This window comes from Peromyscus californicus, unplaced genomic scaffold (genome assembly GCF_007827085.1).
Source record: "Peromyscus californicus insignis strain IS unplaced genomic scaffold, ASM782708v3 Scaffold_5__1_contigs__length_169319896, whole genome shotgun sequence".
Classification (NCBI taxonomy): Eukaryota; Metazoa; Chordata; class Mammalia; order Rodentia; family Cricetidae; genus Peromyscus; species Peromyscus californicus.
In genome coordinates, this window is record NW_026294573.1 from 18,768,450 (window position 1) to 19,045,090 (window position 276,641).

At 49.4% G+C, this 276,641-nt stretch overlaps 4 protein-coding genes, 1 long non-coding RNA gene and 1 other non-coding gene across 19 annotated transcripts; 3 read left to right on the forward strand and 3 right to left on the reverse strand.

The window, feature by feature from the left end:
* Positions 1–73,479: 73,479 nt before the first annotated feature.
* LOC128098004 (U6 spliceosomal RNA) lies at positions 73,480–73,583 on the reverse strand. Its single transcript, XR_008214055.1, has one exon. It is a non-coding gene; the product is annotated as a U6 spliceosomal RNA (small nuclear RNA).
* A 10,626-nt stretch (positions 73,584–84,209) lies between these two features.
* Positions 84,210–116,545, forward strand: Grhl3 (grainyhead like transcription factor 3). Its single transcript, XM_052718332.1, has 16 exons — positions 84,210–84,454; positions 96,588–96,774; positions 98,748–98,809; positions 100,754–101,099; positions 101,347–101,420; positions 101,975–102,128; positions 102,288–102,399; positions 103,406–103,500; positions 105,305–105,463; positions 106,052–106,130; positions 106,242–106,375; positions 107,849–107,883; positions 108,925–109,013; positions 109,739–109,824; positions 111,964–112,028; positions 115,719–116,545. The coding sequence occupies exons 1-16, from the start codon at positions 84,438–84,440 to the stop codon at positions 115,831–115,833; spliced, it is 1,809 nt and encodes a 602-aa protein (XP_052574292.1). The 5' UTR covers positions 84,210–84,437; the 3' UTR covers positions 115,834–116,545.
* A 4,334-nt stretch (positions 116,546–120,879) lies between these two features.
* Stpg1 (sperm tail PG-rich repeat containing 1) lies at positions 120,880–165,543 on the reverse strand. Of its 8 annotated transcripts, none has more exons than XM_052715315.1 (9): positions 165,437–165,543; positions 154,153–154,290; positions 150,734–150,852; positions 143,701–143,802; positions 139,319–139,489; positions 134,369–134,480; positions 130,579–130,744; positions 124,420–124,610; positions 120,880–122,031 (listed from the first exon to the last, which is right to left on the reverse strand). In XM_052715315.1, the coding sequence occupies exons 2-9, from the start codon at positions 154,241–154,243 to the stop codon at positions 121,955–121,957; spliced, it is 1,029 nt and encodes a 342-aa protein (XP_052571275.1). In that variant the 5' UTR covers positions 154,244–154,290; positions 165,437–165,543; the 3' UTR covers positions 120,880–121,954. The 8 variants fall into 8 exon arrangements, with proteins under 8 accessions (XP_052571275.1, XP_052571276.1, XP_052571272.1 ...); XM_052715316.1 differs by lacking the exon at positions 150,734–150,852 and adding an exon at positions 150,610–150,692 and having other exon boundaries at positions 165,347–165,543; XM_052715312.1 differs by having other exon boundaries at positions 165,347–165,543.
* Positions 165,544–165,696: 153 nt separating this feature from the next.
* On the forward strand, positions 165,697–207,723 carry Nipal3 (NIPA like domain containing 3). Of its 6 annotated transcripts, none has more exons than XR_008213542.1 (13): positions 165,698–165,824; positions 169,209–169,558; positions 178,556–178,624; positions 180,535–180,706; positions 183,813–183,872; positions 185,680–185,825; positions 189,636–189,732; positions 193,394–193,529; positions 195,285–195,373; positions 196,287–196,350; positions 199,102–199,196; positions 204,141–205,077; positions 205,163–207,723. XR_008213542.1 is itself a non-coding variant. In XM_052715310.1 (13 exons), the coding sequence occupies exons 2-12, from the start codon at positions 169,460–169,462 to the stop codon at positions 201,029–201,031; spliced, it is 1,044 nt and encodes a 347-aa protein (XP_052571270.1). In that variant the 5' UTR covers positions 165,698–165,824; positions 169,209–169,459; the 3' UTR covers positions 201,032–201,046; positions 204,141–204,317. The 6 variants fall into 6 exon arrangements, 5 of the variants coding, with proteins under 5 accessions (XP_052571268.1, XP_052571270.1, XP_052571266.1 ...); XM_052715310.1 differs by lacking the exon at positions 205,163–207,723 and adding an exon at positions 201,015–201,046 and having other exon boundaries at positions 204,141–204,317; XM_052715308.1 differs by lacking the exons at positions 204,141–205,077; positions 205,163–207,723 and adding an exon at positions 200,911–201,021 and having other exon boundaries at positions 165,697–165,824.
* A 10,627-nt stretch (positions 207,724–218,350) lies between these two features.
* LOC128096662 (uncharacterized) lies at positions 218,351–224,545 on the reverse strand. Its single transcript, XR_008213693.1, has 3 exons — positions 224,202–224,545; positions 219,753–220,220; positions 218,351–218,721 (listed from the first exon to the last, which is right to left on the reverse strand). It is a non-coding gene; the product is annotated as an uncharacterized LOC128096662 (long non-coding RNA).
* A 160-nt stretch (positions 224,546–224,705) lies between these two features.
* Rcan3 (RCAN family member 3) lies at positions 224,706–250,410 on the forward strand. 2 transcript variants are annotated; one of them, XM_052716505.1, is made up of 6 exons: positions 224,706–224,861; positions 233,387–233,626; positions 240,119–240,292; positions 241,881–242,052; positions 243,888–245,104; positions 245,309–250,410. In XM_052716505.1, exons 2-5 carry the CDS (start codon positions 233,432–233,434, stop codon positions 244,064–244,066), a joined length of 720 nt encoding a protein of 239 aa, XP_052572465.1. In that variant the 5' UTR covers positions 224,706–224,861; positions 233,387–233,431; the 3' UTR covers positions 244,067–245,104; positions 245,309–250,410. The 2 variants fall into 2 exon arrangements, with proteins under 2 accessions (XP_052572465.1, XP_052572464.1); XM_052716504.1 differs by having other exon boundaries at positions 224,711–224,861; positions 233,390–233,626.
* Positions 250,411–276,641: the final 26,231 nt, after the last annotated feature.

Consider the following 276,641-nt stretch of genomic DNA (forward strand, 5'->3'; position numbering starts at 1 on the left):
TGTCATTCTCCACCAATCGACAGTCTCTATGGGCTCCCCACTGTTCGCTGATCTTCAAGATTACTTTCTTGGCCAAATATTGTCTTTCCTGCCTCCAGCATCAGCCTGGCGCGTACACACACACACACACACACACACACACACACACACACATATACACACACACCTGATGTTTGGGATGTAACCTCATGGGAAAGCCCTGGCAGAAAGCCAGTCACCTGGGGACATAGCTCTGATTCCTCCTTCTGTGCCCATCCCCTCCCAACACCCCACCCTCTAGACCCTCTCTTGGCCTTGACTGAAGTTCTGCACTCCCCCCACCTGGGTTGTACAGAATTCCAGAAGGTCTGGCTTCCCTGTGGCCTCCTATGGGTGGGAGCTGCACGCTTTGGCACATGCTCCTGACAGAGTAATGCCACTGGGAGGTCATCGGCTACCAGTGCGAACAGAGAAGAAGAAACAGAAAAACAGTCCCAAACCACAGAGACACACCCGATGGCTGGAGAGAAGCAGCCTGGCGTCAGCCCACGCGATGGCCTGAGGATGTCACCTGAGTCAGCCAAGGTGGGGAGCGGCTGCTATTGAACGTTGATACGAATGTCTCTTTTCCCTGAGAGCAACACAGTTAGGTACAGGGTGATCAGAGGAAGAAACCAAGGTGTGTCTCTGTCACCCACCACCTGGAAACCATCATTGGGGACACCTTGTGGGGGCACATGGACCGGCCGTATAGGCCTTTGAAAATATGTGCATATACAAAATGAGCTTTACTGTGAGCATTATTTTCATAACCCGTCACACCCTTTTCTTGTAGTGTTGAGGCTCAAACCTCAGCCCTCCAGCATGCTAGGTAAATAAATACTCAGCCACTGAGCCACATGCCAGCCCCTGCAGTCTGCCTCTGAAATTTTAAATTACCTCAAAGTATCACTATGTAGTTCAGGATAGACTCAAACTTAGGGAATCCTTCTGCCTCAAACTCCCATCTGTTGAGGTTACAAGTGTGAGCCATGACACTTAGCAACCACCACCACCCACCCACCCCCCCCCCCCCCCCCACCCCCCCGGCCCCAGGGTCTCATGTAGGCTGTGCTGGCCTCAAACTCACTAGGTAGCCAAGGAGGACCTTGAACTCCCGATCCTCTGTCTGCATCTCCCAAATGCTGGGATTATACTCTCGAATCACCACAGCTGGATTCTATGGTGCTGTGAACAGAACCCAGGGCTTGGTGCAGGTTAGGCAAGCACTTTACCAACTGACTGAACTGTGTCCCGGTTCAAAGGAAACAAAACAAAACAAACCCAAACCAAAATAAAAATTAAACAGCAAGAACAGAAGTCTAAGAAAACCCACGTTCTTACAACATGAGGTGCTTTCCAATCCTGTTTTCTCCAGGTGATTAAAAAAACATTCTGGCCAGACAGTGGTGGCGGTGCACACCTTTAATCCCAGCACTTGGGAGGCAAAGGCATGCAGATCTCTATGAGTTTGAGGCCAGCCTGGTCTACAGAGCGACTTCCAAGACAACCAAAGCTACACAGAGAAACTCCATCTCGAAAAACAAAACAAAACTAAACTAAAACAAAACAAAAACGTTCTGGGGGCTGGAGAGATGGCTCAGTGGTTAAGAGCACCGGCTGCTTTTGCAAAGGACCTGAGTTCGGTTCTCAGCATCTGCATGACATCTCACAACTGCCTGTAACTCTATTTTCAGGGGTGCTGATGCCATCTTCTGGTCTACGTGGGCACCAGGCATACACACAGTGCAGACACATACATCCAGGCACCCCTGCATCCACATAAAATAAAACAAATCTTTAAAATAAAACAATTCTGGCAGGGGGATGGCTCAGTTGGAAAGCCATTGCCCAGCAAGTGTAAGGATGGATTTCCCAGGACCCACATAGAAATCCAAGCATGGTGTGTGTGGGTGGGCACAAGGAAATGGCTCAGCACGTCACAGCATTTACTGTGCAAATCTGACAGCCAGAGTTTGAGCCTCGGAGCCTGTGTAAGGATGGAAGGAGAGAACTGGCTCCCAAAGTTGTCCTGTGATGCCTGCTCCACGTGTGTGCCCACATGCACATTGCAGCACCAACAACAAGCCAAGTGTTTGCAATCCTGGTGATGGTGAATGGTAAAAGAAGAGGTGGAGGCGGATGGATTCATAGAGAGCCAGCTCACCCGGCTTATGTAGTGAAGTTTCAGGTCAATGCGAGACACAGTCTAAAGAAAAGGAGGAAGGCCCCTGAAGACAGATGCCCCAGCTTGTCCAATGACCTCTATGCTCACTGTTGGCATCCACTCACCCTCTGCCAATAGACACAAATAGAAGATTATTCTGGCTGCGGCTACCGCTTTGCTTTTAGGACTCTGACATGATGGAGATGCTTGTCTAGCATGCATAAGGCCCTGGGTTGCATTCCTAGTACTGGCCGTGGTTGGATGGGGTGGGGAAGGCTCATGATGGTTTGTGACCAGAAGTTTGAAATCCAAATCAGAACAAAAATCAGTGTCCATGCCCCACTTGGCCCCAGCGATCTCCTGTCCATTTGTCTGTGCTGGGAATGGAACCCAGGCAGGCATGAATGCGAATTATGTGTTGATGGCAGAGCTTTGCCACAACCCTGAGTCGGAGACCTTTGTAAAGGGCCCCAGGTCTGTTTTATCTGATCCTAGGCATTCGCCAGCTCTGGAGCTGGGAACCCATCTAACAGGGAGGGAATGGAGGTTGGGTTAGCCAAGCATGCGGAGACTGGGACGTGAAGCAGGCTCAGGGTCCCTGTACAGGGATTTCACAGAACACCTGCTGCCACTTTGGAGACTGTGGCGACTGCTCCTTGTCAGGTGCCCCATCCCTTCAGACAAGGCTTAGTCAGTTTATTGTCAAAGAACCAGGTGGCAGAGAGGTAGAAGCCCTCTGTCACAGCGGAGACCACTGAGGTTCACAGCGGTGGCGGGACTTGGCCAAAGCCCCACAGCCTTCAAGGAGTCAAATCTAGTTTGAGTCTCTCCTGTGATTCTAGAACCAAGCTGAGACTCTGAAAGAGAGAAACATCCTCAGTAAGCATTCTCTGGCTGTCCCCACAGCCTTCTCTTTCTCTGTCTCCACGGGGGTGGGGTAGGAGGGGGTGGGATATTGGGATGTTGGTCCGTTTTCCAGAGACTGAGTCCTGGGTGGGGCAGGCTCCAGGGCTGCTGAAAGCTGTCTGGCGTCCCCGCCTGGGCGAGGGTCCCTGGTGAGCACGCTGCTTAGTTTCGGTCCCAGGTCCCTGCATGCTCTTAGCCCTGCCCTGTCAGCTGAGAAGGAGAGAAGGAGGCACCCTGCCGCTCCCAGCTCTGGGCTGGGCGGTGGAGCTGGCCGGCACCTGCTGGGGCCTCTCCCACCTCTGGTAGCACCTGCTTCCCCTCTTATTCCTGATTGGCCAAGGGGTTCTCTAGAGGAACCTGAGAAAGCCTGAGTCAGGTTCCTGCCCTGGGGGTCCCCTCCTCTTCCTTGTGTTGCAGGTCCTCTGTCTTTTTCTTCGGGGAAGCGGCTGTAGGTGAGAGTCCTTGGTAACTCTGCTCCACTGGGCTGCCTGTGTGCTGTCTCCACACTCCAGGCCCTACCCCAGAGGAGGAGAGAAGGTCGCTGCAGCCCTGAAGATGGCCCTGGTCCTGAAGCAGGAAAGGGCCTGACCCTTCCCCAGGGGGAAGGCAGAGCTGACTCAGGAGAGGTCTGGAGACCTGGAAGCCAGGGTGGAGAGCCGACAGCTGGCCAAGTGTCCTAAGGGTGTGGCATTTTCGCCTCCACCCTCTTCCCTGCCACAGGGTGCCCTTCCTCTTTAGGCAGCTCCACACTCCCTCCAGGAAGCCCTCCCAGCTTGATCCCATCACCCTGCTTGCCCCATCCTCTGTGAAGCAAGAAGGAAAGAGGACCCTGAGAGAAGAGAAGCAAGATGGAGGTTTACTTCCAGGTGCCAACGCAGTGCAGAAACATTGTCAGATCCTTGCTCACAGCATCGGGCTCCTCTTGGTGGGTAACACATGCGTGTGGGTAACACATGCACACACACACACACACACACACACACACACACACACACACACACACCTCTATTACTACTTCTTTAGATTTGAGCAGATGTTTCCAAAGTAAGTTTTGGAGACTCCCCATCAACGTTTACCCAGCTGCATAACCATAACCACCCCACCAGAGCCAAGAGAGGCCTGTGGTCACCTAGATTTGACAGCACAGGGTCTCGGCCTCAGTGGATGCAAATCCACTTCCTACGCTGCAGGCCTTCTCAGAACCTTGAATATTAAATATCCACTTCTCTCTCCCAACACCTATAGTTCCCAAAATGTATTTGACCTTAGAATTATTTATTTATTGAGCCTATCTTGTTATGTAGTGATGATCTTGTTATTTAGCCCAGGCTAGCCTCAAACTCAGGAGCCTCCAGCCCTCACTTACCAAGTGCTGGCATTACAGACATTCACCACAACATCTGCAGAATTATTTTGATTTTAATAGTAAGCCATCTCATGGTGGGCCTAGGGTGTAACTGAGCAAGCTTTGAGAAATGCTGGGATACAGAATGTTCTAGGAAGGGCAGAGCCACCTTAGTGTTGACTTTACAACAGCAGAGAGCTTACTCTAATGACAGATCTCAGTGTCTCAGAACAATGGGTGAGATGAGTATTCCGGAAGGTAGGGGGAGCTGTTGGGTCACTGGGTGAGTAGATCTGTTGCCATAATCCACCGAGCTGTGGTTCCCACCAAGCTGTGGATCCCACCAAGCTGTGGTTCCCATCAAGCTGTGGGTCCCACCAAGCTGTGGTTCCCATCAAGCTGTGGGTCCCACCAAGCTGTGGTTCCCACCCAGCTGTGGTTCCCCCCAAGCTGTGATTCCCACCAAGCTGTGGATCCCACCAAGCTGTAGATCCCACCAAGCTGTGGTTCCCACCAAGCTGTGGATCCCACCAAGCTGTGGATCCCACCAAGCTGTGGGTCCCACCAAGCTGTGGGTCCCACCAAGCTGTGGGTCCCACCAAGCTGTGATTTCCACCAAGCTGTGGTTCCCACCCAGCTGTAGATCCCATCAAGATATGTATCTCACTAAGCTGTGGATCCCACCAAGCTGTAGATCCTATCAAGATATGTATCTCACTAAGCTGTGGATCTCACTAAGCTGCAGTTATGGGGCTGGGGTGGGGGTGGGTCCTCTGGCTTCTTGTGTTCTTAAAGGAAAGATTCAGTCAACGGACACAGAGCTCTTAAGACGTTTATCTAGCAAAGCAAAGCAAGTATTCCAAGATTGAGTTAGACTGTCCCTAAAGGCCGGGACAGCTGGTGGGTTCTGCCTTTTGAATTTTAAAAAAGTTTTTATGAATATTTATGAGCTAGGTGGCATATTCTTGGCGTAAGGTGGTTTATATATTCCAAAGTCATGGAGGTCTAGACTTCATCCTTCTCCCCAATCCTCTAGAAAAGCCTGCAAAGGGGTAAGGTGGGTGTCAAACCACAATGCAAATGGTGTTATAAAGAGCCCAGTGTCGTTAGTGCATCTGGGGTCCTAGTTTCTGATAAACTGGACCAACCCAAGCGGTTTAACCACAAAGGAAAGTTCTGGCCATCGGGGGCACAGCTGCTAAGATCCAGCTGCAGCTTTCCTTGGTCACCTCATATATAACTCCTGCTTTCCCCAGAGCGATACTCAAATTCTTATTGACTGCCAAGGCATAGGCAGTGCACTTGGCTGGTGCTCAGGACTCCTGCTGGGCTGGTCATGGGCTCTTTACTCAGGTTGAGGAAAGGCTGGGAGACTTCACAACTGGGGATGGGACACCAGGATGTGAAGGGCTGGCATGTGATCCTCAGAAGGTTTTGCTGGGTTCTTAAATGCAGAGTGCCAGCCAGATTTGACTACAGATGGCCTCCATTCTGCCTACAGAAAGAAGTAGGGTGTGGCTACAGCCCAGAGGATGTCATGAGTTTCCAAGTAACGATCAGAACACAGACTTAGGAATCAGGCAGATCTGAGTGCGGAGCTCAACTGAGGCTGTCTTGCAGCCAAGGCAAGCCTGTGGGGGTGGGGGGTAAGGGGGTGGGGGAGACTAAACTGATCAACACTGCTGGGCTCCAGCCAGACAGCCTGCAAAACACGGCTGGCATTTATCAGAACAAGATCCTAGGTTATTTCGGGCTCTCTTTGAGGACACTACAGCCTTGTCACCTGCCAAGGCCATTTTTTCTAGATATTGTCTGACATGGACTGAAACAATGAAACTAGATCATATCGTGAGAACAGAACCAGGAGTAGCTTCAATACGCTGTCATATCAGTTTCTGCCCCAGGCCCCTGAGCTGGCAGGACACCTGTACACAAGTATAGTCAGCCAATCAGAACTTAGCAGTGGACTTTTCCCAGCTGGTCATTCAGGGAAAGTTCAGCAGTGCCCTGATCTGCTCCTCAACCAATCAAAACTGGCAGTTTCCTAATCCCTTGGTTGTTACATGGTCACTCAGACCCCTAACTGCTGTCCAGCGGTGACTCAGCAGTCCTCTGACTGGGTGCGAGCTGTTCCAAACGAACTGGGATCTGTCTTGCACTGGCCAGTCCTAGGTCACTTGTAGGGTGACCTTGTTATCGTGCGTTAGAATCTGTGTGAGTGTGTGTGCATGCACGAGTGTGTGCGTGCACATGGCAACTTGAAGACACTCAGGTGTCATTTCCAGAAATGCTGCCCGCTTCCTTTGAGACAGAATCTCTCGTTGACTGAGATCTTGCTAATTAGGCTAGACTGTTGGCCCCAAGCCCCAAGGGTCTTCCTTTGGGAGTGCAGCATGCACCGTCAGACCTGCCGCTTTTCATGTGGCTTCTGGGGACTGAACTCAGGCCAGTGGAGCAGTCTTCCCAGGCCTAAGAGAGATTGTTACAAGAGGGACCACACAGGCCATCTGAGAGCATCATTACCAAATTCAGTGGGATGTGGTAGCACCTGCTTATAAGCCCTGCTCTTGAGAGGCCAAGGCAGGAGGATTATGGGTTCAAAGCTAACTTAGGATGCATAGAATGAACAGTAAAAATATTTGTCGTGTTTATTACAAATACTATTCATTTTATTATTTCATTAACAAAAATCCCATTTTATTTTTATGATAACTTCCCTTAGAAATTTTCATTGCATGTTATTTATTTGTGTGTGTATGTGAGTGGCCAGGGACAGGTGTGGAGGTCAGAGGACCAACCTGCAGAAGCTCATTCTCTTCTTCTACCGAGCCGGTCTTCAGGCGTGGCAACAGGAGCCTTTCCCACTGAGCCATGGTGCTGGTCCTCAGGCCTCCATTCGAATGGGTTGACATAGTGAGTAAAATTGATAATTTCAGAACAGGAGACGTGTTGTGGGAAAACAGTTTTGTTTTGTTTAGGAGAGGAAAGCAGGGCGGGTCTGCTGCCTCTTAGGGAAAAGGACTCTCTGAGGATGATGTTTGAGCTGAGACACAAATGGCGGGCAGGGGCAGCCATGGAACGTTCTGGAGGGAGGGCATTCCCGAGAAAGGACAGGACTCACCGGGGAGGCCCGGGGACCCAGCACACAGTGGATGAGGCTGACGGTGGGGATGGTGCAGGGGGGTGGGGGGCAGAGCAGACACAGCGGAGGCTATGGCGAGGAAGACAACTTTACCAGGAAGCCAGCAGAAACTGCTGAGCAGGGCAGTCCTGAGATCAGATCTGGCATTCTTAGAATGCCACTCTGCTGCGTGCAGAAGGGCCGCACAGGGGCAAGGGTGGCCGGGACAGCAGGGTAGAAGTGACTGGTGACAGGGACGGGTGGGCAGAAGGGGAAGGTGCTTAAGTCCAGAGAGTGTGACAGTAGCCCACAGAGGCTGCTGGTGGGCAGGAAGGGGGGCCTGAGGGGAAGCAAGGGACTCGGGATCACAGGTGGGCTTGGTGACACATTGGTGAGACATCTAAGCCACTGGAGGGTGGACAGGTGGGCAGGGAATGCCAGTCTGGGGCAGGTGGATCCCAGCAGGTGTACAGTATGGAGTCACCAGGGTGGGAACGAGGCCCGGGCTCTTCTTGCCTTTCATGCACTAGGGTTTCTGGAATGGCCTTCCAGGAACAGGTAGCTGAGGGGGAGGTGGAGGGTTGTTGGTGGGGGACAGGGACTCCCAGGCGGTGATGCTAAGCCCTGTCTCTGTCTCCCAGCCTGCCTGGCTCTGCTTTGGCAGCCAGCTGACAGGTTGTAAGGGGGGTGGGATGGGCACAGCAGCCCTGGCTCAGGAAAGTGTTTGATCGGGTTCAACCAAGCAAACAGTGAGAAGAGCAACACCCCGTAAAGTCATGCCCTTCAACCAAAGCATTTTCTCTATCTTTCCCAGATGTTCACAGATGGCCTCACGCCAAGAATGTGTCCTCCATGTTCTTCTTCGGTGCCCCCCTGGTGCCATCCTTGGAGTCTGAGATTTCCATGCACGGACCCTCCCAGAGTGAGAACAGAGTCAGGCTGGGAATCCTGTGAGGGGCTGTGAGGTCAGTTGGCTTGGTGGCCCAGCCTCCCACAATGCACTGGGCTTCCCACCACTAGCTCAGCATAGGCTTTGGAACAGCATTGCTAATATCCGAGTCCCAGTGACCACTTGCTTGGTGTGTGACCTCAGACCTGCTCTGTACATTAAAATGAGGTGAAACAGCCCTAGCTGGCAGGTTTGCTGTGGACAGTAAATAAAAGCTGAGGACCCTGCGAAGCAAGCAGTAAGTACTCAGTAAAGGACTGTAATTCTGTGACTTCCCTGGACTAGGTCAACACAAAGAACACAGGCCCCAGGGAGCTACTTTGTGAGTTTGAGTACCAGTCACACCTCTTAGTGCTCAATTCCCGAGGGTCTCTGCTTTCTCATCTACAGCAGAACCCACCCTTAGCAGGTTTGTGGGGCTGCTTGGGGCTGTGAAGGTCACAATGCAGTCTACTGTCATTTATTCACCAAGGTAAAGTTGCCATCAGCCAACGACCGTGCTTTGGCATCATGCCCCTTTCCAGGGCTCTGGGCTCAGACTCCCACCCCCAGACTCCCGTTGCTTGCTGAGAGGTGTCTAAGATCCTCATTCTGGAAGAGATCCCTGGCTCCCAGCCTGTGCCTTGCTGCCCATGCTCCCTAGAAGCTCCTAATAGCTTAGGCTTCTTCTTTGTGTTGACACCCAGGCTTCTGGGCTCCAATGCCTTTGCATGTCCCCCACCTTCTGCGCTTTCCAATGGCCCATGTCAGGGCTTCACCCTGTTCCTCCCTCAGAGGAACTGCAGCCTTCTTGCTGGCTTTGAGTTCTCCACACTCAGCCCAGTCTCCACACACTGCCAGATGGATCTGAGGCCAACCACTCCACACACAGCCCTTAACCTGACCTCCATCTGCGCTGGCCCAGCAGGCATCGTCCACTGGCCTTGTTCCTTGACAAGGCTGCAGCTACGGTCACCTCCTGACTTCTGTGCTTGGCAACACCTCTGCGGCACGTCTTTCCATGTCCTGTCTCCACTTGAGGAGCCTGCCCGACACTCTCCCCCCCCACTTCAATACTTTCCATGGCTCTGTGTCCCTGTCTCCCACATTAGTTTCCCGGACCCCCAGGAGTGCTTGCCTTGGTACAGCTCCTGCCTCACTCAACCCTAACCTTTCCTGATGCTCAAGAACCGCTCGCCCCTGGGACCCTGTCCAGCCCACTGCTGCGGGTCAAACCACCAGGTGCCTGGCACCCGGGAGGCACCTGACGAAGACAGTAAATGGTAGCTGTGAAGTCTGTCCCTCTCTTTAGTGTAGTTGGATGTCACCTCCCTGCCCTTCCTTTCAGCACTGGGCTGTAATCTGCTCTGCAGGGACCCTGGTGCATTTCCCCGGGACCCCAGGGACTCCAATGCAGCAGAGAAGGGTCCTGCAGGCTGGCCTCCAGACAGACTCTCCAAAGTTCCCACGGAAGAGTCTAAGGATATAGCCTGGTTGGTAGGTGACCTAGCACACATGAAGGCCAGGTTCCATCCCCAGAGCAACATGACCACGACTGTATATGCCTGTAATCCCAGCACTAGAGGAGAGGGGGAGGGGTGGAGGCAAGAATTAGAGGTTCAAGGTCATCCTCGGCTCCACAGTGGGTTTGAAGCCAGCCTAGGATATATGAAACTTTGTCTCAAAAGTTCTGACTAGAGGCTGGAGAGATGGTTCAGTGATTTAGAGCATTGGTTGCTCTTCCAGAAGACCAGGGTTTGAGCCGTCCCAGCACCTGAAGGCTCACAACTTGCTGTAACTCCAGTCCCAGATCTGATGACCTCTTCTGACCTCTGAGGGTACCAGGCATGCGAGGGATGCACAGACATACACTAAAATATAAAATTAAGGTTCTGATTAAGTACAGATGGGGCTGTGAAAATAAAAAGTTCTGACTGAGCGCAGTTGGGGCTGTGGTGCCTGGGCACGTGGGAGGGGCCCCTGTAGCACATGCTGATTGCTGGAAGGGAGCACATGCTTCACCGTGGTGTGGATCGAGCCTGTGACTACTTCGGCCAAGAATCCATGACAGTAGAGTCCCAGGCATCTTCTGGCCCTGCTACAGACGGAAATCCCTCGGCTTAGCCCCTGAGACTTCAGCTGCCTCATAAGAAGATGACTCCCAGCTGGATACCAGAGAGAGAGGGACCCAGCTGATCCAGCCTCACAGCCCCCATCAAATTGCCAGGGGTATGTGCCAATAAACCATGCAAGCGAGCTTGCTGCTAGCCCAACGCCACTTGGTAACCACTGCCACCACCCCATGCCAGGCAGAGTCAAAGACCTGCCTGGCTGACCTGGCCTGAATTCCTGACCTGTCAAACCCAGAGATGCGATAAAATGCTTGTTTTAAAGCTGCTTTGTCATGGGTTATTGGAACACATGTCAACTCTGATCTACTGGGGGTGGCTGCCTGGAATGATACCTTGGGCAGGTCTCTGAAACTGCATGGGTGTGTGTGTGGTGGTGGTGGGGTTGGTGGGGAAGGATTCTGTGATCTATTAGAAATGTCTGCCACGGGCACAAACGGAGTTGAAAGTTGTGCTTTTCATCTTCTGGGAAATGGTGTGGCGCACAGTGGGGAGTGGTTCTGCATCCCCTTCACAGGCAGGGCTTGTCACAGCATCTTGTATACCTGAAGACGGGAGCAGAGAGGAGCCGAGGTCCTAAGGTCCACACTTTCCCATGAAGGCTACCAAGAACCCATGTGTGTCTCCAGAGGCAAAGCGTCCCATTGTCATGGGCCTCCCTGTCCTGGCTGCTTGTCACGCTGCTCCTCCCCTTCCTTCCACCTTCGGCAGCCCAGCCCTCGTGACCAGGTTGGGCTGTGCTACTCTGGGACTGGGGACAGCTGGCACCAGGCCAGAGTCACCAGAGCCCCGGAACTGCCAGGCTTCCCCTCTGTCATGGGAGGCTAGTACTCTGGTATCTCTCAAGGGTGGAGCCTCTCAGACTTGCAGAGCTTAATGAAATACACGTTGCGGCTTCCAGAGCCTGGCCGTGTGCGCACCCTGTACAGGGTTCTTAAAGAACTATCACAGAGGCTTCCCGGGGGTGGGGGATTAGAAGCCTGGGAAGTGAGGTGTGTGTGTGTGTGGGGGGGGGCAAGGGCGCAGACCCTGCTCCACCCTTCCTGAAGGCGTGACCTTGAACAAGTGACTTCACCCTTCTGACTCTTGGTTTTGTCATCTGTCAAGCGAGCATAAATGACCCAGCCTTACGTGGTGGTTCTGAGGAGAGAGCACGGGTTTGGGGTGGGGGGTCAGAACAATGCGCACCACACACTCATTAAATACTTCTTAGCTGGGTCTGGTGGTACAGGCCTGGAATCCCATCCACTCAGAAGGCAGAGACAGGGTAGCAAATTCAAACGTCTGCCTGGGCTACCGAGTAAGTTCAAGGTTAGCCTGGACAACTTAGTGAGACCCTATTTTTAAAAAACAAAAACAAAAAAAAACCGATAAACAAACAAAAACAAAACAGAAAAACACTAAAAAGGCTGAGGTTGAGAATGTAGCTTGATGATAGAATGATCCTCTTGCATATGTATAGCCTTGGGCTCCATACCCAGCACACCCCACTCCCAAAATCTTGCTGAATGAATGAATGATTAGAGAATCATCGACCACGTTGAACTACATCCAATCCCAAAGGGCTTGATCAAATTCCTGTACCCACAATGCCCGTCATGAACCAGTCACCTACTGTGTATTAGTTGAAAAAAATTCTTTGAAATCTATTTCTTCAAGAAGTCATATTTAGTCTTGATAAAAATGATCATAGGACACATTCCAAAGCAGGCAGACTCACCCAGGGGAGATGAGTACCCAGCTCAGCAGACCCAGGATCAAATGGCCCCATCTTTGAACCAGGAAGTGGGTCAAAGAGGCCTCTGCATACAGGGCACAGGGCACGAAGTTCCCTGGCCAATAGCTACAGCTGTTTTCCTAGAAGTGCCCTTTGACCCTCATTTCTAACCTAGCCACCTTTGGTTTATAATCAGCAGGCCTAACACGCCAACATGCCAGTCCTCACGTGCCAACAAGCCAGCTCACAGACTCACCTCCTTCCAGAAGCAGCAAGCTGGACATGAAGCCCTCAGAGACAGAGGAGCACTTGGTCTTGTTTTATCTTTATTTATTTTTTATTTTTTTAAAGATTTATTTATTTATTATGTGTACCAAAGAGGGTGCCCAGATCTCATTATAGATGGTTGTGAGCCACCATGTGGTTGCTGGGAATTGAACTCAGGACCTTGGAAGAACAATCAGTGCTCTTAACCTCTGAGCCATCTCTCCAGCCCTTATCTTTTTTTAAACATAGGATTCTCTATGTAGCCCAGGTTAGCTTAAAACTCATAATCCTCTTGCCTCAGTCTCCTAACTCCTGGGATTATAGGTGTTGCCACCACACCTGGCTCTGGAGAGGTGTCAGGAAGAAACACCTTTAGAGGGAAGTTGGGCTTTATGTCTGTAAGACAGGAAGAGGGTTGTTTGTTTTTGTTTTCTTTTTAGATTCATTTATTTTTATTTTATGTGTATGGGTGTTTTGCCTGTGTATAGGTCTATGCACCACATGTGTGCAATTATCATGGAGGCCAGAAGAGGGCATCACATCCCTTGGTTCTGGAGTTTGGTTGTGAGCTGCCGTGTGGGTACTGGGAATCCAACCTGGGTTCTCTGGAAGAGCAGCCTGTGCTCTTAACTGCTGAGCATCTTTCTGGCCCCAGGAAGAGGCATCTTGCCAGATCAAATCCATACAAGCTGCCATTGGCTCTTGGCTCTGACCTCCTACAAGAGGTGGCCTGAGAGCACTGCGGGCCGCTATTGTCTTGTGATCACACAAGCTTGCAAACGAGTGGAGCCTGGGTTTCTCTCAGAGTCCAGAGAGGGTTTCACCTCAGCAATGGCTCCCCGCCTCTGGAGGGCTTCCTATAAACCGATTATTTCTCACACACGTCTTCATTATACATACACACAATTGCAATTGCCAAGGAGTGTCTGACACCCCCCTTGTTGCAGAGTGGGGTTCCTACATGATGTAGGGTGGTGAGCAGCACTAGACACTAGACTCTCCTCAACCCCCACTTATGACAACCAAGACTGTTTCTAGGCGCTGACAAATGCCTCCAGGTAGAACTGCTCCCAGCTCAGAGCCTCCAGTAGGAACATAACCCTTAAGGTTAGTCACTCCCCAGAGACTGCTGGGGGCTCAGTGGGACTACAGTCAGAAATGGTCACTGAGATGGGCCCACGGGTGTCCTTTATATTTGGGGACATGCCCCCCTCACATCCACACTGTATCCTGGATTTCTTTAACTCTCTCCTTGTCTGTTTCCACAATGGTCTCCTTGGTTTTGCCTTCACAGACAGGGGCATCAAGAGAGGACGTAGAGGGGTGCTGCACCCCATTTTTGCTAGACAACTGGTCTCTTTAAAGATGGTTTCTGGAGGGGAACGTCACTCCTCTCTGTGGCTGTCATTGCAGCTCTCTGGGGTCCCCAAGGATACCCCATGTCTCAGAGATGGAGTGCACTGTCCCTCTGATGACCTGCTTAAAGCTGGGGTCACAGCTTCCGCCTTCCTTCCCCAGAGCACAGCTGGGACCTTCAGATAAGACTCCATTAAGACCAGGAAAGAATGGGAAGGGTAGACTCGGAACAGCACCAAGAAGTTCGTGGGGTCACAGGCACAACCTGTGACATCCGGCTCTACACTGAGACATACCCAATGCCCACTCCTGTGGCTGTGAGAGTCCCCCTCGCTCCCAAAGGAACCTTGACCAAGGTCACCCTGAGTACCCTAGGCCTGGACTGCAGAGAGCAAGGCTCAGAGGGACAGAGGGACATAGAGGCTTGTTCTCTGAAGGACTAAATCCGCATCCAGGGCTTGCCTGGTTACCCAAAGGCAGGGATAGAAAGGGTGTGGCCCACACCCTCCTCCCCCCCCACCCATGCCCGATGCCACAGATTGTCATAACTCTCTCCCCACCCGCCTGTGTTCAGGATCCCCCACACAGGGTCCAGCAGTTTGATAGGGTCTTTGGGTTCCATTAAACCTCACTGTTTTGTGCCTGACTCGTGCCTCAGGAGGGGTACCCCACATATAAACAGTAGGCTGAGGGTGGGGGCCTGGGGCCAACAATGAGTTGGTGTTGGCATCTTGGGGATGGACCAGACTGAAGGGCTGGGTTTCCGGTGGCTTCAGAGGCAGTGGTGCAGGTACCTGCTGATGAGGAGGTGGGGGTGGCAGTCAAAGAAGGCTCCAGAATTTGGGACCCGACTGAGCTGGCCAGATCTGGGGGAGGGGAGCTTTTCGACTGAGCAATTGTAACGGGGAAGGAAAAGTCCCGGCGCGACCTCTCCATTACCCATGAAGACACAATGTGCTCTGGCCGGTGGATCCAGAGGGAGCAGCACACTTCCGAACTGAGCGCGGTTCTGATTCTGGGACTAAGAGGTTGGAGAGAACTCTGAACCGGTTCTACCAGGGCCCAGAGTGTGGCTCTGTGCACATGTCACCGACCATTGGAAACACTTTTCACCACTGCTCCTGGGGTGGGCAATGACGGGGTGCTGGGTTTCCCAGGCAATTGCTTTCAGGTAGTCCACGGCTTCATTCCACGCTGTTGCATGATAGAGATTCTCCAAACACCAGGTGGCAAGAGCATCTGCGGAGCTGTGTCACTCACTGAGTGGAAGACGCCTGTGCGCTAGGGGAGGGTGTCAAGCATGGCAGAGAGCAGATCTGATCAACGTTCCCACTCTGCGGTTGGGGCTGGGACTGGGCTGGGGCTGGGGCGGGCTCACTCAGTAAAGCACAAACATGAGGAGGATCTGGATTCGATCCCTCAGAACCTTCCTAAAAAGCCAGGCATGGCGGTGCACGCTTGTGACCTCAGCATTAGGGGGAGCAGAGTGGACAGGCAGATGCTGGGAGCTTCCTGTCCAGCCAGCCTCACGCACTTGGTGAGTTCCATACTAAGATTCCTGTCTCAAAAAACCAAGTGGCGCAGCAGAGGAACAGTGCCTGGGTTCTATTGACAACGCTCACTTCAGTGCAGAGGCAGATTTCTCAGTTTCTCAGATTTCTGCCTCAGGCTCCATCATCTTTAATCTCGTCTACAAGAGAGAAGGGAGAATGGCCACATTGCCAGCTGGGGAAACTGAGGCCCTTCCAGGAATGTTAAATGAAGGAATAATGCAGGGATTTAGGGTTTTGTGAAATCCTTGCAAGGACTGAGGGAATGAACTCTGCTTGCAAGTCCAGGAACCAAGCCCAGAGTCTGTCCCCAGCTGAGGCTGTCTACGCTCAACAGACACACACTCCTAACTGTCACCTGGGAACAAGAAGACAGCTGACCGCTGTCACACCCCTGGTCTCTCTGCGTCTGGGCACAAGGGGCACTGAAGGGAAAGCTCCCTTGTTGTGGAATATTCCTTTACACTGTGTGAAGATATGTGATGGGTTTAACAAAAAAAGCTAAATGACCAACAGCTAGGCAGGATTTTCGAAGTGGATAGAACGCGGGGAAGAAGAAGGGAAGAGGCGGGAGGAGCCGCCAGCAGACGAGAGGGAACAGATATGCGGGAGGAGAGGTAAAGCCACAAGTCACTGGGCCACACGTAGATGACTAGAAATGGGTTAATTTAGGGCATAAGAGCTAGTTAGAAACAAGCCTAAGCTATTGGCCGAGCTTTCATAATTAATAAGTCTCCGTGTCATTTTTGGGGAGCTGGCAACCCAAAAGGAAAGTCCATCTATACTCCCTGACTTTGCTATCAGGAGGAACTACTTTAAAAGCTAGAATGTGAGGGCCGGGCAGTGGTGGCCCATGCCTTTAATCCCAGCACTCAGGAGGCAGAGGCAGATGGATCTCTGTGAGTTCAAGGCCAGCCTGGTCTACAGAGAGTTCCAGGAAAGCCAGAGTTACACAGAGAAACCCTGTCTCGAAAAACAAACCAACCAGAATGTGAGCCCCTGCATCCCATCCACCCTTCAGTGCCCCTCAGAGCATCTCGTTGGCAAGACCTATGTCATTCCCAGGATATTAGATGCCAAGGATTGTGGGAATCTGTTGTTAACATCTGCACCTTTTCCAGTCTGGCAGAAGAGTCTGGGTCCTCTGAGAAGCCCCTGCCAGGGAAGAAGTCAGCAGGTGAGGAACCATCTGTGCAGAAAAGCAGGGAGGGAGCAGGCCGACCACAGACTGCAGCTGGCAAAAATAAAGCCTGATTCCAAATGCAAAGAAAGCCTTGGGATGGAGGGAGGAAGCCTTGGAGACCATGGAACTGGGGAGTTTCCTCAAAGTCATAGGGAGACATCGAACCAAAGCAGGTCCACATTAGGTAGCATCACCAGAATAGGCAGGCTAATGGGGCAGTCCGTCCCACAGGGATGGGTTTCAAGGTGCAGCCAGGACCCCGGGCATTACATCCCTCTGGAGGAAGCACATGGGCTGGGCTGCCTTATGCTGTCCAGAGGGTGAGGAAGATTAAGGTAAGATCAGAAGCCACCCTACCGATGACTCTGGCTTCCTATGCCTGCTTCCCCGGGTGACCTGAGGGGTCTGTGAGACAATCCCGTCAGACCCTGGACTGAGAAAGCATTCAGCTTTTTTGGAGCCACAACAAGAAGGTCAAGTCCTGCACTCCAGGCCTCCCAACCCTCATTTGGAGACCATGCTGGATGTCTTGGAAATAAATAATTATAGGATGGCAAGCCGCAGGCCTCCCGGGTACACTGGTAGGGTGTCCTCACAAAGGGAAACCAATTGTGAGTCTAACTCCAAACTCCATCCTGGAAACTCTGATTTAGCTGGTGGGTGGGGTGGACGTGCATCTAGGGACTGTGAACTTGGGTTGTGAGACCCTGTAATTTAGGGTCATGTTGTCAGAGGAAGAAGTGTGGAGTGGGTGGGGCAGAGGAAGGAAATCTTTGGAGCCAGGCGTGGTGGTGTATGCCTATAGTCCCAGCTACTTGGAATACTGAGGCCAGAGGATTGACAACTCCAGGCCAGCCTGGGCTACAATCACCCTTCCCCCGGAAGACTTTGGTGGTAAGATGCAGCACAGATAGAGTCTTGAAGGATGAGAAGCGGTTTAGAGTGCAGGGACAGAGGACGTTCCAGGGAGAGGGGACAGTGTGCGCAAAGGCAGTGTGGCTACATAAAGACCTCTGGGTGTGGTGGGTGGAGAACTCATTTTTCCTTGAAAAAAATTTATTTGAAAAAGTTTTAACTCTGTATATACGAGTGTGTGCTGGTGTGCGTGTGCGTGTGCGTGTGCGTGTGCGTGTGTGTGTGTGTGTGTGTGTGTGTGTGTGTGTATCCCCACGTGGGAATGTGCACACAAGTACAGGTGTCTGAGGAGCTGGGAAAGAATCAGATCCCCTGGAGCTGGAGTTACAGGCTGTTGTGAACTGCCCAAGGTGGCTGCTGGGAACAGAACTCAGGTCTTTTGCAAGAGCACTGTGAACTCATACCACACAGTTATCTCTCCGGGCCCTTGTTTTCCCTTTTATTGAACGTTTACTAACAGCCAGGCTTCCTGCCATCCTAAATCCTCACCACACCCCCTGTGAACCCCACTTTATGGATGGACAATGGAGGCTCAGAGATGCAGTTGGCTTCCCTCAGGCCACATAGTTACTCTCAGATTAAGTCAAACCTGGAATCGATATGTGCCTAACTATGTGTCTATGGGAGAAGAGGCTGAAGGAGCAGGAGATCAGAAGGGAACAGATGCACACCGAGGTGCCCATAGGTCCCAGCAAGTGGATTCACTCTGCCACTCAGTGGCCATGTGGCCTTGAACAAGTGGCTTAGCCTCTCTGTGCCTTGAGCTCATCATCTGTAATGTGAAGGTAGTGATGTCATTTGCAATAGGCAATGACATTATATGAATGTGATCTAAGGAGTGCCTGAGCCAGGCCTCGCACACCGAGTTCACAGAAGCTGAGAATTACCATTAATCCAGGCAGACAGGTCGGGACTTCAACTCGGAGACCATGGGACCTGGCAGGAGAGAGAGACTGAGGGAGAGAGAGAGAGAGAGAGAGAGAGAGAGAGAGAGAGACAGACAGACAGACACACAGACACACAGACACACAGAGAGAGACAGAGAGAGAGACACACACACACACACACAGAGACACAGAGACACAGAGAGACAGAGACACACACACAGAGACAGAGAGAGACAGACAGACAGAGAATATGCCTCTAGGAGTTCCGGGTCTGGGGGCAGGGTCTGGGCGACTGGGTGCCCTGTGGAGGCAGCTGACTTTGCAGTTACCTATGGGGCCCCATGTGTGCTCACTGCCAGATCTGGCTGAGAGCAATTTAAGTAACCTGGGGAGGCCCAGGGAGCTGCCCTGTCCATGGAGGGGACATCTCTCTCACAGTGCCCCACTTTAGGACCTTGGTACCATAACCTGACAGAGACTCCATTTCCTAAATATCGGGGCAGATACCAGGTGTGACTTGGGCAATAAAGGGACTCTTTCTCACCCTGTGTTTACGATTATGTGTGTATTTTGAATGTATGCTGATTCTGGTTTTTGCTTAAAAGCAAATAAATGTTATTTGAGAGGAAAAAAAGAGCCTTCTCCAACTGCCATCTACCCCAGAAACAACGTGGCAGGGGACTTAGTTGCCATGGAAACCTCTGGGGTGGGAAGACTGTGTCAAGTCCAGGATGCCTGGTGTATGGTTGAAGTGTTGGCTTCCAGGCTGCTTCAATTCCAGATGCTTCCCATCCCTAAAACCTACAGGGTTCCCTGGCTCACACCCATCTCTAATTGACACATTTTTTTCCCTCACATCTGGGTGCAGGACTAAAGCTCTAGTTGGTAGAAGCCGTGAAACACCTTTCAGTGCCCAGGACAACGCCATCAATGGATTTTTCCAGGACAATGTATCACCTGTATCAAGGCTGAGATACCTTGTAAAGATAACAAACGCATCCCACGTTAGTGTACAAACACATTTTATAAGACTGTCCTGGTAGCCTTGTCTGTCGACTTGACACAGCCCAGAGTCATCTAAGAGGAGAAACCTCAAGTGAGGAACTGCCCAGAGCAGACTGGCCTGTGGGCATGTCTGTGGGGGATTGTCTAGATTAGTAATTGATTCAGGAGGACCAAGCCCACTGTGGGCAGCGCTAGCCCTAGGCAGGTGTGCCTTGGCTGTATTGAAAAGCTAGTCAAGAGTGAGTGAGCCAGCCATCAACATTCCTCCGTGGTTTCTGCTTCAAGTACCTGCCGTTCCCCTCAGTGATGGACGATAATCTGGTAGCATAATTCAAATCAACCTTTTCCTTCCCAAGTTGCTTTGGGTCACAGTGTTTTTTTTTTTTTTTTTTGGTTTTTCGAGACAGGGTTTCTCTGTGTAGCTTTGTGCCTTTCCTGGAACTCACTTGGTAGCCCAGGCTGGCCTCGAACTCACAGAGATCCGCCTGGCTCTGCCTCCCGAGTGCTGGGATTAAAGGCGTGCGCCACCACCGCCCGGCCGGGTCACAGTGTTTTTATCACAGCAACGAAAAGCAATCTAGAGCACACACTATGCTTTCCAAAGAAGTGAAACCAAAGTTCGGGTGGCTGGATTCTCTGAGCACAGCTGGAGCCTTCTGCACTTCCTCTGTCGCAACACCCCTGTCTTGGAGCTTCTGGAAAACTCCACCTTGTGATTGGGAGTGAAGGATAGTGAATAAGACAAACAACACCTGGGCATGACTACGGCTTCTTGATCTTCTCCAAGGGTCTCTGGGATACCCGAGGGTTCGCAGACTACTTTCTGAGAATTCTGGGATGCTGCCAGAAGGATGCTTCCAAACAGCAGGCATTACGAAGTGGCCAGGAATATCTGCCTCTTCTGTGGTCAGTGCAGCGCGGGACGGATGGGCAAAATGCCAGCCGTGGGCAGCCTGGCCCAGCCCTGTCATCTTCCCTTGTCCACCTCCCTGCCTTCTCCTGTCAGCCTGGCAGCGCTGATATTTTCTGTGCCTGAGATCATGTTCCACTGCGGAGAGACAACTGGCCGGACCAGTGGGAATAACAGAAAGAGCGTGGGGGGAGGGAGGAAGAGGTGTTTGCTCTCCACTGCCTTGGGGTCCCGTGGGTGAGGGTGTGTGGGGAGGGCCCACGCCTCGGCCTCGCCCCTGAGCCCAGCCCTAGGAGGAGTGACAAAGTGGCCCACCTGCCTGAGTCACCCGCCGGAGTTTCGCAGGTTGTGATAGGCTAATCTCTGACAAGGAGAGCTGGAGCCCCAGCCTTTGAGGCCTCGGAGAAGAGGCTGGGAGGAGGTCAGGGTACCTGCACGTTCCGGAGGCCTGGCTGCCTGCCCCCTCCTTCCATCCTTCCTGTCCCCAGGTTCTCAGCGGGGGGCGGGGGGAATGAAGACAGTGGGCCCTAACTGCTACTCTTTCGGAGGCTGAGGAAATAAGCCTGTAGAGCGTTTATGCAGCACCTGCTGTATGCAGCTCGGGGCCGATTCATTCCTGCACCTGCTGCATGTAAACGTCACAGGGACTGTGCTTTGGGACTTGTTTGTTCTTTCTCCATTTTGGCTGCTGGGGTGGCAAGGTGGCTGGGGGTGGAGGGCAAACACATGGGACCCCTGTCGATTACAAGCTGGGACCTTCTGGGGGGGAGGTGCCAACAAGGCTAGTTGGAACCAAAGCCCAGATTCTTTACCTCTCCCTGCAAATACTCAGGCAGATGACTTCCGTTCCCAGGCACCCAGGCATCTCACAGGGACCCGAGGAGCAGGGGTGAACTCCATCTCCCTGCACATGCCTGAGATGCAAGAAGATAAGCAGGCTCCCTGCCCTCTCTCAGGCTCCGTAGTGGGCTTGGCAGAGTGATGCAGGCATTGTGGTGTTGAGCAAGCCAGACAGGCAATTGCAATGTGTGGTGTCAAGTGCTGTGATGGGGAACTGGGGTACAAGGGAGCCAGAGAGAGGCCTTGGGACTCAGAGCCCTGAAGGAGAGAAGCGGTGACTTCTTGGAGAAGTGATACACGTCAGCCTGAGACATGCAGGTGGGGGGCAGGTTGGGGAGAGGAGGAGGAGAAGGGGAAAGAAAGTAGTAGAAACGGGGAAAAGGAAGGAGGAGGGGGAAGAGGAGGGAGAACAAAGGGAGGAGGGAGAGGAGGAGGACCATCTTTTGGGGCTGGAGGGGCAACTGTCTTAGGACCTGCAGCCACTTCCGACTGGTTGCTAGGATACCATTTCCTGCCAGAGAGGCAGTTCAGGATTTCCACCCTGAGCCCCCTCCCCGCCCCCACACCCACACCACACCTGCCTTGTGTTGAAACCATCATGGCCCTGTCACTGAGGTGACAATCAGAGGGGCTACAGCCAGGAGAATAACCCAGTGACGTCACAGGAGACCACGTGACGCCGCCCAGGAGTGTGATCCCAGGGCCTCACTCAAGTTACACAAGAGCTGTACCACTGAACTACCATCCGGCCTTCAGCTTGGAAAAGAACAGTCATTGTGTTTTATTACATTAAAAAAAAATTAGTGGTGTGTGTGTGTGTGTGTGTGTAAGCATGACACAGCACACTTGTGTGGAGAACAGAGGACAGCTTGCAGGGTGGTCTCCTTCTGTCATGTGGGTCTAGGGTATCAAACCCTGGCTGTCAGACTTGAAGGCAGCGGATGCCTTTATCTGCTGAGTCGTCTCCCCGCTCTTTTGAGACAAGTCTCACTATCTATAGTTTTACTAACCTGAACCTCAGCACGTCGGCCAGGCTGGCCTTGAACTCACAGAGATCTGCCTTCCTCTGCCTTTCCAGTACGGGGATTAAAGGCGTGCAATTTTTAATGTTTAAACGTTGAAACAGGGTCACACTAGGTGGCCCAGGCTGGTCTTAAACTCATTCTACAGCCCAGGTTGTCCTAGAACTCACTCTGTAGCCCAGGCCAACTTTGAACTTACGATTCTCCTGCTTCAGCCTCTTCGGCAATTACTTGTCAGAGCCGATTGCTCACCGAGGGTCCTTTCATGCTGCACTGACATGGGTCCTGGATGTAAAGTATCTCGTCGGTATTTTAACTCCTGTGAGACACAGGGAAACTTCCTTTCCCAGTTGGGCCATCTGAGACTGATCCCAACAGGGCTGGGGTGTAGCCCAGTGGAGAGCACTCACCTGGCATGTATGAGGCCCTGGGTTTAGTTCCCAGCACAGGGGGATGAAGAGGAGGGAGAGGAGAAGGGAAGAGAGGGAAGGAGGAGGAGGGATGGGAGGAGGAGGGAGAAGGAAAGAGAAAGAAAAGAAGACGAGGAAATGAAGCTGGAGGTCCAACCCCAGCAAAGAGGCTTCTGTGTGTCAGCTGACAAGCGGCTTTGGTGGGAAGTGGTTTCAAGCCACCAGGCTGCTGCCTGTAAAATTATTGGGTTTTGATAACATCCTCACACGTTGAGGGGGACGTGCATATTTCACACCTGTGTGGTGTTCTGTCGACACATCACAGTATCACACCTCCTATTGATACCATCACAGCCCATTTTGCAGGTGAGGAGCAGCCTCTGAGGGGTTATGACATCTGACTGAGTTCTCACAGCAGGTAAGTAATGGCCCCCATCAGAACTCAGGCCGCCTGATGTCAAGAGACGCAATCTCTACCTATTTCTCTTGTTCTAGAGAAATCCCTGCAACTGGGTGAGCCACTTCCCTCCAGCCAATCTGGGCCCTCCCTACCCACACTCAAGGATTGCTTCCCTGGTGGAGAGAGAGGGAAACTTCTGGAGCAAGCAGCCAAGGTTTGCCCATGTGACCCAAGGCCAGGGCCCCAAAGAAAGCCACCCTAGTGTGCCTTCCCCCAAACAAAGCCATGGCTGTCACATGGAGTGACATGTTACAGGATGCCAGCTTAGAGCTACAATAAGCAGGGTTTGGATGATTGACAGGGATGGATTCAGACTGTGTGAAATACACTTTCCCCCATTCTAAAAACAACAGATTGAGGGACCCTCAGCAAGCCCAAAGAAGACTACGGGACCAACAAAGCATCCCAGAGGCATACGTGCCGCCAACATGTGGGGTGTGGCTCCTTCTTGTCCTTTGTCTGTGTACCGTTTCATAGACATATCTGTGTTTATGAGAGTAGATGTATTCACAATAACACTTTATTGTTGCCATAATAATACATGTTCACGGTGGAACATTTGAGAGAGTACTAATGAACACAAGGAGAAGGTAAAATAAATGATAACATCTGGCACGGTGGCTTCATGGGTTCCCATCACTCTTTTACATTGGACTAGAGTAATATAGTCATAAAATCCCAGCACTGAGGCAGCTTGCTGAGACCCTGTCTTAAAATGACGGCAGCAGCGCATTGGTCGAGTGCCTGCCATCCCCAGCGCCACATCGGCCAGGCCTGGTGCAGCTTGGAATCTCAGTCACTTGCGAAGTGGAGGCAGGAGGATCAGAAGTTTAACATCATCTTTGGGCTATGTAACAAAATTGAGGCCGGCTTGAGTTACGCAAGACTCTGTCTCAAAACAAAGAAACAAACTCTAAAGCTGAGAACTGTGATCTCTCTTAGGTCCCAGGTCTTCTGAGAACTAGATGAGAGCTGGGGACAGAGGGCTCCAGAATCCCGGGCTGCAGAGGACATTCACACCTGGTGCCCAGACTTTCCTCCCCCTTTCCTCTTTGGTCTGTGGTCTGAATAATTTTCTGTGAGTTATTTAGATTTAGTTAGCTGGTTAGGAGGGAGTTGATATACTTTAGCATATCACTTCTTTTTTTTAAACAAATTTATTTATTTATTTGTATTTTATGTGCATTGGTGTTTTGCCATGGGTGTCGGGTCCCCTGGAACTGGAGTTACCGACAGTTGTGAGCTGCCATGTGGGTGCTGGGAAATGCTTTTTGATTTTGGTTTTACAGGGGACTGTAGTTAGGGATTGCATGACTCCCAGAAGAGACTTTGGACATTGAAACAAGTTTGGGACTGTGATAGATGATGGGGACTTTTGAAGTGGACTGAATGCATTTTTGCATTATGATATATCTATAAGCCTTTGGGGGCCAGGGAGTGAATGTGGTGGTTTGAAAGAAAATGGCCCCCAAAGGGAGTGACACTATTGGGAGGTGTGGCCTTGTTGGAGGAAGTGTGTCACTGTGGAGGCGGGCTTTGAGGTCTTTTTCTCAAGCTTCATTTAGTGTGGCAGTCAGTGAACTTCCTGTTGCCTCTGAGTCAAGATGTAGGACTCTCAGTTCCAGCACCAAGTCTGCCTGCACTCTGTCATGCTCCCCACCATGATGATAATGGACTGAACCTCTGAAACTGTGAGCCACCCCAATTCAATGTTTTCTTTATAAGAGTTGCCGTGGTCAGCCGGGCGGTGGTGGCGCACGCCTTTAATCCCAGCACTCGGGAGGCAGAGCCAGGCGGATCTCTGTGAGTTCGAGGCCAGCCTGGGCTACCAAGTGAGTTCCAGGAAAGGCGCAAAGCTACACAGAGAAACCCTGTCTCAAAAAACCAAAAAAAAAAAAAAAAAAAAAAAAAAAAAAGAGTTGCCGTGGTCATGGTGTCTCTTCACAGCAATAAAAACCCAAACTAAGACAGTGAGAGAATAAAGGAGAAAGTGAGATAGTAAGAGATAGAGAATGGAACATATGGGGGGAGGGAGGAGTGGGGACAAATCATGTGGATGATAAGGAGGATGAATAGCTAGGGGGAGGGAAGGGCCAGGATCCTAGCACAGACTTTGAAATGTGTACCTGTGACACTGAGGGAGCCTGGAGGCCAGCATGGGTTTGATATGCTAATAGATGTCACAGGTAGCTTTTGTCCCTTCTGTCAGAGGTAAAGGAAATGACTTCTTTCAAAAGTTCCAAGGAGCACTCACTGGCTTTCATCTAACCACGAGGAATCTCCTAAAGTCCATCTTGAGCTCATTTCCGGATATATGGTCAGTCTGAGACCTGGCAGTAAGGTCTGAGGTTTGTTTTCTTGTTTGTAATTGAGTTTCTTGTCTGTTTGTTATTTTCTGAGGCTCCTGGGAACTTATGTAGCTCAGGCTAGCCTCAAATTTGCTGTGTAGCCAAGGATGACCTTTAACTTCTGATCCTCCTGCTTCTACCTCCAAACCTGCATTGTACACTTTTAAATTGTACTATATTGAACAGCTTTGTGTGTGGGTGGTGTGTGTTTATTTTTTAGATAGTCTCAGTTTACAACCCAGTCTCAATCCTCCTGCCTCAGACCTGCCTGAATCCCAGAGTGCCAGGCATGTCTTCCCATGTTCAACTGAGCAACAGTTTTCTTCTAGAAGTTGAATGATTTAAAGTTTTACATTTAGGTTAATGTTATGACTTGAAGATGCAATGTTCCCCACAGACTCAAATCCTTCGCCAATGATGCTATTTTGGAAGGATCTAGAAAGTTTGGGAAGTGGCATCTAGCTGGAGGAAGTGTACGCATGAGAGGGTGCCATGTCTTTGGGAGTTATTCCAATTGCCATTACCTCCCCCCCCCCTCTCTCTCTCAGTCTCTCTGTCTCCTGACCATCAAGCATGAGGCAACCCCTCCTCTTCCATGTGTGTTTTGTCTCTTAGATGTTTTGTCTAAATGCACAGAGCCCAGGAACTTTGCCTGGAACTCCCCAAAACTCTGAGCCCAAAGACGTCATTTTTTCCATGTTCGTTTCCCATGAATATATGTAGTGTATATGTGTTACTTTTCCACAACTGTAACAAAATAGTGGACAAAAGCAACTTAATTTTGCCACGTGGTTTGAGGGCACAGACAGTCGCAGCAGGGAGGCCCGGCAGCAGGAACACGGATGGTAGGTCACTTTGTGTCTGCAGTCAGGAAGCAGAGTCGTGCGTGCTGGGGCTCAGGCTGCTTTCTCGTTTTATTTTATACATCTGAAGGCTCCAGCCCACGGAATGGTGCCACCTGCGGTTCTAGAAGCTCCCTCTCAGACATGCCCAGGGATGAGTTTCTGGAGTTTTTCTTTCTGGCATATGACTGTTGTCTTGTCTGTGATCTCACACAGAGAGAGAATCCTTTCTCAGCAAGTCTCCCTCTCCTTCTCCAAGACAAGCCCTGCTTTAGACATCCTCACGGCGGGCAGACATTTGTTCAATGAGTCTGTCTGCCTCAAGTGCCAAATGTCAGAACTGAGACTAATCTCAGAGGGTAGAGTCCCTCCTCCCATCTCTGGATGGATTCTCTGAGGACAAAGCCACTCTTCCCCACAGCCCCTGGTGATAGAACCGGAACTCAGACGTGGGGCTCCTAAAGTGCTTTTCCTAACCCTGGGATGGCTCCTGTCCCCAAGACCTGTAAATAAGAAAAGGACGAGATAAACAGTGCAACCCCGTGAACTTTCTGAGTGGATGAACTGAGCCATCCTTGGCTAGAGACAAGCATTTACTGTGTGTCTGCTGTGTCCCCAATGGTCTCAATGCTTGCGCACCCTGTGAGGGCAGCCATTGACGGTCGCCGTAATCTTCACGCAGATCGGGAAACAGAGGCCCAGAGAGGTCGGGTGGCTTGACAAAGATGACACAGCACAGTAAAGAAGCTAGGGCTGGGGTTCAGGACTGTCCATGGCCAAGCCTCCCTTTCCCTCAGATCTCCCTTCCCATCCTGTTCTAACCTGGAGGGACCTGCTGGGGCAGGACGGCAGGTTTGCCCAATTCTAGAACCACACTGAGTTTTGTACCCCACCTTGGACAAGTCACTCTTCCTTATGTGGTGTTTCCTCATCTCCAACACAACTCTGACCATATTAACAGGGACTAGCTATGGCGCTGCCACCCTGGGGGAGGCCTCAGAACTCTCTGGACACAAGAATGGAAAGTATACTGCCTCAGGAGTCGCTAGCTGGGTAGCTGGAGGCTGTGTGAGCACACCTGCCTGCAGAAGGCCAGGGGAGCCCATGTGCTGGGTGGAGGAATGGCCGTGGAGGCTGCCCGGTTGCCTACAGCCTCCCAGTGAGCACTGGAGCGAGAGCTGGTCTCCTGGGCCTGCCTTGAGACTCAGCAAAGATGGGGAGGGGTGGCGGGCTCAGGCACCCTCCGTGGGCCTGAGCCTGGCCCCAGGTAGGTTTTCTGTACTGAGCTTTGCTAGACTTGTCCCTTGGGTGGGCCCTGGAGGCCTCTCTCATGCCGTGGGGGTGATCTGAATTCGGCTCATCGCATGGGTTCATGGGCATGTGCACACATATCCGGCACCTAGGATGGGAAGACAGAGTTGAAGGTGGGAACTCCCCCTGCACGTTCATCCTGAGAGCAGGGAAGGATACCACGTGGGAGTCTGCAGAGAGTTCGGACTATGCCGTATCACAGAGCCTCTGAGTTAGAAGGGACTCCGAAGTTAGAAGGTTTTCTCTCTCACATCCTCCTCTCTCCCCTGTGAGGGAGCCAGGACAATGCTGCTTCAAGAGGCTTTGCCAATACTTCCTGCTGCAACAAATAAACTGGAAGTGAATGGAGACTGAACGCCATAAGTTATTCCGATTCTGGGGCTTGGGAAGACAAGCTTGCTGGGTAAAGTGCTCGCTGTGCATGCATGAGGACCCAAGGGCAAGCCCCAGAAGCCATGTGAAAAGGTAAGGCATGGTGGTATGTGTTTGCAACCACACTCTAGAGTGTTGGAGCAGGCGGGGCCTTGGGACTCGTTGGCCAGCTGGCCTAGGCTACTTGGTGAGATCCAAGCCAGTGAGTGTCTCTGTCTCACAAACAAGGTGGGTGGTACTTGAAGAACGGCAGCCGAGGTTGATCTCTGGCCTCCAAGTGCACACACACACACACACACACACACACACACACACACACAGCACTACTACCAACAACTACTGCTATCACTATTACTACTGCATATACGATCAAAAGAATTGAAGGCAGAGGGCTGAACAGATACCTGCCTCCCAGTCACCGAAGCATCATTCGTAATATACAGACCACTGTACCAAGCCACATGGAGACAGCCACACAATTAACTGCTAGCCAGCCTTCTCCACCAGGGAGAAAGTTCTGACACCGGCTGGACTGTGGATGAGCCTCTGCACCATCAGGCACCATGAATTAAGTTGAATACAAAAGTTATGATTACATTCATGTGGCAGCCACGGTCAGCTCCCTACACAGTGAGTGAAACAGTGCTCACTGGGGCTGGGCTGGGAGGAGAAGGGAGTTATTGGTGCACATAGAGTTCTTTATCACATCAGAGCTTTGCCTGGTGTGATGTCACAAGCCTCTGATCCATGCACTCAGGAGGCTGAGGCAGGAGGATCAGGAATTCAAGCAAACCTGGGCTTCCATAAGGTAAATTTAGCACAAACAAACAAGAAATGGTTAAAATGGTAAAATTTGTGTTACGTACATTTTACTACAATTTAAAAAAGGTTTAACATATAAAAGTTTATTTTCCATTCCAAACGTGTGGCTCCTGGCATCAGTCTAGAGCAGGGTTTGCAAAGTAAACCCTGTGGCAAATCCAGCTAGTAGCTGGGTTTCTTCTCATGTTTATGGCTCTTGAATAAGAATGACTTGCTGGGCGGTGGCGGCGCACACCTTTAGTCCCAGCACTCAGGAGGCAGAGGCAGGCGGATCTCTGTGAGTCTGAGCCCAGCCTGGGCTACAGAGCAAGTTCCACAGGCCTACACAGAGAAACTCTGTCTCAAAACAAACAAACAAACACAATAAAAAAGAATTTTCCGTTGTTCAAGAGTGAAAGAGTTATGGAGAGGGTGTGTGAGGGGAAGAAGGAGGAGGAAGAGGAGAGGGAGGAGAAGAAGGAGGGACTGTGAAGAGGGAGCAAAGATCAAAAACGAGAAAGAGGAAGGAGAAAGACGATGTGACTGAGATCGTTTGAGGCTACAAACCCAAAATATTCAGAGTACTGGGGATGTAGCTCCATAGACTTGCCCAGCATGTGTGAGGCCCTGGGTTAAAAATAAAAACAATAATAAAAACAAACAAAATGTTTACAGAAAAACATTGTAGCCCCTTGCCTTTGAAACATTTCTATTCTAGACAGCTGAGTGGCAACTCTTCGCTACTACCCATATTCCATTGGTTGGCCATGTCTAAGTAACTGTAAAGGTGTATGGGAAATGTAGTCTACCTAGGTGCCCAAGAAAGAAAAAATGAGCTTGATGGTCATCTGCAGAACCTGCTACAGCATGAGGAACACTGTGATTGTCTCCCACTGTTTGGCTTGTCTTCTAATGAGGAGTAGCAATAACACGGGCAGGAGAATGTCCTGCTGCCCAAAGAAGTACAAATCATGCTTATGCTTGGCTGTTCTCTCTCTAGTAGCTAGACCAGAAACCCAGCCTGAGTCAGGTTGAGAATAGCCTTCCTCTGGTACCAGTAACTGGCTGAGGGCAAGCAGGACATCCCAGACGGAAAGAAGGTTTTGTTAGATGTGGGAAGAAAGCCCCCCCCCCGCCCCCCGTCCCCCTCCCTCCCTCCCGCCCCCCGGCATGTGCCTGGGGAAAAGCAGTACCCAGAACAGCTGCAAGAGGAGCCAGCGTGAGCCTCCCCTGTGCCTTGCAGACTTGGGATCGGAGTGGGGAGGACCCGAAAGCCTGCAGACTCCGTGGGGTCACCACAGAGCTGGCCCAGAGACCTGTGCAGTCTCTGACTTGCAGACATGAGCTCTATAAAAATCTCTTCCTGTTTAAACTGTGAGTCACTGTTTCGTGTACTTTTAGCTAATCTGAAGATGGCTTCTAGAACAACCCTGGCAATGGCCAGCCAGCTCTCCAGGAGCTCCTCAGGCCTGCAGCCTCCCTTCCTGGTAGACAGAACTGTCAAGGTTCTCTGTATATGGAATCCACATTTGCTTATGACCCAAAAAGTCAGAGTCCTCAGAACCAAAGGTGCTAGGAGCCTCCATTTTGGAAGGAGTTTTAATTTTAGTGACTTACAAAGCTTTACTTTTGAGATTGCTATTAGATTTCTAATTTTCTGAACATTTAAAACAATTCCTGTTTTAGATTTTTACATGTATGAATATTTTGACTACATACATGTCTGCACACCATGTGCATGCTGTGGCCAATGGAGGCCAGAAGGCGGCATAGGATCCCATGGGATTGGAGTTACAGACTGTTGTGAGCCTCCACATGGGTGCTGGGAATTAAACCTGGGTCCTCTGGGAGAGCAACCAGTGCTCTTAGCTGCAAGTCCCACAATTCCTCTTTTGAAAATGCAATCTTATTCTTCACAATAGTATCTGTTGAGCAGTGAGCTTCATGCTTTTCTTTTTTTTTTCTTTTTTGCTTTCTTTCTTTTTTAGATAGTTAAAAATTAAAGATTAGTCTGAACTGTATGTACCTGAACCTTTTCCTGTGTCCCTTGAAGACCTTTTAGCTCAGCATCCGCCCCGCTTCTTTCCTTCAGAAAATGGAGCCCCTAACATGAGGCTGACCCACTTAAGGTGCCGTCGAAGCAAGTGTGGGCTGCTCGCCCAGGCCTACCATCTCAAGGGATTGTCCATGTGGCTGGCACTCTGGCTTGCCAATGACAGCTAGAGTCTTGCCAAGTGCTTATGCCTGCTTTCCTAATAGGTGACCCGTGGCCCCTTGGAAAGCATCCAACCTTCTGATGTGAGTGAATGATAAGGATTGGGGAAGTTCCATGCTATTTGGCAAAATGAAAAAGTGTGAGGTATAACACGGGCCGATTCTCTTGTTGGAAAGATGCCTCTGTAATTCATTTTAAAGTCACCACTTTGAAGTCACTCGAATGTAAACTTGGGAAGAGTTGTGATCAACTGCCCCTGAAGAGCTGAGATAAGCCAGCTTGTCTGGGTCATCTGGTGCATCACTGGGTCAGACCCATCATCAGAGTGTGCCTTAGTGATGATCATGACTGTCAATCACATTCACTGGACAGCTGGGGTATGGGTAAGTACCAGGACAGAGTTACCTCTTCCTGATTCTCTTAAGTACCTTGATTCAAAGGACTTAAACTGTGACCTGAGGGGCAGAGAGAGAGGAGAGAGACCTGGGAGGCTGCAGACCCCATGAAATCCACAGTTAGTACCCTTGGCTTACCTATGCAGCCCTTTAACATTTTTAAAATTATGTGCATATATGTGTGGGGGAAGCGTTGCACCTGAGTGCAGTTCCCTTGGAGGCCAGAGAAGGCATCAGAGTCTTGGAACGCTGGAGTTACACACAGTTGTAAGCGGTCTGATATGGGTGCTGGGAAAGGAACTTAGGTCTTCTAAAAATGATGTGCTTAGCCACAGGGTCATCTCTGCAACCCTCCCCCGCCCCCCGACTCCCAGACCTTTATTAATGCTTGTATTCTTTAAATAATTTGTTTATTCTAGTTTAAGACTCACAAGGAATTGCAGAAAGAGTTTGGAGGATTCCCATGGACCCTTCCCCAGCTCCCCCAGTAGCGACACCTATTGCAACCACAGTAAGACAGACAGTAAGTTGACTTTGGTACAATTCCATGAACTCAGGAACTTTTTTTAGAGTCCACAAGTTACTACTCAACACACAACCTGTGTGCTCACGGGCACATGCTTCTGTGAGATTTTATTGCATCGTATAATCACCACCTCAATCAAGATACAGAACTGTTCCATTACCACAAAGAATGTTCCAGATCTTCCTCTAACAAAAATGCACACATTTGCAGAAAGTCCACATATTGGCCGGAAGAGCCAATATGTTGTGGAGTAGACCTATGATTTCTAAGTCACAGTCTTCTCTGTAGATTCCTGGGTGCTTCGGGTTGACATGAAGGCTCACAGAAGAGCAATATGTGCAGGATGCGAAGGATTGCGGGAGATGCTCAGCAAACCTGAGTTCTTTCCCTTTCATTCTCAAGGGTCGGGTGAGGGGCATTAGAAATTCTCGCTGCAGGCTTCTGGCTTGATGTGATATTTGGGGCTTGCTCTATGAATAAGAAAATTCCAAGATCCAAAAACCTGCATGTAACTATGGTCGTTTCGCTGAAACTAAGATCTGCCCCATGTGCTCCAGAGACTGGGGTTAGACAGGTTCTTCCAACTAATACTCAACATCCACTCGCTGGAAATGACCTTGTGTGCCCCTGTTACTTGAATAAGAAAGCAAAGAAACTGAAAAAAAGTGAAGGCCCCTAAGCTTTGGATAGATTATAGAATGGCAAAGGGCAGAAGGAACTGGAGTCATCGGGCAGTTAATGAGCCGTGCACTGGCTGTGTCCCCCTCTGGATCACAAGTGCAGGGATTTTCAGAGTCCCCGAAATGGTCTGGGAAGTAGGGAATATCATCACCCGGTAGAGATGAGGAAGACTTGGGCACAAAGAGATCCATATGCTCGGCAATAGATTTCCTGTGAGATTCGAACTCAGACTGCCTGGGTTCAGGCTACATACTTTGACTAGAAGGAGTCAGGACCCTTATTCTCAAGAGTGAGGGGGAATGAAGTTCTCCCTTCGAGTCTCAGAATGACCATCCTATATCACTTATGCAAACGAGACGTCCTGGTGAATACCGAACACACATTAGAAAAAGCCTACAGTCATTCCACACTTGTGAAAACCAGACTGTTTTCGTGTTCCTAGTATATTTATTTAGCACCCATGGTGTGCATACTCTGTGCTAGGCAACAGGAATAGAATGGAGAGGAACAGCCTGTTTTCCTGGAGACCACAGTCCATCAGTAGCCCTGTCAGTTAAAGGACCACAGAAATGCCTTGAAAATCAGAATCAGCCCAGCAATGTGATGGAGCAGTTAATGCTCTTTCAGCGGAGGCTGTGGTCTAGCAAGAAGTTGGCCCTGAAGACCAGAGAGCAGAGGCCTGAAGGACAAGGAAGCATGCAGGAAGCCCTTGAGAAGCTTTGAGGAGAAATAAGGCTGAGTTGAACTCATAAAAGACTGGGGCTGAAGAGGTGGAGAGCTTGCCTAGCATGCACCAGGCCCTGGCCTGGATCTCCATTGGGCTTCTAAAGGAGCCTTGAAATGATCCCGAGCTGTGTGAAAACAGTGAATGACTCTCTAGAGTGCTCATGTACGAGGCACGGTGTGTGTGCAGGCAGGGGACAGACACATCCCAGTTCACAGAACTTTCCAAAGGACTGAATAGTGACAGAAGCCCCTGAAGCTAAGTACTCCTCCCATGCTGGAAAGGAGGACAGCCAAGAGTGTGCTACCAGAAGATGCAAGGCTGGAGGTCTGCCCAGTGCCTCCGGGAACCACCCCCATCCCCACCCCCCTTTCTCCATCTCTTCTCACAGCCCCACTGAATTCTGGTGGAGGCTGGGGGTGTCCCTCCCCACCAGAAAACTACCTACAAACTCTTGAAAACTTTGCCTACCCTTCTGGGGTGAACACATGAACTTCCAGGCACTACATTAAGAAACCCTGGCCCGAAGTCAATGGTGCGATGGGAGAGCTGTGGACAGCACCCTAGGCCAGATCAGTTTCCTGTTAGGATGAGAACATCCTAGGGCCTAGGACCCAACGAACGAGATGCACCCCAAATCCACTCTTCTATATCAATGGGGAAGAAGCTCTCTATCATCTGGTACTCAATTCTGGGAACACAGAGGTGAATCAGACACAGATCTGGTCCTGGAAGACCCAGCCGAGGTTAGAATGGTTGGGATGAGAGGCGATTGGACCGGGCAGAGCAATCCTCTTCTTGCTGAGGCTCTCAAGGATGAGTAGACGGCGATGCTCAAAGCTAGGAGAGGCACAGCAGACATCGAAGAGAGTTGCCAAGAGAACATAGATGCTTGCTCCTGAGATCCCTAGAGAAGAGTTGAGATACATTGAAAGTTCAATGGTTGAAAACTTTTGTGTTGTGGTGGTTGGCTACCGGCTACTTCCTACTGACCGGTGATCACGGCCAGCTTCTCTTTTCCGAACCACTAAAGGAATGGGTCTATCTCTTGTAGAGAGGGTCAGCCCAGGCCAGGGCCAGCACACTGGGCAGGAACATAATACTGACAGCATGATTACCCCAGAAGATGTCTGGGCAAAGAGGGCCTGCCTCAGGGTTCAGGTGAGCCTTTCTGCTAGAAGGCCTGGGAGGGTCTATCTGCTCCATCTTCTCCCTTCACTATCCTGAGTAAAATGCAGGTCACTTGGGGAACTGAGGAGGGGGTGGTTCCAGGTGTGGAGTCTAGAGCTCAACCTGGGTTGACCTGAGGGTCTGGGATGGACCACTGGAAAAAGGAAAGTAACCTTCCTTCGTAGACACAGAGCTACAAGCTGCTCTCATTAGCCTGTGTGAAGCTCAGAGTGACCACGTGAGGCCGGTGGGGTGAACCCAGAACTTGGAAGTGTAAGAATGGGCATTTGAAACCATGTGGGCCCACTCCAAGACCTGTGCTCCTGACCACGGTGCTCCTCAGCCTCCTGGGAAAGCTCTTGGGAGGGCCATGTACTTCGCCATGGCTCGGTAGTGGCTACGGGTGGCCCCACATGCCCCAGAGCATCACCGCTGACTATCACCTTTGTACCTCGCAACGGTCTTTCTCTCCTTAAAGTGCGGTCTGTATCCCGTGACCTTGACACTCCTCGGATGCTGCGTTCACGGGGGCCGTCCTTAAATCCCGTCTAGGATTCCAGTCATTCTCTCCGCCTTGCTTCAGTGGTTGGTCAAGCTGCCCGACACCTGATTTCGGAGACACCTCGCTGGCCACAGCCACCTAAACATGGGTATGATGGAGGAGCCGAGTCAATCTGCGCATCTAATGACCCTGAAGAAATAGGACCAAAGAATCTGGTCAGACCGTTAACTCCCCCCAGTCTGGAAGTTATGGAAAACGGTCTCTTTCAATCTGACAGGACAGCCGTCTCCCAGGTGACCCTCGGTGCTGCTTCAGCTTATTGGGTTAAAGTGTTAAAGAGAGGCGGGTCTGTGTGGGCTCTGCCCAATAGGAGAGCTCGGTACTAGGCCATGCCGTCACAGGATACCCAATCAGCGCCTTGCAAGGACCTCTGCTGCTGGGGCGTAATGGACTGCAAAGTCAGGTTGAAAGTTTCCAAAAACGATGCTTCTGGGCCTTCGTTTTTGTGAGCGTGGGGAGAGCAGCACTTCGTTCCCCTCACACCAACTCGTCCTCTTGAGACCCCCGATGGGTTGTTGTTGGACTAGAAGCATTCTGAGATTCGGGTCACATTCTACCCCTGTAGAGATCAGGGGACTCTTTGCACGAGTCACAAGCGCCCCTCTTCTGTTTCTTAACCCTTTGGTCTCACACAACCTAGCAAGGACTGGTGGTGTCAGGACTGTGTGACTCCTCACCGCCATAGCCCAGGGAGGGGAAGCGGCTTCCCCAGACACACAAGCGCGAGGGTCCCAGCTCAGTTTGGAACCTGGGTTTGTGTTCCAAGGGGAGCCAGAGGCAGGGAGATTGGGAACTCAAAGGCCATCCTGAGCCTCAGACCAAGACCCTGTCTCAACAAACAAACAAACAAACAAACAAACAAACAAACAAACAAACAAACAACAGCAAAGTCAAACTGAGCCTCACATGAGGCTCTGGTGTGGCTAGCAATTTCACCTCTTGGTTCACTGCAAGCCTAGAAGCATAAGAAAGGCATATATCCGAACACAGTAGGCCATGATATGCAGGGCTGGTGAGACCGTGTCTTATTGTCCCCTTGCCTGGCTGCCTGACGTCACGAGTGGGTTTCCCCGTGACACCACTTGACCTAGTACAAAGCCATCTGTTCTCTCAGGTGAGTACTTGAGAGAACAATAGGACGGATGAGTGCTCCCCCAACAGACCTTCGAGGCTGGTGGGGTGGGGTGGCAGGGGACAGCACAGGCTCAGGAGCCGGAGCAAACTTCAAACCTGGTCTCTGTAAGTTAGTCTCTCTCTGGTCAGACGTAGTGTTACTGTGTGTACACTGGGCACATTTCAAACTCTTTTGAACAAATATGAGTGGGCCTGGGGAGAGTGTTTGCTGTGCAAATGTGAGGATGCCCGTGTCTGTAACCCTGGGAAGGAAGGCAGATGCAGGTGGATCTCTATGAGTTCAAGGCAAGCCTAGTCTACATGGTGAGTTCCAGGCTAGCCAGAGCTACACAGTGAGACTCTGTCTCAAAAACAAAGCAAACAGGCAAACAAAAACCATAATAAATAAAAATAAGGTGGAGAGTGATCCAGGAAGACATCCAGTGTTGGCCTCTGGCCTCCACGAGAACACAGTCATGTACAACTGCATACATAAGCCTACCACACGAAGAAGGGAGGGAGGGAGGGAGGGAGGGAGGGAGGGAAAGAGAGAAAGAGGGAAGGAGGAAGCAAGGAAGGAAGGAAGGAAGAGAGGGAGGGAGGAAGAGAGGGAGGGAGGAAGAGAGGGAAGGAGGGAGGGAGGAAGGAAGGAAGGAAGGAAGGAAGGAAGGAAGGAAGGAAGGAAGGAAGGAAGGAAGGAAGGGCTTTGACAGTTTGGAAAACTGAGCTAAAAGGGGGATATTCCCAAGTTACCTGACTCTGGATTAAAGCTTTCCCTCCAGATTAATAATTCACTTTTAATAGGCTACCTGAGTTTAAACCTCGAATCCACAACTCTCTTGTTATCTGGTCATGGATGAAGATGAATGAAATGGGTTAGTGTTCAGCCCCGTGCTTCATGGTAGTATATCTTCTTTCTTTCTTTCTTTCTTTTTTTCTTTCTTTCTTTCTTTCTTTCTTTCTTTCTTTCTTTCTTTCTTTCTTTTTTTTTTTTTTTTTTTTTTGTTTTTTGAGACAGGGTTTCTCTGTGTAGTTTTGGTGCCTGTCCTGGATCTCGTTCTGTAGACCAGGCTGGCCTCGAATTCACAGAGATATGCCTGCCGCTGCCTCCCAAGTGCTGGGATTAAAAGTGTGTGCCACCACCGCCCGGCTTCTTCGTGTTTTTCTGAACCTGCCTGCACGCACACTCTCCAAGAGTACGGGTTTTCTCTGTACATCCTACGTACCCTTCCATCTCAGCGGCAATGCTCATGCTATCCTACTGAGCCCCTGCTATGCGGCAGGCCCTGCGCTGAAGCCTCCACAGATGGCATCCCCCCACTCCTCACAGACATCCTGGGAATGAGCCATAGTGAGTTTCTGTGGACAGATGTGGCAACTGAGGATCGGGTAGTTGAAGTAACTGAAGTTCCCCAGTGAGAAAGCCGGGTGTCAGATCCCCCCTCTGCCTGTGTGATTCAGAAGCACATGTGGGGTCACTGTGCCACCCCGCCTGAAAGAGAACCTGTTAGGAACCGTGATGAACGGGTGAGACACAGTACCGCTGAGTCAGAGAGCGGGCAGACCTCTGCTTGTGTGTTTATTGGTCACCTGCCTCGTCCTTCCTCCATTGACATCTGGGAAAAGGCCTTTCTCTAGCCAGACTCGCCTGCCTCTGGAGTCAGGCTGCCCTTCTGTGCCAAGATCTACTTCCTCCATCCTTGGCCTGGACCCCTTCTTGCGCCAGGGGCAAGGGGAAGCAGAAAGACTTGACGCCACCTGACTCTCCAGCAGGGGCTCTGGTCACTTTGTGGGCTGACAGAGACAGGGAGTGGGTGGCTCAGAGAACCCACGGGACACAGCCCTTGTTAGGAAACCGCCCTTGGTTCCAGAGCAGGAAAAATTCCTTCCTGCCCACCTTGGGAGGGCCGGGCTGCCCGAGGGCCGTCCGCCTTCACAGGAATGGAGAAGACTTGGGGGCAGGGATGCAGGTGTGGCAGGTAGCCACAAAACTTTCCAGTCCCTACCCCTCTCCGGGTCTGTGACATCTCTGTGATCAATCAGCTGGTGTGCTGGAGTTCTCATATGTGACCCCATTTTTGAGCCTCACAGCAATGCTTTGCTGGGAGGTGTGGATGGGAGGCAGCTTGGCCCGGTGACAGGCCAGAGGTGTAGCCAAGCCAAAGTCATCAGATCTACGTTCAGATCCCAACCTGTGACGAGGGGAAAATTGACTCAACCTCCCTGGGTCCAGTCTTCCTCCATCTGTGAAATGAAGATTTATTCTTTCCTTGGCAGGGGGACTGGGGGTGATGGGGGGTGATGGGGGAAGTAGGTGACGTAAGTTAAATTTCTAAGAATCCTACAAGGGACACTTTAGAGTTAGCTGGACCCTCTGTATGTAACCTATTGGCTAATGAATGCAGGGCTGAGCCAGGGTCCCTTACATTGGCCTGTCAGTTCCCCTGTCTCACTGACAATATACTTAGGAGTAAATTCTAGTCCAGCTGACCCAAGTAAGACGGGAGGCACGGTCTGGGATGGCCCTGCCCTGTGTCTCAGCAGGGAGGGGGTGGGGGTTACACTGGGGAGTGGTCCTCTTCTCACAGAGGGTGCTGGAGCAGGATGGCAGGGCAGAAAGCAGGACCCCTCGGATAGTCCCTGCAGCCCTGTCAGCTCCCTGCCTGCCTTGGTCTCCTCCCTGAGAGTCCCCTGCTCCTGCTGTAACTTTCCAGTGTCTTGCGAGTTTCCCAAGACGAATGCGCCACACCTCAAATAAGCTATTTGTCTCCATGACACGAGGCTCTTGGTTCATTCAGGGGATGAATATTTATGAAACCTCTGTAAGGCTTACCACGGCTGGAGGGTGGAGGCGCTAGACACAAGAAAGATCTGGGCCCGCAAGGATCTTCGGAGAGCAGCACCGGGTGGATGTGTTCCTGTGCCCTCCACCTACTTTCCATTCCTACCCACAAAGGTTTTCCTCCTTTTAACTCTGCACGCAGTGGGTGGAGTCCGACTTCTTTAAGTCCCTAAGGGCTCTTTGGCGGGGTGAGTTTAGAGACAGCCAAACAAATGCTCTTAGACGTTTCTGGGAGAGAAGGAATGACTCACAGTTGCACCAGGTGTATCAGCTGGCCCCTAGTCTAATCCATCCTGGGTAGCGGGGACTCAACCAAGAGAAGCCGGGCAGCCTTCCAGGTCTCCGGCACAGGAGGGGACAGGAAGTGCTTGGCTTCTGGGAGGACAACTGATAGATGGAAGCCGGGATGGTTGGCTATCATATTGGCATTCTTTCTTGAGCGGGGAGTTTCATCCAGCCTAGGCTTCCACTCCTGCAGAGACACATCTGGGAACTGCAGCTGCCCGAGCATCTGGAGTTCACTTTCTTTGTTCCTCAAAAGAAACATCTTGCCTATTGTTAAAATTGTAATGTAAGTCTAAACCACTTGGAAACGGGAAATGTAGAAAGAAATTTGAAAACCACACATGAACCTATTACCTGAAGACAACCTCAACGTTTGGTACATTTTATTTGAATCCTTTTTTTCTTTTTCTTTTCTTTTATCTCTTGACTTCTGTTTTTCAAAACGCCATACTTTGAGACAATGCTAAGTCTCATAGTGTGGACCGATGCTGCACAATCCCCCACGAGGTAGGTGGAGCAGCCAAGATGGCCAACAAGCAAGTCCATTAGACGTCGTGAGGGATGCTGGAGAGCTGTTTGGGTGGGAGCAGGGTTTTCAGAACGAGCCATGAATAGTTCTGGAAATCCATCATAAAACCATGGATGGAGTCAACACTACAGCCCTAAAAATAGCTAAGGGGCTAGATAATTCATATTGCCACAGTTTTCCTCCAACCAATTTTATAAACACGCCGTGCTTTGCTTTTGTATGGCTGCTGTATCACTTACGCCGTTTGTAGGCTGTTACATGTAAGGCAGGAAACCCACGTTCTTCATCAGCTGTGCTTGGAATGGCTCTGTGCCATTCCACTAGGTAGAGATAACCGCGGTCCACGCTCCCTTTCTGGATCCTTGGACTGTTCTTTTACTGAATACACGAGAATGCAGGGAGCACTTCACACGGGACGGTTTTCTTTCTAGAGTTCCTGAGGCTCACCTCCCCAAAGAAGGTGATAGATGGAAGGAGGTGAACACCCAGGGGCTTTCAACAGACATCGCCAAACTGTTTTCCCCAAAGTTTGTACTCACTCCGCTCTCAAGAGCCATGGACAGAGTGCCTGCTCCACAGCATCCTCGGCAGCAGGGCAGCATCTGAGGGTTTTCTCGGACCCTGGGCTGCTGGCATCTGAGGATTTTCTCGGACCCTGGGCTGCTGGCATTTGCACAGAGTTTGTTCCTATTCCTTTGCTCACAGAGGAGAAGGAACACGTTTCCACAAACTTGTGAGCTGTTTATTCCTCCTGACCTCTGACCCCTCCTACCCTGTATCCACTGAGCTCCAGAAGGCTTCTGGGTTTTTCTTAAGGAGTTGTGTAAGTTCTCTCAGGGTGGAACTTGGATGAAAACACATGCACCATGCCCTTCCCAAGCCCTTGGCTTCTTTAGCATGGCTTCTTCCCGTCTCTCTACTTCCTGCAAATTTTTCTCCCCCAGTTGAGGCTCCACCCTCTCTCCAGAGCCCACCCTGCTAACCCCAGTGTCTTAGTCCATTTTCTGTTGTCAATAACACAACAGTATAGATTGAGTAATCTTTTTTGTTGTTTAGTTTTGAGGCAGGCTCTCACTGTGTAACCCTGGCTGTCCTAGAACTCACTATGCAGACTAGGCTGTCCTCAAACTCATTGATCCATCTGCCTCTGCCTCCCAAGTGCTTCATTAAAGGCGTATCCCACTATGCCTGGTGGGAAAGCTATTAAAAAGAGATTTGTTTTGACTCACAGTTCTGATCCAAAGCCATGAGCCTGCATCTAAATGATGGCTTCCCCATTGGGTATCTGGTGACAGCATCCCCTCTAGTAGAGTTCCAGGGGGCACAGGGCATCAGATATCAACAGTGTCTTTTGCTCTCCTCACATTGGCTGATCATTCTCAAGATAAATCACTAACCCATTAGGCCACTGATGCTTTAATAGCATGAGTGGACGTCACTGTGTCCTAATTACCTTTGAAAGGTCCTACTTAGTCCCACTTCTTAGTAACTCATGGTGAGGACTGTGTTTCAACATGGATTTCAGGAGAGATGAAGTGTATTCAGCTCATAACATTGGATCTCCGTTTTATTTACAAGTGTTTTGTAGCATGGTGATCTCATGCAGGTCTTTAGTATGTCACAGCATCTTGGCTCTTCACAGATTACTCATGGATCTTCCCAGCTTTAGCATAACACTAGATGTCAGTGGAAGTTTCTGTCCCACAAACTGACTCCCAATAACCACACAGAGACTTATTATTAATTATAAATGCTCAGCCGATAGCTTAGGCTTGTTACTAACTAGCTCTTACAACTTCAATTAACCCATTTCTATTCATTTACATGCTGCTACGTAGCTCATGGCTTGTTACCTCATTTTCTACATGTCCTGCTCCCTCAGCATCTGGCTGGAAACTCTACCCTTCTTCTTCTCAGTGTTCTCTCAGTCTGGCTCTCCCATCTAACCTCTTCCTGCCTAGCTATTGGCCAGTTGGTTCTTTACTAAACCAATGAGAGGAACACATCTGCACAGTGTACAAAGGATTATTCCACAGCATTTCCTCCTTTTGTCTAGTTAAAAAGGAAGGTTTTAACTTTAACAACTAGATGCAACTGTGAGGTGCAGATTAACACCTGGCGAGTGCACATGGCAGAGACCTGTCAGCTCTCAAGCCTCCACTCTCTGCACCTCTACCCATGCCACCAACTTCTACTTCAGGAAAATCATGAATTGGTCACTAGTGGCCCTGGAGTCGAGCATCAGCCCCGCTGAGGACATAAAATGTGACTAAATCCCCTGCATTGGCTGAGCCTCTGCTGTTCTCAGCTGACAAGTGGAATGAAGGTTTCTGCTTTCCTTAACCACGTGGCAATTATTCTTATTTATGCATACGGATGTGTTTGTGTTTATGCGTATGTGTATGCCATGTGTGTGTAGTACCCACAGAGGCCAGAAGAGGGAGTCAGAGCCCCTGTAGCTGGAGTTACAAAGAGTTGTGAGCTGCCCCGTGTGGGTACTGGGAACCAAACCCTGGTTCTCTACAAAAGCAGCAAGTGCTCTTCTCTCCAGCCTCTTATGAGACAGTGAAACAGACAATTTAAAACCAGAGTTTGGAATACTTCTTGGTACGACATAAATGTTAAAAAGTCGGGGATGTTAGCCAGGCGGTGGTGGCGCACGCCTTTAATCCCAGCACTCGGGAGGCAGAGCCAGGCGGATCTCTGTGAGTTCGAGGCCAGCCTGGGCTACCAAGTGAGTTCCAGGAAAGGCGCAAAGCTACACAGAGAAACCCTGTCTCGAAAAACCAAAAAAAAAAAAAAAAAAGTCGGGGATGTTATTATTTCTTCACCATCAAGTTTTTCGTCCCCTTTAGAAGACTGAGCCTTTCTGAGATGTTGCCATATTGGTTTCCTGCCAGTGTGGTGAGACTTGTCCCGTTTAGTGGCCTAAAACAAGAAAGGATTGAGGCTCAGTTTACCTAGTGTGGGGAGGCCCTGAGGGCTGCCCTCAGCACTGCAGACAGAAAACAACTCCAAAAAACAACCCACAGAGTCATTCTCTTACAGTTCAGGGGTCTGAAGTCTGAAATCGGTTCCACAGGGCCAGTTCCAGCAGTGCCCCTATCTCTCCAAAGGCACAGGGAAAACGAATCTCTCTCTCTCTCTCTCTCTCTCTCTCTCTCTCTCTCTCTCTCTCTCTCTCTCTCTCTCTCTCTCTCTCTCTCTCCAGCTTCCAGAGGTAACCATCATCCCTTGGATCACAGCCCTTCCCCCATCGTCAAGGTGTGTCCCCTCACTGTGTCCCCCATGCCACCATCCTCATCTTTCTCTCTCTCTCTCTGACCTGCTTGCCTCCTTCCTGTGGTGACAACCCTGCCAGATAACCTCTCACCCCAAGGTCTCTAACCTAACTACATCTGCAAGGTCCCTTTCACCTGGTAAGGTTACCACTATCTCACATCTGAGCGGCAGGACTGGCAATGTGGAGGGCCCTCCAGCCTCTCATAGCATGTCTGTATCTGCTCATGAGGCTGTGTTAGAATATATAAATATATATGTGTGTGTGTGTGTATATATATATATATGTATGTATGTATAATATACATATATAGAGAGAGATCCATGATTGAAAATATGGCTAATTACTGAAGAGAATAAATCTATTTCTTACAACCCCAGAGGCTGAGAAGTTCAAGACTTAGGTGCTGAATCTGGTGAGGGCCTTCTCAATGTTCACACAGTGGGCAGCATCTGCCACAGGGCCAGAAAGCTGGAGGGAAATCCAAGCCACCCCTGTGACAACTAACCTGATTTCACGATAACTACATTAGTCCATGAGCCAATCATCTTTTATCAGACCCCATCTCCCAACACTTTTGCATTGGGGACCGACTTTCCAACATAGGGACTATGGGGGAGACACATTGAAGCCATGGCAACACCCATGCCACTGGATTTGGAGTCCACTGGTGTGTGCGTGGAAAGGGAGAGATGGGAAATAGATACTGCTGAGCAAGGCCCACTACTAGGTATTCCCATTCACCTGGGATAGACGTATCCTTCTGCAAGGATATCCAGGCATGGAGAAGCCCAGTGTTTGCTCACATCACCCAGGAACAAGGGACAGAGCAGGTTTGCTGCAGCCACCGACTCTGGGAGCACATGCTTCTTTTGCCGCTGGCTGAGGTGACTCTCTGCTCATTTGAATCCACGGCATGATTGCTCACGTGGTGTTCTGTAAATCAGTGCTCTATCTGCAGGCAAATCACTTTATCCTCTCCAACGATAGTTTCTTCCTGTGTGAAATGAGGAGGAAGTCACAGAAAAGGAAAAATGAAGGCCATGAGCAAGCCCTTCACAGGGCAGGACACCCAAACAGCCAGGAACCGTGACAGGGTGCCTCACCTCCTAGTAATCTGGGAAATGCAAATCAAGCACTGGGAACTGCAGAGCTTCCGGTCTCCTTCAGCAGGGTTAAGCCTTTGGGATGACTGACGAGCCTGTTTATCTCTCGGTTGGCTTTCTGTTGCCAGAACAAGATGTTAGTGGCTTCAGATCCATCTCCTCCAGCCTGCCCCCCCCCCCCCACCGAATCCTAAGAGCTCCATGTGGTTTGGGAGGAAATGCCTGAGAGCTGCTAGCATGTTCATTAAGCCAACACCTTCGAAGCATATGGAGCAGCTCAGAGGATAAAGAGCCCTCAGTAGCCAGTCCAGCTTGTTCCCAAGGCAACCGTGAGGGCAAGACAGGCAGCCTGTCTTCAATATAACCGCCTTTGTTTGTATGTTTGCTTGTTTATTTTTTTATTTGCTTATAATATCTACAGAGGTGAGGACCTCATCCGGGTCATTCAGTAAATTCATTATAGTGCCTGCTTCATAGATGGAACCTGGTGTGTGGTATTGAACAAAGAAAATAAACAAAGGGGGCTGGAGAGATGGCTCAGCCAGTTAAGAGAACTGGCTGTTCTTGTAGAGGACCAGGGTTCGAGTCTTAGCACCCACATGGTGACTGACAACCATCTGTAACTCCAGTTCCAAAGGATCGGACATCTTCCTCTGGCCTCCCTGGGCATGAGGCATGCATACGGTGAACAGACTTACATGTAGGCAAAACGCTCATATACGTAACATAAAAATAAATCTTTTTTTTTAATGCCCCAACCTCTCTTGGGACTTCTGTCTTGCCATCTCTGAAATGATAGATTTAGACTAAAATGATCTGATTTTATTAATGGCTTGACCCTGAACTTACTCCCGAATCTATCGCAGCGTTCCTTTCTCTGTTCCCGCGTGCTCTGTCCTGCAGGGCTGTGTGTGCACCTGCAGTTTCTGTGAGATCCTATTCTAGGTCTCTCTCCGTCGGCGTTAAACACCCATCTCTTTAAGAAATCCAAAGTGGCGCATCCTCTGGGCTTCCAGAGGGTGTGCTGAGGCCTTTATCATAACACATCTCTCCCCTTGCCCTTACAGCTGTGCCCGCTGGAGTGTGGGTTTGAGCATGAGCTAGGCAGTGGAGAGAACAGAAGAAATCCCAGTGTGAGCCTGTGCAGGCTCAGCAAGCTGCTCTACTGCCACAGCCTCTGTTTCCTCATCTGAGAAATGGAGGTCCTAAAGCCTCCTTCCCAAGAGGACTGAGACAAACTGAATGCAAAAATAAAAGCATTTTTTTGGGGTTTTTTTTTTTTCGAGACAGGGTTTCTCTGTGTAGCTTTGCACCTTTCCTGGGACTCACTTGGTAGCCCAGGCTGGCCTCGAACTCACAGAGATCCGCCTGGCTCTGCCTCCCGAGTGCTGGGATTAAAGGCGTGCGCCACCACCGCCCGGCAAATAAAAGCATTTTGTAACATCTAGTACGGGGTAAGCCCCTGGGCACTCTGCTCTCTACCTTCTAATTCCATTCCCATTGAGCACTGGTTCTTATCCATTCAGGAACTTTCTAGAAAATGTAAAGAAAAGGGAAATTTAAAAAAATAGTAATTGTCATTTCCTAGAGGCCAGGCATGGTACCCTCCACGCACATGTCTTTAATATGTCATAAATAAGTCTATATCTAAAGTCTAAGTTTGGAGTAATGATTTACTCAAGGCCTGCCGTCAATAGTTTAACAGAATGAAGACCTGAGCTGAGAAATGAGTCTCCAGGGGCCAAACTGGCTAGGACTAATTCAGCTGAAGTTTCTTAGCTCAGCTTAGTGGGTGCCTTGGAAATGGTCCTCAACACCCATGGAATTATCAGTTCACTGCTGTTTCCCTTTGAGACTGTGTACTCCCTGAGAGCAGAGCCCACACTTCGTCTGTATTTCTGATAGGCCTAAGCATCCGTGTGTGTGTCTTAAACATAGTCCTTTGCAGAAGAGCTGGATAGATGGGTGGGTGGGTAGATGGATGCACCAGTAGTAGGTGGGTGGATGAGCGGATGTGTGGTTGGGAGGGTGGGGAGGGAAATAGATTCATCAGAGGGTAAATGGGTGAAGGTGAATAGATAGGTGGATGGATGCACTAGTTGGGTGGATAGGTGGATGGATGGATTAATGAATGATGCACTGGTGGGTGAATAAATAGATGGGAGGAAGATGGTTGAGTGAATGAATGGATGGGTGTGAGATGTGAATGGACACTGGTTGGTAGATGAATAGATAGGTAAGTAGGTAGATAGATAGATAGATAGATAGTAGATAGATAGTAGATAGATAGATAGATAGTAGATAGTAGATAGTAGATAGATAGATAGATAGATAGATAGATAGATAGATGATAGTAGATAGTAGATAGATAGATACATACATACATGGAATGAAGGGTGTGTGGAAGAACGAATGTACGCATGGAAGAATGGATGGATAGAAGGATAGATGGATGGATGGATTCAATGGACACATGAACAGAAGAGTTCTATGTGAAGTTTTTACACACCAGAATTTCTCTCTAATAGTCTTTGTTCCTGTCACTAAGGACTAGAATTGGCTTGCAACTGAGAAAGAGAGAAAATACAGTCTTGTGACATCAAGCCTTTCAGAACAGTGGATCCGGGCTGCAATAGGCATGCCCTCAGACGGCATCCCAGTGAGACACACTTCTCAGTCCCTATGAAGCAAGAGACCAAAGACCATTCACACTTAAGCCTTTCACACCCCTTTCCCTCTCCAACATCCACTGTCCCACCCTGAGGCAGGCCATGGGTCAAATTTTGCTGTCAAACTCTGACAAGAGGGTGAGGCCCTGAGGATGGGTTTGGCCCAGGAAATGGGTCAAAAGGCACCGGCTCCTTATGAAAATGCAGCAAAGGCCTGCCGTGCTTAACCACTAGGCAGGGCTGATACCATCTGGTCTCCAGGTAGATATCCCAGGAGGAAGGGTGGGGACCCAGGGAGGGAAGACAGTGGGAGTGGCCCCGCCCACACTCACCTGGGCGGCACTGGACTGGGCCCAGCCTGTAGAAAGCCTTCAGCGAGTGGTAACTGCGATTATTAGAGTTATCAATGATCATTAAAGGCAATTAGCTGCTGTTGAACTGGGCTTCTGCTGGCTGTAGCTAGAAAGGATTTATGACCCATGGTTCCAAGCCTGAGTCTGCGTCACACCCCAGAGTGGTGAAAATAGAGATAAAAAGTAAAGATAGTGTTTGCTGCCAAGAGGTCCATCTGTGGAATCCTACAGCTGAAATGGACGTGTGTGCCATTTGTTGCTGCTGGGCCGGAGGACCCAGAGACATGGTCAGGGTGGCTGATGATCCCAGAGCCTCCATTTCCCACACCACAAAACAGAGGTGGGGGGAATAATGATCTGAATTCAGATCCCAGTGACTTTGGCAAGCTGCTCTGACAGGCCCGATGGCGTAGCTTTGCTTTGGGGGAGTGGGGACTTGTAAGGGAGCCGAGGGCAGCACTGGATGTTACTAGGTGGTCAGTAGATAATGACCTTCGCTTTTATCTGACTTATTTAACGTGTGTGTGTGTGTGTGTGTGTGTGTGTGTGTGTGTGTGTGTGTATGTGTGTGTATGTGGGATGTTACTAGGTGGTCAGTAGATAATGACCTTCACTTTTACCTTACTTATCTAACATGTATGTGTGTTTGTGTGTATATGCATGTTGTGTGTGTGTGTATATGTGCATGTATGTATTTATGTGTGCATGTGTGTGTGTGTGCATGTGTGTATGTATGTATGTGTGTGGCTATGTGTGTGCGTCCACGTGCACTCAGGCATACCACCGCATGTACGTGGAAGTCAATCATCTTCTTGCTCTCAGGTGTCAGCCTTGGAGGCAGGTGTCTTTACAAGCTGAGTCACCTCGATGGCCCCTAACTGTGACTTTTATCAGAAGCCTCAGAGCTAACCATGACCACTGTCTTTCTCCTCTCTCAGGGTAGCTACTTTTGTTTGTCCATCCCTTGGTTGTATTGAGGGTCAAGCCTAGGGCCTCACACACGCTGAGCAAGCGTCTTTACCACTGCGCTCTATCCCAGCCCTTCTTGTAGTTTGAGAAATGGTTGCTCAGGCCGGCCTTGAACTTACTGTGTGACCCAAGCAGACCCTGAACTTGTAACCCTCCTGCCTCATCTGCCTAGGTGGCTGGGACGGCAGGCCTGTACCTCTGTTCTACTACATTTCACTTCAAAACTAAAACCCAGGGCTCTGCAGGTCCGTGGCAGCCCTCCTGGAGGCCACCTGGGTTCTTGTCGATGTCCTTTTGGTCTTTTGGTTCCCTCTGCCATGCACTCCTCTCTCCCTCCACAGTCAGACTCTTCCTAATGGTAAAATCAGAATCTGACACTTCAACTCCTCTAAACCACTGCAGAGTCTGGCCTCTCGCCAGGCTTCGGCAACACCACCCTGTTCTCTGTCCTTAACTTTCTGCAGCCTCAGGGCCTTTGCACTTTCTGTTTTTTCTGTCTAGATTCAGCCCAAACCATTCTAACCTCAATACTCAGGTCTCAGAGTTACTGCTTCAGAGGTTTCTATGGCCACCCTTCCCATTGGGACCACAGCTGGTGCATAGGAGAGATGTCTCAGAAGTTAAGAGTACTTGCTGCTCTTGCAGAGGACCCAGGTTCAGTTCCCAGCACCCATGTTGGGCAGCTCACAAGCACCTGTAGTTTAGCAGCAGGGGATCTGGCTCCCTCTTCTGGCCTCTGTGAGCACCTGCACTCAGGTGCACACACACACACAATTAAAAATAAAATTTCATTTTAAAAACTAAAAAAAAATAATTAAAAAAACAACTGTGCCACAGATCAAAAGTGTGTTATATAACAGCATGGAAATGTAATCAAAGCCCATTATTTTGTGCAAATACTCGACAACAATACAAAATTGTGCCATAATTCTCCTTTTCTGAAATTTTATTACCCAAAGGATGTGCATAATGGAGCATGCCAGCCCTTCATGGGTGAGGTCCTTAGCTCCTGTTTCAGTGTTTGGTCTACTGAAAACACGCGTGGGCTGGCAAGACGGCTCAGTGGGTAAAGGTACTTCCTGATCTAAATTTGATCCATGGAACCCACATAGTAGATGGAGAGAATGCACGTACACAGGCATGCACACACGCACAATAAGTGTGTAAAAAAGCATATATATATATATATATATATATATATATATATATATATATATATATAAACATACACACAGATACATACCCCAAATCTACAGAGGTAAATGACAAAATGTTTATTTTTTTTTAAATAATCAAGATGCATGTATTTTAAAATAAAAACAGATCCAGGTAACATTTTTGTTCTTCTTATTTGGTGGTGGTGGTACTGGGGCTTGAACACAGAGTCTGTACATACTAGGCAAGCAGCCTCCCTCTGAGCAACACCCCAGCTTCCTTTTCCTCCTTGTGTTGAGGTAGGGTCACACTTTTTGTCCAGGCTGGTCTTAAACTCACTCTGTAGCCTTAGCTGGCCTTGAACTCATGACCCTCCAGCCTCAGCCCCCTGAACAGCCCCATGAAAGGCACCATGCCAGGTAGAGATTCTTTTTTAAGTTTTAAAAAAGTAATTAAAAAAAAAAAAAGACTGCATGTCTGAGCGGGGTGCCGTGCCCTGTACTGACACGTGAGAACAGTGTGTAACGATGACATTGGGTTAAACGCACCTTCTCCCAGCAGCTATCATGTCTCTATGGCGAAACTTTCAAAACCTTTGAGCTTTATGAAATGTACAGTATGCTATCTTTATCTTTAGCCTCTCTCCTATGCAATAGCACCCCAGAATTTCCTGCTCCTGTCTAACTGTAACAAGCTACCCATCCATCAACCTTGCCCCATCCCCTCCCTGGGAAACTATCTCCATTAAAAACAAAACAAAACAACAACAGCTACAACAAATGAGGTTCAAATATATAGTTTTAAAGGTTTGTTTTGTTTTTAGATAGGTTATCACTGTGTAGCCCAGGCTGGTCTCAAATTTGTTATATAGCCCAGGCTGGCCTCATCATCCTCCTGCCTCAGCTCCCTGACTACTGAGATTAAAAATGTATATTACACACCAGCTTAAAATAATTTTTTTAGGCCGGGCGGTGGTGTTGCACGCCTTTAATCCCGGCACTCAGGAGGCAGAGCCAGGCCGATCTCTGTGAGTTCAAGGCCAGCCTGGGCTACAAAGTGAGTTCCAGGAAAGGCACCAAAACTACACAGAGAAACCCTGTCTCGAAAAACAAAACAAAATAATAATAATAATAATAATAATAATAATAATAATAATAATAATAATAATTTTTAAATGAAGAAAGCAACCAGCGAGAAAAGGGAGGACTCACTGGACTCAGGGCAGTGCTTACTTTGTTCCATTCCCAAATTCCCAACGGCCACAAGAATCTTGAGTAGATCCCAGATTTTATGTGTGCTGGTCAGGGAGACATAATCTTTCTGATGTCAGCTCCAGGAGTAGGGCATAGGGAAATCAGAGATAAGCGGCATTGTGTAATGTGGTGAGCCATACCTCCGCTTCACTGGTGACACTGACATGTTCTTGGGTGGCTGTTTGTCACACCCACCATCTATAAAAACCAGGCTACAGAATCAAATTGCAACTCAGCAAAGATATTTGTGCTTATAGCCAAGCTAAAGTGCCTTGGCTACATTGCCCAATACTGGCATGAAATGGCAGGCGCTTCTGTAAAGTGTGAATGTGCCCGACTCCGCTCTAAGCACCTTGCACACATCAGCTGGCGTGGTCCTGTCTGCCTGGAGACAGGTGCCGGTAGGCTGTCATCATATCCATTCCCTTTTTAAGGATGAGTGAGCATAGAGAAGTTCGGCTACTTGCCTGAAGTCACACAGCTAATCAGTGTAAAGCTGGGCTCTGAACGCAGGCAAGCTGGCTCAGGTACCCAGTGGTACAGCCTCAAAGAACCAGGAATCTGGGGCAGTTACACCCTCATTTAGATTCAGGGGGACTTCTCTTGTGCTCCGTATAGGTATCTGGACACTCCGCTGCTCCAGCCAGGCCAAGTACCTGTTTTTCAGTAGGGTCCAGGCTGGAAGCAACTGGTGCATCACCTCCCATGCCAAGGTGGGATGGGGAGAGACCAGTGCCCGGGGTTTGAATACCAGCCCCAGCACATTCTGCTGACGGACAGGAAACTCAATTACTCCAAACCTGTTGAGAACTGGAAGACGCAAGCCGACATCTTAGGGGTTGTGGAAGGTGGACGAGGTTTTAGCGTCAGCGGGCTGTCCCAAAGCCTGACTCTATTGAGAAAGACAAAGATGAGTCCTGCAGGGCATGATGGCTTATGTTCTACTCACAACAACTGGGGGGCTGAGACAGGGGGATTTCTATATGTTCAAGGCCAGCTTAGGCTGTCCAGTAAATTCCAGATCAGCCTGGTTTACACTGTGAAGCCCTGTCTCAAATTAAAAATAAAAAAGAAGAAAGAAACAGAAAAAAAAATCAGTTCTTCTTCAGGGGTACATTAGTTACTTTCCAAGTTGCTGAACAAAATACTTGACAAATCGATTTCGAGATCACAGCTGAGGATCGCTCATGGTGGGGGAGGGCGTGGTGTGAGGAACCTGAGGTCACATTGCATGTTGTCTGCCATCAGAAAAGAGAGATGAATGCCTGGGCTCGAGAGCTTTCTCCTTCAAAAATTTACATTTATGTGTGTGTGTGTGTGTGTGTGTGTGTGTGTGTGTGTGTGTGTGTGTGTACTCACATGTTACGGCGTGCATGCAGAGGTCAGAGAACAACTTGTGGGGGCCAGTTCTCTCCTATCACGTGGGTCCTGGGGCTCAGGTTGTCCGGTTTGGCCACAGGCCTCCTTACTGCTGTCTCAGGGCCCCTAGCCTTCCCCTCTTAATTCCGTCCAGCTCCCAGCCCGTGCATTGGTGTGACCGCCACTTGGGATGGGGCAGGACTGAGAGTCCTGAAGCTACCAGTTCACTCCATCGAAAGCGTCAGCTGTGTGGAGGGCTCCAGGCCAGGCTCTCTGTGTGCACGGATTCAAGGGAACGTGGCATCACTCACCTCAGACAGGTGCCACGGCTGTGCCTTGTGCAGATGAGAAAGCTCAGTGCTGTCCAGGCTTTTTTGTCTTGGATCACATGGCCGGTAAGCAGCGAAACCAGAAACTTGAACCCAAATGTCTCTGATTTCCAAGCCAGGTTCTACAACCTCGAGTTTCACCGGAGGAATCTGGGAGAATGCTTCAGAGGCCCGGTAGCCCTGACCCTGGCTGAGGGGAGGGAGAAAGGGTGCTGGGGAGGAAGGGAGGGACTACGGACAGGATCCGTGGTGAACTGCCGCCTCTAACAGCCTGAAGCAAGACTCAGTAATGTGCAGTCTCCTTAAGACCCATTTTATTACATATAGTATGTGTGTGCAGAAAATTATAACATACATAATAGAAAATCATGCCCACTTTGCAGTTTTTTCAAAGTGAATGTTATCAGTGTATAGATCCAGAAGCAGAATTTTCCCGAAACCCAGTCAGACATCCTCCTCTCCCAGGACCCACCCTCATCCTGACCTCGACCATTGTTCTGCTTTGGCTTTTTACAGAGCATGGTCACACACAGCGTGCTCTTCTGCCCTGACTTCTGTGGCGTAACATCATGGATCTCACTTTTTAGCTGGGCTGGACTAGACCTCATGATGTCACCTAGGCCAGTCTGCAACTGGAGCCAATCCTCCTGCCTTGGCCTTTCAAGCATATAATGTTGAGGAAGCATTTTACACTTTATGTTCTCAAGTTGGCCACTGAAATAGTAGTGTGACTTTGACTGTATGTGTGTGTGTGTGTGTGTAGGGTGTGTATGCATGTGTGAGTGTGTGTGTAGTCTCTGTGTGGTGTGTGTGTAGTTTCTGTGTGTATGCGTGTGTGTGTGTGTGTGTGTGTGTATGTGTGTAGTGTGCATGTGTGTGTGGTACGTATGTAGTCTCTCTGCGTGTGGTGTGTGTGTGTTGTGTGTGTAGTCTCTGTGTGTGTGTTGTGTGTATAGTCTCTGTGTGTATGCATGCGCATATGTGTAATGTGCATGTGTGTATGGGGTGTGTAGTCTGTGTGTGTGTGTGGTATGTGTGTAGTCTCTGTGTGTATGCGTGCGTGTAGTGTGCATGTGTGTGTGGTGTGTGTAGTCTCTGTGTGTGTGGTGTGTGTGTGTTATGTGTGTGGTGTGTGCAGTCTCTGTATGTGTAGTGGGGGGTACTCTAGAGCAGGCAGGCATCTTCCTCAATGGCTTTGCCACCCTACTGTGGGGATTCAACTGCACCTGCCTCCTCTTCCTGTAAAGCCTTCCCTCTCCTGTTATCAATGCAACTGTTTTCCTTCGTCTTAAAGGAAACTGCAGACATCCCTTGGAGACCTTGTGTGCATAGTGCTGCACACAGATGGACCTCCAAAGGACAAAGGTTGTGAACAAATATTCTTGTTCTTTGATGTAAAACACATGTGTTGGAAACACTAATGTAAGTCTATATTTACTGAGTGCTGATAACTGTGTGCACCTGTGTGGCCTCAAACTCTCTCAAGATGGCGGATGATCTCGTTCCCATCCTCTCCCAGCTGCTTGCTCTGATGTATTACATCATTGATTGTCTTCAGGGGACTTCAGCCTCAATGTAGACGGAATGAAACAGTGTGGACGCTTGTTCAAAGCTTCTCTTACACAACACAGTGCTTTTGAGGTTTGCCCATGTTGTTATGAAGACACATCTCCTCTCTGTCTCTCTGTGTGCTGATGGCCAAACCCAGGACCTTGCACATGCTAGGCAAGCACTCTGCCAATGGCCTGCACCTCAGTGTCCCTCCTTCCCTTTCTCTGCTGGAATGGGAACATAAGATTTTGCTATCCATCCTCTTAGGGACACTGGCTGTTTCCAGTTTGGGGCTACTATGACAAAGTGTTATATTCTGATATAAGCTTTTATGACAATAAGCTTTTATTTCCCTTTGGTAAATATTTAGGCATATAATGACTGAATCACAAGGTAGATGTATGTTTCATTTTTATAAATTATTGGTACATCTTTCCCCAAAGTGGTTGCATGATTTATTATATGACAGTGTGTCATTTTATTACCACTATGAACAAGCCTTCCCGTTGCTCCACAGCCTTGTCAACATCTGCTGTTGTCGGTCTTCGTCCAGTTCCTGACTAACGTGTCGTGGCATCTCATTGTAGTTTTAACTCACATTTCTATAGATAGGAGCCTCTTTCTCTGCATGGACACAGGTCCCTTGTCAATCCTCTTGGCAAAACAAATAGAGCCACGCTCTCTGGGTACGTGGCAGCTCTGCTTCTGTCCCCTGACTGTTGGGCACAATGAGCAGAAGCCACTTCTTTTTTTTTTTTTTTTTTTTTTGGTTTTTCGAGACAGGGTTTCTCTGTGTAGCTTTACGCCTTTCCTGGAACTCACTTGGTAGTCCAGGCTGGCCTCGAACTCACAGAGATCCGCCTGGCTCTGCCTCCCGAGTGCTGGGATTAAAGGCGTGCGCCACCACCGCCCAGCAGAAGCCACTTCTTAAAGAACCATCTTTAAAGAAGAACGCACTTGCCATGCTCACCGTTGGCCTCTGCGGTCAGACCATCTGACTTCAGATCCAAGCCTCAGCCTGGGCCAGCCGGCTGACAGTAGATAAACCACAGTGTTTCTAAGTCTTTGTGTCCCCAAACCTATGCCTAGGTTTGTGATTTGATTGCACATCACTTGCCCTGTTTACATCTAATTCAAAAAGTTATATACTATTGGTTTTTAAATATTTAATTTTTTCATTATTTTAAATTTATGTGTGGGTGTGTCTGTCTACCTGTAGGTATGTACACATGAGCATGGGTGTCCTTGGAAGTCAAAGTCATTGGATCTCCAGGAGCTGGCATTATAGACAGTTGTCAGCCACCTGATGTGGGTACTGGGAGCCAAGCTCTGATCCTCTGGAAGAGCAACAAGTGCTCTTAACTGCTGAGCCATCTCTCCAGACACATATATTATTTATTATTGCTGAAAATTAAAAGTGCGAGGTTGCCATAACCTGCACTTAGAGAACTATTATTAATACTTGATCTGTCGGGTGTCGGTGGTGCACACTTTTAATCCCAGCACTTGGGAGGCTGAGGCAGGCAGATCTCTGTGAGTTCGAGGCCAGCCTAGTCTACAGAGCAAGATCCAGGACAGGGACCAAAACTACACAGAGAAACCCTGTCTTGAAAAACAAAAACAAAACAAACAAAAAAAGAGTTGAAATACTTGATCCATACTTCCTGTAGATTTTTAAAAATATAGTTGACATCACAATATACAATTGAATGTTCTCTTTCCTATATTCAACTCTACACCTTTGATATCTTCTCATGTCATTGTATGCTTTTATATTTTGTTTTTAAAGTCTATACCTTTTTAGTTAGTTAATTAATTAACTAGCTTCTTTATTTGCTGTGACAGGGTTTCACTATGTAGCCCTGGCTAGCCCAGAACTAACTTCTAGCCCAGGCTGGCCTGCAGTTCACGGAGATCCACCTGCCTCTGCTTCCTGAGTACTGGGATTAAAGATGTGCACTACTATGCCTGGCAAGTTACTTTATTTTATTTAATTTTTTGTTTTGTTGGAGATAGGGTCACGTATAGCCCAGGCTAGCCTTGAGCTCATAATATAGCAGAGGCAGGCTTTCAACTCTCAAGTGTTGGGATTACAGGCCTGTGTTACCACACAAACTTTCATTTTTGAGCTAGGCCCTCATATAGCCTGGCTGGCCTCAGACTAGCGAGGTAGCACAGGCTGGTCTTGAATTGGCAATCCTCCTGCCCCAGCCTCTCAAGTGTTGGAACCACAGACTTGTGCCGCCACACCAGGCTTGAAGTTCTGCTATTAAAGACAGTGTCACGTGCCAGCAGCAGACGTCCCACACTTGCTCACACTCAGGAAGGGTGACAGGGTATTTGGGTCTGACAGCAGTATCTCCAGACACTGCCTCAGACCCAAGTGGTTCTGGGTGAGTCTCGACCCCTTAGGATATTTGAAGGGCCTCTGACAAATATTACAAGTGAGAGCATCAAGGTAAAACCGCATCATTTCAGTTTTCCTGGAATATGAAAGGAATGCATGTGACGACATGGGAGACAGAATGAAGTACTCCCTGGATCCCAAGTAACAGGAAGTGGGAGCCCCACCACCCCCTAATCTATCAGTGAAGGAGGACGGCTTCCACACATCCACTACCACATGAGGGTGGGAAGATGCTCTAGGGCTCCCCCACACCCAGTTCCCATCCTGGGCCCACCCTGCTAGTCATGTGACCTTGGGCAAGGTAATTAGCCTTACTTCTGGTGCTCAAAGGTCTTTGTCAGTCATTTTTAGAGGGATTTTTAAAGTGAGGGCTTGTTCCTGAAGCTGGTTGGACATAGTCCTGTGAACCCAGAGCACTGCTGTGTGGCCTCCCTGGTGGACAGCAGGCAAGGCTGGGACCCCACGGTTCTCACCTGGTAGACAGTGACTCACCTGGGCAAATGGGGAATTGCACGCATGACCCATGCGGACAGATGACTCATGCCAAGTTACCTAACATTCGCCCAGTTAGGTGTGGCTACCTGGGGACAGGTGGGTGTCTGGGTGTCACTCATTGACTGGAGACACCAGCCATAGTCATCATGTCCCTGTTGAGAAGTATAGGGGGGGGGTGTCACCCCAGGACTTCCGAATGAACAGATACCTTCTCCAGCATGGGACATCAAATTGAGGCTGTTCACCTGGGGGCAGCAATAGCTGGGCTTGTGTATAACTGGCAGGTGACCTGAGCCTCGCTCAAGCCTTCCCCAGGAATTCCCCTCTGTCTGCTTGCCAGACTCCGTCCCCATGGGGTCGCTTTACCTGTGTGGGTTGATTTTAGTCAATGCCACAGGAAGAAACAATGGCCATGGCTGACACTAAATGCTGAGGTGCCCTCTTCCTGTGTTTACACTCCGCAGGGTTCTCTCATCCAGGAGGAGGGGCCCAGGCCACATGTTTGGTTTATTTATTTACGTATCTGCACATCTGGCCAGGGTTGCATGGTGATTCATTTCGAGAGAGGTGTATCAGATGGGCTGGCCTCCAGGGAGTCAGAAAAAGGAGGTCTGAATCCCAGAATTACCTTTGAAGTTACCTCAGAGGCAGAGTACCTCTCTTCCCCTCCTCTCCCCTCCTCTCCTCTCCCCTCTCCTTCTCTCCTCTCCCCTCCTTTCCTCTCTCCCTCCTTCCTTCCTTCCTCGCCTCTCCTCTCCCCTCCCCTGTTCTCCCCTCCCCTCCCCTCCCCTCCTCTCTTTCCTTCTCTACCCTTCCCCCTGAGGTGACTCCAGGAAAACCTCACTACCTCTGACTCTTTCTGAATGTTTTCTACAGGTGAACAAGCCTGGTCTCTGGAGAGATGGGGTGACTCAGGGTGAATCCTCAAGAAACCCCCACAGGCTCGGCACGCTCTGTGGATCCTAGGCACTTTGCTAACCTCCGAGAGCCCCGGCTTCCTCATCAACGAGATGAGATGCTTCCTCTTGGGGTGTAGCTGCAGGGTTTCACTGAGATCACATGGCACACATCAGGGCTGCCTGTGGGCCTTCGCACACGCCACTCCCTCCTGCTGAGGCACCATGGCCTTCGCCCACCACAACCCCAGGTCCTCGGTTTGGTTAACACCCACAGTCCTTCCTGCGTAGCTTCAGTGCCATTTCTTCAGAGAACACCCAGCCTAGTTCAATGCCCAGTTAAAAGCACCCACAGTCCTTTGTACTTTTCCTCCCGGGCCATCTGCCAGCTGTAATTTGGGGAACTCTTTGTTTCGTGTCTTCCGCCTGGGGCCAGACTGGGAGCTCCAGAGTGATGGCCAAGACTCCGTGTCTCACCTACCCCAGCTGCTCCTGCAGGCCTGACACCCTGTGCACCCTTGGGAAACAGTAGACCCCTTTCCATGACTTGGAAAACTAAGGCCTGTGGTTACAAATCCACTAGCATACACGTGAGGCCCTTGCACTTGGCATTTTGCCAGATAAGGATTTGGCCAAGGCCTCAAGTGGCCAAGGCCTCAGCGTTCAAGCCAAGGGGCTTCTGAGCTCCCCTAGGACAAGTTGGGGTTCAGTCAGTTCCTTGATTCAGTGGTCAGATTAGGGGTGTTCAGGCTCAGACAAGCCAGTTCACAGCTTAGACCCCTGGGGCGGGCCAACCCTGTGCCTCACCCAGGCTGCCAAGGCCGCAGCACTCACAGGTTGCTACATGTCTGGCCAGATGCAGTGGGTTGCTCTCTGGACACTGCACGCCTACCAGCCTTCCATCTTAACTGAGGAGAACCAGGCTGGGGAACCAGGGAAAAGGGGTGGGTGGGGGGACGACTCTCCATGGGCCCAGCCCAATATGCTAGGACCGAGCTGTCCCCGAGCTCCTGGGAGTCACACAGAATGGAAAGCAAGCCAACAGAAGTGGCCCACGATGGCCACTCTTCACTGAAGCTTGGAACACGTGACATTTGTGCTATATACATCACAAACAGCCAGCACCAAAGGAGGACCTACTGTGTGTCGGCCCCATGTGAGACTCTTGGGTTAGAGTCCTGAATGAATGCTCCAAGCTCTGCCCTTACGGCTAGAGACGGACGAAGTCAAAGAACAGTTTATGAAGCAGGTCAGAAGCTGACAAGTGCCGGGACAGTGGTGGGGGGAGGGGGGCGATATGGGGCGGGGGAGGGGGGGACACAACAGTCCTGCCATTTTTGTCAGTCTGGTTGAAGAGGCCCCTCTGCCACCCTTCCAGAAAGTGGTCCTGTGCCACTCACTACATGTAATCATTTTGTGTGTGTGTGTAAACATGTTCATGTGTGTGCCCTGGATGTGGCAATCAGACATTAGTTAATGCTGGGTGTCTTCCTCAGTCACTCTCCACCTTATTTTTTTTATTTTTATTTTTTTTTTGAGACAGGGTCTCTTGCTACACTTGGGTCTCAGCTAGTTGGACAGGCTGGCTGGCCAATGAGCACCAAAGATTTGCTCGTCTCTACCTCCTTAGCACATAGATGCTCACGGGTTCTAGAGATCCAAACGAGCCCTCCCCTCCAACCTCCAGCATGCTTGCGCAGCAATTGCTTTACATTGAGCTGTCTCTACAGCCCTTCATATTAACCCTCTTAACTCCTGAAGTCATTACTATTACAACCCCATTATCTGGATGAGAAGATTGAGGCCAGAGGAGGAAGGGAGTTGCTTCGGGTATCTTTTCCGGTGAGGTTTGAACCCAGGCTTTCCTGATTTCAAAGCCTTAACTAGCCAAAAGGCCCTGTTTCTGGCACTGAGGCCTGTTGTGGCCCCAGGAGAACAGGAGCTGGAGCTGAGGGTGATCCGGGAGCTGCTGTAGAGTCTCCTGGGGCCTTGGTGTTCCTGCCGGACATGTGTCTCAGACCTGTTTGGGCTGGACGGCTCAGCCGCTGAGTTCTTTTGTGCTTCTCAAGGGGCCTCACAAGAGGGTTGGCCACCCTCATATTAGTGCTAATTTGGGGCTGACTTTCCTATTGAGCCAGTGACAAAGCCAGGTGTTTGCACAAGGCCCGAGGAACAGGACCACACGCAGCACCGCACCGCCAGCGAGCACACCCCCAGCGAGCGGGTTGGATTCCCTGGCTGCCAGCCCGTTCTCTCAGGCACCTGTTCCTCTTACACATGGCTGGGGTCGCTCTGGGACCGCGTTCCACTGACCTTCATCAAGTCTTGGCACCGGGCTCCTGATAACAGTCCTCGGGAGGAAGAGAAGCCCGAGCCATACAAGGGCCCTTGGACGTTGGCTCGGTTACAGTTCCCCCCTGAAATATTTGTAGGGGCTGGGAACATGGCTCGGCTACGGAGAGCTTGCCGCTAATGCATTCAATCCCTAGCACTGGGGGAAAAACAAAACGAAATGCCTGTAATCATGAAAACCGGAAAGGAGGTGAATGTCCGTGGCATGGGGGAAGTGATTCAATGCATGATAGAATGCACAGTTCTAACATACAGATGTTTGGAAAGAGTGAGGTCTGTCTGTGGGCCAAGTGCTGCAAATGCATCGCACAACTTGCTGTCAAGTGAAAAGTAAAAACAACACCTGGAACTCACTGTCTGGGCAGGCCGGATGGCCAATGAGAGGGCCTCAGTCTTCTCCTCCAGACCATGAGGCGGTAGAAGTAATGACTTCCAGAATTAGCAAAATAACATACCCAGTAGGGTCCCATTTAGGTTAGTTTAAAAACAACCTGGTGACTGGGGAGATGGCTCATTTGGTAAAGTGCTTACCACACAAGCATGGTGGCCCAGATTCGATCCCCAAACCTTTAAAGTCATAGCAACGGCACGTCTGTCATCCTAGCACTCGGGAGGCAGAGACAGGACTGGTGGGACTTGCTGGCCGCCAGTGTAACTGAATCTGTGGACTCCAGGTTCAGTGAGAGACGCTGCCTCAAAAAAACAAGGTGGAGGGCTGTGGAGGGCAGGCACTCAATATGGACCTCTGGCCTCTTGTACATGTGCATATACACCTGCTCATGTACATGCACACACACACACACACACACACACACACACACACACACACACACACACAGCTGCCAAGAAAGCACAGGCCTTTGCTAGGGGCACAAATGTGTGTGAGTCTGAGCAAGATTACAAAATGACATCACATTGATTAGAAAAATAAGACGTATTGTGAGCATTTTACAAAAACAGTCTGAAGAGAAATCATCAAAGTGTAAAGGGGAAGTGTGGTTATCTGGAGGTGGAATTAGAGAATGAAAGTGAAAGTCTGCATTTTGTTGCTTAAAATGTTTTGACACAATAAAACCATATGCATGCGTCTTTGTGTATGTATGTGAGACGTTGTGGTGGTTTGAAAGAAAATGGCCCCCAGAGGGGAGTGGCACTATTAGGAGGTGTGGCCTTGTTGGGGTGGGTGTGGCCTTGTTGGAGGAAGTGTGTCATTGTTGGGACGGGCTTTGAGGTCTCTTTTGCTCCAGCTTCGCTCCTTGTGACATTCAGTCCACTTCCTGTTGCCTTCTGATCAAGATGTAGCCAGCACCACGTCTGCCTGCATACCGCCATGCTCCCTGCCATGATGACAATGGACTGAGCCTCTGAACTATAAGCCACCACTTCAATTAAATGTTTTCCTTTATAAGAGGTAGTCATGGTGTCTTTTCACAGCAATGGAAACCCTAACTAAGACAGAAGTCAACCTTAACATTTTTTTCTTTTTGCCATGCTGGGGATCAAACTCGGTACCCCAAGCATGCTAGGCATGCACTCTATCCCTGACCTCCAGTGCTAGTGCAGAAGCACTTCTAAGAACTTCCGTTCTGTCCCATACGGGTGGTCCTTATTGGCAGGAGTTATCCTATGAAGATGCTGAAATGCTGGTAAACACAGAAGCATGGCCCCCAAGAAAACAGCACTTTTGCCCAACGAGTAAATCTGTCACTTGTATTTGGTTCTGTTGAAATGCATCTTACTCAATAGAAACCATGCACTCTAACTCACGTGTAAATGAAGTTTGCCCTTCATATATTTTCTTGGACCACAATTTTCCTATACTTAAGGACACACACTTGAGAGCCATGTGTATATGTATATATACTGCTGTCGTGTGTGCAGGTGTGCAGATGTGTGTGCCTGTGAGTGCATGTTTATGTGGAAACCAGGGGGCAACCTCGGGCATCATCCTTTAGGCAACTTTCACGTTGTGTTTTCTGAGACAGGATTTCTCTCTGGCTTGGTGCGGACCAGTGGTGGGTTCTGGGGGTGGGACTTAAAAAATTACTGACTGAGCTATCTCCCCAGTACACCTGAGAGTCCTTCTGAGCCACAAAGTCACCCAGTGAAAATCTCCAAAATGTGGGAAGCGAGGCATTATGTAGATCTTCAGACTCCTGTTCATGGGGTGAGCACCAAAAGGAGGAAGCAGGAAGGGCATTTGATCTCAGCGGGGTTTGGGTCAGGGCACTAAAGCCTTTGCTACTCTGTGTGTGAATGATGTTGATCTGAGGGTCACAAACATGCTAGCAAGTTGGCAGACATATGCAAGGCTGATCAAGATTTCAAAATGATTGTGTTTTGTTCATAAGTACAAGTCTTGTCAATATTTCTATGAAACAATCTGGAGAGAAACCACTAAAGCCTGGGGGTGTGGGGGAGCAAGGTGGTCTGTCAGGTAGGAACAGAAGCTGTGGATCTGGAGACAGCAATCATCTACTGTGTGGACTTCATCCTTCCAGAAGCTCCTCAGAAGGCTGTTTGGCTGCTGGAGGCCCTTGGTGTCCATGCCCCGCCACTAACTGGCTGGTGACCTTGAGGATGTCAGCATCTGGTGTCTTCCCCTTGGCATGGCTGTTGCTGTCTGTAAAACAGCTGGTATAAAGCCGGGTGGTGGTGGCACAAGCCTTTAATCCCAGCACTCGGGAGGCAGAGCCAGGCGGATCTCTGTGAGTTCGAGGCCAGCCTGGGCTACCAAGTGAGTTCCAGGAAAGGCGCAAAGCTACACAGAGAAACCCTGTCTCGAAAAAAAAAAAAAAAAAAAAAAAAAAAAACCAGCTGGTATAGCCTGGCAAGGAGGTGTTCAGAAAACAGCTATTGTTACACTGGTGATTTCCCCGTGTTCCGTATGATGTGGGAGTGTTTGGCCAAGGTTTGGGGAAGGGATGTCTTACGTTCATGCCTTCATGGTGCCCATCTAGTCCCTCTTTGGCGCTTCAGGCAACTAACTTAATGTCAAAAATGACACTCAATAGAATGATTTCATAACCTTGAGCCAAATCGTAATGTTTCCATTTTGAAAGGGCAGCCCCATCCTCTGGTTTCTGTCATCCCTAATACGGTCCTGGGTCCCTACTCTCCCCTGGGACTCACAGGAGACTCTTCCACAGGATCTTGCTGGGGTGTGGCTAACAGACAGGGAGAAAGGCTGGGTGGCAGCTCACCCAGGGCAGGGCAGGGCTTCCTACCAGCTCAGAACAGAGCCTGGCATGGATCGGCACCCTGGCAATGGCTGAGCTGAAGAGAATAGGCCCAGACCAGCAAATGAATGGAAAGCAATTCTTCCCGACTACAGCTGGAAAGGAAGCAACTGGTATGCAGTGCAAGCTGGCACAGAGCCTTTCCCTGAGTGGCTGGAGGCTCTCACGACAATCCTAGAAAACAGTGTCATTGTCTCCATTTTATAGAGGTACAAACTGAGGCTCTAAAAACCAAAGTCACATGTCCAAGGTCCCATGACTCGGTCATCATTGGGGGCAGCTGGGCTTGAACCCACATGGCTGTCTCCAGAGGCTGCCCTCTCAGAAGGTGGTGGTAGCTCAGAGCTGCTCAGCCTGGGCCCAGGCTTCTCCTCTGGCCTCCTCCCAGGGCTCAACTGCCGGCTTCCCAGTGACCCTTTCAGCCCATCCCCTCACACTTCCTCCCTGCAGCCAAAGCTGTGCCCAGCCCAGCAACTCCCTGCTCCCTGAGTGTGTTCCTGTCCTTAGGCCTCCGGGCAATTCCTCCTTCCTACTCAAGTCCAACCTGGAGGCTGCCCTGCCCATGCCACCCTCCTGCCCAGACCTGTGAGGATGCCGCCCACCTTAACCATCTCTGGGCTTCAAAAACCAGCTCTCTATCCCCTACCACCTCCATCCCAACTCAAGAAACTCCCAGCCCAGATCCCGAGGCACAAGAGACCATGAAGTTTGTATTCTGGTCCCCATTGCCCAGCACAGTCCCTGACAGTAAAAGTGTGTGTTGAAGTGACTTGCTCCATGAGTCCAAGACCAGCACCCTGCAGACAGGCATGCCCCTGCCTCTGCATCTTCCCTACTAGGAATCAAGATGCTCTCATCTTCCATCATATCTCATCCTCTGGGTACTGGCCCCTCTGTCTAGAATGCTCCTCTGTGGCTCTAAGCATCCACTCCTTTCAAACCCAGCTCAGTGTGTCTGTCTCCGGAAGTCTCCTGGCTCCTTTGCCAGAGAGCTGTACTACATGGGCCTGTATGTCTCTCCTCTGGTGACCCCTGATGGCAGGGACATGTCAGATCATTTCAGTGTCCCCAGGACCAATTGTGCTGATTTTAAAATATTTGTAGGATGGGCATCTTCATTCAAAAGAAAAATCTGGGACTGGGGCGAGTGCTCAGTGGTTAAGCATGAGGCTGAATTCAGATCCCCAAGAACCCACATAAACACTGAGGGGGCCTAGTGGCACATTTGAAATCCTTAGAAAGTGGAGACAGGAGGTCTCCAAGCAAGCTCACCAGCGAGACTAGCCGTGTTAGTGAGTTCCGGGTTTGACTGAGAGACCCTGCCTCGAGATCGAGGTGGAAGAGCGGTCAAGGATGATCCCTGACATCCGCTTCGCCTTCCACATGCACGCCCAAACCTTTGCACCCACACAAACATGCATGTGCGTCCACATACATGCAGATGTGCATACGTACATGAACATACACTCGTAGACATGGGAAAAGAAGAGAAAAGAAAAACCTGTTTATCTCCATACTAAAGAGATATGAAGAAAGCAGGTTTGGGGTTTTGTTTGTTTGTTGAGGCAGGGTGTTATCACAGAGCCCAGGCTGTCCTAAAACTCACAATCCTCCTGCCTCAGCCACTTAAAGGTGGGAATTGCAGCTTGGAAGGCAGATCTTGACTGAGCTCACTGCAGACCTTGGATCTCCCGGGAATCCATGTTTGACTCAGCTCGGAACCTTCTGGCTGTGGATCGACAAAGACTTGCAAAACAGTCTGGAGCCTTTCACCTTCAGAGCCCAGAAGGAGGGCTAGAGTGGAATCCAGTGGTCTTCTCTGGAGATAGGATGTTTTCAGGCTTTGGATCAGGATCTGGGGGTTCAGCCTGGCCAGTGGGACCTCAGCAAGCAGGACGTGATTGCTCTCCTAGCCAGGGCCCTGGGTTATGGTACGGGTCGGGGGAAACCCTGTCTGCCCCGCTCCTTTCCTGCAACCACACTCTCCATACCCACTAAAGACTACTAGCTGCAGACAAATACAGGCCAGCCTGCTGCAGCAGCATAAGCACAGCTCTGACGCTATCTGCGCATTGACTCAGAGCCTCGGTTTACTCATCTGGCAAATGGGTTTATAACAGTTGCTCATGGGGTAGAGAAGCCACATAGCACAGGGGTCAAGTATGTCCACACTCCCCCTTAGAAATCCGGGCCCTTTACCATCTGGCTCTTGAGCAGCCTACCTACCTTCTTTGAGCCTCAGTTTTCCCATCTGTGAGAAGGTTAAAAACAGCACTTAGTAGGGCTAATAATATACTTGTAGTACCGGAGTCGACCGGGACACACTGTGCATACCTGAGAGATGGGTGCTGTCCTGCTGGGCCATTGGGAGGGGTCCATCAGATCATAGCCAGAGCCTGATGGGTAAGCAGTGCTGAGAGAAGCTGTTATTTAATATGAATTTGGCTCAAATTCAATCCATTACATCTGTGTTCTTGGGAGGGACCAATAAATGCCTGGACAGAAACCCTAGGCCTATGTCTTATTCGGCCATCTCTTGGGAAAGGGATTGTAGCTACCTCTTCCCTGTGGACGGCAGCTCTAAGGTACAATTCTACACGTGCTCTGCTATCCAACTCAGAGACAAGTATTCTTCCAGCTTGCCCCTACCTGGCCCACCTCCAAACCCTGTGATTGCCCATCCATGCAGAGATGTATGACCTGACCCCCTGAACAGAAGATGTCCCAATGCCCCAGGGGTCCCCAGTGTCGTAGGAGGAACCATAATTACAGCTTTCATCAAGGAAGTTCCTGCTGGGTCCTTCCCCTGCCCCTCCCACCTAGGTGTGCCCTGAAGCCTGTGTCAACCCACAGTGACTGATGGCACATGCTAATAGCACTTAGTGTGAAGTATCTCCTCTAATCCTCCTGATTTCCCCCAGTTTCCAGATCAGCAAGGCAAGGCTTACCAGCATGCCTCACGCTGACTTCAACACCCGACCCAAGGTCTTTTTGGCTGTGTGACAAGAGACCTGAACTTCCGGCCCAGTTTGCATCGCCAAAGTACGAAAGTTAGGTTGTAAACGCACAGTTAGGAAGCTAGATGCAACGGGCCTGAGCCAAGCAGGGTCTTGTCTGACGCTGTGTGACCCTGGCAGCAGTGTCTCCTCTCTGGGCTCGGGTTTTTTCCTGGGCCTATTGTGAGTGCTAGATACAGTAGGTGTAAGTGTCTAAAGGTGCCCGGGACAGAAAGGGTCAGCAAAGGTCAGATGACATCCTTTTCTATTGCTGTCCTTAGCCTTTATGGATGAAGGGCCCAGAGCCACTGTCTGCATGGATACAACATGGGGCTTTAGGAAGCTTGTAGGTGTTGGACGTGTTGTGTGTGATGTCTGATGGTGTATTTTCCAGCTTCATCCAAGTCCCGAATCACAAAACTGTGAAACTTCCATTTTGCTTATGCTAAGCCTTCATAGTGCAAAATCTATAGAAAGTCTTAAGATTGCTAGTAAAAAGCGGTAGAGCAGAGCCGCTGTGTGTGGCCAGAGTGTGGCAGCAACCTTCTCTGTTCCTTACTTTCTCTGCAATTGAATGTGTCAGTCTACATCACACACACACACACACACACACACACACACACACACACACACACACACACACACAAACACACGCAAAAAGAAGTTCTTGCTTAGGTCCTTCCTGGGTTTCCTTTCCCTTCCCCTAGGAAGGGAAGTGGGGGGAGTGTTGTTATGGGGGACACTTCCCTAGGCAAAGTGTTGAATTTCGTGTTACCCTGTGACCCACTTCCCTCTGTAGCCCAGAGCAAGGATGACTCCGATGGGTGGGTGACGGCCTCACCTTACTCATCCATGCCAGCCTGGGTGGTGAACTCCACTCCCCTCCACAGGCCCACCCCCAGCCAGGAGGTTTCAGTGAGTATGCAGGTACCATGCGTCTCTTACTAACCAACAGACTGGAGACATGGCGGTTCCTCTCGAGAGTCCTGCCTTGGGACTTTTATAGGTCATTTATAGTCTTGCAAAGTATGAGAGTGGATGGAGCAGCTGTGTTTCTTCACTGGAAAGAGAAAGGGATGAGGACACAGAGATGCCCGGCGCTTCATCCCTGAAGTCAACATGGCCTTGACTGCCCAGGGCCTGAGTGGCCATTTCTTGTCTCTAGAGGGCAGGAGCTGGGGGACGTGTGCCCTTTAACACTGAGAGTCCCGGGAGCTGTCTCCAGAGATCGCAATATAGTGGGGGTTTTGTTTGTTTGGTTTGCTCTTTGGAGGGGGGCTCACTCACAGTTGGCAAATACTCTACCAGCCCTCGAAATAATACCTTGCTGTCCTCCTTGGTGGGCTTTTTGTCCTGGGAGGCCATCTGTGAGTTGCTTTCACAGAAGATGTTTTTCCTCAGCCTCAAGCTGAGAAGGGAGAAGAAAGAGCCTGGGGGGAAGGTACACGGTTCCTGTCCACGAAAACTACCTTCTTTTCTCTCAGTGACAGTGATGATGTGAGGGCACGCTCAATAAAAGAGGTGGCAGGCCCGTGAGGCGGCCCTCCGTGCTGACTCAGCTCGGGCACTCTTTCATCTCGGCCCTGACTTACCAGCAGCGTTTAACGAGGGAAGATGGAGGAGTTACTCTCCCTGGGCGGCCACCTTGAAACCACTGTGCTTCACAGAGTCCGGGAGGCTGGGGGGGGGGAGTGTTTCTGGTTGTATCAATAATTTACCAGGTGTGCTTAAGAATGATTGCTATGGTCATGAAAATTAACAAGAAAAAAAAAATAACCTGATGGTTTCTTATCTGGGACTCTCTCTCTCTCTCTCTCTCTCTCTCTCTCTCTCTCTCTCTGTGTGTGTGTGTGTGTGTGTGTGTGTGTGTGTGTGTGTGTGTGTGTGTGTGTGTTGGGGGAAGGGGCTCTGTGAATCAAAAAATAGTTTACAAGATTTTAAAGTAGTAGCATTGATTGGTGAAGGGATATGGTTTTACACTTTGGTTTCTATATTGCCTTCGGTCATTTGGGAAAAATTTTGAAATACAAATAAATGAATCGGTTACGGTGAAGCCTAGGATATCCCTGATAAATCCAACCCCAGCTTTATCCCCAGTCTGTTAGAATAAGAACCTAAAAAAGTCTGTCTGGACCACATCCCCTCAAACCCAGGGAGGGAAGCTGAGAAGAAAGACTTCTTCCCATGTGGAACTCTTTCTAGGTCTGTCTCCTTCTGTCGTGAGAGCTGTCACAGAAGTACGCAGGAAAGGAGTGGCTGCCTTCCCACAGCCACAAAATATTTGCCCTCCCCTTGCCTCCTCTCCAGCCCGAGAGGCCCTGGTATTAGATTGGCTGTGCAGTTCTCAAAGAGGGTTTTGTTGACAATAATGGGCTGTTGATCCTGTGCCTGCCCGTATGCAGAGATCCGACCCCAGAAGAGCAAGATGCAGTCAGTGTGCTCTCTTCTGACCTTCTGGGCCTGCGCCTATCCCCCAGCAGGAGCCAGGAGCCTACAAGACCCTGGATTGAGCCTTCTGCTTGTCCCCTGTGCCTCCCTCCTGCCCACATGGCCCAGGCTCCTTTTTGTGTGCTGCATTTTGGATTGAGAGGTCCCAGGCTGCAGAGGGAGGTGACAGCTAGGACACTTCCACCCCAAGTAAGCCTTGTATGAGGAAGAAGGTTGGGCAACATTGGGGACCTGCCCTCAGCTCACTGCTAACAAGGGCCTTTGGGGAGATCTGCCAGCTCTCCTCTGGCAAACGCTATTGCACCTGGCTCTCTGAAAGGGTGGACAGGTAAGCTGAGGCACAAGGGGCCTACACCATCACACCACTGAGCTGGGTGCCCAGCACCCAGTCCCCTAAAGCCAGAGAAGAAGATAAGGGACCTAGCAAAGCAGGGACAGGCTAGGTGCTCTAGAAGAGCCACGCACAGTGCTCCATTAGTGTCTGTGTCAGCCCCCGGCCTGTAGTAGCTTCCAGAAAAAAAAAAAAACTATCTTTTTTGGTGGATGGGAGTTCAAGCCCCAGCTCTGTCACTAAGCTGTGTGGACCTGGGCAAAGGGGAGCTGGTGCCCACTGTTCTAGATGGTGAAGAGGATGGATGAGCGGACTGTGGGCAAACAAGTCTTGCAACAATCTCTGGGCGGCTCATGGGCCCTCAGACCGTGTTTTGTGATTGCTCTGTAGCTTGGTTGTGGACCAAAGCCCACCATGAAGAGGAAGCTTTATTTTGTGTATTAAAGAAGCATTTATCTCAAAGATTCCCACCCGTTGAGTGGATTTCTCCACCTGAGAGACAGAACTGTTGATGGAAAGAAAAGATAAGGTTGACGTGCCTACACCGTGGTGCGGGGGAAAGGGGGCTTTGAGATGCAGCCTCATCCCTGGCCCTAGTGCCAGCCTGTCTCCTGCCCCTTTGGGGTTTGCCTGGGGATGACCAGGGTGGCCACTCAGAACCTCGGAGCTGTGCTACATAGTACCTTTTAAGATTTGAGTTACATGTGGCTATTATTTGCATATACTTACTGTATCTGAGGACCTAAATTTTATGTTTTTTCTTAAAGAATTTACATTTAAATTTGGAAATCAAATAGGCATAACACAACTTTATTGTTTGGACAGTACTAATGCTGCTATTTTTTCCTTTGAGATGTAATTCATGTCATAAGATTCCCTGTTTTAAAGCACGGATCGGAGGTCTTGTGAAGCCGCCATCACTGTCTAAGTCCCAGGAAACCTCACTGCTACGAACAGTTCTACACATGCCCTCCTGCCCCAAGCTCCTAGAGTCCCCTGTCTTGTTCCCATCTCTACAGATTTCCCTAGTCTGCACTGGGAATTCTAGGCCAGCCTGGTCTACAGAGCTAGTTCCAGAACAGCCAGGACTCTTTGTCTCAAAAAACAAAAAAACCAAACCAAACCAACAAAAACCCCAAACAAACAAACAAACAGGTTCGTAGCCTGGTGGTGGTGGTGGTGGTGGTGGTGGTGGTGGTGGTGCACACCTTTAATCCCAGCACTCGGGAGACAGAGGCAGGCAGATCTCTGTGAGTTCTAGGCCAGCCTGGTCTACAGAGTGAGTTCCAGGACATCCAGGGCTACACAGAGAAACCCTGTCTCAGAAAAAACAAAAAAAAAGTGGGGAGGAGGGGTGTCATTCAATCAGTGTCTTGTGTCTGCCTTTGGTTTTGCTTTTCACGACAGGGTTTCTCTGTAACAGCCTGTCCTGGAACTCCTCTGGTGTCTGCCTTTTCTTGCTTGGCTTTCTTTCTTTACTTCCCTCTCTTCTTTTGACACAGGGTCTCATGTAGCCCAGACTGTCCACAAACTCTCTGTAGCTGGGGATGACCTTGAACTTTGGATCTTCTTGTCTCGGCCTCCTGTGTGTTGGGCTTCCAAGCATGTGCCTTTACTCCTGCTTTTAGGCAGTGCTAGAGAATTGAACCCAGGGCTTCGTGAACGCTAGGCAAGCAGTCTATCAATTGTGTTACATCCCAACCTGATTAGTATGTTCCACGGTTCTGTTGAACTTTGCTCTTATTTGTGGCTGTCTTGTATTCCAAAAGAAAGAGCATATCGCCTTTGGTTCATCGATTTATTTATCAACAGGTGGACATCTATTTGTGTCCATCCATAGCTGTTTCCACGTTTTGGTTTCTGTCTCTTGAAACTACAGTATTCCAATGAGGTGTGTTATAATGTAAATTACAGGTTTGGGATTTATACAAGAAGATTATAAAGTACCCAATTAATTGTTTATATTCATGCACTTTGGAATTCCTTTTTCTAAATTAGGTTAAATGAAATTTTGCCCTTTTTAAAAAGAGAAAGCCTAAAAGAAATGCTGAGGAAGTGGGACCCTTCCTCCTAGGGCCCTGGTTCAGCTTACCCCACCCAAAAGTGGCCCTGCCGTGAGGTGAGGGGCAGGGTCTGGGAGGCGCAGTCATTCTGAGAGTCACTCTGGCACCTAGAGGAGCCACAGAGAGGACAAGTTTGGGCAGGAGTGGGTAGATGACTTCCCCCTGGGAGGGGACCCATGGCTGGAATTATCAGACAAAAGGAATAATTGGAGCGGCCGATGACAATTCCTTCAGCTGGCACCTGGCCTGGGCCGCGCTACGTGGCTGGCTCCTTTGGCTGAAGCACCCAGAAGCTCCTGGGCTCCCCTCCCAAAGGCAGCTACATGAGAGGCTTTGTTGCCTCCCGGCCCGGGGGCTAGTCCCTGAGCTGCTCTGAGAGGCCAGTCTGCTGTCACCAACCTGCTGTTTGTTCTGTCTCTGGGTCAGGCAAGGAAACTAGATCAGACAGCCTATTCCCGACTCTAACATCTCGGGGTTTGGAGACTACTCCTGAGTCAGAAATCCTGGGATCAACTCCAGACTTCCTCTTCCCTGGTTTTTTAACATCTCTGCTTGCTCCCTACCTCCCAAGGGGTGAAAAACACAAAACAAAACAAAAAAAATTTCACCAAGGCCCAGGGCTCCCTGAGCGACTAGCAGGGTCCTAAACCCTTTACCCAGATGGTGTGGCTAGTAGTTCAGGATCAATGCCCAGGGACAGCAAGGATTTTGAACTGAGATTGTCCACCCTCGAACACCACGCAAATCTGTCTCCAGACTGGGCAGGGGGCTTCATGAGTCATCCAGAAATGCTGGGAGGGGGACAGAAGCAGAACTCTGTGACTGTCACATCTGGTAGATTGAGGAAAACCACGTCCAAAGATTGAAGCAACAAGTCTGTACCACAGCCCAAATGGTGACAGTGTAAAACCCAGGCATCCTGCCTCATGGCTTTCTTGAGTTTTATGTGGGTAGACAAGCCACCCAACCCAGTCTGGGGGCTCAGCTACTCCTGCGCTTCCCTTCACTCTCTGCCTGTGAAGGTGGCACCTCAGCCAACCCTTCATTTTCCTCAGCACAGACTCTCTGAGTTTCATCCAGGAACAATTCTTGGTTGGGGAGGTCTCAGGCTGACTGAGAATCGGCTGTATGGACACTGAAGAAGTCATAGCTTCTGAGATGGAGCTCAAACACTTCTTGGGTGTCTGCTGTGGACAGAATGTCTGAGGCACAAGAGACACACAGTGATGAGGGAACCTCCACCCGCTGCCCTCTCCCCGGGGAGTTCACAGTCTCTCCACAAGAAATTCCGTTGCTAAGAATAACTGTTTAAGAATGAGCAATAACGACAAAGTCCACTGGCGGTGATGGTGAAGGGACAGAGGTGCAGGGAAAGGAACTGGGTCCCCACCTTCCTCAGGGCACTTTGATATCGTGTAAGGAAAGTATCCATCCTTAGGAAAGGGGAGGAAGACCAGGGCAGGGAACAGAGGCTAAGAGACAGAAACAGGGCAGGTGAATATGACCAAAACCCTGCACACATAACCAAATACTGGATGTGATGGTACCCACATGAACGGGTAAACTGAGGCTAAGAGACAGAAACAGGGCAGGTGAATATGATCAAAACCCTGCACACATAACCAAATACTGGATGTGATGGTACCCACATGAACGGGTAAACTGAGGCTAAGAGACAGAAACAGGGCAGGTGAATATGATCAAAACCCTGCACACATAACCAAATACTGGATGTAATGGTGCCCACATGAACGGGTAAACTGAGGTTCAGGCCCTCCCGTTGTCCAGTGGAGAAACCACAGGTTACAAATGCCAGCCAGAGCACGGCCACACCCGGGTGACAAACAGATAGCATCTGGTCAACAGCACTTGCTGTTGTAAGAGCTGGCCACTGCTGTCACTTCCTACATTATTTCAAGCCCCATAATAGAGTCATATCCACTCTCCCCTGCAGGGAAACTTCTGTGTAGACAGAATGCTTTGACAGAATTAATAGACACAAGAGCGAATTCTTGTCAGGGATGTCTAGGTAGTCCGATTTTTATTTTTTAATTTATACTAGGGGAAATGAGTAGATCTTTGAAGCAGAGATCAATAAACGTTGGCAGATGAATCCACCCACGCAGTCACGACCAGAATCAAGATCTAGACTCTACCCAAACTGCCCCAAGCCCCTTTGTACCCCTTTGAGTTAATTACTACACCCCAAAAGCAACCACAGTTCTGATCTGTACCTAATGGGTTGGTTTTGTTTTTTCATTTTTATTTTTTGACAGGGTCTCACTATGTAGTGCGGGCTGGCCTGGAACTCACTATGTAGACCAGAGTGGCCTCACATTCACAGGGATCACCTGCCTCTACCTCCCAAGTGGAGTTAAAAACTTGGGCCTTATGAATTTGCGTGTCTTCCTGGTGCAGAGGCCACACTAATCGTCTCTGTGTCGTCCCAGTTTTAGCAGATGTGCTGCCAAAGCGAGCACTCTGTTTTTGAGAGAGTCTTGCTCCTCAGGTTGGCCTTGAACTTGCAACCTTCTTGCCTCTACTTCCTGACTGCTGAGATTATGGGTGTGTGCTGCCATACCTAATCAGTTTTGCCTTTTCCTAGCCTTCATACCCGTGGAATCATTCTGAATGTCCTCTTTTTGGGCCAGGCCTCTTTCCTTTCACAGGGGGGTTGGGCTGAGCCTGAACACCACGGGTGGTTTGAGCAGCATTGGAAGCAGAGGGGGAATCGAGGCAAAGGGAGTCGATTCAGAAAAGGCGGGAAGGGAGGCGAAATGGAAGATGTACCTGTGACCAGAGTGAGGAGTACAGGACTAGCTTGGGCATCCCTCGGAATGTATTTGTGGCTTCCCTGAAACGATCTGAGAGAATCCTGAAGTGGTTCAAGCACAGGAGAAAATGAAGGTGTCTCGGAGTGAGGACCAAGGGGAGGCGCTTCGGCATTGGTTCCGGCATGGGCTTCACCCTGGAGACGGTGAGGAGCCCTCCCAGAGCTGACTGGAAAAGTGGACTGGTGAGGTCTGGAGAAGAAACATGTGTGGCCGCAGAAGATGGCATAGCATGGAGTCCAGAAAAGGCGTGGAGGCCAGTCATTCCATCGTCCAGTTACTTAATTCATCTGTCTGTTCATTCACAATGCTTCTCATTCCACCGGCTGCTTGTCACTCACTCACTGTTTCTGGGACTTGGTTTTTGTTTTTAAGGATTTATTTATTTCTATTCTATATGCACTGTGTTTGCCTGCCTGCATGTCTGTGTGAAGGTGTCAGATCCCCTAGAACTACAACTACAGACAGTTGTGAGCTGCCATGTGGATGCTGGGAATTGAACTGGGTTCTCTGGAAGAACAGCCAGTGCTCTAACCACTGAGCAATCTCTCCAGCCCTGGGACTTGTCCATTACATTTCATCCCCGGCTTTGGTCTCTGACTAAGGCGTGTGCAGACAGTGAAGGTGGAGGTTGCGGGGGTGGGGGTGGGGGTGGGGATGGCAAATCTTGCCTGCTGATAATTCAAAATTCTATCCTCATCCCAAAATTCTGGAAAATTCTTGTTTTCTGGTAACATTCTTATCACATCTTAAGAAAACTCTTCTTCTATGCTATATTTTCCCTAAGAATTTGACTGGTCAGGGCTGGAGAGATGGCTCAGAGGTTAAGAATACCGACTACTCTTCCAGAGGTCCTGAGTTCAATTCCCAGCACCTACATGGTGGCTCACAACCATCTGTAATGAGATCTGGCATCCTCTTCTGTATGTATAATAAATAAAAAATCTTTTTTTAAAAAAAAAAAAAGAATTTGACTGGTCAGACGTGATCTTATTTTGTGAACCTGGTGACTCAACCCTGAGCAGCAGCAAGGACTTCAATTGATAAACACAAGGTCACCTCCATCCTAGTAACACGTGGGGGATAGAAAAGCAAAGTTCTGGGTTAAAGAAATTTAAAAAAAAGGCGAGGGGGGATTCATACTGTTGAGCTTTCCAGAGGATTAACTGCCTTGTCCGTTTCCGGGAGGGTCACGGCGTCAGAACCTTTTCTGCCTGCAACATCCTGGGCATCCTCAAGTTCTTCGGGATGCTTTGTGGGGTTCCGTGGCAGGATCTCAGGGAACCCAGACATAGGTCAAGTCCAGGAGAAAGAAGTCAGACTTCACAGGAGGTCTGAGTTGGAGCAGGAGAAAAGGATCTAGAGTTGCAGGGACAGGCCATTCTTCAGGCAGTCACCGAGACAGAAAGTGCCGTGGGAAAGACTCTGTGACAAATGGAGAGGAAAGCCAGTGGTCCTTGGCCACTGGACGGGACAGCAACTGCAGTGTGAGCATACCCCACTCTCCATGCCTGCATCTGGCACCTTGCCACAGACAGATGCGTGAGGTAGGAGTACTCCAAGGTGGCCATCTGGGTCTTCTGGGAAACAAACCGCTTCCACAGAAGGTGGGAAGGTCTGTGCCCCTTGGTCTGGGTAGCTTCCCCGAAGGGACTCCAGTCAAGTCTGTATGTGAAATCAGGGCTGGCTGCAGCCAAGGTTCTGCAGAGCCCAGGGACTCATCCAAGTCCCAGCTCTACCCTCTCCTGAAGTCAGTCTCTCTGCGGCCCTGGGCCTCAGCTGTCCCACCTGACAGGAATAAGGACATAGTGAAGCTATTCGCTACAGCGCTGGGCACAGGGAAGGGGGGATTTCTAAAGGGCTCAGGTCTCTTTAGTGAGAGCAATTCCCCTAAAGCCCATTGTCTCTCTAAAGGCAAACCTGGAGTATTAAAGCAGTTAAATGACTTTTTCTTTTTAAAACAGAAGGGGGTAAAAACTGGTAGAACAAGTTAAAATGGCCTTTATTTTATTTTCTGTAAATCCCACCATGTCATCCCCTCAGGGTTCAAGCGGGGCATCAGAATAGCCCAGTGGGGACCTCCCCCTCTTAGAAGCTAACTTCCCCTCCACCCCCAACATTTGTCGCAACTGGGTGTGACTTGGCTGGGGCTTGAGGGGGGTGTCAGAGGTCATCAGGACTCCCAAAAGATGATGCCTTTTTCCCACACGAGGCCTCTTTTATGGTGACACAGAGCATCCTCCAGGCCTGTGGGACACCCTCCTTGTCACAAACTAATGCTTGGGCGGGCTGGCCTCTTTGTGACTTTTCTGTCGCGACCTTTGCTTGCCGGCTTCTACCTCCCCTGGGGCCTTCTTGTGGCTCCAGAAAGCACCCTGGGGTCTTGTCAACAGTTTCCCCATGGAGAAGTGTCTTCCTTTAGGCTGTTGGACACAGTGGCCTTTGAGGATGATATTAAACGCAGAGACACAGTTGACAAAATGCCGAGCCAGGCTTCAAACCTCCGTGTGTCTGAGTCGAGAACTTGCTAGCATTACCACTGACGGAAGGGCATTGAAGACTTTAACTTAGAGTCTTGATCTTCAATACCTCCCGCCTACCTTGCAAGCTGCAGGCAACCCCAAAGACTGGAGAACAGAGGGGCGTGAAACTGGTCGCATCCGGTTTGGACTGTGTCTGTGTTGTCCTAGGCTGCTGTGACAGCCAAATGAGAGCCTGTGACCCTAGACCAGATCATCAGTCCATTCAGAGACTGTTGAACTATGGCCAAACCACCGAAGCCACAGCCTAGAGAGTCAGGTCACTGTCCCCTGCCTATCAGGACTCTTAGCTTGCCAGAGGTGTCTTCAGAGCCCTTTAGTGGGCTGGTGACGTGGGACAATGCACACGGCGGAGCCTGTCTGTGCAAGGGGAGGGGACCAGGGCCGGAGGCTCATCTCCACGCCATTATATTGCTTGCTGCTGAGGCTCGATGCTGATTTCTCAGGAACCTGGGCACAGAACAACAGTCGCGCTCACACCCTCACAGGCAGGGGAATGTGGTGACTAAGCCTCATCATCAGGCGTATCTGCCCAGGGTTGAGGGCCTTAGGTGGCAGATGCAGAGGAGACAAACACTCCCTGGGCTGCCGGGTGGCATACCCACCCCGGTGATAAGAATGATAGTCAACACTCACCAGGATGGAGCGAAGGGCTTTTTGTGTTGCCTCACCTAGCAAAGCCTCCCAGGGTAGGAGTCATGCCTGCTACTCTGCAGACTGAAACTATGGTTCAGAGTGGCCAAAGGGCTTGCCCCAGGTCACAGGGTAGTATGTGGTAGCTCCAGGATTTGAACTCAGAATCCAATTCTCAAGTAGCTCTGCTCTGTATGTGTGTTGGAGGGGTCCATTGTAGAGACTTCTGGACTCCCTAGGGTGAGGACCAAGAACTCTTATGGGTTCTCAACACACACAGGATGCCGTTAAATTTGATAACAAAATTGATTTTGCAGAAGTTCAAGGAAGAAAACAAAGTTTTCCTGAAGGGGCTTTGTGGAATTTCCCACAAGCTTCCAGGTGGGCAGAAATACACCTCATTTCCCTCCCCAGCGTGTGGCAGATGGGACAGCCTGGGCCCTGGGAGGCCCTGATGGAACCAGGCCTTTGCCACCTCCCTTCTGCGGTTCTCACAGAAAGCCCCTAGCTTGACTCCAGCAGAGGGGGGTGGGCATGCCTCGGTACTGTTTGCCTTGGTAATGGCAGGATTAACAGGTTTTTCAGAGTTGACTTTTATTTGGAAGTAGGCAGTGTCTTGTTCTAATAGTCCTTTCCAGTCTAGTGATGGGCCCAAGGTACACGTCCCTGGGGGGAGTGGGTCTCAGGGCTCCCTTGGGACCCACTCAGCTGAGATGGCCTTTCTAACAAGCCTGCTCCTTCCAGGACCTGGACCCTAGTGGGCCCCTCCCTCTGGCTGCCTCCAGTTCCAGCCAGTTCCTGGTCACAAGGCCAGGACTCCCACACAATACTTTAGCATTCTACTGTTCCCTGCTCGGCTCAGCACAAGCCCGTCTGGTTGGCTCCTTTTTAATAACTGTAAAATTCCCTTTTTCAACTTACAAAAGAAGTCATGTGGACAGAGGAGCAAAAATAATAAAATGTACATTGCACCTGCTCCCTTTCCGTACAGCTTCCCGGTGCCTTCCTCGCTCCTTCTGAATGGGATCTACAGATAGGAGCAGACCAGCTTATGACAGGTAGAGTGAGCGAAAGACTTAAACCAAGGGCTCAGATCATGGCAGCTCTGCTCGGGTCACCTCAGGTGAGGTGTGTCACTCTCGGGCTTCACTTTTCTCACGGCTGAGAGGGTTGAATGAGGACTCACGGACACTGACAACTGTCCTGCAAGTCTAGTGACGTGCCTCCACGACCCCCTCCCAGATTACAGCCTGGTGTCTGACTGCATGCCGTGTCTTCTTCTACTTCTCTTAGCCTCGGCGAAGGGCACACGCACGAACTGATTTCTCAGGATCAGACGCGGAGTTCTGGTCGACCTCCTTTAGAGTGCTTTGCACCCAGAGGTGATTCGCCTAGACCAAATGTATGTGAGTAAAATTGCTAGACTGAAGGACAGGCTGACAAGGTCCACATGGGCCTGGTCTTACCCTTGTCAATCCTGGTAGTGTGTTTCCTTCATCCTTATCAAGAACGATCAGGAAAAACAGCTGCTTATTTGTGAAGTGCCGGGAGATGGTCTCTCGTTTTAAGGTCAGAATTCAGAGTGATTTTGGATCCGACAAGTTCCCAGAACCACTAGGCAGGAAGGTAGGTGGTGTCAGGCAGAACCGATAAGGATCTGAAGTAGAACGTGTAAAGGGGGCTGAAGGTGGCCCACTTCTGCCCATGTCCTGGCTTTCCAGGAACACAGCTTCCAGGCCAAACAAAACCTTCAAAAGGGGGCCATGTGAGCGGTGGTGGTGCACACCTTTAATCCTAGCACTTGGGAGGCAGAGGCAGGTGGATCTCTGAGGACAGCCTGGTCTACAGAGTGAGTTTTGGGACATGTCCTCTATGCCTCCATTCAGGTCCAGTGATGATAGAGGACATCACAGCAAACTGTAGAGGTCAACAGACCTCCAGGACCCCTTGGGTCCATGCTGGTATCTAGGGTGATGCTCCATCCAAGAGTTCAGGTTCTTTGCCTAACCAGGGGCTCTCTCTGAACCTCAGCTAACTTTCCAAATGTGGCCAATGACAAATTCTGACCATGTGCCCTGTGGAAGAGCTGGATACATAGAATGGGCTGTTGTAAGGGAGGCTGGGTAAGGATGCTGTGAACATGGCTGTTCACATTGGAACCAGGAGCTGGTTGGTCGGACCCCTGCTAAGCAGTGCCCACCTACACAGCATTCCTTTATTAGGTACCAAGTTTTTGCCACTGACCTTCCATCAAGGGCTCATCTAACTCAGTCCTCGGGAATGAGAGATGATGGGGAAACTTACTGATGTGAAATCACAGGCCCAGGACGAAGACCCTGAGATACACTAAGGGGAGCGTGGGTTTCAAGTTCAGGGGTCCCCTTGTGGGTGAGGGGAGATGGCAACAGCCAGCTTATCCAGAGTGTTAGAACCTGTTGTAAATGACACCCATATTTCCATTGGTTCAAGCTATTCATTGGCCGCCTGTGGTGCCGAGGCCTGGGGCGACTGCTGTGTAAGGCCTTTCTTTGCATCATTCCCACTCTCTGGACGCTCACAGCTCCCACAGCCCCTTCACACAAAATGTCAACCACCTTGCCAACTTTCATCTGCCTTCCCCCTTTACCTGTCAAGTCATGCTAGGCCCGGACAAGCTCAAAGGACTGTTTCCAGTCCTTTGGAAGGCTCTGGGGGCAGGCAGACCTCTGTGTGGTCCTGTCCTGGGACCACACGGAGAGCCTTAGATATGACATCACCTCTCTCGGCCTCTGCAAGATCAACTCAATCATAGCAACTAATTTAGAGGACTCAAGAGTCACGTGTTGCACCACACATCAAGCGTGAGACCACTGCCTGGCCCACTGGAGTCCATCAGAGTGTTGCTTAATCCTGACATCAGTAATGAGGGAAACTGAGCACTGCAGTCAGTGAAGGCTTTTGTCCAAGGTCTCTGGCACTTGTCATAGCCTTCAGTAAGGCAGAAACAGTTTTACAGGAAGCAGGCCCCTCTGGGAAGGGAACCCTGTGCCCCACTCTTACAGGGGGAGGCTCTGAGCAAGTACCATAGAGTTTGCTTAGTAAGTGACAATAACTGTCATTGCCAAGTCAAGGTCAGATCTGATATCTATGCTCACTGCTTAGAGCTGATATGTCGGCTGACTCCGAGTCTTCTCTTTGTGTGGGCATATGTGTGCATGCTTGTGTGTGTCCAGGTATTTTCTCCAGTGCCATTTTTCAGGCTCACTCCATCTTGGGTTCTTTGAGGCAGGTTCTCTCACAGGCCTTGGACTTACTGGGGATCCAGTGAGCCCCAGAAATCCGCCAGGGATCTGCCTGCCTCTAACCCCCTAACTCTGCGATTGTGAGCATGCACCACCACACCTGCTTTGGTTTTTTTGTTTTGAATGTGGGTTCTGGGGATAAACTTGGGCTATGATTGCATGACAAGCCCTTTCCTGACTGAATCATCTCCTGAGCCCTCGGTCTTGTCTCTTTATCTCAGCCTTCGCCCTAGGAAGGACAGGAACACAATGGTTATGCAGTCTGGTCTGTAGTCACTAGTTTGGGTTAATCACTTTCTGGGGTGGGAGGTGCCAGAAATCAAGCCCAGGCCCTACAAAATCTGTGCCACCCAGCTACATACTTCGCCTTGTTTGATGATGGTGGAGCTGCAGAACTGTGTAGTCCGAAGTGTTAAAGTGACACAGACTGCCGGGCATGAGGGGGCAAGGGATAAATGCAATCTTGTCATTTTGGTCCCCACAGAGCACCACTGCAGGGCATTCACCATTCAATATTTTCTTAGAGGCCACCAGATGCTCATGAGTTCTGGACGGTCAGGAAGATCTGGGGTGTTAGATGACAGGGCTGTTAGTGAGGCCATCACATCGAATGTAGTTGTGGGGTCGCAACCTTCACAGGTGTTCAGAGAAACCCTGAGGACTGGTGCTAACAGCACTGTGGTCCTGAGGTGGGTATCACTCTTCTGCAGCAGGCGAATCATGAGCAGTCATCATTCTGGAAAGGATGGGGAGGGATGAAGGACGGTGCCACGCTCCAAGGGCACATGTCACCAGGCCTGCAGAGACAAAGCAACTCTTCTTGGTGATAGTGATATGTGAGCCCATCCACATAGTGATTCCCTCATCTGGTCTCTTGGGGGTGGGGACTCTGACTCAGCCGTAAGCCTTAGCAAGTGGCCAGAGGATAGGTAGAACCTGACCCCAGAGCAGTCGTCGACTTAATGCAGATCGGAGCAGCACAGAATCAGGGCTCCCATCTCAGCTTTCACTTAGTAGCTTCCGCCTTTCAGCCAATCATTTAGCCTTAGCCTAAGTTCTTAGTTTATAAAAAAGGGCTGCCAATTTTCTTCTGTAGATTGAAATGAAGTTGCAATGGTGAAGCCTGATGCAGAAACGGTTTTTTCTAACCACCAAGTACTAGGTGCTGAGTACTACACGAAACACTTCATATGCACCATCTGATTCAACCCGGTCACCTCGTGAGGGGGAGCACAATTTTGTATCCAAATACAGGGGAGGAAAATGAGGCTAGACCATAGTCACTTGTCCAACCTCATGGTGCTGCTAAGTGCCTGGGCGGGGACTTGAACTCAGTTCTGTGTCTTCTAGAAATAGTATCCCCTAACAGAGGTAACACAGACAGGGAATAGCAGCCATCATTAGTTAGTGTGATTTTTAGTGGATATAATTATTATGTTACATCTGATTGGCTGGTCTCTGCTTATAATTTCCTAGACAGAGCAACCAAGAACTGAGCTGTCCGTGCAGGGGCATGTTCCCCAGGAGTAGGAAAGGCAGGCAGCTAGGCTTAAGCAGTGTCCCTTCAGAAGCTTGACCTCTCTGAGCTGTGGCAGTAAAGGTCTGCGTTGGCCTTGCCACGTGGCTGGGAGGACTCCTGTGACCCTATCTCCTGGCATCCTTGGTACCTACCCCAGACCACTAGTCCTTCCATCTCATCCAGGGCACCTTCTGGAGGCTTCTTGTGTAAGGGGGCACAAAAGCCCTCTGCTGAACTCTGATGGTGGCTGTGACTATAGAGCCAGGACCCAAAGAGGGAGAGGACCCATTTATAAAGGCCAGCGAGCAAAGACATGCCACCTGAGATCCCAGCACAACCCCCTCCCGAGCTCAGCCAGCATGAGTCATACCACGGCCATTGCAACACAGCTGACAGAAACTCTCGAGCCGTGCACGAGGTGAGGTAGACAGCTACAGAGAGAAGTGTGCCATCCTTCGGACTGCAGCGGGCCTGCAGCTCCCGTCAACTGTCACCTCTGTGAGTGACCGCTGGCAGAGCGGGTCCACCGCTAACTCTGCCGCCGCCTTCAACAGCAGTGAGCTATTTGTACTCCTGTTCCCTCATCTCAGGGGATGACAATGAAGTGCCTGGCTCCCTTTTGGTAATGCCATGATGCATATGAAGGTTTGGCATGATACCTGGTCTATGCAACATGCAGAGCACCTACTGGGAGCCAGACACTGAAGCCAGCCCTGGACAGTGACCAAGACACTGCTCCCATGGAGCTCACATTGCAGAGGAAGGGAGGATAGATGGACTAGATGAGAAGACTACGAGGAAGTCCCAAGGGCTTTGCAGAGAACAGAATAACGCGGCGTGAAATCCAGGGACGGATGTCTGCTTTCACAAGCATGACTGGAGAGGGCTACTCCACAGAGCAGGCTGTATTAGCAGTCACTATGGTTCTTTGCTGTTATCGGAGCTCTCTGGGGTGGCCTCTAAACAGACTCCAGTGAGAAATCACTCAGATCATTCTTCAAACCCAGCACCCCATCCTAAGAGGGCTCCCTTGAATTTCAACGTTACCCTGAAAAGCGCCATCTCGTCAGAGACTTTGCTTGCCTTTCACCAAGAGGGAAGGAGAATGCTCACGGGGAGGTGCCCAGGAACACAGAGCAAAGAAGTGCTTTGCCAAGCAGGGGGTGAGGGTAGCGGTCAGAAAGGGCAAAGGTACGATTCCAAGATGTGTGCCTTAGATTTCTTTTCCCACTAACCCTGATGGAAGCTCTTTGTTTCTGCTGGCACTTGCTGGCATTCTGGGTTTGCCACCCCAGACTGCTCACGGCCGTTCCTCCACCATCCCTTCACTTAAAAGGCGTCTGATTTCTCCTGAGTGCCCAGCACAGAGCCAAACACTTAAAATGGCCAGCCAGCTAAGGCTTCTGAGGCAACCACCTTCAACTTTTCCATCCTTTCTGGGCTGGCCAGAGGCATGTGGTCTGCCCACATCCCATTGAGATTGGCATCACACAAGATGAAAGGCTGCCCTGCCCTACTTCCCCACCCCTAAAACACACACACACACACACACACACACACACACACGCACGCACGCACGCACGCACGCACGCACATGGGTTCGTGTGTGTGAAGGGGGTAGGGGGTAGCAAACTCCTCCCAAGCAGAAACCGGGATTTGTTTCCTCTGTTGCCCCAGAATCCAGAGTGAGACCTTGCACATGTAGGTACCCAGTAAATGTCCCCTGCGGACTGAGGCCACCAACTTCAACTCAAGGAGCAGCTAGTCTCATGGATGACTGAGGGGGCTCTGACACCAGCTCTCACCCTTAGGCAAGCCCCCTTACCTCCCTCCTCCATTTCCTCCCTCTCATGTAAAGGGCATGGCTGGGGAGGGGGCAGAGTTGACAGTAATACCACCCTAGCTGGTCACTGTGAGAATCAGAAGAAATCACTTGGATAACAAAACTAGAACCCATAACGTTACCTTAAGGGGAAAGTTCTGAAGAAAAGGAAGGGGTGCAGAGATCTCCCTTCTGTGAGAAGGGCAGAGAAGGTGAATGGAAAGAGATGTGATGTCTGCGGGGAGATGTTTCTGGGATCCAGGATACGAGCTGGAGGTGGGCCGAGCCTTCCTTTTTGCCAAGTAACCTGTCTGTTTCTGTATTTTTCCTCTGGTCCCGATGTTCCTTCCCGACGTCTGTCTCCTCCCTCCTCCCTGGTCCCCACCCCCTCAGCCCCTCAGCAAGGAAGGAATTGGCCAGCTCCACCCGGTCAGCCCCCCAGAGCTCCGCCCCTGCTGCTGGGCCAAGCGTTAACAGCTGCACCTGCTGCGAAGTACTTGCAGTCGGCACCTGTGCCCACAGCCAATCAGCGCCAACGCCGCAGGGAGCCGCTGTCAGCAAAACCTCCACATCCACAGCTCAACAGAAATCAAACACTTCCCCGGGCAGGGAGGGCATGTCCATGTCAGCCGCGAGTTAGAGGCCAGCAGGCAGCGGCGCCTGGGTACCTGGAGCAAGATCGCTGGAGCCCGACCTCGGACAAGGAAGATGTCGAATGAACTTGAGTGAGTAAAGCGGTGGATGCCGGGCTTCCCGGCCTCCCCAGCACACCGAGGCTGGCTGGGGTTTCCTGCAGAGGGAAGAGCAGGGAGGCCGGCGCCAGGATTCACACGGCAATTTGTAAGGGTGAATGAATGGGCTGACGATCCTGCCCTGGCGTGTTGAGGCACGTTCAGCTCTCTATCTAGGGCTGACTGTTTCCCTGGGAAAATAATTTTTCTTTCTCTCTGGGCTGAGCAGTTTCGAGGAAGAGAAACACAGGGCTGACTGAAACTGTGAATTTTGGCATGGTGTTTTGATACTCTGAAGGGGCCTTGGAAATCAGAGACACTTCAGCCCCGTGGACGCTCTCTCTCCTCTTGCCAAAGGGAACTTCTTTGAGGCGGCTCTCGGAGCTGTCTTAGGCAAAGAGTTGGGTTTCTCTAAGGGTACTTGTTTGTTGAGTTGGAACAATCCCAAGAGAGGCTACGACAGTGTAGTGGCTTTTCTGAAGTTCTACACTTCTCTGTAGTGGTTTTCCTGAAGTTCAAACCCAGCGCCTGTCCCTCCCAAGCTGTTCTTTCTTGAACAAGTCATTCGACTTATCTGAGCTTCGTTTTCCTCATTTGAAAAATGGGAACAAGAACGTTTTTGTAGGATTCTTAAGTGTGCTGAAAGCTGTAAAATGCTTACCAAAGAGCCAGGTCTGAAGCTGAGTTCAATAAAATGTGGTCAGTTTTACCCAGAGGCAGATACGGTAGTTCTAAAACTGGGGAAGCCGAGGAGTGATTTTCGGTGAGGTCATCTGTGTTGCCTGGCAGGTGCCTTCCTGCCCACATCTGGGATTCAGAATTCCCGACTGGCTGATGCTGACCTCACTCCGGGCCTCTGCTTCAGGTCCAGACTTAGAGAGGATGGGATAAGGTTAGGGTGTGGACAGGGAGCTAGCAGGAAAGGCCGGAGTTCTTCAACACCAACTTCCCTTTCCTCCCATCTTTCGAGGTGCGTGAGCAGATGGGAGAGTTGAACAGTTCTGTTTCCTTCCTATCTTGGTCTCTCTCCTTGGAGCTTTTCCTCAGCAGGTTAAGAATTTAAACGCTTAAAGACAGAAGAGTTGGTGGATCCTAATGCAGACAGGACTCCAGCATACCTGGGAGCTCTTAGGTGTGCCTGGCTCGGCCAGCTCCATTCACAATGGTGTCTACATTTACCAGCTACAGTCACTATGTGAACCACATAGTGATTATGTGGCCAGCATCAGATTTCTTTTTGAATGGATTCTTGGTACAATGTGTTGACAATTGGACCACAACTAAGTAAAAGTAGAAGCACTGTACTGGCACCTGGGTTCAAGTCCCCACTCCTCACTTATTACCTGAGTGACTTTGGGCAAGTCACTTTACCCAAGCCCTAGTCTCCTTACCCATAGATTGTGACCAGTAGTAGTGCTTATAGAGTTGTTAAGGGATTTAATTTTAGAATAGCCATTGCTTTAAAGCTTTGTAAGGAGCATGCTAATAATGCCACCCTCACTTCATGGAAGAATGAGCAATTGGGCATTTCTGAACCCTCTTGCTTTTTATTTCCCCATACTTTGAAAATACACACACACACACACACACACACACACACACTCATGAACGCACTTGAGGTATGTCCCCAGCACGACTTAGAATGCCAATTAAAGCTGCCAAGACTGCAGACAATCTATTCAGGTTGCTCCTTAGGGGGTATGTGTCCTGAAGCTGGCCTATTTGAACAGAAGGTTTTTCTGCTTGTCCTTAATGGTTTGGGTTTGAAGTCAAATCAGCTGACAGTAGAGGATTCTCCATTCCTGGAAGCCTGTACCTGTGAGTAATTGCAGGCCAACTTTGAAGCTACTATTTGCAATTACAATGGCTGACCCTGAGGGCTGGTGTGTGTGTGTGTGTGTGTGTGTGTGTGTGTGTGTGTGTGTGTGTGTGTGAATTGCTTGGCTTGCAAGTTCTGAGCGGCGGCGGTGGTGGCAGCTGCTGCCACCGCTGCCGCCGCCGCAGCCGCCGCCGCCGCCGCCGCCACCTTGGTCTTGAAGAGCCTTGCCTAGAAATCATGTTAGGCCAAGCAGCCATCTCCATCCCTCAGAGAATGAACGACTTTGTCGGCCCTGGGGCAATGGTGAAAAGTCAGGTTTGAATTTGCTTCAAGTCAAGTTGAATGAGTTTGCCCTCCCTGACTCTAGCATCCTCACTAGTAAAACGGGGACTATGAACACACCTACCTGGCAGGGGAACGCTGAACTTCGGTAGTGGACCACCTGGCCCCACTAGCCCCATTCCCAGGCCTCCTCCGGTGGGAGGTGGCCCTGGAAAGGCCAGGCAGTGTAGTCAGAAACCAGCTCCAGGCAGCTGGTGGGTGGTGAGCACCCGGCCTTTCATGTGGTCAGGCCCAGTGCCTGGCGCCTCTGCCAGCCCCCCTGGTGCTTCCAGCCCGCAGCCTAGCAATACCTGGCGGCGGGCGGCGAGAGCAGGCGGCAGGCGAGGGTTCCTGGGGCTGTAGACTTCTGGCTTCTCAGGGAACACAGCCTGGTCTCGCACAATGCCCACCACGGGCCTGGTTAAATGGGCCGTCAGGCTAGTCCGGAGACTGTGGCTCTCTTGAGAGCCAGATCCCTGGTGACTATTGGCCTCTTTGGACTCTCCTAAGTGTCCTACCGTGTTCAAGGCTGTCCAAGACACCTGCTGAGATGGAGGGCTTCACCACCACTGGTATACAGTTGGTGCATCCTGAGGATACCATGCCTCAGCACCCTGGCCTCAGCACCCTGGCCTCTGCATCCGGCAGCCTGAGCCCTCTGCTATCGGGAACAGAGACTGGAGAATGACCACGGAGGAAGGCCCAAGGCTAGAGGGCTCACAACGTACCCCCTCCACCCCGGTCCTCAGAGCTGAAAGAGTTAACCCGGAGCGCCGCCCCGCTGCGGTTTTGTGGTCGAAACCATGATTGCCAGGAGCAAATTTTTGTCGTGCAGGAGGTGTGTTATTAAAAGTCGGAGTTACGGGGCTGGTGAATGAAAAGTTAAAAGCCCTCATCAAGCTCCGGCTGTAAAACGGGGCGGAGCGGGGGCGGGGTAGTGGTGGTAGTAACGGCAGTGGCTGCGCGCACGCGCGGTCTGGGAAGCGCGCTGACCGGTGCAGTCCCCGCCAACTTCCCAAGCCTTGCGCGAGGTTCAGACAAAAAGAGGGACAGTGGCCGAGCCCAGGTCCCCGACTACACATTAGACGACCTAACAAGCGCTTGATCAGCACGTCTCATTCGTCCTTCTCTGTAACCTCAAGAGGGATGGGCATGTCAAGGGACACTGACTAGCCAAGATCTCCTGGAAGAGCTGGGGTCTCACCTGGATCCCAACCAGAAACTAAAGCTTCTATGCCTAGACATTAAGTATAAGAATGTAGATCAATTCCCTGCTTTTTGTTTTTTCTGTAGGTTCCTTGTATAAGAGACAGTGCCTCTGTGTACCCTGTCTGGAACTAAGTAGCTCAGGCTGGCTTTCAACTCGTGATCCTCCTGCCTCAGCTTTGCCAGGGTTTGGGATTACAGGTGTGTGCCACCACACCCGAGTCACATTTTTTTATACTTGTGTTTTACAAGCCTGTGTAACTTTTGAAATGAGGCAAGGGAAGAGAGAGTTATTATCTGTAAGAAATAATTATTATTGGCTCATTCAGAACACCATTCTCAGAATGTAGCTGCTGTGACTGGCAGTGTAGTTCAGTTAGAGCATTTGCCTGGCAGTACAAGGTGCTGGGCTCAAACCCCAGCCCCACCACTGAAAGTAACTAAATAAATAAAAGAGGTCCCTGGCTCATCCTCACATGGGAACTTGGATATGCAAATTCTTAGCCCTGCCCTAGATGTACTGAATCATAAACTCTGGGGGTGGGGCTGGCCATCATTTGTTTTAACAGGCCTTGCAGGTGATTCTGATGTGTGTTCGAGTATTAAAAACCACTGGCCTAGAACACCAGGTAGAGGACTTTTAGGGAAAGGAGGTTCCCAGGTTGGCCACAGTCCTGCTGTGTCACTGCTGAGTCAGCAGACCTAGAGCAAGAGCGTGTGCACCCTCCCCGCCCCCCCACATACACACACAGGGTCACGCCTGTGTGTTTAAAGCCCAGCTCTACAGTTTGTGGATTGGTAACAAACTCTTCATATCAGTTTCTGCATGTATAAAACAGTAATTAAAAAAAACAAAAAACAAAAAACCACCCACCTCTCAGTACGTGGGTGAGAAGGCCAGGGGCCATCATTCAGTTCCTTTCCCTGACTTCTCTCCCTCGCTCTTCTCCATCTGCCTCCCACAAAGGCTCGACCTTTAAGGCACTGGTCACCAAGCCTGATGGCCTGAGTTCAGTTTCTAGGCCGAGATGATAGAAGGTGAGACCTACCTCCTGTAATCTGTCCTCTGAACACACATGATATTGCACAGCAGACATGTGCATGCACACACACACACATGCATACATATATATGCATATGCATTCATGTAGAGTTATTCCCTTGAGTCTTCTCAAAGAGCCATCAAGAACTGGGGACACAGGAGGGTAGAGCCAGCATTGTGTCCCCAGCACTCAGCACACGCCATTCATCACAGAATAACCCTCCGCAAATGTTTGTTGAATGAATCAGTGAGTAACTGAAGGAAGAGGTGCAGCTCTCTGATTGAGATGTAGATTTCAATTTTTTTTCCCACACCTCTATTGGACAGTAGAGAAAGAAAAAAAAATCAGATCAGGAGCCAAGGGAACAGAGTGTAAAAGAAAAATTCCCATACAGGGGAGAGTTTTTCAAAGGGCAGAAAGCGAGTTTCTGGTATAATTAAGAAACGGCATGTAATTAATTAGAACGCAGCCGGCCATGTATCTGGAACCTGGCCTCCATCAGCTTGCCCACCTAGATCCAGAGGAGGAAGTGGCCTGTGCTCTTACCACTTAGCCTGGCATCTCCAAGAAGCCAGCCGGCTTCCAGAAAGAGATGACCCGTCTGAGGGAGAAAGCGGGGCTGGGATGACCGTTCAGCAGGAGCGCTGGGGTGATGATGGAGTAACAGTTTGTATCATTACATACTCGCACTTGACCCGCATCATCTCACTGCATCTTTCACTATCGATACTTCACGGACTCACTGTAAAAATGAAAAACCACAGGTAGAATAAGTTTAGCTGGCACTTGGTCCTTAGTGGTTCCTGAATGAATGATCCCTATCATCACACTTGGTGAGATTCTCACTCTCATCTTCCCACAAAGGTACAGAAATGTCAGGTCACTTGCTAAAAGTCACACAGCAAAGGCAAAGCTGGAACCCGGGTCCGAATAGCATTGGGGCACACCCCTCCAACCAGATAGGCATGTGCTACCTCATTCACACTGGGGCTGCCACACATTCATGTTCTGTATTCCACTATCTCCCCCAGTGAGAGCACCCCAGAGAGCCCCCGTTTCATGTGGGCAAGGCACATTTCACAACATGTGCAGCCAGAAAACCAGATGGGCCACTGGCAAGCACAAGAACCCTGGGGCGCCCCTGTCATGCTCAGGAACACCTTGCGTGGGGCTGGCTGGAAAATGATTCCTCTGTGAGCCGTCGTGATAGGGCGTCCCTGTGGGTGATTGGTGAGTGTGATTGATTACTGCTGATGAAGCTGGGTGGCTCACAGCTGGGTTTGGCAAGTCACTAACTGGGTGTATCTGGGTGTCAACACCCAGTTCGGGTGGCCCCTGGAACTCTTCCTCCTTAGGCTTAGGGAATTGGAACCCAGCTTGCCCAATCTCTCCTGGGTTAGGTACTCCATAGGTGAGGCTTGAGGCTGCCCCCTTGGGCGGTAGCCTTCCTCCCACTCTGCTAAACGCACACCGGATTACTGAGATGCCTGTGACATGTACAGTTATTGACCTCAGAACAGGATGAGATGCTTCTAGACTCCTTTCTGCGTTGTGTGTTTTTAGGTCTTACCACTTCTTTGGGACTTCGTGTCTAAGGGCTGCCAATACCTGGAATTGCCAGGATTCTAACAGAAGGAAATGACACAGGAAGGTCTCAACTAGCAGCTGGGGTGGCATCTACTTAGTGTCCCTGGGGATCTGAAGTGGTTCAGCCCCAGTGCAGGAGCCACTGTGAGTCAGAGCACAGCTGGAGTGCTTCTCCGCTCTCAGCTTCCTCCGTGTTGGGACGTGCGTGAGTCACGGCATGAGACTGACTGGACATGAGACAGCTGATACTGCACCCCTCCAGTGCCGGGGGAAGGCTCTACTGCCTCGGAACCCCGGCCAGGCGGATTGCACACCCCTGCTGGCCAGTAAGAGGCCTTAGCAGCCAGGCCTGAAGATCTCTGTCTTCATCAGCTTTTCAGATCTCTTTCCACTGGAGAAGATGGGATGGGAGGCTCTGGCCAGCAGCTTGGTGAAGGCTCTGGATGCGGCGACATGGCCATCCTAGTTCAGGTCTGATGTGTCAGTACCAGCAGGTGACTTTACGCGGATCAGGAGCCCTGTCCATGGGTGTTTTCTGTGCTATCAAATTGGGACAGTCATATCTTCCCTCCCTACCTTACAGGCACATTACAGGACCTCAGATATGACAGATGGATGACGGGTATGTGTTGAAAAAACACCACACTATGCAAATGAGAGGGATTATCAAATCCTGGACTTGAGGTTCCTCCCCAGTCCCGGCTGGCCTTCCTTGAATCTAGACAATACATGCAAAGCACCTGCCTCACACCCAGCACACAGTAGGGCTAGGGCCAGGCCCAGGCTGAGACCTTTGACCTTGCTTCTCTCCCTGTACCCTCCACCTCTTTTTCAGTAAACATCCATCATTAACTCAGGCAGTCACAAGGCCTCTGGCTTCATGTTCTTCACTTATTTGGTATTAGCTGTCTGTCTTGTCTTCATCCTCCATGATGACCAGGGGAACCCTGTCTTGCTGTCCCTAGAACAGGGGCTAGACCATGACGGTCACTTGATAAATATTTGCTAAAGTGACACGGGATACCATGCCAGTTTCCTGGGCTTTGGTGTAAAAGGGACTTACCATGGAGTTCCCAGGCCAGATTCTCAGGTCACCTCCTGTGTCCATTGTCTACTCTAGGTTCCCAGGTCACCTCCTGTCTCCATTGTCTATTTCAGGGTCTTTAAAGTAGGAATAATAACCACCATGTGTGTTAGGAGTCTCCGCCAGATAAGGACTTCGAAAGGCAAGGCAAGGGGTTATTATTCTGTCTCCCTTGTCTTTTGACTAGAGCTGGTTCACAGCCTAGGGTTTGGGGTGTGTGATCATCCAGGGACCTCAGGCAGTCTCCCCTCTACTCTCATCCTAGAGTGCTGGGGTGATGGCCATGATGATGAGGGCCTATTTACAGGGCCATTATTGTTGGCAGGCTCATAAGCACATTTCTTATGTTAATGCATATAATTCTCCTAACAACCCAGGAGAGATTAACTCTGCTGTAAAGTAGCCATCCTGGGTGACTCTGTGATAGTGCTGTGTTCTCATTAATATTCTTCCCAGCATTTATCTCGAACTAAAATTAACTCACCTGCCTGTTTATAGTCTGTCTGCTCCAATTAGACAAAAAGTTCCATGGGAGCTGAGCCTTATCTGCCTTGGGCATGGCTGATTTCCCAGGGTCTAGAAGAGCCCTTGACTGGCACGTGGGAAACGTTCAATAGACCCATTTAATAGATGGGGAAATCAGCCGAGAAGGCTAGGTGCCTTCCTTCCTCAAGAACACACAGCTCCCCAACTCATGAGCTTGTGTTTCTTCTTCCCATGGTGCACTGGGCTCTCTGTGCTGTGCCCTGATAAGATCTGAGGTCATCACAAATGTGGCCCAAGGACAAGTCCTTTCCTGACTAGGTCTTCCGCTCTCTGTTTTGGACAGGGACATGAACTGAGAATCTGGGCAGAACCTAGGGAAGGTGACCTCATAGGCTTCCCCTTTGTTCTGAACCGTCACTCGTGAAAAGGGCTAATTCTTTCTTGGAAGCCCTGTCCCATTGAGCCTGTAGCAGCTTCTTCCATGTTCGGCTCTGCCTCACCACTGGGCCCTCGGCCCTCGTAGTCTTTGAAAGAGCACAGGGCCCAGATCCTGATGTCAGGATTTGGCACAGAACTCTGCTGACCTTATGCACAGTGAAGATATCCAGGAAGCCAAATGCTTATCCTTAAAGTGTGAGGCCAGCTGGTGGCAAACACGGGCATGGGCACCAGAACTGGAGGGCTCTCAGCTCCTGCCCAGAAACTCTTCCTATCATTGTCTCACCTGCTCGTGCCTCCTGCCTGTGTGGGTGGGAAATTCCTCAGAGCCTTGTGGAGAACTGGTTCAGTGTATTCCAGAGGAGGGAATTTTCCAGACTAGGAAAGGCATCGAGAGTGGAGGTGAGCGGGGACTGAGAGCTGATACTTGGAGTCCAAGAGGTCCGAGTTCAAGTTGAGCCACCCCCGCACTTCCTGGTTGAGTGGCCCTTAGATGGTGATTGTTCGAGTCTCAGTTTCTCCTTTTGTCAAAGGGGATAGTGGCATTCGTGTCCCAGGGCTGATGTGTGACAGATGAAGTGCCACCCAGAAACAGTTGGCATGGTGTCTGCCTATGATAGATGCTTAAGTTACCTGAGGGGCTTGTTTCTTAAGGAGTCAGACTTGGGATCCCAAGGGAAGCATTAGAGACCCTTGTAGCCCAGGAAGACCCCCATATGAAAACTCTGTTCTTTTGTTTTAGGTTATGACTCTGTTGCCTTTTAAATTTTCTTTTACAAAAAGGGTCAGAAAATGGATAGTCCTACAAAACTGAGACTGGCCATTTCTTAGTAAGTAGACCAGGAACGGGAGTCCAGACCTGTGGATGACCAGTCTGGCAATACAGCACCCTCTCAGCATCTAGCTCCAAGCCAGCCTTGAGCGTCTGTGCGGTATGCATACATTAGGTGCTTCTTATGTGCCGACAGGGCGTGTGTGCACTGAGCATTTATGTGCCAGGCAGGGTGCTAAGCATTTTCTCAAGTATGAATCAATGTACTCCGTCTTCACAGTCCTACATTTACGATCCTTATTCATAAATGAGAAACACTGTGAGCCCTGGTCGGCCTTGCTAACCAGTGGGCGACCAGGGAAGGTAGGGACCCTCAGACATCCCCTGCTTGTCCCATGCCATCTTAGTTAGGGAGTTCCCTATAGCCTGGGGCCTGGCAGGGACAGGGGCACGTTCGGTAAATTCCTCTAACCCCAGGCTCAGTGAGGAGGGGCCACCTCACACTACTCTGTCTGAAGGCTTCTTGATTTATAGCAACAGAAACTTGGGTGTGCCTCCCTCTTCATGCTCCTAAAGCAGGAAGGTTTCTGTCATTTCTCTTTCCTGTGTGACAGTTCCTGCTGCCTCCCTCTCAGAGTCCCAGACCCCTCCACCTTGGGGCCCAGCGGGACGGTAGTAGACACTATCCTGGATGAGAACTGCAGAGGAATCATTCCTGTAGCCCGCACTGCCTGGGCTCGGCTTGACTGACGGTTCCACTCGAGTGAAAGCCTGTACCTGAGGGACACCTCAGGCAGCAAGGGGTGCACTTCCTGCAAGTGACTTCTAGAGGCCCCTGCCCGCCCCCGATGGTCTGGCACAACACCTGCAACTCCAGCACCAGGGTGGCCTCCTGCTCTGGTGAAGACCTGGGTCAAGGACAGAGCAGTGTGGCTAGTGGAGAGCACACGTCTTGGCAGCTAGATGAGACCGAGCTGAAATCCTGGGTGTGGGCTGGGGTTGTAGCTCAGTTAGTAGGGTGCTTGCCTACCATGCACGAAACTCCAGGTTCAGTCCCCAGCACCGCATAGACCAGGTGTGGTGGTGCACCCCTATAATCCCAGCACCGCGTAGACCAGGTGTGGTGGTGCACCGCTATAATCCCAGCACTGCATAGACCAGGTATGGTGGTGCACCCCTATAATCCCAGCACTTAAGAGGTAAATAAAAGAGGTCATTCCCAGCTAAACCCCTAGTGAGTTTAAGGCCAACCTGGGCTACACAAAACACTCTCTAAATAATAATAATAATCCTGATTGGGTGGTTGACTGGCTGCCTAATCATAGGTGTTTTCTTTTTCTGTCCGAGTCCATAGTTCCTACATCTGTTAGGTGAAGCAAGGTCATCTCCATGTAGTAACTTGTAAGGGGCAGAGCTGCTGAGTGGGAACAATCCAGATGCTGTGTTTCATAGCATCCGGTGCTGCTCCTAAGACCCTAGCAGGGTGAGTCAGTCGGACCCATGTGCCCCTTATAGAAAGGGGGGCTCTGGGACCCCAGCAGACCCGAACACCCCACTTGATCTTTGAGCCGGGCAGCCAGTCTCTCGCTTGCCACTTCTCCTGTGTGCCCTGTGTCCTAAAATGATCACGAGAGCTTTGCGGGTGACTGCACCCACACATTCCCGGCCATTCTGCAAGTGTGGTCCTGGGGCTAGCAGCGGCGGCAACAGCAACAAGGATGCTCTTAGATGTTCACATTCTCAGCTACCCCAGCTGGAGGGAGTCAGAAGCCCTTGGGCTGGGGATGTAGCTCAGTTAGGAGAGTGCTTGCCCAGTGTGGTGAAGCCCTGGGTTCTGTCCTCAACAACACATGAACCGGACACGGTGGCCCACACTTGCAATCCCAGCACTTGGGAGGTGGAGGCAGAAAAGATCAGATGCTGAAGGCCATCCTTGGCTACACAAGTTTGAGGCCAGTCTGGGCTATGTGGGACCCTTTCTCAAAAGACTCTAGGGGTGGCCTCAGTTGTGTTTTAACCAACTGGCCACGCTCTCCCTGGTTCAAGTCTGAGAGCATGAGGCCACTCCAGTACTGGACCCTGGAAGCTCCTCCACTCTCTGAGCTGTTTCCTCCACCAATGGAAACAACAGCTGTGCCTTCACTGAGGACAGTGCACGGACTGTGCGTAGGCTCAGTGCCCGAACACAGCCAGGGCACAGCAAGGACAAGCTATCACTGTCTTTTGGTTTTGAAACAGGGTTTCACACAGTAGTCCAGGCTGGCCTGGAATTGCAATCCTCCTGCCTCAGCCTCCAGAGTACTAACAGTAGGTTTGCACCTGCCCGATCCCATCCCCTGCTAGAGGTTGATTTTGCAATCATCATTGCTCTCTGTATGCCTCCATCCCTTTCTTTGAGCCCATACATGCAGCTTGTCCCTGGGCTATAGTGCCTTGTATTGATCTGGGTGTCTTGACACAGTGCCAGGCTGCCCCTGCCTCTGCCTGGTCATGAGCAGCTACTCAGGGACCTACTATACATGTCAGTGCAAAATGCCACTCCCCAGGACCAGGCTCTGCCCACCAGCTCTCTCACTCTGATGTCCTGTCCTTCACTGTTTTTCTTGATTTGATCATCTGCATGGCTCTGTGCCTTTCATGGTCTCAGGACAACCTCAGGAGTCATGCCGCACTGTCTGCAAGTTTCATTCGCTGGAAGAGTGTTGCCATGACTCCCTGTGAACAGTATTGCCATGGCAGCACTCTATGGAACTTCTCAGACACCTTCTAAGGTTGGCCGACACTATGGTCCTTGTGTCAGAGATGAGGGCTTCAGACCCCAGGTCTGCAGCTTCTGCATAGCAGATCAATTTGGCATTGATCTATATCTGAGGCTCATTGCCTAAGGTGGCCGAGGAAGAAGTCTCACGTTCCTAGGGTTGGTACCTCCTGGCAGTGGCAGCAGCTATGTCTTGGGGACCTTCCTCTGAACCTAGAAGAGATAATTCTTATTTGCGTGTTTGTGTTTGCATATGCATACATATGTATGCAAGTATGTACACATGCTTGTGCATGTGCTGGTGCACACAGATATGTGCATGCATGTGGAGGCCAGATGACCACCTTCTCTGTCATTCCTCACATACTCTCCATCTTGCATATTTTTGAGGTTGGTACTTACCTGGAACTCACATCTAGACTAGACTACCTGGCTAGTGAGTCCCAGGGACCTTGCTGTCTCCTGTTCCCCAGGCTGGGATTAAAGGAGCACACTACTGCATCTGGCTTTTTTTTGTTTTTTAACCCGGGGACCGAACCCAACCCTTCATGCTTGTGTGGCAAGCATGTCACCAACTCTCCATCCTCAAGTGACCCTTCTTACCTGCCTACAGTTTCAGGTCTGTGAGACTGCTAAAGAATGACCCTGTGAGCTTCCAGAAGTTTCCCTACACTAATGAGGACGAGGCCTGGAAGACGTACCTGGAGAACCCTTTGACAGCCGCCACCAAAGCCATGATGAGAGTTAATGGGGATGATGACAGTGTTGCAGCCCTGAGCTTTCTCTATGACTACTATATGGTATGCTTGCCACCTCAGGCCATGAGCCCATCTGCTAAGTGTGTCTCTGCTGTCAGGCCTCAGGGCTCAGCAGCCCCTCAACCCTGGGCCTTTGAAAATGCCATTTCCCTTTTCCTGATTAAATCCTACTGTCCGCCTGGGCCTCAGCATGAATGTCACCTCATTTTCTCATAGTATGGGGAGTGGGAGGTTCTCCTGGGTCTCCATTCTATATCACCAGTTCTTTCTATTCTCCATATCACCCCTTTCCTTCAAAATACTGTGGACCCACACATTTCCATCTCCCTACAAGACAGCTCCTGGAGAGTAGACACACATCATGACCATTGCTGAAGCCCCAGCAGCCCACACAACCTGTCACCTGGTATACAGCACATATTGGTTGAATAGATTCCTGGCTTGGCCAAGCACACTTCATGGCAACCATCCCCACTGGCCATCCTTTCTGCCCTGTCCTTTGGGTCATCCCAGTCTCCCACCATCCCCACCCACTGGTGCACCCCCCCCCCCATCTCATCCCCTGCAGCAGGGCTCTCCTTTTCCTGAGTGTCTTCCTGTCCTTCCTGCCTCTGCCAGAATGCTGTCTTTTCTTGTCCCTTGGGCCTTAGACTCTGGGGACTGTTGGTTCTCAGGCATGGGCATTGGGCCCTTTCAGCTCTGAACCAGTCATCAGTCACAAATATGGACTCACAACATACCGCTACCACCTCTAGTGCCTGGGCCAGAAATGGCTAACAGAGCACAGCCTGCATCCTCACAGAGCATCCGTGAGGCCTCAGTGTCTTTGCTAACCTGGAGCTTGGGCAGCCCTGCCTACCTGAGCATCTGAACTGACATGGAGAGCAATGCTCTCTTGCACTGGGGGATTGCTCCAATAAATCTTCCTGGATTTGTTGAGACGGCTGGTCCTGAATATAAACATTCAAAGCCAATTTGTGTGGGGGTGAGGGGTGGGGGTGTTCACCCACTCATGTTGGAAGGTGAATTCTCTTCATGACTTCAGAGGCCCAGCGAGACCAAGATATGTGGTTCCTGACAGGAAAGGCCCCAGGCTGTCTCTGGTCCTCATTCCAGGCTAGCCTGGCTCCCTTGCCTGCCAAATACCCACAGACTGGCAGTCTCTGGATCCTGTCTAGCTCAGGTCAACAGAAGGGAATTTGAATGGCTACTCCAGCTCAAAGCCATGATGGAAGCCAGAATTCTCCATCCATCTTCAGATCCCAGTCTGGGGTTCACAGGGTGAAGCTGGATTGTAAAATAAAATTCCGTGCAAGAGGCCGCTTCCAGGGCTGTGCCTTTGCCCCTAGACTGCCCTGAGCACCTACAGTTCTTTTCAGGGCTAGTTGTGTCTTTTACACGTGAGGATATGAGGTCCAGAGATGTTAAGTGCCTTGCCCAAGGACACACAGTCAACATGTAGTATATCTATGAAGGGAATGAGAAATGGACTTGGAGTCTACCCTTCTCACCGAAGAGGCTCTGGCCCTTGGTCTCCCCACCTAGGCCATAGTGATGGTGTTGATAGAAACTCAGGGTGGTGAGAGAAGCATTTTGTACAAGGTCTCACTTACACGACGTGCTCTTTTTAAAAGGGCCAGTGTCCTTTTTTCTATTCATCTATAGCTTTAGAATCTCCTTGAAGCAGGTATTATAATCCTCCATTTAACATTTGAAGAAACTGAGTCTCAGAGAGGTAGCCATTTATCCAAAGTCACAGCACTTTTAAATGGTGAGGTAAGTCAGCCAGGCAAGTCTGACTCTCACTCCCATGTTCTCAACTAGAAAGCTCAGGGAAGTACTTTCCCCCTGTCGCTTGGGGCTCAGTCTCAGTGGTGGCTAGAGCACTGGGCAGCTTGAACTATTTTCTCCCAAGCATTCCAGGGCCTGGCCTCAGTCCCTGAAAGGTAGGAGGCTCCCAATAGCCAGGTCCCAGCCAAGAACAACTTGTCAATCTTTCCTTCTTCTCCTCCCAGGGTCCCAAGGACAAGCGGATACTGTCCTCCAGCACCGGCGGCCGAAATGACCAAGGAAAGAAGTAAGGCTTCTCAAGGCCACCTCTGCCTCTTTAGACTCTTCACTGCTCTGCTCTGTCGGGGACCTTGAATTCAGGCTGGTCTGCCTGTCAAGCATAAGGGGTGCGGTGCTGGAACCCACACACAGTACCTCTTGGGACTCCTGTATTTTAACTTCCTTTAAGATCAGAAGGAAACAATGTGTACAGTCCAGCCTGGAGTCTACCTGTCTTTATGCTTGTACAATAGGAAGGTTTCAGAACAACTGATACCTAGCTGGTAGTGTAGCTCAGTTGGTAGAGTGCTTGTGTACCATGCATGAGGCCCTGGGTTCGATGCTCAGCACCACATAAAACCAGATATGCTAGTGCATGCCTTCATGCCTGCCATCTCAGCATTTGAGAGGTGGAGGCTGGAGAATCAGGAGTTCAAGGTCATCATTAGCTACACAGTGAATTTGAGGCTAGCCTGGGCTATGTGAGGCCCCATCTTAAAAAAAAAATCTGGTGATGTCAGCAGAAGAGTTTTGCGAAATTATAATAAAGCTGTGCTTGAACACGTATAAACACACACACACACACACACACACACACACACACACACACACACACACACACACACCAGATGCCAGATCCCCATACCATGCGTGTTGGTATTTACTGAAAATACACTTCAAAACCACAGCAGCAGGACAGCCTTAGAGGCAGCTTTTCTGTCCAGGCTCTAAACCCTCCTCCAAGGGGTCAGGTGACTCCTGGGATTCTATTCCCAGCCTTCTGGCCTTTGCCTGGCATCCACGCCTTATGCCACAATGTTCTTGCAGAAAGAATCCTAGGCTGAGTATGGCCTAGTGAGGGCCGGGGTTTGAGAGGGCGGAATCCTGCCCCTCTTCCTGCACTTCCTCTCTCCTGGTCAATGGGGACCTCACAGAGGTCACTACATAGGGCCTGCCAGTGGCTTCTGGAAAATCCAAATGTCTTGGGTGCCATTGCAGCTCTCCAGGGGCCCAGTGTGAGCAAGAAGCTGGCTCAGGCACTCCCCTGCACTGCTGGAGTAGGGTTCTGGGTGCACAGGCCTCTCTTAAATGAATTCTACAGTTCAGTAACTTCCAACCACAAGGGCAATGCCTGTTTCTTGCAAAATACTCAAACTCCATAGACGTATATAAAGTAAAAAGTAAGAACTTTCGTACAGTCCTATGTAGGTGGATTTTTCTTTGGGCCTTCAGCTCACAAAATAAAAACAAACAAACAAAAAACACCGACACAAAGACTTATTATTATAAAAGCTTGGCCTATAGCTTAGGCTTGTCCTACTAGCTCTTATAACTTAAATCAACACATTTCTATTCATCTGCGTGTTGCCAGAGACTTGTGGCTTTTCCCTCTCCTTCTGCAAGTCTGTTCCCTCTACATCTGCTGGTGACTCTGCCTTTCTTCTCCCCAGAGCTCTGTGTCCAGAAGTTCCTACTATACCTCCTGCCTAGCTATTGGCCATTTAGCTTTTTATTAAACCAATCACGTATCTTTAGACAGTGGAATCAAATATCTCACAACAGTGCTATACCTGCCACACTGATGGTTTGAGTATATTCTACTTGACGTTTTTCTGAACACATGGCCATTGTCTCACAGGTACACAGCCCCCTCCCAGACACACCCCACTCAGTACAGCTGTTGAAGTGGGGACATTTTGGCACAAGAGCATTTGGCTCAGAAACAAACGGCTAAACTTGCAGTGTTTTAAGTTAACTAGCTGTGTGTTAACGAAAGCAGGATGTCCCCTCAAGCCAGGGCCTGAGAGAACACCAGTCCTCATTCCTTCCTCCTTTCATCTCTGTGGCCAACTGGCCTGCGTGGGGTCCAGTGTCTCACATGCGGGGGGACAGTGGTAAACCTTACATGGGGTCACCATCAGTCCAGCCTGCAGAGGAGGCGTGTGCTCACTTTTACTGTCTCTCCCCCCAGGTTCTACCACAGCATGGACTACGAGCCAGATCTTGCCCCTCTCGAGAGCCCCACGCACCTCATGAAATTTTTGACAGAGAATGTGTCTGGAAGCCCAGACTACACGGACCACCTCAAGAAGAACAACTTACTAGGCTTGGAGGGGGCGGTACCGACCCCCGGCAAGACCACTCCCCTCCCCCCAGGTCCAAGCAAGCTGGAAGCCGGCTCCATGGACAGCTACCTCTTGCCCACTAGTGACATATATGACAATGGGTCCCTCAACTCATTATTTGAGAGCATTCACGGGGTGCCACCCACACAGCGCTGGCAGCCAGACAGCACCTTCAAAGATGACCCACAGGAGGTGAGGGCTTGCCCCTGAACCCGCACAGTGCCCCTGGATATATGTGTGCATGCACATAAGGAGAGAAGACAGAAGATCAGAGCTTTGCAATTGATGGGAGAAAGTTCTAGACCTAAGGCTGGGCTGCCACATACTGGTGTCCAAGTTGTACGCTGCACACCCTGTGTGGCCATGTGTGTGCAGCCCTGGGCTGAGACCCTGCCATCTGAACCTGGTCATTTATTCTCTTGTGGTTGTTTCTCTATAGTCGCTGCTCTTCCCCGATATCCTGAAAACATCCCCGGAACCCCCATGTCCAGAGGATTATCCTAGCCTCAAGAGGTAAATTGGTTTCCTAGGACCCTTGGCTGTTTGAGCAGGAGGCTGAAGACAGCTCCATAGTATCCCTAGAAACGTACTAGGCATCTACAGCCTGTTCCCGGGCAGTGACAGGGGACTCTAAGCTCAGCACCCTGTTAGAAGACACATACCTGTAACTTCAGTCTTTGAGAGGTAGAACCAGGAGGATTGCTATGAGTTTTAAGGCAACATGGGCTTCATAGTGAGTTTGAGGCCAGCCTAGACTAAATATTGAATTCCTAGCAAGTTTGAGCTACATAGTAAGACCATCTCTCAACCCTCCCAGGACAAAGAAAACTGAGGCTCAGCTGTCCTTAGTCCCCCATGGCTTTGTCCCTATTCTGGTTCTCCCTGGTTTTCTTTGGACCTCCTTTATCCAACTAGAATATGACCCAACAGAGCCATTAAATAGACCCCACACACACAGGAAAATGACTTAGATTACACAGCAAGCCTACCACAGATCCAGGCCCCTGCCCTATGCTCCAGGACACCCCTGCCTGGAGCCTGACTCACCGTCCTCTCACTCCCCACAGCGACTTTGAATACACCCTGGGGTCCCCCAAAGCCATTCACATCAAAGCGGGCGAGTCACCCATGGCCTACCTCAACAAGGGTCAGTTCTATCCGGTCACTCTGCGCACCCCAGCGGGAGGTAAAGGCCTCGCTCTGTCCTCCAGCAAAGTCAAGGTGTGTGGGGCAGCTTGGGAAGGGGGCGCTGGTGAGCATCTTTGTGTGTGTTGGGGGGGACACTGAGTGTCAGATAAAGCGGGATGCGGGGCCATGCTCTGGGAGGGAGCCTGGTGCCTGGACCTTCAGACCAGGGTGACATGGCCGCCGCACTTGCAGAGCGTGGTGATGGTTGTGTTCGATAACGACAAGGTCCCGGTAGAGCAGCTACGCTTCTGGAGGCACTGGCATTCCCGGCAGCCCACCGCCAAGCAGCGAGTCATCGACGTGGGTGAGCGTGAACCCCAAGCCTTTCCTCCTGCGCCCCTTCCCTCTCCTGCCCCAGATCAAACCCAGCAGGGCACAGTGCAGGAGACTGCGTCCTCTGATGGACACAGCAGGCATTCTCTTCTGCTTCGCTCTGGGATAGACAGGACATGGGACCCGGACGGTGCCAGTGAATAGTGATGTTGGCCACCGTGGGGAACAGCAGTGGGGCTGAACTGGTAGCTCAGCTGACAGAATGCTTGCCTAGCATGCAGGAAGCCCTGGGTTGCATCCCCAGCACCGAATAAAGCTGGCATGGTGGTATAGACTTGGAATTCCTGCACTTGGGAAGTAGAAGCAGGAGGATCATCTTGACTACACAGAGTTCAAAGCCGGTCTGGGGCTACATGAGAATCGGTCTTTTTTTTTTTTTTTTTTAAAGAGGGTTGGCAGGGACACCTTGTCCCTGGATCACTCCCACATGGCTCCATCCTTTTCTGCATGCCTTTATGACAACGTCCCCTCTCTTCAGTTTATCCAACTGTCCGTGGTGGCTAGCTGCCTGGCTGTGTACAGATGGGAGACTATTCAAGGAGATTCCGGAGAGGCTGGATGAAGGAGCAATTAGGAAAATGGGCTTAAGAGCCAGATAGTGGGCTCCTTGCTCTGCCTTTCATGAGTTGTGTGACCCTGAGCAAGAAACCCAACCTCTCTGAGCCCTACTTTCATCCTATGTAAACTGAATATTCAGAGTTAGGAGGATTTACCGAGGCTTGCCTTGTATCAGTATTTCATAAATGACAGCCGCTAGGATCTCTACTCCTACCCCGCTGCCCTGCTCCACGCCCCTTGCTACGCTGTCCCTGATGCATTATCTAAGAGATCTTCTGTGTCACACTTCCCACGAAACCTCTAAACCACAGCTTGGGGGTCGGGTGCAGGTCCTTGCTAGAGTAAGGTCCAGTTCATAGCTCCCCTCCCCACAGCATCCTCATCCCTTTCCCTCTGACCTGGGTCTCCTGCCCTTTCAGCCGACTGTAAAGAAAATTTTAACACAGTCCAGCACATCGAGGAGGTGGCCTACAATGCGCTGTCCTTTGTGTGGAATGTCAATGAGGAGGCCAAGGTCAGTGTGGGCTTGGGTGGAGTGACCATGCCTGGGAGGGCTGGAGGGGCCCCAGGGTGCTGATATCCACTGTGTTGAACACACAGGGAGGTGGTGGCATTCACAGGCACCAGAGGCACAGGCTCTGGGCTGACAAGCTGGCCTGCTCCCAGCCCCTCCCCTCAGAAGCCATGCCGCTTTGTTGAGCTTATAGCCCCAGCTGAGTGGTTGTGAGGGGGATCACGTGACCCTGACAGATGTCAGTTTAGCAACTCAGCCTGCCCATCCATCAGAATAGGGCTCAAAGGCCCTGGTAGCATGCTGACCCGGGGCGCAGAAGTGGCAGGGAGGGCTTGATCCCAGACATTGGCTTCTTAGAGTCTGTGGGCTGTGGTTGAGCTCCCACTCCCACGTCTGAGAGGCTAGAACAAGGCATAGCCATGGGGTCAGTCGAGTGAGAAGCCAGGGAGAGGGAGGCCACTGGCTTCCTTCATGGCAGCTTGAACCCAGGTGGTCTTCCCACACAGGCACCTGAGTCTATCACCAGTTGGGCATTTATGGCTTTTCTGAGCAGAGAGCTGTGTGGAAAGGGCACCAGCCTGGCCCTCCGGGTCTGGTGACCTCTCTCCAGTCTGTCCTTCCTCACCCTGAACAGGTTGATCACACCCACTGGGCCTGGGACCACTCATCCCAAAGGCATCTGAGGACCCCTTCCTCCCCTGGGGTGACATAGAGAAGACATGGGAACAAGAGTAGGGTCCAGCTGGGGTTGTTATTCAGACAGAGCTAGGGGCTAGAGGAGGAGCCTGCCCGTCATGGGAGGTGGGAAGGGAGGGGTGGGCCAGGGAGGTGGGAGAGTTTCATGGGAAGGGAGAAGTGGGTTTCGGTGAGGATTTTTCTCATAGTCTTCATACCCCCAGGCCTGGGTCTCAGTGCAAGCTGGGAGCTGGTGGAAGCTGCATCACAGCTGGGTGGGGTGAGGGGAGCTTCCCTGAAGCCTGTGACCGAGGGGGTCTGTGGAGATGCCCCCCCCCCATTCCCACCATTCAGGTCAGGGCTGTTTCCAAGGGAAATGTCCCAGAGACCAAGCCCAGACTAGAGCAGTAGGGTCTGGCCCCCAGCCTGCCAGGGCCGAGACAGGCCCCAGGCTGTCCTTGAGAGAACACAGGCTGTAGGTAGACTTTGAACCATCCCCTCACCGGAATGGCCAGTGTCCCTGCTTGACAAGAGTAAGTGTGAACTCTCCCAGCCTCACAGGATCCATTTACTCATCCCCATCTGTAAAAGAGAGTCTGCCCAAGCCACACGCTGGCAAACTTCCCACCGCAGATCAGTGGGTCCAGGTCCAGGCTCATGGACCCCAACTCCCTGGGGAGTGGGAACACTTCTGTCTCTGCTCCAGAGCTGTAGACTAGAGATAACTGGGGGGAACACTGGCCACAGATGGCATGGATCTACCTAAACAGAAAGTGCTAGCATCCCATGCTGCCTGTGATTGGTCATTAGGTGAAGGGGCTCTGTCATCTTCTGTGTGCCTGGCTTAGCAGGAAAGCTGTGTTCCTAACTTGCTCCAAGCTGCGGAGAAACAAACCTTCAGATCTACAGTCCTCAAAGGACCCTTAGTGTCCTCCCAGGGTGGGGTGCCCTCAGTGAGCTAGAAGGGGCATACCAACCTGGCTCCACTGGCAGCACCCCCTTCCCATCTGTGAAAGGGAAGAGGGATGGATAGTGATGCTTGCCTGCAGAGCCCAAGATGGCTGAAGGGTATTCATTGAACACACAGGTCTGAGTAGGCCACTTATCCATCTCCCCACTCTGTCCCCAGGTGTTCATCGGTGTCAACTGTCTGAGCACAGACTTCTCCTCACAGAAGGGGGTGAAGGGTGTCCCCCTGAACTTGCAAATTGATACCTATGACTGTGGGGCAGGCACCGAGCGCCTGGTACACCGTGCCGTCTGCCAGATCAAGATCTTCTGTGATAAGGTGGGGACAGGACAGGAGACACCACCTGCTCCTCTGAGAGGCCTGTCCCTCTCTGTCCCTTGCTTTCCTCTGGGTATCTGTCTCCACATCTGTATTTCTGCCCCCTCTCCACAGGGATCTGTCTCCACATCTGTATTTACGCCCCCTCTCTGCAGGGATCTGCGAGTCTGGGTCCATGGCTCCTTTTTCTCCATTAGAACTCTTCATTCCTACTCACCTCTCCCTCTCACTCCCCCCAGTCCCCCCTCGTCCCCCACATCTTCATTGACTCTATATGCTTCCTTCTTCCCCATCTCTCTCAAGGCCTGAGCTGACTTCAGGAAGCTGGGCTATATGCTGGTACCTTCCCATTTCCCACTTTCCCTGTGGCCTGGCCCATATTTAAGATGCAAAATAGCAGCTGTGGACATCCTCCACCCCCATCCAACCCCCCCATCCCCACCCAACCCACCCCACACACACACCCCACACACACACACACACACCTCACCCCCCCTCCTCCCCACCCCGCCTCTGCCCCTGGTGAGCAACCCCTGACCAGCCCCGGCCCCGCCCCCGGCCCCTGGTGAGCACCACCCCTCTTTGCAGGGAGCAGAGAGGAAGATGCGAGATGATGAGCGGAAGCAGTTTCGAAGGAAGGTCAAATGCCCGGACTCCAGCAACAATGGTCAGTGGACAGGGCCACCTGGGGTGAGCCTAAGGGAAGGAGGCCAGAGAAGCTGGTCAGGGGGTTGTGTGGAAGGGACCCCTGAGTTTAATGGCTTCTTTTCCCCAGCAGGCATCAAAGGCTGCCTGCTGTCGGGGTTCAGGGGCAATGAGACCACATACCTGCGGCCAGAAGCTGACCTGGAGACCCAGCCTGTACTGTTTATTCCCAACCTGCACTTCTCCAGCCTACAGCGCCCAGGAGGGGTGAGGGCAGGGCAGGTGGGAGAGGGGACTTGGGGGGGGGGGCTGGATCCAGGTAGGGCCTGTCTAAGCACATGACTGGGGGATTTACCTGCCACCGTCATGATTGCCCATTAGGGCGTTTCCAGGTCCTGCTATTCATGAACTAAAAGAAAACTGCCTCTGTTGACCTGCAAGGGGTTCAGAAATAACCAGTGACCATGTGGGTGTATATCACAGAGCTGGATATAGCCGCCAGCACAAAGTAGGTCCGACAAAGTAGGTCCTCCTGTCCGTCAAACCCTCCGAGCTCAAGCTCACATGGAGGATGTCAATTGGAATCACCTCTGGGCTGGGCGGCTGGGTTAGGGTTAGGGTTAGGGTTAGGGTTATGAAAGGTAAGCAACCCTTCAGCGTCTTGGCCCTTACTACACCCCATGGGTCAACAATACTGGGCCCAAGGGTCAGGATGGAGGCACACTCCTAAAATCCCATAGCCAGAGTCTGACCCACTCTGACGCCCAGATCAGGATCTAGGTGCCCAGACAGGGTTGCCATCACCGAGCATCTATGGCCAGGAGTCACCAGGCCTTAACTCAGCTTCGTTGTCTCCCTCTTGATTGGCCATCCTTTGAGGGAAACCATCTGTTCCCTTTGCCAGACAAGGCCAGCAGCCAGCCTCACTTCCATCTGCTTACATCTCTATCAGCTAGCCTTCTCTTGAAGGCCCAGCTCCCATGGCTCCTCAGGAGCATGGGCAGATGGAGTCACATTGCCTGATCTGTGAATGGTGTCTGACTTCGGAGTATATCACAGAGCTGGACAACGTAGCTCAGACACACCCATAAGCCTATCCCGTCCTTTCCATTCTCCTGGAAGCAGCCTGCCCCCTGCCCCGCCCCCCACCCCCGCCACTGCCAAGGCAGTGACATCAGCCCTTTTTTATTGGTTCCATCTGTAGCCTGAGGCCCCAGGAATGAGGTTGCTCATTTAGGACTAGTGGCCCCAGCTGGGTAGGCAGATATTCTGTGGGAGGCCAGTGTCTGCATATAGTGGGGAAGAGTTGGCCCTGGAGAAAGGAACAGAGTACAGTGTGGCCCTGAGCCATCCCCTGCCCCCTCTGGGTGATGCTCACTGGACAGCATAGCAGCGGCAGCAGCGGGCACCCAGTGTGCTCGGGCACTGCTTCATCTCCATCTCCCCGTTATCACTGGTCCCCAGCTGCAGGCCCCCTAGCCGCAGCTCCCTGCCTCTGGGTTGGCTGGAATCACCACTCTGCCAGTAGTACGGCAACAATTCCATTGTGACCCTGAGTCCCTGACTCAGCAGCCTGAGCTGGACAGTTCTTCCTGACTGGAGACCCCAGTTCACTTAGGGATTTCTCTGTGCAGAGCATGCAGGGAAGGCTCTAACGTGGTACCCATCCCCCTTCCCTCCCAGGCTGCTCTAATTTTTCTTCTTGTGCCTGACCAGAAATGTCTTTTCTTCTTGTCGCAGGTTGCCCCCTCAGCGGGACACAGCAGCGCTGACAGGTATGGGAAGAGAGTAGCCAGGGGTCCTGTCCTTCTCCAGTCCCTGTATCCCTCACATTGCCTCCTGTCTTTCCCCTGCTGCTGGGAGCTAGGCCTAGATCCTTCCCACTGAAACCGCCTAGGTTTTTATAGGCTTGCCTTACATGGAAAGTTGGCAGATCTCTGGTGAGACACCTGCTTGTAAAAAATAAAAGGCAAAGAAAGGTCCCTGAGATGGGGATACACGCTCGGGGAGCACAAAGCAGACCTATGCTGGATACCCTGCTCCCCAACACATCACCTCCAGAGGCCACAGTCGCCCATGCCTTTCCCTGTCAGTCACAGCCTTTGCTCTGGCAGCCCTGGGGGACCCCTGAATGTGTGAAGGGTGAGGCAGGAGGGCAGGGCAGCATGAGTGTGTGGCCGCAATCAGCTTGGCTTTACACGCAAGTCATCTGCTGGAATCCATTTCTCCCCTATAAACAGCGTGTATGTTTTATATGGGGTTTTCGCTCCAAATTCTCTCTCTCATCACCTCATACCAACCTTGGTGGGTCAGAAAGACAGAGTCATGGTGGTTCCCTAGTGAAGAAACCAGGGCTCAGCGAAGTAGTGCAGCTTACTCCTATTCGTCCGGCTGTTAAGTAGCAGGGACAGGACTTGAACCAAAGCTGGTCTCCCTCCAGACTCCACAGTGCACACTCCTCCCATGGCTCTCCCCTTCCATAGCTCGCTTCTTCTAGAAGAAACAACATGGATGGTGCTAACAGTCCGCTTTGATTAAGACCATGCAAGTCAGGCCACCTCCTGTAGCATGACATCTCTCTCCATGCCCTGTTGCTCAAATCTGTCACCTGCGGTCAAGGAGAGGACTCCAGTCCAGCGTGCTGCCGGCATGTGGCAGGGCTGGGTTCTGACCCAGCTAGACCTGCTCCCTCCCAGGTTTAGGGCTTCACCTCTATCCTGATGCTTTGCTATCCCTTCCTGGGGCTTTCCCTGTCCCAAGGGCCCCTGGAGGGGCAGCTGTCCTCACCGGTCCCTCCCTCTCTGCTGTCCCCACAGGCTGCCCCTGAAGCGTACCTGCTCACCTTTCGCCGAGGAGTTTGAGGTCCTTCCCTCCAAACAGGCCAAGGAAGACGACCTTCAGAGAGGTAGCCTAAGCCCTCGGGGTCTCTCCGAGCCCTTCCACATGCCCCTGCAGAGCCTTCTCAGAAGCCCCACCCACCCACCCCATGAGGCTTTTCCTGAAGTCCACACCACCCAAGGCCTGATTCACTCCTTGGAGTATGTTTAGGCCAAGATTTGGGGATGGCTGAGAACACTCTAGGGCTTGGACAGGTGGTCACAGAAAAACAGAGGACATCTGTGGCTTTGCCCCTGTTTGGACATGGCTGTCCCAGGGCAGCCGGCGCAGGCAACAAGCTTGTGAGGCCAGGCGAGGCTCACAGTTCTCTAAGTGGATAAGAGTATGGTGGGCTCCCATGGCTGGTTGTCTGGCTTAACATCCTTAAATCTTTGATTTGGAGGTGGGGCACAGAAGCCCCTGGAGGCTTAGATGACCTTAGGGAAGCTCCACCAGCAGCCAGGAACCAAGCTTAGCCAAGTACTTAGGGGGTTTCTGAACACTGTCCCTGATTCCAGAGGCAGCTCTGAAGTAATGAGCAAGAGCCCTATTTACACATAAAGAAGGCTCAACAGTGTTGAAAGGTAGTAGAGCCAGACCCAAGATTCAACCCCCTCCACCCCAAAGTCAGGGCAGTCTAGAAAGGGCTGGATGCAAGCTTGCATGCTTACATTCAGGTCTTGCCTTTTGAGACCCCTCTCTGCCTGCCGAGAGCCTCCCACGCTCAGCATCCTGTGTCCCATTGGTTTTCAGTTCTGCTGTATGTGCGGAGGGAGACAGAGGAGGTGTTTGACGCACTCATGTTGAAGACCCCGGACCTGAAGGGCCTGAGGAATGCGGTAAGGTGCCTCATTTCCCACAGGAGGGCTCTGGTGGGCTACTTTTCCAACCCCACAGAGGGCCAGGGCCCTGCTAGGGGGTGTGCCTTCCGATCTTATCACCTTGTCAGAACCCTGCACCACCCTGAGAGTCACACACACCATAAATCCTCCTTAATCTGATGGCTGCCATCTGACAGGCCAGGGCTTTTGTTGGCTTTGCAAACCTGTTTCTGTTTTAATGGGAATGAAACCCCCACACACAAAAAGGCTGGGCCCAGAGACATTCATTTTTCCCTCCCAGGGGGCCTCATTCCTCCTACTTGCAAGACTTGGGGGTGGCGGAGGATGACTGTATCTGGGCAAGGAGACCTTCCCCATCCCCCAGCCACCTGAGAGCAGGCAGAACAGCCCAGTTTGGACAAGTGCATGGTGTCTGGCTACCAGGGTCATCAGGGCCTTGGACTTGAAGGTGGAACCTCTTAGGACAGCCCAGCACGTGTAGCTGGGGGACCCTCAGCCACCTTCATGGGCTGCTTGGAGGAGGCTCACACGTCAGGCAGTTGGTTATGTTTGCCATGAGTGCCTGCTTCCCCTTTTCTCCACTGGACACTGTCTAGCACCCCCTCACTCCAAGAGGTCAGAGACTTGCCAAAAGTGGCATAAGTGCCAGGCCAGTCCAAGCTGTCTGCCCTCTGGGCAGTCCTGTTCTCGTAACATTGTCAGTCTGCTTGGCATCAGCCCCAGGAAATTGGGCTCACAAAAAGTCAATTATGTCACTTGAATAGAGACAGAATATTTGGGCTAAGGAGCCATTTACAGGATTAGCGTCATCTGCACCCGCTCTTAACTTCTCTGTTTCCAGGGGTGGAGAGCTTGCCACTTTTCCAGACAGCCCCCACTACCTCTACCCAGTTTGTTCCCAAGGTCTTCCGTAGACAGACTTGAGATCTGCTCCCTGGCAGCATCCAGCTACACTGCCGTTGAAGTAAAATCTAGGGACATTTCTAGTTTAGAGGGATCTCTGTCAATCTAACCAGGACACTGAACCTGACCCTTTTTCTGAAATTCCCAGAGGGCTGCCTGCTACTGGCGTCCCAGGCCTGGGCTGGGCTGCAGCTCCAAGGCTGCCAGTTCCATGAGGCACCGGTATTTGACCGAGCCCCGACAGCGGGCCAGACCTAATCCTTTCAGAGCCATTCTATGCATACCCAACCTATTCCCACACCCATTTCCCCAAAGTGAAACTGAGAGACATGGGAATGCTGTTCAAAGTTCTACAACTCTCGGGGTGTGGTAGAGCACACCTTTAACCCCAGCATTCCAGAAGCAGAAGCAGCTGGATAGCTATAAGTTCAAGGCCAGCCTGCTCTAAATAGTGAGTTCCAGGACAGCCAGGGCAATGTAGAGAGACCCTGTCTCAAACAACCACCAAAAGTTCTGCAACTCCAGCGCAGGAAGGGACCACTGGCCTGGGCTCAGTCTGCTTGCTTGGTCAGCCTTAGAGCCTCAGCTGGAGAGGACACTCCCACGTGGACATAATGGGCTTTTAGCCTCTGAGCCAGGCTTGGGCACTCGGTGTTCTGCCTCCATCGACTGCAATTACTAACTCCTGCCCAGAAGAGGAACATGTGGGTTACCCCACCTCACAGCAGCGCCAGGAGCGTGCCCATTGCTCCCAAGACAGCGACAGAGCCCACTCATGGAGGCTTTGGTACATGGCAGGACCTATCCTGAAGGTATTACATCTAGTCTGTCCTATGGGGTGCCGACACCACCAAGAGTTTGCCTAGTAAAGATCGATCCTTCAGCACAGATACAAACGTCAGCTGCTAGGTGAGAACCCAGGGAAGCAGCTGATGCTTGGCAGATACTTTATAGACACTAAAATGCAGTTTGCTATGTGTTTGTGATACAACGTATCATAAGACCATACAAGATGTCAGCCCCCTACGTGTGGTGTAAACTTGGGCATACACACAGAGCACCAAGGGGAAGTATACACTCAGAGGCTGATGGTGCTCACCTTGGGGAACTAGAACTGTTGTCCTTTGTTTTCCCGATATGTATATTACTTTTATAGCCTAAAAGGCCGTGGTATAAAGTATGTATAAATCCCATTATGGCCTCAGGCAGTGAAACCCTACTGTTTCCTTCCAGATCTCTGAGAAGTACGGACTCCCCGAGGAGAATATTTGCAAAGTCTACAAGAAATGCAAGCGAGGGTGAGTGCTGATTCAGCCCTGCCAAGTCTGTACTCGGCCGTGGTGGGGTTGCAGAGAGCATGCTCAGTGTCGGTGGAGAGTCCCCCCGCCCCCAGTCAAGCCAAGGCCATGGTCACCTCTCGACCTGCAGAAACCAGACACTACACCTAAGCAGGAAGCATGGGGTGGGGGGGTAGCAGTTCAGGGGTCCTCTCAGGAGTGACATAACTGGTATAGAGAGGAAGTACAAGGTCACTCATTGGAAGACCCAAGTTCAAGTCCCCAAACCACAGGAGAACAAAGTCCTTTATTATTATTTTTATTATTATAGTGTCTGCTATTGCAGCCACCATTCATCTGACTCCTGTATGTCTGTCATCAGACTAAGCTTATCTCCTTTAACCCTCCTGTCGGACTGGCAGGTAGATAACATGACCCATATTTTACGGGCAGGGAAACTGAGGCTCAGAGATGATAAGCAGGGGTGGGGTAGTGAGCAAAGGCATGGTGAGGTGTGAAGGCCCAGGAAAGCCACCCCAGGCAGAGCATCATGGGAAGGGGCAGCTGATAGGAGCCAAAGGGGGAATTTGATGGGCCGGGGAGGGGCGGTTAAGTGGGAAATCCCGGTCAAAGAAGCTCCAAGAGCCTCTTCCACCTGCAGGCTGAGTAGGCAGAAGAGAAGCAGGCCATACCCCCTCAGGACCTCCCTGTCCTCCAGCTGCTCTGCCTAGAGCATAGCTGGACCCCTCTAGATGATCAAACTCCAGCTGCACCTGCACACGACCCACACTGTGGTCTGTGCATTCTCCCATGGAGAAAGCCTTGCCCGCTAAAGCCCATGTCCAGGCCTGGTTTCCTGCCTCCAGCCCAGCTCACCTTAGCCTACTCTGGCTCCCAGCTAGCCTCCCATGCAGAAGGCTGGGATGTAGAAAAAGACCCATTTGGTTTGGATTGCATGAGAATCTAGAGGATTTTGTCTGTGTGGGGTCTCCCCCAACCCCACCCCACCCCACCCCACCTCACCCCACCCCGTCCTCCACCTCCCACCAAGTTTCGGTTTCACACGGGGGCTCACACACGGGAGTAGAATCTACTTAATGTCTGCTTGCCCAGACAAGCCCGGGTCCCACTTCTTTAGTGCCACGCCCACACACCCTACTTCCTGCCTCTCCAGTGCCGGGCTCCCCTGCAGATCCCACCCCAGGCCAAGCTCAGGGGCCAGGGATAGCCTTTGTGTATGACAGAGAAGCCATGAGCTGTGAGGATCGCGTCTCTCTAGTTCCTGGCTCTTTTGCTGGAGGCCTTCCCATCAACCCCGACAGCTGCACCAACTGTCATTGTAAATGACTTCCGTTGTAGAAGCTCTTCCCTCCGGCCAGATGCTGAACTCAGTCATGCTTGGCATCATCTTACCAGGCTTCGAGCTTGGTGGGATCTTCCCTGTTCCTACAGACGAAGAAGCTGGGGTTCAAAGTAGTGGTCCTGAGTTAGGGACTCGCAAAAGGGATTCTCAGCATCCTAAAATGCACTCCCCCACAGTTTGATCTCATCCCCTCTCCTTGTTCCTCTGACCACTAAGAAATATGCCAATGACGTCTGCAGCCAGCCTAGCTACTTTCTTTGCCCAGCTCTACAGACCAGGGCATCACTCCATGGCCCACATGGTCATGAAAACCTCAGCCCAAAGATGGTCTCCAAGGTCTGAAAGAGCATATTTCCAAATCCAAGTTCATTCAAATATATGTCCACATCAGAGAAAGGTGGACTTTCTAGCCCCAAGCCTAGTCTGTTCTCATAAACCCTCCCCAAAGTCCTCCCGACCAAGGTAGATAAAATCAATTTTACAAGCATCACAGAGTGCTTGAAAGATTAACCAATACACTGTTTTTGTTGGCCGTGGGCCAGGGGTTTAACTTGATGCTGGCAAAAGAGGCTGGAAGCTCGGAAGTGGCAATAGCTCTTGACAAGCCCCTGCCGCTTGGAACCCAGTCATCACTAACCTCTTACGGGAGGGTCCACCTTCACACCACTGCCCCAGAGACACTCCTACACTTGCCCAGTTCCTGGAGACTGATTGATGCCACTGTGGAAACAGACAGCCCAACCCTTAAGTTGCCAGAGCACACCCTCTCTTCCCCATCCAGCCCTGCTCTCTGGCTTGTCTCTAGCCTCCAGCCCCCCAGATGAAGATCACCTTGGACGGGAGGGGTGGGAGAATCCCCTTGGAGTGCGGGGTCCTGCCAGCTCCAGCCTCTGGGAGTCCCAGCTCCAACCTTTTCCCCCAAAAGAAGAAGCTGCTGCTAGGCTGGTGCTGGCAGAGAACGCAGGGTATAGACCGTGGGCTCCTTCAGGTTCACTGTCCCCACCGCCCTCCCCTGAGTCCTCACAACAGGAGGCATCTACCCGAGCTCTTCCCAAACATGGATTTTTGGTTCCCTTCTGTCTTCCACTTCCTAACTTGAATTTATAGGATTTTGTAGTTCTTTTCCCTTATCTTTAAAAATGATATCAGAGAGAGACAAAGGTCTAGATTAAATCCTGAGCTCTGCTGTTTACTAACTGCAGTCACAGAATAACTTTACCTCTTTGAACCTCAGCTTCTCCATTCTATGAACTAGAGTGACTTAGTTATAAAAACTCAGTCTCCCTTTCTGTGTGAAATTCTGGTGGGCAGAATTCAGGTCCAGTTAATCTCCACACAGCTGTTATTTTTGGAGCAATGTTCTGCACATGAAAGGGTCCAGTAGCCAAGCAGTGGTGACTATTGCCTTTAATCCCAGCACTCAGGAGGCAGAGGCAGGCAGATCTCTGAGTTCGAGGCTAGCCTGGCCTATAGAGTGAGCTCCAGGACATCCAGAGCTACACAGAGAAACCCTGTCTTGAAAAACCAATAAAAGAAAAAGAAAAGAAAGAGAAAAAAAGGATCTAGCAAAGACTGAGGGATGAGGGATGAATGGGTATATGGAGGACAGATGGATGGGTGGATAGAGGAAAGAGGTGGGGTGGGGTGGATGGATGGATGGATGGATGGACGGACAGACAGATGTATGTATGGTTGAATGTATATATCCAATTCCATTACCTACTCAGAAGATTAGCAGGGAAGGGACTAAGTGATGCTCAGGTCACCTCCAGGTGACTTCCCATCAGGGAAGCAGCTCTTACAGGGCACCCCTTGGCATAAACTATGATTTGGGTCCTTTCAGAGTCTATAGCCATGGAGAGTCTACTTCTTGGGCTGGCCAGATCCCTGCCTGGAGGATCCCTCCAGTCTATTACTTGACTTTTCACCTTAACAGGAGTCAACTGGAAGGGGTGTTGTATGGCCCCTGCCTCTGGCTCAGGCAGGCACACCTGAATGGCTCAGGGTAGCCTTTCCTTAAACCCAGATTGTCACACCTCCTGAACTTGAATTTAAAGTCCATGTCCCCAGTCTAGTGACTAAAGAACACAGCATTTCTCCCAGAGTTGTGCCTCAGTCACTCAAAAGTACCCGCACTCAGCTCCTCAGAAGGGAGGCGGTCCACCAGCAGACACCAGCATGGTATGACTGGCAGGCTTGGGTGTGAGCGGAGACTTGGCCACTGGGAATGCCCACCTTACAGCCTGGTTCTGAGGTGCCTACAGTGTGGCTATCATCCTTGTTACTCAGAGGCCCGGGACACAGGGGCTTGCCACGCTTCAACCATGTCTCCCTCCTCGCTCTTCCAGAATCCTGGTCAACATGGACAACAACATCATCCAGCATTACAGCAACCACGTGGCCTTCCTGCTGGACATGGGAGAGCTGGACGGCAAGATCCAGATCATCCTGAAGGAGCTGTGAGGGCCCAGCCTCAAGCATCCCATCCCCACCCAGGGCCTGGCTCAGGCCACACACAACCTGTCCTCACGGGTCAGCGCCGGTACTTGAAATGCCTTTCTCGGGTAGAGGTCTCTCAAGCCACAAACTCAGTGATGTCAGGGCCAGGGAGGGACGATGGAGGTCCCAGGATCTAAATGTCCCCTCCAGACTTGAACTCACTCCAGAGATTCCTGCAAGTGCCCATCCCCCAGAGACCAGACGTCCGGGTCAACACAACAGCCTGCCTTCTCTTCTGAGTTCCCTCGCAGAGGCCCTGGGGGGTCACCGCAGCCTCTCTGCAGGGTTACGCCGGCCACTCTGATGGGTTCTGACCCTCTCTATCCTTCTGCCCCTTCAGACCAAAGAATTCTCACTCTTTGGCTAATTAACTTGAAAACTCTTGACTTTCAGAACAAATACCTTTTTAAGGACACTGGAGAGGAAACTGTATTTCTCACTGACTTCCTCAGAACAAGATGGAAGTCAGTCAGCATCATGGAACTGACAGGAACAAACCCCCTTGCCACCTACTGTTGTACACATTTCTTATTTACAGTTTTCATTATGTTATATATATATATATAAATATATTGTATATATATGCAGCATTTTGTATGTTTATGTTACATTTTTATCATTTCAAAAATATGGATTTCATATTTCTTGGACTATTTTTTTAGCTGTTATTCTATTATGCATTTTGTATATCATAGGATTTAGTAATAAAAGCCTACCTGTGCACACGTCCCCAGCTTCACACGCTCCTTCCTTCTGGGAGTCTCCAGCCAGAAGAGAGGCTCAGGTGGAGGGCTCCTTCCTCTTTGTCTGTTCACTGTGGCCTTGTTCAAGGGCATCTTGTCCTGCACTTGAAGGCTGAGAATGAGCACAGCACTCTGAACAGAGGAGCTCATTCCGACAGGCCGTAGAATCCACATGAGGTCTCACAAGACTGCTTGTCAGGAGGGGGATCCTTGATGCCGACAGTAGGCCTGGAAAGGCTCACAGGGCAATGGTGAGGCCCTCACAGAGAGGCCAGTAGACAGAGTCCTGAGGCTGGGACCCATGCATCCGAGACCTGGGCCAACTTTGGCCCTACTCTCCAGACTCTCCTCTCCTCTCTGGATCCAACTCATACTGCCCCCAAAGGCAACGATACATCCCAACCACACAGCAGTGACATCATATTGGTACGCTGTATCCAGCCATGGGAGGGTGTCTACTCCTCTGGGGCAAGGGGGACCTGCAGACCAAGCCTCATGTTGTCCAGGGAAGAGATCAAAAGGAAGGTCTTCTTGCCTCCCTCCCTCCCTCCCTCCTTTTCTTCCTTTCCACAGCCAAATCTACTCCATTTCCTAGCAATAAAATGCACAGTGTGGTCCTCACTGGTCTCAGCGGTTGCCTCTGAGCCTCAGGCTCTCCAGTGAGTGTCAAAGGCCCCTGATGTGGGGAAGGGTCAGGAGCTCTGCTTCCCATGAATTAGAATTTCTTGTGTCTGTCTGAAGAAGACTTTTTAAAAATTTTATGTATATGGGTGTTTTGCCTTCATGTATGTCTGTGCACCATTTATGCATACTTTTGTTTTTAAAGTTTAAGAACTAAGCTTCCTGGAGAACTTTCCAGTTTCAACAGAATCCATACACAAGCCCTGCCTACAGTCAGCCCTGGGATGCAGGCTACACCAGTGAGGAGCGGGCCTCAGACACAATGACAGGATGCCAGGGGATCCAGCAATGCAATTAGATTGTAGTTTAGTGCGTTGGGAGATGGTTATTATTATTTGTTGTTATTTATTAGACAGGGTCTCACTGTGTAGTTCAGGCTAATCTTAAACTCACTGTGCAGAACACTAGGATTACAGGTGGGCCCAATAATGCCCAATCTAAAGTCATTTTAAAATTAAGGCCAAGCTCCTGGAATTCAGTTGAAGAGAGGGAGGAGGAGGGATTATAGGAGCAAAGGGGGGGGGGGTCAAGATCATGATGGAAAAAAAACACAGAGACAGCTGACCCAAGCTAGTGGGATCTCACAGACTCTGGACTGACAGCTGGGAGCCTCCATGGACCCACACTAGGCCCTCTGAATGTGGGTGACAGTTGTGTGGCTTGATCTGTTTGTGGGACTGGGACTTATCCTGGGTACACGAACTGGCTTTTCACAGCCCGTTCCCTATGGTGAGATGCCTTACTCAGCCTTGATGCAGGAGGGAGGGGCTTGGTCCTGCCCCAACTTGGTATACCAGCCTGTGATGCCCAAGGGAGGCCTTACCCCCTACCAGGAGTGGATAGGGGTGGGATGAGGGTAGATGGGAGGGAGTGGGAGAAGGGGAAGGAGGGGAAACAGTGGTTGGTATGTAAAATGAAAAAAAAATTAAATATATATATTTTTTAATCTCAAGATTTTAAAGACAGGATCTGCATTATCTATGCTTCCTTTGCCTGGCGCTTCGACATGGTTGGTACAGCCCTGCTCAAGTGACACTGTGGAGCATTCAGGGATGCCTCCACCTAGCTAGGCTTCCCTGCTGCTGGGACACAGCACTAGGCATCAGAGCTAAGTCATGTGTGAGGGTGGTAGGATGGTAGGGCAAAGCAGCGACGGACAGTACCAAGCACACCCCAGGACTCCGTGTGTGCGGAGTTCCTTCTTAGCTTCCTGCTGCACAGCTTCTGCCCAGAGCGAGGAGGAAACCTGGGGTATTCCTCGCTGGTGTATCGGAATCATCTGGGCACCCTCTACCTTGCCCTCTTCCCTAAATCAGCATTCTGGATGAAGGTCCAGGCAATGCACTTTTTGAAGTTCCCTAGATGATCCTAGTGTGCAACCGAGGCTGACACAAAAGAGGCACGGATGCCTTTGGGTCTCTGCGGCTGGCACATGCGCACAGAGGCATCAGTAGCCTCAGCGCGCACCTGCTGCAGAACACAGAACGGGGTGCTGGCAGCCTCCACACCCTGTGCATCCACAGCCTCCAGCAAGCCACCAGAACATAGATGAGGGTTCTCAAGCTAAAAAGGTCACCTGGCCCCAAGGGCAGTGTTCTACAAGCCTTGAAAAGGTTATTCCTGCCCTTAGAGAAAGCCAGGAGGCCAGGGATGCCTTCACAAGATTGCCGTTCCCCAAAGTGAAAAGCTGGGAGGAACGGAGGAACGAGCTGCGGAGCTGCGGCAGGGCCCTACCGATGCGGCAGGGCCCTACCGACAGCTCTCTCTTCAGGAGGGTAGCTGTTGGCAGGTGGGGAGAGTGCTACCTGTCCTCAGGTAACTGCTGCCCCGTGGATTTATAGCAAGAGAGTAAGGGTAAAGCAGGTAAGAATGAGGAAGGGAGGCGTCCTAGTCAGGGTTATCATCACTGTGATGAAACACCAAAGCAGCTTGGGGAGGGGAGGGTTTATTGAGCTTACACTTGCACATCACTGTTCATCACTGAAGGAAGCCAAGACAGGAACCTACTGAAGGAAGCCAAGACAGGAACCTAAAACTGGGCAGGAACCCAGAGGCAGGAGCGGATGCAGAGGCCACGGAGGAGTGCTGCTTACCGGTTTGCTCTCCTTGCCTCACTCACCCTGCTTTCTTATAGAACCCAGGACCACCAGGCCAGGGGTGTTCCCTCCCACAATGGAATGGACCCTCCCACGTCAATCACTAATTAAGAAAATGCCCTAAGGCTTGCCTGCAGCCTGGCTTTATGAAGGCATTTTCTCAATTGAGGTTCCCATCTCTCAGATGACTCTAGCTTGTGTCAAGTCGACATAAAACCACCCAGCACAAGAAGAGTGAGGAGAGGGAAAATAACCAAAAGATGGATGAACCAGTAGAAGAAGCAAGATGAGGAGCTGAGTGTGTTTCAGACCTGGCTACCCTAAGCACGGCTCTCAGGCACGCAGCATTGACATCACCTGGAATATGTCTAAATGCAGGCTCTCTGGCCCCATCCCAGACCCACTGAGTCTGAATTCTAACATGATACCCTAGTGATTTGTGTGTGCATTATCACTGGGGAAGCCCTGTGGTAAAAATAGCAGAGCATCCTGGGTCCAGCTAGCTCTGTCCCAGGCACACACAGGACTTCGTAAGTCAGCATGCTGCTGCATGGCTGTAATCCCAGCACTCAGGAGCCTAAGAAAAGAGGCTCTGGAGTTTCACGACAATGGACTACAGATGGAGGCCTTGTATCAAAAAATTAGAAGTAAATTAAAAAAAAACTTTAATAACAATGTCTGGATTTGAGTCTGGGCATGTCTGTGAAAGTTTAACTGAAGGATAAAGACTCACTTTGAATGTAGGTGACACCATCTCAGGGACTGGGGGACAGGAGGAAGGAGTAAACCAGCTGAGTGCCAGCATTCACCTGCTTCCTGTGACTACAGAGTGACAGCCATCTCATGCTCACTCCGGCTACCACATCCTGAACTGTCCCGACCACCACACTGTCCCCATCACCATGGAGGACATGCTCACACTGATTTGCCATTCCTTCTGTCAGGTATTCTGGTCAAGCAACAAGAAAACTAACTGATCCCGTGCCCCAATTCAATTAAATCAAAGCTTTTGAGATTCAAACTGGGCATGACCCCGGTGTGGGACCTGTGTCTGCTCCCAGGTAGCCTAACGTCCATCTGGGGGTCAAGACAGAACTGTGAGCAGCTTGGGACATCTTCAGAGTGTCGGAGGACCATCACACAGACCATCAGAGCTCAGGGCCTCAGCCCAGCCCCGGCCCGGACAGTGAATTCTAGAGGGTATGGTGAGCCCCGTCCTTCTCACCGCCTCGGAGTAGCCTGCTTCATGGTCTACTTGGAGAGACAATCATTACTCAGTGGAGCATCAGGATGATTGAAGAGGCCTGATGTAACTTTCCAGTACATTGCCAGCCTCTGCCCAATGTGACCCAGGACCAGGGGACTTCAGGCCAGCCAGTCCCCAGGATCAGTATGATCAGAAGCCCTCATGCTGCCCGGTTATACCAGGCTACCTCATCATTCCAAAGCCCTAGCTTGCAGGAATCTGAAGTTCACAAAGAGCCCAGCTCTGTGAGAAGCAATAATTCCATTTATTTGGATAAGTTTCTTCATCCCTTCCCTCCCTCTTCCTCATGCCCCGCCCCAACCCCAAGAGAAAAGCCAATCAGGAAGCCAGTCTGGATGGGAGGCCCAGGATGCATAGTTCCCGGAGAACTTCAAGGAAGGGGCCCTGGGAAGCAAGAGGCCCAGGCATCCCAGAAGAGGATCAGGGGCTGGAGGAGGGAAGGGAGCCCAGGAGGATTCCATCTAGAAAAGTGGCACACATTATCAACATCTGGGGAAAGAGAAGATGTATGATCAGTTTAATTTCGTCTCGGTTCTTGGTCAGCTCTTCCTCTAGCCATTGCCATGGTCTGTTAGAGACACCGTTCAACTTAGAAACTGATGCTTTCTCAGAACTGGAGTGGGAAGTCAGGAAGGCGAGGCAAGGTTGGGGAAGTGAGAACATGCAGGAAGGGACACAGGTCCTCCCTGCGCTGGGGACCATGGTTCCAGGCCTCCAGCTCCAGCTGGGTCCTGCCTTGTCTGCTGATGAATACAGAGCCTACAAGTCCATGGTTGATGAGTGATTCATGACCGGTTTCCATGTTCTTACTGTGTGATAACAAGTCATAGCTGAGGGCAGGGGTGCCCAGGGAATATCCCTGTGTTTCTGTTGCAGGCACCTCCAAGCCTCCTGCCTCCCAGAAGTCAAGGGCAATTGGAGGTCAGGGCCCATGGACCAGGTCTCAGAGTCCTGGCTGACTGGCTTCTAAGCAAGGAATTCACCACAGGCTGTCTCGGCAGTAGGCTGGGGCGCCACATCAGAGTCCGTGCTTCAAGATCCCTTAACTCTGGGGAGGCGAGTCACCAAAACCAGCTTGAAGGCTGACATCGAGGTAGCCAGAGAACTCTGCCTGCTCCTCCTTTCTGTTCAGGAATGCATGGGAGGGGCAGGGGTGGCCAGTCCCCAGAAGGCAGCTCCAGACAGTATGTGACCCCGGGCTGGGTGACAGAGGAAAGGCGTGTTCTGCTGATGGATGTTTTGGGGAGCAGGGTCGGGGGCCTGGCTGGAGGAGCCTCCCGCCAGCTTCTGTGGCATCACTAGATGGCTGGGATCCATTTGTTGTCCTCATTGTAGAGGAAGGACTGCTTCCCTGGGATCTCTGGCTTGTATGTGGCTAAAAAGAAAGAAAGAAATGATATCAAAAGGGAGAGAGGTGGCTGGAGGGGCCAGACCCAGCCTCAGAGCTGGGAAGGGCGAGGGAGCTCTGCTCCTGCCCTGCAGCTTACATGTGTTGAAAGACAGGGAGAGGAGGCGACTGGACTTGTGTTATGTGGCTCTCTTTTTTTAAGGGTAGGGGCAGAGGTCACCTTCGGGTATCTTCCTCTACCCATCTCCACTTTTAATTTATTTTGAGACAAGGTCCCCCACCAAACCTTCAACTCTATCTGTCTCCATCCTGGGTCACAGGCTCACACCATCGATTCTGGCTTTTGCGTGGGTGCTTGTATGGCAAGCACTTGACCTACTGGGCCATCCTTGCAGCCCTGTTATGTGGTTCTTAACCTTGGCCTCTGAACTGTGGCTTCTGATTCTTCGACCCTTTATAACTTCTATAACAGAACCAACTTTACAATACTGCTTTCTAGAAAATGTGAAATGAACATTTCAAGTAAAACAGTATTCTTAAAGAAGAGAGCGTTTAGCTGGTAGGTTTTTGTGTTAGTTCAAAAATTCCCAAAAAAAACCTGAAAGCCACGGCCATTGCAAGACATATTTCTCCAGCAAACAAGACTTGGGAGCCACTGTGCCAGGATCTCTCCCGTGTCCTCTCAGGAAGAAGCTACTGAGGGGAGCCCATGGGTCCAGGCTGACTTGTGCCTGCTGGAGGCGTGAGGACAGATGTGTACACGTGCATCCTCCCAGCATACCCTCAGGATCATCTTGATGGAGGTGACCACAGCAACAGAAATGGCCTGTTGGAGCACTGCCTTGGGGTCTATGCATCAGGAACCTCTCCGTGCTCAAGACACCATTCCCAGAGGACCTAGCAAAACAGCCAGACCAGGAGCCACACCCATCCCCAGGCCTCCAGAGCTCTAACAGTGTTAGACACTGTTCTTCTGCACTGCTCAGATGCCCTCCAGGGCAAGACTGAGGCCTCACTGACCTGACTTTCATATATCGCAAAACCAAAGCTGGGAACCACTTCCTTGCCTGTGGGTGAAAGAGCGAGGGAGGGGCTCTCTCCTGCCGGACAGATGCCCCTGGAGGCCAGCACTAGTCCCTAAGTCACCTCAGCCCTCAGCGGTGCCCAGAATGGGGGTGTCAACAGTGCTTGCCTAATGGCTGAGTTTGAAAGACAAGGTGAGCACCTTGCCAGTTCCGCTTTCCAGTTCCTGTGCACATGCCACATGCCACCGGCTCTGGCCATCGTCAGAGAGAGGCAAGGGGGCTTGAGAGATGCAGATGGGTGGGGAAAGCCCAGAGACCACCCATCACTGTGGAGTGAGCCTGTCCTGGTGGAGGGGGCCCCTCAGGATGCTAACTCAAGGAGATCTAGATGTTCCGAGCAAGTTCCTTCAGCTCATGGGTCGAGAGGGAGGAGCTGAGTGGCTTCCACCGAGAACCACCCCCTCAGTCTCTGGTGTCCATCACAAACAAGGCACACCACCCGGAGACTCGGCCCCACCACAAATGCCCCAAGCACAGACAGCTTGCCCTTCAGACCTTATCTACCTTTAAAATTCCTTGGCCAGTCTATTCTAGAGGCTTCAATATCTTTAAGAATAAGAAGTTTTAAGAGAATCTTACAAATGCCCTGGCCCTTTCCTTCTAAAACAACATCTGGGGCTGGAACAATGGCATGAGCATGAGGACCTGACTTCAGCTCCCGGAGACCATGGAAAAGCCAGGGTGACGGCATGCGCCTGCAACTCTCACACAGGGCGGGCGGCATGAAGACAGGCTGTCCCTGAGGCTCCCTGGCCAGCTGCCTAGCAGAAGCAATGAGGGAGCTTTAGGTTCAGGGAGAGACTTTGTCTCCAAAACCAAAATCGAGGTGTTGAGATGACTCAAGTACCTACTGCCAGGCCTGAGAGCCTGAGTTCGATCCCCAGGACCCACAGGCTGTCCTCCGACATCCGCTCAGGTCATGGAATGCGTGCACAGATACACACACACACACACACACACACACACACACACACACACACACACACACACGAGATAAGAGGAGGGAGGAGAAAAGAGGAGAGGAATGGAGGGGAAGGATGAGCGGAGGGGAGGGAAGAGGCGGGAAGGAGGTCTGTGAGGTACATACTTCAGCCAGTGAAGTCACTGCTACCCAGAGTCCCTGGCCTTTTGGACCTCCCAGCTTTGGTTTCAAGTTCAAAGCCGCCTTTATATTCAGAAACAAAACATTTTTGGGCTCTGAAACTGTGAGCCCATGACCTGCTAGGCCCACCTCACCCTTGTAACCTGTTTAGCAAACAGCCCATAAACTGGTGGTATTTGATGGCCTCGGAATGACAAAGCAGAAAATTTGGGGTGACAGTTCTCTGACCTGGGCCGGGCAGGCTTGGTTTGGATGACAGTACTGGCCACCGGCTGGTATTGGACACAAATGACGCACTGGAGATGAAATGCTTAGGGGGTCCCTCGTAGTCCACAATCTCGTACTGACCAGGACCAGGGAGAGGCGGCTTTGGGGGCAGAGGCAGAGGGTGGGCAGAAAAGTTCAGGAGCGCACCTTTCCTTTGGAAAAGACAAAATGGGAAGACGTCACGCCAGCAGCTCTGTGGAGGAAATGGGAGAGTCTAAAGTGCAGGTGATGCCTGACAGCCAACCCCAACCCCACCCCGCCCCCCGCCCCCGCCCCCGCCCCCGCCCCCAGGCTCACCCTGGGCAGTATCTATCCTAGCTTAGCTGTGTGTGAGCCCAGGGCCTCTAGGCCTCATTTTCCTAGTCTGTACAATGACAACCGTACCTCACAGGCTTGTCAGGGTTGAAATGAGGTGCGGTACCTAAAATAAGGTCCTCGGGGCCGTGAGAGCACAGACACATTTCTGTTAGAGATGCCTGTGGCTGAACTCACTGGGAAAGCAGACAGCATTGACTGTATGTGCTGGCTGTGATCAATTGATAGAGTCTGGCTGGAGCTCTGAGAACTGAAGCCTGGATGAAAGAGGCCTTGATGAGCCACTTGTGATGTCTGCATGGCCAAGGGAAGAGGAAGCCTCATCCCGCCCTCCAGGGATTTGCTGTCCCACAATGGGCAGATGTCTATTGACATTCCAGAACCCTGGTAGCTTCCCCTTAAGGCTGGAGGCAGGGGTGGAAAAGCGAAGGGCTGGAATCTAGAACTTGAACAGGACACTTAGTGCTTATATTGTAACTGTTTCAGGCTGCCATTTTTCCTTCCGGGAAGGGATTCTATTTTGTATAGCATTTTTGCCATTAAGTCATTAAATAAACGCTTAAGTAGGACCAAGCCTTCTTAACAATTCTGGAACACAGTTTACTTATGTGTAAGTTGGGGGAGTTGGATAAGAGGACCTTTGAGGACTCATCGCTCACCTCAACCCACAGTTAGGATGGTTACTGGGTGTCTGGATCATTTGGGGAGTCAAGTCACTGTGCAGGTGAAGGGCTGCCTCCCACCTGAAGTTACTTCTGGGGCTTCTCATGGAAAGGGGAATGAGGTTCTCAGAGCCCAGAACATCCCAGAAAGGACACTGTGCCTGAAACCCTAAGGGAGTCCTGGCTTTGGAGACTCTGCTGACCTTGGGCCTCTACCTTCTTAATTCCAGAGAGCCAGGACATCTAGAGATGTCTAGTCAACCTCCTTATTTGCTAAAGGAGCCAGTGTCCAGAGAGACGGTAGCATACATAAAGTCAGAACCAGTTGCAGACTTGTGGTCCTGTAGTATGGGGTCTCTTAGTACCAGCAATTTGGAGACGCACCATGACAGAGGTGTCTGGGTTTCAGAGACACCTGCATGGAGTATGACTGTCTGTTGGGGTCTCAGACAAAGACCCTATACCTGGAGCCCAGAGTGAGAACCTCTACTCTTTATAGGGGAGCTATGAAAACAAAATAAAAACAACAGAGATCTGTGAAGCTAGTGCACAGTCAGGGCTCACACCAGCGCCATTCTGGGGTGTGGGGATTTGCCCTGCTGGGGAGGCCATGGAACCCTACCTCACCCTGCTGGAGGCTCAAACCTTGTACCAGCTGGCTTGGACATTTATATTAGAACAAAGGTACCCACAGGAAGAAGGTAGAATGTACCCCTCTACTCTGTATGGAGGACCTGGCTTCAGAGTGTGGTCAAGAGCCTTTCTCCTTACAAATAAATGCTACCTCACCCCTGTTCTGGCTGTGACTCCCTCCCCAAGGGACCCTGAGGAATTTCATGTATGTGTGTGACTGGCCACATTTTGAGGCAGACCTGACTCCTGAAAGTCACAAGTGAACTGAGCCAACTACCAGATGAAGCCATTCATCGGTCTGGGTCACTCCCAAGCCCAAGAGTCCCACATTATTTCCAGGGACAACCATGAGGTGTCTCTTGCCCAAGCAGGGGTAGCTGCTGAAGGCTGATGGCAGGCTGGGCCCACGTCACATACCTGCGCGTTTGGTTGGAGTGGCCCCTTCCTGCATCCTACCACAGTACTAGGGATGCCCCACATCCTCAGCAGAATGTCAGGGTCTCTAGTGAGCACCAGCTTTGTGTGCAGCTCTGGTCAAGCACATTTAGGAGTCTAGGATGTTCTGGACTAAAACAAAGATCTTGAGGGCTGGGTAGTCCACGGCTAGTGTCTATCTGAATGGTGACAGTGAAGAGTGCAGCTTTGGCTGAATGTCACCTTCCCTGCCCACTGGCTACGTGTTCTCAGGAAATCTGACCACCCCAGACCATATGCTAGGAGTAACTAGGTTCACTCCTATGCCTACCAGGAAGTCTGCTAGAAAGGGGAGTTTAAAAATCCTGAGCACAAATAGAGACACATGTCTGTAATCCCAGCACTCAGGTAGCTGAAGTAGGAGAATTGCCACAGATCTGAAGCTCTGTGGACTATATGGAGAGTGTCCAGGCAGCCTGGGCTACACTGCGAAGCCCTCTAACGTGAGAGCAGAGACAATTCCCACCAGGGGATCCAAACCTGCACCCTGGAAGAGGTCAGCAGGGAACCTTCAGGTAGGGAGAGCAAGGGACGGGACGGCACTCCAGTAGTGGGCACCCGGGCGGGAGAGAGCAGCCCTCAGCCCTTTTGCGGTATCCAGGCTCCATCAACTTCTTTGCCCCTCCCCTTTCTCTGTAGTTCAGCATGGGGCTAGCGGCCTCAAAGCTGAGTAAGGCAAGATCACCACCCCTAAGAGTGAGGCAGGTAGAAAGCTGTGTGTGTGTGTGTGTGTGTGTGTGTGTGTGTGTGTGTGTGTGTGTGTGTGCGCACATGCACACACGTGTACATGCAGGTAGAAGACTCACCAGGGGAGGGGCCCAATAGGTGGATGTGCAAGGGTGGGGCTGAGTTTATAGGGAAGTGCTCCTTCAGGAAGGAACAGCAGGCAAGGCACAGGGCTGAGAGCCGTGCTGTTCTGGGTCTTTCTGGGAGAGAAAGCGTGATCAAAAGGCTGTGATCAGAGATCCCTCTTAACTTCACACAGCGTCTGTGGGGAAATGGGGGAGAGAATGGTGAGAAATGAGAGAACAACCTAGAAATAATGGGGGGGGGGGGCTGAAGGCAGACAGTATCATCATGTTTCCTGTGTCCCAAATTCTGCGGGGGGTGGGGTGGGGGTGGGGGGGTGGGGGAGTAGTGTGCAAAGAAGGTGATGGACTCCAGACACCAAAGTCCCCCTTACCCAGGGCTGGTTCCTGGTGGCATGGTGCAAATGGGAAATCACGGAGGTCCAGTGGTCACACCCAGGATGTGTGTGACCAGCAATGTAGTGTGACCAGCGTGGGTTTGGTAGCTTAGTAATGAATGAAAACATCTGTCAGGCTCCCCCAGTAACCACGCTGGGGATTATGCACAATCCAGCTTCCTAGGGAGCCCTTTGTCAGTGGCTCAGAGATAATGGATGTCTTCAAGGTCTCCTCAGGTCACTTGTAGAAGGCATCTAGGACCCCTAGGACACTCCCAGGCACAGGTTCTCTGCCTGGGGGATTCCCAGGTTTGGGAGGGATAAAGGGGCAATTTCTCACAATTCCTCTCCACATTAAAGGGCCACCGATTGCCTCTGGGGTGGAATGCAGTATCTATCTGTTCTTCAGGGTAGGGGCAGTGACAGATGAGCTGCCTGGGAAGATGCATCCCACAGCGAATTGACAATCCCCAGGAACTTTAGGTGGGCCCAGCATAATTGGCCCAGCGTAATTACTGAATTGGAGCCGGGCCAAGGGGCTTGATTCTCGGGCTCCCCTTGACAGGACAGCATGCTACGCAAAGCCTTTGGCTTAGAGACTCCAGGAAGTGGTCCGAGAGGACTCTCTGGGTGTTCCTCTACCTGGCGGCAGGTGGCACCGGGAGGACCCCATTCTGATCTCAAAGCCCTCACCGTGCCTTGCCCTGCCTCACTGAGTCACCCCCAGGACGGGTACTGAGGAACTCGAGAAGTGAAACCCTGGCTGACACTCGCAAGCCAACAAATCCTCCTAGCTTTGAGTCAGCTGGGCAGCTGAAGGCCGAGAACACCCACAACGCGTTCCTCAGCCACATCTTAGGAGGCACAAGCGCCAGCCTCCGGTGTGGCACTGCCCTACAGCTACCATTCCAGAAAGCTCGGGAGTAGGCCCTCCTTGTCGAAGCTTCCAGATCCGGGCTGTGGGTTTGAGCCACCATGCAAAATCGCAGCTGTATCCTATTTCAGTAGGCTATAGAATAATCTCAGCTGTAATGAGTAAGAGCCAGATGTCTGAGGGGACAGACGCGTCTCCCAGTTTGAACATTAGGTAATGCATCCAAACATCACATGGCCTCCATAAATATGCACGGCTTTTATGCGTCAGCTGGGAAAAAGTCAGAACTGTTTCCAAGTTCTGCTTCATTCAGCCTCGCAGGAGTCACAGCGGAGAAAATCAACTCCACTCAGCAGTGAGGCAAGAAGGCTCCATGGAGGATAATCCTCTGCCCCTTACCACAACATTTCCCAGGGAGACCAAGGAACAGTTCCTGTGCAGAGGGTACTCAGAGCCAGCCCGAAGGAAGGAGTCGCTGACCTTTAGAAGGGGAGTAGCCCTGGTCCCCCGCCCCAGGGCCTGGGAAGGATCCTGCAGAATCCCACAGTGGGACCACAGAGGGAACTTATTAGTAGCCTCCATCTAAGCCTGAGTCCCTTCTCCAGCTCCTCTTTGACTTGACAGAGTCCTAAATTCCTGCCCCATGCCCCAGGCTGACAGCCAGATGGTGCCCAATGTTTCCAGCCCCCGACCAGTTGCCTGGAAGTCTAGCCTGCTGCAGCTGTGGCCGTGACACCTGCCTGGCCTCTGGGAGGGGCTCAGGTGTCCACACACTCGGCCCCACCCTGGTGGTCGCCCTTGCCATGCTTGGACCTGCAAGGGGGATTACAACAGGAACAAAGATCGGCGTTATGTGCAATTAGTTCTAGAAGTTCCACGGCCACTTGAGGAATTCTTAAGCACTGAATGCCTTTGAGTCTCTTAGATGAAAGTAACATTAGAAATGATGCATAACAGGGCTGGAGAGGGGGTTCAGGGGCAAGGAGCCCTTGTTCTTGCAGGGGACTGGGGTTAGGTTCCCAGTACCCCCAAGGCAGCTCACAACCATCTATAGCTACAGTTCCAGAGGACCCATCACCCTCTTCTGGCCTCCATGGGCACCACAGACACATGGTGCACAGACATACATGCAGGCAAAACACCCACACACATAACATAAAAATAAAACTGTTCAAACGGCATCTATTTTAAATGGTAACACAGCTCTCAATCCTCCCAACCCTGCTTTGATGAAGCAGGATCTGGCTATGTAGCCCAGGCTGGCCGTGAATTCCCAATCCCTCTGCCTCAGTTTCCAAAGTACTAGGATTACAAGCATGAGCCAACCCACCTAGCTCTGTTTCTTTTTAAATTTGTGTTAATATTAAGTCACCATTTGTACCTACTGTGTGGCTGACAAATTTTAATTCTGAAAGTAACCCTACGAGGCGTGAATTAAACCCATTTAGCTTTTCAGAGAAAGGCATGAGAGCTCACAGAGTGTAATACATGCTGCCCAAGGCCACACAGCATGCACTCAGCAGAGCCAAGTTCAAATCCAGCCGTTCCCTGTCAGTGCATCGGTAAGGGTGCCCAGCTTCTGCATCTCCCCAAGCGAGCACAGGGGAGGCGCCATATTCTAAAAACAGAGCGACTGTGGCCCCAGTCAGCTTCATGGGGAACACAGCAAGATCCTGATGGCCCAGAATTCTGTTGGTAGGATGTGAACTGTGCGGACTCAGGCAAATTCCTCAACCTTCCTGAAACACAGCTCCTTCCTCCAGGAAACAAAGATGGTGATTCTACCATTGTGGTGGGGGGACATGTTCCTAACAGATGCTACTCAGTTAAAGTCATATACTCTCCAATGGCTTATTGAGCATTATAACACAGTGGCAGGGGCCCCTGGACTGGGTCCTGCTTAAATGGTGCCCATTCTCATTTTGCTCCTTTGAGCATCCCCTGGAGCTACCTCAGAAGAAAAATGCAGGACTCACGGGATATGAGGCTTTTTCAGAATCTTGGTGTGTTCATTGGGGTTGTAGTAGCCAGGCCCTGGGCCTGTTGATGTCAGTTTTAACCCACGGCTAGTTTTGGATTTGAAGCAGGACACTAAGATCTTTGGCGACTGCTTTACCAAAGATTCATTGACGTTGTAATGCCCTGAACAGAGAGAACATTGACATAGGGTGAGACATTCTTCCCAGATCGGTGGAAAGCAGCACCTGCCACCAGCTCTCACAGCCGGCACAGTCAATGTCACTTCAGTGGGTCCGAGTGGGTCCAACGGGAAGGTTGCCTGTGTGGGCTGAAGGCCAACCTTCCACTCGGATCACACACTTCAACCCGTGGGCCTCACAGCAACCTGGCCATGTGGGGCTCACCCTTCCTACCTATACCCAGGGCCCTGCAGCCCAGAGATAGGAATTAGCTAGCCAGAGGACATCCATCCAATCAGTCACCTAAAGCACACCCCAAACCCTGGGGCAGCCCTGGGCTGGCACAACTTTCCCCTCTGTAAACACTCAGGTTTCTGGGCACGGGGTGGTTTCAACAGCTGAGTGCTAGCTTAACAGTTTGTAAATGTCAAATAAGCAAAAGATGTGTGCGAGTGTGTGTGTGCGTGTGAGTGTGTGTGTGTGTGTGTGTGTGTGTGTGTGTGTGTGTGTGTATTATACATTCATGGATGGGCAGGCATGCATGCCTGTGTGCACACAAAGACCAGGGGATGCTCTGCCATGTCCTGTCACTTTTTGCCTTATTCCAGAGATCGCTCGCTGACCAGGCCGGTGCCCAACAAACCCCAACAATTCCTCTGCCTCTGCCCTCCACAACACTGGAGTTATGGGAGCATGTGTGATCACACCCAGCTTTTTACATAGGTAATGGGGACTTGAACTTGGATCCTCATGCCTATACAGCAAGTACCCCTACCCAAGGAACCACCTCCCCAGCCCCTAAGCAATAGGTTCCAATTTTTTTTTAAATTTTATTATTTTTAGGTGTCTTTGTTTGCATGTGGGCATGTTGAGGGATATGTGTTCCTAGAGGGGTCAGATCCCCTGGAGTTGGAATTCCAGACGGTGTGGGCCACCTCAAGTGGATGCTGGGAACTGAAGTTGGGTCCTCTGGAAGAGCAGCAAGATCTCTTAACCACTGAGCCATCTCTCCAGTCCTGCACAAGAGGCCCTTACTGAGAATCTGCTGTGCTTAAAGCCTGTACCCCATGCTCTGTCTGAAGAAACCATAATCAAATCCACTTCACTTACGCACAAAGCTTAAAAGAGGAGAGAACAGCCTGAGCTGGAAGGAGAGCAGGGAACAGCCTCACCCCTAAATTCTCACAGCTCGGGGAGTGGATACAGGTGTTTGGGAGACGTGAGGTGTAGTGCTGGCAAAGGCCCTCACAGACACCTGCTCACATTGGTCCAAGCTTCCCATCACTCAGAAGTTAGGGGCACTGGTCAATGGAACGGAAAAGCTCCAGGCACGAAGCTGGACACACAGCAGGCCCCTCGGCGTGAACACTGGGTGTAGCCTCAGCGTCCAGGAAAGTATGTGGAAGGCAAGTTCCACGTGACACTCTCGAATGCCAGAAGGCCACCTGTGCACGGCCTGGGGTGTTTTGTTGTTTTTGTTTGTACTTTTTCCTTATTTGCATGTGTGTCTGCATCTGTGTGGATATGTGTGCAATTCTAGGTGCTGGTGCATACGGGGGCCAGAGTTCAATTCCAAGTGTCGTCTTCAACGGCTCTCTGCCTTTTACAAGTCTTCTCATTTATTTATTCATGGCACATATGTGTGCGTTTACAGATACGCCACAACATACACATGGAGGTCAGAGGACAGCTTGAGGGAGTTGCTTCTCCACCGTTTGGTCCTTTGCCTGTTAGCCCATCCTGCCAGCCCTCCTTATATTTTTGAGTCAGGGTCTCTCACTGAACCTGGAGTCCTGGGATTTGGCTAGACCGACCGGCCAGCAAGCCCCCTGGATCCCCCTGTCTCTGCCTCCCCAGCTCTGGATTACAGGAACCGCCCACTCCCCCTGGCTTTCTCACTCTGTGGGAGAAATCAATGTGCCCCCAGCAATCATTTGCCAGTGGAGCTGTCTCCCAGCCCCACCCCCTTTAAAAAAACAGAATCTCCTATTATAACAATTCTCCTGCCTCAGCCTCCCAAATATCGGGATTACAGGTGCCACATACTTATATATTTTTAAAGATGTACATGAATGGAAAAGTAACCCAAAACTTGAACATCTATACTTACTGTCATGACATTTATGCACAAGTGACCATGACTGAATCAGGGCTGGGATGGGGGTGGGGGTGGGGGTGGGGGGGTCAAGAGGAGTCATGCCAGGAAAATAAATTTAGTAGAATTGGTGGGATCCAGAAAACTGGGGAAAACCTTAGTAGTGGTGGCCCTGTAGGGTTGATAGTTCAAATTCTCAAGGCACTGTAAATTTGACTTCGTTCTTTATGAGTTTTTGTTTTAGAGAGGGAGTCTCACTCTTTAGCTCTGGCTGGCCCCAAACTCAAGCACTCTTCCTGCTTCCTGTCTTCTGAGAGGGTGACTTTGTTTTAAGCAGAATTCACTTTTCTACTGGAAAAGTGATGAGGAGGACACAGGGCGATGCTATAGGACGTCAGTCATCTCCAAGAAAGGCATCAGGGAGCAGCTAGATGCCCCCACAGAAACAGGGGGACACTCACCCTGTACGGGAGGAGCAATTTGGCCCCCATTCTGTTCTTTGTTTCGGGGACCCTGGGGAGCCTCTGTGTTGAATGTGAGGCCCCATCTTAGGGCTCTGGCTAAAGCCCAAGGGTGCCAGCTTTGTTCTGCTGTATAAACAAACAAGGTGGGGCTTTGTGGGGCTGGTGCGGGGGAGGGGAGGGGGTGCATTGTGGCTGCGCTGAGCCTCCTAATTAGTGATGGTTTTGTTACTCAGCTTCAGCCTGATCTTCTGGCTTTAATCTGGATTTGCTGAAATCTGACGTGCCCTGCAATTTTCTCCACACCCTATGCCTCCCTGCCCTTCCTCTGGGTTCTGGGGCCCAAAGCTCCAGGCTTGGCTGGGTAAGGCTGGGGGTCAGGCTATGTGGACTCTTCTGGACCCCTCTGAACTGATCCACTAGGATGTCCTCCAGGGAGGGAAGTGTGGGAGCACAGAGGTGTTGCCACCTTTTGGAATACAGCAGAGACTAATTCAGGCAAGCTCTGATGTGTTCCTGGATCCTGGTTCCAGAAGGCTCTGAGGATCCGAAGGGGAGCAGGGGTCTAGTTAGGCATCTTTGGGTTTAGAGATGCTATTTAGTGGCCAGTGACACTGGACAAGTTTTGTAACTCTGAGCATCTTTCCTCCGTGCGTGAACTACAGGACCATAGGCACAGGCAGGCAGAACACTCCCTGCGGACTAAACACTGGGAAATGCAGCCAGAACCCACCTGCTGCACTATTTAGGAAGAGACCGTGAAGTGACCTCTGAGGCAGTGTCACCTCCTCTCTCCCTCCCTGTCAGAGGGAAGTGGCTGAGGCCACTTCCCCACCTGGCTGCCCAGAGCTGGTGTGTCTGACCCCAAAAAGCCATGTCAAGAAGGCTGCTTAGGGGACATGTGCAGAGCTACTGGGTCCCTTATCATCTCTCTGTTCCGCACTTTCTCTACACACACACACACACACACACACACACACACACACACACACACACACACACCAAGCTTCTTCCAAACAGGTTCCCTGTAGGGAGATGGTGCCCAGAGAACCAGAGCCAAGCCGCTGCTTACCTGGAGCTGGCCCTGCCGAGCAGGCCAAGGGGAAGACTCCTCTTTCTGTTTTTGACAGAAACCCAACTCGAGCAGAGAGATTGCTTCTCTGTTTGCAGCTGGCGCTGGCCGCCTGTGTGAGAGAAAACACACTCTGTGTTCGGTGCCTGCCCCTCTCTGTCTTTGTCACTCTGCCTGGACAGGCGGCAAATACGAGCCAAATTTAAACGTGTCCTTTTTAGAAGGAGAATTGACGTGAGTTGAAAAGGTGACTATGGCTGTGACTTCACCATCTACTTAGCTCAAGTGGTCTGTGACAAGCGCGCACGCACTTACACACTCACACGTGCATGAATACATGCATGTACGCACACCAAGGTGAAGCCAGAAGAGAATGGCTGGAGAGAAACCTGAAGAGCCTGGTCTCTGGCCCCTCTTCCGCCTGCCTACGGATATGCTGCCCTGCTCAGGTGGTTTAATCTCCCTGAGCCTGAGTTCTCTCCCTCTCTCTGTAAAATGCATCTGGCCGGGCGGTGGTGGCGCACGCCTTTAATCCCAGCACTCGGGAGGCAGAGCCAGGCGGATCTCTGTGAGTTCGAGGCCAGCCTGGGCTACCAAGTGAGTTCCAGGAAAGGCGCAAAGCTACACAGAGAAACCCTGTCTCGAAAAACCAAAAAAAAAAAAAAAAAAAAAAAAAAAAAAAAAAAAAAAATGCATCTGATGACCCCCCCACTCTGCTTGTTTCAGAGCATCGTTGTGGGTGGTGGGGGGATCACACACCATCTAGAGAAAGTTGGGGGATTTGTTCCTTGGTTTCTTCTCAGTCCTAGCTAGGGTCTTGTGCGCCACGGGCCGGCTGCACCCACTGCCCTTCGGGAGGTATTTTTACCGAGTGTGCGGTGCGGTGCTGTCCCAGTTGGCTTGTATTTCTTTTGCTGTTGTTTTCATCCTTTCCAGAACAAGTCCCCATGCCTCCCAACCTGGTCCCTGGCTGCATTCTTCTCTGTGCAAACAGTGCTCTCTAAACAGGGCATGTGGGGTGCACCGAGTCCTATCGCTCAAGATTATGATCAAGTCTGCAATCACTCTCTACTCTCGGCTTTTCTGGACAGACCAGAAGTTAAGAATTTTGGCTGATCCACACACTAGACATGTGAGAGCGTCCCATGTGTTCAGAACTCTAAAAATGATGGGGGTGGGTTGGGCCTCAGGGGGCCTGAGATCACTCTTCTGTTATGCACGAATCACAAATATTTGAAGTGCCTATTTGCAGTCAGTCTCCTGTAGTTGTAGATAACAGGAGCAATAAAATTGTGGCCAAGAGTACTGGGAATATTTGCTGAATGAGTGAAACTATTCGCTGGGGGCTGGGATGGCTTGATTCTCCCTGATACTTCTTTGTTTGAAAAAAAAAAAAAGTTTCTTGAGAAATGCAGGTGGCATTTTGATTTTGTGCTCACAGAGGTGGAGGAATGTAGCTTTTCCCAGGGTCCTGATGGCAGGTTCCGTGCAGAGAGCTCCTACACAAAGGCCAGATGGGCAGGCTAATTACTGGACAGGGAGGACCAGGCCCAGAGGGAAGATAATAACAACCCCCGCAGCAAAGGACTCCAAAGGAGAAGCCGGACCAAGGCCGGGCAAGTTGCTCAGTGCACAGCATGGCTAACGGGATTATGGCCTTTGGGCTCCTTGCCTGATGCCGCCACCATTGTTCTCCTAGTTGGGGAAAAGCCTCCTGCAGACAAAACAGTTCCCTGGCTTTGTTCTTACCCAGACAGAAAACCTGTGGAAAACAGGGCATTTTTGTATGCCTGTGAGTCCACAGGAAGATTTCGTCATTAGCCTAAGAAAATACTCAGCAGGTAACAACAGAACAAAGCTGAGTTACTGAAGCTCCGTGGAGAGGAACTCTGGGTGTAGCTAAGTGGGAAATACACCTGGACCCATGCAGGGTGACTCCAAAACAGACTGAGGAGTGTGTGTGAATGTGAAGACCCTGAAGGAACTGCACCTGGCTCTTGGAGGCATTTGCCCTGGGAACCCACATTATGTGGGAATTGGCACGGGGCGGGAAAGATACTTCAGCAGTTAAGAGCACATACTGCTCTTGCAGAGAACCAGAATTCGGTACCCAGCACCCACACCAAGCAGCTCATTACTTACTGCCTATAACTCCAGCTCCAAGGGATCAATGCCTCTGGCCTCTGAGGGCACCTGCACTAAGGTACACATACACCCTACACACATATACACATAATTTTAAAAATAAACTTTAAAAAAGGGAAGTAGAATTACATAGAAATTCTACTCTGTATGCTGGATTTCTCCAGGGCTTAACTGCATATTATTCAAAATATACATATGTTATGTTCAGTCACATTGAAACAGTCATGAACAAAATCCACGCACTCTATGTGGTTGGGCGAATGGCTTAGCCATTAAAAGGATTGCTGAATAAACATACAAACCCAGGTTCACACCTCTAGCACTCAGCATAAAAAGTCAGGAACAGTGGCACACATCTGGGGAGGCAGAGACAGGAGGGTCCCTGAGGCTCACTGGCCAGCCAGTAGGGGAGAACCTTTTCTCAAAATAAATAGATAGATGGATAGATAGGTAGATAGATAGATAAGATAGAGATAGATAAATAAATAATAGAAAAGGTAGACAGCAATAAAGAAAGACACTTGATGCCTTAACACGTACACACAGGTGCACACACATAGGTGCATGCACGCGCACACACACACACACACACACACACACACACACACACACACACACACACATCTTAGCATCCTCTACTGTGAACTGGAATCAGGTAATCCATGAAATACAATAAAATGTCTGGTACACTCTACTAGGAATTAGTGCAAGGACCACATAATTCATAGACCAGCTGATTCAGCCTGTGCGAAGCACACCTCTGCTATGATCAACACATCATCATCATCATCATCAGGGTCCAGTTATTCCAGGGAAACATTCTAGAACAGCACGGCCAATACAGTAGCCACAATCAGCCCTGGAAGCATGACTGATCCAAAATTAAGACAGGTGTAAATAGCAAATACACATCAAACTGCAAAGACTTCCAATGAGACAAGGGTCCTCCTGAAATATCTCATTAAATAATCTTATGTCAATATGTGATTGATATCAAAACAATGACACTTTGGATCTACTGGGATATATTAAAAATATATTGCAAAAGTTAATATATATATAATTACAAGATATGTTACAAAAATTAATTTCACCCATTCCTTTTTAGTTCTATATGCTGCTACTAAAAATCTCTACTGATACAGCTGTCCTCACTAAGTTACTACTGCCCAGTGCTGACCCTGCAGGCACCATCCCTGCTCTGAGCACTTTACAGTCAACTGGCCCAGTCTTAGAGTGTGGGCAGGAGCTCTGTAGACAAATAAATATGACTTTTAAATCGTGTTTCAAAAGAGGAACTTGAGAATGAGGTATCTGAGACCAATGTCCTTCGAAATGCAGCCCTTTGTGGCTCACACCTTCTGTGTGGGATTGGGGGTCACATCCTGGATTTCAGGGTGCTCACGTGGGTTTATGCTCTCCCTGGCTTTTTCATCACCCTTAAAGCAGATGTCACCGCTCCCATTTTATAGTGGTGGCTCCACAGAGCCCATGACTAACCAAAGACGGCCCACCCCCTTCCCTGGATCACTGCAGACCATGAGCCGGGTGCTGCACTCATTCCTCAACCTAGATTCTCCCCATGAGTGTCTTCACCAAGCCTGGAAGATGAACACATCTCCCCCCACGATACAGATCAACATCCCAAGCCCTGAAAAGGCTGGCGGAGCATGGGCCAGGCACAGACCGTGGCAGTGGTGGGGAAGGCTGGCAGAGCATGGGCCAGGCACAGACCGTGGCAGAGTGGAGATCTGAGCTAAAGCTTCCTGTCATGGGATAATCTTTCTGTACACTATGAAGATGTCTGTTTAACCTCACCTGCCTAGGCACCTTCTGATTGGTTTAATAAAGAGCTAAATGTCCAATAGCTAAGCAGGAGAGGATAGGTGGGACTTCCGGAGATAGGAACTCTGGAAAGAGGTGGTGGTCACCAGCCAGACACGGAGGAAGTGGGGCACAGTACTGGGCAGAAGTGACGAGAACTATGTGACAGAATGCAGATTAATAGAAACAGGTTAATTTAAGTTATAAGAGCTGGTTGGGAGCAAGCCTACGCTAAGATCAAGCTTTCATACTTAGTAAGAAGTCTCCATGTCACTATTTGGGAGCTGGTAATCCAAAGAAAGTCCAACTACAGCTTCCTACAGGCACCCTTTCCCACCCATTCCTTTCTGCTCAGAGCACTACCGCTAATACACACACACACACACACACACACACACACACACACACACACACACACACACACACAAATGATTCCAGACACCTTTAATCCCAGCACTAAGGGGGCAGAGACAGGTGGATCTCTGTTAGTTCAGGCCTAGCCTTGACTACATAGCAAGTTCCAGGACAGCCAGAGTTATATAGTGAGATCCTGTCCCAAAAAAACAAAACAAAACAAAACAAAACAAAACAAACAAACAAACCAAAAAAAAAAAAAAAACCACTGACAATTTTCAGATATAGAAAGAAACCGGGTTTTCCTTATCAAATTCTAAAAAGTACATGAATCGTGTCAGCAGCTGAGATGGTAAGTGTGCATCTGTTATGACAGAGGAGAAAAACCCTGACGGGGTCTGTGAGACAGGCGAGGGATGAAGTGGGCTTCATCCCTGCAGCTCCCTGCCGCCCTCTACTGTTGCCCAACCTTCAGATTCTTGCCTTCGCCTCAGTCACCCCTCTCCTCCCCCAGCTTGCTCACATGCTCACTGGCTGACCCTCTGGGTTAAAATGCTCTTCCCTGATCACTGACTGGCAACACACCCTTTCAACACAGCCCTGGACAAAGGCAGGCGGTGTCCTTACATGGTACTGGTTTGGGGCAGGGGTTTCTGATTTGACCACTTTCATGAAGCTTGGCAGCTGGAACATGCTGGAACAGGAATTGCTGAAGTCCTTCTTGGAAACCAACTCTGAGGGGATGGTGTAGGCATTGGCAGCAGGATATTTAGAAATGATGTTGCCCAGCCGGGCACACTGAGGAAGAAGGAAAAGAATCAGCATCATCACGTGACCCCGGGGCTGTGAGGTCAGGTCAAAAGAAAAGACCCTGCCCCAAGTCCATGGCTGTCTGAACGCTTGCTTGCTTGCTTGCCTGGTTGTTTATTTGTTGAGACAGGGTCTCTCTGTGTAGCCCAAGCTGGCCTGAAGCTCACTGTATGGCTCAGGCTGGCTTCGGACTTGCAATGTTCCTCCTGCTTCGGCCTCCCCAGCACTGGCATGCGGGGCACTGGCCACCATGCCCAGCTTACAAGCATTTTTTCCCCCTAAGAGGCAAGACTGTAGCAAGCAACAGTGGTAATTGGACCTCGGGCTTTGAGGGCTCGCTCTTGGGAAATGCAAGTTCAGACCCATTCCAACTTCTGTAAACTAATTTAAAGTATTCGTCATCTGTTTGGGACCTGGAGAGTGATTTTTCCCAGCAATGCATTCTCACTGCACCCTGCTCCTGGTCCCTTCCACCTGCCTCATCAGCTGCGGGGTGAGTCCTGTGATAGGAGAGGTTAGACTGGCCCCAGTGGTATCTGCAGGGAGCTGCTGCAGCTAGCTTAAAGGGGCAGGGCTATGCAGGGATAGCTGTTCAGGCCTCCCATTCCTACCAAATCACTGGTTTCATGCCGGGTGCAGTGGCACACACCTGTGGTCCAGAATTTGGGAGGCAGAGACGGGAAGACAGTGAGTTTGAAGCTAGCCTGGGCTGCACAGTGAGACACTGTCTCAAAAAACAAAACAAAACGAAACAAAAAACACCAAGAACAACAACAAATCACCGCATTCATAAAAACTCTATAACACTTATGTTTCAACAGAACGGATTCCAGTCCCTTCCAGAGACCATGATAAACTATTTTCAGTTCAAAAACAAACACAATCAGTGTTTGCCACATGAATGGGGGCAAAAGTCACAGAAACTCAATGATAACATCTCCTTACCCTATGACAACCTGGCTAGTATTAGAATCTGATAAAACAAAAGCTTCCCGTAATTTAACGGTGAAAAGCTTGGGAACACTACCCTGGGTTTTCTCAACAGGGGTCAGCACCACCCAGGCACCCAGGAAGTGGGGGAAGCCGGGAGCGACCTTTACTTCCCTCTACCCGCTCCTCGAGGGCTGGGTGGGCATGACTCTCAACGGTGGCATGGAGGTGTGGGTTTCACCAGAAGCAGGGGCGCCCTCATCTGGATTCTAACTCGGGTTCAAATCCCAGCTCTAGCTGTAAGGCGCTTCAGTGTTCCCCACAGCAATGACTACGCCCCTGGCAGCAGCCTTCACTTCCGGCCACTTGTTTCCCATTTGTTGTGGCCTTCGGTTTGTACAACTTTACGCAGCTGACATCATGACAATGTCACAGAAGAAAAAACTCCACCCTGCTAATAAAACGCTGTGGGACCACCATCTTCAGCAAGGCCGGCTGCCTCCACCCGACGACCCGGATCGGAAGTGCACTCCAAAGAGAAGTGGGTCAGGAGGCACGGCCCTGGAGGAGCAGCAAATCTTTTTTGCCTTCAGAGACATTGCTTTTATGTTGGGGGGGCGGGGGGGGGGGACGTTCTAAAAAAACATCCCATAGTGCCAAGTTCCCTGAGGCGTCATAATAGGATTAGTGTCTGCAGCACTCAGTCTCCAGCTGTGCACCCTGCACTTACCTGCCAGGCCTGTGGTCTCCAGTCAGGCCCCACACTGGCCCTTGGCAACTTCCCCCTGACACATACTGACTTCCCCAGAACCACCCTGGCACTGTGCGACCCAGAAAGACCACCAAAGTGTCCCCATCATCCCCCTCCCGTCGTCTCCCCCGCCCTCCATCCCCCCCCTCCATCCCCTCCCCCCTGCCGTCTCATTTAGCTTCTTGGTCAGAGTTGTAGAAGACTCTAGAACAAAACTTGGAGTGCCTTAATGGGTGTCGCCCTGGCAGCCATCAGGAAGTGGTAGAATTTATAGGCACGGACATTTTTGGCAGCCTCACCCCCGTCACACTCCTCTGGGCCCTTGCGATCTTCCTCTGAGGTGGGAGACTTGAATTTCCTCGAGTCTTGGAACACAGAAGTGGGGAAAAGGCCTCTGTCCCTCATCTAGTTTGGACAGAAACTAGAGACTGTGTGGGACCTACAGTCCAGGTATTACAAACCACTTAAGGCCCCCTTCCCAAGAACAAAGAAATGCAAGTATTTAAAAATATAAAGCTGGGGCTGGAGAGATGGCTCAGACATTCTAGCATTTCAGCAGAGGACCTGGATTTGATTCTTAGCACCTACATCAAGCAACTTAGACCAGCCTATAACTCCAGTTCCTGGGGACCTGGCACCCTCTGCTGGCCAGTGCAGGTATCTGCACTCATCCCTAGACAATTTAAAACAAACCTTTTCTTTAAAACAACAAATATAAAGCTGAAGTCTCGCACCAAGGGTCGGGCAGACCCACATCTCCTTCTTCTGGGGCTTTTTTTTTTTTTAAAGAAGTAAAAGGCCTGGTTGGACTCTATAGTTCAGGCCTTCTCCTCTGGATGGACAGCCGAACCATTTGAAAGTCACCGCCGGAGAAGACTAGCAGGGTCCTCACCGCGTCTCCAATCCAGCCCCTTCCTGGCACCAAGAAGGAATGGTAGTGCACTGTCTGGCAAAGGAGTCCCCGGAGAGAACCTAGGCGCTCTGGGCAGTCTGAAGGGTGACTCGGGCGTCGGCGACAGCGCGAGATCCTGGCCTGTTTACACTGTTCTGCACTTTCAAAGTCTTGCTCACTGCAGTTCGCCCAGAGCCTCCAGGGAGTCTCTGAGGAACTGGGACACAGAGGGGTGACGTGCTTGAGGTCACATCCAGGCTCCACAGCTGAGTCAGGATGAGGTCTCTGGTGCCAGGGCCAGTGCTGCGGCATGTGCCTGTGACGAGGCATTTCTCTGACGGTTGTTTTGGGGTCTTCCTCCTGTCTATCCCGTGACTTTGCTGAGGACTCGGAGACTGTGAACCTTCACTCCTAAGTCAGTTTGTTCCTGAATATTCCACCCTGCCAGCCTGACTCCCAACAAGAGGTGGCTACATTCGGTGGGCCCTAAATGGTGCCACTGTGTGAGGGCAATAGAAAGTTAGGCCCCATGTCAGACATCGGCTGTGTCTATGCAAGAGGCTATCATAACCTTTACAGGGACAAGCAGGCACATGTGTTCTACTGATGGCAGATTCTGGCTCTGCTCCCCCCTGCTGTCTCACCTCAGGCAACATTGCTCTGTTTGGCTCACTCCCTTGCTTGAGTCCCTTAAGGCTGAGGCCATAGCTCAGTGGTGACAGCCTTGGGTGCCATCCTCAGCACACACACACCAACACAAAAACAGAAGAACGCTGTCTTCACCCACATCTGCTCAGCTCACTGGAGCTTCATTTGTGTGTTTGACTGCACGAATTCTCAGCAAAGATAAAGTCACATGTGGTGACACAAAGATTCCTGTATTTCAGGCCCAGTGCGCTCTCTCTCTCTCTCTCTCTCTCTCTCTCTCTCTCTCTCTCTCTCTCTCTCTCTAGTATGGGGGAGATGCACATGCCAGGATGCGAGCGTGGAGATCAGAGGTCAGCTCTCTTCTCCCACGTGGGTCCCAGCAATCCATCTCAGGCCATCAGCTTTGGCAGAAGCACCTCTAACCCTGCATGCTGCATGCCCTCAAACAGCAACCCTAGTTTCTTTTTTGGTCCATCCAACTTCCCAATGATTTGAACAACCCAGTTATATGAAGCAAATGTTAAAAATCATTTTGGGGCCGGGCGGTGGTGGTGCACGCCTTTAATCCCAGCACTCGGGAGGCAGAACCAGGCGGATCTCTGTGAGTTCGAGGCCAGCCTGGTCTGCAGAGTGAGATCCAGGACAGGCTCCAAAAACTACAGAGAAATCCTGTCTTGAAAAACAAAACAAAACAAAATAAAAAATCACTTGGGGCCCAGACACAGCAGTTTCCCTGGCATAGCTAAAAGCCTCAGGAAGGCAACCAAGCCCTGGCTCTTCCCCCACCTCATCCACATTCATCCATGGAGACAAATGGCCTAAAGACACGGGCTCGGATTCGTCTTTGCTAATTCACAGGAAGTGGTTGCTGTCTTAATCAGAACAGGGACCTTTGGAGAGAAAGGACCAGCTGTCCACCGTGTCATTATGCAGTGAACAGAGGGACTGACTGAGTGGGTAACACCCAAGGGCTCTCACCGTGGAGGGAAAAGTGCAGGTTCCTCTCTTGGAAAGAGAGACATTGTTGAACACTGGAGACTGGTGGATGACGTTGTAGAACCCAGGGCCTGGGATGTCGTCCTGAAAAGGACAAGAATGCAGCGTCATTGGGCATGGTAACTTCAACCCGCTTTTCCGCCAGCTTCCCATCCATTAACACTAAGCCTTCCTCTAATCCTACAGGGCAGGCTCCACCATTTTCAGGGGTGACAGCTTCACTCCATCATTTCTCTGACTTGCCCAATCGCCATCTCAGTTACCAAGGGAGGGGCAGGAATTCTAATCCAGGTCGGGTCTCCCAAAGCCCCTGCTCTTTCCACTAAGGCCCCAGCCTGAGTTCTAAAGGAACACTGCTTTGGGGAGGTTTTGTTTTTCGTGTCATTAGGACATGGGAAATGTACCGGTGTGCATGTCAGCCTCCGTGGACTGGGTCAGCCGAGCCCGAGGTAAAGAAGGGAGGGTGACTGATTTTATGGTAACCACACCCACCTGACTCAGCTTCCTTCTGAGGCCTCTGAGAAGGGAAATTGGGGAGTGTTTCTGTTTATAAAGCAAAATGAAACAAAAACAACCTTCATTCCAAATGAGGCCATCCTGAACTTGGAGACAAAATAAGGTGAGCCCATGGGGCCCGAGGGCAACTTGAGACTGGGGTGCCGGGGAGCAGTCAGCAGAAACCGTGTTCAGAGTTAGCTCTGCTGCTGCAAGCTACCTGAGCTTCCAGAAGCTTCTAGCTCATTTCTGGTGCTAGTTACTAAGGGGACACCAGTGTTGATAAAAGCTGGAGGAGCAAGTGGCATGAAATAAGGAGACGCTTCACTGTTGGGACAGCTTCCCGGGTCCTGCCTGGTGCTGGGAGCCTCTTAAAGCTAATCTCATTTTCGCCATCACCCAGTGAGGAAGGGATTACTGTCCCCATTTCACAAATGAGGCACATGCAGATGAATTTGTCCACAGTCCAAATGCTGAGCACATGGTGAGTGCGTCACCAAAGCCACCCAAGGAAATGGAAGCTGGACATGTGGGGCCACAGCCAGCAAGCAGTGAACCCCAGGCTTGAGTCCTTGGACCCAGATTCCAGAGTTGGCTAGCTCCACTCAGTCATAGATACAACCTACCTGGATTGTCCCTGCTACCTTATCTAGGTGGAGAGCTTGAGGTACCATCAGTGCCTTTCAGAACTTTCCAATCTGGAGAGTGGGCACAGAGTGATTGAAGTTCGTTATAAAGAATCGAGGCATACGTTAGCAGGATCTTGGGGCTGAATGTGTGTGTGTGTGTGTGTGTGTGTGTGTGTGTGTGTGTGTGTGAGAGAGAGAGAGAGAGAGAGAGAGAGAGAGAGAGAGAGAGAGAGAGGAGGGAGAGAGGGAGAGAGAGGCAGAGGAAGAACAAACAGAGGTCACAGCCTTCCAGGCCAAGAGTCAGAAGCATGACCCCGCAGGTGTAGGAAGGAAGGACCACAGCGGGGGACATCAGTTTCCTGGGGAACGTCAGTTTCCCGGGGAACGTCAGTTTCCTGGCCTGTAGTTTGCCCACTGTACCCAACAGCACACTGACTCTTCACAATGGCTCGCAAACTGACTCTTCATTGGGAAACTGAGAAGATAGGGTCAAAAGAAACACGACCTAGTGCTGCCCAACCAGCAGAAGTCAGAGTCAGGATTTGAACCTGAACAGTCTGATGAGAGTCTCCTAACCACGGACACCAACTGCCTCTCAGACGAGACTGTATGGGATAAAAGAAAAACCCTTCCCCAGGGTCATGAACTGGAAGTCTGTCCTCTGCGCTGGTCAGCTACCTGATCTTGAGTAACTTTAACCTCACTGGGCCTCAAGGTGCTGGGATCCTAGTGAGAGCCCAGGGTCCCTGTCACTAGGGACAGCTGCAGCAGGAATCATAGTGTGACGTGTGACTAATTATGATGATGTGTATGAGTGTCTCACCTGCATGTATGAGTGTGCTTGGTGCCCATGGAGACCAGAGGAGGGCACTGGATCTCCGGAACTGGAGTTACAGACAGCTGAGCTGTCATGTGGGTGCTGGGAATTGAACCTAGGTCCTCTGCAAGAGCAGCCAGTGCTCTAACTCCTAAGCCAGCTCTCCAGCCTCGGCTATGCGACTCTTACAGGTATGAACAGTGGGCAGGGAGATCACATCTCTAGCTCCTAGTCCAGCTGCACACACCCACGGCTTCCTCTCAACCTACCCAGGTAAAGTAGAATCACAAACAGCAAATAGCTGTTTTTGCTTAAGCGTAGCCCATGAAGTATTTGGGACATACTTATGCTAAAATAATTACCTATCTGCAATTCTAATTTATCCAAGCATATGCATTTTCCTTTGCTAAATCTGACAACTTTACTGGACATCCATCAACTGGGTCCAACTGCAAAATGGCTAGAGTCCAAGGCACATGGGAATAGGGCTGTCTCTGTTTAGCCTGTGGGGACAAAATCTGCTCTTGATAAAAGTCCAAAGAGAATCTCTTGGGCTGCTACATGCCGGAGCTGGCCTGTGATGGGAACTGTTAAAATCCCGACAGCAGTCATTGAGATCGGCCATGTAGGAATATTTACCCTGGAGAAATCACCCAAGGCTACAGTGGAGGAAGAGCTGGATTCCATAACATCGAGAGAACCCCTAAAGATACAGAGAACCCAGATACAGAGGGTCCTTGTGAGGCTGCTGGAAGTGAGGCAGGACCCTCAGGGTGGGCAGGATAAAAACAGGTGTGGAGCCGGGCGGTGGTGGCGCACGCCTTTAATCCCAGCACTCGGGAGGCAGAGCCAGGCGGATCTCTGTGAGTTCGAGGCCAGCCTGGTCTCCAAAGCGAGTTCCAGGAAAGGCGCAAAGCTACACAGAGAAACCGTCTTGAAAAACCAAAAAAAAAAAAAAAAAAAAAAACAGGTGTGGACAACCACCCCCATGGTCTCTTAGATGAGACACTTCCAAGTAAGCAGAATAGAAGTCATTGCCCACCCCAGCCCCCTCAGAGCCAGGACCATCTTGTGGGCATGGCACTGAGCAAGCAACACTTGGTAGATGTGTTCCCCTCCTCACACCCAGCACGCAGCTTGGGTGACACTTGGCTGAGAGACACTTGGGGAGCTCATTGGACGGGCAGTCTCTGCAGGTTCTAGAAGCAGGACATGATCCCTATCCACCTAACCTTGGAATGCACCTGAAGAGGTCATGAGGGAGCCAGCATTCAGCTCCTGGGCCCAGGCTTGGTCCTACTGCAGAGGCTAGAGCCAGGCATGGCATCCTACACACTTGGTGTCATAAATTCTATCTGAGTTAATCCGTAAACATAACCTTGCATGGTTTCATAACCATTTAAACTCTGGCCCCGACTATTTGGGAGGGTAGATCTCCAGTCAGACCCTGTGCAGAACTACCAAGTTAGTTAGATAGCTAACTAGTTTGGTTTTGAGCTGGCTTTCTCTATGCCAGGCTCTACTTTAACTCACTATACAATCAAGGCTGACCTTGAACTGCTGATTCTCCTGCCTTGGCCTCCCGGGTGCTGGAATTGCAGGCATGGGCCAGCACACTCCATTTCGTTATGCATTTTAAGAGCCACCATATGGGTGCTGGGAATCGAATGCAGGTCTTCTATAAGAGCCACAAATACTCCAAACCACTGAGCCATCTCTTCAGCCCCTTCATCATGCAACTTAAATGGTGCCCACTTAGAAGACAGTGTTCCCGTCCTGCCCACATGTATTCATTCAAATGGAAGGCAGCAGGTGGGTGGCATGCAATCGTCACTCCCAGGAAAAGCTAATCTAGTGTAACACTCTGATTTTTAAGAGGAGGAACAGATGCAGAGACACTAGGTGTTGCCCTTACAGCTACATAGCTTGAGAAAATGGGAGAGATGGAGCTGAAGTTGGGAGAGAGGGAAGAAAATGTCCAAGGGGTTGCTGGACAGGGAGGCCTTTGTCACCTAGAGGCAAGTCTCCTCAGGAACGTAAAGGTAGCTGCACATTTGTAAATAATCATAAAGTTTATTCCTAGCAATCTAAAGTGCCAATTTAGACACAAGTGTGTGCAGGACCCTCACACCCCATGTGGTGAGATTCCTTTACTTTAAAAAAAAAAAGTGTATGCAAGGGTGTGCACGTGCCAGCACATGAGAGTAGAGATCCAGAGGGCAACCTGAGGAAGTCACTTCTGTCCTTCCACGGGGACCCCAGAGATGAACTCAGATCGTTAAGTTTGCCAGGGGATACCTTGACCCCTGAGCCATCTCACTGGCACCATGGAGGTGGGATTCTTATAAGGAATATAAACTGGCCCCGAGGCTCAGCTGCAGTAAATGTGAGTGCCTGCCTCTGAGGGCACCGTGGTAAAGCCAGGCTAAGTGGGTCACAGCTCCAAGGTGAGCAGATGACCGGGTGTGGGCTCAGCACAGGGTGTGTGCGCCTCCTGTCTTAAGAAGGGTGGCGAGGTCGGGGAGGTTTCGAATCTGTTGTTAACTTGCATTGTCTCACTAAATTACTGGGTGATGCCGCGCAAGCGCGTTACTTCTCCACGCTCATTTCCCCCGGGAGAAATGAGAATGATGGGCAGGGAGCTTGGAAGGAGTGGATTCTCCATGCTTAGGACATGGGGATTATATAACTCCGCAGGAATTACACAGCCCCAACCTTTACGTTTCAGATGAGGAAACCGATGCCCAAAAGGACAGGTGACCGCTCTCAGGGCTGCTAGCTAGGGACAGAGAACACAGAGAGCTGGGTCTGTATCGACCCATGCTTTTGAAAAAAAAAAAAAAAAGCTTTCCAAGGCTCAGATGAAAGCTTTTGCATCAAATGGATATGACCACATTGGACACTTTGGAACCAAACTTCTGAGTGGTTTCTGCCTGTATCTATGTGGCTGCAGTTCTGGCTGGTGGCCATGCCAGCTCCCTGGGCAGGAGACATGATAGGATTTCACACGGTACTTTGAGCTCCTGGATCAGTCTTCAGAGCTTGCCACGTGGGATGGAGCCCCGGCAAGGAGCATTTATTGCCCTCCCTGGAGATCCGTCTGTTTTGCCAAGGCTATTCCAGAAGCATGCTGACTTTCATCAACCAACTTTACAGCCTCGAAGGCCACAAAGGCAGGCGTGGCCCGTGTGGAAAGAGCGAGAAGCTTTGGATCGAGCTGCGCCTGGGTTGAGGTCTAATTCTTTCAACGTTGATTCAGCAAATATTTATTTAAAGCCTCTTATGTGGCAAACCCTGGTTGGTGACCGAGGGTGGGTCACTTAACCTCCCTAAGCCTCGGTTTCCTCTTATGTTCAATGAAGACACCAAACCTTCCTTTTCGCATTGTTCTAGAGAGCAGTGATACGATCTAAAAATGCTTTGACACATATTAGGGATTGGTCAGTGACAGCTACTATTCTTTTTATTGGAAACTAAGCTGCAAACACCCTGGACATGGACAGCTAACACACTATCATTAAAGCAGATCCATGGGAACCCACCCAGCTAAGTGGGGAAGAGGCTGACAGCTAAAATACAGAGAAACTAGAGAAAAAGGAAAAACGTCTGAGCAAATATTTATCATCCTGAGCAAAGCTACCAGTGACTGATTCTAAAATATGTGTGTGCTGTATTCCTTATTGCAGGCTTCATAGAATCCTGAGGTAATTCAGAGGTTAAAAGAACTTAATCCACTCTCTAGTTCCGCATTCCAGCTCACAAGGGAAGAGTCCTTGGGGTGAGGGCTCTGCGGCGGGGGTCGACGGTATCCCTCACCTGTGTTCAGAACCGGGGTCCTCCCACCCCTTCTCTGCCATCTAGGGAAGGTGGGAGGATGACAGTCACCTACAGAATGCAGCAGAAGGTGACTGGGATGGCCACTTCTCCAAAGGCATGCTACTCTCTGGGTCCTGCTTAAAAGGAGGAATGTGAAGAGGTGAAGCCTCTACGGGATGCCTGTGAGCTGCTACTGCCCCCTGCTGGTAGGAAAGGAGAAGGTCAAACCCCAGAAATAAGTTGAAGGTTGGCCAGGAAACAACCAGAACTTCCCAGACTTGGAGATCTAGAGAAAAGGGGATAGATAGAGAAAGCCAAGTATAGCATTATTTTTAAATTGCATTTATTTATTTACTCATGTGTGTGCACATACCATGGCATACGGGTGGAGATCAGAGGACAACTTTTAAAAGAATTGGCGCCAGGCAGTGGTGGCGCACACCTTTGATCCCAGCACTCAGGAGGCAGAGGCGGGTGGATCTCTATGAGTTCAAGACCAGCCTGGGCTACAGAGTGAGTTCCAGGAAAGGCACCAAAGCTACACAGAGAAACCCTGTCTCGAAAAAATAAAAAAATTAAAAAAAAAAGGATTGGCTACTCTCCACCATGGGGCTCAGGGCTCAAGGCTTGGTGGCAGGCACTTTTGCCTGCTAATTTGTCTTACCAGGCCCCGCAGTAACAATAAGACATTGCTAAATGAATTTTATTTTATTTTTGTTGTTGTTTTCAGAAATTTTTAATGGGGGAGCTCATCACAAACACAACTATAAGTTTATTAGAAACTTGTCTACCCATGTGTTAGCTGGGGGATTATGTCATTCACTCGGATAGATCAGAGTGGGGTGGTTTTTATCGTCTCCTACATGTACATATGCTTTGGAAGATCTTGTATTTTTATTCTTTTAAAATTAAACATAATTTTGGCTACAGGATGTGATTGCACATTCCTCCAATTCAAACACACAGGTGGCCAAGGAAGGAGGACCCTGAGTTCAAAGTCAGCCTGGGCTACATAGCAAGACCCCTGGTTATGTTTTCCAAGCACATAGTATATGCAAAGTCCTGGGGTGAATCCCCAACACAGCAAATAAGCAGATCGATCAATCAATCCATCAATTTCAGGCTGGCTCTTACCATATTGACAGTGTGCCTCCTCGGAGGATGGGGCAGCTCCTTGGGTGATCCTGCCCTCTGCTGTTCACAGAGAAACACAGCAGCTAAAATCCAAGCAAAGAATTTTGAAGGCAATGTCATTTACCTTTTTGTGATAGAATCTCCTGGCTTGGCTGTTAAATCCCTTTTTTTCTGACTCTGGGATTATTGACATTCTGTATTTATAAGGAATGGAGGCTTGAGTTGGGTACGCAGCGGTAAAACCTGAACAACAGAAATAGGACAGCATGAGCGCCACGCTGCCAGTGTTTGCTCCGTGCGGCCGCTAGGAAAACGCTGTGAGGAGTCATCCCAGGCTGCAGATGGAGCTCGGCTGGTAGAGTATTTCCCTAGCATGCACCAAGCCCTGGGTTCCATCCCCAGCACCACATAATACCAGGTGTGATGGCCAGAGGATTAGAAATCCAAGGTCATCCCTTGGCTACATATTGAGTTCAAGGCCAGCCTGGAACTTATGAGACACAGTCTCAAAAAATAAATAAACAACCAAACAAACAGTTATCCTAGTGAGTTAACAAAAGAGAACTCAATATAGGCAGTCCTTACTAGCGGCCATGAGGTTCAGGGGGTCTGCCCACCTTTGTGACTCAGAAAGATACCACTTTTCCTTTTCCTTTTTCTATGTCTTTCTCGTGGATTCTGGCCAGAACAAAAGTATACTTATATTAGTAGTTTAGACTTCCTTACTCTTTCTCTACAGCACACACACACACACACACACACCGCACACACACCGCACACGCACACGCACACGCTGCCTGATGACATGAAGCCAGTGTGGCATTTTCTCCTGCTCTTCTCTGTCCTCCTCCTGGCAGCTGCTGAGATTTACTGCTTGTCTGCTCTAGGGCTTTTCTTTTAAGCACCAATAAAACTGTCCTCTTTGGATTAAAAACAAAAGTTCAATACAGGGTCAGATAATGGCTCGGTGGGCAAGGGCTCTTGCTGCCAAGCCTGAGTTCAGGTCCCAAGAACCCCATGGTGGAAGGAGAGAAGCAACTCCCAAAGTTGTTCTCTTGTCCATGTGCCTCGTCGCATGCACGTACAAAATAAATGTGTGATTTTTAAAAATTAAAATGGGCCGGGCGGTGGTAGCGCACGCCTTTAATCCCAGCACTCGGGAGGCAGAGGCAGGCGGATCTCTGTGAGTTCGAGGCCAGCCTGGGCTATAGCGCGAGATCCAGGAAAGGCGCAAAGCTACACAGAGAAACCCTGTCTCGAAAAACCAAAAAAAAAAAAAAAATTAAAATGGGACTGAAGAGATGGCTGAAAGGTTAAGAGCATGGGCTGCTCTTCCAGAGGACCCAGGGTCAATTCCCAGCACCCACATGGCAGCTTACACCCATCTGTATTTAAAGTTCCAGGGGATCAAACACCCTCTTCTGGCCTCTTCAAACACTGAATTCACATGGTATGCAGCCCAAACATATAAAATAAAATAAATGTTTTAAAAATTAAAATATTCAATAGAAAAGAGTGAACCAATAGAGAATAAACAGATAGGACAGAAAGGAAGTCACAAATCAACAGACTTACACATTCCTAACCACATGAAACGTTAAGTGGTCTACACATTCCAGTTAAAAGACAGGAATTGTCAGACTGGACAAGAAAGACCCAACTAGATGCTGCCTACAAGGAACATATTTCAACTATAAACCCAGAAAAAAAGTTAAATGAATGAGAACTTGCAGTAAGAATTTAGTTGTCAGAAATAAAGCAAGCAAGACCTGTTATACAATTAAAACCGAAGAATGTGACTCTTGCCGGATGGCACAGCCATGTCTGAATGGAATGGCAGAAGTCATAAAGCCAGAGCAGCTGCTTGACAAAGATCCACCAGAGCTGAGCCACATGATGGCTGCCAGGCCACCTTTGGTTTTCACCTCCACCTGTTACATACTTGGGGCACTTTTAATATTTGTACAATTTGAGGATATTGGGTTGATGAAAAATTCCTTATGAGTCATTTATGCCTTCTCCCAGGAATGTTGCTTCTAAGCTTACCCAGGAAAGTCCTGAACATACTATCCCCTGCCCCCACTTTGAAGGAGATATCCTTATCTACTTGAAGGTCTTCCTTATGCCTTGGAGGTTGTGACACATAAAGAAGTCAGAGGTCTCTTCATGAGGCTATGAGACATTCTTGAAACATTTGTCCCTGTACTTACACAGGAACAAGATATTCAAAACAAAGTAAAATTCAAAAAGGTCAATAAGATTCAGTGGGCTAGAGGAATTGTCCACAGTTCAGATTACAAGCCTCTTCCCACTTACACTCAGACAATTACGTGGCATACAACTCTGCCCTACATAGAGACATATTGATGAGCAAAGTATGGAATGGAAAGATGATAAAAGTATGAGGTGTCAAGACCTCTCTTAGAAGTTAGCTCATGTAGAGCCATTATAATGTCATATAACCAAGGAACAACAGAATGCCAGGATTAGATATACAGACAAATTCTATAAGGATATAAATGTGAACATTGTGCCAGAATTTAAATAATAACTGCAGCAGCTTTAGCCTGGGGATTTTTCCTGGGCACTCTGACCACTAAGAGTTAATAACACACTGCTTGAGACATGGCAAAATGCCTGGGGTGGTTTGAAGATTTTTGTTTTGGTCTAGTGTCCTTGAAGCAACCAAAGCAACCAGCCTGAGCACAGGCTGCCATGTGCCTCTAGATTCTCAAAAATTGGGTTATGGGGTTAATGAGTAAGAGTGATAACTCTGTTTATTAATGATGTCAAAACTTGAGGGGAAATGATTGGAAATAATAATTCTGTTCTGTCATAGTTTATTAATGATGACAAAGATCCACCAGAGCTGAGCCCCATGATGGCTGCCAGGCCACCTTTGGTTTTCACCTCCACCTGTTACATACTTGGGGCACTTTTAATATTTGTACAATTTGAGGATATTGGGTTGATAAAAAATTCCTTATGAGTCATAGGAAAGTCCAGGAAAGTCCTGAACATACTATCCCCCTAAAAGATGAGCAAAAAGAAGTGAAACACATGTCCAAAATCAAAAATGGTATGATCTATGTTTTGGAACATCATGAATGTATCCCTGCTAACTAAATTCTATATAAATAATAATAATAATAATAATAATAATAATAATAATAATAAAAACACTCTGGCTGCTAGTCAGTCAGGCTGCAAGATTCTCCTGACCACCATAGCCTGGCTCACTTCCTTCCCCGCCGACTCCTTACATCCTCTGCAGGACCCATCCACTGGCGGGGATGGCTCCTAGCAGCCAGGCATTCGGAAATAGCTCATTATCGTTTTGTTGTTGAAGGGACAGCCACCTTCCCATTCATTCATCCCTTCCTACAGTTTCTCCCCATCTACACTCTGGGGTCAGCAGGGCTGAAGGCAATCCATCTGATACACTCTCGGAGGATGGCCTTGTGGATAACACCCAGGGTTTCCTAATCCTCCCGACTGTGCTCTTACATAGAGTGGGCATACTGTGATTTAAATCCACTGCACCTTTCTGTACTTTGTCGCCATGCTTGATCTGTTTGCCAGGGTCTTCATCTTTCAGGAGAATGCTGTCCATGTTAGCGAAGCTCTGGAGCATGTTCAATCCGTTTGAGGAAAACCTCAGCCTCGCATTCTTCTAAACACCTGAAATAAGATACAGCATTTTCAGGGGTCATTATCCACAGTCAGCTCTGTGCTAATGATGGGTTAGGTTGAGAGATCTTGTGGGGCAGAAGCTGACATGCACCAAATGCTGTGCCACCGCAGATTCCAAGCACACATACTGACGGAATTAAGGAGGCCACACAAGTTCACCCTCACCGCTACATACAGCCACTGAGGCTTTAGATATTATTTTCATTTTTTTTCCGAGACAGGGTTTCTCTGTGTAGTTTTGGTGCCTGTCCTGGATCTCGCTCTGTAGACCAGGCTGTCCTCGAACTCACAAAGATCTGCCTGGCTCTGCCTCCCGAGTGCTGGGATTAAAGATGTGTGCCACCACCGCCCAGCTATTTTCATTATTAACTTAGCTTGGCTGAGATATAATCTACATGTCATAAAATTCTTCAGTGGTAAAGATATGAGTCTAAGTTTTGAAAATGTGTGTGATTGGGCTATATACCACCAAGACTAAGACATTAAGGTTATCCAAAACCCAAAAAGTTCCCATGTGCTTTTACAGTCATTTCCCTCTGGATCTGGCATCTGCCAATTCCTGAGCTTCCTGTCACACTAACTGCCTTTCTACAATGCCACACAAATGCTACCATCAACAGATCAACTGCTACCACACAATCTTCCTGGGACTGGTGAGGCTGCTCAGTGGTTAGAGCATGTACTGCTCTTACAAAACACCCAGGCTCACTTTCCAACAATCCACACATAGAGCAGTTCAAACCGCCTGGAACTCTAGCTTCAGGGAATCAGATGCCCTTTTCTGGCCTCTACAGGCACCTGCACACACACACACACACACACACACACACACACACACACACACACAAACTAAAAAGTTTACTCATTAAAAAAATTCTTGCTAGATTTTGATTGGCATTGCATCAAAAATTCAGTGAGAATATCTTAGCATCCTTGGGGATTCTGATCCACTAATATGGTGTATCTCTCCATTTATTTTGATATCTTTACATTTCTCAGCAGTATTTTGTACTTGTAAGTGCATCAATATTGTGGCGGTGGTGGCGGCGGCGGTTTTGGCGGCGGCGGCGGCGGCAAGGTGTGTGTGTGGTGTGTGTGGTGTGTGTGGGGGGCATGTATGTGCCACAGTGCACATGGGAAGGTCAGAGAACAACCTTGGGCGTTAGTCCCCACCGTCTGCCTTGTTTGCTGTGTCCTGCTTTTCATGGGTCCTGAGGATCCAGACTCAGGCCCCCAGGCAGCTTTGCCTCATGAGCCCCGCTCCCCATTCCAACACAGATTTTCTTACATGGAACCCTAGGGGTTTCGTATTTCTTTTCTTTCTTTCTTTCTTTTTGTTTTGCTATTGTTTGTTTTTTCGAGACAGGATTTTTTGTGTAGGCCTGGTTGTTCTGGAACTTGCTCTGTAGACCAGGCTGGCCTTGAGCTCAGAGTTTCGCCTGCTGCTCATATTTTATGTCTTGAAAATGGAATTTTGCAAAAGTCTTGACATGAGACCCTGTCTCCAAAAAAAAAAAAAACAAACTGCCTTTTGTTTTATGATGCTGGGGGGTTGTATGATGCCAATGAGCTGCATTCCCCAGTCCCCCAAAATGTCCACTTCCAATTCTCTATTTCTGGGGATTTTTATGTATTGATCTTGTGTCCTCCAACTTAGCCTCATTTTTCAGTAATAAAAGCTTCTCTGCAGATTAGAAATTTTAATACATACATGCATCTGTACATAAAGAAGGGGTTTATTTCCTCCGTTTCTATCTGTCTGGCCGTTACTTTTTCCCTTATAACATTGCATTGCACAGGGCACCCAAGCCACCTGGATGGAGCTGATGATAACAGGTATTTATCTTAATACCAGCTTGAGTAGGTATGCACACGGCCTTTCTACATTAATTAGGATGTTAGTTAGACATTTTTTGTTTGTTTTTGGTTTTTCACTTGTTTGGTTGATTTTTGAGACAAGGTCTCTTTATATATTAATAGCCCATGCTGACCTAGAACTTGCAATCCTCCTACCTCAGCTTCCTGAGTGCCGGGAATGAAGATGTGTTGCCAGCACATTTGGCTCTACGAAGTTTCTGTTGTTGTTGTTTGATTGGTTGGTTTTTCGAGGCAGATCTCTGTGTAGCATTGGCTGTATGGAACTCACTCTGTGGACCAGGCTGATCTCGAACTCACTGAGATCTGCCTGCCTCTGCCTCCTGAGTGCTGGGATTAATGGTGTGCGCCACTGCACCAGGCTCGAATGTCTGGAATTACTGCTACTTGGTCGTGATGTAGACGTCCTCGCCTACACACATGGTTATTAGATGCTAGCTTTCTTCTGTTTTTAGAATGTCTTTGACTCTTGCTTCACAAAATGAATTTAAAAGTGTTTATTTCTTCCTCCTTTTTTTTAACATTACATTTATTTGTGTGTCTGTGCATGCACATTGGAGGTCAAAGGACGATTTGAGGGAGTCCATTCTCTCCTTTCCCCGTGTGGATCCCTGGGATTGAACTCGGGTCATCAGGCTTGGCAGCAAGCGTCTTTCCCTGCCATCTTGCCCACCCTAGTTCTCTTTTCATTTCCTGGTATTGGCATTATTTCCTCCCCAAATATTTGGATTGATATTTCTTCTTTGCATTCACAAATGGAGTCAAGGCCTGATGTTTCCTTGAGGCAAGGTTTTCAGTGACACAGTCCTTTTGCTTAATAGACACAGGGCTCTTGTCTGTTTCTGGCTTTGTTTTTGTTTGTTTGTTTGTTTGGTTGGTTGGTTGGTTTTTTGAGACAGCATTTCTCTGCGTAGTCAGCTCTGTAGACCAGGCTGGTCTTGATCAGAGATCTACCCGCCTCTGCTTCCTGAGTGCTGGGATAAAAAAAGTGTGCTGCCACTTCCTGGCTAGTCTGTTTCTTCTTGAGGGAACTTTGGTAATAAGCACATTTCAAGGAAATTCTTCCATTTCCTCTTCAGGAGGTTCATTTGCATAAAATTGTTGGTAATGGTCTTTGATTATCCTTGTCACTTTGCTATATAGACCAACCTGCCTGTGCCCAAGTGCTGGGTTTAAAGGTGTGCACTCTCATAACTGGCCAAATTGTCCTTTTAATATCTGTGGAAATGTCCCTCCTTTATTGCTCATGTTAGTGATTTATATTTTATAGACTTTTGTTGGCAAGCATGACCAACCATATTTTCAAAAGCAAACAGCTTTTCCATGTCCTTTCTTCCTCTGGGTCACATGCCTTTTTTTTTTTTTTTTTAAACTCTTAGAAGAAAGTTTCTACCACTAAACGCAGATCTCTCTTTCCACTTAGTAAAGTAATATTTACTATCTTAAATATGTCCACAGAGGCAGTCTTAATGGCATCACATATTTTAATGTGTTACATTGTTCTTTTCCTTTCAGTTTTTTTTGTTTGTTTATTTTTGTTTTTTTAATGCAGAGGTCTGCTTTTTAACCTCCAAGCAGTTGGGGACCTCCCAGATTTCTTCTTGTGGATTTCTCCTTTTTCTATATTGCTGGACAGTATTTTGCACAAGTGTCAACCTGGTCAAACTGCTCGACCTTGGTGTTCAAGCCTTTTCTGTCCCGATTTCCCATTTACCCTGTCAGTACCCAGGGATGTGCTGATGGTCCCTGTACCACATCCCTGTCCACACATCTCTGTGTTCCGCGTTCTCATTCCGTGTATTCCGTGTATGGAGAAGCACTGTTAACAACTACCTGCACACACATGATCTGTATGTACTTTTGAAATACCTCTCTTTATCCCTGGGAATATTCCTGTTCTGTCCATTTCTTATTATTATAGCTCCTCCAGCTGTCTTTTGATTACTAGTAATATCTGTACCTTTTCCCAGCCTTTTGTTTTGAACCAAATGTGCCTGCATATTTAAAAGTGGTTCCTTTTCTCTTTTTCTTTTTTTCACTGGAGATTGACAGGGCCCTGCACTGGGCTATAACCCCAGCCATAAATGTGTTTTTCTGTTGTTTTGGTGCTGAACACTGAACTCAGGACTTTGATCATGCTAGACACCCACTCCCCCTCTGAGCTGCATCCCCATCTCCTGACCCCCATGGTCACAGAGAAGAAGTTCACTGCAATTCTTACCTTTTTTCCTCTGTGAGCACTGTATCTTTTTCTTCTCTTGTTGTTTGAGGAGCCGTTTTGTTTTGTTTGAGACAGGGGTGTCTGTGTAGTCCTGGCTGACCTGGAACTACTTATGTAGACAAAGTTGTCCTTGAATTCACAGAGTCTGCTTTGTGACTTTTTTTCAAAACCCACCTAATTGTTGTTGTTGTTTTGTCTTAGAGACAATATCTCACTATGTAGCCCAGGCTGCCCTTGAACCTGCAGTGTTCCTCTTGTCTCTCTCTCTCCAGTGCTGGGATTCCAAGAACGTGTCACTACGACAGCCTTCACCTATTTTGTTTGTATTGTCTTTTTTTTAAAGACAGGATCTCACTATGCTCTGGCTGTCCTGGAACTCACTATGTAGACCAGGCTAGCCTCAAACTCAGATCTATGTGCCTCTGCCTCCTGAGTGCTGGGGTTAAAGGTGTGCACCACCACACCCCACATAGGTTCCTGCCTTGAATTCCTGCCTTGACTTCCCTTCATGATGATCTGTGAGCAGAACCCTTTCCTCCCCAAGTTGCTTTTGGACAAGACCTGTATCACAGCAGTAGAAAGCGGATCAGAACAATGCCATGTCCCCTGGAGGTCCCCCGCCACCACCACTGCTGTTCTGTGCTCTGCCCCTCTGACCCCTCCGCCCCTCGTTGATCTGATTTTGATGCTGCCTTGGCACGATCATCTTCAGGGTTTTAATGTTTGGGATTCGCTGCATTTCCTGATTCGGTAGGTTCATGGTTTGCATCAGATTCTGAAAACATTCTGCATTCCTTCTTCAAATAGTTTTTTCTGCTCTCGTTTTCCGGGATGACAGTTGTACGTGTGTTAGATCATTTGGTGTTTTCCTAAAGGTGGCTGAGCACCTGTTGTCTTCGAAGCTCAGTCTTGTTTAATCTCTGAGCTCTGTTCAGACAACCTGAATTGTTTCCATTTTAATTGTATTTTTCATTTCTAGATGCCACATTATGGCCTCTGTGTGTTCACGTGTATACATAAGTATGCATGAATGTGAAGATCCACATTGTCTGTCTTCCTCAATAGCTCACTTTATTTTTTCAGACAGAGTCTCACTCTGAACCTGGAACTGACTGATTTGACTTGCTGACCTGGGAGTCCCCAGGATCCTTGTGTCTTCATCTCCTGAGAGCAAGGATTCACAATTTGTGGACAACCTGTGGGAGCTGTAAAGGAGGAATGTGCCCCTTGGTGGAGACAGGCTTTTGTCTCCTCCTTGAGGGTTAATCAAGTGAGAAGGTCTGGGACCTGTCCAGGGGACACCCCTAGGACAGGGGGGTACCTTAAGACAGTTTCCTCTTCCCCTAGTGGAGTCCCCACCAGCCGCCCTGGGGTTCTGTGGATCTGACCACCTAGGTGCAACGATTTCTTCATTTTCTTTCAGATGCCGGCCAGAGTCAAGTGTGCTTTAAAACTCCCTAATGCTTTGAGCGTCCTTAGTCTTTTCTAAAGATCTTGCCCCTGCCATGTCACTGACCTCCATCCCCGCTTCTCTCCTCCATCCTGCTCCTCCCCTCCGGGCAGCTGTGAGGTTTACGGCTCACCTGGGCTTCTCCTTTCAAACTCTAACACGTTGTCCCAAGCTTCAGTTTGAGTCAGGTCTTAGTCCTCGAGCTTGTGTTGTGTTCATTCTTTTTTATTTTTATTTTGGTTTTTCGAGACAGGGTTTCTCTGTGTAGCTTTGGTGCCTGTCCTGGAACTCACTCTGTAGACCAGGCTGGCCTCGAACTCACAGAGATCCGCCTGCCTCGGCCTCCGAGTGCTGGGATTAAAGGCGTGTGCCACCACCGCCCGGCAGTTATGTTCATTCTTAAATTCTTAATGAAACTGAGACCCCCAAGAAGAAGCCCTGATTACCCAGCTATCATATGTATGGGGATCTGGTGGGACTCCCCAAGATCCTGGATAACACTTCTCTACTGCCTTTTAATTCTTTAACCAGCAGAGAAAACTAACCCGTCCCTGCACCCCTAGGCAGCATCTTTTCCTCTCTTTCTGTTTTTAAAAAGACCTTCCTGTCCAGCCTCGGGATGACCGTGCTCTCCCTCAGCTCCTGCAACACTTCTGTGGAGGCCCTTTTCTGCTGATTCTGTCACGTGTGTCATGGCTGGCACACTGCTCCCCTGCTTGGGGTCACATTGTCCTGGATCTTTGTACTGGGTCTAGATTGTATGAAAATGCCATTCTTTCACATTCAAAGGTATTCCTGACTCCTTTTTAAAATTTATTTATATTTTATGTATGAGTGCTCTGCATGTACACCTGCATGCCAGAAGAAGGCATCAGATCCTATTACAGATGGTTGTGAGCCACCATGTGGTTGCTGGGAATTGAATTCAGGACCTCTGGAAGAGCAGCCAGTGCTCATCTGTTCAGGCTCCTGGCTTTATTTTTAGTAACTTGAAGATTCATTTGACCCTTGCAAGTTTTCAAACTTTGAAAGATTCAGAAAAACTTTTATTCTGGAATAAGTTTATCTTCACTAGTAAGGTGTGATACTTTTTTTTTTTTTCCTTTTAACAGTGTCTCTTATAGCCCGGGCTGGCAATTTCACTATACAGCAAAGGATGACCTTGAACTTCTGATCCTTCTGCCACTCTCTCTACTGACTGATGGATTGCAGGCATACACCACCATCCATGCCCCTGTATGTGGTACTGGGAATCAAATTCAGGGATTCATACATGCATGCTAGGCAAGACTCTGCCAACTGAACCACACCCTCAGTCACTAGGCATGACACTTCCGTAGAGTCTGCCCATCCCTTATCTGACATTGTCCCTCCATTCTGGCTTATGGGAACATGAATATAATCAGTTATGTGACCACAGGAAATGGCCTGCCTCCTGCTACCTTGTTGGACACTTCTCAAGCTTGGGGAGGTCGTTCTTCAGCCAAGACTCAAAGAGATCTCTTCAGGTTGCCAACGGTTTTTCTATGCAACTTTCTCCTCTGGTATTTTAGAGGAGAACCCATATTCTGGGTTCTTCGGCTTTTCTAAACTCTGACCTCCATGTCCTTATGTTGGTGGCCTCCTATCACTGGCACAAAATACCAAAGACTTGCATTGGCTCACAGCTTCAAGGGTTTCGGTCCCCAGCCACTGGTCCTGGTGCTCAGGGACTGTGTCAGCACCGTACATGACATCAGGAACACAACATAGTGGAAGGGGTCTCTTCATTGCATAGCATCCAGGAAGGAGAAAAAAAAAAGGAACAGGAAAGGACCAGGTCCCAATATCTCCTTCCAGATTACCTGCCCAGTGACAACTTCCTTCCTCTAGGACCCGCCTTCTAAAGGTTCACAATCCCCAATGCCACCAAATAAAGATCCACCACCCCCACCCAAATGCCACCAAATAAAGATCCACCACCCCCACCCCAATACCACCAAATAAAGGTCCACCCCCCCCACTCCAATACCACCAAATAAAGGTCCACCACCCCCACCCCAATACCACCAAATAAAAGTTCACCACCCCCACCCCAATACCACCAAATAAAGGTCCACCACCCCCCACTCCAATACCACCAAATAAAGATCCACCACCCCCACCCCAATGCCACCAAATAAAGGTTCACCACCCCCCACACCAATACCACCAAAGACCAGGGACCAAGCTCTCAACAAACAGGCTGTGTGGCCATCCAAGGTGCAATCTCTAATACACCTCAACTCAGAAAGCTAGAGTCGGCTTCCCTTCCCGTCCAGCCTGTGGGGCACTCCGGAAACTCCTCCCTCACTACGTGAAGGGAGCATCCCTCGGGGACTGCATCATCATGCCACCTGCTGCCTGACAGTCAAGAGTTTTCTAATCTGTGTGGCTGGGGCTGTTTTGTTTTGTTTTAGTTGTCAATGGCACAAACACTTTCATCCCTAAAGCAGTTAATTTTTCATGGGCAGACTCAGGATTCACTCTACCCTTTCCCCAGAAGGAACTCACATCATCTAGGAATGGAGCACTAAGTAAACAAAGGTCTGTCTAGACCTTTCTTCCTCAGCGTGTGCTCCTTGCTGAATTCACCTTCACAGCTGCAATTTGTAGCCTTTTTGGATAACGGAAGATTTTAACAACAGCTTTAAGACATTAAGATATTTCAGGACAACGATCAATAATGACCCTAGAACATCTTTTAGTGTCTCTGAAAGCACTCAGGATTCACTTCTCACACTGCAGTGTGACCTTGCTATTTTAGTAAGAACTCTTTGCAGCCCTGCTGTAATACAGAAGTAGTTTGAGAATGCTGGGGATGTGGCTCCTTTGGTAGAATATGGTCCAACAAGCACAAAGTCCTGGGGTGATCATCATCATCATCATCAGCAGCAGCAGCAGCAGCAGCAGCAGCACATATTGTAATCCACGCACTCAAGAAGTAGAGGCAAGCTGGGCGGTGGTGGTGCACTCGGGAGGCAGAGCCAGGCGGATCTCTGTGAGTTCGAGGCCAGCCTAGTTGAGATCCAGACAGCGCAAGATCCAGGACAGGCACCAAAACTACACAGAGAAACACTGTCTCGGGAAGAAGAAGAAGAAGAAGAAGAAGAAGAAGAAGAAGAAGAAGAAGAAGAAGAAGAAGAAGAAGAAGAAGAAGAAGAAGAAGAGGCAAAAGAATCAGAAGTTCAAGGTTTGCCTGGTCTACACACTGAGTTCGAGGCCAGCTTGGGCTATATGTTAAGACCCTATCTCAAAAATCAAAATGACAGTGCAGGAGAGATGGCCCAGTGGTTGTTTTTTTTCCCCCCCAAAGGACCTAAGTTCGATTCCAAGCATTCATATGGAGACCCACAACCATATGTAACTCCAGTCCAAGAGATCCGATGCCCTCTTCTGGCACAGGCATGTACATGGTGCACAGACACCTATGTAGACAATATATCTATAGACTTAAAGTAAACAAAAGTTAGTTTAAAAACCGGCAACAAAAATCATTGTGGAAGTCTAGTGTGGTGGATTAGTTAGTTAATGCCAGCTCTCAGGAGGCAGAGGTGACTGGAACTCTGTGAGTCTGAGACCAGTCCTCCATAGCGCATTCCCGGCTAGTCAGGGCTACAGAGTGAGAAGTGTCTTTAAAAAAAAAAAAAAAAAAATGCAAGCGATTTAAAAAAGAAATTTTGCTTCTCATGCGAATTATCAGATTTTTAGAAAATTTAAGAAATTACAAAAATGTCAAATAATACACTATCCTACCGCCCAAAGCTAACACTGTCAACCTTGTTTTCCAGTTTTCCATGGAATCCCGAGGCACTCGGTAGAGAATAGGTTGGGCCTGACTCTGGACAGGATGCTGCCCAGGTGAGCCTCCTGCACGTGATGGGTGGTCAATGGCCTAGAATCTACACTGATTTCCTCCAACCTAAAACATCCTTCCTGAGGGAAGTGGGAGACCATTAGGTATTAGAGAGTGTGTCGGAGGCCTAGATCAAACTACAGCAGCTGGCGAGTGGCCCAAGATTCCAGTCTCACCCTTTCATTTCACAGATGGGTAAAATGGGGCCCCCGATTAAGGGAGACTTGCTGAGAAAGACCCAATGTACCAGAGAGGTTCTATCAGAACTGCTGGTGGTCTACCCGTGTGCAGCCCAGAACCGGTGCCGCTCAAAGACTGAAACGGGGGAGTCAGATGTCCAGACCACTCATGGGGTCTGAAGGGAAGGCGAACCATAGTTGGCAGCACTTTTCAGATGGGTACACTGAGGCATACACTGACCCCCACCCCCACCCCAAGTGGCACCCTCTGGCTCTGGAGGCACCACCCAGTTGGTCACAGAGATTCCGCACGCACCCAGAGTCCGGAGGTCTCAGTGGGTGTCCCATGGAGTGCGCTGAGTCCTCCTCACGACCTCAAGGACCGGCCCCTCCAACAGGAGCTGGCTCCTACCTAGTCAGTCTAGCCTCTCGCCGTTCAGTCGCTATGGCAACCACTGGCCTAACATTCCAGGGTCCGGTGGCAGGCGGATGGCTAACTCTAGCCAATGATGCCCTCTGTTTCTCTAACGTGAAAAGCTGTTGGCCAATCGTTAGAGCCGTTTCAAAATCAGCAGAGAAGCTACCAGAATTTTAGGGTTTGGGTTGATTATGCCAGGACCTGAGGCAGAGAACTATTTAGGGGTTTTGTTTCTGAGTTTGGGGTTTTGTGGCTGTTGCTGTTGTTCTGATGACTCCTTAAAATTCTCAGAACCAAAGGCTTAGGAATTTTGCTCACTCAGAAAATCCTCCCCAAGGAATAGACCTGAGTATTTGTATCCATCCACGCCCTGAGTGTGAGAAAGGGTTGATGACACAGTCCTCAAGGGCAACCGTGCAGTTTTCCAAGAGCCCCTTACCCGTTTCACCGCCGCCACAGTGCGCCTTCGCAGCCCGGCTTGGACTCACCGGTGGCCCCTTTAAATTTATGGGATACGCCTTTTATTATAAACTGTCTTCGGCGCGTTCCCCTGATCACAGCTCCTGCCACCCACGCCTCAAGAAAAAAAATCTTGCACCAGCCCAGCTGGTCTTTAGGCATCTCCCATAATACAATATGGCAGCTCCAGCCTCTCTTAAGTGCTCCCTCTCAGCTCTACTGGCCCCACACCTGAGCCCCTTCCCATGGTCGAGGTCGCTCCAATGTCATTTCCTCGTAAAACTCTCCCCCAGAGGTTGCTCTGAACCGAATAGCGTGTGCAGAAAAAAAATGTGCGCGCTGGAAGCTCCGCGAGCAGGTTCAGGGTCACAGCTGGACCCCTGGGAAACCGCAGAGTAGGGCTAGGATGATTGACAGCCCTCTGGGACTGCTGAGCAGCAGGCGTGCTGGGAGATTACGGATACAATACAGCCAACAGGTGGGACGCAGGCGCAGGGAAGAAGGGGTACGCATGGTCCCCGAGACACGTAAAGGCTCTGCTGGCTGTCGATGTTGAGGGACTCACTACCTGGTGGGAAGCAGCAGGGACACCTCCCGGGATTGTGGTTGTTAGCGCAGGTTGCGGGGACACCCGGCGGACTGCTCAAGCCCATCCCACCTGTCCGGCAGGTGGAGGTGAGCTGCCACAGCCCGGGAACCAAAGCAGTCGGGACTTCTTCCCTTGGCCACTAGAGGGGACTCCTCCAGGTGAGCGCCAGGTCTCGGCCCTACGCTTCAAGCGAGCTTGGCGGCGCAGCCAATTTTCTCAGGATATCCCGCCCATCCCCTCCCGACAGCCACTCGCCTGCGCAGAAGCTCGGCCAGCTTGGGACTGGCAGACAGGGTGACAAATCAAGTCTCGACCTTTGAAAGCAAAACACTGACAGCAGCCCCCTGGCAACTCGGAGCTGGGAAGGGATCCAGGAGGCTGTACCTCGGGGTGGCACGGAGTGTCCCGGTCGCTTCTCCGGAACCTGGGATAGGTGGATCTAGAAGCAACGCCGCGGGTGAGTCGTGGTCAAGACTGAGGGAAGGGGAACTTAAATTCAGGCTTGATGTTTTAGGAAAAGCAGCGCATTTTTAGCTATCTGACAACCCCCTAGTATATAAATTCGATCTCCCTTGCTGTGGCCAGCCTTGTTGGCTTGGGTCCTGTTGCCTCCGATTTTTTTTTTCTTCCATATTTGCAAGGAGAGTGGGCACGGGTTTGCCTTAATGAAGGTGATTCTGGGCGTTACCAGACGAGGAAGTGGAAGGCACTGCCGGCTCCAGCATGCTGGAAATAGCCGGTGCAGCTCACAGATGGATGGACGGAGCCGTGTGCTTGGAACAGAGGTGTGTCTCTCGGGCGCTCGAATGTCCAGCTCAATGGGAAAGGACCCGAGAATGCCACCCTTCGGTGCTCAAAAGCCTCGGGAAGGGAAAGCTTGGCATGAAACCGATATTCTCTAGTCAAACTAAATCGTCAGGTGTTGACAAGACCTCCCTGCACACACACACACACACACACACACACACACACACACACACACACACACACACACACACACACCCTTGTTTTCAGTTACAGCTAATTTCTAAACTGACTATTTTTCATGCCCGTGAGGCTCTGTTTTTCTCTCTGGAAAACTTGCTCGGTGGGATTAAGGAGTGATTCATTGATGAGGCCGGGGGATTGGAGTGGAAGCAGGCACTTGGTGACTTCTCTTTCCTTTCTTGGGTCAATGACCATGAGCTGTGACTGTCAACACCGAGTTGGCTGTGTGCCCCTTGGACATATGTCAGTCCTGGAAAAGTGCTTTGAAACCAACACCAAACAGCAGGCCAAAATGTGAGCCTTATAAGGGGGTGCAACTTGCAGAGTCCACGGAGGCTTTTGGGGTGACTCTGTGCTAGCCCAGGAAGGACCCTCCTCTCTGTGTGCATTCGGAGCCCTGCGGGTTCTGCAGGTGGAGAGGGAAAGCTGCTGAAGCTGCTGTTTAAAAGCCAGTGAACACACACACACACACACACACACACACACACACACACACACATACACACACACGGGCAGGAGGGAGAGAGAGAGAGAACCAGCTGGCCTGAAGAAGGTTAGAAGGCCTGAATTCCTGCTGTTCTTCCTAGCTGGTCCCCAAGGCCTGTTTGCTTTGTCTGACATCCTGTGGGTGGGGCCGGGTATCTGTTTGTGGTCATGCGTCCTGAATAAGGCTTTTTTTGTTTTGTTTTGTCTTTTTTTTTTTTTTAACTGCAGTATATCAGGGGCTCTACATTTAGTCAGGAGTGGGTATATATGCAAGTCACCTTGCCAGGCTCTGAGCTAGGTCTCCAGAGGAAGCAGGGGACCTGACTGGTGCCTTCAATCCAGGGCCCCTTCAACTCCAGACTGGATACAGCTCTAGGTCTCTCCCAGGTAGAAGGAGCCCTAGACCACCCTCACATTAATGATGCCAAGACAGAGATAGAGACATAGCATTGCTTTTGCACACATGCAATCTAGTGACAAGTAATTATGCCTTCACAGACATTGGGCAATCCTATATTCATTGGGCTTTACAGGTAAGAAACAGAGTCAACGAGTTCCCTGATGGCCGTGTCTTGGGCAGGAATACTGTCTCAAATGGGAGCAGCAGCAATGATTTAACTATCGGCCCTTTGACAAGGTACAGGTCTTTATGGCTGCCTTGTACTAAACCTGCATTTGGCATCTTGTAGGTGCTGGCATGATGTCTGTCTTGTGACGTGAGTGCACGCCATTGACATTCCTAGGCACGGAACATGGGGCAGAAGGAACTAGAAACTACGGGATACACAGTGTTTTGAAGCTTGGGCCTTGGCAGAGACTGTTTAGCACATGCTGAGCCCTCGACTCTTTCTCAGGTGCACACTTGGGAGATAGGAACGTGTATATATATGAATAAACTACAGGATTAAATTGGGGAATGGGCCTTACTGGCTTAGTGGGTCAGGGCACTTGCTGCTAAGCTTGATGAGTTGAGTTCAGTCCCCAGGACCAACATGTAGGGTGGGAAGAACGGACTCCACAAAGTTGTCTTCTGACTTCCACGTGTGTGCTATGTCATGCATGCATGCGTGCATGCCCATACACACAATAAAGAGTGTTAGAAAATAAGAACTAAATAAAGTAATGCTTGTGGCAGTTGGCACCTGCCGGCCATCTACGATGTCACCTTTACATGCCACATTCCATCAGATTCTTACTGCAGCCTGTGGGATAGAAACAACATGAGCCATATTTTATGGCTAAGGAAACTGACTAAGTTGAGTAACCAGGTCAAGGGTACCCAAGGTAGCACATGCCAGATCAAAAGCAGTTCAGAGCCAGTGAGGTGGGTCAGCGGTGAAAGCACTCGTCAAACACAGCCTGTGTTCAATCCCTGAAACCCACTGTGGGAGGAGAGAACCGACTCCCACAACCTCCACAGGCACATGATGGCACTCATACACACACATCCACGACGATAATAAATGATTACAACAGAGAACATAATAAACAGATTATACAACAGAATCTAAATCCGTAAGGATTTTGTTTGGTGCTTTGGGGAGGGGTTATTTTGTTTGTATGTTCATTTTTTTTTTTTTCTCTAAGCATAAGAAGACTTCACAGAACCTTTGGCTATGGTGGTAGGATTTTGACCATGAGTTCTTGGTACACATTTCCTTTTCTATGTTTGGGAGAAGTTTGAGAAACACTGAAAACACCAGTCCAATGACATTAACAAGGTGATTGTCATCCTACTTGAAGCCACATGACTATCCACACTTTACAGATAAGACGCTGAGTCACCCACAGCCAAACTGACATGGACATCTGGTCCCACCTCCCAGTTCAGTGTCCCTCCCCCTCCCTCCATGCCAGGATTTTCTTCACATTCTTTCCTTCCTAAGTTGAAAACCCCATGATTTGGTGTTTGATTTGGTTTGAGTCTTATTGTTGTTACTGTTCATTTGGTTTGCTCTAAGACAAGACCTCATTATATAGCCCAGGCTATCCCATAGTTCTTCCTGCCTCAGCCTCAGCCTCCCCTGAGTGCTGGGATTGCAAGCATGTGCTGCCACACCCAATGATGGCTCCTCTTTGATGCTGCTCATAGGATCTATTTATTGATTTTGGAGACCTGGAGAAGTGGATGTAGGTGGTTTTTTTTATCTTGTCCTGGAGGAGGAGAAGAAATGGGATGTCTAAGGGCCAGGGATAAAGCTTTTCAAGGAATATCTCTTTATTCAGAAGGTCAGAGGCCCGATAATCATGCCTTCAGGGTCCCCTTTGGGTGGCCAGTCATGCTTTGCGTGAAAAGCATTCTCAAGCAATGCAGTTGGGTGCTATGTCTCATGTGCATGAATTTTTCATGTCCTTCTCCACCACCCAGAGCTTGGCCAGAGTCAGAAGACACGCCCTCGCCCTTCTGCTTGGGAGAGACACACGAGCTGCCCCTTTCTTGGGGAACCTGAAGAGAAGGCTGTGAATCAAGCAAAAGAGCCCAGAGAACGCATTTTGCTGAGGAAGAGACCTGGGAGGCTGCTGGAAGGAGGTGGACCCTGGGAGAGATGGCTTCCAATCTGCACCCTGCCTAGCAGCAGCCCCAGCGCCCGGCCAGGCAAGATGTGCCACTAGACAGCCATGGACGGGGCCCACAGCGCAGGTCTGCAGCTGCAGCAGCTCCCACCGACCAGCAGCTCCATGAGCCTGAGTAGCAGCGAGGGCTCCTTCTCCTACAAGGCAAGCGCTTCACTTTCCTTTGGGAATTTTGTGGGTTTCTGACAAGAGGGACATAGGAGCTGGATGGCCTCACAGGTGTGTCCCGCGTCTGTATGCCAATCGCCAGCTGAGTCAGGCAGGTCCTCCACACATACAGTACAACCTGGAATCCAAAGAAAAGAAATGCTCATTCAAACAGATAAAAACAGGGCTGGGGAGATGGCTCAGGCAGGAGAGTGAGGTACTGGACAAGGGTGAGGGCCAGAGTTTGGATCCAGAACACTCATGTAAATGCCAAGCAATTTTGGTAGGCCGCCTATAATCCCAGGACACAGGAGGCAGAGACAGGGGAATCCCTGGAGCAAGCTGGCTAGCTAGACTGGTCAGGTCAGCCAGCTCTGAGTTCAAGCAAAAAACCTGGCTTCAATAAATGAGATGGAGAACAAGCGATGAGAACTCTGGAGGTTGACCTCTGACCTCCACACGCCCATGCACCTGCACACACACACACACACACACACACACACACACACACACACACACACACACACTGAAATAACATTAATAAAATAAATACAAATGTTGAAAAAAATAGGTGGAGACATATCTTAAATGCAGAATTTAAAAGGATACACTTCCAGTTAGGAGATTTGAGGTTTGTTTATTTTTTATTTATTTTTTTGTTTTGTTTTTTGTTTTTTTTCGAGACAGGGTTTCTCTGTATTGTTTTGGTTCCTGTCCTGGATCTCGCTCCATAGACCAGGCTGGCCTCGAACTCACAGAGATCCGCCTGGCTCTGCCTCCCAAGTGCTGGGATTAAAGGCATGTGCCACCACCGCCCAGCTTGTTTATTTTTTTTAATATTTGTTTTATTTTATGTATATGTATATATGTCTGTACACCATGCCCGAGGAAGTCGAAAGCAGTGTTTCCTCTGGATCTGGAGTTATGGATGGTTGTGAGCCAGCATATGGGTTCTGGGAAATGACCCCAGGTCCTCTGTAAGAGTAGTGCGTACTCTTAGCCACTGAGCCATCTCTCCAGTCTAGAAGATTTGGGTTTTAGTTGGAGAGCCTCTCTGTTCACGTCTTAGTCTACCTTGTTTTTTTCTAGTATTTTAAGACCTGGTGCCACATTGTTTAGAAGGTTTTGGATCTTGGTTGTTTCGGTTCCCCTTCTTGGTGGACTACTTCCTCATGGCACTGATGGTGGAATACTTCCCCGCAAAGCATGCTGCCAGAATGTCTGCTAGTCACCTGTTGAGCTGCTATATGGGAATTTGCATGACGGCTTCCCTGTTGGTGGGCACTCAGGGTGTTTAGAATATGGGATGAGATGAACTGTGAACATGACTGAGTGCCAACCCTGGTGCTCATCTCAGATTATTTCCTTGGGTGTGTTTCAGATTGTTTCCTATGAATAGGTAAAAGGTTTTAGCATCAGATTTCGGTGTTCCTAAACATATAAAGACTGGAATCGTTTTTAAAGCTTGTTGTTTTTTCTGAATTAGTTGGTTTCTTAGTTTCATTTCCTTTCACTGTGATAGAAGCAACTGCAGGGAGAAGCTCATAATTCCAAGTCACAGACCCTCATAGCAGGAGCTTGAGGGAGCTGGTCACATGACATCCATAATCAAGATCAGAAAGCAAAGGATGCATGCATGCTAGTGCTCAGCTCGCTATCTCCCTTTCCCCAGGACCCAAATCTAGGGAATGGTGCCACCCACAGTGGGCAGTTCTTCCCACATCAGTGAGCGTAAGAAGGTCTTCACAGACATGCCCTTGGGCCAACCAGATCTAGACACTCCTTCACTCAGACTCTCTTCCCAGGTGACTCTAGGTTGTGTCGAGTTGACAATTAACAGAGAACCATCACAGGGGCTGGAGAGATGGCTCAGTGGTTAGGAGCGCTTACTGCTCTTGCAGAGGACTCAAGTTCAGTTCCTAGTAGCCACATGGCAGATCCAGGGCATCCTGCTCCTCTTCTGACCTTCCACATGCATATATGTGGTGCCTGTACATATTCTCGGGTGCACACACATGCACATGAAATTAAATAAATACTTTTTTTTAAGATAACCCTCACAGTCGAGACTGATAACACCCTGGGCTGAAGGAGACTTAGAGATCATCGAACACTCTGATTTTATGGGAAATGGAGCCAAATGGTGGGAAGTGACATACTTGAGATCATGTAGCACACTGCTAGGAAGAACCACGACTTATTTTTAGCTCTGAGTGATGATAAGAATCTCGACAAGTCACGAGTGTTGAGCTTTCATTCTGCCCTAGTGCTGTGCCGAGTCCTTCGCGTGTGTTTTCCCAGGCAATTGTCTCATCGGCACTAAAAGGACACACATTTTTCCTCATTTGTAAAGTGGGGTGACAGTAATACCTGCCTCCTGGCCGTTAGGAGGAGCAAATGAACTCGGCCACATCAAGCTTGGACCAGTGACTAACATACAATGGCTCGCTTTCAGCAGGTGGCCGCCAGCAGCATTTCCGTCTCCTCTTTGGAGACAAGGAAACTGAGGCATGGGGTTATATGGTAGCATGTTCTAAACCACCTCACTGGCGTCTTGGCTTCTCAGCCAGTGCCCTCTCTCTGCTTTAACACACTCCTGATGACCCTGTCACCCTGTAGGCCAAGGCAGGTGCCAGGGAGAGACATAGGAAGAGAATGAAAGGGCTGGTTTCATTTTAATTCCATCCAATCGGTGAGGCTGGATACACCCGTGTGGGAGTCCTGAAAGTCTGCTCACTGTGGAGAGAGCAAGGACTGGCCGTGACATTCCTCAGTGATTCCATCCCACCTAGGTAGCTCCCATGCAGAGTTGGGTCTATTTCAAAGCCAAGGCGGTATGATTTTCTTGTTCTCTGATCTTTCCATGGAAGCCTGTCATTTCCATCTCCCTCGTGGCCACTACCATGTTCTTGGAGGAGGGATGGGTGATGTGCAGAACAGCTACAATGAAGATCGCGAGACCTGGGATCCAGCTCAGCTTCGTCCTCACATTTGATGTCAGACAAGTCAGGCGCTCTCTTTCAGTGCCTCAGTTTCTATCTTTGTCAAAAGACGGGCCAGAGTTTGTGGTGGTCCCCAGGCCTGGCTGGTTACCAGACATCCCTGGGGAGCTCTGTCTCAGCCTTGAACACATTTCTTTGCTTGCACCTCCCCCCCCCCTGCCCCACTGGGGTCTCTCTTTACAAATCCCGGTCCAGCAAACCTGGGCTAGGATCCTGGAGGCCGTGGTTTATAGAACAGCCTCGGTGGGTCAGCCTGTCAGCCTGGGCAGCTATGTGGATGGATGACAGATGCATCTTCCCTGGAGTCCAGGAGAGAAATGGGGAAGACAGGTCTCCACAAGGACTTGCCATTAAGAAAAAATGTGGCCGGGCGGTGGTGGCGCACGCCTTTAATCCCAGCACTCGGGAGGCAGAGCCAGGTGGATCACTGTGAGTTCGAGGCCAGACTGGTCTACAAAGTGAGTTCCAGGAAAGGCACAAAATTACAGAGAAACCCTGTCTCAAAAAACATAAAAAAAAAAAAAAAAATGTGGTTCTGGGCATAGTGGCACACTCCTTTAATTCTGGGACTTGGGAGGCAGAGGCAGGTGGATTTCTGTGAGTTTCAGGCCAGACTGGGCTACATAGTGAGACTCAGGTCTCACCAACAACAACAAAAAAAAAAAAAAAAAGAGGAAAGAGGGAAGGACAGAAGGAGGGAGGGAGGGCTAAGAGCAGAGTGTTGAGACCTCGAACTTTGGACTCAGACAGGCCCTAGCTTTGATTGATCTATCTTAAAACCTGGAAAAGTCACAGACCTGCAGGTCAGGCCAGAATCAGCCCTGTAGGGTAATTAGGAGGATGGTTGGAATGCCCAGAATGAGGAACCCCAAGCTGCATGAGTCATCCGTTTCTGCCTGGGAAACCCTACCATCCACCCAATTCCTTTATCACATGTTCCAACACTTCCCAATGGGAAATACAGGTCCTCTGTCCATAGTCAGTTAACAGACACAGCCATAAGCATCATAATAGCAGCTAGCGTGTGTTGAGCGTTGGCTGTGTAGCAGAGACTGTCCCAGGAAGTAAGTCTGTTATAACTTCACCTTACATATAAGGAAACTAGCACAGAGAAGTCCATTAACTTGCCTGAGGCCACACAGTCAATAGAGTCAGAAAAGCTGGAACTTGAATCATCTTCTCATCGCCGGGGTCCAGGGTCTTGGCCACCATTTTGTGCTGCTCATATTGTACCAGGCACTCAGCTAGGCTCCTTCTGTTCCCACTTCTGGTGATGAGTGTCGGGATGGCTGCTGCCACAAGGCAGGCAATACCTCATCTGTTAAAGACAGTGTCAGGGAGGTGGCCTGAAGCCAAGCTGCAGGTGTGGCAGAACCTGGTTCGCTGAGATGCGTTCTCTGGAATGCCAGCCACCCAAAGCGAGCCAGGATGCACCTTACCTGTTTACAGCTCCGGGCCCAAAGCATTGTGGGAGATCAGTTTACCCTCCAGCTGATGTCTGTGATGGTGGTCATATTTAAATGGAGACTGGTGGGAACAGACCTGAGGGGGACCTAGGCCACGGCATGTGAGCTGACTCACTTAGATGCCAATATCATAACATACAGGGATTGCCTCTTGGATGCAGCTGCCTTTCTGGAAACACTTCATTTTCTTTCAGAGTCATAGGGAGTTAAAAAAAAAAATCAGTTTGGATTAGAATATATCAGCTTCAGGGCCCTGTACCTTGTGGGAGAGCTGGGCTGCCCCTTGCCAGCCCACAGCACAGTGGTGCAGGGGGCAGCGCGGGGTGGGCACAGGAGAGCTTTAATTCCAGTACCTGGGAGGCAGGGGCAGGCAGATCTCTGAGTTCCAGGCCAGCCTGGTCTACAGAGGTGGTCTAAGACAGCCAGGGCTACACAAGGACACCCCGTCTCAACAAAACAAACAGACAAAAATGGACGATAATAAAGGTGAGCCCATTGGAGCCAGACTGGGCGGTACACTCAGGAGTGCGGGAGTGCAGGACCGGAAATTCAGGGTTGTCCTCAACGACATAATGAATTCAAGGCTACAGGAAACACTGTCTTTAAAAAAAATAAATAAATAAGTAAAAAGACATGAAGACAAACCATAGCAGTTGCTAGAGTCATTTTAGGACTTACTGCTTTGTGTGATGCTTCAGCTCCCTTTGGTGGAACATCATCATAGTGGGGTTTTTTTGTTTGTTTGTTTGTTTTTTCTTTTTTTTTGGTTTTTCGAGACAGGGTTTCTCTGTGTAGCTTTGTGCCTTTCCTGGAACTCACTTGGTAGTCCAGGCTGGCCTCAAACTCACAGAGATCCGCCTGGCTCTGCCTCCCGAGTGCTGGGATTAAAGGCATGTGCCACCACCGCCCGGTTCCATAGTGGGGTTTATAATCCGCTTTCATTTTAAAACCTGAAGGCGGAGGCCCAGAGACTTGAGGTCATTTTCCCCAAAGTCACACAGCAAGGAAGTACCCCACTCAGGACCCCACTCAGGTCTGCTGTCCTGAATCCATACAGGAGCAGAGAGAAGTGTTTTTGGCCTCTCCATTGTCTCCCTGATACTGAGGTTGCCGGGAGCTTGCAGCCGTGACGTGAAGCAGTCTGAAATGTCACTGCCTCTGTCCAGTGGTGCCCTTCCAGGTTTCACTTTGAGGACACTTTGGTCCAGAGGTCTCACTGAATAAATAAGGGGGACTCCTGGCTTATGCCACATGAGTGGGGCACCCTTTCATTCTACAGGTGTCTCCATTTAGGTAGTATAGGGTTATCCTAAACATAAGGCTCATTGCTACTTCCCACCCCAAAATTATAGGGGAGCAAAGTGTCCTGGCTTGAGCTGGCCTCTGCTAGCCATGCATGGGCCTGAGCTGTGCCTCTGGCCTGGTCTCGTGCCTCCTCAGGTAATGTCCGTGAGAAGCCATGCCTGGCAGCATTTGCCTCACTTCAACTCTCTGCTGGAAAGCTGGGAGCCTGTTGAGGACTGAATGTGGCGTGGCCCCAAACTACTCGCCCCTCCGAGGTGATAGGTTCTCAGGACACACAGATAGCCCAGATGAAGCCATAGCCTTAGCCTCCACCAGGCAGTTTGGACCACACATCCCTCAGCTGAGACCTGCTTGTCACCTTAAGGGCCATGTCTGTATTCCAAGTTCCTAAGAGTCAGTGTTAGCCATACACTTGGTACGTCTCACTGTGAATAGTCCCCACAAGGACCAAGGATGACGCTTCAGTGACTGAGGGAGCTGCTGGGGGTCCAGTGAGGAAGCCATTGGCCATGCTTCAGAACTAGAGTCCTGTCGTCCAGCTCTGAGTCTGCAGGAGGAACTTCAGGCAGGATCCTTCTTGGCTCTGAATGCTTCGTGCCAAGCCCTGAGGGCAGCTGGTGAATGTGTGTTCAAACTGTGTAACCCCTGGGCGGTGGCAGCTGTCCATGACTTTAAATGTTCATAAAACTAGACCACGCTTCACTTCACAAGGGTTCAGGGGGCATAATTAGCGCTGATGAGGCCCTTGGAGACACTCAGATCCGAGGGCCTCAGTGATGTCTGCTGTTATTCACCATGTCTGTCTGTAACCGGCTATTAGACGTTAAGATTAACGTGCCGCAAACGACTTGAGCAGACTCAGCTGCCTGCGTCAGCACCAGAGTGGAGTACTTACACAGCGCCCCACCCCTGCCCTGGGTTCCTTCTCACCTTCTGAATCAACTCCTCAGAGAGCACCCTGGAGACCACGTGGGGCCAGCCTTCTTATCAGGAGACCAGAAGTCCCACTTCCAATCCCAGGCCCTCCTGTCTGTACCCTGGTCGGCTTGTGTCACCTCTCCAGAGCTCACTCTATTCATCCGTGAGCTTCCAGCTTCTGTGCTGAGATTAAAGTGGAACACTACCTCTTAGAGCTGCTTGGAGGTGTTTGCCGTTTGATTAGTTTGGGGGTTTGGGTTTGGTTTAGCTTGGTTTGGGGCTTGTTTTTGTTTTTGCTTCTTATTTATTTTGGGGTGTGTGTGTCTGTCTGTATCTGTCTATTTGTCTGTCCGTCTGAGTGTATATATGTGCACCATGTATACTCAGGAGTCCTCAGAGATCAGAAGAGGTATTAGGGAATCCCTGGAACGAGCTACAAGTTTGTAAGCTGCCATGTGGGTGCTGGGAATCAAACCTGGGTCCTCTGCAAGAGCACCAAGTGCTCTGAACCACTGAGCCCTCTCTCCAGCTCCTTAAGTATTTTTTGTTTTTTTATGTCAAGGTCTTGCCATGTAGCCCCGGCTAGTCTTGAACTCACTATATAACCAAGGATGGCCCACTTCCCTGAGACTGAGATCATCAGTGTGTCCACCACCAAGCACAACTCTCCTAGGGTTGTATGTGGCCCACAGGGAATGTATAGAGAGGGCCTCCCCATCATCACGGGTGAGCACTCTGTGAATGCCAGCTTTGATGGGGCCTCCCCATCACGTGTGAGCACTCTGTGAATGCCAGCCTTGACCAGGCCTCCCCATCATGTGTGAGCACCCTGTGAATGCCAGCCTTGACCATTAGAACCCTTCACTGTGAGAGGTTCTGATGCGTAAATTCTTTTGTCCTTGTGGGTTTTTCTAGTTTTCACTTCTCCATTCCTTCTCATCAGCCCTCCCTGAAATGGCATTGGCATGTCTGTGTGGCAGGAGGCTTTCCTCTTCTTTAGCTCTAACTTCCCCTTGGCATGAAACAGCACCTTCTCATGGGCCTCGTTCTTTTAGCCAGTGGGCCATCAAAGGACGGCATGGTCTCTGTGTGACGGGAATGGTGGCCCAGTTACAAGTTGAACCCTATGAAACCATCGTATTTCTCTGTCAGAAACAGTCGGGACGGGCCTTGGGAGATGGCTCAGCAATTAGGAACACTTGCTATTCTTGTGGAGGGCCTGGGTTCGGTTCCCACTCAAGTACGTACACATAAATAAAACTTTAAAATGGTTACCTGGAGCTGGAGCTGCAATTTAGGTGATAAGGCACTTGCTGACCTTTTAAACAGGATGAGTGCAATATGCCTGACAGAGAAGTATGTCCACAGCATGTTGCTGACCTTTGAAACAGGATGAGTGCAATATGCCTGACAGAGAAGTATGTCCACAGTATGTTGTATGCATCAGTGCTGTGCTGGGAGTGGGGTGGGAGGCTGGAGGCTTCAGATCCCCAGGAGCTAGAGTCAATTGTGAGCTGCCTCAAATGGATGCTGGAAAGGGAACTTTCAGAACGTTATGCACTCTTAAGCATGGAGCCCTCTCTCCAGCCCCATGGTTTTATGGCTTTTGAGATAACATCTCATAAAGATGACCTTGACTCTTTTTTTTTTTTTTTTTGGTTTTTCAAGACAGGGTTTCTCTGTGTAGCTTTGCGCCTTTCCTAGAACTCACTTGGTAGCCCAGGCTGGCCTCGAACTCACAGAGATCCGCTTGCCTCTGCCTCCCGAGTGCTGGGATTAAAGGCGCGCGCCACCACTGCCCAGCAACCTTGACTCTTAGTCCTCCTGCCTCTACCTCCTAAGTGCTGGGATGACAGGTGGTCACCACATGCTGCTCTTAATTATCCTATCATAAATATATGTTGAGTAATTCTTTTTATTTAAAAAACAATAGCATGCCAGGGAACCTGAATCTCATGGCTAGGGTGATATAAATGAGTTTTGCGTTGATTAAATAACTGAAAAGTCCCCACTGATGCTGGCTGTTGGGGAGTTCTTGCTGAACTGTCAGGACAGGAAGACTTCCCTGGCAAGATGGTAGGAGCCGCAGCGTGCATTTCTCTCATCCACACTGGTTTCTACACATTGCCTGTCTGTACAAGCCGGGTGATGCCCAGGTGGTGAGACTCCAACGTCGGGTCTGGAGGAGAGAGTGTGGGCCTCGTCCTGGTTTTGTTTGGGGGCAGACTGCTGGATATCACGTGAGTCCTGGGACCCCTTGGCTTAAGTGCCACTCACATCCGTTCTGTGACCCTTCCTTCTAGGAAAACTTAATTGGCGCTCTCTTGGCGATTTTCGGGCACCTCGTGGTCAGCATCGCCCTTAACCTGCAGGTGAGTCTCAGATGCCAGCGCTGTCCCAGGCGGAGGAGCAGCGCGGGTGAACCAGGTCTGCTGTCTGCTCTCTGAGGGGGGGACCCTGTCTGCTCCCTGAATCTCTCTGCAGTCCTACTTCCCCTGCCCATACCCGCCAGGCTCCCATAGGTCAGAACCTCCAGTTTTATATGTGTGCACACGTGTGGGCACCTGCATATGGAACCCAGAGATCAAAGGCGAGTACCGTCCTCAATCGCTCTCCACCTTATTTATTTTTTAAGATTTGCTTTACTTTGAATTGTGTGTCAGCAGTGGGTGTGTGCACACGAGTACAGGTGCCTCCGGAGTCCAGAGGCATCAGATTCCCCTGGGGCTGGAGTTGTGGGCGGTACCTGAAGTGGGTGCCCAAACTCGGGTTCTCAGGCAGAGCAGCACTACGCTTAACTGCTGACTGGTCTCTCCAACCCCACCATATTTTTTTGAGACAAGGCCTTTCATTGAACCTGGAGCTTAATGACTGCAAGACCAGCTGGCCAGCACACCACTTCCTGTTTCTCCCCAGTGCTGGGATTTCAGGCAGCCACTGCCACACCTGGCTTTTTACATGGATGGTGGGATCCAAACTCATGCTTGTACAGCAGACGCTTCTCTGATAGTGCCATCTCCCCAGCCGAGCCCCTGGCCTCTAGCAGTGGAGTGACATCTTGACCACAGGCCCCGGTCTTGTCTCACACCGCCCTGTGCCTCCAGCTGCTGGGATCATCGTGGTACCGTCACCTTCAGCTCTGATTCCAGTACTGTGGATGCCTCAAGTCTCGGGGACAGGGGCTGCCACAGTTGCCGTAGAGCCCCCACAGCGCCTGGCCTGGCCTGGCCTGGCGGTGGCCACAGCTGTGCTGTGGAGCAGGCTGGCAGCTTGAGGAGCTTCCCCTGAGGTCCAGGGAACTGGTACACATGTGTCCCAAGAGACAAGAGTGTCCCCATGCTAGTGACAACAGGAATCAGTGGGTAAATGTCCTCTGTTAGATTTCTCAGAGGTTCTCCAAGGCCCTGAGCTCTAGGCACAGTGGCACATGCCTGATATCCCCAAACTCAAGAGGTGGGGGTGGGAAGATTTCAATTTCTTTCTTTCTTTCTTTCTTTTTTTTTACATTTATATTTGTGAGTGTTTTGTCTGTCTTTATGTCTGTGTACCATGTGTGTGCCTATGGATGTCAGAAGAGGGGATTGGATCCCCTGGAACTGAAGTAATGGATGGTTGTGAGTCACAATATGGGTGCCAGGAACTAAACCCGGCTTCTCTGGAAGAGCACCATGTGCTCTTAACCACTGAGCCATCTCTCCAGCCCTGAGGATTGAAATTTGAAGACCAGATTGGGCGACATGAGACAGTGTCTCAAGGAAAAGAGAGGGGCTGGAGGATAGCTTAGTGGGTGAAGTACTTGCCTTGCAGGCCTGAGGACCCGAGTTCAATTCCCTGAGCCTCTGTAAAAACAGCAGTTGTGGTGGTGTGCATTTATAATCCAGTGCTGGGGTGGCAGACAGGTGAATCACTGCGACTCACTGGCAAGCCAGCCTAGGCTACTTGTCAAGCCCAGGCCACCAAGTCACTCTGTCAAAAACCATGGTGAAAGATTGTTTTCTCTAGCCTACATACACACACATACACATGCATGCATGCATGCACAAATGCATACCCATATACATGTAAACATGCAGCCCCTACACACATGTGCATGCATATCTATATACATGTGAATATGCACACACACATGCCAATTTCCAGGTCCCTCCCACATCTCCCCCAAACCCAACTCAGGGCCCCATGTATGGTTTTCAAAAGTGGAGCATCAGCTTGGGTTACTTAGTCAGAGCCTTTGATTTTCTCCAAACATCTGGTCTAATTGCATTCCTTCTTGGACTTGTAGAAATACTGCCATATCCGCCTGGCAGGCTCCAAGGACCCCCGGGCCTACTTCAAGACCAAGACATGGTGGCTGGGACTGCTCTTGCTGCTGCTAGGCGAGCTGGGCGTGTTCGCCTCCTATGCCTTCGCCCCGTTGTCCCTCATCGTACCCCTCAGTGCCGTCTCAGTAATAGGTAAGCCCCTGCCTTCTCTTCACCCAGAATCATCTGTGTGGCCCAAGTGCCACCATGAAGCTCAGAGCACTCACATTCAAAAACCACTCTTGGGGCCAGGCAGTGGTGGCGCACACCTTTAATCCCAGCACAGCCAGGGCTACACAAAGAAACCCTGTCTCAAAAAAAAAAAAACACAACACAAAACTACTCTTGGCAGCTGGAGAGGTGGCTCAGCAGTTAAGAGCACTGACTGTTCTTACAGAGGACCCAGGTTCGATTCCTAGCACCCACTTGGGGGCTCACAATAGACTGTAACTCCAGTCTCAGGGGATCCGATGCCCTCTTCTGGCCTCTGCAGACGCTGCATGCATGTGATACACGGCCATATATGCTGGTCAAACACCCATCCAAAAAAACCAAGATTAAAAAACAAAGCATTCTTGTGGCCATCAATTTGAGAGGGAGTGAAGCAGGGGACATGGAAAGGGCTTAGGGAAGAAAGGGAAGAGGGAAAGTGATGTGATTATATTTTACTTTAAAAATTTTTAAAAATAAATGCTGATAAAAAGAAAACAAGGGGCTGGAGAGGTAGCTCAGAGGTTAAGAGCACTGACTACTCTTCTAGAGGTCCTGAGTTCAATTCCCAGCAACCACATGGTGGCTCACAACCATCTGTAATGAGATCTGGCACCCTCCTCTGTATACATAATAAATAAATAAATCTTTAAAAAAAAAACCAATGACAGTAAGATGCTTTGGCAATAGCATCTGGCATCCGCGTCACACATGGCCCAGCTCTGAAGCACCCTGCTGGGCTTCCTTCTTCCTACCTTGCACCCATTTTACAGATGCAGGAAGTAAGGCACACATCACATAGTCACTCAGTAGCAGGGCTGGGATATGAGCCAGGGTCTCCACCTCCAGACCGTGTTTAAGATTCAGAACCTTTTTTTTAGAATTGTTTTTATGGCCACTTGCGAAAGGAAGTTAAGCCTTGATCTAAACGTCTTCACACTAACAAGGCATACTAAACTCTCATCTGTTCACCATTCTGCACCTCTGAGAAGCACTCATTCATGCTCAGATCTTTCTCCGTCATCCTGGCCAGTCACATGCCATCATTACCTCTCCCACCTGTCCTTTTCCCATGATTTCCACATCAGAGCACCTGAACCGACCAAAGATGAAAGAACTTTAATGCCCCAAGGTCACACATAAAATCCAATTCTCATAGAGACAGATAGATGAGCACACAGTCACCTACTGTGCCCAGGAGCTGGAACAGTGGACTCATCTAGAATGTTTCCTTCATGTTGCTAGCCCTTCTCTGCCTGGCTCTCCCCTGCTCTCAGAAAAACAGTGAATCTTGGCATCTTACCTCTCCTTGAATTCAAGGTCCTCTTTACCACAGGCGGGCCTGTGCATGACGCAAATTGATCAAAGCTTTCGGACCTCAGGATTCTCTGTTCTGCAGGCAGCCATTACTAATTATAAGAAACTGGAAAATGGGAAACTTGATTGGATTTCCGAATCGCCCTTTGTTGAGCAGAGCTGGTGACCTGGCGGTCTGCAGGAGCAGTGCTGAGTTTTTTCCACCAAGTATCTTTTCTGTTAAGTGTTGGGGATGAAACCCAGGCCCTTGTGCCTGCTGGGCAAGTGCCCGCCTCTTAGCTACCAGGCCAGACCAGTATTTTTTCTTTTCCCGGTGGTTTTTTCTAGAGTGGTTTGAATGTCTCTGGTTAAGGCGAGGTCTTTGGCCATCTGCATCTTCTCCTGTTGTCCTCTGGACTGTGTCCTGCATTCAGGCCACCACCGAGCCCCATCGATAGTTAGATTTACGTCCTTGTCTCTGTTCTGTCCACTGTTGGGGTCCCTAAAAACCTCTTGGAACCTTCATTCACAGCGGGGAATAAGTGACTGAGGGGCCAACGCTGTAAATATTAGTCTTTGATTTTGAATAAGTAACCAACTTTAAACTTAGAGGCTGAGAGCTGGGATGCAAAATGATGGCCCTAGTCAGTACCAGGTTCTGGTTTTGATGCCCAATGCAATAATGAATAAGTAGGGTGAATTGTGGCAAGATTTGGGGGTCAGCCAGTCACTGGAGGTTAAGAAGCTCCTTGAGCTTCCGAGGTCACCCTATAAGAAATATACTTAACATAGTAACAGCTCATCCGTTGACTACTTAGGACTTTTCCATCAATGTTCCAAGTACTTCAATAACAAGAATCGTTTTATTATGAGCATTTACTGTACACTAAATGATTTGCATTTAGAATCTTATTGCCCTACAACTCAAAGAAGTAGTAGTTTTCAGTGGGGTTTGTGGACCGATTCCGGGGTGGGGGGGGAGTGAGAAGAGAAAACGAGATGGAGATAGGAGTGATCACTGAGACGGGAGAGAAGGGCCTCTCACTCAGATTGCTGAACTGTATGGTGTAAATGCATCTGCTCTTCCGCTTCCGTGGCCAAGTTCAAGCCCCCTGTGGCCGCCTGAATATGTGACAGCAAGTTGGTGCAGCCAGACCCAGAACACCATCTCACAAAGTAGAAGACTGTTACTCAGGAAGTGACCTACCCAGGGTCACACGGCCAGGAGAGGCTGAGCTGGGCTAGTAATGGAGTAATTCACAGTGGCTGCCAGCCCTGCCTGTGAGGTCGGTCACAGGAGTTTAAGTTGTGACCCTGCAATAGTCAGAGTAAGACAAGCACCATGCGGGAGGTAGGACACAGCAGAAGAAGAAGAAAGGCTCTGGTCCTGAGTTCAAATCTTGCGTTTTCATATCAGCTTCACCTCTTTTAACCTCAGGATCCCCATTTATCAAATAAGACTAACGGCAGCCCCCACCTCTAAGGTTGAGCATGCCAAAAATCACACGTGGAAATTGCCTCCTGCACAGTGGGCACTCAGGGCCCAGGACCCTGGCTTATGAGAAATCCCACAGAAGGCTCTAGAAAGGTCCTCTCTCCCGGATGGGAGTGGCTGAGGCTGAAGGAGACCAAGTTCTAAAAATCTCTGGGGGCATGTGCAAGAGGCTCCATGCAAACGAGCCCCCCAGAGGGCGTGGGTGGGTAAGCCACCCCTCTGCCTGGCAGCAACCTCACTGTGCTTGGCCTTTTCCAGCGAGCGCCATCATCGGAATCATATTCATCAAAGAAAAATGGAAGCCGAAGGACTTTGTGAGTAAGTCTCTGCCAGAGCCAGCCCAGCCCCGTGGACAGGTCCTCCACCTCCCACTCCCCTTTGGGTTCCGTGGTCCTGGGAATGAATGTGAAGTGCCCCCAGCCTGGCTATGCGTCACAGTTGTGTCTGTGGCCCTGTTGAAGATTGGCCTTTCTTCATTCCCTTCCGTCAATACTGATTGAGCCTCTCTTGTTGGGGTTTTAGAAAACCTAACAAAAACACACCTTCCCTGAGTTTTAAAGCCATGGGAGTCAGACCTAGGAGGCCAGAAACTCTGCTTCACTGTAAATAAAGGCAGAATTTGAGCCTGCAGCCCAGTGAACCTGCTCACAGTCCCCCCGAAAGATTCCTCCAGCTCAGCTAGACCTGGGCCTGGCCCCCTCACCCCAAGGAAACATCTGGGTTTACAGGGTAAAGGTATTGGCCTGGAAGTATCGTCTCACATTATTTAGAAGCACAGAAGGGAGAAAAAGAGATCCAAGTTGCCATTTTTTTTTATAGATAATTTTTTTTATAGATAATTCTAACCAACTGGGAAACATGGACCCATAGATCAAGGGGCATCAGTGTTTCATTAATTGAGGTCCCTCCACTGGAAACCAAGAAAGTTTTAAGATTTTTAGAATGATGTTTAAGGGAGTGAATGTGCACAAAGCACATGATAAGCACATGTGAAGATACCATGATGAACTCTCCCCCATAACATTATAAGCATGATATCATATACCTGTGATTTCATACAGGTGGCATACAAATACACATGCATACACGTAAATAAAAATAAATCTTTAAAAAATGGGCTAGAAAGATGGCTCAGTGGTTAAGAGCCCTGGCTGCCCTTACAGAGGACCCGGGATTTGTTCTTAGCACCCACATGACAGCTCACAACCACCTGTAACTCCATGCAGGCAAAACACCCATATAAATAGAATAAATTTTAAAAAGTTTTGTAGAAAATTAATCAAATCAAGTAAGTAAACAAATTAAACACACACATATTAAGGGGACCTGGAGAGATGGCTCAGTGGTTAAGAGCACTTGGTGTTCTTTCAGAGGACCTGGGTTCAATTCCCAGGACCCACATGCTGAATCACGACTGTCTATAACTCCAGTTCCAGATCTAATGTCCTCTGACCTCCAAAAAGCACCAGGCACTCATCAGTGCACATACATGCAGGCAAATCACTCATACACATAAAAATATACAAATAAAGCTGAAGAGAACACATTAAGGAAGGTTACTCTTTTCAAGTAAAGAACAACCAAAAATACAAGTGGTGCCAGGCGCCTGACACAGGCTGAGTTAAGGTTTCTGTTGCTATGATGAAATGCCACAACCAAAAGCAAGTTGGGGAGCAAAGGGTTTGTTTGCCTTTCGCTTTCACATCCAGAGTCTTTCACTGAAGGAAGTCAGGACAGGAACTCAAACAGAGCAGGAACTTGGAGGCAGGAGCTGATGCAGAGGTTATGGAGGGGTGCTGCTTACTGGCTTGCTCCCCATGGCTTGCTCAGTCAGCTCTCTTATAGAACCCAGGACCACCAGCACATGGGTGGCCCCTCCCACAATGGTCTGTGCCTTCCCCCATCAGTCACTAATTAAGAAAATGCCTCCAGTTTTCCTGCCGCCTGATCTTGTGGAAGCATTTTCTCAGTTGAGGGTCCCTCCTTTTTCAGATGACTCCATCTTGTGTCGGGTTGACATAAAACTAGCCAGGACACAGGCAAAGGCTGCCCTGACTTGCTAAGGGCCCCTTGTGCACCTGGCCCATGTCCTGAGCCCCTGACCATCCTCCCTCCCTCCCCACAGGACGCTATGTCTTGTCCTTTGTTGGCTGCGGTTTGGCGATCGTGGGCACCTACCTGCTAGTGACATTTGCACCCAATAGTCACGAGAAAATGACAGGCGAGAACATCGCCAAGCACCTTGTGAGCTGGCCTTTTCTGCTGTACATGGTAAGTGAAGGTCCCATCCTTCTGCTTGAACAGACTGAAAGAGGATCAAGTCCCATTCGCCGGACCTCAAGGTCGGTAGTTGGGATCACTGAGGCACAGTGTGACCACTGAGCTTGCGCACATGCTGGGTTCACATGTCAGGCTGGTGCCACGTTTGTCCTGGGCACCATCCAAATCCATCCACAGTACACTGCCAGTCTTGGGTCATCAGAGGGCTGTGGAGGTGTGTGCACAACCCGTGTCTGTGAGGGCAGGTGGAGAAACAGAAATTCTGGGTAGTTGTCTCTAGGAGATTAAATTAGGATGTAGATTTTATTTCTACTCTGTGTCCAAAATTTTAACATCATCTAATTTTATTTTTATTTTTTGTGGGACTAGAGATGAAACCTAAGGCTTCACATATGCTAGGCAAGTTCTCCCGCTGAGCTACACCCCTGGTCCTCTTTTTACTTGTTTTTTGAACCAAGAACTCACTAAGTTGCCCAGGCTATCCTTGAACTCTGTGTAGCCCAGGCTGGCCTTAAGGTATTGATCCTCCTGTTTCAGCTTCTCATGTGGCTGTTCCAGTAGGTCTAGCTTTTAAAGTTTTTATGGTAATGTTGTGACCTTGGGAGACCTATCCTCATTACTCATCTGTCATGTGGCGGCATGGGTGGGGAAGAGAGTCCCCCCCCCCCCCCCCCCCCCCCGCCCCTGTTGCCCGTCTGCCCATCAATGCCCATCAATGCTGAGGCAGATGGAAGAGCTGGCCCTGAAGTCATAAGAGCAGGAGAGCTGTCCCTGCCCCTCACAGCTGCAGCCCTTGGGAGAGTGGCCCCTATGCCACGCCTGGACAATACAGTAGAGCTGGCCCTGAAGGTGTGTGTGTGGGAGAAGGACCCTAAGGATGTGAAAGCAGAATTGACCCCACCCTTGCTCATCGCTGCAAGGGGTGAAGTAGCCAGGGCAGTGCCGGAGAGCTCACCCTGGTGGCGAAGACAGCGGAGGGCTGACAGGCTGACCAGCCCTGCAACTACCCAGGACCAGAACCAGGGTTATGTGTTTATCCACCCCAACATCCACCCCATCTGTGATCTCCATGACACAGGGCAGCAATAGGCCGTCTAGGAAGAGTCCCAGGGAGGGCCCAGCGTCAATGGTGTGGCAGAGACCAGGGGCCTCGAACTAGACCAATGATCACTTATGACGATCACCTGCATGTAAAAATGTATGGATAAAGGGGTTAACTGAGTGACTCACTGTGTCACACTGCAGCTTCGATGACGGGATTTCCCTCTTCCTTTTTTTCCCTTAAATTTTATTTTATTTTATTGGGGTGGGGGAGATGGGTGGGATTGGGAGGCATGATGTGAAAGACACAAAGAATAAATAGGAAATTGAAAAAAAGTTTTTATGATAAAAGAGGGAGTTAAAAATATAGATGCTCAGTTGACAGAGTTCTTCTCTGCCATACACGAAGTCCTGGGCTGGATCCCCAGCACCACATAGACCAGGTGTGGTGGCACATGCCTATAATCCCAGCACTCAGGAGAGGGCAATAGGAGAATCAGGAGTTCAAAGCCCTCCTCAGCTGCATAGCCAGTTTAAGGCCAGTTTGGACTTGGACACCCTGTCTCAAAAAACAAACAAACAAACAAATAAAATTAAAACAGCTTTTTTTTAAGTTAAGAATTTAAAAAATTTAAGAATGCTGTTTTTCGAAGTATCACACAGCTGATAGGCAGCCAGGGGACAGAGCCCCCAGCCAGTGTTATGTCTACTTCAGATACACAAACACACTAAAAAAGAAAACAGCCCTGGTGCTCACACAGCTGCTGCTGTGAGCTGGCCTCATATCCACACAGTGCAAAATGGGTTTATGTGTCTCGAATTCTCTCAAATCTTTAAGCTGCTTTCCTCCTGATCTCATGAATGGAGACCCTGAAACTCTGAGCAGTCAGAATGCCTTTTTGCCTCAGAAGGCCCACAAAACAGAGGATGGGATCTCTGGAGGCCAGGGCTGTATCTGCCTTGCCTCTAGCCACCCCCTAACAGGAACTGTTTTAGCAGAGCCTAACCCCAAAACAGTCCTCTCACTCAGGGAGAGCTGGCCTCAAATCCTTTGTGCTGTGTGGCCTTGGACAAGTCTCATTCCTTCTCTGTGAAATAGCAAGAGACTAGACTTGGGGTTGTTGGGGTGCAACATGAGGCTGCGAATAAGTCACCCTGAGTATGGAAGATGCCCCCTGGAGGGCTGGGTGGCGTCACCAGGCCTGACAGTAAGGCAGTGCCACCGATTGAAGGTGTAAACCAGAGGCTTTTCTCTGTTCTGTCCCATCCTGCAGCTGCTCTTAAATAATCACTCAGAGGCTTATGTTAATTATAAATGCTTGGCCAATGGCTCAGGCTTATTACTATCTAGCTATTACATTTAAATTAACCCATTTCTATTAATCTTTGTATTGCCACATGGCCCATGCCTTACCAGTTCTTTCACACCTTGCTTCTTGCACAGCTCGAAGCGTCTGCCCTGATCCTGCCCTTCTTCATTTCCATCATCAGTCTGAATGGACTGCCTAACCTTATTCTGCCTCACCATTGGTCAAACAGCTTTATTTATCAGCCAGTGAGAGCAACATATATTCACAGTGTACAGAAAGACCATCCCACAGCATGAAGGGATTGAACCAAACTCAAGGAATACTTGTCTAGGGGGGTTCCCTAAATGCTGGGCATTGTGGGTATGGAAGGTCACTGAGCTTGGCTCACAACTCCTGGTCTCTCCCAAGATGCCCACACATGTACTACCCTCTTAGGGTTTAACACCAAGTGCTGTCCTAACATTCACTGGCAAGTCACAAAGAGTCATTTCAGGGCTGGAGACATGGCTCAGAGGTTAAGAGCACTGGCTGTTCTTCCAGAGGTCCTGAGTTCAATTCCCAGCAACCACATGGTGACTCACAACCATCTGTAATGAGATCTGGCGCCCTCTTCTGACATGCAGGCCGAACACTCACTGTATACATAATAAACAAATAATGTTTTTTGTTTTTTTAAAAAAGAGTCATTTCAGGCAATAGCTGAAAACTGGGGAGCCCCCACTCCGGCACACACATGGGACAGTTCATCCAGCATAGCGCTGACTGTTGCCCTGTGAGTGGAATCATCCCTACTGTGCAGTGGAGGCAGCAGGGGTTTGGAGAGGTTCAGACTTGCCTAGGGTCACATCAGCAATTTAGAGACAGATGCAATGACAGCCTGCGACACCCACACTCCACTCATCTTCCTGTTTTATATTTGGAGACATAGTCTCACCACATAGCCCAGGCTAGCCTATCACTCAAAATCCTCCCACCTCTGCCTCCCCAGTGCCAGGATTTCAGGTGGGCCACCACACCCAGCAATCTTCCTCTTTCTGGGAGCTGTGTCCAGCTGGGGCTTGGTGACAAAGAATGTGTACCCGTTGTTTGACCAAATGGCTCCCTGAGTACGGGTCTCGTTTGGGGGTGGCATTTTGCTCTTTTCTTATTGTTTTGGGTTTTTGTTGCTGGATATAGAACCCAGGGTCTGGAATGTCCCTGAAAAGTGCTCTACCGTTTGTCTGCATCAGCTGCTTTTTACTTTCTTCTTCTGAGATGGGACCTAAGTTTCCCAAGCCAGCCCTGAACTCTCACTCCTCCTACAGCCCCCCCCCCCCAAGGCTGCCCCTGGGCCCAACACTTGCCCTCCTCTTTCTCTACTTAGTCACACACACACTGGGCCTTGGTCGGGACGGGGGACACACTCTGAATTCCTGACTAAGTGCTGGGTGATTGCTGGTGTCCCCCACAGCTGGTGGTGATCGTCCTGTTCTGCCTGCTCCTGTACTTCTACAAGGAGAGGAACGCCAACAGCATCATTGTGATTCTCCTCCTGGTGGCCTTGCTTGGTAAGCAATTTCTGGATGATGGGGCTTTGTCACCCCCAGTCTCCCCTACTCATGGCTGTTGACTCTGCATACAGAAGCTGCATGAGGCCAGTTCAAGGCGGTCTGTAGCAGGAATCTTAAAAGGTCTTATTAATAAAAACAAACCCAGAGCCAGGTATTGGGGTGAATGCTGAATGATCAGATAAACAGAACAAGCCACAGCTAACCTCACCTCGCCAATTCCTCAGCTGATCTTGTTTCCTCAAACTGGAAACCTCTGTGTCCTCATCCAAATGGATCTCAGCTGAACTGCTGCTAGAAGCCTAAAAGCTTAACCAGCTCTAGTTCCTGGTTTTCACGCCTTATATACCTTTCTGCTTCCTACCATCACTTCCTGGGATTAAGGCGTGTGTCACCATGCCTGGCTGTTTCCAGTGTGGCTTTGAACCCACAGAGATCCGGATGGATCTCTGCCTCCAGAATGCTAGGATTAAAGGCGTGTGTGCCACCATTTTCTGGTCTCTATGTCTAGTGGCTGTTCTGTTCTCTGACCCCAGGTAAGTTTATTAGGGTGCACAATATTTTGGGGAACACAATATCACCACAGCGGTCACTCCACAGGGAGCAGGGCCCCGGCTGACCGAGGTGGCTCCTACCATTTCTCACATTCTGGCTCAAATTTCAAGTCTCCTAAGGGTCCAAAACTGAAGGTCCACATAGTGACTCTTGAGAGGACTGTCTTCAGCAAGAGAAAAGTGAGCAAACACATGGGCCACAGCCACAGAAGTGTGGACCGAGACCCAACAGGAGAAAGAAGCAAGGAGAGTAAGCTCAGTGAGGTCAGAGGTCACCTCAGAGCAACCCCTGAACTGTCCAGGAGTATCCACAATGGACTGTATAGACGCAGGGCAGGAATGGAGCCGGAACAGACAGGTTCTCCTTACTTTAAAGAGACGGGTGCTTAGCGGGGAAATGGTCCCCAGACTGAGGCAAGGATGCTGCTTGTCATTAGTGTCCAACAGAGCAGGAGACAGGGCTGGCCATCTGGTGTCTCCCCTTTCCACCACACTCCAAAACGGACAAGGAAAATACCCCAACGTTGGGAGGAAGGTTAACTGATATGAGCAGAGGCACCCACATGTTATTCTCCCCACCCCACCTTGATGACGAGCCCCCCAAACCACGCAGATACCTGTCACTGAAGACAGGCTAGCATTATTTTGATCTACTTTTTAAAACAGTTTTATTAAGATAGAATTCATATGCCGCGTGGTTCATCTGCTCAAGGTAAGCCACTGAGTGGGGTTTACTGTAGTCATGGATTCGCACAGCCACAATCTAATCGTAGAACATTTTCCCCTCTAAAATGCTCAGTGCCGGTGACTCCCATCCCCCCTCTTCCCAGCCCCGGGCAAACACTAACCTGCCTTCTGTGTATGAATGCACCCTTGTGAACGTCTTCTATAACTGGAATTATATCCCAATGTGACTCTTCGTTTGTTTGTATTGAGACTGGGTGCCCGGCAGCCCAGGCTGACCTTGAAATCTCTGTGCTGCTGCCTTGAACTTCTCATCGTCCGGCTGGCACCTCCTGAGGGCTGGGATTTTAACCCACCCTATTTAGGCAGTGCTGGGGACTGAGCCCAGGGCTCTGTGCACGCTAGACAAGCTCCCTCTCAACTGAGCTACATCTTCAGCTTAAAAAAAAAAAAATCTTCTTTTGTAGACAGTTAGCCTTGAACTCTTGATCCTCCTGCCTCGGCCTCCTAAGTGCTAGGACTACAGGTGCACACTACACACCTGGCCCTATGAGGCCTTTTTATAACAGGTTCGTTTGAACATAACATTCTTAGGTATACCCAGGTTGTAGCACAAGCCAGTCCCCTGTTCCGTTGTGACTTTGTTTGTGGTGGTTAGTACCTGAGTCATCAACATCCCCTCCTCCATGGCCCTTCTGCTGTTTGGTAGCGTGGACAGTATGGTGATGCGTGCTTGACTTCAATGGCTACCGGCGCCTGCAAACTGGTACAGTGGCTGAGGGTCCCAGAAGGCACTGTGTGCTGGATTGTTGGCAGAAGAAAGCTAATGAGGCAGCCGACAGGAGGAGGCAAAGCAATTCAGCCAGGGCTGTGGCTTCCTCCGTCTCTTCCTCCAGCTGTTTTATCTAACTCCAGCGTGGCAGGAGATGTGGCACTTTGTGAGCTGAAGCCACTTGGAGGTCAGCAGTGGGTCTTCGTAGTGAGGTGGTCACGACAGTTGTGAAATGTACAGGAAGAAAACAGAGCTTCCACCATTTTCCTCCCATCCTTTAAGTGGTTACATTTCCTGTGCATGTTTTATAGCATATAAGGTGCATGTGCATATCATATAAATGCATTGTTACACAGTTATGATCTTGAAGTGAGCGAAGATATGTTGGATATGAATTTGCATATGCATAAAGGTACAGAACACTAGAGACTTCTTGGAGTAGAGAAATATATGAAAGGAGCTTGAGAGATGGCTCAGTCAACAGAGTGCTTGTGGACCTGAATTCGGATCCCTAGCGCCCACATAAAAACACAGGTACAGGCGGCACATCTGTAATCCTTGCACTAAGGAGGCAGAGACGGGAGCATCCCCAGTGCTCACTAGCAAGCCAGTCTAGCCAAATGGATGAGCTCCAGATTCAGTAAGAAGTCTATCTAAAGAGAGAGGGAGAGAGAGAGAGAGAGAGAGAGAGAGAGAGAGAGAGAGAGAGAGAAAGAGAAACAACTGGAAGACACACAAAGAGGTTTTTAAAAAAGATTTATCTGTAATTTTTATTTGTGCGTGCGTGCGTGTGTGTGTGTGTGTGTGTGTGTGTGTGTGTGTGTGTGTGTGTGTGTATGTGTGGTGGGGGGTATTCCGTGTGTGTATGTGTATGATTGCCATGAAGGCTAAAAGATGTGACACATCCCCAGAATCTGGACTTCCAGATGGTTGTGAGCTGCCATGTGGGTGATGGAATTGAACTCAGGTCCCCTAAAAGAGCAGCAAGTGCTTTTAACCACTTAGCCATCTCTCCAGTCCCTAAACCCACAGAAAATGCACGTGACTGAGCATTTTGAAGCCCCAATTCATGAGTTCTTTCCCCACCTATTATTCTGGATTACCATGAAGTTGGGCTCAGGGGAAGTTTGTATGTCCATTCAAAGAGCTACCCCCCCCCCACAGCCATGTAGTCTGGGGACAGAGACCTGAACTTGATGCCCACTAGGGTACAGTGAAGTGACATTTAGAAATAGCTGTGGGCACCTCACATCCTTCCTTTTTTTTTATTCTTTTTTTTATTTTTATTAAGAAAATTTTTCATTCATTTTACACTCCAATCAAAGATCCCCCTCTTCCTTCCTCCTGCTCCCCATCCCCCCCAACCTACCCCCCTCTCCTTCCCACAAGAAGGCAAGACCTCCCATGGGGAGGCACATCCAGTAGAGGCAAGTCCAAGCCCTTCCCCCGCCTCAAGGCTGCACAAGGTATCCCATCATAGGTAGTGGGCTCCCAAAAGCCCCCTGGGAGTCCTGGGCAAGGTAGACCTAGCCAATGATGTCTTCTTACCACGGGAGCTCCATGGCCCTCCCGCCTCTGTCCCCAAGTCCTTTTGGGATCTGATTCCTCACATTGTCTTGAGGCCGCCCACACTCTGGCTTGCTCTCCGCAGGTTCCATGACGGTGGTGACGGTCAAGGCTGTGGCAGGGATGCTGGTGCTGTCCATCCAAGGCAACCTGCAGCTGGACTACCCAATCTTCTACGTGATGTTCGTGTGCATGGTGGCCACTGCCATCTATCAGGCCACGTGCGTTGCCTTGTCTCCACTTCTGGGCCCCGTTCTGTTTGGTCCTGAAGTTGTAGGGGAGCCAGAACATACCAGTAACCAGTTTAGCATCAGGGTGGAGATGAGTTCATGGCGGAGGTGGGGGAGTGGGGGAGGTGGTCGAGTGGAATCCAAATTCACATACACCTGGGAGGAGTCCAAACAGACACACACACACACACACACACACACACACACACACACACACACACACACACACGCACCCCTCCCTGTCCCGAGTGCATCTTCTACCTCAAAGTATGAGAAACAGCCTTACTTCCTGTCATCTGCCCTGTGGGAACTTGAAGAGAAGCCTTGCAGTCACCTAGGAATCCCTTGCTTGTCTGCTTGAAGGAATGGAGTTGTCATTTCCTGTCTTTGAGAACTCTGCCCCAGATCCTCACAGAGAAAAGAGTGCATGCTCGTTTCTACCTCTGAATATGGGTGATGTGAATCTTTGAAATCCTGAGAATAGACTTCAGTCCTGCCCCCTTTGAGTCCTAGAGCCCTGCCAGGGGACTGGAAGGGAGCGGCATTCCATGAATATTGTAGGTAACAACTTGAGTCAGTCAGCCAGGATTCAAGATGGTGGGTGAGGTTGAGCCAGCCTGGAAGTCAGGTTCCTAGGTCTGGCCTGGGCTCAGCACCCACCAGCCACCTGACCTTGAGGGCCATAGCAACAGCTGCTGCTCATGGGGGGGCCCCCATCTTCTCTTCACCTATGTTCACAGCACCCTCTGGGGGGCACGGCTGGAGATGGAATTGTCTGTCGCATGTTGGGAGGCAGAGGGAGATTAGAGCCAGGACATGAAGGTCGATAGCTGAACCTAGACATCAGGCTCCCAGTGTGGGCCTCTCTGCATCTGCTCCACCAAGTCTCACGGGCTGCTCCGGGGCTCAGCTTTGCCCTCTGCAGCTGACACCCACAGATCTGCCTGAGGTGCCCCAGCTCGGTGTCCACACACATTACCAGCTTTGTCGCTACCACCCTTTCTGCTATTATGACGTTTAGCCTTTCAGCACCATTATAGCCCTCCCAAGGGGAGCCCTTGCCAAGAACACAGGTTCTGTGCTGAGAGATCAGGGTCACACAGGCAACCAGGGACTCCTGCCACCTCTTAGGAACTTCTGGTCTCCCAGTCGGGACAGTCCCCCAGCACCCAGAGCCACAGTCCTCCTCACCGCTCTCAGGGACACAGCCCATGCACAGACGGTTAGCCTGGTGGCTAATGTCCCTGTGGGCAGCTGTGCAGTGCCGACTTGGATGTCAGCAGAGAATCAGAGAGCGGATGAGTTCCCAGACGAAGGTGGTGTCTGCCATAGATGGGGAGAGATGCTGACCCTCTCCTTTCTTTCTCCCATTCATGTGGTAACCACTAACATATGTTTCTAATATTTTAAAAATTACAACATTGGGCTGGATGTGACAAGTCCCGGGAGAGTGTCCTGGGATGTGTGTGGGACCCAGGAGCAGCTCTGTCCAGTGAGGTGGGGATCAGGAGTGAGGAGAAGGGCAGATGGGTGTGGCAATGGCCAGAGTCATACAGTCAGAGGCATGCTGCAGACGGGCCTCAGTCTGTGGGCCAAGCTCAGACCCCAAATCTTGGGATGCACAGTGCCCTGTAATAGGGAGAGGCCACTCTTATAGACCTAGAAACTCTCCCCCATGCCTTGCTTTATACCCCAAGTTCCACTCTTACCCCTTAGCCCACTGACCCAAGTACCTGTGTGTTGCAGGTTTTTGAGTCAAGCGTCTCAGATCTATGACTCCTCCTTGATCGCCAGTGTAGGCTACATCCTGTCCACCACTGCGGCCATCACAGCAGGTAAGAGTAGCCGTTACTGAGTTTCCGTCTCTTGCCTAAGCAGAGGGGCATTGTCCCTGAGAGCCTACCTCTCAGCTGATTCGGCTTTCTGGACCTGCCTGCGGGTTTTTGTGGAAGGTATGGGATTTGGAGATGGAGGCTTGCATTCCAATAGACATATGCCGACTGCGTGGCTCAGGGAATGATCAGTTACCTTCTCTAAGCCTTAGTTCTACCTTCCTAATAACACTTCCTCTCTAGAACTGCAATATGTACAATCCAAACATCCCCTGTTCCTCCTGCTTTTGGATTTGGGGCTAGGAAGTGGTTCTGTTGGTAGAGTGCTGGCCTAGTGTGCACAGAACCCTGGGTTCCATCCTCCATGCTGCATTAACCAGGTCTGGCTCTGCATATATGTCATCCCAGCACTTGGGAGGTAGAAGAAGGAGAACGAGAAGTTCAAAGACATCCTTGGCTACATATAAGGAGTTTGAGGCCAGCCTGCCCTACATGAGACTCTGTCAAAAAAGGGGGGGAGGGGAGCGGGGGCGGGGCAGCAGGAGGAGAAGAAGGAACGAACAAACAAACCAGGGTCGGTGGCTGGAGCCTGTAATCCCAGCACTTGGGAAGCTGAGGCAGGAAAGTTATCATGACCTGTGGTTAATGATAGGAGATGCTGTTAGAGGAAGCATATACGAGAACTTTGCTATTTGGAGCGGTTTAATACCATCCCAAAAGTCTGTCTGAATATGGAGATATAAAGAGCCTGAGAGGGCAGTCAGAAAAGATTGTCTGCCTCCAAACGTGTTAGTCCTAGTGGTTTTGGTCACTTTGGTACCTGCACAGAAGAGCAGATAACCAGAGCCTCCCCGGGATGGGCACAGGGCAGGTCTGGAAACGGTCATGATCTTTTCTCTCCCTCACTGCTGCGCAGGTGCAATCTTCTACCTGGACTTCCTCGGGGAGGAAGCTCTGCACATCTGCATGTTTGCACTGGGGTGAGTCACACCCCATCTAGCCAGACCTTGCCCCCCCCCCCCCCCGCCGCCGCCCCATTGCTTCAGCCCTGCTCCTGGGGTTGGGAGAGCTGCTAGCGGGAGGGTGCTGGCCCCCAAAGTGAGCAGCTTGCTCCCCCAAAGGCCTGCAGTCTTCTCTCTTCTTGTCATTTCGGGTAAATGTAACTCGTGAGGAGAAAAGTCAGGCAGTAGAGACTCTGGGCATGGTGGGGCCTGAAGAGGAGAGGAGAAGACACGAGGTCCTTCCAGGAAACTGGGCGAGGGTTCTTTTGATACAGTTCCTGCCTGGCGTGCTCCAAACCCTGGATTCCATCCCCACACCGAATGAAACCAGGCATTGTGACACATGCTTCTAATCCCAGCACTTAGAAGATAGAGGCAGGAGGATCAGTTCAAGGTCACCCACAGCTGCATAGAACGCTCTAGAGCAGTGGTTCTCAACCTGTGGGTCGTGACCCCCTATGGGGGTTAAATGGTCCTTTCACAGAGTCACATATCAGATCTCTAGCATACCAGATATTTACATTATGAGTCATAATAGTAGCAAAATTACAGTTATGAAGTAGCAACAAAGTAATTTTATGGTTGAGGGTCACCATAACATGAGGAAATGTAGTAAAGGGTCACAGCATTAGGAAGGTTGAGAACCACTGTTCTAGAGGGATGGACATCTTTTGATCTTGACCTGGGAGGTGAACATACACACACATTACTAGAAACAAGCCTTCCATCCTTCTTGAGATTTATACATTACTGCTTGTAAATTGCACCTTGATTTTGAGCACCTGCTTGTTTACATAAACTGAAAGAAAAGGAAAACTGAGTCAGGTGGCAGCACACACCTGCCCTGGGGGTGGCGGGTGGGGCGGAAGCAGGTAAATCTGTGAGTTCAGGCCAGCCTGAGAGAGAGAGAGAGAGAGAGAGAGAGAGAGAGAGAGAGCTTGAAGAATATCCAGCCCCTGAGGGAGTTAGATTAGGAGACACAGGGACTTCCTAGTATTTATTCATTTGCATTTTGCTATACTTTATGATTTGAATTCAGTCAGTATAAAAGAATTTTTTTTTTAAGCCAGGCAGTGGTGACTTTGATCCCAGCACTCGGAGACAGGAAGGTTTGAGGCCAGCCTCATCTACAGAGCGAGTTCCAAGACAGCGAAGGCTACACAGAGAAATCCTTGAAAAACCAAAAAAAAAATGAAAAATAATAAAATAGAAAATGAATGTTTTTAGTTTTAAAAAATGGGGCTTTTTCAAAGACATGCTTTTTAGAACACTGGCCGGAGGGAAGCGGACGAGCCACACACTGTAGGCGTTTGCCCTGGAGACTCTTTGTTTTGGTTTGGTTTGGTTTTTTGAGACAGGGTTTCTCTGTGTAGCTTTGTATCTTTCCTGGATCTTGCTCTGTAGACCAGGCTGGCCTTGAACTCACAGAGATCCACCTGGCTCTGCCTCCAGAGTGCTGGGACTAAAGGTGTGTGCCACTACTGCCTATTGGTGAAATTATTAAGGCCACTCCACGTAGTTAAAAGGAGATTTATTTAATGGCGTAACTTACAAATTAAGGAATAGGTAGGTCGCGGAGTCTGGGGAAGGTGTATCACAGTCCAGCGGTGTTCTCTGGAGCTCTGCTCAGTCCACCTCTCCAGTCCAGGGTCCCGCAACAGAGAGAGCGCCCGCCGATCCAGATCTCGGGTCCCCCGGCGCCTCCCTTGGCCCCGCCTTGTAGGCGTGACAGTTGCCGAAGTCTCAATGGGGGTTGGAACTTCCAGATCAAAGCTGGAATGGCTACCCACTACATCTCCCCCTTTTTGTCTAAATAAGAAAGTTCTAACGCGGGAGACCGGGGTTCGATTCCCCGACGGGGAGCCAGATGGCGGGAGCCGGGATGGTGGGAGCCGGATGGCGGGAGCCGGGGCCCGCACTCGGGGAGAAGGGGGATCGCCTCACTCACAGCGGTTTTTCGCTGGTCTGGGGGCTAAGCTAGGGAGCTGAGACCGGACTAGCTGCTCCCTTTTTCGGGAATGGAACCGTGTAGGCGTTCCCTGGTTCTATGGAACTCTGCAGGCGGGTTTAGGTACCCGCCAGCCGGGGAGAAGGCTGAGGGCGGGAGCCACCCAGGCCTTTGGAACTTGCCCCACGTGAGCGCCAGATATTGGTGAAATTATTAAGGCCACTCCACGTAGTTAAAAGGAGATTTATTTAATGGCGTAACTTACAAATTAAGGAATAGGTAGGTCGCGGAGTCTGGGGAAGATGTATCACAGTCCAGCGGTGTTCTCTGGAGCTCTGCTCAGTCCACCTCTCCAGTCCAGGGTCCCGCAACAGAGAGAGCGCCCGCCGATCCAGATCTCGGGTCCCCCGGCGCCTCCCTTGGCCCCGCCTTGTAGGCGTGACAATTGCCGAAGTCTCAATGGGGGTTGGAACTTCCAGATCAAAGCTGGAATGGCTACCCACTACAACTGCCCAGCTCCCCTGGAGACTCTTGTCAACAACTCTGAACCCCGTTTGTGGGGACTGTGATGTGTGTAACCCCTATGGCGGGCCCCCCCTTCCGTCCCCGCCCCTGCTGTTATTATGCACAGTGTCTGTTCCTTGCTGGTTGCAGGCCTCGTGGTCTCAGCCTTCTCTTTAGCTGGCCCTCAGCCACTTGCCCTCGAGTCCCCCTCCTCCTCGTCTCCTCGAGGTTGCTCCTGGTCTCATCCCTCCTCCTCTTCTCCTGTCTCCTGTCTTCAGGTGCCTCATCGCCTTCTTAGGTGTATTCTTAATCACTCGAAACAGGAAGAAGGCCATTCCGTTCGAGCCCTATATTTCCATGGACGCCATGCCAGGTAACAGTGCCCCCTCCGCCACCCCCCGCCCCGTGCCCTGCTGGCTGCCCTTGTAGAGTGACTGCTACTTGGTGTTGGAAACGAGGTGCGGGACAGATGTGCTGTGGCGTGAGTTCCAGCTGTTTTTTGTTGGTTTGTATCTCTTTTAATGAGGAGGTGATGGCTGAGGCACCTCGGTCGGCCTTGAGAACCCCTTGCCAGTTTCCAAGTCTGTCACAGGGTCTTCGAAAGAAAACCCTGACTTACACCACGTGTGATTCCAATCAGCAGTACCAGGCCCTGAGCCTGCAAACAGAGACAGAGTGATCACAGAGAGGAAGAAAACTAACATGAGTGAATCCAACGCTCTAACTCCATCCTGCACCTTGGTACTTTTCCAGGGACTTTTCTCAGTGAGGGCCCACACTGAGACCACCAGCTCAGATGGTGTTCAGCCTTGGCGAGAACGTTTAGCAGTCAGCCAAACACAAGGTGATCGGGAGGAGTGGGGCTTGTGGTGAGCTAGGAAAGCTGAGTGGGACAGTTAAGACTGGATTAGCCTGCGTTAGTTCGGCTGGTATCAATTCTTCAGGCTACCAATGTCAACTAACATTACCACTCCAACCCAAAAGTAATCTTTATTTGAAATATACAAGGTGCGACTCTCTGTCGCCATTACTGGGGTGTTCCCCCAACAAGACAGCAATGCCCGTGAGTTAGTAAAGGGCACAGACCTGAGCTACTCTGGAGACATTTTCAGGGAACCGTGTCTGCTTTATTTCATGTGAGCAGCCACTTACACTGTAGAAGCCTACTATGATTGCTTAGCACATTACCTCAGATTGGACAGTGGGCATTCATACCATCAGGATCTCTATGCAGAAAAAGCACATTAAAGAAAATATATGGGGACTGGAGACATGGCTCAGCCATTAAGAGCACTGGCTGCTCATCCAGAGGTCCTGAGTTCAATTGCCAGCAACCAGATGGTGGCTCACAACCATCTGTAATGAGATCTGGTGCCCTCTTCTGGCCTGCAGGGACACATGCAGGCAGAACACTGTATACATAATAAGTAAATAAATCTTTAAAAAAGCTGGGAGGGTAGAGTGCAGACTCATCTCCAGGCCAGTAACTGGCTACTCAGGCTACTTCAGAATTCAGTGTTCCGACTTTAGGAGCGTGGTGTGCCATGCTTCTTATTTGGAGGTGCAATATGCCAGGTAGGCTAGCTGCCAGGTCATGCCTGAATCTTCTACATTTTCCACAGCATAATCACCCATTCTCCAGTCACACAATCTGTGAACAAAGCATGAACACGTATGTCAGCCACATAAAATACTCCCTAGTTGAGAGCAGTTCTTAAATGTTCGTAGTGGCATGCACCTACAATCCCAGCATTTGGGAGGCTAAGGCAAGAAGGATCATGAATTCGAGACCAACCTGGGCTGCATAGCAGCGTGACTCACTGAGCTTTGAGGTTTCGATGCCATGACCCAAGTGTGTTCTCAGGACTGGTTGATGTGCTCCCGTGTCGAGTGGCCCCGGCTGCATCCGCTTACTGGTTTGTTTGTTTTATCTTGCTCTACTAAGCTGCCATCTGCCCTGCTTGCTGTGGCCAGCCTGCCTGAGTAGGAGTAGAGAACCCCATGACAGCATTTCCATGTGACCCGACTCAGCCACGTGTGGATAAATGCAGAGTGGCTGAGTGGGGCCCTGAGGTTTCTCCTGGCAGTTCAGGGCTCGGGCTGTAAGTGCGTGGACTGTGTTAACGTCGAACCTGGCTGCTCAGATGCCTCTTCTGCTTACTTCCTTGTTTCTCGGCTGTGTTCCGGATAGATGAGGGCGCTGGATAGCTGAATCCCAGATAGGTGAGGTGTCAACTTTGTGTGCGAGTATGTGTATGTCCCTGTGTGTCTGTGTGTTTGTAAACTGTGTGTCTGTCCATACACATGTTCCTATGTACATATATACAGATGTCTTCCTCTGATGGGAAGTAAGGGGTTGACATCAGCTGATCCTAGATACCAGGAGTCCATGACCAGTTTGTGGGTGTGGCTCTTATACCTCATGACCAGTAGGAAATGAGGCATTGAAGATCAAAGTTACAATTGAGACAATCCTACTGGACACATAGAGTTCACGTGGCCTGATTCAGATTCAAACTCTGCCACCTTCCCCCATATGACGTGTTGAGGCCTCTCATCCTCACACATAAACGGGACCCCCTATCTCTGGGTTTTGGGGTGCATGTGTGTCAAGGCTTTGGGCACAGTGCCTGGGATGTAGTAGATGCCTGACTAACTTTGCCTTTGCTTCCATTTTTCTTGAAAAACTTAGAAGTTTGGGGGTTGGGTAGATGGCTCAGTGCATGAAATCCTTGCTCTGCAGGTATGAGGACCCACATCCAGATCCCCAGCACCCACACACATAAAAGCCCGGCCCAGCAGGGTGTCTAAAGTGCTAGTGGTGGCAGGGGCAGAGTAACTGATCAGTGAGCTCAAGAGTCAGGGAAAGACCCTGACTCAAAAATCCTAAAGCAGAGAGCGGTCAGGGAAGACACTCAGCGTCAACCTCCGGCTTCTGCATGCATACACGGGCACATTTGTACACACACACACACACACACGCACGCACACACACACACACACACACACACACACGCACACACACACGCGCGCGCACACGCACACACACACACACACGCGCGCGCGCGCGCGCACACACACACACACACACGAGTTCAGTATTTCAGCACTTGACTGGCCTGGTCATCCATAGAGTCACTTCTCCAGTTCCTTGGTTTCTCTGGTCATGTGGTCTGGCCTTTGACTGTCTGGTTTGATGACTTCAGATTCCAGGATATATCACAGTTGGAGGCTTTCTTGGATGGATAAAGAGAACAGCAGCCCTGGCCATCAGGCTCAATGGGACCTCCACTGGCTCTGTTGTCCTTGGCCCAATAGAAACCATTTCTCAATCAGCAGTAGAGCCATGCTCATCCAGATGGGTGTCTACAAAGACAAGAGCACTCCGTTACCATGTCTGAATACAGACCCAGCATGAACATTGTCCAAGCCATGGAAAGCAGAGGTGCTGTTCCTAGCCCGGCTTGAATGCCAGTCAGTGCTGACTTATACCACAGCCTGAGCCCTGTCCAGTCTTCTAAAAGAGAATCTGTAAGGTGTCTTCGGGGACAGAAGTAGCCCATTTCCTAACAGCATCAAATCCTGAACTCTCCTCAGGCCCCCCAACCCAAACCTAAGACTCCTAATAGATACCCCTAAATGCCCCATGTTCTACAGTGCATATCCACACCCGTCACACTCTTGTGGACTGGTGGTATAAGGCTGGAGGCATTGACAAAATTCAAAGCTATGCAATGCTTGGTAAACTAACTCTGCCCTGAGCAGTAGACACCCTTACCTGCCCTGCCGCACCCATGAGCCCCAAACCATAGACCTTTTTTTTTTTTTAAAGAAAAAAAAAGATAGAGTCTTTTGTAGCCCAGACTGGCCATGGACTCTCTATATGACAGAGGATTGCCTTGAACTTCTGAACCTCCTGCTTCTGCCTCCCAAATGCTAGGATTACAGGTGTGTGCCATCATGCCCAATTTTATGTGATGCTTGGGATCCAAACCAAAGCTTTGTGCATGCTAGGCAAGCAGGCATGCACTCTGCCGATGGAGCTGCGGTCCAAGCACAGACCATTGGCTCTTAAACTGGTCCCTGAGACATCGATTACATCTGTTACCCAGAAGGCTAGTGGCCCTCCTCAGCTGACGTTACAGCTGCAGGCTCCCGAGCTAGGTCCCGGCTGCTCTTCAGCTGTATGACCTTGGGCATGCTACTACTTTGCCTCTTGGAACCTGGTTTTTTTAATCCAGGAAGTGAGGGTACTAGTTTATCTCTGTCCTAGAGTTGTTTAGGGATTAAGTTCAGTCTGTAGGGAGGCCGAATACCACTCCAGTTAAGAACCCAGGCTTTAGATTTAAACACCCTTGTGTTAAACGCTGCCTCTGCCTCTCAACAGCTGTGGCTCTCGGGTACGTTGCTTCCCGCTCTCTGTCTGTATTCCATGGCCTCAAGGATCAGATGAGACGAAATTGGGTGAGCACTTGAAACAACACCTGTTGCCATCTAAATACCAGCACACCTCAGCCACCGCCAACGCTGCTGGTGTCGGTCTCTGGCTGTGCGGTGTTAGGTCAGTGCAGAGGGAATGCCAGGCAGTGAGAGGCCGGCTGCTACCATCTTTTCACAGGAGACACTTGGCATGTAGTGAGGGAAAGAGTTGGCCTCCAAGTGATCCCCTGGAGGGACAGTAGAAGAAGGTCACAGGAATTGAAGTTTAAGTTCTTTAAGCCAGGCATGAAGGTGCCTGCCTATAACCCTAGTGTTTAGGAGGCAGAAGCAGTGGATTGAGGGCCAGCCTGATGTACTTAGAAAGTTCCAGGTCAGCCAGGGTTATAAAGTGAGACCCTGTCTCTAAAAACAGTAATAACACAATAACAACAAGAACAAAACTGGGTCTTTGTTTGCCCTAAATGGAAATGGAAATCACACCTCACCCTGCATATAGATATGGAATCTTAAGGTCAAAGGTCAAACACTGCCACCAGTCATCACAATGCTACTCTCACATTGCTGGGTATCCAGGATGCAAAAGTCACCCTATTTCCTCAATAGTAAGAAAGCTTCCTGGATCCCTGAGTTCATTCAACAGCAAAGTGGCATCTACCACGTCCAGGGCACGGGGTTCTGTCCTGTCCACCTGCCGCTTGGGATGCAAATACGTTCCTTCCTCCCATGTAAACTTGAGTATTTCCTCTTCACTCTAAGGCATCTGGGGGATCAGCACTGCACTTGATCAGCCCCTGAGCTCTGGATGGTCTGTGGTGGGAGAGGGGGAAATGTAGCCTCCCTTCCTCCGTGATGACTGGGGACATGGATGTCATTTCAGGGATGCAGGACATGCATGCGAAAGGGACAACGGTCCAGCCTGACCTCAAAGCTTCTTTTTCCTACGGGGCCTTGGAAAACAATGACAACATTTCTGAGATCTACACCCCGGCCACACTGCCCGTCATGCAGGAGGAGCATAGCTCCAGAAGCACCCCTGGGGTTCCCTACCGTGTCCTGGAGCACACCAAGAAGGAGTGATCTGCCTCCCTTGGGGGTATACCTGCCCACAGGCCACTCACGGTTCCACTCTTTGTCCAACCTGCCTTTCAAGTATCCCGGTTTTAAACTGAGAACTCTGCAAGATGATCTTGGGAGGCCCTTGTCTCTGACAGAGAAGCTGTTCAATGACCTTGACCTTGGAGATTTCAAGTAGTTGGGGAGTATCCCAGGTGAGCTGTGTGGCAGGTTAGCCCAGTGGGGGTTGAAGCCGTTTTCCTTCCTTGGACGGTCAGGGAGCATCAGGTAGTGATTGCAGGCTACCACGCGTTCCTTAGAGTGAAAACATGACAGTCTGCTCCCTCTTTGCAAATCCAGCAAAGTCGGTCTTCCTTTACCCAACACGCATGCCTCAGCTCTACCTGGTTCACTCATGAGTCCGTAGCTCTGACTGTATTGGTGTCCCCTTTGCCGGGCCCAGCAGGGCCAGCCCTGAGTGGAGCAAGATGTCATCTGCACCGTGGTGGTGTACACGGGCCTTCCTTCTGTGAAGGCCTGGTGGGGAGTGTCTGCTGGGCCTGTTCTGAAAACCGGCTTGGTTCAAGTCCTGTGAAGATGATTTCATTGTTTCCTCCATCCAAAGAAGTCAAGAGGGCAGAGGGCGAGGGGGACAGGAACAAGGAGGCGGGGGTGGGGGGGTGTGCCTTCAGCCCTCTCTATTTCCAACTGGTAAGAAAAGTTCCCAGTGACTTTCCTGTCCCAGTGACTTTCCTGTCCCAGTGACTTTCCTGTCCCAGTGACTTTCCTGTCCCAGTGACTTTCCTGTCCCAGTGACTTTCCTGTCCCAGTGACTTTCCTGTCCAGCCTCACAGAGGATGTGCTGAGGTCCAAGCAGGACAAGCTGCTCTTTGCCCGGCACACCTGGCTCCTGGGAAGAGTCCAGAGCCCTGGTGCAGATCCACATCTATCTCCTCCCCTTCCTCGCCCTTTAGACCACCCGCTAAGTTTCATCTGCCGTTTCCCATCTTTGGGCCACCGGGGTCTCTGGCCTCCAGCTTGGTCCAGACAGAGCAGGTATTTTCACACACAGGTCTGCAGCTTTCTTCCTATCTCTTTCATGATTAGCTCCCCCACCGCCACCTCGGACCCTGGACCAATAAGCGCATTTGAGAGTGGCAGGCAAAGGCTTGCAGGTTTTTATGGGCATCAGGATTCCATAGGGATTTGTTTAAAATGTGGGTTCCTCACTCCAACTGTAGTGACCTGGTTCGGGGGACCTGGAGTGGGACCCATTATTAGTGGGCATCACAGGAGATCTTGAGTCCCAGAACCCACAGAGCAGAGAGCATACTCCCTCAGTAGCCTCATGGGCCACTAAATCCAGAGGGGCTACACACCCCTGCCAGAAGGTTCGAACCTCCAATTTCTTACCCTCTCTGGGTTCTGTGGGCAAGCTAGCTGGCCCCCTAGGGCCTGCAGCGGTCCCTACCCAGTGAACACCACTCTAAGGTGACAGTGTTAATAGATCAGTGTTGACAGGCCATCCTCGTCACAGCTCTTTACACCCAAACAGTGCTCCGACTCCAGCACTCTGCAACTTCCGTATTCCATCTTGACCATGTCTGTATTGTGGCTTAACGTGCCTAAGGTTGGGATGGCAGCAGAGAGAGGGCTCTCCAGCTCAGCTCAGCAACACCTGAGGGGTTTTTAACCCTATGTTTAGCCCGAGTAGTTCTGCCCTCCAGGCCTACAGAGGGAGACACACAATCTTGGGTGGGGCAGGCTGTGCCACGGAGAAGCACAGAGTCACAGAGGCCCTGGGGAGGCTGGCCCCTGAACTCAAAGGGTGTTCAGAATTGGAGGTGATTTTCATGCATTCCTAGGTGGTGGCAGAAAGAGCTAAGATTAGAGAACTAAAATCAGGTTTTGCTTCTGTTCTGATAGTGCCTGTCAGTGCCTAGCAGTGTATGCAAAGAAGTGAGTGGGGAGGTGAAGTGTGGCAAGCCCAGGTGGGCACCCATCATTTGGGCATGGTATGTTTGCCCAGCCTCCCTCTGCCCCTTCCCTCCCTCTTCTGTGGGCTGTTTAGCCCTGGCCAGCCTGAGGTACACGTGCACTGTAACTGCAGGAAGGCAGACGGGGTGGGCAGTGCCACCCAAGAACTGCTTCCTGGGCCTGGGCAGCTCGATGGCTTTTAGGCTGGGGACAGTGGCCACCATCTTACAAGCTGGACCATGAGAGCTGAGCAGAAAGGCCTTTGAGCTCCAGAGTGGAGATGGGGCAGGGCCGTTGGGCAGTGGGAGACCTGAGAGTTCCCACCCTGTCCTAGATGCCCTGCTTTGCCCCCAGGAGTCAATGGATTGTCAGGTGACAGCGGGGCCGCCCACTTCCCACCCACAGCCCTGACTGTTTTCACTCCTGGCTCTGACAGCACCAGCCACTCCTGTTCTTACCTACACTCACCCTGAAGACAGGCATTCAGTATGTAGCCCAGGCTAGTCTTGAACTCCCAATCCTCCTGCCTCAGGCTCCAGAGTACTGGGATTATGGCCGTATACTACCTTGTCCGACTCCCATCTGAACTCTCCTGGCAACATTAAATGCCACGCTGCCGCCTCTCTGCCAGCCACAAGGTACCTCCCACAGTTCATCCAGTATAGGCCAAGCTTCATTTCTTCTCTTCCTCTCCCACCCCGACTTTGGCTCGTTGTTCTGTCTGCAGGTTGGGGTTCTGGGTCATGATTAGACATGAAAACAAATGTTCTTGTTCTTTGAAGAGGGGAGCCCTGACCCCACACTGCAGCCTGATGACACCCTCGCTTTCAGCACCAGGGGTTGGGGAATCAGTGAACTGAATGCTGGGCCGGGCAGTGGTGGGGCACGCCTTTAATCCCAGCACTCAGGAGGCAGAGCCAGGCGGATCTCTGTGAGTTCGAGGCCAGCCTGGTCTACAGAGTGGAGATCCAGGACAGGCACCAAAACCACACAGAGAAACCCTGTCCCAAAAAACCAAAGAAGAAGAAGAAGAAGAAGAAGAAGAAGAAGAAGAAGAAGAAGAAGAAGAAGAAGAAGAAGAAGAAGAAGAAGAAGAAGAAGAACTGAGTAGTGCTGGGAAGGAGAGCTGAAGGTTGCTTTTCCAGTGGACCCAGCCAGATGGAGGGCACCATGCGAACAGATGCAGGTGGCCTTCAGAGAAGGACTAGGCCCTCCCAACCCTGCAGTCTCACAAATTTCAAATGTGACCCAGTCCTCACTGACACTGGAGCCGCCTTGTAAATGAAGTCACTCTAGAATACAGTCTCTAGATGCTTATATTTTTTAGCATCAAAACTAATACAGCATGTGTTAGTTCACAAAAATGTGTGTACTGTGTGCAGATAACATTATAAAGTGGTATTTAATTAAAAATCAGCAGTACCCGTGGAGTCCTGTGTCTGGCTAATACTTCAGCAGCCATCTAGCAGAATGTTTCATGCCAGTTCTGCCTAGTCATCCACACATGGTTCCTGAGCACTCTAAACATGGCTAGTGTGACCAAGGAATTAATGTTTTTTACATTGTGAGTGTGTGTGTACGCACACGCACCCACGTGAGCCCCACATGTGAAATGGGTGGTCAGTTCTCTCCTTCCACCATGTATGTGGGTCCCTGGCATCAAGCTCAGGTGGACAGGATTGGCAGCAGGTGCCCTTACCCACCATCTCGCTAGCCCCAGAATGTTCTACCTCTGAACCATACCCCTGTATTAGTTACTTTCTATTACTGTGATAAAACACTGTGGCCAAAAGCAATGTATACAAGAAAGTTTATTTTGGATTAGGGCTCCAGGAGGTGACAGTCTATCATGGTGGGGAGGCAGCTGGAGCAGGGGGCTGAGTCTTCACATCAAGAAGCAGAGAAAGCAAACCGGAAGTGGGCAAAGGTATGAAACCCCTCTTCCAGGAAGCCTCCACCTCCTGAAGGTTCCAGAACCTCTCCAGACTAAGTGTTCAAATATCGGGACCTATAAGGCATTTCTGTCAAATCACAATTCCCAAGTCCCATTCTTTATCATCATCATCATCATTTTTGCTGTAGAATAAAATTGAGCTTTATTTAGACAAAGATTATCTGGCACATCAGCCCTAGAGTTCTGCTGTTGGTTTTTTGGATTTTGTTTATTTGTTAGTTTTTCTTTTTCTTTTTTTTTTTTTTTTTTTTGGTTTTTCGAGACAGGGTTTCTCTGTGTAGCTTTGCGCCTTTCTTGGAACTCACTTGGTAGAGTCCAGGCTGGCCTCGAACTCACAGAGATCCACCTGGCTCTGCCTCCCAAGTGCTGGGATTAAAGGCGTGCGCCACCACCGCCGCCAGGCTTGTTTTTTAGTTTTTCAAGACACGGTTTCTCTGTGTAGCCCTGGCTGTCCTGGATCTCACTCTGTAGACCGGGCTGGCCTCGAACTCACAGAGATCTGCCTCCCTTTGCCTCCTGAGTGCTGGGATCAAAGGTGTGCACCGCTGCTGCCCAGCTCTACTGTTGGTTTATAAAATCTCAAAACACAGCAAGCAGAAGGTCGGCTGATAAATATACAGAAAGTGCAAGCCAAGAGACAGAGTCTTCTTTCTCATTGTGATGTCGGGATGTTCCTAGAGCAGGCTGTTCTGTGAAGGCCGCTGGTGTGGGTGATGGGAGGCCTAGTCGTGTTGTTTTGCATTAAGGTGCAGTACGGTGGCTGCACCTTAAGCAAATGCTGCCCCAACCGGCAATTGCAACTCAGCAGGGGCCAGCAGTGGTTGAGCGCACAGGCCACAGCCGGGCAGGAATTCCGTTCCCTCAGGCACTGGCTCTATCCCAGCCACTAAAGGAAACTTTATCTAAATCTCTATCCTTCTATAGAAGTCAGGATTCAAAGATTGAGGTGAAATCCTGCTCACTCAAGAGGCTAAATAGCAAGTAGCTAACTTTCTCTCCTTGCTCCCGTCTCCCGAAAAAGGGCATCCTTCTGCTCAGCCCCCACTTAACCTTCGCTGTTGTTTTGAAAATGGTAAGTGGTGCTGGTTACTGTGCAGAAAGGTCACAAGCCACGACAAAACCCAGTATCAGAGCTTTATTGGGGAGGACGACAAAAGAACCACGCCTGGGGAAGAAGCATGTGCAGAGAGCAGAGAGAGAGAGAGAGATGGGGCGGGGGGGGGGGGGGGGGGGGGGGGGCGGGGGGGGGGCGGGGGGGGGGGGGACGGACAGGGACAGGACGACCCGATGACACACGACACAGAGAGGAGAGTGGAGTCTGTGTCTGGCTTTTTAAGGATTCCCATGCACATGCACAGGTAGGCTTACAGAGCTATGTCACGCAGCACACAGATGACATAAGATGTGAGATCCCTTGCTTAATTACTGAACTGGGCATGTGCGGTCATGCAGCTGGAGTGGTGACAGAATCCTAACACTTGCTACCCTTAGTTCCTCCCTACCATTTCCTGTCAGCTAGTTGCTGACTCAGCCTCCTGACCCCAGGTTGATTTTATTTAATCAAACAAATGTAACACTTCTTTGCATGTTAACAAAAGTATCAGAAACAAATGTAACACAACTTTACCCAGTTAAAATAATATTCCATAACAGCGTGGCCCTGAGAACAGTGCCCTGCCTTCTCCAGGGAACCTGAGACAGCTCAGTGTGGCTCTCTAGAAATGTCCACACCCTCCACTCTCAGGTTACTTTCTAGTTAGAAACAAATAAAACCGCAAAGTCTTTGTTTAATTCTCCTGAGCTTGGCTATCATAACCCAAAGGCACCAGAAGTACAGCAGGACTGTTATCCCCTGTGCTAACCTTCCAACCTTACAGTGCCAACCATGCCTGCTGCCCAGGACACTCAGGAAGCTGGGGAGTCATGTCTTATTACACTGCCAAAAAGTTACTAAATATATTCTATGAAAATGTTCAAGTTTGTGGTGTGGTGGCTGGAGAGAAAACTCAGAGTTTAAGAGCACTTACTGCTCTTGCAGAGGACCTGGGTTTGGTTTCCAGCACCCACACCAGTTCACAACCATATGCAACTCCAATTCCAGAGGATCCAACATCCTCTTCTGGCCTCTGAGGGTGCTGCACATATATGGTGCACAGATATAATACTGGCAAACACCCATACACATAAAAATAAATAAAAAAAATTTAAGGTTCAAATTGGGCTGGGGATGCAGCTTGTTTGATAGAGTGTTTGCCTAGCATGTGTTAAGCCCTGGGATTGGTCCCTAGCTCCACATAAACTAAATATGGTGGGCTATATAAGTAATCCAGCACTAGGGAGATAGAGGCAGGAGGATCAGGAGTTCAGGGTTATCTATAACTATATAGCAAGTTCCAGGACAGCCTGAAATGCATGAGATCCGATCTTAAGGAAGGATGTGAGTTCAGGGCCAATGAGATGGTGAAGGTGGCTGCCACCAAGCCAGACAACCTGAGTTCAATCCTTGGGGCCAACACAGTGGAAAGAGAACCAACTCCCAAGAGTTGTCCTCTGTCCTCTACACACACACCATGGCGTGTGTATACACACACACACACACACACACACACACACACACACACACTAAAAAAGTTCAAGTTATAGTCACTTTTCCTATGAGTGAGCATCTCTGCAGATGGCATGTGCCACATCTTTCTGTGACTTGCCCATGCTCTGCCCATCTTTCAGTTCTTGGTCTCCTATGACTGAAAGTGCTCTTTGAATTGATTAACCCTGTCCTTGTAGTATGAACCACAAGTATTTCCCCCTAGTTTGTTATTTATTTTTGATTTGCTCAATGTGATGGCTATTCTTTGTTGTCAACTTGAGTACACCCGGAAATAACTAAAACCCAAGCGTCTGGGTACATCTGTGAGAGACTTTTTTCTTAATTAACCCACTTAAAGAGGGAAGACCCACTTTTAACCAGGGTCTTCCAAGATCCACCTTTAATCTGGCAGCCTACATAAAGGTCGTGGAAGAAGGAAGCTTGCTCTCTTTGCCCGCTTGCTCTCTTTGCCCGCTTGCTCTTGCTCTCGCTGGCAAGTCCATTATACGTGTGTGTGTGTGTGTGTGTGTGTGTGTGTGTGTGTGTGTGTGTGTGTGTGTGTGTGTAGAGAGAGAGGGGGTAGGGAGGGAGGGGGACGAGAGAGAAAGGAAGAGATATTCACTCGACCAGTTCTGTTCCTCTAGAAAACCCTAACTAATACACTCAGGTATTTTTCTGTTTTGTTGTTGTTGCCAAATATGTTTCCTCCAACCTGAACCCCAGCATTAAGGAGGCTGAGGCAGGGGGTGTTTGAGGCCCCTCTGGGCCACAGTGAGTTCCAGGCCAGCCTGGGTTACAATGACACCCTAGCTTGAAACAACAACTCAGAGAGTCTCTTTTTCCTTGTTTTGTGTATATAATTGAATTCTCTCTATATAGTTGTTTATGTATGTAGTTTATGTGCATAATTAGTGTCTCATGGTTTCTGAATCTTGACTCATTATTTAAAAGATCTGTGAGAGTCACTCATTTTATCCTGATGTCCAATGCAAGGTGTAGAAAGGAATATAGCCCTTGTAAGATGGCCACCAGGATATCCTAACAAAATTCTTTCCTAAAGAACTGAATGCCAGCCGGGCGGTGGTGGCGCACGCCTTTAATCCCAGCACTCGGGAGGCAGAGCCAGGCGGATCCCTGTGAGTTCGAGGCCAGCCTGGGCTACCAAGTGAGTTCCAGGAAAAGGCGCAAAGCTACACAGAGAAACCCTGTCTCGAAAAACCAAAAAAAAAAAAAAAAAAAAAAAAAAAAAAAAAAAAGAACTGAATGCCATGTGCATATTATTCTAAGTATCTGTATCTTGGGGACTCTGATCTGTGTTCTGTCATACATGGTAACATACTATCTAAATTACTGAGGCTTTCCAGCATGCTTTAATAGTTGCTAGGACAAAGACTTGTTGCTTGAGCAAAGGCTTTTGAATGAATTAGTTATGCTTCTCCTTTCTGCCACAAAACACTGAGTTTGAGACTAATCTGGGCTACACAGAGTTCAAAGCCAGGCTGTACATACACAGACCCTGTCCGTCCGTCCCCGTCCCCGTCCCCCCCCCCCCCCCCCCCCCCCCCCCCCCCCCCCCCCCGCACAAAAATGGAATTGACCATATGACCCTAGAATTCCATTTCTGGGTGTGTACAGGAAAAGTTGAAAACAGGATCTTTTTTTTTTTTTTTTTTTTTTTTTGAGACAGGGTTTCTCTATGTAGCCTTGCCTGTCCTGGAACTCACTCTGTAGACCTGGCTGGCCTCGAACTCACAGAGATCCACCTGCCTCTGCCTCCTGAGTGCAAAAACAGGATCATTCTTTAAAGATTCTGTTGGGACTGGAGAGATGGCTCAGTAGTTAAGACTGCTCTTCCAGAGGACCCGGGTTTAATTCTCAGCACACACATGGCAGCTCACAACTGTAACTCCAGTTCCAGAGCATCTGATGCCCTGACACAGATACACATGCAGGTAAAACACCAATGTACATAAAATACAAATAAATAAATCATTAAAAAAATAGAAGATTTTGTTTATTTTTCTATTACATGTATGTTTTGCCTATGTATGTGGATGTGCACCACATGTATGCAGTACCCTCAAGAGCCAAAAGAGGGCATCAGGTTCCCTGAAATGGAAGTTAGAGATGGTTGTGGCCTGCCCTGTAGGTGCTAAGAATTGAACTCAGATCCTCTGGAAAAGCATCCAGTGCTCTTAACCCCTGAGCCATCTCTTCAGCCCCCAAAGTGGGACCTTGAACATACATTTGTGCCAACAATAATCACATGCCGTGAGTTGGGAATGTAGCTAATGACAGAAGCACTTAGCTGGCATGTGCTGAGGTGGAGTCCAAGTCCCAGCACTACAACCCAGGTGTCCTCCGATGGATGAGGGATGAACAAAATGTAGTAGAGTGTACAATGGACTATTCAACCCGAAGAAGAGGAGTTTCTGGTGTGTGGTACAACACAATCATGAACCTGGAAGATGCTATGCTAAATGACTCAACAGGACTTGACAGGGCACACATATGGTTCCATGGAGATGAGGCTCCCTGGAGTGCTGATATTCATAGAGGCAGAAAGTAGATGACAGCTGGGCTGGGGATAAAGCTTGTTCTAGTTTCAATCTGTTGCTGTGATAAAACACTCTGACCAAAGGCCACTAAGGGAAGGAAAGGGTTTGTTTCCTCTTACATCTCCAGTCACAGTGAGGGAAATCAGGACGGATTGCTTGCTGTTCCGTGCATTACCTCCAACCAGGGAACTCACAGCCAAAAGTACAGCAGAAACTATGGAGGAGGATGCTTGCTGGCTCACTCACAGCCTCATGTTTAGCTAGCTTCTTATATAGCCTAGGACCATTTGCCTAGGAATAGTACCACCCACAGTGGGCTGGACCTTCCTACACCAATTCACAATCAAGACAGTCCCCCACAGACATGCCCACAGGCCAATCTGATCTAAGCAAGTCCTCGACCAAGGCTTCTTCTCAGATTGACTCTATGTAGGAGGTACGAAGGTCATCATGCTCACCCATAAGCACTAGGGGACCCTGGAATGTTGGCACACAGGGTTGTTCTTTCAAGGGAAGGAATGCCTAACCTGTTATCATCCCAGAAGGCTGGGAGCAGATGTGCATTCTAGCCTGGTGACCTTTGCACTATCTGTGTGACTGGAGACCACACCAGACCCTCCCTGAGACCCTTATCATAGCTTGTTTTTCTTAGTCAATCTATAGGACCTACCTTTATGGAAGGTGTCACATGTACTTTACAAAGAGTTTCTACATAGTCACATCCAATCTTTATTTAGCCTACTTGGCTCCTCAGAAAGATGTATGTGTGCTTTATTGTGCACACAGGACTGAGTTAATTATCACTAGAAAAGTTTTCACCAAACTGTGCTGTGCTTAAATATGCCTAAAATAAACAACCTGGGATCAGACTCCTGAAGTTTGAATCAACATTGGCTGTTTAGTTGCAGTGAACTGAACTACCTTCTTGCTTCCAACAGATCATCACTCTGCTGGCTGTGGAGGCTGCAGAAACCCCACAGCTCTAGTATGTGTCAAATTGATAATTAAAGCTAACTAGGAGACAACTCAATTCATAGAGCAATTGCCTAGCATGCACAGAGCCCCGACTTCTCTCTCTAGTAAGCAAAAACCAAGTGACTTAAAATACTTAAAGGCCAGCAGGGTGGTGGTGACACACGCCTTTAATCCCAGCACTCAGGAGGCAGAGGCAGGTGGAGCTCTGTGAGTTCGAGGCCAGCCTGGTCTACAGAGGAGTTCCAGGATAGCCAAGGCTGTTACACAAAGAAATCTTGTCTCAAAAAACAAAAACAAAAGAAAAAAATCTTAAAGGCCTCTAGGGCTGAGGTGCAGCTTAGTGACAGAGCATGCACAATGCCCTGGGTTCCATCCCCACCACCAAAAACAAATAACAAAATAAACAGGTAAATAAATGAATATCCCTGCTGGTACCATTACCTATTGGCTCCACCTGAGCAAATCTCATATTTTCCGTTTATTTATTTTATGCATGTGTGTGCACATGTATGTGGCCTCCTTCATGCCACAGCACATTTGGGACCAGAGGACAACTGCAAGAGTCAGTTCTCTCCTTCCACCATCTGGACTCCAGAGATGGAACTCAGGTCCCCAGCTTGGCAGTAGGCACTTTCATCTATCTGCTGTGTGACCTCACTGGCCCCAAATCTCACATTTTTTAAGCCTAGTTCCTCCTCATTTTAACATAGATAACAATGGTACCTTCGGCATTAGATGGTTTTGAGACTCTGTTAACTGTTTCTGGAAGTTTCTAGAAAAATGTAACCTCTTAACTAAAAGCTGGGTGAACTATTAAATTTTTATCTTAAAAAAAAAAAGTCCTGGCCGGGCGGCAGTGGTGCACACCTTTAATCCCAGCACTCGGGAGGCAGAGCCAGGTGGATCTCTGTGAGTTGGAGGCCAGCCTGGCCTACAGGTCAAGATCCAGGACAGGCACCAAAACTACACAGAGAAACCCTGTCTCGAAAAACAAAACAAAACAAACAAACAAACAAAAGGATAATTTTGAGGCTTGGATGTGGAAATATATCCTTTTCAGGGTGTTTGGGATCACAGGTAAAATTCCATCCTGTCATGTGGAGCTACATGACACAGAATCTGGTCCATGACACAGGATCAGGTCCACCCGTTTGAGCCTCAGAGACAGCTCAATCAATTGCAACAGTTCACTTGTCTTTTTTTTTTTTTTTGACGGTGTCTCATGTATCTGAGGCTGGCCTTGAACGCCAAGGATGACCTTGAACTTCTGATCCTTCTGCCTCCACCTCCTAAGCATTGAGATGCCAAGAGTGCACTGTCGTGCCTGACTGTTAAAACTTTCCTCAAAGTGTCTGGAAATAAGAATACTCTGACATTCTCTTCTAGAGAATAAAACTAGACTTATCTAAACAGTTTCTATTAACAGATATCTAAATGTAAGATACAACCTGGCTAGGCATGGTGGGAAAGGCAGATGGACCTCCATAAATTCAAGGCCAACCAGGACTATAGAGAGAGTTCCTGGCCAGCCAGGACTATATAGTAAGACCCTGTCTAAAAAAAAAAAAAGAGGAAGAAAGAAAATAAACAACCTGGAAATATATGTAATATAACATATGCACACATACATACTGCTATATAGTTGTATTTATATGAAACATTGGGAAAATGGGTTCTTTCTTAATTTGTGTATGCATGCACATGTGTGTGTGCACTCACACATGTGCCTGCCATGGCACACAGCGCACCTGTTAGAAGTCAGGAGTCAGCTCTTGACTTCTGTCTTGCTGTGGCTGGGTCTCCTTTGCTTCTAGTGGATTTCTGTCACCCCTGCCCATCTCACTGAGGGAGTTCTGGACAACAGATGGGCACTAACACATCCAACTTTTTACATGGATTTTGGGGATCCAACTCACTTAGGATTGTGCAGCAAGGACCTTGACGTGCTCAGCCATCTTTCCAGCATGATTCTTTAAAGTCACTGGAAAGAATAATTTAAAGAGTGAAGTGTGAAAATTTACACTTGTAATTCCAGCACTCTGGAGCCAGAGGCAGGAGAATTGCCTTGAGCTTGAGGCCAGTCTAAATGACACAGTGAGTTTCAACAAAATATAAAACAAAAATGTGAGTGTTACATGCCAACAGGATGGCTCAGTGGTAAGCGTCCTTGCCACTAAGCCTGGTGACCTGAGTTCAGTTCCTGGGACTCACATGATAGAAAGAAAAATCTGACCCCTTCAATCTTGTATAATATTAAAAGGACCAGCCTTAATATTATACTTCACAGGGGCTCAGGAGAGAAACTCCGAACATCGAGAATTATTTTTGGGAAATGAATCTAAGTACACCAAGTTCTTTGTCCGTCTACTTTATTTCTGAGATAAAATCCTATCTATACAGCTTCAGTTCTGTTCTCGTGCCTAGCTCCTTTTTTACCTGATTTCTCTCTACCTTTATCTACTGTTCCCTCTAAGTTCTATCTTAATTCTCTCGTCATAATTCTGCCTCATCTAGGTCCTTCTCATCTTGTTCTTACCCAGCTAGTACTTCCCCATCTGGCTCTTCCTCACCTTCCATCTCATCCACAAGTTCTCTCTGGTCAAAATCCTCCTCATCCCTCTCAGTTCTCCATCCTCAAGTTCTCCACTCCTCTCTTCCTCTCCGTCTCCTTATACCTCTAAGTCCTCTCAAGTCTCTGAGGTGGTCAGTTATAAACCCAAGCCATAGCAATCCTCCCCCTCCAGCCAGGCCACCAGGTTTGAATTCCTACAGGGTCATAAAGGCAGGTAAGAATTTTCCTCAGGCAGTGACTGTCAGGCTTTCTTTTACAACCTGAAAACAGAGTGGTTAAAGGAGGAGGTCAATTGAGAGCTAATGATCGGTTAGTTTATCAAGAAGGGGATCTATGTGCTCAGTCTACATTCCTGGAAGTAGTTAGGTAAGAAATTAGGAGTCTATTAGTAAGGCTGTAAGGAAGGAGGTTCTCACCCTAAATTGCACAAGAAATAAAGCCATCAATCATCCTGTGCTGTGGATATCACTCTGTATAAATAAAATGCTGATTAGCCAGTAGCCAGGCAGTAAATATAGGCGGGACAAGCAGAGAAGAGAATTCTGGGAAGGGGAAGGCTGAGGCAGAAAGACACTGCCAGCTGCCGCCATGACAAGCTACATGTAAAGATGCTGGTAAGCCACGAGCCACGTGGCAAGGTATAGATTAATAGAAATGGGTTAATTTAAGATAGAAGAACAGTTAGCAAGAAGCCTGCCACGGCCATACAGTTTGTAAGTAATATAAGTCTCTGTGTGTTTATGTGGTTGGGTCTGAGCGGCTGTGGGACTGGCAGGGGAGAGAGATTTGTCCTGACTATGGGCCAGGCAGGAAAACTCTAGCTACACTCCTGACCTAAGAGACAGGTGTTGTTTCATTTGGCCTTGGATGCCTGATAGATATTTTAGATAAATACACTGTTAGGAGTTCTTGGAAGCACGCATAGCCTTACAAGAAAATCACTGTAGAACCAGCTATATATAAAAGCTAAAATATCACCAAGACTTCTTAAGTCATGGCTTGACCTTTGGAGAAGTCCTTGACTTTTCCAAGTAGTAGCTTTTGTGATAGTAGCTGAATTCCATTATGTTTTCCTGCGGCTTGCAGTACTTCAAGTTGTCCTCTGTCCTACACAGATAGAGAGAATGCACATGCATACAGAAATAAATAAATGTAATAAAAAGTTCACAGTAAAATTGAAAGGTAGGTACAAAGCAATAGCATAAAAAATACAAATCTTGCCGGGTGGTGGTGGCGCACGCCTTTAATCCCAGCACTCGGGAGGCAGAGCCAGGCGGATCTCTGTGAGTTCGAGGCCAGCCTGGGCTACCAAGTGAGTTCCAGGAGAGGCGCAAAGCTACACAGAGAAACCCTGTCTCGAAAAACCAAAAAAAAAAAAAAAAAAAAAAAAATACAAATCTTAACCAGAGAGAGAGAGAGAGAAGATTTCAAAAGGGAAACTGTCCAGCAAACGCAGTGTGGTCTGTACTCAGTCAAGCCATGCTAATAGCTCAGTGAGAGAATCCACAGTGAACTTGGGCAGTTTCCCCTGAGGAGCAGATAGAGTCGGGGTCACCCCACCCTGTGATCCAGACGCCATGTTGCGGCTGTTGTTTGCTTTCTGCCTGTAGAACCGGAACAGGAAAGCCTCTTCAACGCCTCAGTCGGTGCTATGAGGGATGTGGTGAGGTACACATGGAGGATGTGGGAGGGGTGGGCGCTGCAAGCCTCCTGCAGTGGGTCTGTCATTTCCTGAGTTTGTGCATGTTCATGCTCTTTGGCATGCTGTCCTCTTCTGGAACCCTGAAACAAACATGGATGCAATAATGTACTCTGTACAAAGCATTCATTGGATGGTTAATTGTACAAGAGAAAGTTTGCAAGAGACCTCGATTCACCAATTAGTTAACTGATTGCACAGGGTGAAGTTTTAGATCATTATTTTAAAACATTTGAAAATAATTTTTGAAACACAAGCAAATACTTACTGGCATTAAGCAAATAGATGGGAGGTCCAAATTGAATGATCCCAACAGCCAATCTAATTATAAAGAGGAAATATGCCAAAATATTGAAGAATGGCTAGCTCTGGGTTGTAGCTGATTTCAGTTTTCTTATTACCATTTGCTTTCAAATTATCTATAAAGGCCAAGTTCAATTTTTTGTTTGTTTTTTTCAACACAGGGTTTCTCTCTGTAGCCTTGGCTGTCCTGGAACTCACTCTGTAGCCCAGGCTGACCTCGAACTCAGAGATCTGCCTGCCTCTGCCTCCCGAGTATTGGGATTAAAGGAGTGTGCCAACATGCCCAGCTGCCAAGTCCAATTTTTATAATGAGAACATTTAAAGTATCCCAAGTCTACAGAACTCATTCCAAACCAATGTTGAAAGTTGTGCCTTTAAGAAACTTCCTGAGGGCTGGAGAGATTGGTCAGCAGTTAAGAGCACTGACTGTTTTTCCCGAGGACCCGGGGTTCAATTCCCAGCATCTACATGGCAGCTCACAACTGGCTGTAACTCCAGTTCCAGGGAACCCAACACCCATGGCAAAACACCAATGCACATAAAATAAAAATAAATAAAAATTAAAAAAAGAAAGAAACTACCCGATAACAGGGTAATATAAGTTCAGTGGATAAAAGGTGCTTGTTGACAGACCTGACAACCTGAGTTTGATTCCCAGGTCCCACAGTATGGAAAGAACCAACTCTTAAAAGCTGCTCTTCACACAGCTGCATACATGGGATGTGTACACACAGGTACACCAAATATATATGTATATATTTTAAATCTCTGGGTCACATTGTGGCTCCTGATGGGGAAATGGCTGACTCACCAGAAGAAGTAGATACAAGATATGTTACCAGGGAGACGGATCCATTTCAGGAGCTTCATTACAGTAGATGGTGGATTCCTGAATTTAATCAGTAGCACAGGCAGGTAGTTGGGGGGTGAGGGGTGGGGTGTGGGAGGGTGGTATTGACCCCTAGAGTTCAGCCCCCAGCCTCTCAGCTTCCTTTCCCAGTGTGATCTCTTCCGACTCCATCTCTCTCACGAACAGCAGCAGGTGATTCCTGCCTCCCCTTTTCTTCCACAGTGGTGGAGCCCTTATGCTCTACCAGCACCAGATACTGTTATAGGAGCTGGGGTCACATCATCGAACAGACTAGTCCGACACCTGTAAAACTTGTTCTAGACCCCTAATCTTCTGGGGCCAACATCCCACATGTAGCTGCCGTCTTGAGAGTTACTTCCTGGTCCATAATGGCTGCTGCAGCTCCAGCCACTGTCTTCACATTGCAGGCTAGGAAAAAAGAGGAATGGCAAAGGCAAAGAGTACGCTTTATAATAAAGACAAGTTCCTGTTAGAATTCCCAGCCACTCCCCCAGCTACACGACCGCATGCACTGGAAAGATGCTTAGTCATCCTAGGGCCTTATGTCCTAAAATCCGGGAGTTGTGTGATCACATAATTTGCACACAGAGAGATCACATAATCTATGTGCATGCGTGATGTAGCTACGTAAGCCAATATGCACATGTGCTGGGGGTGGGGGTGGGGTGGGGAGGTGGGGGGACATATAAAAACGGGTTCTACTTACTCCTCTCTCTTCCTGCATAGTCATTCCATAGGCCTATGCCCATCTTTCCTATTCCTTTCCCTCAATAAACTCTTACAGTGGGTTTTGTTGTACCTCGTGGGTTTTCTTGCACGGTAAACAGTGCCGCTTAATGAATAACATTGTGCCACTTAATAAATAACAGTTCTTTTTGCTCATATCTTACTAGATTAAAAAAAAAATTAACTTGGGGGCTGGGGATGTAGCTCATTTGGTCGTGTTCAATTAGCATATACAAAGCCCTGAGTTCCATCCCCAGAATGTCATAAATCAGGTGTGGTAGTACACACATGTAATCCCCAGCAGTGCAGAGGTGGAATCAGGAGGATCAAAAGTTCAAGGCCATCATCGGCTACATCGGAGGGATCGTAGCCAGCCTGGGCTAGAGACTTTGTCTTAAGAAAAAAGAGAAAAGGGGGAGAGAAAAAAAGAAAGTAAAGCTTGGTTCTGTTAGTCAGTTAAAAGAACTAAGACAGATAGCACAGATGTTTAAGATGCCCAGTCATTCAGCTGATGGGTCTGTGAGACACTGCCAACTTGGAGATATATGAATGAGTAAACATATCCAGAGAATTCTTAGACAAGTCTCTTTTAAAAAAAAAAAAAAAGGCCGGGCGGTGGCGGCGCACGCCTTTAATCCCAGCACTCGGGAGGCAGAGCCAGGCGGATCTCTGTGAGTTCGAGGCCAGCCTGGTCTCCAAAGCGAGTTCCAGGAAAGGCGCAAAGCTACAGAGAAACCCTGTCTCGAAAAACCAAAAAAAAAAAAAAAAAAAAAAGTGTGGCTGGGCGGTGGTGGTGCACACCTTTAATCCCAGCACTCAGGAGGCAGAGGCAGGCCGAGTTTATAGAGTGAGTTCCAGGACACCCAGGGCTGTTACACAGAGAAACCCTGTCTTGAAAAACCAAAAAATAAAATTAAATAAAATGTTTTAAAAAGTGTGTGTGTGTGTGTGTGTGTGTGTGCGCGCGCGCCTGGCACTTATAATGTTATCTATGGATATGCATGCACATTTGTGCACGTGTCTGGGAAGGATCAGGGACATCAAGTCTTCCCCAATTGCTTTCCACTTTATTCAGTAAGGCAGGGACTCCCAAGTGAACCCAGAGCTTGCCTAACACAGCTAATCCAGCTTGCCAGCTTGCTCCAGAGATGATCTGTCTCAGTCTTCTGCTGGAATTACAGGTAAATGTCACGCCCCCTCAGTACTGACATGAGCACTAGGGATCTGAACACCAATCCTCATACCTGTGCAATAAACATTTTATTCACAGAACCATCTCCCTACCCTCTTTTCTTTCTTTTTGGGGGTGGGGGTGGGGTGGGGTGGAGTTGGACATTCCTCTTCAGTATATACACAGGAGTGGAATTTCCGGATCACAGGTTAGGTGTACATTCAGTGGATAAAGTGGCAAACCATCTCTGGAAACAGTCACAAGCCTTTATATCCCTCCTCCCCCAGCAGACCCATCAAGGATGCTTTCAGTGTATTGACAGCTTAATCCACGCACACTGGATGCGAAAATCGGAAATGAGATCGCATGTCTGGAAACTTTCCTGCAGGAGCCATGCCACTTAGGACCCGAGGCATCAGCTAACAGGCTCTCCTTGAGTTTTGTGGGACAGGGAATGCTTATCAACCTTAGCCCTGGTTTCAATTGACCGAGCGATCGTTTTCTCTCTGCCTGTAACTCAAACCATGGGGGTGAGGCGAGGAAGGGTGCCTCGGGAATGGGAGTCTGTGCCAACCTCATTCATAACAAACATTCCTTACACACAGCGCCCGTCGCCTTGCCAGACACAAAGGGGAGGGGAGGAAGGATGTGGAAGATTCCATTCCTGCTCTCTCAATCTCCCGCTCTTGTTCACAAAGCAGGCAGCAACTCCTCCTTTGCTGTGAAGGCAGGCACACAGACCTGACCTCTGGCTTTTGATCTCTGACCTTTGTGTTTTGTTCTGCCTGCTCTCTCTGGGCCATCTCAGCTGAGCCCATGGATTCAGCCGACACCACACCGACCTCCACTGACCTGCGGGGGGCCCAGGAGTGTGTTCCCCACCCACCTCCACCCTCCATTCCTCTCTACTCATAATTTCCAAGCCTCTCATGAGTGAATATTGTTAGCTTTGCCTTTGGAGGACATCCACAATCCTGCCATTTCTCCCCACTGCCACCTCCATGGCTCTCGTCCAAGCCATGGTCACCTCGGATCTGAATTCCTCTTCCACAGTTAGGAAGCAGTGGCCCACAACGCCAGCTCTCTGTCCATCACCTTTCAGGAATAGAAACAGGTTTCTCTGACCTCCAGGGTTCCAGCAGATGGGAGCATTAGGAGTTTACGTACGTATGTGTGTCGGGGTGAACTCCCTTGGTGAGTTCCTTGAGCTGTCCCTTGAGCTCAACCCCCAGCACAGGGCCTTAGTACCCAAGGAAACAGGTATGCAAGGCTGGCCCAGGCTTTTAACTTAGACTGGCTCCCAGCCATTCCTGTGCTCCCATAGCTCATGTATCCCTAAGCAGGGATAGCGAATGCAGCAGTTCCCAGACTCATTGACCTAAAACTCCATTGTGTAGGTGTGTGATAGATACATGTCTCTGTGTTTGTACACACATGCACATGTATGTGGAGACCAGAAATTGATGTTGGGTGTCTTCCTCAACTGTTCCCTATTTGCTTATTATTTACTTTGAGACATGGTCTCTCACTGAACCCTGTACCTTACCAGCGGAGCCACCTCAGAAACTGCTGTGTTAAGAGAACTTCAGATGAGAAAATGACTATGGTTCCTAGTGTGACCCTGACAACAGAAGACGCTCTCTGCAAGCATTCTTTCATAAAAAAAAAAGTGAAGAACTCAGCCTGTTAAGATTGCTCAGCAGCCCCAGGGTGGGAAGCTGCAGAAACTTCCTAAAGCAGAGGGATGTAACCCTGTGACCCTGCTGCAGACACTGCAGGAGACACAGGCCCTCCTGAACTCTAACTCTGATGAGGATGCTACGAATTTTATTGCATTCTGTGTCCAGGACCCTCCCTGAGTGACAGCTCTGTGCCCTTGACTTTGACCCCTTTGTTTCAATTGTCCTACAAGGGTCTTGAGTGACCAGAGCCGATTTTCTTTTACCTTATTGTCGCCGCCACCGCCACCACCACCACCACCACAGGTGTGTAGCCCTGGCTGTTCTGGAACTCACTTTGTAGACCAGGCTGGCCTTGAACTCTTTTACTTTTTTTTTTTTTTTAATTTGGAAGAGCAGCCGTGTGGAGGTCAAGGAACAATTGTGGGAGTTGGTTCTCTCCTTCCACCATGTTGGTCCCGGGCTGGGAGCAAACACCCTCACCGCTGAACCACAAGGTGAGCAGATTCCTTCCAGCGGGAGCTGAGACAAGATCTCCAGCTCCGCACCTGCCACCCGGTCTGGGAGCCGAAGGAAGGCACCGCTCCCCACCAGGCTGGTCTCAGCAACAGTAATTCAACTACCGCAGTGCTGCTAGCCAGCCTCGGTGCTTCCACTGGCGGAGACCTCGACCGAGACAGAATGAATGTAGCCCTTGTCTCCATGGGAGACAAGCAAGACCGTGCATGGAAAGGCAAACGCAAACATCATTAATACTGCACATCGGTGCAGGGTGCAACGGAGGGAAGGGGTGGGGCGGGTGCAGTCACACACCTGGTGACACCCACAGCTCGGCGACGTCGCCGTCGCCTCTGCTGGGCGGCGGGGGCTGCGGGGCGCGGTCTGGCACATCCGGCTGGCGGGTTCCCGGGAGCTTCCCCGGTGAAGCTCACAGGAACTGGCCCTGAGAAGGTTCCCAGTATCCTCGCTAGCTGTTCCTGACACTGTCCTGGGGGGGGGGCCAGCAAGAAGAGAGAGGAAAGGTTTCTAGGTCGCGGCGGATATGTAGGGGTCGTCAAAGATCTCGCTTTGGAGGTCACAGAAAGCCTGTGCCTCAGGGTTCCCGCCCAAGCCCCTCACAAGCCCGGCCAGAGAGCCAGGAGGAGCGGGCGAGTGCGCGCGCGCAGAACCTGCCCCGCCCCTGGAGCCCCGCCCACCACGCCGCGACTCCCGCCCACCCGGCGGGCAGCCCCGCCCACCTGTCTGTGCGCCTGCGCGACGCGCCCCGCTAGGCGGGAGGAACCGAGGGGAGGGCGTGAGGCGCGCGACGCCGGCAACCTCGCTCGGGCCCAAGTCACCGCCCGCGTCCCCGGCTGAGGCGGCCGCAGCGGCCGGCGTCGAGGGCGTGGCGGCTCCTCGCGGCCCCGGGCGGAGGGGGTCTGTCCGCCCCAGGCGGTGCTCGTCACCCCCGGGCCTCTCCCCTCGAGTGCACAGGTGAGTGTCCCCTTCGCAGGGCGGGGCCGGCGCGCGGCCGCCGGGAGCAGGTTTGCAGCGGCGCTGGCTGATGGATGCTCAGGACCCTTGAAAGTTAAAGCAGCCGCAGCCGCAGCCGCAGCCGCAGCCGCCCAGAGCTGCCCGGAGCCCCTTAGACGCTGCTAAGGGCCAGCCGCCTGGTCCCCAGGGTCTTCCCCGGACGCATCGGGGTGACATCCTACAAAACACCCCTCGCCCCCAAGTCCTTCCTCCTCCACCACCAATTTCTCCATCAACTGCACGACTTTTTGAAAGATGGCAGGCCCAACCTGCCCCCGAAGGCAGGAAAGGTGTGGCCAGTAAAACAGGGACGGCAGCAGGTGGAAGCCCCCAGTCTCCTCCCCCCACCCTCTCCCTCCCCCAGGATGCAGGAATAATCATCCGTGCATCTCTGCTTCCCTGGCTTCTGGAAACTTGTGACCGCCTCCTGAACCGACGCGCTTTCAATAGCGGTCTGTTTCCAGGTTGCCCGGTTCCAGCTTCCGTGCGAAATCTCATCATCTCCTCAGGGGATTAAGATTGTAGCTGCTCACGTCCGTGTTTCAGATTCGAACTTGGATTATTTAGAGTGATGTTGTAGTGTAGGGTTTAAAACCCAAAAATACTCACATCCCCCTACTGAAAGCTATCTAGTACAACACATTTTCTTGAACTTTTCGTAGAAATCTTTCATCTACTGTTTGGCCAGAGAAATAATTTCATCTGTATCTGTAATTAGAGATTACTTAAAAATCTTATTCTAAGAACTGGGTGTGGCAAACATTTATACTCTCCATACTTGGGAGGCTAGCCTGGACCACATAACAAGGCCCTGTCAGAAAACAAACAAACAAACAAAAAAAACCCAAACCTATTATTTTATCACTAAGCCATTTCCTTTGGTCCAGTATTTCAAACTGTGAAACAGTATTTGATCCTGTGTGACGGTTCAGCAGGTAGATGCTGCAAAGCTGACCACTGGAGTTCCTGGATCCCAGGAACCCACGTGGTGGAAGGAGAGAACCAACTCCTGCAGGTGTCCTCTGACCTCCACATGAGTGTCGCTGTGGCCACAGGCAAACACATACATTAAATAAGTAAATATATTCCAGCTAAATACTGGGGCTGGAGGTCTGGCTCGGCTGTTAAGAGCACTTACTGCTCTTGCAGAGGACTGAGATTGGATTCCCAGCATCCATATGACAGCTCACAACAGTCTATAACTCCAGGTCCAGGTGATCCCAACCCTCTTCTTACCTCTGAGGGCTCATACACATTCCTGATGCACATACACACAGGCACACACATACAGGTAAATAAAAAAGCCAGAATAAATTAAAAATATATCAAGTCTCAGTGTCTGGATGTTTATGCAGCATGCAGAGTTGTTCTTTTTGATCGGGATTTTTTCTTAGCGGTCTGATAGACTTTGGATGTAGGAGGGTTATGAAAAAAATTAAAATTAGTGTCCTATTAGTCTTCGCTACAGCTTTACATTTTACCTCATTGGCAACCAGTTTCCAAGAGCGGAGGTTTTAGTGCTTTTGGGAAACGTGGGAGTTTTTTCTTTACTATTCAATTGTGACACATTTTAAGGTTTTCAAACCTTATAGTCTTAGGCTAACAAATGAGAAGCAGTGCTGTATGATGTTACAGGACATGTGGATCCAAAAATGGGGAAAGGCGTGAAAAATAGTGACTTAGAACTCCATTCATCTGACCCTGTGCGGTGGCTGCAGGCTTTAATGTTCAGAAGCATTTGACTTAGCTTCAGAAACCTACAGAAAGCTCAACTTTGCCTGGAGCGATGTAGCTCCATGGTAAAGTGCTTGAGGTCCTAGGTTCAATCCCCAATATGAGAACAGGAAAAAAGAAATCTTTCAGCCATTGAGTTGAGAGTGCATCGCCCTAGAGTGAAGTGATTATGTTCAGGAGGATGAGTTAGGAGTTATATGCAGCAAAGCAAATAGCATCAGTTGCTCTCCAAAGCCCTGCCATGTATTGCTTTCATTCTGGTCTTTCTCATACTAGTAGGTAGAGCAGGAACATCAGTGATGATGATAGGAACAGTTACAGACTAGCAAGAAAGTGGTGTGACTTTGGGTCCTGAAAACACTCCAAATACAGAAATGTCATTTTTAAGTTTTTAAAGGTTTACTTTATGTGCATGAATGTTTTGTCTGCTTGTATGTATATGTACCACATGCATGCCTGGTGCCCTCAGAAGAAGATATTGGATATCCTGGAATTATTGATGGTTATGAGCTCCCATGTGGGTTCGGGAAACTGAACCCAGTTCTTCTGCAAGAGCAAGAGCCGTCTCTCTAGCCCCAGAAATATAACTTTTTAAAAGATTTATTTATTTTTAATTATGTCTGTGTGTGAGTATATGCACATGAGCACAGGTATCTGTGGAGACCAGAAGAGGACATTGGATTCCCTGGAGCTGGAGTTGCAGGTAGTTATAAGCCACCTGAGGTAGGAGCTAGGAACCAAACTCTGGTCCTCTGCAAAAGCAATACATGCTGTTAACTGCTAACCCATCTTTCTAGCCTCCAAAATCTAATCTTTATAACCTATTTTACACTAACGTTCCACCAACTTTATTATGCTGTTTTTGTTTGTCATTACTACTTAAAAAAAAGGTAGAATTCTACCTGTCAATGATTGATAAGAAGGAATGGAAGATAGAGGAATCATGGTAGACTTCAGAACCCTGATGTTGGCAGTCCTGAATGTTCTTTTGGAAAATTTAGTCTAAATTAGAAATTCAAATGAAGTACACATTTGCTTCTAGTGTTTTTGTAGCCATTTTGCTCATTTAAAAAAAGAATCTGGCTAAGATATTAAAATGTTCCCCAAGTTGGGAAACATAATATTTTTTAAAAGTTCTAGAGGAGAAAGAATTTACCTTTTCCTAATGAGCTGAAATTGCTTGGCATTCAGCCTTGGTGGATTAGTTTTGTCCTAAGGCTGGTGCAGCAGAGCAGATGGCCATGATCCTTGGAGGTTTCCCACTCATTTAATGTTTCTATGAAGAAACCATTTGCCAGAAGCCAGCCAGGGTAGAGCAGCACTGGAGATGTTGCTAAGCCAGGATTGGCTCAGGTGGAGGTTGCAGCAATTCCTGTATCAGGAATAGAACCTCTGGGCTAGGAATGGATCCCAGAGTCTCCTAGTGCCAGGCAAGGGCTGTAGCACTGAGCCCTAGCCCCACCTCCCTACTGTTTGCTCATGGCCTTAATGAAACCAACGTTAGCTTCTAAGTAGCTGCTAGGTTACCGTCCGTGATGTCCATGCATATCTCCTTTTCAATTTTAACTGCATTTAGAATGCCAGGAAATTCTGAAGTGATTGACCGTGTTGACTTCAAAACAAAAACAACAAAAAGCCTCATTGTGTGTTTTTAGCAAGATAGTCAACATCTGTCAAGTAATGGCTGATACCATATGCATTTCCTTGTGACAAATAGGGCTGGTGGCGTCTTTCTGTTAAATCTGTTTTCACACTGGACGCAGGTGTCTAGATCAGTGGCTATTCAGGAGCTCAGTTTACTGATAAACCCTCCCTGCTTTTCTTGAGGTCATACAAACTTCGATGGGTTTTTCTTCCTTTGTTTGTGATCACTCAGAGGGTTGTTTTGTTGTTGTTTTTTCCCCCTCCATATTATGATGTAAATATCATTTCTACCAACAGATCTGATGCTACCTGGGTCCTTCCAACTAACAAGGAAACCCATGCTTGTTTTAAAAGAATTACTGAGCACTGGTCATGTGCAAAGCATTATTCTGAATATGAACATTTAAATTTCTCCCAACGTCTTTATTGAGTAAAGTTTATTATTATCTCTGTTTTGTACTTGAGGAACCAGGAAGAGGCAGGCGGGTTTGGTGAGATGGCTCAAGGGGTAGAGGCACTTGCTGCCACGCCTAACATGGCCAGAGTTCCATCCACATGGTAGGAGAGAGTGGACTCCCGAAACTTGTCCCCTGACTTCCACATGTACACCATGGCGCATACCAGCACACATGCATACGTAAAACACAAACACATAAAGAGATAATAGAAATAAAAAAACAAACCTAAACCCACCAGAAGTAGTTAGGTAAGATAGGTAGAGTAACAGAGTCCTGTGGGGGCCAGAGTTCCCGTGCTGAAGGTCTGAAGGTGGATCCTGACCTCTCTGGAGACAGTCAAGGAGGGCTCAGACATGTTCACAGTTACGTGTATTTCCACAGTCTGCCCTTTTTAAGAATATAAATGTGTAAGTCTCATAACAAAATTACTTAGTGATAATCTAAAACCTTTGATCTGGGCTTGGTGGCATAGGCCTGTAATCCCAGCTAATGGAGAAGCTGAGGCAAGAGGATCAAAAGTTAAAGGCCTGCCTAGGCTAAAGTGGGTATTCGGAGCCAGGCTGGACAACTTAGTGAGACCGTGCCTCTCTGTCTCAAAATACAGGAAAAAAGAGGGCTAGAAAGCCTCGAAGTGGTAGAGCACTTGCCTAGTGTGGGGGGCCCTGGGTTCAACCCTTAGTGCCACAACAAATAAGTCATTTTGAAGGAAAAATCACTATTGTGGCCATTATTAGGATGATTAACGAAATTTGAGTAGAGACTAAAATAGATAATACTATTATATCATTGTTAAGTGGATGGGGTTTGCTACTGTGTAAGAAATTGATCTTGGCCGGGCGGTGGTGGCTCACGCCTTTAATCCCAGCACTTGGGAGGCAGAGCCAGGCGGATCTCTGTGAGTTCGAGGCCAGCCTGGTCTCCAAAGCGAGTTCCAGGAAAGGCGCAAAGCTACACAGAGAAACCCTGTCTCGAAAAACCAAAAAAAAAAAAAAAAAAAAAAAAAAGAAATTGATCTTGCTCTCACATGCTGATTTGGGAGTATATATGCTATACTTTACTTTTTAATAGCGTGGAGAGAGAATGATAAAGTTAAAAGGCAGTCTGGTACCTATATATAAAGATGTGTTGGTTTTGTTGTTGTTCTGTTTGGTTTGGTTTTGTTTTTATGTGCATTGGTGTTTTGCCATGGTGTCGGGTCCCCTGGAACTGGAGTTACAGACAGGTGTGAGCTGCCATGTGGGTGCTGGGAATTGAATCTGGGTCTTCTGCAAGAGCAGTCAGTGCTCTTAACCCCTGAGCCATCTCTTTTGGATTTTTGAGGCAGAGTTTCTCTATATAGCTCCGGCTGTCCTTGAACTCAGAGATCCACCTGCCTCTGTCTCCTGAGTGCTGGGATTAAAGCTTTGTGTCACTACCCCCAGCTAAAATGTGTTGTTTTTTCAGAGGTAGTATCTCACTCTGTAACCCAGGCAGAAATGGAACTCACTGTGTAATCCAGGCTGACTTCAAACTCATAGCAGTCCTCCTGTCTCAGGCTCTTGAGTGCTGAGGTTATAGACATGAGCTATCATGCCTAAGCCCATTTTTATCATTTGTTTTTGAAGTTATATCAAAAGAAAGTTACCCCAAGTTGAAGGTAGAAAAACAGAAAATGAATATATAACATTCTAAGTCAAGCCAAAGATTGTTTCCTATGCTCTATTTTTATTTTAATTTTTGTCCTATAGAGGAAGAACCTTGAAACAAAGTAATAATTATCAAAAGTAGACTGGAGGCCAGGGCTGTAGCCCAGTAGTAGAGTATGGGCTTAGCATTATCAAGGCCATGGGTTTGATCCTTAGTGCTGCGCATATGTAGGCAGAAAATGGGCTGGTTTTCTTTCCCCCTGTCCCCTTCCCTGAAGGAGCTCTGCCTACCTGGAACTGGTCTGGAACTCACTCCCTAAGTAACCAGACTAGCCTGGAACTCATGGAGATCCACCAGCCTCTGTCTGCCAAGTGCTGGGATTAAAGACATGGGCTACCACGTCCATCTTTCTCACAACTTCTTTATTTTTTGAGGGGGGGGGGTCTTTATTTTTTTCCCCTGAGACAAGGTTTCTCTGTGTAACAGCTCTGATTATCCTGGAACTCACTCTGTAGACCAGGCTGGCTTCAAACTCACCGAGATTCGCCTGCCTCTGCCTTCTCAAGGCCGTACGCCACCACCACCACCTGGCATCTGACATCTTTTAAGTGGGGGAATAAATACAAAATAAATGGGGGATTACAAACAAACAAACAAACAGTTAATGCCTCTAATAGACCAGCTACAAAGGAAGCCCACTTTCATACTCAAGGTAGCTAAACACCGTTACCAGCTTTCCAGCATTTCTCTTCCTGACGTCGTGCACACGTGCCTGGTGCCTGACTGCACCCCATTCTTTGCCTGCTGTTGTCCTCCACAGCTGTTTTGGGGGCCCATCTCTAATTCCTGACAGAACTGAATTTTCTTCTGTCGTTGATGACATGCCAGTGACATGGAGACATGACATGAAGCTCGTGCTGTCTCCTGGTGTTCAGCAGCCCTTACTAAGCAGCTGTGAGTTGGAAACTGGCAGGGCCTGGGAATTGGAAGGCCTGGAGTGATTTGTAAGCAGCCGTATAGCCTTAGCACAGAGAAGGGAGCAAAGGACGGTGAGAGCCCAGGCCCTCCCTGATGAAAGCCATAGTGAGACACTCTCCTTGGTTGGTGAGGGGGAGGGCGACTCCCCTCGGACCGGAACGTTCTCATGCAGCAATGAAAAGAATCAGCTAAAAATGATTGTCTGACCTGTGGGCCACCAAGGGGCAGCTCAGAAGCTCTGAGGCTCATGGGGACATGGTATATTTTCCAGACTTCCATTTTGTGCAGTGCACAGTCAGCCATCATTTCCCCATGGCTTTGAGGCCGTCCTTCATGGCTTAGGAGCAGTTGTGTGAAATACACCATGGTACCGGCACACGGGGCACCCAGAGAAGTTCTTTAAGTTCTTGGGAACTAAGAACTTAAAGGCCCCAGAGGGGGCAGCGCTGAAACCACAGAGACCCATGGTAAAGAGTGACCGCCTGCAGGGAGAGACTGGAGTGAAGGAAGGGGGCATCGAGGGTGACTGCAGAAGGGGGGTTCTGGTGCTTAGGAGGCCTTTCTTGTCAGTAGTGAGGGGAGTTGAAGCCAAGAGAGAACGGCAGCTGCCTGGAAGACAAAACCCTGGGGGAGTGAAGTGGAGGAAGTAAGCTAGGTGAGCCCACTCTGCAGGGAGTGGGTAGGAAGAGGAGCAGGTGGATGACGGACAGCACGGTGGGCATGTTGGGGATGCAACATGAACAGGCTTATGTGCTGAGGTGGATGAAATGGATAGTATGGCAGACAGTTGGATGAGGCCCTGTTGGGGAATGTGACTGGATGGCCCTATAGGAGAACTACTCTGGTGTCTCCCAGTGCCTGGCGGTAGGTGCCCAGAATATTGACAGAAGCAAGTATAGAGATGCAATTTTTTAAGATCTCTTGAGTGGTATAGAATAATGGGAAACTCCGCTATTTTTATCCCATAGTTAACAACCAGTAGGGAATGTATCCTATGTAAGCAATGTGTCTGCAGCCTGTGTCCTTTGAAATGAAAGGGGAACTCACAAGTGCAGTCGTAATAATCATGATCACTCAGTGTCTCTGTCACTCATGGGTTTTCTTCAGTTCCAGGTCATCTTGAAATATGTCGTGTCCAAAGGGACACTGCATGGTGAGTGTGGCGTGGTTCCCTGAAGAGCCAGACACAGGCAGATTCTGCCCCGGTGTTTTTTTTTTGGTTTTTCGAGACAAGGTTTCTCTGTGTAGCTTTGTGCCTTTCCTGGAACTCACTTGGTAGCCCAGGCCGGCCTCGAACTCACAGAGATCCGCCTGGCTCTGCCTCCTGAGTGCTGGGATTAAAGGCGTGCGCCACCACCGCCCGGCTGGCCCCGGTGTTTTACAGAGGGGCAGTGTCAGCTTGAGGCTCCTGACTTTAAGTGCACAATGTCTAAAAGTTCAAAAGTGTGTCCTCTGGATTGTCTTCCAGCTTTAGTAGTGTGTTTACACACTTGCAGTGCGTGTCCACGAACACCTTTTAGAGGGAACTCGGAGACCTAAGCAACTTAATTATTTGAGAGTCTGCCCAGAAAAAAAAAACAGACTGGTTAAGAAAGGCAGAGCCTCACAGACAGCGTTTGAGGGTGCAGATGGCGAGCAGACCGTGTGGGTGTGATTCTGCTGGGCCACTTCCAGTATTTTCCACCTAAAACCCAAAACAAATATGTGAAGGGCGCTCTGGCTCCCACTTTGCCTCGCTCTGCTTGTAAACTAAAGTACATATTGACGCGCTCATGTCACATTATCCTCCTCATGCCGTTTTCACTAGGAAGCGCTTGCTTTTTTGCTTCTTCATATTTCATTGCCCCATAAAATCTGCTACACAAATCAGATTTGTAGATAGAAAATTCATTTGTGAGAGCTGGAGCTGACTTAAATGCTGATTGATCTTTCCTGGATAAAGTCATTTTGTTTGATGAATTGCTGTCTTGAGAAATAGATTGACTGAACATGATAAGGCCCTCAGTTTTTTTCTCTGTTGTTTCCCTTTTTTTTTTTTTTTTTAAGCAGTAAGTGTCTGGCAGATATCCTAGAACTTTACCCACAGAGAAGATGCTCCGAGACACCATGAAGTCTTGGAATGATAGCCAGTCAGATCTCTGTAGCAGCGACCAGGAGGAGGAAGAGGAGATGGTCTTCGGTGAAAATGAAGACGACTTGGAAGAGATGATGGATCTAAGCGACCTGCCCACCTCACTTTTTGCTTGCGGTGTCCACGAAGCAGTGTTTGAGGTCTCAGAGCAGAAGGTAGGCACGCCCCCAGTCCCTGCACTCTCTCTATGGGAAGCATAGATAGCTTTGGGCAGACAGGTCGGAGGGCCCGTGACATGAAATAACACAGTGTGTGCCACACAGGACCCCTCCCTGTATCTTAGGAGAGTCTCTGTCTGCCACTGACAGGTGTGCTTCAGAGCCCGTGCTCCCACTCCACTTGAGAAGCATTGGCTTCTAGTGAACTCTGCAACCGAGGCTCGTTAAATGTGCTTTTTATTCACTCATTGAGTTTTGGAGACTGCACTTGAAGAAAAGCTTTTTTTTTTTTTTTGGTTTTTCAAGACAGGGTTTCCCTGTGTAGCTTTGCACCTTTCCTGGAACTCACTGTGTAGATCAGGCTGGCCTTGAACTCACAGAGATCCGCCTGCCTCTGCCTCCCGAGTACTGGGATTAAAGGCGCGTACCACCACCGCCCGGCCGAAGAAAAGCTTTTTTAACGTTTTGCTTGAAGAAATTAAATATACATAATGTGATTCATTAGCAATTTTATTTGTGTATATAATGTGTTTCTGCCATATACATCCTGTGCCTTTCCCACCTCCACTGAGTCCTCCTTTACCCAGCAAATGCTGCTGCTGTTTGAGACAAGGTCTTAACTTTGCAGCCCAGGCTGGCCTGGAATAGGCTGTGTGGCTCAGGCTGGCCTGGGATAGGCTGTATGGCTCAGGATGGCCTGGAATAGGCTGTGTGACTTAGGCTGGCCTGGGATTGGCTATGTGGCTCAGGCTGGCCTAGGATTTGCTCTGTGCTTCAGACTGACCTATAATTGGCTGTGTGACTTAGGCTGGCCTGGAATAGGCTGTGTGGCTCAAGCTGACCTGGAACTTCCAGTGATCTCCCAGCTCTAACTCCTGAACACTGAGATATGTCACAGGGATATGTCACCATGCCCAGCCTCCAAGCACATGATTTTTTTGCCTCGCTTCCTCCTTGTACATTCACTAAAGAAGGAATTCAGAGCCAGGCCGTGGTGGCGTACGCCTTTAATCCCAGCACTAGGGAGGCAGAGGCAGGGGGATCTCTGTGAGTTCAGGGCCAGCCTGAAGGTTCCAGTTCCAGGAAAGGCGCAAAGCTATACAGAGAAACCCTGTCTTGAAAAACCAAAAAAAAGAAAGAAAAGGAAAAAAAAAAGAGAAAAAATTCTTAAGGAATTCAGCTTTTTCTTGGGGCTTATTGCATGTAGGCTATTAGGGCTAATTATTAGCTCATTGTTAACATTTCTGGTATTACTTTCTACACTCATAAAAGCCTACATACCTATCTTCCTTTTCTCTCTCTCTCTCTCTCTCTCTCTCTCTCTCTCTCTCTCTCTCTCTCTCTCTCTTTCTCTCTTTTCCTGGCATAGTCTCACTGTGGTCTAGGCTGACATCTGGACAGTCCTCCTCAGCCTCCTGAGCACTGGGAACACAGATAGAAACCACCTCTCCTGACTTGGCCCGTAAATGTTACTATGTACAAAGAATTTTCCTTTCAGTGAGACCCATTCTCACTCTGTAGCCCAGGCTGGACTTCCTTTAGTGTCTTTCAGGGCAGAGCTGGATACATGTTCAAACACCTGTAGTGTAAGGCTCCATGCCGGTTAGGTTGGGGGATAGAGTGCGAATTACACAGCTTTTGAGTCATGGGTATACAGTCCTGTAGTGGAGCTGATGGATCAGGTACAAAGTGGAAAGTTAGTCCCTCTAGGAACATTGGAAGTCCATCAAAGTTTCAGCAGACACATTCACAGCCAGGTTCAGTAAGTCTCTCGGAAGGGCATGTGGCACTGGGAAAGAGCTGTGAGAGTTAGAATTTTAGCAGAGAAAATGAAGGAAGTTTTAGCCAGAGGAAACCAGATATACTAAGAAACCTAATTAAGACAGTGTATGGCAGGAGAGAGTAAAGAGCATTCTGTGTGGTTGACATACAGGTGATAAGTACCCAAGTCAACAACACTTGCTGGGAGGTGGATGTTGGGCCATCCTGTGAAGCACCCTGATGCCAAGTGGAAGAGCTGGCCCTTCTGCAGAATGTAGTCTCTACAGCTTCTGAGCAAAGGGCGGCAATCCAAACAGTCCTGGGCATATGAGTGTGGTGGGGTGGGGGAGTGGCTCAGGGGTCCTGCCTGAAGATGAGAACCTATGCAGCAGGGGCTGGCCGGCATGGTCATCACAAAGGGGTTTCTCTGCAGGTTGTTTTATTTCACAAGTGCTGTTTCTTTGTCCAGTTCAGCCACAGTTTAAAAATCTGAAATCATCCATCCTGCTTTTCTCATCTGTTTAAGAGCTCTGAATTTCATGTTAGAGACAATTTATTTGTTATCGTAAGAAAGCACAGGTATTAAACCCAGCCTTTTGTATCTCAGTGGAGGTAGCATCCCAGAGTTCAAACAGTCACTGGTGGAAAATGTTCTGTTAAGAAATTGTATCTAGCACTACGCATGTACAGGTTTAATCCCTGCACATGGGAGGCAGAGACAGGTGGGTCTCTGTGAGTTGGAGGCCATCTTGGTCTGCATAGTGAGTTCCAGGCTAGCCATAAGGGCTGCATAGTGAGACCGTGTCTCAGAAAAGGAAAGAGGAGAAAAAAAGAATAAGTTGTTTCTATACTGAGTATTTACAGATCTTTGTCATTCCTAAGCAATACAGTATAAAAACTGTTTACATTGAATTCTGTGTAGATCATGGAGAGGTGGTTTAACATAACGGAGAAGTATGCTAGTTCTTTGCAAAAACTGCCCTGTTTGTATCCAGCAATGTATATACAAGCATTTTGGTATCTGAGAGGATCTTAGGACCACTTTATCCAAAAATCACAGTTGTGAGAATTCTTTGGGGACAGTGAGATGGGTCACTGGGAAAAGGCCTGCCACTCAGTGATGCAAGCCTGACAGTCTCCCTGGAAACCCACAGGAAGGACAGGAGAGCATGGATGCCACACAGTTCTGAGACCTCCACCCACACACCCACTCATGCACACAAATAATAATAATTCACATTTTAAGTTTTAAAGAGACTTATTGGGAGGAACTTCACACCAGTAAATCTATTTCCGTTTTTTTCCCACACATGGCCTGGGAAGGTTGTGACTCCATGAAAAATTGAGTTCTTGTTGGTTTTCTTTTCTTCTTCTTTTTCTTTTTAAGTTTTATTTGTATGGATCTCCAAAGAAACCAGATGAGGGTATTAGATCCCTTGGAACTGGAGTTGTAGATGGTTGTGAGCCACCTACAATGTAGATGTTGGAAAATGAATCCTGGTCCTCTGCAAGAGCAGCAAATATTCTCAACCACAGAGCCATCTCGTTAGCCCTAGTTTTCTTTCTTTTTTTCCTTTTTTTTTTTTTTTTTTTTTTTTTGTTTTTTAGAGACAGAGTTTCTCTATAACAGCCCAGGTAGTCCTGGAACTCACTTTGTAGACCAGACTGGCCTCAGACTGTTTATGACAAGCTAATACTTGGAAGAAGCTGAGGGCCTTCCAGAGGAGTAAGCCAAATCTCAGCGAGTATTTGGTGTTATTCGGCTTCTAATGTATCAGCTGTTCTCTACTATGAATTTCATGTGTGCTCATAACCTCCCTAAGAACTTTTAACCTTTAAATACCTTAGTGGTATTTATACTAACATTATAGACTCTTTAACATTTTACCTAACCATTTTTAGGAATGTAGTTTTGAGCACATAAATTCCCTTTTCCTGATATATCAACCCATTTTAGCTTAGTTGACCTCCTCCTTCTTTACCACTCCCCTTTTGGGTTGTAAAAGAAAGCCTGACGGTCACTGCCTGAGGAAAACTCTTGTCTGCCTTTACCACCCTGTAAGAATTCAAGCCTGGTAACCTTGCTTTAGCTAGAGCACTGCTATTGCATGGGTATATAACTGTAAACCTCAGAGATTTAGAGGTGATTTTGACTGGAGAACTAGAAGAATGAGATGGAAGATGAGGAAGAGCCAGATGGGGAAGAACGAGATGAGAAAGACCAAGATGGGCCAGAACTAAGATGAGAGACTTAAGATAGAACTTGGAGGAGACAGCAGATAAATGTAGAAGGAAATCAGGCAAGAAAGGAGCTAAGGGAGAGAGCAGAATTAGAGAACTGACTCAGAAAAATAAAGTAAATAAAGGGGCTGGAGAGCCAGCTCAGCGGTTAAGAGCACTGACTGCTCTTCCAGAGGTCCTGAGTTCAATTCCCAGCACCCACATGGTGGCTCACAACCATCTGTAATGAGATCTGTTGCCCTCTTCTGGCCTGCAGGGACACATGCAAGCAGAACACTGTATACATAATAAATAAATAAATCTTAAAAAAAAATAAAGATAAAGTGAATAAATCAAAGGTTTTGTGTATGTAGATTTAATAGAGAACCCCTCAGATTACCCCACACCGTAGCCTCCTCCCCAGGACTGTGGGAGAAATCTCCTCTAGGCAGGCCCCCCAAGGAAATTTCGATACTTTACATTTATTTAGGGGTGGAGCATATTCCACAGCACAAGTATAGATGCCAGAGAACAACTTTCAGGAGTCTGTGGGCTGTTTCTACCATGTGGGGTCAGGGATCAAACTCTGATGGTCAAGATTCCTTGCCCACTGAGCCATTTTCTAGCCACCAACTTTCCTTTTCTTAAAATAGGAAACAGACTTGCTTATGATTGAGCATGAGTTTGAAAATGTAATACATCTTTTCCTAATGTGTACCTTAGGTCTGCGTGTGGACTCAGTCAATGTTAATGCAGAGTGAAGTTCGGTATATATGTATGTGGGGTGTGTGTGTGTGTGTGTGTGTGTTCACACGTGTGCTTGTGGGTATATGTGTGCATGCATGAGGAGGACAGATGTTAATGTCAGGTGTCTCTTACTGAACCTAGAGCTCACTGATTCGACTAGTGTAACTCTCCAGCTCCTGTCTCCCCTTAATCACTGGGATTACAGGCCATCATGCCTGCCCAGCTTCTTATATGGGTCCTGGGTATCTAAACACTGGTTCTCACACTTGAATGCCAAGTGTCCACTGAGCCATCTCCCCAGCCTCAGAGAATTATTCGAGGTAGGACTGGCTGGTATGAAATGTCATGTGTCCCTTTGTATACAGAATATATATCTGTTGATTTTTGAGTGGTTTTCTTGTGGTGATGGGGCATGTGAAGGCAGGTCTGCCTGACCCCCAGTCCTGTTTTTGATGGGGACACTCAACATGACCAAATACAGAGCAGCAGCTGGATTGAATACTCAGGTCATCGGGGAAGGCAGCAAGCACCTTTACCCATGAGCTATCCGCTGCCCCATGGGTGGGTTTTCCATAGTAGTGGCTGAGGAGGAATGGTGCAGACTTCTCAGGAAGCAGGCTGAATGGCAAGTAAGAATCTGTTCTGAAATTAGGGTCTTCTGACCCCGATTTCTTTATAGTCTGTATAACCAAAAACACTACTAAAACTTGTTTAATATTTGAATTTATTTATCTATTAAAATTTTTTTCCAAGACAGTTTCTCTGTGTAAGAGCCCTGGCTGCCCTGGAACTCACTCTGTAGACCAGGTTGGCCTCGAACTCAACAGAAATCTGCCTCTGCCTCCCGAGTGCTGGGGTTAAAGCCATGCGCTACCACTGCCCAGCTTAATAGTTGAAGATTTTAAAGGCCAATCTAATAATTCCAGCATTCAGGAGCAGGAGCAGGTGGATCTCTGAGTTTCAGACCAGCCAGGACGACATAGTGAGAGACACTCTCAGGACAAGACAGTGAGTGGTAAATTGGCTTTATTTACATGCACACATCACACGCACATCACGTGTACACGTGCTGCTTCTGAAACGTTCCTAAAGCATAAGGATACATAGAAGTCCAAAGCAGAAGTTAGGAAGCGGCCAGGCCTGGTGGCACCTGTTATCAGTTCTCCCAGAGCTGGAGGTAGGCGAACCAGGAGTTCAAGGCTGTCTTCAGCTACTAGCAAGTTAGAGGCCGACCTGGACTGCAGGAGAGCCGAGTCTCAAAAATAAAAACAAAAAACAAAAGGTAGGAGTGATTTCTCTGTGTTTTATTGTGCGTACATGCTGGGGGAGGTGTTCAGGTTCTAAGAGGAAGCAGTCGCCCGCCCAGTGTGTCAAACTTAAGCAGCAGACAGATGCCTAGCACTGTGAAGAAAGCAGGGGAAGGGTCACCCCAAATGCCAGAGATGTTCCTTTGACAGAGGAACAGCACGGCTGGGTACATAGGTGACCGCGGTGGCCGTGCTCCTGTTCTGTGTGGAGACGTGTCCGTTTTAGCCATCCTATTTATTTTATGACCTTTGAGGCTGCAGTATTTAACACAGCTAGCCGTTTCCAGTCAGCGCAGACTGCAGATGGGAGTCTGCACAAGTCACGCGATATCCACTCCGAGTGCCTTGGAGAAAATGTGCGCTACACAGGGAGTGTCACCAGCCACCTCTCTTCAGCAGGCTTCCTGTTAATTGGAGTATTTGTTCTTTCGTCCCCCTTGTCTCCGCCTCGCAGGAGAGGTTCGAAGCTCTGTTCACCCTCTATGATGACCAGGTCACGTTCCAGTTGTTCAAGAGCTTCCGCAGAGTGCGGATCAACTTCAGCAAGCCCGAGGCTGCGGCCAGAGCTCGGATAGAGCTCCACGAGAGTGACTTCCATGGCCAGAAGCTGAAGCTGTACTTTGCACAGGTACTGCGTGCCGAGTGGCTGCGTGACAAGCGGCTGCGTGCCGTGTGGCTGCGTGACAAGCGGCTGTGTGCCGTGCCGTGTGGCTGCGCGCCCCGCAGCTGCTTCTCCATCACAGCTCTACAGTTCTCCCTCCAGCCGTGGGTCAGAGGTTTGTGAGTCAGCGTTCCCGCGAGCAGACGATGGAACGTTTTCTCTTACTTTACCCATACACAAGTTCCTCTATCTTAGGAGTGTAGTAAGCCTTCTGTCGTTGTTTGCTGAGACTAAGTTAAGGGATTCATTTTCCTGGCAGCTTTGCTCGACTGAGGTTCTGTGAGGGTTAAGCCCTGGCACTTCAGGTTAGTGGATTAAATGTTCTCTGCATCTAAAATGGCACTTAGGATGTGTCATCCATGGGAGAACAGAGAGGAAAATCTTCAAGGGCCATCAAGAGGGCTCAGTGGGTAAAGGTACTTGCCACTAAGCTTGAGGACCTGAGTTTGATCCCTGGAACATATACATACATGATGGAAGGAAAGAGCCGACCTGTGACCTCTGACTGCCACACAAGCAATTTTATCTCTTCTAAGACTGGAACTTAGTGTGTTAGTCACTATTCCACTATAGTACTATCCCACTGAGTTAGGGTTACTGGTACTGTGATGAAACACCATGACCAAAAGCAACCTGGAGACGAAAAGGTTTATTTGGTTTACATATCACTTTCCATTGAGGGAAGCCTAGGCAAGAACTCTACCTGGGCAGGAACCTGGAAGCAGGATACAGTGGCCATGGAGGGGTGCAGCTTACTGGCTTGCTCTTCATGGCTTGTTAAGCCTGCTTTCTTATAGAACCCAGGACCACTAGCCCAGGGTGGTACCACCCACAATAGGCAGGGCCCTCCCCCATCAATCACTAAGTAAGAAAATGCTCTACAGGCTTGCCTAATCCCAGTCTTATGGAGGCAGCTTGTCAGTTGAGGTTCCCTTCTCTCAGTGATGAAAGCTGTGTCAAGTGACATAAAACTAGCCAGCACACACACCGTAACTCATACCTGAGGTAATCAGCTGCAGAGGAGAAAAGTCTTGGCTCATGGTTTGGAGGTTTCAGTTTATAGAGGATCGCCCCTTTTCCTTTGGACCTGCAGTAGGGGCAGCTCATGAAGGCAGAGCAAAGCTGTTCACCTCCTTCATGGAAACAGGAAGAATAAGGGGCTGGGGTCCCCCTGTGCCTTAGAGTATGCTCCCAGTGACTAATGACCTCCCTGCCTCCCAAAGGCGCCCAGTTTCACCCCTCAGGGAGCAAGCCTCTACCACACCGACCCTGAGGAACACTTAGAGCCAGATCACAGCCGTAGTTCCTGCTGTGCATCTCTTTGTCCATCTGTTTCTACATGTATTCTTTCACTCAGCTCATGTCTGTCAAGGACCCAGTGTGTGTGGCCTGGTGCAGTGAGCCAGGTGAACCCAGTCCACCCCCTGGGAGATCACAGATGTTTTAGAGACATGTTTAGTCACCCCTCTAAGAAAGTAGCAGTTACCATAAAGATGACAAATGAAGACGAGGAAGATGTGTTTGCAGAGTGCTCGTGATCCTGTCCTTCCTGCAGGTGCAGGTGTCCGGGGAGGCTCGGGACAAGTCCTACTTACTGCCACCACAGCCCACCAAGCAGTTCCTCATCTCCCCTCCAGCCTCCCCACCAGTGGGGTGGAAGCAGAGTGAGGATGCCATGCCTGTGATCAACTATGACTTACTCTGTGCTGTCTCCAAGCTGGGGCCAGGTAACGGGTTCTGCTTTGCTCTTACCATCTGTCCCCGGGAGCTTTGTGTGTCGGAGACCATGTTCAGTAGGCTGTGGAGGCCAGCAACAGTGGCACTGCCCGGTGGACTCTGCAGTCACACCAGTCTGGGTCCACGCTCTAACTGCATTTTCCAGTGCTGTGGTCCTCAGCCCGTTGCCGATGAGCCCGAGTTACCTGAGCAGGGTTGTAAGGGTTGGGTGGTGTGTGCAGCATGGTAATTTTCACTGTTAGTGATTCAGCTGGGACTCGACATAGGCAGCTAGAGAACACTCGCTGCTTTCTCTCTGCAGCCCAGTCCAGCACTATGCAGATGCGGCTGCTCTGTGTTATTTAGTGATGGCCACCTGTCACGCCTTCCAAAGTTTCTCTTTACTTTTTCTTTTTCGTTTCTTACTTTCTTCTCTGCTTGTCTCTCTCATCGCCTTAACAATGTGAGGAGCTGATTCCCCCATTAAGGACAGTGTGTCTCTTCAGGGGACTTCAGAGGCATCTGAGAGGGAGCTTTATGCTTGTGGACATTTGAACTCCTTCAGATGTCAGGTCCTACACTAGAGACTGCATCCTGGAGCCTAGCCAGTGCTCCCCATGGGACCCAAAACCTTTATGAATGTAACTAACCCACCTTAGTTATTTGTAGAGCAGCAATTAGCATTTATATTACCATTTTAATTAGTATTTATGTAATCTAATCAGTGGGTTCCCATTCTTAGTGAGCACAAAGCCAAAGTAAGCATAGGATAGAAGAGAAAGCTTTATCACCTGTAGGGAGAGACAGGAGCTGTTTCCAAAGCTAGGCCCTCCCCGAAGAAGGAAGCTTGTGTATATTCATATAGTGGCAGGCCCATTCCTGAGCACGCTCACTGTAAAGTCATGGAGATTAACATGTTGTTCAGGATGTGGTTGTGAATAAGGGTAGTTTCAGGGTGTGCTAACAGAAGTCTGTCCTTAAGGTGACTGCATGCTTAGCAGCTATGCTTGGATCTTAACTCCAGGGCCCAGGACAGAAAGGACAGTGCCTTTTTTTAAATGGAATTTCTATGGGGGCACTTACCTTTAACAACACTTCGGAGGCGGAGGCAGGCAGTCACTAGGAGTTCCAGGCCAGCCTATGTGGAGACCCACAGAGGTTTCCTAGTGAGAACTTACTCAGGGTCCAAGAATCTGAGCTTGCTTTACTCAGCAGGGCTGCATAAGGAGATGAGTTGACCACGGGCATGGTTACCAGGTGTTTGGCTGTGTGGTGTGCTTTGATCTTGTAAGGGGGTGTCTTTTGCCCCGCCCCTTGGCATTGTTACTATTTGAATAAATGGAAGAGGCCATTGGATAGTGGTCCAGGCCCTCCCAAGGCCATCCTATGTTCTGTCTTTCCTCTCATCCTCTAGGTGTCTTTCTACCTATTATTTCTTATCCCTCTCTCCTCCTCATAAGAACCCTTGAGAAGGTGGGAGCTGGCCTCCCACAAGCCTGCCTGCATAGTGAGACCCCATCGAGAGGGGGAAAAAAAGGAAATTTCTTAATTCCGAACACGGTAAGCCTCCAGTGAAGGACAGATTGGTTTTACAGACTGTAAGCCACAAACCCACCGAGTCAGTCCATGCCTGCAATCTTAGCGCTTGGGAGATAGAAGCAGAAAAATCAGAGTTCAAGGCCAGCCTCAGCTACAGCAGCAAGTTTCTGACTGGCCCAGATTTCCTGAGACTCAGTCTCAAAAAATCAGCAGCTGTTAAATGAGTTAGTGCAAGAGGAAGTTGGGAGATAAAAGAAATGAATTCCTTCCACTGGCAGTAAGTCTCTTTCCTTGCTTACCTCGGCAGGGGAGAAATACGAACTGCACGCAGGAACCGAGTCCACTCCCAGCGTGGTGGTGCACGTCTGTGAAAGCGAAACTGAAGAGGAAGAAGATGCAAAAAACCCCAAACAGAAAATCACGCAGACTCGGCGCCCAGAGGCCCCCACGGCCGCGCTGAGTGAGCAGCTGGACTGTGCACTGTGAGCCCTGCCGCCGCACCTGTGCTTCCTGATGCTGCTGCTGCTGCTGCACCTGTGCTTCCTGATGCTGCTGCTGCTGCACCTGCACTGGAGCGCAGCCAGGAGATGCCGCCGCATCCATTGGGCAGCCGGGCCAGCCTTGCCAGGCCGGAACGTGGGGTGAAGTAGCAGATGTGGCCAGCTGTTTGAAATTTTGAACATATTCTAAATGGCACTTTACGCGACAAGGTTAGCCCCCACTGTGTGGCGCCTGACTCCTCCCCCAGAAACCTTAGTTCCCCTGAACGTGTAGATCGTTGGGTACCAAAGGCCAGAACTAGAATCACCCAGTGCACTACCATTTTTACAGATTTAAAAATTAGTCTTACAATTTCAGTAATTTGGTGTGGGTATTTTTGTACTGGTGTGGTAGTGTCTAACAAATACATTGAGCAAAGGCTGAATGTTACTCAGTGTACATGACTTCTTTTTTGTTGGATACAAAATCATGTGTGGAAGTCATTTTTCTCCAGTATTTTTCCACTAGCCTTTGGAATGAAATGCCAAATGAATGAGATTGTCAGCTCCACACAGCATGCACAGATGTGCTCTTGATCTCGATAGCCCTCTTGCAGTTGGTGGAGGTGGTGCACAGAACCCTGCCCCCAGTGCAGCCCTCCCAGGTAAGCCTGGGCTCTGCAAGCAGGCTGTGTCACTGGGAGCTTGGCTGCTGATGACAAGGAGTTGCAGCCTGTGGAGGAGCAGCAGCTCTTCAGGTAATCTCCTGACCATCCTGATGCTGGCCTGTCACTGCTCGAGTTGTCCTGCGCTGTGTGTAGATTTGGGGATGCTAGTCACAGTCTTAAATTTTAGAAAATAATAAGACTTTCTGAAGACCACTTTAAATTGGGAGGAGTTGTTTCTTTCTTTCTTTTTTTTTTTTTTTTTGTTTGTTTGTTTCTTTGTTTGTTTGTTTGAAGACAGGGTTTCACTTTGTAGCCCAGGCTGGCCTTGAGCCCAAGACTGTTCTCCTTCCTCAGCCTCTTGAGTCCTGGGATTGAAGGTATTTTATTTTTTTATTTTATTTTATTTTTTTTTTTTTTGGTTTTTCGAGACAGGGTTTCTCTGAGTAGCTTTGCGCCTTTCCTGGAACTCACTTGGTAGTCCAGGCTGGCCTCGAACTCACAGAGATCCGCCTGGCTCTGCCTCCCGAGTGCTGGGATTAAAGGCGTGCGCCACCACCGCCCGGCAAATCCTGGGATTGAAGGTATAAGGCACTGTGTGCAGTTCATGCTTCCCTTTTTAATAAAATTTTCCACCTTAGCTTGCAGTTGACATTTAGATAGAATTGCTTCTTGCACATGTCAGTGCAGCATCACTAGTGTGCTGGGGCTGCAGTCCCTCTTGAAGAATGCTCTCCTGCCCAGGAGTGCCCTGCTCCAGGTGGGTCAGCTAGCCCCACCCTCTCACTGTGCTCTCTTACTACATGGCACATATGCAGAGCTGGCTGGTGTTTATGAAGGGACTAGACATAGAACTAAGAAATGAACATAGCAGCTACTGTAAAGAAGAGTGGAGAGATTGAAGCCATGATGGCTGTGTTCTTTGGGTGACGTGTTAGGGCTGCGTGTCTTGTGTGGTAGAATTGATTTCTGAAGATTTAAACTGTATTACAGACATACACACAAATGTCGTCTAACTTGTTGAAACAGGGTCTCACACAGTCTTGGTTGACATCAAACTTGCTATGGTCTCAAGGATGACCTTGGACTCTGCTCCTGCCTCTGTCTCCTAAGCGCTAGGGTCTCAGGCACGCACCACCACACCTAACAGCAGCAACAACAGAAGGAGTTGTCCTTGCCTCAGACACTCTCAGCCCTCAGATGCCAATCTGCGTGTTTGCCATTGGGAAACTCGGGTGGATTCCATTGAAGATTACGATTCCTTCCACACTGGTTTGTCGGATCCAAATCATCATCTGTCGGGTTACCTGATAGGCTCTCCTTTGCACCCACCTTGATTTTGCAATTCTGAGCTCAGCAGTTTGCTTCTTTGGGTTGCAGGACAGACCCTAGCTGCCAGCAAGCAAGTAGATTTTCAGCAGTTGGGAAGTTTTTGTGTTCCCCGTTATGCAATAGAAATTATCAGCCGGGCGGTGGTGGCACACGCCTTTAATCCCAGCACTCGGGAGGCAGAGGCAGGCGGATCTCTGAGTTCGAGGCCAGCCTGGTCTCCAAAGCGAGTTCCAGGAAAGGTGCAAAGGTACACAGATAAACCCTGTCTCGAAAAACCAAAAAAAAAAAAAAAGAAGAAGAAGAAGAAAAAGAAATTCTAATTTTCTAAGTGATCAAAACCCAATTTTTAAGTTTGTCTTGGCTTTCATTTTTTAGCTGCCAATTAAAGAACATCGCCTTTTTTATTTTCTCTCAAGACAGGGTTTCTCTGTTTTAGCTCTGACTGTCCTGGATCTCACTCTGTAGACCAGGAAGGCCTCGAACTCACCGAGAGCCACCTGCCTTTGCCTCCTGAGTACTGGAATTAAAAGTGTGTGCCACCACACCTGGCCTCTTCCTTTTTTATTTAAGTCAAGAAGTACAAACTACTCATCTCTTTAAATTTTTTGAGAGTATTAAATTGTGTGTATGTATGGGGGTGTGTGCAAGGATAAGGGCAGTCATTTAAACTTTCCTGGATAGCAAATGTTAATATTTTCCTCTTCTCTGGTATAATATTTCCATAAAACAAACTCTAGAAGAAAAAATACCCATCCATTTTGTTGTTGTTATTGTTGTTTTTGTTTTTCAAGACAGGGTTTCTCTGTGTAGCTTTGTGCCTTTCCTGGAACTCGCTTTGTAGACCAGGCTGGCCTCGAACTCACAGAGATCCGCCTGGCTCTGCCTCCTGAGTGCTGGGATTAAAGGCGTGCGCCACCACCGCCCAGCTGAATTATTTCTTAGAATTAATTCTACTAGGGGATTCTGGCATCCCCCCTTTGAGATCCTTGGGAGCTGCTCTTTGGGAGCTCTTTCTCACTTTTCCTTAAGAAATCTGCAATTCATTCTACAGAAAGAAACTCTAAAAGTAACCATGGTTTCTTCAGAATCAGAACCTCTGTGGGAATCCAACTATGAGGAATGTAAGGAAAGAGAATGGGTTTTGTGTTAGGAAAAACCCTGTGGAGGGTAATGAAGACATGACACTTAGGAGGGCTGGCCAGCAGGACTCCAGGAGTTTGGCTCTTAGATTCTAGATTTTCCCAACACACCCACCTGTGGAAACCAAAGATCAATCCATGTAAAGAGGTGGAGAGGCAGAAGGAGATAAGAGCAGCCCTTCATCTTGGAAAACTGATAGTCAGGTACTCTTACAGCATCCCTCAAACATTAGGAAGAGGCCAGGTGGGCTGGCACACACTTGTAATCCCAGCACCCGGGAGGTGGAGGCAGAAGGGTCAGGAGTTCAGGGTTGTCCTCAACTAAATAGTGAATTTAAGGCCAGCCTGGGCTACGTTGGGTTATCTCAAAAAAGGGGAGAGGATTATACAGAGAAGATTTTAAGTTTCACATAAAGGTTTACATAGATCATTGTGGCCACTAAATGGGCTGTTTGAGTTGAGGGGATAGCCAGGGGACAGGTCAGGAGCAGTTTGTCCCATAAGGGGACAGCTGTTTGCCATTTTCATGAATTCTGTCTCTAAAAGTATTTTAAAAGTGAGAATATAGAGTGGTACGGTTTAAAGATTTATTTTATTTATGTGTCAGTGTGTATGTCAGTGTGTATGTGTACATATGGGTGCCCACAAAGGCCAAAACGGCATTGGATCTCCTGGAGCTAGAGACAGTAGTAAAGCATCCGAAGTGAGTACTGGGAAGGAACTGAACTCTGGTCCTCAAGAGCACCAAGCACTCTTACACACTGAGCTACTCTCCAGCCCCAGGCCTGCCTTTTTAAAATGTCATGATTATGGCTGGCCATGATGGGAACACCTTTAATTTTAGTACAGCAGATGGATCTCAGAATTCAGTGAGTTCGAGGCCAGCCAGGGCTACACAGTGAGACCCTGTCTAAAAAAGCAAATCAGACCAAAAAAAAAAAAAAAAAAAAGTCATGATTATCAAGTGAAATGCTTTGACTGTCTTAGAATCAATGTGGCTGAGCTGGCACCAGACTTACATGGGAGTGCACAGCGTAGTGGGGACTGCAGTTGGCCTTCCCTGTTCTTCCATGTCATTTCATGCATTGGGCTCTTAAAATGTGGAGGATGCTCCTCCCTGTCACATAGAGAAGAACTGAAGGCCCAGCAGGTAGGAGAGACTCCTCCTTAGGATAAATAAGAAACATCAGTGATGGAGGCAGTGACTTGGGAGTTGTTGATCAGCTTGATTGTGGCTTGTGTTTTTATCACCATTGAGCTGTGGGCTTGCAATCTGCTTACATAATCCTTGGTCATCAGCACTTATGTTAGCACTTTATGTGGGCTTCCCTGGATAGTCACATTCATGCAGTTAACTTGTAAACAGTCATAAGAAAGGACCTGGGCACAGAGGCCACATGCATGTAGTTAAAGGTTTGCTGGGGGAAGTCCCTCTCCCTCTGTGCTTAGAAAATCAAGTTCTATTCAACCCTAAAGATGGACATGGGCTTTATATTTTTATGTAAACTATTTTATAGACTCAAGGATTTATTTTTTAAAGGAAAGCTTTAGGTATAATTATCAGTGGAAGTGTATTCTTTGATGCCTGGGGCTCATGCCTGCCAGCTTGCCCTCTTCTCTGTAGAGCCTTGGCCCTCACCTGTCACACAGGTGAGCTTGTCACCTTTCCTCCTCCCTCTGTGTTCCTTAATACATTTGTGTTAAAGGAAACAACTGTCTGGGTGTGGTGGCACAGGCCTGTAATCTCAGCCTTCAGGAGGGTGAGGCAGGAGGATTGAGAGAATGAGACTGGCCTGGGATACATAAGCAAAACCCTGTCTCAAAGCGGGAAAAAAAGGTGTTTTTCTTTTCTTAGTGTGACAATATAGAGGAACAAAAGTCCTGGGAAAATATTGGTTTCCAACCAAGAAGCCATGTTCTAGAGACTCGTTCTGCACGGTTAGGTACGTGGGAAGAGTAAGGTATATGGACCCTGACACCACATGACAAATGACTGTTGGTGTTTTACACTCCCCTTGCAGTATGGTTCTCCAGAGCCGTCCTCATCCTCAGCATGCCACAGTTCCTTCACTCTTTTTTTTTTTTTTTTTTTTGGTTTTTCGAGACAGGGTTTCTCTGTGTAGCTTTGCGCCTTTCCTGGAACTCGCTTTGGAGACCAGGCTGGCCTCGAACTCACAGAGATCCGCCTGGCTCTGCCTCCCGAGTGCTGGGATTAAAGGCGTGCGCCACCACCGCCCGGCCAGTTCCTTCACTCTTAAGTAGAGCAAACTGTGATAGTTCAGAATCAGAATTACCAGATGTGGTCAAGCATGGTGACACATGCCCGTCATCCCAGCACTTCAAGGCGAAGGTAGGAGGATTGTTGCAAGTTTAAGGTCAGCCTGGTCTATGCGTCAGACCCTGTCTCAACAACAAGGGTTTCTGGGTGGACACACAGCCCAGCTGCAGATAGTAGCAGCTGTTGGGTCTCTGGCCAGGGCTGGAAACTTGTCCTGTTCCCTGTAAGGTTTCTAGTCAAGGCTGAGAAGTGACCTCAGGGAAGGAAATGTGCAGAGACCTGCTAACTTGGATTTGTGCTTTCTCTTGGAAACCTGCAACCCTTGAAGTGGGTCCTGTGACCCTTGGAGCTCCCACATGGCCTTGACTAGGTATGCATTCTTGTCAGAAGGAGGATTTCTTTTCTATCTATGCAGATAATTTGTGTTTTTCTGTACTGTTCCCTGTTGGTCTCCAGTCTTCCTAAGTCAGCTCGAGGACTAAGGAGAGACAACAGGTGTCAGTCCTGTGACTGTGCCATACCCTCTGCTTTCAGCCCCTGAGTATTTATTCCTGTCACTTGTGTACCCTTTGCATCTTTGAAGGGTGAGAAAGCCTTCACAGCTGTTGTACTTAGTTCTTCGTAACCAAACCTGCCGCTGGATTTCGTCCTGAATCTGGACATGTCTGTAATCTCCCTGGTCCCGTGCTCTGTAGTGAATACCGCTGCACTTGTGAAAAACGGTCAGTGATTTTCGTCCGTGTGTCCTGTGTTTTAGTGAGCTTGATGTGGTGGGCCATAGTTCATTATCAGCTTCAACTGTCCTGTGTTCTGAGGATCTCTAAACATTCCTTGTCCTGTGAGGTGACAAAAGCAGAATGTAATTTGGGGGACACTTTGCAATTACCTGTAACAAGTTTTGATGTTGAAACTAATAAAAAGTTGTTTTTTTAAATCAGCCCATTGAGCAGAGTTCTTTGTGTGCAGTCTCTTCACTGTGTGTCTTAGGACTGATCAGGCAATAACATAAAAGGCAGGAAAGTCAAAAGCCACAGTTGATGTGTGAACAAGAGTCCTGCTGCACATTGGTGCCACCCTGTGCCACCCACAGTCCGAAGGGTCACCGACAGCAGATAATGCTGTAAGTCCACTCTGCCAGGGAAAGTGCTGCCTGCTGTACTCCTTAGCTAAAATGATATATTGCTGGGGGAAAAAATAACTCCACATTCCAGTATTGAAACCAGAAATAATTATAATTCTATTACTATTTTCTTTTGTTTTTGATACAAGGGCTCAGCCCAGGTTGCCCTCACACTCTTATGTAGCCTGGACTGGCCTTGAATTCCTTCCTAATCCTCCTGCCTCTACCTCAAAGGTGATTGGTGGATTACAGGAGTATCCTAACATGGACTGCTGCTAATACTTATTTATATATTTATTTGTATGGGTATTCTGTCTGCATGAATGTGCACCACATGCATGCCTGGTGCCTTCAGAGGCCAGAAGAGGACATTAGATTCCCCTGGAACTAGAGTTACAGACCATGGTGAGTGGCTATGTCGGTGCTGGGAATTGGAACTGGAGTCCTCTGGAAGATCATCTAATGCTCTTAACTGCTGAGCCATCTTTCTAGCCCTTAAGACTTACTTAAGCTCTACAAGTCTGCTCTTTGTAAGTTATTTAACTGCTTATTTATTTTTGCATTTCAAGACAACGTCTCATGTAGCAGTAGCCAAGGCTGGCCTCAAACTCACTAGGAGGCTGAAGATGACTTTGAACTACTGACTCCACCCACCAGGTGCTGGGATTAAAGATGTGGACCACCATGCCCAGCTTTCTACTCTGTTCATACAAAATCTGACATGATATAAAATTTATTTTAGTAATTAAGGACTTAGAAAAGATGGTCCAGTGGTTAAGAGCACTGGCTGCTCTTCCAGAGGACCCAGGTTCCATTCCCAGCACCCACATGGCAGCTCACAACCATCTGTAACTCCAGTTCCAGGGGATCGAGTGCCTTCTGTCCCCAGGCACTGCACACACATGGTGTACAGACACTCAGTGTGGGCAAAACACCTGTGTACATAAATCTCATAATAGTAAATCTTTAAAATAGGAGCCAGGCATGGTAGTCCACGCCTTTAATTCCAGCACTCGGGAGGCAGAGGCAGGTGGATCTCTGAGTTTGAAGCCAACCTGGACTACATCGGGCGTTCCAGGCCAGCCAGGGCTGCATAGTGAGACCTTGTCTCTCACAAAAGTAAACAGCTGCTCTGTTTGGAGATGGAAAGGAGCAGAACCCTCAACCCTGGGTGGATGGGACTGGTAGCGCCCCTGATCCTCCACCTCCTCCCTCCTCTTCCCTGTCACCTTTCCCAGAAGACACCAGAAGCAGTGGCCCAAGTCACAGCTAGTCAAAATAAACCTGGGACTAGACTGCATCGCTGCATCTTCTTTCTGGCACTCTGTGCTCTCATAAGCTGAAGTCTGTAATTTTTACGGAAATATGTAGGACTCGGAGGTTCTGTATACAATTTGGAATAAAATGATCACAAAGCAGGCCGCAGGTTCCACTTCCGCGTCGGCTCCTGTTCTTCCGAGCTGCCACCAGGTGGCACTGTGCCTCCAGGTTGGGGCCTTGGGCTCTGCCTGAGGCTCTAAAATAACTTAGGGTTCAAAATTACCTTAGCAGGCTGGGGGTGGCTCAGTTGGTTTAGTGCTTGCCTAGCATGCACTGAGCCCCAGGCTTAATCCCCAGCATCCTGGCCATGCCCTCAAATCCTTACCGTCAGCACCAAATTTCTCTTGGTTGCTCAGGATCCCTTGTGTAAAACAGCTGAACAAACACTACCCAAAAAACAAAACAAAACAAAAACAAAAACAATTTTGAAAACACAGACTAGAGGAGTCTGAGGTGTGACTCAACTGGGAGAGTGCTTTCCTAACTTGCATCAGAACCTGTGTTAGGTCCCCTATACACATAAAACCAGGCATGATGATACAGGCCTATATTCCTAGCACTTGGGAGGAAGGAGAATCAGGAGTTCAAGGTCATCCTCAGCTACACCACAAGTTTGACATCAGCCTGGGGCTGGCTACACGGAGCTAGACATGGCAGTGCACATCTAAACTCTCAATTCTCTGGATTTGAAGTCAGATCAGTCTCTGTCATATCATCAGGCTGTCAGTCATCCTATAAGTCCCGTCACTGACCCACATGGAGGTACATGGCTCATCACTGCCCTGTGTTTCTCAAATGGAATAAGCCTCAGAGCCTGTCTTAGTTTCTTTTTGCATTGCTGTGATAAAATGCCCTGACAAAAGTAACTTCAGGAAAAGTTATTTTTAGCTCACAGTTCCATGTTACAGTCCATCATGGCAGGGATATCAAGGCAGCGGGATCTTGAAGCAGCTGGTCATATAATGTCCCAATCAGAAGAGAGCAATGCATGCATGCATGCTAGTACCCCATGCATGCTAGTGCCCCATGCCTGCTAGTACCCAATGCATGCTAGTGCCCCATGCATGTTAGTACCCCATGCATGCTAGCACTCCAAGCCTGCTAGTACCCCATGCATGTTAGTGCCCCCTGCATGCTAGTGCCCCATGCCTGCTAGTGCCCCATGCCTGCTAGTGCCCCACGCCTGCTAGTACCCCATGCCTGCTAGTGCCCCATGCATGTTAGTACCCCATGCATGCTAGTACTCCATGCATGCTAGTGCCCCATGCATGCTAGTACCCCACGCATGCTAGTACTCCATGCATGCTAGTGCCCCACGCATGCTAGTACTCCATGCATGCTAGTGCCCCACGCATGCTAGTGCCCCACGCATGCTAGTGCCCCATGCATGCTAGTGCCCCATGCCTGCTAGTGCCCCATGCCTGCTAGTGCCCCATGCCTGCTAGTGCCCCATGCCTGCTAGTGCCCCATGCATGCTAGTGCCCCATGCATGCTAGTGTTCTGCTCACTGTCTCCACTCTTATACAGTTCAGGATCCCCTGCCTAGGGAATGATCCTGCCCACAGTTGAGATGGGTCTTCCCAAGTCAATTACTGTAATCAAGATAATCTGCTTGGGTTTTTGACTAGGCACAAACTAGAGTTATCTGGGAAGAGGAATCTCAACTGAGAAAATGCCTACATCAGATTGCGTGTAGGTGAGCCTGTTGGACATTTTCTTGATTAGGGATTGCTGAAGAAGAGCCCAGCCCAATATGGGTGGTACCATCCCTGGGCTTAAGGTAGGTGTATATATATCAGGCTAAGGAAGCTATGAGGAACAAGCCAGATACAAGCTGACCATGAAAACAGCTGAGTGGGCAGTATGGTGACCCATGCTTGTAATCACAGCACTTGGGATGTGGAGGCAGGAGGACCAGGAATTCAAGGTCATCCTGAGCATGTGAGACCCCGTCTAAAAAACAATAATGCTTTGTAGCAAAAGTGGGCATAAGTGAGTCACTTCCATAACACCTGTATTTGGAAAGCAAAACAGAAAACAGTGGGTCCTGCACAATGAATAAGCAGAGAACTACTATTTAATAAGCATGGATATCTCAAGGACCATGTGCCATGAACCGAGAAATCTGAATTACTCTTAGGTCTTACCCAACCTTCCTATGGGCCTTAAGAAACCATTAACACAGCGCTGGAGAGATGGCTCACTGAGTAAAAATGCTTGCTGCCAAGCCTGATGTCCTGAGTGCTATGGTGGTATTTTATTTGTACTGAAATGTGATTTTAATTGTATGTTAATAAATAAAGTTGCCCGGGGGTCAGAGCTATTAGAGCCATAGCAAAAGTGTGGCGGTGGTGGCACACGCCTTTAATCCCAGCACCTGGTAAGCAGAGCTAGGTAGATCTCTGTGTGTTCAAGGATACAGCCAGCATTGGAGACACATGCCTTTAATCTCAATACCAACCATAGAAGACCTGGAGGTCTATACAGACAGGCAGTGACGAGGCGGTCATGTGGTTGGTTTTACAACCAATGAGAAGGCAGAACAGAAAGTCTATATAAAGACAGACAGACAGGAAGTAGGTCTCTCTTGGCTGAAGAGGCTAGCTGCAGCAGACGGGTAAGGCTCTTAGCTCTGATCTCTTGACTTTCGTCTTTGCATTGGCTCTGTGTTTCTTATTTAATAAGACAGTTGGTTACATCTACAGAGTGCCATGCCCAGAACCCATGGTGGGCAGAGAGAACTGACCGACACACATCTGCAATGGCATGTGTGCATATGTACACACACAATCACTAATAATAATAAAGAAGAAACACTTTCAATTGTCAAAAAGTGTGTGGGTGTGTTTCATGTGCACATGGAGGTCAGAGGACAACTCTCTGGAAGGTACTCCTTTATGTGGGCTCCAGGGATTAAACCCAGGTCTCCAGCCGTGCCGGCTAAGCCATCTCACTGGTCTAAAATAACATAATTTTTTCAAAACTATTAATACATCTGCCTTCTTCCTGCCTTGCTGCTGTGTTAAGGCGAGTTAATGATTGCATGTTATTTTCTCTATTTCTGCTGTAAGAAAATATTTTGCTGTGATATGTTTATCTTGTATAATACTAAAAGGACCACCCTTAATATTATACTTCCCAGGGGCTCAGGAGAGAAAACTATGAACATCGAGAATTATTTTCGGGAAATGAATTAAGTACACCAAGCTCTTTGTCCGTCTACTTTATTCCTCTGAGATCAAATCCTATCTACACAGCTTCAGTTCTGTTCTCGTGCCTAGCTCCTCTCTTGCCTGATTTCTCTCTACCTTTATCTGTTGTTCCCTGTAAGTTCTATCTTAACTTAATTCTCTCGTCATAATTCTGCCTCATCTAGGTCCTTCTCATCTCGTTCTTACCCAGCTAGTACTTCCCCATCTGGCTCTTCCTCATCTTCCATCTCGTCCACACGTTCTCTCTGGTCAAAATCCTCCTCATCCCTCTCAGTTCTCCATCCTCCAGTTCTCCACTCCTTCCCTTCTCTTCGTCTCCTTATACCTCTAAATTCTATCCTGCTTCTCTGAAAATAAAACTGCCTTTTTATCCCTGTGACCTGTGTGTGTGTGTGTGTGTGTGTGTGTGTGTGTGTGTGTGTGTGTGTGTGTGATTTTTGAGACAGGGCTTCTCTGTGTAGTTTTGGTCTGTCCTGGAACTCGATCTGTAGACCAGGCTGGCCTCAAACTCACAGAGATCTGCCTGGCTCTGCCTCCCGGAGTGCTGGGATTAAAGGCATGCGCCACCACCGCCCGGCTATCCCTTTGACCCTAGCTATCCAAGCTATCTGCCGTTTTTTCTGCAGGGTGGGGGAAAGCATGCTCGGTCTCTAGGCAACCTGTGTACAGGTAGATGCCTCTGATAGTTAAAGGGAGATCTGGAACTAGAGGTAAGATTTGGGAAAGGAGAAAGTTAAGCTTAATTGGCACATCCACCAGGCCTTCTCAAACGGGTAGTCTGGATGCCTTAAGCCTGTTCTTAGAGAGTACAGAGGTATCTCTGACAAGGTACTTTCCTCCATCTGGGGATGGACCTGACCGGATGCTGCCAATGATGGTAATTACAGGGAGGCTTGAACTGGGGTTCTGGCTGTGCGTAGCTGTCAACGTAGGTTATCTAAATATTCCTAGAAGTGGTTAGGTAAGGAGTTAGAGGTCTATAAAGTTAGTAAGGATGTAAGAAAGGAGGGTCTGAGCTAAATAGTGTGAAGGTATTACTTAAGTCTCCTGAATTAAGGTAAATTCCACAAGGAGACACTGCCTAGGTCAGGTGGACCTTATTATGTGCTGGTCTGGACTGTTGTTTCTGTTAGTCCTCGAATGTGGCTAAGGGAGATACCTGATTCCAGTGCTGAAAGGAGAAGAAATGGATGGACCTGAGGGAAGGAAGTCTTTCCTGAGGCTGTTCTCCAAATACCTCAAATGTGTATGTCCAAATAGTGATCAGTCCACACTGTCAGCCCTTCTTAGGGAAAAGTCAATTGGGAAAACTATGGAGGCACACATGATTTTCACAACAGAAGACAGCTGATCAATAATAAGCCAAATAACACCAAAAGCTCCTCGGAACTTGGCTTCCTCTGAAGGAATTCCCTGATCCCCTCAGGTAGTGGCTTTGCCACAATGAGCCATATTCTTACAATATATTCCTGTGGTCCATAGCATGTTTAGATGAAATGAAGGTTTTCTTGGTGACATTTGTGCCTTTTTTTTTTTTTTTTGGTTTTTCGAGCATTTGTGCCTTTTATTTGAGGATAAATATTTCAGAAAAGTGCCCACTGGTGCTCAGTCTGTGGCTAGATGGATATATATATATATATATATATTTCCAACTAAGAGTACACAGATGCTTCATTGAGTTTACTCCGAATGGACAGAAAAACATACAATCACTCACTCTTCTCTGCATGTGGTTCAACCCAAGTCACCATTTCCGTTCAGTTCAGAGAAGTCATCGGCTAAGTCTCTCTTGGCCTGGCGCCATCTTCCTTTGGCATCTTTTGAACATCTGAAATCTTTAATGGAAAGTTATCTATCTTCTGTGCTTCTGGATTCTGTCGAGCCTTTTCCCTGGAAGAGGGAGCGAGAGTCCAGGTGCTTTCTCAGAGCTTGGCCTCATGAAAGTCTCTCATAAGCTGTGTTTCCTGGTATTGTGTTGTGTAGCTAGAGTTTTCCTGCCTGGCCCACAGTCAAGGCAAATCTCTCTCACCTGCCAGTCCCACAGCCGCTCAGACCCAACCAAGTAAACAGAGACTTATATTGCTTACAAACTGTATGGCCGTGGCAGGCTTCTTGCTAACTGTTCTTACAGCTTAAATTAATCCATTTTATAAATCTATACCTTGCCACGTGGCTCGTGGCTTACCGGCATCTTCACATGCTGTTTGTCATTGTGGCGGCTGGCAGTGTCTCTGACTCAGCCTTCCACTTCCCAGCTTTATTCTCCTCCTTGTCCCGCCCACAATTCCTCCTGCCTGACTACTGGCCAATCAGTGTTTTATTTACCAACCAACCAGAGCAACACATTTGCCATACAGAACATCCCACAGCAGTGTTGCTGATTTCCTGGGCCACTCTAGTCATTTCTGAGATGATTTATTCTGTCTCGTTAGGTATTTCTAGTAACAGCTGGTAATGCTGGAATGGAGAGTGGTCTCCACAACTGAGAAGCAGCCTTTGGATGTGAAGTGACTCACTGATTCAAGGCTCACTAATAAGTTCCTCTGTAAAAGGACACACACACACACACAGCTGCCATCCTGCTCAGACTGGACCATGAGTTATCTATATAAAAATGGAATATCCAAAAATGTCTCTTCCTTGAGAGAGATTTGCTATGTATTCATGCTGGAGAAAATTAATAAAAATCCATTAAGGGCATATTAGCCATCTACTGCCACCCAGCTGATGCCCCAAGTTCCTTCCACAGCTAATAACAGTACAACACAGTCGCCTTGGGCCTCACAGAGCCTTGGTCAGTGCCTGGCCCACTGTCCACTCTTGGCACATCTGCTAAGTGAGTTAGGCTTGTGCCTTCCGAAAAAGCAACTTCCTGTCCCAGGGAACAAGATTAACAAAAGCCACAAGTGTGTCCCCGGAAGACTTGATATCGGAAGGCACGGAATTTTCCTGATGGTGACTGGCTCTGCAGAATCTGCCTTCTTTCTGAGAACAGCATTCAGACATCAAACAGGCTTCATCAGGGTTCCTCGGCAGCCACAGCTCCCTGCTGGCTCTTGTAGGCTGTGCTCAGTTCCTTTACCTTACAGAAAAGCTCTTGAGAAAGACTGAGATGGAGGCAGGTGTGCCAGGCAGTGGTGGTGCATGCCTTTAATCTTAGCACTCTGGAGACAGAGAGAGGTGGGTGGATCTCTGAGTTCAAGCCAGTTTGGTCTACATAGTGAGTTCTAGGCCAGCCAGAGCTACACAGTGAGACCCTGTTGTTCCCCTCTCCACCCCCCAAAGCAGAAAGTTAGAAGAAAAAAAAACTAACTATTGACCACTGAAGGTCAAGACCACCCTACGAATCTCTCTATAGTGGGGCAGGAGAGACGGCTCAGCGGTTAAGAGAGTTTGCTACTCCAGCATGAGCCACTGGACTGGAGCTGAGATCCCAGCAAGCTGGGAGTGGGCTCCACACCTGTAACTCCATCACTGAAAAGGGAAAAGATGGGAGGACCCAGGGGCTTGATGGCTCTCAGCTTAGCCAATAGACTCAAACTACCGATTCAGCGAGAGACTCTGCCTCAAAGGAAGAGACAGAGAGTGACAGAGGAGGATGCCTAGCACCCTTCTAATACTCAGACACACACACACACACACACACACACACACACACACACACACACACACAATTACCCCACCACTACCACCACCACCATCATCTCATAGTTAGTGGGGACGGAAATGGTGCTTCTGCTTCTGGAAGTTTTATTTATGACAGTGAGCAGTGACCACAGAAGCGCTGACTCCAAAGGCTACCACACTGTACTAAGACAGAACAAAGAATAACAGAACCCAGGCTGGAGAGAGGACTGTGACATCAGGTCGGAGAGGCAGAAAGGAAAACCTAAAGGTAGAAAAGTGGGGCTGGAGGGATGGCTCAGTGGTTAAGAACACTTGCTGCTCTTGCAGAAGACTCAGGTTCAGTTCCCAGCACATCCACATGGTTGATCACAACCATCCATCACTCCAGTTCCAGGGGTGTTGTGGAATATTAGTTTTAGATGTGTTACATTTGTTTATGCAGTGGAGCATTTGTTTAATGATGCAAATATGTGTTGCATTCTTTTATGCTACATTTGTTTAACTCTGTGAAGCTGTGCTACTTTGCCTGTCTAAAACACCTGATGGTCTAATAAAGAGCTGAACAGCCAATAGCTAGGCAGGAGAAAGGATAGGCGGGGCTGGCCGGCAGAGAGAATAAATAGGAGAAAAAGAGAGAAAAGAGGTGGAGGAGCGAGAGAAGGAGAGGAGGATGTCAGGGGCCAGCCACCCCACTACACAGCAAGCCAGGAGTAAGAAGTACAGAAAGGTATATAGAACAGAGAAAGGTAAAAACCCAGAGGCAAAAGATGGGATAATTTAACTTAAGAAAAGCTAGCTAGAAACAAGCCAAGCAAAGGCTGGGCATTCATAAGAAAGAATAAGACTGTATGTATTTATTTGGGAGCTGGGTGGTGGGCCCCCCAAAACAGCAAAGAGTAAAAAAAAAGGGGGGGTTCTCAAACCTCCTTCTGACATCCCCAGGCACCAGGGATACATACATACGTCCATGCAAGCAAAGAACTCTACACATAGGATAAATATTTTAAAACTTAAGATAAAAGCCGGGCAGTGGGGGCAGACAGGCTCCAATACTACACAGAGAAACCCTGTCTCGAAAAACCAAAAAATAAAAAATAAGATAAAAGTGGTCCAACATCTTAGGGCAAGTTCTCCGGGGTCCAAGTATAAGCAGGTATATTGTGGGAGAAAATTCCAAAGAGATGGGCTAAGCCAAACCAGAGCCAACCCTGAGTGCCAGCCTCATGGCTTTCTACTTGGTCGTCTGAGGGCTGGTGACAAGGATGTTGGGAGATGGTCTATTTTGGTGAGTTCTGTGATTTGAAGTGGCAGACTTTCTGCCCCGGCCGCTGGCCTCGATTATTAAAACATCTGTGCTTTGTGCTCGACAAACAGCAAAAGGAACAATCTTAAAAGGAATTTTTAGGGTCTGGAGAGATGGCTCAGCAGTTATGAGCACTTGTTGCTCTTGCAAAGGATCCAGGTTTGGTTCTCAGCGCCCATCCACAAGGTAGTTCACAACCACTGAATCCAGGGAATCCAGTGCCCTCTTCTGACTTCCATGGACACAGGCACACATGTGGTGCACAGGCATACATGCAAGAAAAATACTCATACACCTAAAGTAAAATAAATCTTACCCAAAAACTGTGAGCATATTTTCTGTTTACTGCCTGCTACGTACTCACTGTTTCTTGCAGCTGTTCCATGGAGTCAAACTTCATAGTTGGACTTTTTCATTGGACTATCAGCTCCCCAATAAAGACAGGGAGACTTATTATTAATTATAAAAGCTCAGCCTATAGCTCAGGCTTGTTCCACAGCTCTTTGGGGTGGGGGTTGGTTTTTCGAGACAGGGTTTCTCTATATAGCTCTGTGTCTTTCCTAGAACTCTCTTTGTGGACCAGGGTAGCCTTGAACTCACAGACATCCACCTGCCTCTGCTTCCCGAGTGCTGGGATTAAAGGTGTGCGCCACCCGCCTGGCTCCACAAGCTCTTATAACTTAAATAAGCCATCTCTATTCATCTACGTGTTGCCACATGATAAATACCTATCCTTTTGCTCTTCTCCTGCATCTCTTGCTTCCTCTGCATCCGGCTGGTGACTCCGCCTTTCTTCTCCCCAGAGCTCTCTCTATCCAGAAGTCCCTGCTATACCTCCTGCCTAGCTAATGGCCGTTTAGCTTTTTATTAAACCAATCAGAGTGACACATCTTCACAGTGTACAAAAAGCTTGTTCCACAACAGTCCCATACTAGGTGGACACTCATGTTGTAGACTACTTTTGATGTGTGTGGTTATTTTTTCCTGGGATAGGTCCTCCATGCTCTGGCCATTTGACACTGGACATCTGCTCGAGAGACCTAGAAGCCAGGGACAGCATTGTCTGGGCCGTCCCAGTAGCCACAGCTCTCTCTAAACTTGAACTCAACTCACTTGAACTTGAACTCTTTCCTGTGGAGCAGGAAAGAGAGAAGGACAGAGAGTCCCACAGTGTCCGGGCCCGTGAGTAGCCAGGAGTCTGTCTTTAACAGACTGGAGTCTGAGCTGTTCTAACCTTCAGTTGCCCTGGGACCTAAGTAGACTCTAGGACAAAAAGCAGCCAAGTCTAGGACCCCAGGAGCTTTAAACACTCGGTACAAACGTGGTTTTCTCACTGGGTGGTACCCTAGGTGGAGCAGTTCTGGGCAAAAGAAAAGTTATGGCCACATCAGGAGTGGATCCCAACATCCTTCAGCCTGATGCTGCTTTCAAAAACAGCTCTTTTTTTTTTAAAGAAAAAAAAAAAGATTTATCTACTTTTGCTATGTATACAGTGTTCTGTCTGCATGTCTGCCTGCAGACCAGAAGAGGGTGCCAGATCTCATTACAGATGATTGTGAGCCACCACGTGGTTCTACCATGTGGTTGCCGGGAATTGAACTCAAGATGTCTGGAAGAGCAGCCAGATGCTCTTAACCATGAGCCATCTCTCCAGCCCCCAAAACAGCTCTTTTAACCCCTCCTGGATATGGTGGTTCACACCTATAATCGGAGCACTTAAAAGACTCAGGCAGGATGATTGCCATGAGTTCAAGGCCAGACTGGTTTATAGAGTGAGTTCCAAGATACCTCAGCTACAAAATAAATGCCTATCTAAAATAAAGTTAAAAAAAAATGGTCGGGGGCCATGTAAGAGGAGCTGCAGTCAGCAACAGAACTTACGGAGTTCAAGTCACAGAATAGCAATGCTAAACCCCGGAGAGGCAAAGTGTGCCCCCCCTCCCTGGGGGGGGGGCGTATCTCCAGAATGACCCTTGCTTCTGCTGTGCTGTTATTAATATGTGAAGGGATCCCACTGTATCTCATATAGTGTGATTGTTTCTTGGGAAAACCCCACTCCTCACTGGGCAGTTTACTTGCAGATCATAATGAAGATGATTCTTATGAGAGCAATGATGATTAGTTAGAGCTACGGTATAACTGAACTTTCTGAGTTAGCCTAAAAGATACAGGTGGTTAAGACAGTAAAGATGATTGGGGAAATGGTTTAGGTTATTCTGCCAATTCTCCAGTAAGAGATTAAAAAAAAAAAAAAAAGGCAAAAGTAGGCTAACAGTCACCTTCCCTTTGTTAGATATGAGATTTACCGAAGATGAAAATTAAAAACAAGGAAGTTTCATGCATTCTAGACCCGTGAATGCTGCCTGTGGAAAAACAGGCAGATGATTAAAGAAAACAATTATGTCCCTACACCCAAGGTCAGGCCTGAGTTCTTGGTCATGTAACTTACAGAATTCATCACAGGTCCCAGTATGCACCTTAAAAAAACAAACTTGTGAAAGGAAATTAAATGACCCTATTGTGTGTAAAGAAAAATAGATGGTTAGCTGACCACTTGGTGAAAGTTTTTTTTTTTTTTTTTTTTTTTTTTGGTTTTTCGAGACAGAGTTTCTCTGTGTAGCTTTGCGCCTTTCCTGGAACTCACTTGGTAGTCCAGGCTGGCCTCGAACTCACAGAGATCCGCCTGCCTCTGCCTCCCGAGTGCTGGGATTAAAGGCGTGCGCCACCACCGCCCGGCGAAAGTTTTTTATAAGGATAGGAATCTGCTACCCTGAAGCCACAAGCATCGGCTGCCAGTACAAAGGGAACTGGCTAAAATACACTTAGCTTGCTTAAAACTTTGTGAGTCAGTAATAAAAGAATCATTGCTTTGAGGCGAAGAGGTTATGGTGGGAAAATGAATACAAAGAAAAATGTTTAACTACTTGTGGGCTTCTAAGGACAACACGTAACTTGTGATCTTCATGTGATTTCTTCCGATGTAAAGATTTTAATTTGTTCTTGGAAAATAGTAACTTGTGGTTGTGAGGTAATCTTTTCTTGCACAGAAGTCCTTGTATTAGGAGGTAGAAAAGGGATAAGAGGAGAAGCAGAGCTAGGAGAAGGGAAGGGAGGGGAAACATCAGGGGCGGGTAGAAGGGAAACCACTGGGAAGAAGAAGAAGAAAAACATCTGGGCGACAAAACAAACGGAGAAAGAACAGAATAGCAAGAACAACCAGCAGAGAGGGAGAGAAAATGAGGAATTCAGCTTTGGCCCTCCGATAAAGTTCCCATGTGTCTCTGCGCGTCTGTTCCCGTAGTTCACCTATCCACATCTCCTCTCCAGTTTCTCTGATGTGCTGAGAGCCTGCTGGAGGCTGGGCCCCTCGGTGGTAACAAAAAAACAAAAAACAATCTGTTTGAGAGTTCGGGAAAAGAGAAAGCAAAGCTGATCGTTGCCCTCCAGGAGCCCACAGGAGCCATGGATCCCAAACATCCATCTGTAGGTCAGACAGAGAGAACTGAGGACAGATGGGGCACCGCAGTTCCAGGACAGGAATTCCCTCTGTGGACAGGTCACAGGCAGGGACTGGTCCAGTTGCTGGTGTTTGAGGAACAGGAGTGGCTCTGGGGCATTGGTATGAGGAAGGTGGAGCCCAGGGGGAGCTGGGAAGGGAGGCCCCGAGACTGATATCTGGGCGACTCCACCCAGACTGCAACAAAAGGTCAGGCCATGGCATCAGTGATGTCTCTGCCCAGGGCTGTGTCCCCCAAGATCTGCCAGATCTCGACCTCCTTGCCTAAGGCTCCCCTGGCTCTGCCCCTTCCACAGTGATAGGTGCAGCTAAGTCCAAAGCTCTAGGGCCAGGCTCTTGGGGTGACTTTGGGCAAGTCTAAGACCTGCCTAACCCTGGGTTTCTTCAGGTACAAATTTCAGTAGCAGCACCCACCCCACCAAATTGTCCAGACAGGTAAGGGAGCTGTGTTTACAAGGCTCCCTCAGCACAACCTATACATTCTATTTCTTTTATCTATTTATTTATTTTGACAGGATCTAAGTAGCTGAGAGTGGCCTTGAACTTTGATTTCCCTGGCCTCCAGGGATTGCAGGCATACACACTAAGCCTGGCTTATAAGGTACTGGGGGTGGAGGCCCACTTTTGTGCATTCTAGCCAAGCATTCTACCAACCAAGCTGCATCCCCATCCCAGAGCCATCAGGTGTTTCTCCCTCAAATGAGAGAAAGAACCAACCTGCAGGAAGGTGGGAGAGGCTGGGCAATCCCCGAGGGCTTCTGTGCTACGTCACACCTGGTGACTCACTCAGTGTGGGAAAGTTCAGGCCTGAGCGCCAGCAGCCCTGGGTGCCTGCCAGTGGGCTGGTCGCTCCCTTTTTATAGCCTCAATTCTAGTCACATATTAATTAGCATTGCCTAATCTCAAGCTAGGGCGGTCTGCCCCTGCCCCAGAGGCCTGTTTCTCTGTAGCCTCTGAAAGTCTTTCAAGATGTGCCCAGGAGATACCCACTTTTAAAAAATGTGTATCAGTGTTTGCCTGCATGAATGCCTCTGCACCACGTGCATGCCTGGTGCCTGTGGGGGCCAGAAGAGGGCGTCAGAATTTGAATTACAGATGGTTATGAGTGGCCATGTAGGTGCTGTGACTCAAACCCAGGTCCTCTGGAAGAGCAGCCAGTGTTCTCAACAGCTGAACCATCTCTCGAGCCCCTCCAAAGGGATTCTTAAAGTAAATAAATAAATAATAAATAAATAAATAAAAATAGATTTTTTTTTTTTTGAGGCAAGATCTCTCTATGTAGCCCTGGCTGCCTGGAACTCTCTATGTAGACCAGGCTGGGCTCCAACTCACAGAACCTGGCTCTGCCTCCTGAGTGCTGGGATTAAAGGTGTATGCCACCATGCCCAGCCTAAAAAGAAATTTGCATTGCATTTATTTATTGTGTGTGGGCATGCCAAGTGTGTGCACATGGAGGTCAAAACACAATTTGTGGGAGCAGTTCCTGATTTCTACCATGTGGGTCCCAGGGATCAGGTCATCAGCCTTAGCCGCAAGCACCTTTACATGCTGAGCCATCTTGCCAGCCCAAGCATCCAGGAGAGTCTGGGGTTCTAAAGGACAAGCAGGGCTGAGGCCATTGGGGTGGAGGACAGTCAAGTTCGCCTCATCAGTTCTTTCTCCCCGGATCACTGCCTCCACCTTGGGCCTTTGGAATCTTCGCAGATGTTTCCCATTGGACAGGATGTCCATTTCCAACACTCTATTGTTTTCATTTGCACTGTGCATTACTGTCCAGCAGAATGACACTATGGACTCCCTCATTCCCCCCAGAACTCTGGGGTGGGCAGCAGGCAGATGCCATCTCCAGCCCTCCTCACCCTGCTCCAGAGCACTCACATCCCACACTGGTGTCATCGGCCTGTTTATTTCCGTTGGTTTCCTATAGTGGAGTATCAGCTTGGGCAGAGATGGCCACCTCTTTCGTTCACCGATCGCACTTAGCAGGCTCTCAATGACTGTGGACTGAATTTATAAATGATGGAAGAGAACAGAGAGTCTGGGAGAGCTGACAGATGTCACACAGCATGCAGGGAGAGAAGCTGCTGAGTTTCATCTATTCTGTGTCTTCTCTTTTCTGACACAGGGTCCCAAGTGGTACCCCAGATTCAGCAGCCGACATGACTCTGGATGAATTGACTGTAGCCAGGAAGAGCTCTTAAAATTTTCTAGATGTAGCCGTAGGTCCTCAGGGTGAGGGGCCACCTTGGCAGATGGCTGGAGGTTATCTTAATTTATAGCTTCTCATTTTCATTGTGGGAGTAGAAAATTTTCCTTCTAATTAACTTGCAAATGGCTTGTACAAACTCCTAAAGTGCAGCATAAAAATGAGGACGCTGCCAGAGGATTGCCTGGGCTGGTTGGAATGGTGATAAAAATCAAACTTACCAGCAGGGAGAGTCTAAGATACCTGCACAATCTACCAGTCAATCACACACATGAGAAGACAGAAGCCCAGAGAGAGCACATGGTTTGCTGGGGCACCACCCTTTGGCTCCTCACCCTTCATCTGGTGTAGTCAGAAGTTTCTTGTCCAGTCCACCTGTTCCCAAATACCCAGCTGTCGCTTTCCAAATTACCATACAGAGGCTTATATTAATTATAAATGCTTGGTCAGTAGCTCAGGCTTATTACTAACTATCTCTTACACTTAAATTAACCCATAATTCTTATCTATGTTTAGCTATGTGGCTTGGTACCTTTTCTCAATACAACAGCCTCCTCTTGCTTCCCTGTGTTTGCTGGTGACTCCTGACTCCGCCCTTCCTCCTCCCAGAATCCTCCTAGCCTGACTCTGGCCCTCAGTCTCTTCCTGCCCAGCTATCAGACAATCAAATTTTTATTAGCAAATGAGAGCAATACATATTCATAGTGTAGAAAAGGATTGTTCCACAGCAGCCTGGGCCAGAGAGATAGATGGCTTGGCAAGCCTTGTGACCTGATGCCAATACCTGGGACCCACGTGAAGGCAGAAGGAGAGAGCCAACTCCACTGAATTACCTTCTGACCTCCACAGATGTGTTGTAATATGCACATACACACACACACACACACACACACACACACACACACACACACACACACACAAATAACAATAATAAATAATTATTAAAAGATTTTGTTTATTAAAGTTATTCATTTTACTTTTGTGTGAGTGCTTTGCCTGCGTGTTTGTATGTACACCACACGCATGCCTGGTGCTCATGGAAGTCAGAAGAGGGCATCGAATCCCCTGGAACTGGAGTTATGGGTGGTTATGAACCACCATGTGGGTGCTGGGAATCGAACCCAGGGCCTCTGCAAGAGCAAGTGCCCTTAATCTCTAAGCCATCTCTCCAGCCTTAAATAATTTTTAAAAAAAGAAAGGAAGGAAGAGCACCACAGCCTGAGTTTTTCTGCCTCTGCTGTTGCCTCCACCTCCTTGACTGAAAGCTGATAAATTGGTTTCAAAAGGGCTTCCACACTTTCTGGCACTGGATTAATCAATGTACACGTGGGTGTCTCTGTATCTGACTGTGCTGTCTCCCCACTAAGACTACATTTTAATCCTACAGGACATGTGGCTGGTTTCCCTAGCAACCATCTCCAAAGCCATAAACAGCAGACCAAGGCTTTGAGAGAAGAGAGACTGGGCAACCCTGACTGAGAGATAAAAACCTCAGAGCTGGGCTGGGGATGTGGCTCAGCGGGGAGAGTGCTTACCTAATGTGCTCAAAGCCCTGGGTTCCATCCCCAGCACCAAACAAGCCAGGCAAGTTCAAGGCCAGCCTGGATCCATGAGACACCAAAACAAAACATCCCAGGGCTCAGAGGGTGCTTCACTGGGACATCCTCTGCTAACAAGACTAGAAAGGAGCCTGCTGCATTTGGGGACCTTCCACTGAAAAGGAACATCTACCCCCTTCCCCCTTTCTCTCCTCTTCCTCCTTTTTGTTCGTTTGGGGTTTTTTTGTTTGGTTTTGAGACAGGGTCTCACTATGTAGCCCAGGCTGGCCTAAAACTCACTATGCAAGCCAAAATAGTCTGGGTTTTGTTTCTCCACCTGCCTCAGCCTCTAGTTCTGGTACTGTAGGCATCCACCACCATGCCCAATACTGGAGGTTTTGGTTTTGTTTGGTTTGGTTTGGTTTGGGTTTTTTGGAGACAGGGTCTCACTATGCAGCAGCCTTGGCTGGAACTCACAATGTCAACCAGGCTGGCCTCAAACTCGCAGAGACCCACCTGCGGTGTCAGCCACAAGGATTTCTGTACGGTGCACACAAGTCACAGGCTTGCTCCTCAGCTCCCTAGTACAGACGCTGGGTGTGTCCCCAGGGAAAACTAGAGCAGTCCTGGAAAGCCCCCTGTTGGCCAGAAGGAGGGTCAAGATTCTGATGGTGTGGTTCAGTAGTGAGCCCCTGCCTAGTGTACACAAGGCCTTGGGATTCTTGTTCCAGAAGCCTCCAGAGCTAGGGACATGAATTGGTGCATCAGTGACCAGGGCACCACACAGCCTTCTTAGACAACATCAATCCCCTGTCTGCCTTCCTCCAGCTAAGCCCCAGCCCTGACCATGCCCCTTCACCCTCCCACCCCACCCCACTTTCCAGCTGGGCTCTCTCTATCCCTTCCACCAGCTCCTGTCATCTACGAAGAACCCAGAGCAGACTAGCTGGTGACTTTCCTCCTCACCCTCTCCTGGCTTTCTACCACCCTTAGTGGAGACTCTGAACTCCTCCTTCTGGCAGGCTAAGACTTCACCACATCTGCGCTCAGCATTCCCCTCACAGCCCCCACTAGGGTGACCTCACTGGTGATGGGCTTTGCACACACAGGACCCAGCCCCATTGTCCTTTCAGTCCTGGTTGGCTCCTCTGTGACTCTCCAGATGGTGTTTGTCTGTCCCTCTCGTGTGGAGCGAGCCTCTGCCTGCCTTCCCACCTGGAACGCTCTGAGGCAGACATTACTTTTTCTTCACAAAGATGTCTTGGTTTGTGTCTTAGTTAGGGTTACTATTGTTGTGAAGAGACACCATGACCACAGAAACTCCCGTAAGGGAAAACATTTCATTGGGGATGGCTTACAGTTCAGTGGTTCAGTCCATTGTCATGATTAGTGGCATGCAGGCAGACATGGTGCTGGAGAAGGAGCTGAGAGTTCTACATCTTGATCCTCAGGCAACAGAAGGAGTCTGTGACACTGGGCATAGCTTGAGCATATATGACCTCAAAGCCCACCCCCTCAGTGACACATTTCCTCCAACAAGGCCACACCTACCCCCAACAAGGCCATACCTCCTAATAGTGCCACTCCCAATAGCCAAGCATTCAAATACATGGGTCTATGGGGGCCATAGCTACTCAAACCACCATGGGCTGTCTCCCTTTTGTAGAATCATGGGGTACACCACCCCCACCACACCTCATTAAGAGGTGAGGTCCCCAAGCAGGGCAGGGCTTCCATGGTGGTGCCCCATCTCTCAAAGAGCCTAACCCAAAGTGAGCATTTGTGGGCTTTTAATGTGGGAACAGAGTAGGTGATAAAAGACACCTTGAGTCTTCCACATTTGGGCTGCCAGGAGGGTTGGCTCTAGGGGCTGGCCCTGGTTATGGATAAAACTGGTGAGAGAAAGGGCCTGTTCCCACATGCCTTCACAGAGGAATGGGAGAAGTTGTTTTGATGTAGTGTGGCCTGGCGGTTTGGATTAGGGGGGAAAAGGCAAGATAGGACAGAGACACAGAAGACAGGAGGACCAACAAACAGATCTCTTGGAAGGGACTGCCACAGACACGCTGAAGCCCCTTTGTGTGTGTGTGAACTTCTTCTGGCTCCTACAGATAATGTGATCGCCCCAGCCTGCCCATTACTAGTCCTTGAGATGGTAGCACCAGGCAGAGGACATGATAGCTGCTCCTGTCTTGGAATTAGTAAACCATGGATCAGAATTTGAACCCAAGACCATCTAACTACTGAACTCTTGTCCCACACCCAGCACCAGGAGAGCTTTGGGAAGCGTCCCAGAATGTCCTGAAGATACCCTACTCTAGTTCCTTGGGACTGGAACTCAGATCCAGGAGTTTCCCTACATCCTCCTCCATTTATGTGTGGCCACCCCTTGAGAGGCTCTCTAGTGTAGGCTGGCTTGTGTCTTTAGTGAAGTTGTGAATTATGGTATTGTCCATCTTGATCAGCGTATATCAGCAAATGCCACCGTGGAATTTCCTACCAAAGTACAAGGAACTCTTCCCCGGCTGGGTACCTAGAAGGAAAGACATTGGCTGGGGTGTAAGCATCTCACAGCTATTTGGTCCAGATCCAGTCACCTCCTGGATATGAACAAAAACTACTCCTGGCCTGTCACTGACCTCCTGTGTGACTTGAGGCTTACCTCTCTTTGCTGAGCCTCAGTTTCCCTGTTTACTCAAGGATCCCTTCTTTTAAATCTGGTCGAGAGCCTACTGTGTGCCCCACATAGAGTTCAGGGCTTTCAGGAGACCCTGAGGAACGAGACAGTCTGATTGAAAGTGGAGGTTTGCTGTTCCTTATTTTTGTTGGGAGGTGGGCGTTAATTCTTCCTTTAATTTTGTATGTGCATGTATGTTCATATGCAGGAGTGAAAATGCATGTGTGTGCACAGATGAACTTCAGGCATCTCCCTTATCTTTTCCCATTTTGTTTTTCTATTCATTCACAGTTATACACACACACACACACACACACACACACACACACACACACACACACACACATATATATATATATAAAATGTATTTTGGACATGCCCCCCTCCTTACCCCCCTCATCCCCTTCCCTCTCCCACCTAACCCTTTCCCTTTCTTCCCAACAAGCCCTCCTTCTGCTTTTATTACAAGACACACACACACACACCCGCCACCCCACTGCATTCCATTAGGGCTGCATGGGTATAGGTTATTTACCTGAGCATAGGTAACTTACCAGTGCCTACACCACTCCTCCACCAGCAACCTTTAGCTGCCTATCAACTTAGTTTTTGAGACAGAGTTCCCATTGAACCTGGAGCTCACCAATTTGTCTAGAGGGAATGGCCAGCAAGCCCCCAAGGAACCTCCTGATTTCGCTTCTCCAGGCCTCAAATTACCAATTACCAGAAGGCAGAGGCAGCCAGCTTTATTTTATTTAAATACTTATTTTAAAGTGTGTGTGTGTGTGTGTGTGTGTGAAGAGTTGGTGTGTGCACATGAGTGCAAGTGCCTGCAGATGCTGGAGTTACAAGCAGTTATGAAGCGCCTGATGTGGGTTCTTGGAACGGAACTCCTACGAAGTCCATCTTCCCAGCCCACGCGACCTGGCTTGTAGATTGGATACTGGGAATTTCAACTCAGGCTCCTCGTGCTTGTTCGTATCCACTGAGCCATCTTGTTTTCTACTCGGTTGTAGCTCAGGCTAGCTGGAACTATGTTTTCCAGAGCTAGCCTTGAATTCACAGCAACTCCCTTGCCTCTGCCTCTTGTGAGCCAGGATTATAGGTGTGAGCCACTCCTAGGCTGAAAGAATAGTCTCTAATCACGCGCAGGAGGAATTTCTGTCACCTGCCAACTGCCAGTCCTCTGGTCCTTGGGTCCCACAGCCGGTCTACATCCCCACTCCATCAGCTCGCCTCAACCGACTCCCAGACGCGGATCTCGGTCTGCGCGGGGTCCCTTCCTCTTCTTTTGCCTTCTCGGATGTCCTACCTGGAAGACGTGACCGCGGTGGGTGCCAGACCTGAAGTCCCCACCAGTGGCTGGGCGAGAGGGCGGCACGTGGACACCGCGGGGCGGCGCCGGAGCACGGGGCGGGCGGGGGTCACCTGCTGGGCGGGGCGGGACGGGACGGGGCGGGACCGGGAGGCGACCGCGGCGGCCACCGAGCTCGGGGAGCGCGGTCGGCAGGAGGCGGAGCGGGCGTGCCAAGCAGGTAGGGGCGCGGGACGCGGGGGTGCGGGAGGATAGCGTGCAGGGGCTCAGGCCCGCACGGGATAGCTCTCGGGGCCGCCCGGGGGGTCCCCAGCTTGGCGCGCCTAGCCAAGTAGCCGAAAAGAGTAGCTGGAACCAGTAGCGGAAAGGTCAGCAGCATCTCCCGGATGTCTGCAGACCCTAGTGCAGGGAGGTGTCCGGGGCGCAGGCCGAGAAGCACCTCGAGGTTAGCTGCATTCGGGGTGACATCTCAGGCATGCGGAAAGCTGGTGGTTTCCTTGTCCCCTCCCGCGAAGTCACCGAGAGTGACCATGACTCCTGGGGGGAAAAAGTCTTGAAGAGGTAGAAGGATGCTTGACACCGCCCCCCCCAGGTCCTTAGTTCGCCTGGTCTTTGAATTGAGCATCCAGGAGAGCGCGCCCCTTCAGAGGCCCCAAGAGCTCTGCTGTCCCAAGAGACCAAGACCCGGAGGAGGGGCCCGGGCTTCTAGCAAAGTCAATAAGCAAGATGTTGAACCAGCCGCTCCTGGATTGGGGGAGGTTCCAGTCCTCGGTTCTTTAAGGTGGAGGAGATGTCTGTGATTCCTGCCTCCAAAGGGGCTGGCTTGGGAACTGAGGAAGCCTTGGATGTGAGAGGAAGATTGAGAGGGGTTGAGGGACTTGAGGAGCTGCGAAAGGAGCAAAGAAACCTGAGTGCTACTCCGTCGGAGTCCCTGCCTTCGCCGGGCTGTGTGCCGCCTTTAGCCCTTTCTTTTCTGTGCAGTTCGGTTTCCTGTACCTAAGTGAAACAATACCTTTGACAAATGAAGTCGTGGTTTTACGTAAGCTATTAATTTCTATCAGACTGGCTTCTTGGGGACAGGAACTGTGTCTGGTTCACCCCTGTCTCAGCGGTTCCTGATAGGTGCCTGAGGGTGGCTGCAGGGGTGGAGCCAGGGACCTCCTGGTGTGTGTGGTGAGCAGGCCCAGGTGAGATGGGCTTGAAGATAGGATTGCTCGGTCTCTGTGGTCATCACGGTTGCCTTAACACCTAGTTCCCTTGTCCATCCTGGACTCACATCACATGCTCAGGCTGGAGACAGGATTGTGCGTTAAGAGCTCTGAGAAGTATCCTGGGCCTTTACGGTCCTGGCAAACTCCAGGTCATTGTGCTGGGCTTCCTCCACTCTGAGTTGACTAAAACTATGTAAAAAGAAAGATCTAAAGTAGAAAATTGAGATTGGAGGGGGTGCGGCTATCCACAGGAGCAGGAAGATACTGCCCCCCCAAAAAGCCAAGTTCAATGTGTAGACAGATTTTTCTTTGGGCTGCCAGCTCATAAAAAACAACACAGAGACTTAGTATTAATTTTGAAAGCTCAGCCTATAGCTGAGGCTTGTTCCACTTGCTCTTATAACTTGAATTAACCATTTCTATTAACCTACGTGCTGCCGCATGGCTCGTGGCTTTTACCTCTCCTCCTGCATGTGATGTTTCCTCTCCATGTCCTCTGGCATCTCTCCCACACCTAGATTCATCTCCTCTCCTTCTCTCTCTGTCCAGAAGTCCTGCCAAACCTCTTCCAGCCTAGCTATTGGCCATTCAGCCCTTTATTAAACCAATCAGAAGGTGTCTTAGCAAAGACACATCTTTACAGTGTACAAAATTATTCCACATTTCCACCTTTTTGTCTAAATAAAAAAGCAAGGTTTTAACTCTAACACAGTAGAACTATATACAATAAGAACAATTATCAGGTAAGAATTATATTCACAATGTCCAGTCCATTTGCATTTGGCAAATTCAGAGAAAATACTGCATTATCTATCCTATCTTGGTGAGTTCAAACTTAATTTACTTTCTATCATAACTAAGGAAAAACTATAAGTATGTTTATATTTAAATTAGTCTTCAACTCCGTTAAAGGTTCCAGAAGGATATATTACCTCAGTAAACAGAAAGTGCAGTGCAAGCCACTTCCAAAACTATAGAAATGACAGACATCTGGCCGGGCGGTGGTGTTGCACGCCTTTAATCCCAGCACTCGGGAGGCAGAGCCAGGTGGATCTCTGTGAGTTCGAGGCCAGCCTGGTCTCCAAAGCGAGTTCCAGGAAAGGCGCAAAGCTACACAGAGAAACCCTGTCTCGAAAAACCAAAAAAAAAAAAAAAAAAGAAATGACAGACATCTGGCTGCCTGTCACTCAAGGTTCCTCTGCAACATTAGAGAATCCATCTTCATTCAGCCTACAGGCCTCGAATATCTGTCACACTCTTCTATGATGCAGGGATTTTGAAGGGCTGTCCCACCTAGTCTTGGCAAAGTTCAGCAGTCATTTTCCTGTGTGTCCTGCTTGTTCAGTTTGTCCAGCATTCTGTCAGCAGTCAAGGCAAGGGCAGTTTCTTGCCCAAATGGCTAGTTTTGCCACAATGAAAGCAAACTCCATATGGAGGTTCTTCAATGCCCATCATCCTTTTTGAAGTAGATTGGTACTGCCAGGAGCAGACCTGTCTCACTGTCATGAAAAGCCTTAGGTTGTTAGACATCTTAAATGCCATATTCTATAGGTCTTTGAAGTGTTTGAAGACCATCTATCAATCTACAAGTTTGATTATTACAGATGATTAACTATTGACTGACTTGAATTTCTTAATTATACATCACATTTTAAAATAAGCTGCATAAGAAAAATGCCCCAAACAAAAGTAGAAATTTACATATAGTATAGCAAAAGTAGCTTTAAATCTGTATCAATATACCAAAATCCATACCAATGTAAAATATTTGAGGTTAATAGTTGTCTTTTTAGCCAGGCGGTGGTGGTGCACACCTTTAATCCCAGCACTCTGGAGGCACACCTTTAATCCCAGCACTCTGGAGGCAGAGCCAGGTGGATCTCTGTGAGTTCGAGGCCAGCCTGGTCTACAGAGTGAGTTCCAGGACAGGCAAGGCTACACAGAGAAACCCTGTCTCGAAAAAACAAAAAACAAAACAAAGTAGCCAGGCAAGGCCAGTGAGATTGCTCATCGGGAAGACTCTGCAGCCTGAGTCTTCCCATGGTGGAAGAAGAGAACTCACTCCTGAACGTTGTCCTCCGACCTCCGCACATGTACCACCGTGTGAACACACAGACACAAAACATAGTAAAGAAAAGGGTAAACTTTGTGGGGCATAATGGCACACCCTTTTAATGCCAGCACTCGGGAGGCAGAGGCAGGTGGATGGGTCTCTGTGAGTTCGAGACCAGCCTGATCTACAGAGTGAGTTCCAGGACAGCACAAAGCTACACAGAGAAACCCTGTCTTGAGAAAACAAACAAACAAAAAGATCGCAGCACCTTGGGAATCCAGGTTATAGAAATCTACCTGGTCTTGTGCCAGAACTGAGGAGGGAAGCCAGCAGAGACCTCACCCCGTGCTGGGCCCTTACATCTGTGTCTGGTTCAAACCTCCTGTCTCTGAGCTACCATTCCCTGATTCATTAATCAGAGGTGATAATGTTCACAGCAATCACTTAATAATATCAGCGTCCCCTTTGGAGAGCCTTGTATCTGGGGCCTGCTGTGACAACTGCTAGGGCACACTGCCTCTGGATTTTTTTGTTGGTGGTAGTGGTCTTTTGTGTTGTTGTTTTTTATTTTTTTATTATTTTTTTTTTTTTTTGGTTTTTCGAGACAGGGTTTCTCTGTGTAGCTTTGCGCCTTTTCCTGGAACTCACTTGGTAGTCCAGGCTGGCCTCGAACTCACAGAGATCCGCCTGGCTCTGCCTCCCGAGTGCTGGGATTAAAGGCGTGCGCCACCACCGCCCGGCTTTATTGTTTTTTTTTTTCTTTTTTTTTTTTTTTTTTTTTTTGAGACAGGGTTTCTCTGTGTAGCTTTGGAGCCTGTCCTAGAACTCACTCTATCACCCAGGCTGGCCTTGAACTCACAGAGATCCGCCTGGCTCTGCCTCCTGAGTGCTGGGATTAAAGGCGTGCGCCACCACCACCTGGTCTGCCTCCGGATTTTAAAATCCCTCCCACCACTGGGCATGGTGGAACCTTTTCACCCAGAACTTCTTTAGGAGGCCGGTCCATTCAGTCCTCTCAAACATTCTGGAAGCCAGGCCTCGGCTCCCTTTCCAGTTGCAGACCTGAAGGATGCCCAGAGGGTAGAAGGCGGATTCCTTCATGTTCCTTCCTGACCCCAGCCACAGTGTCTGGGGTTCATGAGATCAGCGGTGATGATTTGAGCACCCATGCGGTGGGCCAGCATTTACCTACTCAGTTCCTCTAAAGCCTCAGGCACTCCACGGAAGGGACATTCTCCTCCATTTGCACAAACAGGCTTCAGAAGAGTGAGCATCGAGTGGTGTTGCCAGGGATGGGTGTGAGTCTGTCAGCCTCTCCAGCGACAGCCCAGGACCTAGAGACATTTGGTCATCCCTGTCCCTCAGTGTCTAGGAATTCAAGGACCCCTATGGATACTAACACCTGTGACACTCGTAACCTGTATGTAGAAGCAGAGGGCACAACTTCCTCCATACTGTATACTACCTATTATTTATTTATTTTTCCAGAGCTGAGGACCGAGCCCAGGGCCTTGCGCCTGCTAGGCAAGCGCTCTACCACTGAGCTAAATCCCCAACCCTGTGTTTGTTGTTTTTTGAGACAGGGTTCTCTGTGTAGCCCTGGCTGTCCTGGAATTCACTCTATAGACCAGGCTGGCCTTGAACTCAGAGATCCACCTGTCTTTGCCTCTCAAGTGCTAGAATTAAAGGCGTGCGCCACCACTGCCCAGTTTTTGTTTTTTTAATCTCCTACATTCTTTAAACCATCTCTGTATTACTGCTGAAGCTTAAGACACCTAAGGCAGTGTAAGCAATTAGGAGACTATTGTTTTAGGGAATAAGAACCAGACGCCAGGTTTTTCAATGTGTTTGTTTGTACAGGGTACAGGGAGGGAAGGACGCCAGGGCACTCATGTGGAGGGTCAGAGGACAGCTTTTGAGAGTTGGTTCTCTCTTACTATCATGTGGGTCCCAGGCTTTGAACTCGGGTCATCAGGCTTGGCAGCAAGCACCTCTACTCCATGAGCCAGCCAGCCTGTTTCTGAATATATCCAGCCGTGCCCTGTTGATTCCATGCACGTGGACCCTGT

Excerpts from the sequence above, each read along its gene's own strand:
- Nipal3 (XM_052715306.1), top strand. The coding sequence starts at position 169,460 with ATGGACGGGGCCCACAGCGCAGGTCTGCAGCTGCAGCAGCTCCCACCG. Across the intron at positions 183,873-185,679 it reads GAAGCCGAAGGACTTTGTGA|GACGCTATGTCTTGTCCTTT; the intron begins GTAAGTCTCTGC and ends CCCTCCCCACAG. Across the intron at positions 189,733-193,393 it reads CCTCCTGGTGGCCTTGCTTG|GTTCCATGACGGTGGTGACG; the intron begins GTAAGCAATTTC and ends TGCTCTCCGCAG.
- Grhl3 (XM_052718332.1), top strand. Across the intron at positions 101,421-101,974 it reads GATTATCCTAGCCTCAAGAG|CGACTTTGAATACACCCTGG; the intron begins GTAAATTGGTTT and ends CACTCCCCACAG. Across the intron at positions 106,131-106,241 it reads CCCGGACTCCAGCAACAATG|GCATCAAAGGCTGCCTGCTG; the intron begins GTCAGTGGACAG and ends TTTCCCCAGCAG.
- Stpg1 (XM_052715315.1), bottom strand. The coding sequence starts at position 154,243 with ATGCTCCAGAGCTTCGCTAACATGGACAGCATTCTCCTGAAAGATGAA. Across the intron at positions 143,803-150,733 it reads GGAGATTCTATCACAAAAAG|GACGACATCCCAGGCCCTGG; the intron begins GTAAATGACATT and ends TGTCCTTTTCAG. Across the intron at positions 134,481-139,318 it reads CTGCCCCAAACCAGTACCAT|GCGGCCAGCGCCAGCTGCAA; the intron begins GTAAGGACACCG and ends TCTCTCACACAG.
- Rcan3 (XM_052716505.1), top strand. The coding sequence starts at position 233,432 with ATGCTCCGAGACACCATGAAGTCTTGGAATGATAGCCAGTCAGATCTC. Across the intron at positions 240,293-241,880 it reads TGAAGCTGTACTTTGCACAG|GTGCAGGTGTCCGGGGAGGC; the intron begins GTACTGCGTGCC and ends TCCTTCCTGCAG. Across the intron at positions 242,053-243,887 it reads TGTCTCCAAGCTGGGGCCAG|GGGAGAAATACGAACTGCAC; the intron begins GTAACGGGTTCT and ends TTACCTCGGCAG.